The 288,358-nt window shown below is 43.0% G+C and overlaps 2 protein-coding genes and 2 long non-coding RNA genes across 16 annotated transcripts; 2 read left to right on the top strand and 2 right to left on the bottom strand.

Annotated features, from left to right (window-relative positions):
* Positions 1–12,265: 12,265 nt before the first annotated feature.
* Positions 12,266–23,672, bottom strand: KCNG1 (potassium voltage-gated channel modifier subfamily G member 1). 10 transcript variants are annotated; one of them, XM_076351716.1, is made up of 6 exons: positions 23,594–23,662; positions 22,805–22,985; positions 19,349–19,564; positions 18,692–18,812; positions 16,597–17,401; positions 12,266–16,097 (listed from the first exon to the last, which is right to left on the bottom strand). In XM_076351716.1, exons 5-6 carry the CDS (start codon positions 17,353–17,355, stop codon positions 15,327–15,329), a joined length of 1,530 nt encoding a protein of 509 aa, XP_076207831.1. In that variant the 5' UTR covers positions 17,356–17,401; positions 18,692–18,812; positions 19,349–19,564; positions 22,805–22,985; positions 23,594–23,662; the 3' UTR covers positions 12,266–15,326. The 10 variants fall into 10 exon arrangements, with proteins under 10 accessions (XP_076207831.1, XP_076207829.1, XP_076207834.1 ...); XM_076351714.1 differs by lacking the exon at positions 19,349–19,564 and having other exon boundaries at positions 22,738–22,985; XM_076351719.1 differs by lacking the exon at positions 19,349–19,564 and having other exon boundaries at positions 16,597–17,398; positions 22,738–22,985.
* Positions 23,673–48,204: 24,532 nt separating this feature from the next.
* Positions 48,205–163,072, top strand: LOC143167148 (uncharacterized). 2 transcript variants are annotated; one of them, XR_012996506.1, is made up of 3 exons: positions 48,205–48,260; positions 159,093–159,225; positions 159,734–163,072. It is a non-coding gene; the product is annotated as an uncharacterized LOC143167148 (long non-coding RNA). The 2 variants fall into 2 exon arrangements; XR_012996505.1 differs by lacking the exon at positions 48,205–48,260 and having other exon boundaries at positions 159,033–159,225.
* Positions 163,073–182,741: 19,669 nt separating this feature from the next.
* On the bottom strand, positions 182,742–280,304 carry NFATC2 (nuclear factor of activated T cells 2). 3 transcript variants are annotated; one of them, XM_076352166.1, is made up of 10 exons: positions 280,238–280,304; positions 262,384–262,893; positions 260,919–261,087; positions 243,898–244,100; positions 241,567–241,739; positions 230,874–231,014; positions 215,696–215,751; positions 214,652–214,778; positions 212,398–213,093; positions 182,742–183,173 (listed from the first exon to the last, which is right to left on the bottom strand). In XM_076352166.1, exons 2-10 carry the CDS (start codon positions 262,878–262,880, stop codon positions 183,118–183,120), a joined length of 2,118 nt encoding a protein of 705 aa, XP_076208281.1. In that variant the 5' UTR covers positions 262,881–262,893; positions 280,238–280,304; the 3' UTR covers positions 182,742–183,117. The 3 variants fall into 3 exon arrangements, with proteins under 3 accessions (XP_076208281.1, XP_076208279.1, XP_076208280.1); XM_076352164.1 differs by lacking the exon at positions 280,238–280,304 and adding an exon at positions 271,915–272,059 and having other exon boundaries at positions 262,384–263,410; XM_076352165.1 differs by lacking the exons at positions 182,742–183,173; positions 280,238–280,304 and adding exons at positions 187,589–187,660; positions 271,915–272,059 and having other exon boundaries at positions 262,384–263,410.
* On the top strand, positions 279,835–281,364 carry LOC143167102 (uncharacterized). The gene is made up of 2 exons (XR_012996496.1): positions 279,835–280,170; positions 281,183–281,364. It is a non-coding gene; the product is annotated as an uncharacterized LOC143167102 (long non-coding RNA).
* The last annotated feature ends 6,994 nt before the right edge of the window (positions 281,365–288,358 follow it).

The following is a 288,358-nucleotide window of genomic DNA, read 5'->3' as shown; positions in this document are numbered from 1 at the left end:
TAAAGCTTTGATAATTATAAGCATCTTTTAACTCGGGATTTATTAAAATAGATTTGAAAGTTTTTAGAATCTTTAGCTTCATGTGTGGGATTAAGCTTCTATTCCCTTAATGCTGCAGTTAAACATCTGCATTATGCTAGCAGTGGAGAGTCTGGCAGAGCTCTTGGTTCACGGTTATAAATCAAAAGCAGAGGTCTTGTGAAGTCATAGCACTTGCATCAGTTCGAATGCTTGTGATTTTCATTGAAATCCAGGTGCTGGTCAGAATACAGAAATGAAAAGATGGTGTATTTGTTATTTCCTGCAGTAGACTATCGCAATATTACATATGAAATGGCTTAAATCATGTCCTGGTTAATTAGGTGAGTTGTTCCTGAAACTGAGTCATTCTATCACTGGAGATTAAAGACTTGCTTATCACTGTATATTTTAGAAAAGGTTGAGTCATTACAATGTTAGCATGAACTTTTTTGGTGTCACATGATTTATGCATGTCTCCGACTTACTAGCTCAGTGTTTGAAACAGAATTAAAAAACCCGAGCAAGGGGAGCAGTGGGTACTATAATGTTTTGATAAAATTGCCAGCTGAGTTCAGGCAGTGTGTGTGCAGGCCAGGGCAGTGTTTCTCAGCTGGTGGTCTGTAAAATTGTAGTGGCCTCTAAGACGTCGGAAGATCACCTTTATAGTGACTGGGGAAAAAAGTGCACATGTTCCAGTGCGTTTGAACAAAATGCAGCATGATAGTTTAACACTCTTGGGAAAAAACCAAAAAGAACCCCACCCCTGCTGTTGAGATCCCCTTCACCCCACAGCGACTGATTTCTCCAAAAGATACTGGGCTTCTCCTTTTGCCTGGATATAATTGTGCCTGTGACTTGGTAGTAACAGGAAGACAAATGTTGAAATTTTTAGGAGAAAAGATTTTTGTTCATGCAGAGAAAAGTTCATAAAGAGTTTTTTTAACACTTAGGTGCCAAGTGTAAAAACAAAACAAAAAAATTAAAGATAATAATATTTTTGATGTCCAGTATTACTTTTAATAGAACTTTTAGAAAGTTCTTTCAAAATCTAGGAACATAACCAATAGCTGTCCATAATTTACATCTTTGTAATAGTTAATTGCTACCACATTTACTCACTGGTCAAATTCATGCTGACCACTTTCATTGTGTCGAAAGTTTAGTCCTAATAACATTCTTACAGAATCTTACAGTCGTTAAGACTGCTGAAGTCACTGGTTGCTGTTCTGTTCTTTTTACAAGATTTTATTCTGAAGCTCCTCTGCTGGGGCCTGCTGATGTCAGTGGGAAAGTTATGATACACTTGGAAGAGCTGCGGATCGGAATGTAACATGGATTTGCTTTTTCTTCTGGAGTAAGAGTATGTTCAGCCCCAGCATTCCTTCCTGTATGACACTGAAAGCTTTTGCCTTTTATTCCCATGGAATCACCTAATACTAATAAAAGGTGGCAGCTGTTTCTTGTGGGAGAAGGCAAATGTATTGACCTACAGCAGATCACGTGTACCCGAGATCATCTGAGAAGTACTCTTATCTGAATGCGAGGAAACTAAAGAGGAATAATGTAATGTCATCTTTTCATTTACAAACCATTTTTGTATAGTTCAGAAAGAACAATTACCTTGTAAAATGTAATGCCTTACAGCCTGCGGCTGTCTTGTAAATACAAAGATCTTAAACTGTATTGCTGGTTAGTAAAACAAATAACACTAAAACACAAAGCTTTAAAAGGAAACTCCTCAACTTCACTTTTTTATTTTTGCTGTAGGCAATTAATTGGCTTCTTCAAAGTGCTGATAATGAAAAGACACTTTGGATTACTGGTCCAGTTTGCAGTTTGCTTGCAGTTTACTGAAATCTGGTGAAGAACAGGAGAGTAAACAGTAACAACATACTCTGTGGTTAAGATGCATGCCTGCAAACAGGCTAAGTTTTAGCAGATAGTTTTCAGTTACCTGTTTGGTAATGTGAAAATTTGCTGCCTATTTGGCAAGTGCTGAATATTCCCTGTTTTACAGGCATCAGAAACATGGATCCATTTTAGTGAATGCAAAACAAAGTGCAGCTTCACACTCCCGCTTGTGGTGGTGACAAGCCCTCCCAGCCATGGAGCTGTGTAACTTTATTGCTGGGATGAAAGCGTATCTAACACATCCAGGTTTGCAGTGGTTGCTCAGGTAAGTTAATTGTTACGCGAGGGGAAGTCTCACCGATGCTGTGAAGTGGTGCATCCAGATAAAGAGCAAGACCATCTTTTCTTATGCTGGTCCAAGTTATTCCCGCACAGAACCCCTCCCTGCTGGAAGGAAGGATCACTCACTACCTGCACTGAGCAAGTTACTTCCAAGCTTGGACCCATGCTGAATGAGAAAGGTGGAGCAGAGTAATCCTGTAATGGTACAAGAAGCTTGATAAATACAAACTGTGCTGCGTTGTTTGATTACAGGACTTCCGTCAGAAATAACAGAGTAGTTTTGAAGTGGTGGAGTTGAATAAAAAGCAGTTACATCACTGAAGAGGGTAGCTGGGAGAAGAAGAAGAAGAAGAAGAAGAAGAAAAGGGCAACCAAAAGCAGCAATAACTATGGCTGGAGGCTAACTAGAGTTCCTCTGAGGTAGTACCAGTCCTTTGAATTTCTGGTGGGCATGATGTGGTCATACTTTTCCTCCTACATTAAGACTAGAAGTGTAAAATATTAACATACGTTAGGGTAGCAAAATTTGGAGCACAGTTAGCAAACACTAATGTAAACCACAGGAAAACACACACACATGCTGGTTTGTGGTATTAACCTTCTGCGGTTTATGTTACCGTTGGTTAAATATATCGGCCCCACTGCTTACCTTACACTGCAGCTTCAAAATCTTTGTGGGGAAAAATAAACACAGCACAGGAAAAGAAGCAATACATGATTAGAGCCCATGGTTAGGAAGGAGACATAAAGATTTCCCAGAGCTTTCTCCTCGAATAACTCGGAGTTGTCCAAAAGTGTAATGATTTCACGAATAAGGCAAAAGACTGAGAAGAAATCGAGTTTCTGCTAAGTTTTGGCCATGCTCCTCCTGGGCAAGTCACTTTTTCGCCAGTCTCTGCTGTGTGTGTCTTGTGTTTAAATCTTACCCTAGCGACCGGATCCCAAGGAAGCAATTTAATAAGCATGTTGTTCTAGAACAGCTCTAAGAACTAAAATTCATGAATTATGTGACTTGGACAAGGCAGTGGGATATTGCATCCGCTCTGCTGGAAGCCATGAGAAATGCTTGGTTACTTACAGCGCAAAAGCATTATAATCTTCATTATGCAGTCAGAAGCTTGAGCCGTACAGCTGCACGCTCTTCATCTTCTCCATATAGCAGCAGAAAAGCAACTGGTATGTTCTGGTCTCGACAGCAGGAAAGGAAAATGGCTTCTGTTTGCCTATTCTCTAGTCTTTTATCATTGAATGGGTTAATTTAATCTTGTCTTCACAATATATTTCATGTGATTGATTCAGCTGATTGTCAAAGCCAACTGCAATATATCCATGTGATGGTGCTGCTCTGACCTCTTGTTCTTTTTATTGTGAAGTACTTGCAATTCTAATATTTCATGCTCATGACAAAAGTTGTAGCTAAGAACAAAAAATGGCTTCCATCCAAAATGACATCTGTCATATGAATCTTGGCAGAAAAAAAAATTGATATAAATTCAGTCTAGTCCTATTGTGGTACAAGTTTTCCAGCCAGAAAAGAAGCTATTCCTATTCTGCATCAGGGCTACTTAAAATTACAGTATCTATTGAAAGCTAGAATCAGACTATAGCTGTAGCCAGAACCAAGATCTGGAAAGGACCGCTTAGGTAGAAGAATCCATACAATGTGCATGGATTCAGCCATAGCCCTTCCTTTGCTGGGGACCTGATGTGTGTGTCGATTGTAGGCTTTGCTGACCTGACCCTTCACCATCGGTCAGCAAAGGAAGAAACCAGCAGCTGGATGTTCTCGTGGCTTCTCCATGCCCATGGCACGAGGCCCTTCTGTGCAAATAAGCTGTAGTTTTGTTCACAAGGTGTTCATGCTGTTGCTAGGAGACCAAATCTCTGCTTGCAAAGAAAGGTTATTTCCAAATTTAAAATGGCTCCTTATATATTTGACTGGGAAATGAAGTCTCTTACACAAATGGGAATTCACCTGCTCATGGATAGTGAAATGAAGTTCTTATTTTTGTGAAATAGATTTCTAACTTCACAATGTAAGGGTTTGAAACTCTTGAAAAAATATCAAAGTGTTTAAACTTGTCTTTTTAGATATATGTATTTATATATACACATATGTATGTGCACACCCAGAGCACAGGTGTATTTCCAGATGCTGTGTGATAGAACCGTAAGTGTTAGGTAGAATTTATAGAAATCATTTCCAGGACATGCATATTGTCCATTTCAAATATCTTTTGAAATTCTGCTCTCAGTTTCTATTTTATTACTGTAGTAGTGGGACGTAACAGGTGTAACAATGGTTGGAACTCATTAAAGCACTCTATAGGTGCCTTTTCACCTTCAATTTATTAAAACTGAGTTTATGTTGTTATGTCTTTCTGTTTTTCCCGCCTTTCAGATGAGAGCACCAATGTGTTCTTCAACACTCAGAACTCTAGTGCTCATCTTTCAATCACTCTTTATTGCTCCACTGATCCAAGGAATATCTGAATATTGACACTTTTAAAACAATAATTTAATTCCTTTCCTGTGCCTTGTGCCCAAAGTTCTGCTGGGGCCTTCTCATCTGCCACCTTCTTCTCAATTAAAGCATCTTTAGTGCCGTACTACAGTCCATTCAAAGCACCATTTCTGAGATGAAGTTTCTTGTAATTATTTCTCGCGTGCAGTTACCTCAATCAGATCTTCAGTTTTCATACTGACAAGCTTAAACTTAACGTTCTCATCTTGTTAGCCTTTTTCAACGCTGATCATTTTGTAGGTTCTTATCATGTTTCCTTCTTTATTTCCTTTCCCTTTGTACTGCGATTAAAAACAATGGCAGCACTGATGTACAATTCTTCTAAGAAAAAAAAAAAGCCATTATTCTACTAGCGTAATGTGACAATTGCGAAGAATAGCAAAGGTTTTAACTTTTTGCACAGGTACTCGAAATATAGATGTTGATGGAGACTGATTTATAACACCCTGGTGCTGTTGAATGTTCTATATTCCAGCGGTAGCTGAACTTGAACAAAAGGGAGAAGTTCTGTGACTTGTCCTGGGACAACAGAGGATTGCAGAGACTCTAAACCAGCTTCCTTTTAGTCTTCCCATTATTAGTTTCAGGTAATACTAATAATCAGTTGTTCCAAGGAGCGGGAACTCATTGGAGTTCTGGGAATAGATGAAGGTACAAATCTGTTCCTCCTTCTGATATCCAACTGGATAACTTGCATTGATACTTACTGGAGGAACCGGTGGAACCATTTCTTCCTGGAGATGGTGTTCTAGAGATGTGACACTACTACTGTTTTCAATTTTCTTTTGTCTACCAATGAGTCAATGACAGGAAGAGCTGGCAGCCTTTCTCCCGCACCTGTGCTGATATTGCAAAGGCTTTTGTTCAGGCATTGCTCGCAACATCAACAGGCTGCCACTCCGCTGGGCACCTTATCTCTCTTTCAGCTCTCCATATGATTCACCGTTGTAATGCCTGCAGGGTCCAGCTGGGAAGATGAACTAGTAAGATTATTTATAGAACAGCTGTACTGTAAGTAATTACAGTACAGGAAAATTGTTCTTATTTATTGTGGTTGCACCCTACCCGCTCTTCATGTCTACCTGTTTATCTTCTTTACCTGTTTTTTCTCTCTCCAGTGAGCTCTGAGGGTGCAGAAGTAGAAAGCGTGACAAAGCTACTTAAGTCTTCAGTAGTTCTACTGATACAAGTTCAGAGCCAAAATCACATGCAAAAATTACATGCAGAAGAGTAGGTTGGTGTATTCCCAACTCATGCACAGTATGCTAAATGTGTGTGCATCCCTACTGCTAAATGAGCTGTCACAGAAGTTTAATGTCGTAGCGTTTTATCTGAGATGTAAGAAACTACAGCACTGTCCCTTCCTTAAGACTTCTAGTGCACTTTTGGAATTATATTTATTTTTTTCCTTAAACCTCAGACAGCAGGGAAGCAAATATTCCCTGTTTGGCTGTTCTTTAACTTAGAACCTGAACCTCACAAGGTCATTAGTCTTTGGGTGGCAAATTGGAGATTAGCGCCTTGGTGCCATCTTGTTTGTTTGCAAGAATGAATGTGAAAGTCCTCTGTTTCCTAAAGGCAAGGTTTGTTTTACATTAACTGTAGAACATCTCCAGCTGATTGCTCTCCCATGAGCAAGCACTTCTCTCTCTCCTCTCAGGGTGAAGCTTACAGCTCCCCTGCTTCTGTTCTCTCCCTCATCCGTGGGTCACTCTAAATTAGTGCTGCCACTGTCCCTCCTGTTGGAAACTGCTCGTTTCTGGCCCTTCCTTCTGCAGATGTTGGTGTTCATTTATCCCCCAGGGAGACTTTTCAAGGAGAAAAGTAATCCCACCAAAGCAGTGGATCAATCTCTCACAAGGACTGTCAGTGCCTCTGTGAGGAACGCGTGGGTGTGGGTTCGTGGCTGGCTCTGGGAGAGCAGGACACTGGAAGTTCGGGTTTAGATGACGCTGTATCGTAATGGAGCAGCACCTCGGGCTCCAAATTTACACCCTAGTGGCGACATTTGGAATTTGGGATCCGCAAGACAACTTTTACTTGCCGTGCAGCCTAGCCTGTTCCTCTGAACAGTCCCTGCTGTTATTTACGGCTGCTTTCCCAACACAGAAAGACTTGATTGCTCTTTTTATTGAGCTTGACCTAGCCATTGTGTTAAAGTCTCTGCCTGTCTGCAGATCAGAGCTTAGCGACAGTTCTTTTCTCTTTTGAGTATAACACAGTGATGGCTTCACTTTTTTCACCAATCCATTGTGAGTCTGAGAAATATGGATTGATCCTCCGACAATGAAAAAGCAGCAATTTCATAGTTTGTGTTAGAAAAGATGCTCTGTATGGGGTTACCGTCTTCTAACTTTAAATATCTAAAGGTTAAGATTAGATTCAAGTTCTCTCTGCGGTTAGGGAGAGAAATGGATCTGTTCTTTGCAGTTGTGATTGATCCCAGCTCACTAGAGGTGTCTGGGATGGCTGGGAAAACTCTGCTGAGCCCTGCTGGAGCCCAGTCAACTGGGTGATGGTAGGTGCCTCACTGAGTGAAGTTTCACAAGTAACTTCTTAGCAGTGCTGACATAGGCTTTCCCTGGCACCTCAGTGCCCTTTGCCTTGGACTGGTACGTGTATTTGTGTGGCTGCGGGGTGAACTGGGTCAGGGAATCTTCTATTCTTACTTATTTTTAAGCAGGACAAATTTCCTGGTCCCACGGCAGCAGGAGTGCTGGTGCTGGTGGAGTAGGAATGAGGGGTTTGGGTAAGGTGCGTCTCAACTCCTTGAACATTGAGCAGTTGTGCAGATACAGCTAATTGAATGTTTTGTGGTTTTTTTTTTCCTTTGAAGCAGATCTTGTAGTTTCTTTTATAAATAAAATCATAACTGGTTACTTAACAGACTGCTCTTGTACAAGCAATGGTGGTATTTACATTTTCCTCATGTGACCTCATGATTTTAGTCAGATAAAGTTGCATTAGCCTTTTAAAAACTGTCACTTACCAATATTCCAGCCAAATAAATGCTGCATAAATGTTGTTTATTGGTATTTATGTAGTGTCAATATGTGCTGCACACAAACCAAGGTGACAATATCTTCATCCTAGTTTCCTTGCAGATCTAACAGCCCACTCTGGCAAAAGAAAGGCGACGTATGCAGAAGCCAAGCAGTGCAAGGGATTGAATATTTGCCGCTATATTTTAAAAACAATTTCTCAAAATATTTTATACGCCCTTTTAAAGATGACTAGTGTGGATTGATGCTTTAGGACAGGGTTCCAGGACTCAGACGAGAACTGCCGGGAGAGGCCCGTAGATGGCAATGTGAGATCCTTGAATCGGGCACATTCCGCTCTGCATTGATGAAACCCCGTTATTTTTACCCAAACACACACACAGCTTGGATTTATAGTGTTTCTTAGTAACTCTTGACTCTTCTAGCAGAGCTGACCAACTCTGTGGCTAGTCATGCATTTTGAGTACTATAATGTTTGTAGTTAGAAATACAATCATATTCAAGTACAGTAAATAATGACAAATTTAGATTTACAGGGAAAACTTTGCGTATCAGTAGTTTGCAAAAACTTAAATATGCATCATGGTCTTGTCCAAGTGCTTGAAGTACTTTAGCTGTGGGCCAGAGTTACTGCTGTCAGTGGAAGAGCAAGGAGTCAGTGGGAAAAAATGCAGATATAGGTTTACACAAGTCCCACCAAGAGAAATATTTTATTAATGCAATTTCAGGGCTTGTAGAAGTCTCTGTGGTGGGATGAGGATGCCAGCCTTAACTCATGCTATTGTTGCTGGTGCTTCTTTCCTGTTCCCATCAAATTATGTTAATTTGCATCCTGTGACGCCCATGTTGAATTTGTGCTCTCTTAAAAAGATAATTTCACCCACTTACTGTGCTGTGTGATGCTTTGCAGTCTTAACTTTCCTCACTCAGGTTGTCCCCAGAAACATTCCTCCAAAATTAAAGACACCTGCAATTCCACAGTGTTGGATGTGATTTGCCTGAGGATAGTATTTCTTTGAGTTCCCAAAATGTGCTTCTATTTATGAGTGAAACTGAGTCGTCTTTTCCTTGGTTGACCTGGGAACTACTACCACTGTAAAAATTATGGATGATACCACTCAGCTTCTTTGTGACATGAGGTGCATCACTAATGAAAATGAGCAGCTTTACTTCAATTTATCATTCAGCAATTCTGTGTCAAATCTTTATTTCTATATATAATTAACTATGGAAACTTACCTAGTCCATACAACTTTGTTCCTGTGGTAGGCACCATTTAAATTATATTGTTATATTTAACAGAAAGATAAACATTTTTATACTTGCTGACCACTTTACTTGCATGACTGAGAGCTGTAAAATTAGCTGTCTAGTTTTGGAAACAAATGGCCTTGTTTTTTTAAAAATTCTAATCTCCAGATGATGGCTGGGAAGTACTTGCATTCCAGGTCAGTCATTTGAGCAAGCTAATTATTGTAGTTTACAGCTGTATTTTCCTGGACCTACAATGAATGTAGGAACAAAATTATGACCATAATTAAGTATGGCTACAAAACTGCAGTCATTAAAAAGGGTACCCGATAAAGGACAAGCTGAAACCTTAGCTTGACAGCGTTGCATGTGTTTATGTGCCCTAGCTGACTTTGGTGTTGCACAAGGCTGTTCAACTCATGTCACAAGGGCTACAGGGATAACAAATTAATATTTATAAAGTGTAGCAAATATGCTGTAATTACCCTAATTGGCCTGCTGTGTTTCCAGTTATGGCAGAACTTTATTTCTGTTCAAGTGACATGTGCTTCCGGATTAGTTCCCGCAGGCAAAGAGAAAGTAAAAGCCCTGTTGGACAGGGCAGAAACATCCCCTGGTATTATGATCCTGCAGTTTCTTCACCATGCTTTTGGCAGGGCTAATAGCATTCGTAATATCTTTAGTGATTTCTAAGGAGTATTTCAGAAGATATGAGATGCTGGAAAATGACAAAGAAAAACAATGAACAAAAAGGGAGGAGGGTCTAGTTTTATTGTTAATAATTAATAGGCCAAATGCTGAACATTTTCAGTTTGGCAGCCAGGCAAAATTTTCCGTGACTTTATTTGTGGTGTATGAATATTTCTTTATTTGTGGTATACGATTTTACATAGTGACTGACTGCTACCAAACAAGGAATACTGTCCTAAGGACTTACACTCTAATGTTACAAGACAAGACAGAACATAGACAGAGATGAATTGATTCAGTGAAGTACAAGTTTGGGATCTAAACCGGTCGTCTTCACTTTCCTGTTTTTTATACAATCTTTACTACGTTAGGAACACTGAGATCATTAGTAATGCTGAAATGGGATTGTTAAAATGCCACAGAGGAAGTGGTGAATGAGTGAGTGGGTAAATCTAGTGTTAAGCATGTTTTGTTTTAGCAACAGGACTTTTGAAGTGTGTTTTTGTTGACGGGGGTGACGTTCATCCACTATCGTGAACCCGAGTTTCATGCCTTCAGTTCTGTCTGGTTTCTGTAGGTTGAACTCTTTGTGCCTATGGGATACCACAGTTCCACCATCTCAGAAGGCATTGTGCTTGGGGCTTTTTTTTTTCCCCCTGTATTTTTGGTACCCGTATCATCTTTTGGGTAAACAGATACTAAATTAACTGTCAAATCTTGCATAAGGAAGCCAACAGAACTATTAGTGCAGAAAAAACTGGGCCATATGCTATTGTAAAAACTACTGATAGAAATTAAAATGGTGAGTGATGAATGTGAAAACGGTGAAACTCTGACAGCCGAGCCAGAGTCAACTGATCAGGTTAGGGGTTAATATCACTGGCTGACTCGTGAGCAGAGATTGATGTTACAGCCTTCACAGTCAAATTTGTCACTTGTTTAATTTCTGATAAATGCAGTCAATTAAATCTGTGTAGGTTTAAGAGTATCCAGTCCAGTTTTCAGCCTGTTGCAAACCCAAGAGAGGGATGTGAAATTTTGTACCTTTATGAGAAGTATCTGTTCCTTTCCTCTCGTTTTAACTTACTAGTCTTTTTTCTTATCTAAGAAAAAAAAAAAAAAAATCAGTAATTGTATGGAACAGAACTATTTTACAGTCAGGCATGAGCTACCAAGGGCTGTTATATTTGCCGCTGTCTTACTGTTTCAAACTGACCCTGACCAAGAACAAGCTGACCTCTTTGGACCTGGATTCTTTGTGCTGCTTCATATTCCTTGGTCCCCACCAGTGAATGAGATGCGGAAAGGACAAATAATGTGGAGTTAGCGCTGGTAGGTATTAGTGGTTCTGTGCAACTGAAGAATAAGACTCCAATTCATCTGTCCTAACGTTGGCCTTCTAATGCGACACCTGAATTAGGGATCTAGTTCATTCTAGGCTCCCTCTATTAAAAAAAAATAGAGAAGACTACGTATCTCCCAGTGGTGATTCAGATCTTTTGACGACGAGGCCGCCACTTCAAGCACTTTGGTAAAATGAATTTTTACTCTGAGTCTCGGGATGTAGCCTAAAGGACTGTTTGAGTGGAAAGCTTTTGTTCACAGAGATTCCTATGAAACTTTGGTTTTAGTTACAGAGGAGAGCTATAGCAGTAGGAACGAGAACCCTCTACAGCAAAAATTTTTGCTTTTGCGTCAGCCTCAATACCCAGTTAAACTCTACCCGCCCAAGTCATGAATGTATAGAGCATGCCAGTTTTCCTTCCCAGACGTGCATCTGATGATGTGTAAATCCATGATTCAGTTCTGCATGATTTTTCTATTGCTTAATTGGACATCGCTAAAGACTCTGACTATTCAATGACACTACTAAAGCCTCCGACTATGGAAATCTGGATACTGAATTACAGTGGAAAAAATATAAAGGGAGAAATGGAGACAAGTCCTATATATTCCCTAAAGAGAAATTTCCCTAAGACCTTGACCTGTAATGAATGTTAGTGTAATACAATTTATTCCAACTCACCTTGAAAATGATGTTCTTTGATGGAGTTAGAGAAGTCTTGTGGCTCTGTCTTCAACTATCAATGTTGCACTCACCAAGTGATTTTTGTTGCTTTTGTTATTGTTTTTGAGGAAGGAGGATGGAATAGGGAAAGATTTTGGAGAAAGTAATTTAATGTATCACCTTACCTGGAAATTCTGGTTTTATTAGGGATTTTCCTCTTTCTCAGTCTCCACGGATCCTTCCTGTTCTTTTCTGAATCTGTTAGATTCTTTGGTTAAATGGTTAAAGTATTTAAAAGTTATGTCCCAATTAACTGTGATTGTAATTCTTGGGACAACATGCAACAAAGAGGTTTCCCTATCCAAGCTGCTGAATTTGGAACCTAGATTTTTCTATACTGAGATAATTTTATTTCCTAGTAAGTGCTTTCTATCACAGCCAGCCTGCTTCAGCTAGTGATGCTCATAGCCCAAATTCTCCCTCAGCTGCTGCTCACTTCTCATATTGACCCCAGGTCATCAAGCATGGCTATAGCACGTGTGACGGTCTTTCTATACCATAAGAAGCACATGAAAATGAAAGGAGAGCCTAACACTTTATTAATCAAAATTATTACAGCTACTGCTGTTTGAATTCATACTGTACATATTACTGCAGTATACAGAGGATAATATAAATAACAATGCAAACCTATCTCTATTGGAGACATGCACCACTCTATCAGTGGCAATTCAAACAATTCTTTTGACTTCATAAAAGCACAAAGTGTTTTCATTGGAACATTCTTGTTGACTGCACATGCTGTTAAAATGCAAAAAATGAGTGATAGCTGACTTGGTAGCTGTCAGCTGTGTCACTGGAAACAGTCAGCTTTTGAATCAATCCATAATTCTAATGAATTTGACTAAAATTCAGATAATATACTGTAAAGAGGCATAATCATCTTAAACCTTCAGCCTTCACAGTAAAAGCTGGAACACAGCATGTGGGTTTCATACTAATGTTGTGCTCTTAAGACGTATAGCTGGATTTATTTAGCATAAGGACTACAGTATGTATTACCTCCTGTAAAACATAAGCAGGTTTGTTACAGTGATTCATAGTAAAACATGTTGACATGCTTACAAGTAATGTGTTGCCAAGTACAAAATTACACAGGGGTTCATCCTGGACGGCTTATTTGTTCCTGGCTTAGGCAGAACTTGCAACAGGCAAGATGCTTTCACAGGTTGGCTCAACCAACACCCAACTTCAGGGTGGTATTTTTTTTTTTTTTCCTGGACAAGGACTTCAGAATCAAGCTATAATTTGGGGATAAAGTGCTACAGGAAACAAATGAGCATTAACTTAGTGTAAAAACATTGAGAAAATGGACAGACCTTCAGCATTTATTAGCTAGCATAACACGGAAATAAGCTTAGGTTTTATTTGGTAAGTCTTGATTTCTCCTTATATTCACTTACAGCTTGTATTTATGGCTCAGCCTGTCAAACACATTCTTAGAGAAGCAACTATTGCTCACAGGACTAATCTAATGACCAGTTCTTTTTATAATGAATGCTGACACAAAGGTAGAAGGATGTATAGCGCTTGCGTTGGAGCCAATGCTACAGATGATCAAACAGTTTCAAAATTAAGACTATTTTGGATGGAAAATGTGTCCCTTTTTTGTCATGATGTTTTTGGTTTTGTCCTCTAATTAAAGCTGAAGAACAAGATTGAAAAGCTGGTTACATTCAGAGCTCTCGCGCATAATAATTGCCAAGAGTTTAGACTGGATATTTTAGTGCTCTGCAGTAATGCTCCATAGGCATATTTACTTATGACAGACTGAAGAATGCTAAAGCCCTAATTTGTAAAGTGCATTTTTAAAAGTTTTGGAATTATTCTTCAAGAACAAGCATATCAGAACACCTTCAAATTGTATTTTAAAGACATTTGAAAAGAAAACCAGTGTGATGTGGGCTTGGCCAAACAGCATAGGCTGATGAACTAATTCTACCTTATTTGAAAGGACAATGTTTGTGTCCTTGGCCTTAATTTAAATCACAAAACCATCATGCGTTCTGGCATTTCTAGCAACCTGCTCCAGAAATGCCAATAAGCAATAGTATTTCTGAAAATTACGATAGAGAAACACTGGTGAATGCAATGGGAACTTCTACATCTCCCTAGCTCTTACCTAAGTAAATTTACTAAAAAAGAGGGGGAAAAAACCATGAAACTCTTAAGATTAGCTTTTTTTTACCTCTAAGCACATGTGAAATCAAACAAGTGGATTTAATTATTTTTTTTAAAGTTCTTAAGTTTTATTCCTAGGCTGTTACGCAAGCCAGTCTCATTCCCTCTAAAATAAATGGGAGGTCTGTCATTAATCTCCATAGAAACCTGTGCCAAACCTGAGTGTCTCATCGACCCATGTGCTCCCACTGACTTCAGCAGGAGAACCTAGACCAAGACACACATGTGGATGAAGAACACATGGCTGTGTTTTGGGACCTTAATTGCCTTTTCGTATCCTATTTAAAATCTTCTCCATTACTATGATGTCTGTAATGATGGCAAAGGTATAGTTAATTAAGTCTTAAGTCCCTCATGATTGAGGACAGTAAAGTATAAAGCTGTCAGTAGCCCCCACTCCATGACTCAAATGATATTTTCTTTTTTTCATCATTGGCAACTTCCCACGACCATATATTTTCTGCTCCTTTTAAAGAACCAAATGCTGAATGTGAATGGGTAGCCGCAGCATCGATTTGCCAAGTAATGGTAGGGTGTCCCCTGGAAACAGGGCTCTTTTAATTCCGTTTCGTATCTGAGGTAAAGTAAAAACATGGAAACAGATGGTAGGGAACGACTGGCATCTCATCATGCATATTTCATTTGATTTGCAGCTAGTCACCTCTTGATAATAATATTAAATGCTACAAAACTCAAAGACTTTGTTCCTGGGAATACTGCGTTCAATGACATAGGATCAACAGTGTAACTTCAACTGAATTTTGAAGCTGGTGAGCTGTAAGTATTTACATCTTTAGCAAGGTTATGATACAAACAGCTCAGTTCTTTTCTGGTATGTTTAGGGCTGACTTGCAAAGAAATATACAGTTGCTGTTGTGAATGACAAATCTTACTTAATGTTTTTTTAAGAGCACCATGGGACAAACATCTGTGGTTATTTCCGTTACGGTCTAAGGCGTTTTACTGGGAGAGAATTTAGCCATTAATTTTGTTGTATTTACATTATTTATATACAAGAAGAACAAGAAAAAATGGCAGCCTGTTTAATGACTATATACATTGTGATTCGGTTGGAAAAATGTGTATTACAAATGGCAAAACAGCCTGTCAAATACATAATTATATCGTGTTCTTTTTTTTTGTCAGAGGACTTTTAATTCCTAAAATCCCACTGTATGATCTCAGTGAAAGATCTGGCCTATACATTATACTGGGGGGGAGGGGAGAAACAGCATAATAATAGACTTCTTAAACCACATCAGTTCCTGGTTAATAGCTCCTTTTCTTGATTTTAATATGAGGGTTACCTTTGTAAAATGCGCCCAAAGCAAATTAAAAGATGGAACCTAACACAACAAAACATTACTTGACATCAGGAGAAATTGTAACTTCAATTTCATTCATTGTCCCTAGTCTCAGAAGAGATACTGGGGAATAAAATATCACTCCCTTGTGACACGTTGCTTATCTGAGACTTTGTTTTTAATAAGAACTGTGCTCTCCTGTACATTATTCTTTCCTGTTCTTGCTTTAGCTCAATGTAGGAGCGTGAAAACGTGTGGAAGATGGAGGTGACTGGAAATGCCATGAGGAGGATGCCACTCAGTATGCTGCTTAGTGCCACCACTTGGCCGGGAATGCTTCTGGGAACCATATCTCCGTAGCCTACCGTGGTCATGGTGATGACAGCCCACCAGTAGCACGCGGGGATGCTGGTAAACTCCTGCGAGTCTGCCATCTCATTCTCAACGACATACAGGAGCGGTGCAAACAGTGCGATGGCCACGCAGAGGAAGAGCAGCAAGAGACCAAACTCCCGGGTGCACCTGCGAGCGGTCAGCCCCAGCGTCTGCAGCCCCAGGGAGTGCCTGGCCAGCCGCATGACGTAGAGAATCCTCAAGGCACGGAGAATACGGAGGACCAGACCTACTTTGTCCAGGTAGATGCTCCCAGAGCTGGGCTTTTTGTAGCCCACTGAAGTGGTGTCTACTAGCAAAGTGATGTAGTATGGCAGAATGGCAATTATGTCTATCAGCGTTAATGGTCTCCTCAAAAATGCAAACTTGCTCTTTGCCTGGATGAATCTTAGCAGGAACTCCAGGGAGAACCATGCCACACAGACAGACTCCACAATGAAAATATTGTAGCACATCTGGGAACACTCACCCTGTAGGAAAGAGGAGGAGTTTGTAATCGGCACTGGATAATAGCTATTTTAGTTGGTACGGTGACAGGAAAAGAGGTTTCTGTGTTGTTTTTTTTAAACCCAAAATATTAAAGGAATCAAAGCTGTTGCTATGGGGAAACACATCGACAAATTGGAACAAGTGAAATGCAAAACTTAGAAAATAACTACTTATTCCATGGAAGACATTGCTCAGTAATTTCAGGCTTTCTAAATAGCAAATACAAAGCTTAACAAGGTAACACACAGTTGTACAGAAGAGTGCACACTAACAAGATTTTCTTTGGACGTAAAACTTGGTATGATTAATTCTCTTACAAGTAATTGAACACAGTCATGTAAGATTTTGAGTATTCTTTGTGTTATTTTTCCCCCTCTAAAGACAGCTGCAAAATCCCCATTGAAATCAATACCATCAGACCTTGTACTCGTTCTGCTCTTCGCAGCACATACCATTTTCCATCCTGAAAAGCTAACTTACCTTTTCCTCCTCCTCCCTCAGGTCAGGCATGGTGCTGATGGATAAGTTCACTGCTGTAATAGTTACAAATAAAACAGACAAACAAGCAAACACCTTTCCAGGGAGGCCAGACTGGGGCCTTTCCACCATGTCTTGCAACTTTTTCATGCACAAGCCAATTTTTGTCTCCTCTACTGTTTCACCTGTTGTTTCATTTTCTGTGAGGTCATCCTCCCGTTCATTTATTTCTGTAAACTCCTCCATTTTTTGCAGGTATCTCCTTTTACAACACCAGTCCAAGTTGTCTTCCTCAATTCCCCAGTAGAGCAGCTCCTCTTGGAAAGACAGCGCACACATCTCACGCAAGAGCCGAAGTTTTCCAACCCGCAAAAAGGTCAGGATTGTCCTGAATGCCCCTGGGTTGCGGTCGAAAAAGAATTCATTACATGTCACATCGTAATCATCACAGATGTTTAGAATGTCGTCAAAATTGTTACAGAATTTTAGTTGTCCCAAACGTGTCAATGGGAATTCATCAAGCGTGGTCCATGGGAGCAAATACTTAATGCCCCCTACGTTTATAATAATATGATGCTTCCGATCATCAGGGTGAAAGCCTTTCAGGAGATCCTCTTGAGGGTGAATTAGCTTGGCTCTTTGGTAAAAGACTCCCTTAAGCGTTTCTGTTTCTGGAAAGAATGTGTGGTTGAAGGAAGTATCTGAAGCGCAGCTCAGGGCACTATAGTCATAGTCGGAATTTTCTCCAGGAAGAAGAGTCATCTTGGAAGGTGACTTCACATCACTTCGCTACTTCTGCAAGTGTCTTCTGGAAGAAAAAACAGATATAGGGGGTGAGTGAATGAGAGGTTGTTTTCAAGTTTGGAACACAGGTAGTGATTGGAGCTCAAAAACATTTATGGCTGATAAAAACAACTGGAAAGAAAACAGCAGTGGCTGAGTATGGTCAGAAGACCTTTCTGGTAAGGCTGGGTTTGTCCAGCTGGGTGGAACTGACTCTATCAAGGGCTGCTCCCTTGTTCAGGAGCTCTGCTCGGCATATTTGTCACACTGCGAAGCTTCTCCTGTCTCAGATACAGAGGTCTCAGTTCACAGTGGATATAGAGGGAAATGAGGAATAATTCCTGCATGTGGCAGGATATTCCTGGTTCAGAATGGAAGTATAAAAATTATGACAGTATCACATAAGAACACAGAATTCAAGTGTGTTTTGTAGAAAAGGAAATTGTGTATTTTTATTTAACTATTACACATAAAAATCTTAAGTACTTTAGTACCCATGAAGTATATGGAAACAATCAGAAGTCAATTATGTTGTAATTCAGTAAATACACACTTCTAAAAAACAGTTAGTACAAGACTAATTTCTAAAAGGCTATATGGAAACAATTTTGGGAAACCCCCCCCACTTACATTGATGATCACATTAAATGTTTGTATAGAGTTTATATACATATAATGACATGGCAACTCCCTTTTTACGGCCTCGTTTACAAAAGATTTCAAAGAAATACATGATTTCTACACAAACATTGGAGTATTATTTCAGTTACAACTGACACCCTGTATGCAGCAATAGGTCTTTGTCCTTACGATGGATTGAAGAGCAGCTGACAGCCAAGGTGACTGTCTTCACCTCTGATTATAGGAAACCAAAAAATTCTTATGACTTTGCAAATCGCGTTCAAATTCTGCTCACACAACACTAGTGTAAAGTCTGTGGAATGAAGTGACCAGAAAGTTCAAATGGGTATAAAAAGCAGGCACTGGAAATGTTAATCTTTTTGCCTCCCTAACTCACTGCATTTTAAAAGTCAGACTGAAACAGACTTTCCGGTCTGCTCACACACAGGAGGGTTGTACAGTACTGCTTCTAGATCTTCCTTCTGTACGGTCAGCTACAGCTTGATGCATGCAGTTGCTGAGTTTCATTTGCTAAGAGTATTTATTTATTAAGTAGATTGTACAATAAATAGATATTAATTATGCACAGGTATTCTGACTTTCTAGCCTCGAGTTCACAGGAAAGTAATAAATATTACACTTGATTGGCTTCAGCAGCAGTACGTGGTTTTGTTCTTTTCCTGGCTGTACTTACCTCCCCTTTGATACGCACCCTGGGGATATACACCCCTGCTAGGGTGACTTCCTTAAACACAGAAGCGTCATTTTCAGAAGCTGGGGTTTATAAACCGCATCAGTAGTGTTACATACCTATTCTAGAAGAAAAACCCATTAATATACAACAGCAAAGTACTCAAAACACAGCTGCACTTCAGTTTAAGAGCAACAGGCTTTCCTTGCTGCAAGGGGACTTACTGCTTTCAGTAAAATACTATCTCAGTCCCGCTCCTAAACTTCCCAGAGGGATTACTCTGAACAGAGCAGTTCCTTACATACGCTTACAAACAGGTGGCCCCAGGTGAGCTTTGGATGGGATGGTATTTCCTCACCTGTAATCCTCTTTAGTACAAAAGGAAATCATTAATTTTCTTACCTTTAGGGCATGTGGATAAAGAAAGCCTATGGGAATATACAAGAACGGACAAGGTGCGATTTGGATCTTCCAAGAGCTGTGGTACTACTTTCTGGCCTGAGGTAAGCAAAGAGGTAAGCTTTGTCATCTTGCTTCTATCACAAAGTGGGATCTCTATTACTACTGCTAGTGACTTGAGAACAGCTATTTGACAAGTAACCTATTCTCCATGCCAAAAGCTTAACTGTGTTTAGCTTTCAGTGCCTTATCACTACATACTTGCTTGTATTGCCGCGTTGCTCTGTCTTTGCTCCGGAGTTATGACTCTGGAAATCCCCATGGCAGGGGATGGGCAATTCTCAACTCCTCTGGAAGTGACGGTGCGTGCAAACAATGACAAAATCCCGCAGGCGTGCACTCAAATAAACTTCCAATCGATTTTGGTTTGTCTCTTGCCTCAAGAAAGACTGAGTGAAGGCCTGCTGACCTGAAAGTCTTTTTTTCAGAAAGAACATTAACACGAAACATAATTGTATTAAAAAGTCACATTCTAGGAAATTCTAGCCAATACTGGGATTATCAGTGGAGCTTCATGACAAATGATGGCACTCTGCCATTGCCCACTGGAAAAGCTGCAGGACTCAGATAAATGAAGGGATCTGAGGAGAGTGATAGCTGGCTCAGGTAGTACTTCCTAGATCACATTGAACAGAGGAAGTATGGAACAGTTGAACTTGCAATTACCCTGACATACAGTCCCATCACATGAAGTACTCCTAATGACCTCAGAGCTGGTCTTCTGTTCAAGCATTCCCAAGATACCATCAGTAGAAATAATGCCACTGGGAGTTCAAGCTATAGGTCTGATACGGAAAAACAGGGTGACCTGATGTTTGTTTATATAGGGCTCCTTTTCTTAAAGCAACTGTTGTTTTATTTAGAAACAAGCTTTTTCCCCTCTGCCTCAACTATGTCTAAGGCAGGGCTGGCCCAAAGAGAATAAAGATTATGACTGATACACGACTATGGATAAATGGGAGCTGTTAACCGTTTTCCTTTCTGTAATACCAGATGATGTTGGTTAGCAACAAACAACTTGTCCTCTGAATCTCAGCCAGGAAAAATGAGGAGGCAGTTCATCTCTGTCACTGGTTTGATCTCCCACCGCATCCATTGTTGACACAATGGGAAGAAATGGGGAGAGGGAAATGTAAATGTTCTGCGTGTGTCAGACACATGCTGTAACCCCGAGGCATCAACTGTGAAACAACAGAACAAAGAAAAAAGAATTTCTTTCTTCGCTTCCAGCTTCTCGACCTGTGCGAGACAATAAATTGGACAAATGAATCCCCTGTGTAACACACTTAATGACTGCAGTTATAAAAGGTGGCTCCTTCTTTTTCCATAACCAGAACTGGCAAGCCCACAGATCCCAGGTAGGCAGCTACGGTATTTGACGCTGTACATGTGTTATTTACATCTTCTTTGCCTCGGATACACATAGCATCCTATCTAAGGGGGAAGAATAAGGAGGAAATAAAGGACAATAGAAAAGATGGCCTGACTTGAAGGAACGGAGGAAGGAGAAAAATAAAGGCATACATTTCTCTGTATGTTTCTTGTTTTCCTTTGGAAGGTGCTTCTACAGAATGATGCTTTAAGATGGCAGAGATCTAATTAATGGAAGGATTTTTTTGCTATTGAGCTTAAAAAAAAAAGCAAACTGTTTTATTCATACATTGCAGACCGATGACATTGGGAATGGCTGTAAGAAATGCGTTAAGGATTAAAAACACGCTGGAATATAAGGTCAGACAATTATATAGCCTATAGCAACAATTTTCCTAACAATTAAACATGGTGAACTTTAAGGATGTGCTGTAACAGTAAAATCCTCAAATAAAACTGCTCTGATTAAGTCAGGCCCAATGGTAAAATCCCTCCTTGTCTGAGAGAGTATTCTGCCCTTTGAATGCTCGGGAGTTAGTGAAGCCCAGTTCATCTCTCCAGCTCCCCTGCTGACAATGTGTTCTCATCTTGGGCAAATCACTTCCCTCTGAGCATCGTTTCCTATTTTGTTTGTAAGCTTACTGGGGCAAGAACTGTCTTTTACTACATTATACAATCCCGATCATTGTTCTGGCTTCTAGAAACTACGGTAATACAGACTAACTGGCCCATAGCAAGGGCTCTTGGTACTCTAAATGGTGTGGTGTGCACGTGAAGCGAGATTAACATCTTTTCAAAAATCTGTCTTGCACAAGATGATATTCTTATCCATTATGTCTGGTGAAGAAATCGAATTAGAAATCTGTACTGCCCTTACTTTCAGCAGAAATTCAGGAAGGGTGCCAGACTCCTAGACAATGGGGAAAGAATTATTAAAGATGCCCTTCTGAGGGAAAGAAATAGAAATCATGAGTAACATGCTACAATTCCACTGCAAGTGTCGTTTCCCCCCCTCAGTGTCCTCTGCAGTATTTTGAATTCTGCAGTGCATCTCTGATGTAATCAGAGCTCCTGCAAGGAGTCCTGACACTGCTCTGTGATGCAGACAATTCAAAGTTGCGCCTGGATGATAACAAGCATGCAAGGAAGATGCATAACTCCCTCCTAGACTCTTCTATCAATTCCAGTGCCTGGAACTCGTCTCTGTTGCTTTTTACCATGTGTAAATTTAGTTTAAAAAAAAAAGTTTCTGATTTCAGTGCAGGGTGTATAGGAATAGAGTGATTTTTCTGAAAGAATTCCGTAAGAAACTGCTTTACAGTTTAGTGATCCTTCCTCCTTTATTCTCTCCTTAGTTAACATACGCAGTATTTTCAAGCAGTGTTAAATTCAGCTATCTTCTGACACATGATTTCCATACTGTATCAACACTGTCAGGGTACCCTCCTGAAATACTTTAAGCTATACTCATGGAGCTCTTTCTGTAGTAAGAACCGATCTCAAACTTCAACTCTGCTTGCAAAGTGAACTTCCAACCAAATCAAAGTAAAACTTATAAAGGTCAATGTATAATATGAAACAAAACTATCCTGAAAATCATATAATCTGAAAAAATATGCTGTGCATTGCTCTCCTTGATCTGGACAGTGTTATGCTTTTCGGCATCTTATGACAACCTACAAACTGAATTATGACAAATATGTCACTCAGTGTTTAGTTTCATAAAGCTGAGCCTTATTCTGCCAATAATAATCAGAAGTGAAATAACTTTGCAGATAACGTATATCCCCAGGAGAACGTTCTGAAATACATTAGAACTAATAACTATAGTTATCATCCTGCTGTGAAATGTATTTATGTCAAGAAATTTTAGTAAATCACATTCAAAACAATCTCTTAAACATCTTTTTAAAAAGTAAAGGATTTGTCATTTATTTATATAGCTACATATTTTGCCACTGAAATGAAGAGATATGTAGTCATGGAAGAGTTATTTTATGCGTGTTCCCCCCCCCCCCCAAGTCTTTTCCAATGAAAAAAAATCTGCCAGAAATACATTGCCTATCAAGAACAGTTAACTTTATGTGTTAGTTGCCAAAGAACAGAAGTCAGTAAATAGATCAATATAAGAGACATCTCTTAATTATTTTAAAATTAAAGCTATAAAGGACCTTCAGATTAGGCAAAGAAGAAGAAATTTGAAACACAAGCCTCCATACTGCACTGTGCAGACACAGGACTCGGGGAGAGGGAGAGCCGGGAAGGGGGAGACCGAGCATCACAAACCGAGCCCGATGGATCAGCCTCGACAGCCGTCAGCCACCTCCGCGACAGGACAGGAGAAAGCCAGGAATCAGCCGAGCGGTCCCCTTCGCCAGCCGACCGCCTCCCGCTGCCGGCAGCACCGGCAGCCCGCTGTCGGGAAGAAATGACGGCGCGGGGGGACAGTCCCTCTCTTCCATCCCTGCTGCGGGAGAAAAACCTGTTGCTACAACCCGTGCACGGACTCGCACGACCCCCCGCCCCCTCCCCGCCACGCACACCCCTCCGGGGGCGTACGGCGGGATCCCAGGGGAACCCCCTCCCGGGCGGCCCCCGGCCGGGCTCTGCCTCCCGAGACGGGGCGATGCCCGCAGCCCCGCGGCTCCCCGGCCGCTGCCGGCTTCCCCGGGCACCCGCGGCCCCGAGCCGCTCCTGGAAGAAAAGTTCCCCGGAAACTTGCCTGCAAGTTGCCCGCGGCGCCGGGCAGCGAGCGCGGCCGCCGGGAGCCCCGCGGCGTGGGGGCGGCGGCGGCGCCGGGCCGCGCTCCCCGCGCTGCGCCGCCGCTGCGCGGTGCGGCGGCGGGGGCGGCCGCATGTGCGGGCCGGGCGGCCGCGGGAGGGGGGGGGGGGGGGCCCGACCCTCCGCACGGTGCGGCCGGCGGCGGGCGGAGAGGCGGCGGGGGACGCTCCGCACCCCGCGGAAAGCCCGCGGCCCGCCCCGCGCGTGTGCGCGGCCGGCAGCGGAGGCGGTCACCGGCGGGTTGCGCGGAGCGCTCCTCGCGAAATCCCCCCTCGCCCGCGGGCCCGGGCTGACCTGCCGGCGGGGACGGGGGAGGCGGCGCTCTCGGCGCTCCCCTGCGCGGAAGCCGCTTCTGCCGAGGAGGAACAGCGGGCTGGTACCGGGAGGGCGCCGGGCCGGGCCGGGCCCGCCCCAGCGCGCCTCAGCCCCCGCCCGCTGCGCGCCCGCGGTGTTGCGGGCCGGGGGGGGCCGCCCGCCGCCTCTGCCCCGCCGTCACCCCCAAACACAGCGCTCCGGCAGGGGCTGGGAGCAGCGGGCTGCCCACAGGTGGCATCCCGGGCTGCTGTCGTCGTCAATAAAACTTGTGGTGCTTTTCCCGTTCCGTGGTAATTTCATTTATTTGTTGGTTAGCGAAGTGGCATTAAAAGTGCCCATTAAAGCATAAATCGTAACATATCTCCCCCCCCCCCTCCTCCCCCCGCCCAGTCCATAGCAATGGCTCCAGGAGAGCTAAAACTTTGCTTTATTCCTGTGGCCCCCTTGAAAAGCACAGTGACAACACGCTGGTACTGCCAATTGTCAGAGATTTGGAGAGTATTCCCTATCTCTACTTTTTAATAAAATTTGTTTGACATCTGGGTGGAAGCTACTCTGTGTGGATTTAATCTCCGTCTTAAAGCAGTGAATTAAATCCTGGTGCCAGGGTTAAGGAGAAACCAGCAGCTTAAGCTCTGTCACAGACTCAAGTGCAAACTGCTCCCATCCCGTGGGCTGTTGTCCCCCAGTGGGTACAGATAATGATACTTTTGGCCTCTGATTTTTCTTCCCTGCTTAGGCACTGCTCTTAGAGAGAGTCTCCTGCAGATGAACTCCTGCACCTCGATGCAGGATGGGGATAGTCACCTCTAAGCTCGGTGGGACAGGGGCTGTCTCTTATTATGAGCCCTGTGCACTCCACCCAGAGCAGTGGGGGGGGTCTCATTTCAAGTGAGGTCCTTTGTTGCTATGGTAATACAAATGAAAAACCTATACCATGGTAATTTTAGCAAAATACCTCTTTTTTTCTAAACTAAATTGGACTGTGGTTCAGAATTGTGTGGGCATACAGAAATAGTCATGCTTATATTCTTCAACTGTAGTTGTTAAACAGCAGTTGTGTAGAGGGCTGTCAGCGACTGTGGCTGTGGCCAACTTGGGTTTCTTTTTCTCTGATATTGCATATGATTTTTATTTGACTTTGCAAAGGTTTCTCAGCATGGCTCTCAGCCTTTATCTGCAGAAGGGAAGTAACTGGTTTTACTGACCACAGTGCCGTGTATAAAGAGTTTTGGCTTTTGCATAGTAGTCTGTAATAATCTTGTTAGTGAAAGCCTGTATTTTAAAGGCCTGTGTTGATAATTGCTGTCGAAGAGGAAGGACACATCAAGTAGGGTCTCCCAGGGTATTATCTGGGAACAGTTTTGGTCAGTGTTTTCTGTAGTAACTTGGGTGATGGAATGGAGGGCACTTTTATAACATTTGCAGTGATTCCAGCCACGGAGTGCAAGGCTGAGATTTAAAATGCCCCTGATATACTGCAGACCCAGTCTGAACTCAACACAATAAAATCCTAGAAGAAAAATTATGTAGTATGCCACATAGGAAGGAATATCACATGTCAAATGAGGACTGTTAGGTAAAAATACTGCAGAAGAGAATCTCGGGACTATAGTGGATCGTAGACTGTGCAGTGCTGCAAAATATTCGTGTCGCTCTGAGCTCTAGTAACAGGAGGATGGTATGTAAGACATCGGAGGGTGTTATTTCTGTTCCATTTAGCACTAGTCAGACTTGGCTGAAGCACTCTATCCAGTTTCAAGCATTACACTTACTCTTAAAGAAAGATGTAGGCAAACAAGATAGGAGAATAGCAACCAAAACTGTAAGAGGCTTAGGGAATCTAAGCTACAAGGAAAGATGGAATTTGATTATTTGATCTGGAAAAGAAAACACAGTGTAAGGACATGGCAACTGTCTTCAAATGTATAAACACATTTATAAAGATGACAGTAAACAGTTGTTCTGTGACCACCAATGGTAGGATAAAAAGCAATTTACTGAAGTGCAATTAGGGAGATTACTTTAGATATCAGGAAAAAAACCAAACAAACCAGATAAAACTATTACTGAGTGAGTAGCTGGAATCTAAGGAGGTTGTAAATTTGTTCAGGGAAGATTTAAAGAGAAGGTTAGGTAAACAGCTATCAGGAATGGCTGCAACATGCGTGACCATGCCTCAGGGCAGGGGAGAGTTTCAGTGATCTTCTGAGACATTTACCAGACCATATTTCTATGGTCTGGTATGGTCCAACAAGCTACACCTATCCTTTCAGGAAGAGGCACAGCAGCATGGCACAAAAGGAGAACTCGTTACCACCCTATATGATTAATGCAGTGTTTTTACTATTTAATAAATTGCATTGGACTATGCTATTTGGATCAGTATCTCATTAACATCTGGAGACCAAGAGCAGTTCACGGAGACAGACAGAGAGCGGAACTATCCATTGCAAGTAAGCAGTTTTCAAATCCAGTTTAGAGCAATAATGACTGAAAATCGTTACTACTCGGTGGTCAGTGTAAATATAAATGTCCTGCAACTTGCTTGGTACCCACTGTAGAAATCACCACCTCATTTGGACACTCGGTTGGCAGATTCAGGTGAGGTCAAGGACTTCATTGACATTGGTATGAGAAATAAAAGTCAGTGTGAGATCACCGGCTGCGGCCAATATTAAATCTGTTCTGGCAAATGGAGATCTTTACTCTTCAGGCATGTCTTGCCTGCATCCTTCATAAGCACAGAATTCATGTGACAAACAAAAGTGATACATGCCCTTGAAGATAACAAGTAGTGCGCTAGCAGTTTTTCTGTAGTGATAAGCTGACTGCATGGCGAACTGGCTGAGGATTCCCAGAGTGGATCTACTACTTTGTGCTCCTTGAGGAATTAGCATTGCCGCAGAAAAACATTTTAATCCCACTTCCGTTACTTTTGCAGCCTGTGGCTGCTTTTCCTTCTGTTCCTTTGATTGTTGACATTGAAATTCTGTTCTATTGTTTCTCTGGCTTTTGCAGATAATTCCAGCACCATTCTGCAGTCAGGAGCAGTGCTGCCAGCAAAACAAGGTATTTCAACATTGGTGCTATTCACAGCACCTTTCCCCTCTCACTTTCCAAACAAAGCAAGAGGCTAAGTTTATTTCTTATAAAACAGAACTTAAATATCTACATGGCTGAAAGGTGAGAATTTTCAAAACCAAGCTACAGACCAAGGATTATTCACAGAACTTATTCATCAGAAAATTTCAACTAATGAATATATTACAAAAATGCCATCTGTTTGAGAAAAACTCTGTAAACAGAGATAGAAGCAAAACTCTTTGAATAAATTATGGATGGCAAATTATTCACCTGGTCTTAGGAAACTTAATGCTTTTGTCTTTTAGGGATGCTATATAATGTATATGCAAAATGTTAGGCTGAAAGTGGATAGCACAGAGGTTCAAAAAGCTCTCAAAAAAAGAACATGTCAAAAGCCATGATACTGTCTGCCATGTGTCAGTGGTTTTCTCACACTGAACAGGGGAATTCCTTTAAGAAGAAGGAAATCTGTCTCTCTATTTCTGTTTATACCCAAATCCATTTGTACCTTGATTTCTGCTGTTATAGGAAGAAAATGGTACCTATACTTATGATTTTGGTATTGGGTACAGACTGTTAAGGGGAGTGAGAGAGAGTGCAACCACTTAGTCATTAGCAGCATCCACAGGAAAGGAAGCAGCAAGCATTTGTCAGTCTTCAGCTCTATCAGCCCTTTCAATGTGACAGTCCTACTGGGAAAGAAGGGCTTTAAGTGGCTAAAGATTAAGGTAATGACCATGACTTGCTCTGAAATTCTCAAGCTGTGGGCACTAGCGGGACCTCTTGGTTCACTCTACGCAACAGTTCATCTGGTTTCAGACCTTAGCTATTGTTTGATGGGATGCTGGGCATGGTAGTATTCAGCAGCTCTCCTGAAAAGGACTTGGGGGTCTTGGCAGACCACAAGCTGAACATGAGCCAGCAATGTGCCTTGGTAGCAGAGAAGGCCAACAGCATCCTGGGATGTAGCAAGAGGAGCTTAACCAGCAGATCAAGAGATGTGATTACCTGCCTTTCCTTGGCACTCGTTAGATGACTTCTGGAATACTGCATCCAGTTTTGGGCACTCAGGACAGGAAAAACATCCATAAACTGGAGTGTGTTCAACAGAGGGCCACCAAAATGGTTAGTGGATGGACTGAGGGAATTGGGCTTGTCCAGCCTGGAGAAGAGCAGGCTTTGGGGACACCTAATATCAACAAGAAGGTTATCAGAAAGATAGAACCAGGCTCTTCATAGTGGTGCATGGCAGGAGGACAGGAGATAACAGACATAAATTGAAACAAGAGAGTAAGGAAAAACTTCTTTCCCATGAGGACAGTCAAGCAGTGGAGCAGCCCAGAGCACTTGTGCTGTCTCCATCCGTGGGGGTTTTCAAAAGCCAATTGGATTAAGCCCTGAGCAACCGAGTCTGCTCTCATAGCTAACCCTGCCTTGCGCAGGAGGCTGGACTAGAGACCTCCTGAAGTCTCTTCCAGCCTGAATGATTCTGTGTTTCGATGGTAATTGCTCTTTGAAATACTACTGCCATTGTCAGCTTCCCCTGAGGAGTTCGAGGTGACTGCTGTGAGGGGGGATCTGTCCCCTCAAGGTAAGCAGATTGCATGCTGGCTGCAGGTGGACTCAATTCTCTTGTCACTGCACGATGATACATTTCTTTGCTGATTTATGGCCTATGTGGGCATTTTTTTGCTTGTTCTTCTCGTGTCTTTTCTCATTAATAGCTCCATTACTCTTAATGCAGTGCTTCTGTAGCGCACCTTCCCATGGATAAAGCTTCAAAACATGACCCTGAGTTTTATTACAAATAACCCAGTTAAAATAGCAATTTTTCTTTTGCTGGAATTCACAGAGGTGCTTAGATCCAAAAGTGTTATATTACAGGGTTGCAATAGCAGGGGACTAGACTCAACAATCCACATTCCTGTATTTCCATGCTCCTCACATCTTGCACTCCCTCCTTCCACTGGAATAAGCCTTCAGCGTGCCTACAAAACACGATCCACATGCTTTCTCCATGCCCTGGTTTGGGCCGTGTCCCTCCTTGCCACACAGATGTGCACTTGCATTGCAGCATCGCTCATCTGTACTGCAGTTCCCCAGTGCAGTGAAGGGCTCTGCCAGCCAGAAGAAATTGGCTGAAAGCCTCAGAATCGCTGTTCCAAGCATGTCTCAAAGCTCTCAGTGCAGCTCCCCTCGAGCACATGTAGCAGGTAAGCCCTGGTCTCCACTGCAGCGGTGTGTTTGGTTTGGGTGCCTTTTTCTAAGGAATGCGAAAGATTTCCTCACCTGCCTTGCTTGAGGTAAATGTGTCAGTTTAATCACCTTATGCTCCCTTTATTGCCAATTGAGATGCATTTGACCAAATGTGGTTACCCACCTTAAGGTACACGAATAAACTGTGTCTGTCTCAACGGGTGACTCAGGGCTCAATTCGCTGTAGAAGGAATCTTAGGTAATTGTGGCAGTGATGCCCACATCAGCGGTCAGAGGGGTCCCACCTGGAATCACCTGCACTGGATCACAGAGGGTCTGTAGCAGAGAGAGAATTAAATTTAGACATCTTACTCTCATCTTTAATCATTAAACAAATCCTCAGACATTTGTGTTTGGAGAAAAGCTTTCCTTTAGCTTATTCCCTGTACAGTTTTCTGTGAGTTTTGTGTTTGTGCTTGTGCATGGGCAGAACCAGGCTTTTCTACTGCTCTGCTTCTGTTTGTTCTTGCTGAAAATGATTCGGGTGAACTCCTGCATGAGCTTCTGCACGTCCGTATCGTGTTAGTCGTGGTATTGAAGGAGTGAAGAGTAACACATACCTCCTCCATCTGCAGCTCTGTAGATGTTATGTTTATGTTTGCAAGGTGGCCAATGTGACTAAAATTAATTTACAAACACTTGAAATTTTACTCCAGTACCTCGTGCTGCCAGCCTCCCCCATATCCCCACTGCAGATACGCTGATAAATGTTCTGAATACTCCTTTGGCTGGGTAGTGTGTGCTGATACCTATGGTCTACGGTGCTGAAAAATGTAAAGGTTCTGAGTAGGATACATTGGTGGACATAAAAACAGAATCAACACAAACTCTTACTCTACAAAGAAATTAGGAAATGAACAGGATCTAAAACTGGAAAACAGAAAGAAGTCAGGAGCACAGTTGTGCAGAAAACTCCTTTTAATTTAAACGAGTAGAGAGGTGTGGATGTACTTAAGCAGCCTCACAGGGGTTTAGTTTCGCCTGTGCAGCTTATGTTCCTAAACTTAATGATGTGTCTCAAGTGCTTGGCAGTGCAGCCCTCTACTCCGATTCAGGTTGCATCCAACCTCGGAAAATCCTGTAAATGCATGAGTGAGGAGAGGAACCTCTGCATGCATATATTTTGCATATTTTGCATAACTTCTGCCTAATCTCTGTGGTGAACACACTAGCAAAGGGTAAAAAAGGAGAATTTGTGCATGCAGGTGACTCTTGTCACTTTGAATGGCTTTTCAGCTTAGGCATGCAACTGTAACTGTGTGGCACATAATCAGAGAACCAGGTTTAAAAATACTTATATTCCAAAAAGTTTGGTGAAATGCAGTACTTCAGCTGGGCTTAAATAGTTAATTTATATCATGTACCAACAAGACCAGCAAAAGTGTTTGTGGGAGAGGAAGGCTCTTTGGCTGAAATGAGTTTCAGGGAACGGCTGTATTGAAACTATCAGGAACAGTGTATTATTTATCATGGCTCTGGCAGACTTCCAAAAACATATCACTTTTTTTTTCAGATTGCTGAACTGAAAGAGCCTTGCAAGGATCTGAGAAATGCCTTCCCGAGCATGTGCTTAAGCACCAGTGTTGTTCAGCTTTATGAGTAAGAATGGATAATGCTCCTAAATACTTTGTTACCGCATCTGCCTCAGATTAGTCAGAGAAAATCATCGTTCCTCTCTTGTGTTCAGGCACTGAAAAAAATGTGAGTGTATTCATATAGTTTATATGTGGGTCTAGGAATGTGTCTTTGAGCCTAACTGACGCAAATATGAATTCTACTAGGCAACTCCCAGTCAACATTGTTGAAGTTTTGTAGACCTTGCTGGTGTGTGCACCAGGTTGGTAAGTTTGGGTCCCAACTGAGCATACCCGTGCTTTGCTTGGTCTGGGGAGGAGTGCAGAGATCACTGCAGGGGCTCTCTCCTTCCCCTTTGCTGGAACAGACTCATGCCATCCAGCTCCTCTGGACTCCCAGAGTAGCACGCAACCACGGCTTTCCATCACACCACCCATCTTCATCCCGCCCATCCGATTGCAGTTCACTCCTTATGGGCAAGGCACAGCGGGAACAAACATGCGTACCACCTCTGTAACAAACGGAGCAATCTGCAGGCAACAAAGAGCACAGCGGAGCACGCTCCCTGCCTCCATCTCGCCCTCACCCAGGAAGATTTTTGGGCTGAGAGTAGGCTCTGAAGAGGGCACAAGAATGGCCAGGACAGAAGATGGTATCTTCTCCAAAAAAAATAGTGTCTCTTCATGCTGCCAGTTTTCCTCTCCATTGGATAAACGCATAGCTAAACATCCATATTCCTATCCTTTGTTTCTCTAGGGCTAGTTTCTTGGGTTTACTTCATGGTGAAATTCCAGGGTGTCAGACTCCAAGCCCTCTGCAAGGAAACTGGAGAAATTTGGGGTCAGCCGTTCCCTTCTTTTAGTCCGTTTCCATTTGAATGTGAGTCTTTCAAATTAACGACTTCTTACCGTCAGCCCTTTTAAATTTCTGTCTGTCATGGACAGAAAAATGAAATAGAGAGGCCAAATGGCTCTGCTTTCAAAACAGAACCTGTGGTGTGAAACACCTCAAAGGGGAGAGAGTCCTTAATGCCAAACTAAATTTACCAGTTGTCCCCTGATGATAGATTCCTCAAACTGTCAAAATGCCACTGGAGGTGACCAGGCACACAATTTTCAGGCATTCACTTCTGTTCAAAGATATAGTTAAGAAGATGAGATGAGTTTCCATTACATTTCTTTTTCTAGCTCAGTCAATTTTTAATACTCGTGACACATTCAGTGAATGTGAAATAATTATCTTAGTCATAAAACTTTTGATTCATACAATAACGTATTTTGTGTTGCAGTTTTTTGACAATATAAAATAAAAAATTTATTAGGCAAAAACCATCATGCATGACTACTGTAACTGCTGTTACAAAAACGTGTGGGGACGCAGTACAATTGAAATGATTTACATTTCAGTATTTCTGCAAATAAACACAATACTTACTAAAAGTCTAATCCTTACATTTCTCATCCAGAGGGACCCCATGCTTTCAGGTTTGACCAAGCAAAGAGTCAATTAGAACCTGGGGAATTTGTATTGTTTAAGTGAGCAGGTAGCTGGTACGAATGGGTATATCTTTTGGGCCCACACAGGTGACCTTGTTCTGCCCAGCGCAGCGATAGGTATGCACTTAATTCGCTCACCCAGCAGCATGACTGCACGTGCAGTTGCTCAAGTAGGCAGTGGATAGGACACTAGTAAATATGCAAGAGAGATCTGAGTTCCTGTCTTAACTCTGCAGCACTGGTGAAATTACTGTGCAGCCTGTGCTTATTTTCCCTCAGTAGTTTTGACTCTCGTGTCTGCAAAGGCAGAACATTTTCAATAGCAAAAAAATGCACATGTTCGCCGCTGGAAATCTTCCCTTTAGAAAGGGAGCCATCTGGAGAATAAACTGTAAAATAAGCCCTGAATCAGCTCCCAGGCTCAGTGGGACTTGTAGATAATTCTGTGTGTAGCAGAGTTGTTACTATAATTACAGTCCCAAATAATAGTGAAAGTATCTGACTGGCCATTTGCATAGGAATTTACCATCTCTGCATGCACAAAGGGTAACTTTGTGCTCAGATGAAACATGCTAGTATGCAAACATTCAGCGTGCTTATTTGTTGCATGCAGTTGTGAAAACAAGATTCTTGCCGTTGGCCTTGTTGGTCAGGAGCAGCATCTTGCTGTTTCTTTGTATCTGTACTCTGCTTGTTAAATACATCGGCGCGTGAATGAATGTTTGATTACATGTTTGAAGTTGTGCTGTGCACTTTTGATTAAAAGACTTTATCAGTGGTTGAAGCCCTGTAGGAAAAAAAAAAAAGACAAATATTTGACTGTGGTAAACAATGCATCTGGGTGGGGAACTGCCGTTTGACTCTATGGATGGTGCGTTTGACCATCCACCGCTGTTCTGCTTCCTGTGGCTCAGTGCAATTCCACATCTCTAATGAAAATTTAAAGCAGTCCCTCAAACTCGGAGCCAGACTGGGATATTTTTGTTCTCTGTGAGCAAAGCCATTTTTCCCGAGGAGCCTCACGGGGTGATTTTGCATCCCTCGGAAAGAATGCCCTCTGGAGTGGGTGGGAATAGGGTGAGCTCTGCCTGCTTGCTGCATAGCTGCCCCAAAACCTGCCTGACACAGCTGTGCCTTGGTCAATGTCAGGGAACCCTCAAATGACAGCGCACCCATTGGCATCGCTGCGGATACTTTGCGAGGAGAGTGTCTTTCTGATATCCTCTATTCCTTAATCATGGAAAAGGTGCAGCACTGTGAAATTCCCACATACGTGACCCCGTAATATGTTTAAGCTCAGAATACTGTCCCTCGGTGAGAACTCGGTCATTGAGGACTCGGACCGCCTGGCTGGTGCCGGGAACTTTATAATTGATGCAGATTTCACTTATATGCAGACTTTACAATGTTTTTTATAAACACTGTCACTTGGCATGATGGCTTTTGGGTCCTGCCGATACATGTTATTTAAATAGAAAAATCACACACCAGCCATCTGACCCTTCTACTTACACTCAGATTATTATTTTTGATTTTCATTGTTGCTGAACTTAAAGACAGGGGTTTGATATTGCAATAAAATTCTAGCTTGCATAGGATTTTGTTTTCATGAGGGGACTGGGACTCTGCTGTCCCTAGGGTCTCCCATGGCTTGCATGGGTGCTGTCTGCACACAAGGGATGCGGGGCTGCAGGTGGAGCGTTGTGCTTGTAGCTTACACACATCTGCTGTGACAAATCTTTGGAAACCTGTTAGTGAAAATACCCCATGGTAAGGGGTAGTCATTAATCACCACAATGTATATGCTTATCCCATCAGAGGAATATCTGTTTAGAGAAGAGTAATTGGCAATCATCTAAAAGATTTTAAAAAGTATTTAACCTTGTAGCTAGACCCCCAGCTGCTTATGGTAAATAACCCCTCTGTAGTCCCTTTTTATGGGACTGATTACATTTTACGCATAAAGGAACGAGAAAAATTTTACCTGTAAGTGGCCTTAAAATAAATACTTTTGATCCTGCTTCAAAAACTTCCCTGTCGGTTACTGGTTGGGTTTTTTTTGTTTTTAAATATATAGCACCATAATACTGTTCTCCTTCTAAATTAATAAATAAATCTCCCGTATACTTTCATGGTTGTATGGTGAACTTTAACATCTCTTTTGCTAAATTCAGATTATTAATTTAATCTCATTATGATTCAATAGCTGCTGAAATTATTAACAGTTAAAAAAAGAAAATACAGTAGAGTCCAGGCAAGCTATCTCAAGGAGAGGTTTGGTTTTCCTAGCACGTGAAAAAATCAATGGTAGCGGGTAAATAAATTCAAAGTTAAAACAACGTGTAATTCTTATAATTCAAAAATTTAACCTCATATACAAGAAGCAAGACATGCATAATGTAGTTATTATACCTAATTATTGTTCAGCTGTATGTCTTGCTTAGAGCAAAATTGCCACAAAACGTAGACCAGCTTTCTGGTTAATAAGATTCTTTTCCTTCTTATTAGGTTTATGAAATGTTGCTCTAAAAATAATTCTTGTAGAAATCATAAGAATAAAATCAGGTTCTTCATTGGTGGTTTACTACGCATTAGTCATTCACATTTACTGAACTTCTGAAACTCATGGATTTATCTAAAAATAAATATTATTTCTTGACATTTCCTGTTTGGTTATAATTGTGCACGGCTCTAGCTTCCTCCTAGGAACCCTTCTAGGCAGCAGACTTCAGTTGCATGCTTTTGGAGTTTGGTCATGGCAACTTTTTGCTTGCTTTTCCCATTGAAATTCATGTCAAAATTCTCCTAGTTTCAATGAAAACTGGTATGGGGTCACAGATATATCTTGAGCAAGATCTCAGACAGACTCTGAGGCTTTGTTGTATCTCTTGCTCTTTAAGTACTGTAGCATTCATAGCTTTTGCTGATGTCTTTTGGCACAGCGTGGACAGAATGGAAGTTCACAGATTATCATAGTTCTTTCTTACTTGCCCTGTATTTTGCCTTAGGTTTTAAGCATCTTGTGGTTTAATTAACACTCTTGATTCTGTTTGTCCTCATACAGTGAGGATCAGATCCACTGCTGTGGCTCCTAGAGACTGCCACAATACAAATAAAGAAGAGTAATTTTCTAGCATGAGCCAAATAAATCTGTCCTTTATGCCATTTCTGTGTTTAATCTGGCAAAGAAGGGGATTTGGGGTGTGTGTGCACTGAACAACTGAGTTCTCTGTTGGTCTCGGGGCTGTGGGGAATTGAAGAACAATGTTAGCATTTGTTATTTCTCTTATAAAATAGTGAAAACAGCACTGTCTTGACAAATCTGTTGAAACAACTCACAAATGGATAGTTCCTCTGTAGGAACAAATACAGTTTAAGGTCACTCTGCTCCCCTGTATCTGCAGGCATTCTAGGACTACAGAAGGTAAAGACTTATTTTATTTTTTAAAAATATAAGAAAAATCTTCACACTTTTCAGTCCCTATATAAACTCTGCAATGCTGTCGTAATTATAACGTCTGATTGCGTTGCTAATCAAATCTTAGTTTAGCAGTCATTGCGTTGATAAAAAGATATTAATGAGTTCTTGGCAGTTACTCTTTTTCTGTCAGACAGCTAGATAAAACTACAATGCGCCAATTTAATTGGAAAATGGGCACTCAAGCATCAACGCAGTGTGTGGTGGAGAGATACCATCGACTCTATTTCGGTAAGTGACTTAACTGTCCTCTCATGAAAAGAGTTTAACGTCCAGGAGATGTAAAACACAACGTAATTGCAGTGAGGGATTTTCAAAAGTGCCTTGCTGGGGATATTTTGGAGTCACTTAGGTAGTTTTGCAATTCGCAGTGTCAAGCATATAAAATTACTTTAATAATTAATTGTCAGTTATTTTTATGGATATACTTATGGGTGTTTTGTACTGAATTCTGTTTGCATTTATTTTGCAATTTCATTCCTCTTGGTTCATGGCTTTACAGTCAAAGGTACCATAGAAAACTGGACTAGTCACGTTAGCATTGTCCAATCTCTCTTTACACCAGTATAGACATAACTCGGAAGGGAAAGGAATAAATTAGATCAGTATAAACATTTCCTCCCTCAACAGTTTAATTATGTTCCCACTAAAGGTTGTACGGGTATTTCTGTAAGGTTTTCGCAGGCTAACCTAGTTATAGCAAGACAAGCAGCATGTGAAGAGTCAGTTCCCGGAGCTGCCTTCTTTTGAAATACAGTGGAGATGAGACCTTGAAGCTGATTATCTCCAGCAAAGGGAAGTTTAGGTTTGTTTTCTCTCATCTTTGGCATTTTGTTAGACTCATCTGCCAAAACAAACACAAGAAGAAAGTTACAGGATGTCCATGGCTTTCTGAACACTGAAAGCTGATGGACTGCTTGGGTCCAATTCTCTTCAAGGGTCTAGTATAAATCCCATTAGCCATGTTTATATGAAGACAAGGACTTCAAAGGTAGCATTAAGGTTATAATATTCGTGCTATAACCCTTTATGGAGTAGAGCTGTACTAAGAGGCCAGAAGGAGCAAGTCATGTTTGCAGCTGTGGAGCTTGGTACCCTTCAGAACGGCTCAGTGGAGACTGCATCTGGCTAGCGGGGGGTTTGTTTAATTAAGAAATCATCAGTTTCCAAGTGGTGCCTGGAGTGGGAGGAGATGACATCCTGAGACTTTCCCTTTGTTCAACAAACAGAAACCCCCATCTCCTCCTGCAAAATGTGCTGCTGCCCCGGGGGCAGAATAGGGTTTTGGCTGCTCCGTTGCCAGCTCAGTGAAGCCTTCACTGACAACTTGTTGAGCGGTCCAGTGGATAGCGCCGTCTCTCCTGGGAGCTCTGTGGAACATGATTGCTCTGCTTCCAGGGATCAGCTAAGCTTATCTGGATTGAGATGCTGATACACTGCCCAGGAGATTGGTTTGTAGATCACATTTCAGTGTTGTAATTGTACAGTTGACAAATGCTTGTTGTTATGGACTTGTGGTCTGTCAGGAGGTTGAGTATATACTGATTTTATTTTTAATTACAGAAGTTACGGTTGGTCTTTTCCTCTCTAGCTGGAAGTAACACTACTTAGTCAGTGACCTGGAGACACATCCCATTATCTGTTCTCTGAAAGCCATCACGTAATGACTTCTTAAAAACTTCCCTGAAGAACTTCCCTATCTGATGCTGTATTGTGGGCAGGAATGATTATTTGCTGCAGTCAGAGTATGAGTTCATTCTGAGTATACGAACAGCTTTTTCTAATTTCTGGAAAATGCTTGTGTCTCCTGCTGTGAGCAGGAGTTATTCCTTAAAAGCTGATGTGATCGTTTTATCTCTATGTAGAGTTGCAGCCCTAATGCACTGTGAGGGGCTGGGACCTGTCCAGTCCTCCCTGTAAAAGGAGAACTCCTCCCTCGTTCATCCCGTAGCCCACACCCACCTGCTCTGTTGCCCCCAGGCTTTGGGATGCATCCTCCGATGCTGCAAGGTTTTAGCATCGCTTTGACCACAGATGCTAATTCTTGCTACTTTGGGCAGGAAAAGCTTTCCAATTTTTTTCCCCATGCTATCTGGGTAGTTCTGGCTCCTGATGATATTCTAGAGGAAGATCTGTTGTATTCCCTGTGAGTGCTCATATGGTAGATTTCTTATTGCTCTCCTATAGCCTAACTTACTAGTGTGCTGCCATGTGCACCGTTTATGGCATTTTTAACCCTTTCCTAATACCATCTGAAAATCCTCTCCAGTAAATAACACTTATTTTGAGGGAGACTCGTCACATCAATCCCAGAGTTACCTGCACCCCTCTTGAATATAGAATTCTCCTATTGTTTAAATTATTTACATAATAAAGCAAAGAAATCAAGACTGAGTCTTAAGCCATAGCACATTTTATGTTTCCAGCATGAGTAATTTTTTGTATCTATCATTTTGAGTCCTTTTTCACTGTACTGTATGCCTAAGGTTTGGCAGGTATAAATTAGACCTCTAGAATGAATACAGTTGCTCCCTGACATGACTCAGAACAGTCTGTCCAAAGTTTTTCATCAAACTGAAATTATAATCAGTTATGACAAAGGTGGCAGGATGCCAAAGGGATAATATATGGAGCAAGAAGGAGACACGAAACACCACATAGCATTTGGAGCAGTGCTTAGCAAATAGATGGCTAAGCATCTTGTGGCGTCTCTCCTATCCTGCCGTCTAAGGAGAGGAGCGAGCAATGCACAATTTCCATGGTCCGTAGCAGTACATGATTCCATACACTGAGTACTTTCCTTGGGCAGGTGTTTTTCCTGAGACAAGATTCCTTGGATCTTGGATCCTCTCTTGAACTTCTGTGTCTCCAGGTCTGATATGGAACGAACAGAAGCGTCATGCCGATCCCAGTCATCGGCCGTAATCACAATAGCTGCTCCGGACAGGTGTGATTTATGGGGGCAAGAAGAGCGACAGCTGTGCTGTACAACAGCATAAGGCCCAAATTCTGCAAAATGTTATCTGCCAGCTGAGGTCTAAGGGAAGTAAATTACAAAGCACGCTTGGAGGTATGAATGTTGGACACATTCTCCCCAAGTTCAGAATATCTGGGGTTAGAGTCTGGTCTTACTGGCCCATAAATTTTGTTTTTCTTATGCCTGTAACACTTTCTGATTAAGCAGAATAATGATAACGGAATTACTTCCATTTTGATTTTACTTAATGCAATACTTTCCTGACTAAACCTTTTGTAAGATGAAGGATTCACTCCAGGATGAATTTGGCCCACGTATGACAGTTAGTGTCTAGGATGATAGTTGCTATCTAAAGAGAAAAATGTAAATTTACCTACAGAAGGAAAGGAAAGAAGGGAAATATTTATCCCCAGTGGTGCTGCTATAGAGACCAGGGACATTTCAAATAGCAGTAATAAAAAGATATGTGTGCTAAATTATCTCTGCTTGGTTCTATCATTGCTAGTCTTGTTACCATCACTACCTGCTGCACTGGTTCGGAACAACAACTCCACCAGAATTTCTTTAGACATTTATACTTACAAAAAACTCTAGAGTTGTGGAACTGGATGATTTCATTTTACTTTGACAATGATGTTTCAGCCTGTAGAAAATAGCTTTTCAGTCTCTTTTCCAGACTCCAAATTAAAAGAATAATTTATCACATAAAAGTATAAAAATGGGCTTGAGGAGAATGAAAGTAACGTTTATTTTTCTCTGCATAAAAATATATCTCAGAAGTTTAAAGTAAAACATGCAAATGAAGAAGACTGATTTAGGTGCTGCTGCAGATTACACTCATTCTATGCAATCTTTGTTTATTTAGTGGTGTATAAGGTAAACTGAAATAAAACAAATATGGTTCAGATTTTTAAGTAGGTTTCCAGAAACCTTTCTATGAGTTCTGATTTATCCTACTTATAGCCTGTTAACACTACTAGGTCTAAAGCAAGAAACCTACAATGTCTTGTATTGGGTCTCTGTATTTATGCGAAAGATTGTATAAAACAAGTCTGAGATAGACAACCACCATTGCGAATGGAGCAATTGCACACACGCCTGATCTCTGAAAATGTCTCATTCAGTCGATCAGCATCTCGGATCAGATCAGTGACAAATTTGGTGTGTCTCAGAAACATCAGTATCTATCTCCAAGGTGCAATAGATTTGCTCTTTATGCAGTGGCTGTTCGTCTGGGATCTCCCTGACATCCAGCAGCCTCTGTGCAGGGGAGTAGATGGCCACCAGAAGCAACAGGATTTGTACTTTGGTTGGGATCCATTCCTCCTCCTTTCTGCTGTGATGAGGTACTGTGAGCCAGGATTGAAGGCCACCATAGTACCTTTTCCTCCCTGAAAACATGATTGCAAAAATGCAAACACATCAGCATTGCTAAATCTTATGCTTCAATACCTGTGCATGCACCCATTTACATGCACTTGGATGCAGATCGTTCCCATTGAACTAACGAGGTGATGCAGGTGTTTGACTAAAACACATGCGTGAATATGTGGAAGATCAGAGCCCTTAATCATAGGCACGTGGTGCGATTGTAAAGGTACTTACAGCAGGCATGTACAAATTGCCTTTTAGATGAAGGATCTGTCACAGGTATATGGATTTTGCTCAGTCACCTGCACAAGCAGTAAAAGTGATGGCAAATATATGAATGTTTGTGTCTTATTCTGAACATGCATTGGTAAAAAAAAGGCTCTTTATGGTCTATTTCCCATGTATGTGTACCCATACCAGTTCAGGCTCATGTTCTGGAGCATCTAATATGTAGATTTAGTTAGGGGTGGGGGCCGATGAAGATTTGGCTAGTAGGACAGTGAACACTGCCATTTGTTATACTTGTATGACATGACAAAAATTATTTAGTCTCTTATTTAGTCATCACACGTTGCTGCTGCTCAGTAAAACACTTCATTTAACAACTCCTATTTGACCATGTTGCTAAATAATACAGCCAGAAGTAGTTTTATGTGCTATATTCACATTTGACCTGAGATAAAATAGAGAGCATGTATTTCTGGTGCCCCTTGTCTAGGTACAACTTCAAAGGGTACAGATAAATGCCAGGGACAGCCCACAGTTTCAAATATTTGTGCTGAACAGGTATCATATGTCAGAAGCAAATTTTTCCTCCTCTTTCTTTCCTTTTTGCTTGAGATCGCTTGTATAAAAATGAAAGACCTCAGGTAACTGTGCCACTAAAGTCCTTTATGTATGGGAAATGGATGTGTCCAGAATTATTACTGTATTAAGCTGCTCCCTGCTCTTAGTATTTACTAAGACTGTATGTAATTGGGGAGCTATTAGCTTGAGAAATGATCTGGAAAGGATTAATAATGAATATAAAACTGGAATAATGAAAGGCATCAAGTGTTCCCCAGGGAAGAGAATATGCTTAACATTTTAATTCCATACCACGTGATCCTGGAGGCAGTGGGGTATTTCCACATCAGGAATCAGATGTGTTACCCACTGGAGTGGTTTGCATGTCTGATATACTGATATAAAAATAATCTTAAACATTTTTATGGGCACTTATGAATTATTAATTGGGCTGAAAGTATCATTTCAGCTGAATTATTGATTTACTCTGAGTTCAAAAGCTGTGTTTTGTGATTGCATATTTTCACGAGTGATACTTGTTAATCTGAGGGACAGTTTGAAAATTGAGCCTAGTCTACCTGGTTATCCATGTACATCTGCAAACGCTGTAAAATCCATTAACTCCCTTTCACCAGCCAGCACCTCACAACCCCTCCAGCATGCAAAACACTGTCTTGCTTGGCTGCAGTAGCACAGGGGAGGGTAGGAGGGGCAGGGAAGGATGCTGTGTGGCTGAGAGTGGAGCAGACTATAACACTCCACGTGAGCAAAACCTCAAAGCAGTGGATCCAGCAGGATCCAGCAGCCTATTTTTAAACTCTGTGGTGTCCAGCCTGCTACGATTTGTCCCTCTTTTGAATACCGGCATTTCTCTTATTTCAGCGGTCCCAAATGCTGCTCAGAGATTCGGCTGAGAAAGTTTATTGCACACTGAATCATCAATAATCACACTCTCACTAACTGAATTCCTTTTGGAGCTTCCTCCACCCTGTGCAGCTCTTACCGAGCCTCTCTCTTCATCACTGGTGAGGTCTGGTGATTTTCCTCAGATCATCATGCTCTTTTTCGCATGTCACTTTTGTTTTTCCAACTTTTCCTGAAATGTGCGTGTGCTATTGCACTTGCTTTGATAATGATGGTCAAGTCAATATTAAATTGAGTGGAATTATGTACCACGTTTTTGGCCAGCATCAAAATTAAGAATAGTTTATCAACCATTTTGAAAGCGAGAGTTGGAGAATAGAACAACAGTAGCTCAAGTCAGCTTTCCCCTTATCACTAGGGTAATTACTTGAATATAATTTCATGTACAATGTAATTGGTAGGTACGTTAGAAGATTCCAGTATATGCCTGTCTGCATCTTTCAGGGCCCAAATACCTTAAAAATACCAACTGTATGCAATAAAGTCACTTTTGAAATGGAATTTATGCTTCTGCATTAATTAGGCACATTCAGAAACTTCACCTCTTGGGTGACTGGCAGATTCACATTGATAGTATTAGTGGCTCTGGGCTAATGAAAATACACAGGAGGTTCTTCAGTTCTGAGATCTTTTACTCTGTCAATGCATGAGGTCATACTGATGCTGGAAAACCTGGATAAAAAAACCCCCCTGGGTTGGGAACATACCACAATGTTTGATCCATACTAAAACAAGTAAATAGCAGTTTCCCCAGTTCTTTTCAACCTTATTCTCTTTGTAGCTTTCAATCTATATGAAAAACTCAGCAAAGAAAGGATAAGCCAATTATTCAATTTTATGAAATAAAATCTGTTAATTATGTTTTCTTACTATCTTATATTTGTAAAGTGGAGGCCTTCAAGCTGTTGAGCTCAGCAAGTGAGCTTGATGTTCCTATGCTTTTGGGGAATAATATTGTGTCTGTCATGGATGAATATATTATATTTATGGTTTACTGTAATAATTTGCTGGTTCATGGTCCTACAGCCCTCACAGGAGTGCAACAAATCCTTGTGATCTCCCTGAGAACTGCCATGTGGTTTCAAATCTTGGCATTAGCTGGGGGAAGTGTAACATTCACATGATGCCAGTCAGCTCCCCGCTGACTGTTTTCACAGAAGCAGTCTGAGTTATTTGTTGTTTCAGGGAGAACCAGCAATAAATTAACTGAAGAAGTAGACTTCTTTGTTACAACTACAATAGGACACCAATAATAGCATCTACTCACCCCTCCTTTTTTTTTTTTTGGAAGGAACTTGCAGGGTTTGCTCAGCTTTGCTCTGCACACTAAGATAACCTGCTAGTCCAGAGCACACAAGGCAAAGTAAATATCTCCCCCAGCGCCTGCTGTTCTGGTGATACGGCTTATCCACTGCCCGCACCTGGGCTTGGGACCTGCCTTGGGCAGATGAATCAAGATGGATTTTGTCTCCCTTTCGGGAGGGATGCTAGGATTGACACCAATGTCCAGGTCTGGGACAGAGACGCACCAGAACAATCCCTGCAGGAAGCACATGAGCTAGATGGATGTTTGGGTTTTTAGACAGATGGATGTTTGGGTTTCCCATTTAACATCATTCCAGCATCCCTTAGGAGTCACAGCTATTCGGGTGACTGTGTCCAGCCCTGTCTGGTCTCTAGAGTTTTCCCTCCTTGGAGCGCAGATCCGTGGAAATGCACATTAGGTGATACATACCATTGCAGGAAGATGAGGACACACAGATAAAGCTTTGCCAGAATGTGGTAGATAATCACGTTCTGTGAAGCAGGACATGGTGCGTTTTGCCTCCCAGGCTGACCAACTGGTCTCTGTTCACAAAGCGTGCCTTTCTTTCATTACCTTCAGCTTCACTTAGCACTGAAGGGCCATTCTTTTGGTTTTCCAGAGAAAGTCAATGCTAGATACACCCCTCCACTTCCTGCAGTTTCTTCCATGCATTTGCCTATTGCCTTTAACACACAGGAAGATATTCACCCCAAAGGTAGCGTGGAAAGTGCCTTTCATCTGCTGCCCCCTGGCTGGGCCACACGTGGGGATCTGTCATTGCAGATCTTGGCTCCAGAGCCAGCTGGGAATGATAAATTCAGCTTCTAACACCGACTTTCAACCTCTTGACAAGATCTTATGTGAGTCTGATATATTTACCAAAATTTAAAAATTAAAGAAAAAGGAAAGGAAAAACCAGAGATGCATAAAATGTGAAATGAATCAGCAGGCTAATGAAAGCAAACATGTCAAGGTGGTATTAAGCCATAACTGATGGAGTGAATTAGTGCAGTTTTGAAAAGCATGGTTAAATAACCCAAAAGAATTAACCAAGCAGTATACAATTAATAAAAGTGGAATTATTTTCTTAATAATCCTTCAACTTTTGGTTATACAGACCAGAACCCATGGCCGTTTTGGCCCAATGCCTGTTCCTATTGCATTTTTGTGGCAATTGCTTGCTTCTCTGAGGTTTCCTTTTGATATGTACGGGTGGTGCACATTGTCTGGCTGTATAACTTGTAGCATGAGCTAAAAAATGTGCTTAAAAAAGATTATTGCACAGTGCAATCTGAAGTAATGTAAGTATAAATCATTGTAGTTCCTTTGAGCTCAGTGAAAGGTCACTGATACGCACCTCTCTTGCCCTATAACAATAAATAGACTCAAAATATTTTAACATAACCATATGCTCTGTCACCAGTTGCTAGTTGACCTCAGTGGTCAGAATGGGGTTTCCATCCAAAAGATTTCCTTTCACTCCTCGCTTTCACAGTACCTCAGGCTCCACTCCTGGGCTCGCAGGGGTTACTGCACCGCGGCTATTGCTCAGTACCAAGCAAGTCATTTGGATGCTGATCCCAGGTTGCTCATCAACTCAGCTCTGTTGATAATTCTCTATGCCCATGGGTTTTAATACTCAATTCTGCTTTCTATAAATGTTTCTTGTCTTTTGACCTGTGACAGCGGGAGCAAAGTTAAGTATAGGGTAATTTCTTCCTCCCGTAAATGGGCATACATGGAAAATTTTGGATGCTTTATTGTCTAGTTATAGCTTGTGCTTTCTTTGGTTTACACTTGTTTCTTGGCATGTTTTATAGCAGTGTCTGGAAAATCAATTTTTCTTTTCCAAGCTACAAAGCAGTACATGTGTTCTTAAACAAAATCCTGTCATTCTGACCAACATCGTTAGTTTTTCTTCCCTGCTGTTGTCATGAAACCCACTTCAGTCCCATATATTTGCTCTTTAATTTCAGTGTTGCTTTTAGTGATCACACAGTTTAAGAATGCTGTCAAACAACTGATTATACAAAAGCACTGCGTGTACATTTAGTGTTTTTCCAAAAGGGGTGGTTGTATTTTAATTATGCTTTCTAAATTGTAAAACTTCACTGGTTTCTTTCTTCTATCCTCCTTGTTTATTATATATCTTCTTGTTTAAGAAAGTTAGATGGGTGTCGTGATTTAACTTCATTCGGCAACCAAGCCCCACAAGCTCACTCACCCTCCCCACCCCTGTGGGATGGGGGAGAGAATCGGAAGAGCAAAAGTAAGAAAACTCATGGCTTGAGATAAGAACAGTTTAATAATGGAAATAAAATATACTACTACTACTACTACTACTGATGATGATGATGATGATGATGTAATGAAAAGGAAAAGAACAACAGGGAGAGAGGAACAAAACCCAGGAAAAACAAATGATGCAACTGCTCATCACCCACCAACTGATGCCCAGCCAGTTCTTCAGCAGCGATCGCTGCCCCCCGGCCAACTCCCCCCAGCTTATATACTGAGCATGATGTCATATGGTATCCAATATGCCTTTGGCCAGTTGGGGTCAGCTGTCCTGGCTGTGCCCCCTCCCGGCTTCTTGTGCACCTCCTCGCTTGCAGGGTATGGGAAGCTGAAAAGTCCTTGACTTAGTATAAGCACTGCTTAGCAACAACTAAAACATCGGTGTGTTATCAACATTACTACCATGCTAAATCCAAAACACAGCACTATGCCAGCTGCTAGGAAGAAAATTAACTCTATCCCAGCCAAAAACCAGGACAATGGGTTAGTGATGAGAGTCACGGTTTAAATGCTTCTCAGATGGGGATTTATGGGAGAAAAAAGGCTAAAGATGTTGTATTCCTGCTTTCATGGGTTGCCAGCCATGTGACAGGAGATCCAGATGTGCAGTCCTCTGTCACCATGGCAGCTGGATGTTGCACTGCATCTTTGAGATGATCCAGGGAAGCACAGCAGTCCAGCAGTTGTCTACATTAGCAGTGGATGTCAATATGGATTGTCTGGGGGAATGGAGGATTGGCTCTAGATTTGTTATTATAGTCTAATTGGCATGATCCTGCATTCCTTTAAAGTCCAAACTCCCATTGGTCTCATCAGAGCTGTGGATTCAGAAAGAGAAAAAAAGCTCAGGGTCAGTGAGTCTGGCTGTATCGCTTCTAAGGTTACAACTGTCTGCTTTACAAAAATTAATGGCTCTTTCTAGGCACCAAGGCAGCAGTGACTAATGCCCCTTATACGAGGCTGCTGAAATACTCTTTCTGAAGCTTGCATTCATCAATCTAGATAAAGAGCCTTGCAAAGGCAGAGCCTGTGGTCTGATGACCAGCACGAATTGGAGCCCTGCCACGTTCGCCATGTAAAACCCATAAACACTGCTCGGCGCCAAGCCAATAAAGGGGGAGCAGGTTTGTGTGAAAACAAGAATGTGGACAGTAGCACCAAGCTTTATCCAGTGCTCATCATCACCCTTTCTGCCTCAGGGAAGCCTATTTAACCTCATCCTGGAAGTGGGAACCTTGGGGAGAGGCTGTTGACAACCAGAAGAGAAAACCTGCATACTGTTGTGGAAGAACTGGGGAGCTCAGCAGGGCAGAATAGAGCAGGTTCTCCTTTTCTGCAGCAGAAGGTTGAATCTTGGGCTCGTTAATGCCTCTTGTGTATCTAGGATAGTTTGATACCCACTGCTGGGTGGATGATGTCATCTCAGGGTCAATTAATCAGTCCCTGTGTAGGCAGAGCATATGCTTGACTATATCTTGTGGAACAGAATTTAATTACTGGATTGAGAGTTTTTTTTAACACTGAAATTAACATCACCATTCTCATTTGAAAGCAACTGGTCTGTTGAATTAATTTCTTGTTTATGGTATTTGTCTTGTAAATTAAGTTTTGATCTTTTATGCTAATGAACTGATATACCACAAAACCTTGAAGAAGAGGGGTAATGAAAGGTGCTGTCAAATGACCATGTTAATGGTTAAGGTTAAATGGAGCTTCTGCCGGTACCTGCTAAGGTGCAGAAGTTCTCTGCTTTTCTGGGAATGTTGAAAGCTAAACTGGGCATTTTAAAGGGCTACTCTGCACTGAGGGTGGTGTCCACCTGCATTGACATAGGGTGGCACGAAGAGGGCTTGAGCTTAAAGCTCTGAATGCTCAGGGTGGTACAAGAAATGTACAGCTCATGCCACTGTCACTGTTAGTCGCTGGCAGTGCTGGAAGGGAAGAAGCATGGCAGGGATGGTCAGAAGTGGGAACACAGTCATCACCTCACAGCATCTGCACACACAGAGGTCTGCTCCAGGCTCGAGCCTGTGCTCGCTGTGTGGATGTAGAAATAGTGGAGATGTAGGAGTAGTATTAGAAGTTATGAACTCCTCTGGTATCCTGTAACAACATTTTTGTAGCTCTATAGCATTGTTGCTGGTGTATAGAGGATGGGAAAACAAAAGCAATTTTTTTGAAATGTTTTACACCTCACACGGACATTATCCCATTAAGTACAACCCAAAGGGAAGCAGACTTTCAATACCTTGATTCGAAGAGGGAACAGCAACTAGGGAGACAGCGGTGTTGTGAGCTGCTGAAAAGAAACAGAACTGCGTGTTCAAGTCCTTGCAGGAGAGTACTGGAAAAACGTGGTATAAAAATGGTCCTCATCTGAAGGAAAAGGGTTAAGATAACACACTTAAATCCAAAACATATTCAACTGATCTACAAGCAGGAATTTGAAAACGTATTTTTGTAATAGGAGTCTCTTAAATTTTTCTTTAAACCTTTAAGGCACCCTTGAAAAAGAAATTCTGGAAGAACTCAGGGTATTGCTAAATGAACTCCCAGCAGTAGGGGTGTGCTACTTATTGTCTCAACACGCCTCAGATTATTTTTGGCGGTAGTTAAATATGTTCTTGTTAAAAAGGACTTAAAGTTGTTTTGCTCTTCAGAAGAATATGTTGATTTCTCTTTAAAAATCAGCATTTTACTTCTGCATCTATTGGTAACACCTGTAGTGGTGACAGAGGTATTTAACCCAGAGTTACTGATCAGCTGAAAGCAATATTTTCTGTATGGTACATGAGCTGTTTCTATTTCCCTGTTTTTCCTTCTTGGCTGTCTGCTGTTTTTCTTTCCCCCCAAAAAAATCACAGTGCTGCTTTCTTCCATGCCATGTGTTGATCTCACTTAACTGTTTGGTTTTGTTTTTTTTTTTTTGTTTTTTTTTTTTTTTCTTTAAACTCTACTCCAGTAGCACTTAAAATTCAGGTCAAGCCTTCAAGCTCAGGAATGCTTGGGATGGAGCACATTCAGCCGTCAGTTTTTAGTGCCTGATATGAGACTGAATAGACTTCAAGTGTAAACTGTTTGTTGATGCAGAGGTGAGTTTGTGAGATTAAATTAGAAGGAGGTAAGCAATGCAGGTAAGGGTTTTTGAAATTCAAGTCTGAACTGCTGCTTTTTTCTTGTGCTGCAAAACCCTCTTCTTTTGCATAACCTTGGTCCCAGAGGGGTAGGGATATACAAAGCCTTTGCAGATTTGTGGCTGATGCAAAGGAAGGACTTAACTGGTAGAGATAATATGTGTATTATCAAACAGATGGAGTATAGGTAATGTGCTTGTGTGTGTGAGTGCTAGCCTTCACTGGAGGAAAAGGTGTACTTTATGAGGTCAGTAGTTTTCTTACAAACCTCTGCTGTTTCATTCATATGTAAACATGTAGTGCAGGTAAAACAGCATTTCTTTTGTGGCTGGAACCTGGTTCCAGTGGAGTTAATGTTGCTGTTGACTTCAGCGGAGTAAGAAACTCTCCATGAATCCCTCCCGTCCAGAAGCCAGACGCAGGGAGGATAGAGCCTAGATAAACTTCACTGCAGACAGAGCCATTTCTGATGATAACAGAGCTTTTAACTCCTCTTGTCTGAGCAGACCTTAGTTTTACAGATAAGTGTTGTCAATAAGGGTGGGTATTAGTATATAATACAATTTATCGCTGCTTGTCTCTTCTCTTTTTACAAGAGCTCTTCATCTTGTTACCCAGGCATCCGATGCTATTAGAACAAAGCATGCAAACCCAGAGTAGCTGATATTTTCTGTCCAAACTTACTTGAAATTATACTGACGTGAGGGTTTAGGTAATTTGAGGAGACTTATTTATAGCTCTTGTGATGGCAACAGCATACTTCCAGCAGATTTTAGGATTTTGAAACCCTGTGGAGCCTTGGTCTTGACTTTGAGAAACACCCATCACTCAGCTGCAGAGACTTGCAAGTGTGAAACTGGGTGAGCCTGTCCTGTGAAGTTGGTAGCAAAATTCCTGATGCCAAATCAGATCTTTATATAGTGTCACGCTGGGTGGCCGGTTGGAGTTTGTGAAAAGGTATCTTCTACTTTTCTCTTTGCAAGAATCTTAGAGTAAAGTTTTCTTTTGTTAACGTGTACCTTTGCTTTCCCCTTCTGATTGCTTGTAGAAGTGCATGTGCTGCATTGTGTCGTGGTGCCTCTGCCATATGCTTTGTCCAGAGGTGCATTGGAGCTGTGCTCAGTTGTGTCTCGATGCGGGAGTAGATAAGCTTGCACCTATAGGGTTTATGTTGAGTTTACGTGATAGAGATACAGGTATGGATACCTGCGTTGTCCAGCAAGAGCTAAGGACTAGTCATTGTGCTGAGCAGCTGGTATTATTGGCTTTGGACTATAAAATGTGTCATGGTACAAAAGATACCTATTGTATCACCAACAGAGTCCAGCTAGCTCTCCTACCTCCAACTTTTTTTTCCACACTGGCCTTTTTTTTTTTTTTTTTTTTAAGACAGCATTACTGATTGCGGTTCAGTATTTATAGTGGTGTAAGATACTGCCTTGGAAAGCTATAAAGGTAGACCTTTAGGCCAGAAGACTTAAAAAAAACAAAACAAAACAAAAAAAAACCCCACCAACAAACAAACAACCCCCCCCCAACAAACAAACAAAAAACAAACCAAAAACCCCCAAAACTGTCTCTTAAACATGGTATATTTATCCACTGCACTGCACTGATGTTACCAAGAGAATAAGGTAGAGAAGCCTAGTGTCCTATCTGGATTAAGGAGGAAAATGCTGTGTTTGTTTACATCCTGAACATAAAACATCACACAGCATTTTCAGAGGTCATGCGCGTACCGGGGCAAAATTACTATGGGAAAAGGCAGTAGCAAATCTTGGGATAATCCATTTGCCTTGAGCAAAACCTGTGTAGGGCATACATATGCTCACATACCTGCAGGTTTGGAGGGTGAATTGATCTAGATATCCAAGTGGCCTCTGATCACTGTGCTGATCCTGGTGCACTGGAACAATGCTGTGGTATTTACGGAAATCTTTAAAAAAAAAAAAAAAAAAAAAATTAAAAAAAAATTACAAAAAATATTGTCTAGGACAATCTGAGATGCCCAACTCTGAATGAACACTTCATATTTGGATTCTGAGTCTAGTGGTACAGTGAATTCAGTCCAATTTCAGTAATTAAGCTAATTTTGTGAGACTTCATACAAGCAGTAGGATATTTTACAAGGTGGGCTTTCCATTCAGGTCTCACGGGATCAGACTGAAAAATCCTTAAACCTCTTTCTTTCAAGAGATTCATGTCTAGCCAAATATTTAAGAAGCAATCAGGGCTTAACAAGCATCCAACTTACCCACCATCTTCCCAAAACAGTTTTTTTGGGGTTTTTTTTACTAGTTTGCTTCTCAGAGTTGCGAAAATAGCCAGTGGAGATTGTCAATTGGAAATGTCGCCTGCTTTGTTATTTATTAGTGTGATTTGACTTCAGGGTAAAAGTTTGCATCCTTATTAAGAGTGTAACTATTTTCCCAGCCTGTGTGCTTAAAGTTTTCCTAGAAAAAAAAAAAAAAAAAATTGCTTACAGGATGTTTTGTTGGTGTATGAGCCTGGGAATATGTCACAGTTTGCCACCTTCTGTTTTTGCCATTTGGAAAAGCTAATTTTGTTACAGGGTTTGCTTCTAGCAATTTGTAAGCAGCAGCTGCAGTGAGGTACAGTGAAGGGGGCCCTGTCTGAAGGAGTTCTGTGCATCTTGAGAAGGTGGATTTTTTTTCCCTTTTCATTACTGCTTCTCTTTGCTTGAGGAAATTGTCCTACCCAGTAACACTCCGCTCTCTTTTCCTGAGGGCATTTTCCGTGCTTTTAAATGAGTTTCTAAAAGCCCCTGATTGTTGCCTAGTTAAGGACTGAGAGCTTCAATCACTCAAGCTCATTTCCCTGATTTAATGAGCAGTGCAAATCACTGACAGCTTCAGACGTTGCCAACTTCTGAAATACAACTAAACGCTGAATCCTCCATCAGTTTGGAACAACTCTCAAACACTGAAATTATTAGTGTGACCTGATGTATGGGAGGAGATGACTGAGCAGATAATTAGATGGGGCTGAAGCTGAACCTGGGGATCTCATATGAGTAGTAAACAGAGGGGGTTAGTTATGTCTACTGTACAAGGTATGAGAACTTGATACTTCGATTTTTCAGTGGGAGACAAAAGGGTTTGTCTCCAGGGCATGTATTTTCGTTCTAACCAAAACCAGATCATGTGGATGGCAGAACAACTTGTGTTGCTGATGGCAACCCCCCTAGGAGGGTCGAGGCATGGATGGAATCCATTTGGGGTGAGGGTTATAAAGAATTTTGAAATATTTGGAATTTTACTTGTGACTTTCTTGAATAAAGTGATCTAAAAATAGGATCAGGCTGTCCTCAAAACAAATATGGACATAGGACTTGCCTAACACTTTCATCTGTGACAACCAAAAGTTAGAATAGCTGAAATCCATGAATGAGTTGTTGATATGTTCTGTTGTTGGATCTCAAGGACTGAATGCAGATTTTAAATACTGTAACTGGGAATTGGCAAGGTAAATCTAAAGTAACACATGCAACTATGCAGCCCTCGGTATCTTCTTAGTTTAACAGTTAAGCCCTTGTCATTAGTCATTAAGCTTAAACAGCCAATATATCTCTGCTGGGAGATACGTTCAAGCACATTCAAACTTGCACCCAAATCTTGTGGCTCACTTCTATTGATGTTATTCATTAAGTGACCTTGGATGCCAAAATAACAATCCTTGGAAAAGCTAATGCTTCTGCATAATGTGATTAAAATATAAATGTGCATTTCATAATGATTATACTTTTCTCCTCTCAGCTGTACTTTGGGAGTGGATTCTTGTCCTGTGACAGCATGTTCAGATATTACCTCTTCTAAGATGGGATTTTAATCCATCAAGGGAGAAGGTAAATAGGTCTTAGCTGTAATTCCAGTATGTTTTTATTTTTATGGATTAGATTCAGTTGATAACTGAATGAAATAATTCTGAACCTGCTAGGAAATATTAGATGACACTGTGGCATCTGAAGAGTCTGTTAGTGAGGATAACTTGGGACCTTTTTGAGCCAAGAAGAAATGGAGTATAAGAACTTTTGACCAAATGTATGTCCGCCGCGTGGAAAGGTTATTAGTGAAATGATCCCATTATAATTCTTGATTTATGGATTGTTCCTTAACTCATTAAATAATCTAAAATGTCTGAATGACATGTAAGAAATGGTCTTTATCAACAGGCTGTGCACTGAAACAAGCAAAAATGAATAGATATGCATTTTAAGACCTACTTTTATCACTGTTTCGAAAGGAGATATTTAGAACTATAGGGCAAGATGATGACATAAGAGCTAATTAATTCTAGTGAGACTTATTTTCTGTCTTTGTTAGTGAGGATATTAATCAGTTCATAAGTGCTATAGATTTAGATGGTTTTGGATTGGGCTTATCTCTTCCTGGCTTTCCAGCACTGGTCATTAGTCATTCTTTTTGAATGCAAGTCTTTGTGAAGTTACAGAGAACTGTGCTCGCCTTGGGGTAAGCAAGCTGGTGAGACCGTTCAGCTAGGCTGCAGGAGCTGGTGAGGCAAATAACTTTAAAGATCTAGATGAAGAGGTAGAAAAAATTTGCAAGACTGCAGTTTAAACTTACTGTTTAAGTTGCAGTAGTGCTCCGAGACTTGTATCTGGGACAGATTTTCACTGTCTACTTGGTGCTGTTTAGGTGCAAACAAAGACTTTGACCTTGACCTAAAAAGTTCATAAAAATGATGTGTCTGCATATTGTCCAGACTATATTTAGCATTTCCTGGGCATGTGCAAACAACTCTTGGCTTGAGCAGCTTCCAGCCTAAGGCTTTGCAAGCAAACAGAGGCCAGGGTGAGTGAGACCTGTATATATGAATTAGCAAAATTCACTGTAACTCGCAGAACCTGTCAGCAAGGGAATTTTAGTCATTCTCAAATTGCTGCCCAGGCCTGTATAATAACCCACATAATGCTATTTTGGAATTCTGGTGGCATTCTTCAGAGCTCAGATATTTTTTTCCTTCCCATCATGCCTGGTACAGGGTGGTCCCTTCAAAACCCTGGTGATGAGCTACCCCAGTTAAACTTCAGCCTAAATTTGTTTTAGGCTATATTGTTGTATTATTGAGTTTTTAGTGGAAACAGGGATACTATCACTCCGCTCCTGAAAATTATTCCTTAAAGGCAGTTGGATTTAGACTGTTTTGTTGCAACACCTCAGAACGATGTGCCAAGAGCTGTGTTCCTGCTACTTCTGTTCATAACAGGTAGGTGAGGGCAGAGGGTGAAATATGGAGGATGTCATATTCAGTGTTATGCCATTGCATAGTAACAGAAATATTAAATAATTGAAAATACTCTAACCAGTGCTGCTGCGGTTTGGAGAATGAGCTTGAAAAAAATTGAAAATACTCTAACCAGTGCTGCTGCGGTTTGGAGAATGAGCTTGAAAAAAACAGGTTTTGTCACATAACCCCAGTCCAACATTTTCTTGTAGATCACTATAAAGAATGGAGCAGAAATGACTCTTCCACTGGGGACAGTGGGTCCATCTCCACTAGACCTTCAAAACACTCGGACTGACACTTATTTTCCCCTGTACTAAGTGCAGATGGCACATGCCAGCACCAAGCCCTGCATCACAACATACTGAGTACAGGGGAGAATATAAACCAGCAATGGAGGTACCTGTGGAAACAGGAATTGTATAGTGCTTGAGCAGCTGCCCTTTGAGCCTGGTCATCCCCCCAGCTAAAAAGGATTAGAGCCATCACTGGAACGAAGTTAGCAAGGAAATCTTGATTTCACTCTTTTTAGGTCTCAGCATCATATGTGTTTTGTCTTTTTTTTAACCAGTTTTTGACTTGGAACCTATATGTAATGACACTTGAATAAGTTGTTCCTTTTCCTTCCACATATATTCTTTTAAGCTGCTTCACCAGGTTCCATCTGAAAGATGGTCCTGGGAGAGGACAGATCTGTAAAAGATATTGTAGATGTGATGATAAATTTGGAGCCAATTGATCTTGGGTACGAGTAGAGCGTGTTTAGTTCGTTATAGCTTCTTACCCTTCTTGTGGCATCTCTGAATGGGGGTTTTGGTTTTCTAATGTTTGAGGCAACAATTAGATGCCAAAAGTTGCTTGAAGAAGCAAAGCTGCTTTCTAAGAGAAGGCAAGGCAGAGAGCAGCAGTGGAGACTTACATAGGAGGTAAAGCGTTTCAATACGCATCAGGGCAGACTCTGCCAAGGAGAGTTGTGCATCACCTCACTAGGGCTCTTTCACAGGACTTGAGGGATACAAGTTGGATGCTCTGAATCCACGCTGTTTTGCTGTTTGTGTGATCATCCATGCAGTAGAGAATTGAGTGTAAAATGAAGCAGTGGTGGCTGCCTGAATCCACGAAGCCTTGGAAGGCAGTGACTCAGAGAGAAGCCATCTTCAGCCCACTTAATGCCTCTGGAATCACTGCTCTCCATGCTGGAAAGACACCCACAGGCATTAAGGGGTAGCAAGTGCATGCTCTAAACAGCTGTGTTGCTGGAGAAGATTACCTTTCATAGCTTGTCACCAGTTGCTCATTACTGTCTCATGTAGGACCAGCCTGTGCTACAGTTCCCTGTCTCGTTTTGGCAAATGAGCTGCCTTAACAAGGACCATCATGGCCCAATCCAGAGGAGCATGTCTGTCCTAGCTCTTATTTAAGTAGGAGGAACAGGTAAAGACTGAAAGGGCTGCTTATGTGAATGAAAATTAGCGTCTAATTCTTGGTGGGGTGGGGAGTTAAGGGTGGAAGGAGTTGTGAGGAAAAACCACTTCAGGGAAGAGAAGTGAAAAATGAAGGAGTAGGAAAGAAGGAAAAGCAAAGGTCAGGAACAGTGATAGTCCTGAAGGTGTACATGTGACTGTTACTGAATGAATGGTAAGGTACTGAACAAATAGTAATTAAAATCCTAGCTACTATGTAAATGCCAAATTATAGCTGTGATCTTTTTGCAGACTTTCCTTTGATGTGAGTGGGAGTCTGTATGCTACCCTTGGGAATGCTTAAGACTAAATATATTCTCAAAACCATAGAGATTCAGTCTCATTCCTGGCATGAGTTGATGTCCCTTTGACATGTACCGGCCACACCCTGAGGTTTCTATGAGGATGAATGTAGCTGGGGTTAACTGTTCAGTGTTTCCAGCACGGTAACTTTCCTACAGACGAGGGTGTTCCACTGCTACCCTCCTGCACAACAGGATTTATAACCTGATCCAGAATTGAGCATTCTGCATACTCCTGAAAAACGTGGCCATGAAACTACATGGGGGAAATTATGCTCTCACGTGGGCGGGGAACATTTCGCACTCTTGTTAAGAGAATAACTGGAGTCTCCTTAGGTAGACAGAGTGGGTAGGGTGCTGTGTTCATCCTTAGGTAGATGGGGTGGATAGGGTGCACTGGGCTGGGGGAAATGCTATTGACAACCTATTTGCTGAACACATCTCTATAGTTCTGTTTCTATAGCAACCCTAATGTGAAATGTGTTGCTAGAAAAACATTAGTTACTATAGAAACAACTTTCCTGTAAGTGAAAAGTTTACTTTGTAACACATGATACCTAATATTAGTTTTTTTAAGTTAAACCACCCACGTGTGTTGAAATCAATAAACAGATCATTGTACTCAAGACCGCATAGCTGGAAATGTAGGGAACTTGCATGTCTTCCACTAAAACCATCTGCTTGGCTTTGACCGACATCAGACTGACTTCTGAGTAGCAAGACAGAAATGTTGTATTATGCACGGTGCAAGGGACTCTTGAAGTACTCGTATCTGAAATTTTGTTTGAGACCCTTAATTCTGTGGGAAATCGGTCAATTTTGGTATTTTGTGGATTGAATTTTTTACATTTAAAAACCCACAATTACTAACTTGAGTTACTAGGCTGTATATTTAGACTTACCCTAATGGCCATTGGGACTTCAAAATTGGGGGAAGGTTTTTGATTGGCTTTTTTTAAGGTTGCTTTCAAGAATGACCTTTCTGAAAGCAGGGCTTGGGTCTCGTTCTTCATGTTCTGCTCTGATGTATTGTGCAATAACGCTTCTTCCCAACCCTAAAGCACTTGCAATATGGGTAATGGGTATTGACCAGTGTGTGACTTGAGGAGAGTGGCAAGCATCTCAGCAATATTGTTGGGCTCTTTGCCTCTGCTTTGGGATCTCTCCAACATGTTTTTTGCTGTTAAAGCCTGGTCTATGCTTTCTGGTTTGCTAGCACAGGAGTTAGCCTACCAGCCTTAGCAGTATCACTCTGGCAGTGAAAGTATCAGTGGAGATGCAGCAACCCTGGCAGACAAATCCTTTTGGTAACACTCGAAGGACCAAAGTCAGCTACGCCCATAAAGTTGCTCTCTTGCCAGGTAAGCTGAGCCTCTCAAAGGAGGGTCTGCTGGTCAAGTGATGGCATCAGACCCGCTTAGGTGTGAAGGCCATCGCTGTCATGGAAGCTCATTTTCCGAGTAATGCATTGACTTCCTTTGCTAGGCAGTTTATTGTGTTATAAAGTGCCGACAGCAAAGCGCAGTGGTGGAGTTTTAAATGTCACCAAGGTAACGATCATCAGTCACCTCATTACAATTTCATATATAGATCTCTTCTCTTGCAAATATGAGACTTCCTTGTTCAAAAGCGATGCAGGGTTTAAGGCTGTTTCTGAGCTGGAGAAGATTCTTCTGTTATTATTCAGGCTTTGCTGTGTATATTGGGCCAATACTGCTTTGGGTTACATTGGTATGAAACTGCTGCAAGTTCACTAGTGCTTGTGGGGGATTTAATGTAAAGGATTTCCTGTCTTTTGTGGTTTTAATTGCTACCTGGTTTTGAGTGCTGCATTACATGAGCAGATGATAAAACTATAGTAATGGGTTAGCAATCGTAAAAACAATTTCCTATTGTTTCTGCACTTACAGCACTATTAGTGAATCACTGTGCGTTCCCACGTCTCCTCCTATGAAATAAGTACTGTTAAATATTGTCGTAGTTTTATGGTTGAGTACATCGAGCTGCAGGTATAGGAAGCTGTTGTAAGCACTATGTACACCTTGTTTGGAGAGTCTGAAGCCTTTGAGAAGGACTTGGATCCAACAGGTTTCATAGATGTCAAGTAGAGTGTGAGGAAGTCCATCACATTTTCTCTATAAACGAGCTGAAATATGGAAAAGCTTTTTAATTCTGTTAATTGTACTTTTCATGGTGAAGTCTTCTAGAAAATAACTTTGGTTCAGAAATTTCTCAACTTTTGTTCCAGGTTTGTCATCCAATTTCTAGCCTAGAGGCTTTCCCCTAAGGGAAAGATGCTTAAAGGCCATACGTTGCTTGGCTGGAGGGGGGAGTTCCTGGAGTAGTGGTGGATAAACCAGCTCACATGTATCGTTTTACAGAATGTGTAAAGATTCAGATGTCACAAGAATGAAGGGGTGTGGTGTGTGTGCACAAATGCAAAATGAGGTGCAAAAGGAAGCTTTCTGCATGGCTATATAGCCTCCCTGAGAGACAGAAGTGTCCCCTTGTTAATAGCCTGGACATGCTGACTACTCTGAAAATAGTCCGCTCTGTGCCGTTCTGCATGATGGAGCAGCAAATGCGTGTGACTCCCAGGAACGCAGGGCTGCTGTACTCTTCTAGTGTTGGGCTCAATTCTGCAGTTAATTGTATATTCGTCTTGAGGTTGGAGGGAACTTGTAAAACCTGATCCTTGACTGAACAGAATTTCAGAAGAAAAATGGAGCCATTAAATGGACCTCTGGTGTTGGGATGTGTTTGTTACCTCGTGGAGCTGGGGAAGGCAGGGTGCAAAGGCAGCTTCAGTGGGCAGAGGAAGCCAGTGCTGAAAGGCATGGAGGAAAGAATAAAGAAATTGGGAGATATTGTTCCAGAAATGCTGTTTCTTGAACAAGTGCTCCTTCTGAAGGTTCGTACTGTCTCATCACATGCTGCTAGGTGTCTTGGTACACAAAGTCTCAGATTCTCACGTTTGAATGAAGGAAAGAAATGACATCTCGTGAAGGGTTTCAGGATGATTGTTTTCAGGCCTTTTTTCATCAGGTGACTTATACATGCTGTGTGGTTTAGGCCATTTTGGACTGTTAAGTTTAGGAACTTGTAAAAAAATTAGAGTTTATGTAATTCTACCAGCCTGATATTTTTAACTTAAATGCTGCAATTGTGAAACTCAGTGCTGCTTTTGGGTTTTTAGCTCTTCCACAGTATGTGCCAGCTCTGTTTTAATCACTGTATTTCATGCTGATCACCTGCAGATAGATCTCTTGCAAAGTCCTTTTGACTTTCAGAGCCTGTAGGTAGGGTGGACCTGGCATGAGTCTGGTCTGGAGCAGTGCTGAGAGGAACAAGGTTTATGTCTCCTTGTCAGCCTGACAAGCAGATTAGGCAGCCTTCCTCTAAGGGATTCAAAGTCAAAAGGATTAGATTGGCCTCCTGTTTTCTGAAGAAATCTGAAACTTGGAATAGAAATGTGAACACACAAGCTGTTGTTTCTGGACTCCTATAATAGCCTTGTTCTTAGTGCTGCAGGAGTTTTCCTTCAAGCACATTTGTGTGGTGCAACTGTGGCATCAAGTGATTGGCGGGATCCATCTGCCCGTCCTCTGTGTGGGGCCCAGGGGACCGGATAAAAACAAGATCTGTTAATTTGGTGTAAGGAAAATATCATCTTCCTGCTGGCTCTGGTGTATTCCCAGCTCAAGATATTCACTTAACTCTACTCTCCCCGTGCTGTGAGGGAGCACATGCTTCTCTGGCTGGCAGGGCTGACCTAGTGCCTACCTGCTCTGCAAAGCAAAAGGTCCATGAAAAGCTTAGGAAGCTCCTTAGTGGCTAGGTGGGAAAAGGATCTTGCTTACCAATGCAGAGAAGAAAAAGGACTTCCATTGCTTGCTTTGGATGCCACTGAGCAGAGCCCATTGGACTGCTCCCACCACTGCAGTGCTTCCTTGGAAGGAAGGTACCCGGGGAGATGTGGCTGTAACCAAGAGGAGGCTGTAAAGAAACAAGGGGCGATACTGCAGTGTATGGTCTTGCTCCTGGTTTGGCAGCATGGTGCCATGCTGTGAATTTGAGCTGGACCAGCTGGTAACCTGCCAGTTGGGCTGGGTAGTTTCTACTCAGTCCCTCATTCTCTTTTTCTGCAGTTTCGTGATGGGGCTGCAGGGGTTGGGACTGGCTACCTGGGCTGTGCTGTTTGCCTTGCAACTGAATGCCACGGACATGGCTGGCTGGTCAGACCCACATACTGCTGCCTCTATGTCTGTGTATCTTAAAGATGTGTAGAAGAGACCATACCAGCCTCGTGATGTGAGTTTAGGAGATTATGTCATCAGGGGTAGGGTGCAGGCTGAGGATATTTGAGTTGTTTAGCAGTCCCAAACTTCCCAGCATCCCAAAATAACCTAGGGGTTGATTCTTTACGACCCTGTTCATCACTCCATAGGGAAGCTTAAGAGGACAGTTACCTCAATTCAGTACCACAGAAGAGATCCCAGGAGTTTTTTGCAGATTTCCATGTTTGCTATGCTCTGAAGAAACAAAAAAAAATCCATGACTGGTCTTTTTTTACAGCCACCTTTGACCAACCAAAGCTGTGAACACATCCAGAAGGAATGAAGGCTCGTGTCCAAAAGACACATAAAGAGGGGTTGGTGAATAGTACTTCATTGAGACAATGGCCACTAGGATGAGCAGAGCTGTCATCAAGGAAGACTTCCTACTCTGTTGCTTTTATCTCATGGCTTTCTGGTTTGGCTTTCCAGATGACCTTGCTAGATGATGGCTCTTCTTCATGCGTAACTTGAAATGTGCTTGTATTGGAACATCTCTGTGGCAGTTATTGCTTTGTGAAACCTCATGGAAGTAAGCGCTCACATGGATAAAGATCTTGGTTGGAGCCGATTTGATCTAGCGGATGGGCAGAAGAGATTTCCAGAGCCAGTATTTCAGATCTTTTGTGTTGTGGTTTGTTGAAAGTTTGGCTAGTTCTAAGCGTTTCACTGAAGATCTGGGGGTAAATTTCAGTATTGCTCCATTAATGTCCTAAAAGAAGGGAAAGGAGTAAGGAGCCATGCTTTTCTGCACTGGTAACTTAAAGACAGAATGTTCTAATTTGGGTACCATAAATTATACCCATGAATAAGCATGTCCTGATTTTTCAGAGGTGCTGAACACTTATAATTCTATTGACTTCAGTGGAAACTGGAATAAGCCCAGTGCATGCTTTGGATAAATCTTGTTATGTAACAGAAAAATGATGGTAATTTATGTTCAAGAATCTTTCATCACAGCACTGAACTCTTCTTTGCAGTTTGACAGAAGGAAAAGTTTGAAGAGTTGTGCTGAGACTCTTAATTCACCTACCCTTGCACCTGCATAGCGCTTCCACTGTGCAGGTGCAGGACACCTGCTCATGTGCTAGCTTTCACATATCCCAGTGCTGGGCCACTTTCAGACAGTGATGCTACCTTGTGTGGCGTGACACCAGCAAAGCTGAATGCCTGTGACTCACTAAGTTTTGGATGTTTGGTAGCTTGCTGCATCAGAGCCTAGAAACCTTTTTGGCACAAGAGATCTGTGGCATTTAAACATGCTTTGGACTACTGGAAAGGTGTGTGCAGGTGGCTAATAGTCTGTCTTAGTGTCTGCACCTGCAAAGCCCAGATGTGAGCATGTACATAAACAAAAATAAAGGCTGGGAACACAATGTCTTCAACCCTTTATTGTGTAAATCAGGGATGTGCTCTCCAGGCTGCTCTTGTGCGATAGCTCGTGCTCCGAGTCCTTTGCCTTTCGTTAGGAAGAGTGGCCAGTGGGCACAGTAACCGTACATTCCCTTGGTCCCCTCCCAACACTGCTGTTTGCTTTTAGCAAGAGTGCAGGGAACGCTGAGTGCAAGTTAAAAATAGAAATAAATGAAGAGAGGAAAGCAATCGGAACACCTAAAATCCGGCACTATCTTTAATCATAAGTAGAAAAAAAATGTATTGAGTGTTGTTTGATCACAATCTAAACACAGTCTAAACAACCCTTTGAATTTGTAAATGACATGCAATAGAGGTATTTTTAGCTCATGTTGCTCAGATCTCGAGGAGGATTTTTTTGTATGTTTTAGCTGATCACATTTCTCGCATAATAAGCTCTAGTTTTCCACAGCAGTTTAATTTTCTGTGAGCCTATTCTGTATGCAAATAACTCTTCTTTTGTGGTCTCCAGTGGCAAGATTATCTTTATTCGGGTGGATTTAAGGTAAAAAGAACTTTACTGGAGGGCAAGAATGTAATCTCTTCATTTACCTTGTTTGTCTTCCTCAGGCACGTTTTTATTAACAGTTTTGCTTGGGTTTTTGTCTTTTCTGAGGTTGAATTTACAACAAAAACATGGCAAAAATTCTTCTCGCATCTCTAGGGAGTGCCAAAAAGCCACAGTTCTTGTTGCATTTTCTGATTGAGGCACATGCCTTTTTCCCATACTGTCAACAGAACTGCGTTCGAAGGAGGGTGCCTTCTCCTGGTTTTGCCAAAGAAGGGCTTATTAGCACCTGAACCAAGTCGTCATTGTGATATTAACATCTATTGGACTTTCCTTTATAAGTATGTAGGGAGCGTGTTTCTCTTCCTTGTAAGCCTACCTACAGTTTCATGTTGGAGGCTCATAGAGAGACGAATTCTCAAAGTCTATTTGAGTGTACTTAGTGGGGTCATATGCTCCATCAGCCTTGTGCAAGTAGAAAATGTTCTTTAATGAAATAAATAACCTAGGCTTCTAATGCACACTTCTACTGGATGGCTTCTGCTGTGATAATGAAAGAGCAGCTGAAAAGATCAGTCTTATCTTCAGAGTGTGCCAAACTGATTTTTGTTTCCTGGAAATGAATTCAGGACTTTGGAGTATAGATATGGGACAGCTACAGAAGGCACGTACAGCTTTCACATGATGGAAAGACTGGAGGGAGGCCACAGACAGCTAGTTTTTGGAGGGTTTTCCAAACAAACTGGTGCTCAGATTTAGTTTTACAACAAAAGAGAATTAATTCCCTGCTTTAGGGGCCAATGGTCCAGATGCTTCTGTGTTCCCAACCAAGATGGTCTATGATGGAAGTACTTGAGGCCTGTGTGCTGGGGAAGAGACTTGCTGTTTGAGGCAATTGGGAGGAAGCAGAAAAGCCTGGAAGAGGCTGGAAAGGCCAAGCAAACTTAAAGGAAGAGAAAGGAGAAGGCAACAACGGAGGAAGAAGAGATGGAAGTAGGCAGTCATGAGGAAAGAATTGAGTGGGGGGCTTTCCTCAGCAATCCTCTGCTTCAGCCAAGGTCTTCTCCCAGCTATGCAGAGCTACAGTGTAGTGTTGACCTGTGCAGACCACCATGCCATGCATGGAGTGCAGCAACCATGGGTCAGGATGGCACTGACCCCACACCCTCCTTAGCAGATGTCTGTCTCCTTCCTGGAAAAGGAGTCAGGGCCACGCGGGCAGTGAACAGACTGCAGTTTGGGGGCACAGCTTTGGCAGGCTCTTTTGGCTTCCATATTTCTTGTTTAGACCGAGAGCATGTAGTTGTGGGCCAGTGACAATGAAAGAAATCTGTGTCTGGATGACTGATGAACAATAAATCTGTAAATACAAAGGGTGAATGTGATCCCAGTGCCTGCTCCGTTCCACTATCTGAAAGCAAATGGACATGCTGTCATAAGCAGAATGGGAATCCTGTATTTTGACTGATAATTAAATTCCTCACTCTTGTTTGTTATACTTCAGATATTAAATAATATTCATAGGAAGTGTGTTCTTCCTCCATCATTCTTAACGATTAGTCCCAATAGAGGTCTGCTGAAATCAGTTGGATTGATTGCATAATAAATTTCAGGGTTCTTGGCAGTTTCAGTGAAAATTAGAGTACCTAGAGAATTAGAGACTTTGTTTAATTACAGAAATGGCTAGAGTCAGGCTCTGAGTTGCAGTTCAGCACAGCTTTAGGATCTATGCTGACTTCAGCCTAGATTTTCTTTACCTCTGTGCTACTGTCCGTTGGATGTTTTGGGATCTTTGCCATGTCCTCAATTCATATAGTTGTCATAGGAACTATTTCCTAAGCTGTGTTCTGACTTGTTCCATGAGGCACTTTATTGTATTATAAAGTGTTGACAGCAAAGCACAGTGATAGATTTTTAAATGTCACCAAGGTAACTACTGGCATTCAATGACAGTTTCAGATAAAGATGAATCCTTTCTGCAAATGTGACTGTGTGACTCCAAAAAATGTGCTGAGGATGAAGGTGATTTGTGATACAGCAACGATTTCTCTTGTCACTTTGCAAGGTTAATTGTGCCCATTCTGTTTTCTGGTAACACAAATGTAACATAGGTTATTGCTCGATTCTTCAGCTAATGTCTTGATAGACATTGATCACTTGGTAGTCTGTTGTTTTGGCTTTTTTTTATTCTGCTCCATAAATGAGCCTGTCACTCTATGAATAGCAGACTCAGGGCTTATCTCAGTGATGCTCTGTAACACCCAAAGTAACTGTGCTTTAAATGGCATTTCTCTGGGCTTACATAAACATCCCAGAGATCAGAGCAGGAATTAGACTTGTCTGCAAATATCTTGAAAACTCAGATTGTCTCATTCGTCCTAAGCCTGAGAAGATCAAAGTGCTAGGACTTGTGGAGATTAGGGAGAGTGGACAGCTTGAGCAAAAATTTGTATTTTAGAGAAGGGCTTTTTGATACTGGGAGAGAGTGAAAGTGCATTTGTGTGTGGGAGGTGGTAAGTGTGGGATCTGAGGGATCAAGAGGGGAGGAGAGAAGGGAAAGATAGTAGCAGGGTAAGAGTCTGGCAGGCAAAAACCCGCAGATGGTTTGATATTAGAGATTGCGCTGTTGAGGTTGGGTTTTGCCGAGTGTGAGAGCTGCTCTGAGGCTGTGGGCAGTTGATTGACTCTGAAGGCAGAAGGCTTCCCGCAAGCAGCGCAGATGCTGAAGACCCTTAAATCAGCTGAAGCTCTCTAATGTGGTTTTGAGGTTGTAGCCAAGAAAAGGGCTTCTTCTAAGGCCTCCTCAAAAATGCCTGGTGACAGGCAATGCTGCTCCTCTTGTTACTCTTGACCAATTTGCCTCCTCCCTGTTATCTTATCCATTAGGTCTCAACATCTTTTCACAAAGAGTGATAATAATCACTTGGTATCATTAAAGTAAAATTTAGGCTATTATACATTCATTTTTTTCTCTGCCATTAAGAACGGGCTTTACTTTCTCAGTAAACCATCTTATCTTTTTTTACCTGAAGTTTCATGTGAAAGTGAAAAGAACAGAGCCTGACAATGTCATCTGAGGAAAGCAATTATATTTTAAGGTGAAGTGTTTTGTGAACGGCATCCTGATTGCTTGGCAGAGCTAAAAATAGCTGACCGGTTAAATAGCTTATCAGCATGTGGAGACCTGGGAGTAATGCATTTTTACTGTTGCCTAATAATTCCATGCCAAATGTTGTCCTAGCATTGGAATTATAATGGAGGGGGAGCAGGTGGCTTCTTCAAGAGAAGGTGCTCATGATAAAGTGGGTGAAGTAATATATTTCTGTCTAAGGCAGCATAAACCCTCTAGCAATTTAATTTACCAGCACAACTTGAGGTGTCAAATTTCAGACGGTTTTGTAGTGCAAAACACTCGCAAAAGTTTTGTGCCTGAACCAAACTCACAGTCCTCTGATGAAGGTGTAACAGCAAGCCTGGGCAACCTAATAGCTGGTTGATAGCTGGCAGTCTGGTTCACAAATACCAACACATCTGCATGCATGCCACTGCACTGTGCATATTCCTCCTGGCAGCTGCTTTTTCAGGAGGATGAAAGGTTCCCTCGTAGGTTTGGTCCAGGCTTGGTCCTTGTCATGGCTGCTCAGGGCAGGGGGAAGAGTCGAAGAGCATCTTCCATGTGATTGTTCTCAAGCCTGTCTGAAGGGTGGAGCTGGTATTTCATACAGCTTAGAGGGGGCAGAGAGAGCCTGTCCATTAGGAGAGAAGTCTTGGCTCTCTGAGTAAATTAAGTAGATTTACTTGCTTAATTAGTTCATAACAGAAAATGTGTTTTAGTCACCTGAACAATGTTTTCTGGCCCTGTTCTTTCGCAGGGCACATACATGTCTACCTGCTGCTCTATGTACTAAAAAAACCTTGATCTCTGTCAGACACTTTTTGCTTACGCAGGGAGGGTTGGTTGTTGGTGTCAGTGTACAAGACTTACTGCCTGCTTGGCAAAGCCATTGAAACGTAAGCCAGACTGTGCTTTTTTCCCCAGAAAAACTTAAAACAAATATGAAACTCCCTAAGATAAAAGGGAAATATGGGCAAACCGCAAAGATGTGCAGAACACTTGTCCTCACTTGACAAGTAACATGAAATCCAAACAAAGGACTGGGATTTCTGAGGGATTTGCCATGTAAGGGGCCCAGTAGAGAGATAGAATTTTCTGCCAAGACAGTTTTGTTTATTTTTGTTTCTTGTAACATGGGGAGTCTTTCTCGTTGTTTTTTAAAATTTTTATTAATCATCATAATCCCCCTTTCATCATGAGCCTGTCTACCAACAGAACATTTGTCCTTCTTGAGGCATCTATTTCCATCCTCCCCCCTTAATTTTCCCTCCCAGGTGCAATGTCGATTTCAGCCCATTCATTATTCTTCAAGGAATACTACATTGGGAGGGATTATGCTCCTCAGATGTCTCCATCACTGGATAATTCCCCTGGAAAAAACATAATTACTGAAGAATTTTTGCTGCTGCTTTCTCTTGAGGAGTTAAAGGGGGTGAGATTCTAGAGAACTTTTCCCTTTGGAGAGAATTTCTCTTTCCCTGGGGACGTGCCATGTGAAGAGTCCATTTGGGAAGGGGTACTGTCACTGTACATCTCATCCGTGTGGATACGGTTGTGCTTGCCTGGTACAAAACCTAGTGACTGTGTAAAGAACTTAGGCAGCTATGCATATAGCAATTAACTCTCTCCTTTTGCCACGCTGTTAGGGGAAATGAACTCTTTATATGTTGTCATTGTCAAGACAGGTTAACAGAAGAATCCAGTAAATGGCAAAGACGTGGTTAGCTCACATGGACATGAATTCTTATGAGCTCCATCTTAGGAAAGTCAGATGACTATTTTTTTTTTCCCCTCACTGAAGAGTGACTTGGTTACTGTGAGCTGCTTGTACTTTCCGTAATAGTATGAGGTTATTGGCTGATTATAGTAAATTGATGATTGTGTGTTTCAATTTGGTCCATAGGAAGGACTGATTACATACTCGGTATCGGCATAAACTCTCAGGTGCAACTCTATTACAGTCACTTGAAACCTCTTGTTCCTGACAATGTTCAGTCTTAAAGGAAACAATATTGTAGAAAGGGAATTAAAGTGGGACTGAGAAGATGAATTAAGGATTGATAAACTGCTATGTATTTATGTGAAACTGAAGTTTCTGTACTGTTTAAAGGCATTTCTTTGTTTAGTTTTAATATATTCAAAACATTCAGATATTTTTCCTAATATTTTTGAAATATTTCTAGCAAGAAGAATGGAAATAGCTTTGTTTCTCATCTCCCTCTTCTGCCTCTAGGAAAATTCTCATGAGGCTATATTTGACGATTTCTGAATCTTAGTTCAATAGCTCTTCAGGGTATTTGCTGTTAAACACACGACTTGTTCAGAAGCTCTGTTAGATTTGAAGCAATCCAAGCAGAGGAGAAAGCAGATGGGAGGACCCACTGAGTGTGTTTTGTTTTTAAAAAATGCAGTGATATAGTAGTAGTTCTCATTTTGTTTTTGGAGATATGTATCTAAACTAGTGATTCACTGATTTATTCTGTAACTTTACACTTCATGAGACAGAAGTCTTATGAACACTGAAGCACCCCAGTCCTCTGAGGATTTGTTCTCAAAATGTATAGTTCTCAAACTCCTGAAGACAAAGCTCTGCAGACTGTTGGTGAATCGCGGTCTCTGGCTTCAGAGGTACCAGATTATGCAGGAATCTTGCGTTCTTCTGGGTCTGGTGTCCATGTAGTCACCTATACAGTCTTTACCTGACTCTCTCAGGCTGCAAACACTTCAGAATGATTATTGTCCTTGTCCACTGCTGAGCACAAGTGAGTTTCTTCTATTAAAGGGTCCTCTCGACTATTCCAGTAGCATTATTATATTTACAATGCTAAGATTATTTAAAATCAGATTGAGAAGCCAGCTTGGCCAAGCAGCATTCTGCATTTATATTTAGACATATATGGTTCAAATGACAACTGAAAAAAAAAAAACAACCTGAAAAGGATCTGTCATGTGGTACTTAACTCCTGTTAAGATAGGCTGTCTCTTTTAGGGTCACACACTGCCAGAGAGTGCTAGTGTGCCTGATGAGTAGGAACTGGCATTCAGCTTTATAGGAAAGCTGTAATATAATGTAGCTGCAACATAACTAGCCAGGAAAGGCTGGTTAAGATACAAGCACGTGCTTTTTTTTTTTTAGCTGAATATTGCAAAACTCAACATACAAGGAGGTAAGAATATGTATTTTAGTTAGCACTGTTTTTCTGGCTTCTTTGTTAGCTTAATCTCTGAACTGGTGCAAACCGGATACTATTCCAAAATAGGAGAAAATCTAGAGTAGGTCCTGATGTGATTTTTTTTTTTTTTTGCGGTGTTATTGTCATCAGTTTTCTTCTTAGCTTTATGCATGGTGGTGCCTTCATCCCTAGCTGGGAGATTTGGACTGTGAGCAGGAGAAATAGCTGCAAAATGCCTGCAGTGTTGTGGTGTTGACAGCTGGGTCTTGTGGCTGGGAGAACACTTTCAAACTATGATGCTTGCAGAGGAGTTTAATTTTCTCATAAATATGCATCCCAAAGGATGACTACCATTGAGCACAAATGAGGTCTGAACCAGGACCTTGCATCTTGGAAGTGAGCTTGGGCCAGTATCTGCAAGCAAATAAGACTTCCCAGAAACAACTTTCCTATCCGAAAAAGATGTGAGCGTGTGCACACATTCACATACATTTTCTTTGTCTTTCTCTCACATTCACATCCTAATTTGGGAAGCAGAATGAGCTGGAAGCTAAAATGCAGAATTTATCTCCACAAATGTGAATGGAATGGCTTTATTTTTCTTTTTGTATAGTCTTTGCCTGGTATATGTTCTGAATAGGAAAAATGAGAGCTGGTAAAATATGAATTAAAACTTAAGCAAGCCAATATAGTCATTAAAAGGAATGCTGATGGTCTTAATTAGCAGCATATTAGCATGTTGTAAGCACCAGCAGTTCTACTGAGTTGCTTGGTCTGGCTGATTCATCTGTATTTACTACTAATTAATGAAATATTACAATCATTAATGCTCTTTGCAATTTCTTTATAGGGAAGTTAATTGTGTAAAGACTTAGAGCTGCACCAAACTTTAGTGCTAGAATAAGATCTCATACATAGGGGGCTGCTGGAATTATTTCACTGGTGATTAATAGGTACTGAGCTTTCTGCCCCTATGGTAGGATGAGGTGACCCTGTACTACAGCTTGATTATTTTTTTTAATGTTTACATAAATGTCTCTATTGTTTGGAAAGCATCTGCCAGACAAACATCTGTTGTGTCAGAAGCAGAGCAGAAGTTTGCCAGAAGAAAAGCAGAAGTTTGTGTCCAACACGAACTGAAAGATTATTCATTTTGATCTGTCTAGACAAGAGCTTGGTTGTGTTTTGAAAATGGGTTTCATGACAATTAAGAACTTTCGTTCTCAAACTCTTTAATAAAATGAGAAGCCACTTAAGCATTCTCAAGAGCATCGCTTTGATTTGTACCAAATTTATTAGTTTAATAACCTCTAATGAACCAGCTGTTGAGTTACAGTATAAATGAAGATGGTCCAGATTCTCATTAGTCTGGGTTTTGTTATTGTAGTAGTATTTTTATTTTGTAACAGTAATGTGAGACTGTCCATTAAAAAGCGATGTTGGAGTTTGGTCTGGTTTTACTATACCGCACTGTTAGGTTAATTTAACTTTCCATATGTTTTCTCTCTAAAGAAACTAGCGGGATCAGCTATAGTTAAAGTTGGGTCCAAAGCAAACTCTTAGATTCACATGTTCTTCAGATGACTGCATCAAGTTTGGGATCCAAATGTAAGACCTTTAAGGTTCTATATCTAGCAAAACATAATGTTAATACATTTTAAATCATTGCCTGTTAATGTCTTTTTTCATCCAAAGGACTCAAATTCTGTACGTGACTGTGGTGTCAGTATCTGATTAAAACAGAAATAGAAATATTGTAATTACCTTTCTGGAATTGTGTTCTTAAAGGGAGACCACATGTCGGATTGAATCCACTAGAAATCATACACCCAGGATAGCATGTGCTAAATACAACCTGTGCTATTAAGATGTTTGGTGCTGCTGACATCAAAAGAGTATGGTAAAGTATCAATATTAACTGTGACATTGAATATGCTGTTTGACTGTAGTTAGGACTGTGGAGTTGAAGCCTAAGTTTATATACAAACAAATTTCGAAGTATGTCTTATAAAATAAGTATATAAAGTGACTATCTTTCTTATTCAAAGATCTTTAACTGGGAGAGGGGGACCCCGGCTAAGACAGGGTTTTCTGAGAAGGAGGATTGCAGCTGAAAACTTTCACAGTGACAGACTTTGGAGAAGATTGCTCAGTTTTAGTTGTTCTTTTATCCTTTCCTCCCTTTCTGTGCGCCCAGACAATGTCAGACTCTAGAGTGTGGGAAGTTTCAATAATGAGACTATTGGCTGTAGTTAACTTTGTGAAAGGAAGGTGATGAATTAATGGTGTTTGGAATAACTGAAAAATCAGTCTACTGTTGATGAAATTTGGCATTTCCCCTGTCTCCCTATCAGAAGTAGAGGTGGGGGAAAAAATGTGCTGCCTTAATTTTTCCATTAAGCTCAGACAGTTTTTCTTCTGAATCTCAAACGTTCTGGTCAGTATCAGCCTGCAAGTCAGTAGTGTCATGTGTGCATTAAGTTGTCATAGTAATGCAGAGGAGATCATCTTATAATCATTGAGGAAACTGTTTTACTTTTGAAAGCTCATTACATCCCTGCTGCTACAGTACAGCCTGTCGGTTATATCTCTGGATGCCCAAAGCACATGGGCTACAACTCCACGGCTGAGTGAACAGCACCTCCCTCAGTCTTGATTTCTTTGTGCTTTTGGTCAGTGGCTCAGCAGGTCTGCAAAAACCCCAACCCATCTATTACTTTAGCACATCTCTCTCCCACATGTCATCCTGAAGAGGCACTGCTCATCTTAGTCTTGTTGCCCGTTGGCTTTGAATGTCAGGTAATAAAAATAGTTTGTTTTCATCTGTTGGAGGAAGTGGTTAAAAAGAATGCTTATGGTGGAGTTTGCAGAAATGTTCAGGTTGTCCACAATGCTGCTTTTAAAACATTTAATTGGAAATCAGCATTAAGGAGTAAATAGATGGGAATGAAACCCTTGAGCATTTACAGTTGGTTGCCACCCTTTCTACTTGCGAGTTGGGAGTTTGATAAAGTGGGCAGAGTCCAGGGGAGGTACGCCACTGGTATGCCCATCATTTATGAAGTACTTGTAGAAGAGGAGCTGTTTGCTTGTTTTCTGTCAGCAAATTACTCCACAAGCAGTCTCTGCTAAAAGACTGCTGACTTGAATGGGGAGATCCAGGGCTCTGATCCTTGCAAAACCTTTGAACTGCAAATTCTGTGGTTAATGTTAAGTGTAGGAAGAGCTCTGGTGCTTCCTAGGCTGTGGAACTTGTCTCTGACTAGCTCCTGGCACCTCTCCTTGCTCTGTGAAATCGGAGTTCTTGATCTCTTGTCACCTCACTTCAGTTTCCCAGGCTTTACCGACCCCTCTGTGGACTGGCAGGCTCAGCAATTAGTACTTTTCATTATCTGACAGAGTTTAAGTCATAATTCTACTCTGCAATGGTAGGACGACTCTTTAATTTAGGGATCCTGTAGATGTCTATGTAAGCTAATTAAACAAAGGTCTTAAATATATTAGTGAAAAGGAAATTGCAATTTCTCAGTCTGGTAAACTAAGAGACATTGACATGTAGGTTTTGGGAGGTAAATACTGGCTATTTATCTGCCTGACTTGCAAAGAAACAAAAAAGTAAACAAATAAAAAGGCTCCATGCAAATTAGAGTTACTGTGTATAAAAAGCCGAGGAGATGTGTGTGGCTGGCTTACATGTTCAGGGTCATAAAGGTTGTCAAATGCAGGATGACATCCATGGGGGTGATGGAGAGTTTCCAGCTTCCCATGCAGTCTGTGCCCTGGTTAGCAGGTCATCTGCTGGGATCAGCTAAGCATTGCTCATCTAACGAAGTCTCTGTCATGGCAAGTCCCTTGGACTACTTCTGAGCTGACTCATGGTTATTGTCCTGAGCTAACTGCATTCCTTCATGGCAACTGTGCTCTCCTCTTGCGAGCATGTGGGGGTAGAGTCCATGATACTGTAGAAGTCCTCTTTAGTTGCCTTATTTTGTGTAGATCTATACACGCGTGGTACACAGCAAACGCTTTTGTCTAACGAAGAGCTTGACTGGCTTGTGAATAACCTCCTCTTAAATTCTAAGAAATTACAGGCTGCCTCAAGTGAATGCCAGGCTGATGTGCGAGGGGGGTAGTTGTAATAGCTGGTCCCTGTGATTTGCCCAAGGCTCCACACAGGGCTAATAACAGGCATTAGACAGGAGGAGTCTGGGCCAGGTACTGCTGAATAGTGCAGCACTGGCCAAGAAAAGAGTGGGGCAATCGGTGACAGAATTGCATGTCAGAGGCTCAGTGTGCTCTTTGCTCTGCATGTCTAGTAATGTTTTTCTTGTGTGCTTGCCACCACCCTGCTAAGCAAGGCGGCGTTTTGGAGATCCTGTGTGGTCTTTGGTGCTGCAAGGATGTGTCTGCCTGTCACTCTCCCATGGTACCAGGAGGTCCTGGACCACAGGGTGTGTTCTGAAAAAGCACTACTTTAACGGCGATGGTGAGGGAAAAGAATGTCTTTTTAAAGGTCAGCTAAACCTATGGAGCACTTACAAGCAGAGGAAATTATAGCTTTGGTCTCTCAGTAGTGGGCTTTGCAAGAGGATGAAAAGAACAGAGGTGTGTTACAATGGGGTCCAAAGAAAAGTCTTTTAAATATTGCTGTTAGAAGGATTTCTTTGGGCATAAATGAAAGGCAGCACTTTGGTGTGGAATGTTCCTCACTTTTAACAAGTTAAATAGCTCCCTTGATTACATGGGCTTGCTTGGCAGTTGCTGGAACTGCATATTAACTCCTCCAGTAACTCTGATGCTGCCTGCGGGTTAGATAACATGAAGTCTGAATTTGCAAGCCTGGCCAGCACTCATATTTCTCACTCTCATCCTCCTGCAAAAGATGTGATTGTGTGTTTATTAGGTGGTGATACAGACTTAAGATCTGTGGTCAGATTGGCAGTGTAAAGTTACTGTCTTTCTCTTACAAAATTTCCTACAGCTTCATAGAAAAAACCCTAAGTGTTCAGTACAATGGCTGTCTGATCCTCGCTTCTTCAATAATAATAATGAAAATCGTTCAGAAATGTGTTAGAAACAAATATCCTCTTTGCAAGTAGCACCATGTTATTGGATTTGACTTGATTCTGGTAATGTAGTAGCACTGAAGAGATCAAACTGTTACCACAGGGAACTCTGACTAAAACACTTGCAAACCTTAAAACCAATAACATGAGTAAAAGTTTGTCTTGAGCACCAAGTATATTTGCAAGTAGAGAATAATGCTCTGTTTCAGGGCACAAGCTCTTCACAGGAGTGTTTGTGTTTTCACTCTAATCCATTCTCTTAAGGTTCTGTCATTGGTTTTGCAGTCTCCCATTACTTTAGGGTCCTCAAGTCCTTCCTGCCGTTTGTACAAGCTTGATCTTGACAGCACTATGACATGAAATCTTTAAGGTATACTATAAACATGGCAGCATATGGTATATTGCAAGTTCTTCCTTTGCTGGAGAGAATGGTTTCTCTAGCATCTTCAGCACAGAGCAGCTAAGGATCTCAGGGGTGCAACTCTGTGCTAAAACGCTCTGCAATGCCGCTGTTGTGCATTGACTCTTTGAATGTTCCACTATGCGGCTCCCACAAGAAAATACAATTCACAAGAAAAATAATGAATGTCAGGTGGAATCTGGCTAGAAGCTTAGTGCTCTGGCCATCAGTTTTCAAGGTGAATGTAAAGGCATAACAAATTATAACTTGTTGTTTTTGTTTTACAGAAGCTTCCAAGTAAATTGCAAAGAATTTAACACTTCTGTATTTGAATGCATGGTGCAGTGGTCTAAAACTTGCTCTTAGTTTCACCAGTGGCAATGCAAATGACTGGTTACAAGATTTCACTGCCTGAATCTTTTCTCATTTTGGGTTAAAAGATAAAAATGCAGATTAAGGATTTCCTAGAGCTGTTCTAGAGAGCTGACTCTTTCTGGATCTAGTCTTTGACAGCTGGGTAATGGCCATATTCCTGACTTATATTCCTTAGAAGGTAAATTTTGTAAGCCGACAAACAACATGAGATGTATATCCTCAGGTATTTTGGAGAATATCATCTATTGCCAGGTTATATCCCATGTAGCTTGGCTGAGGAAGTCATACAAGGTAGATGTCTTGGCTCCAGGTTCCTAGTTTCTTTTAAAGCTATTTTTCAAAAGAGTGAACATTGTCATATGAATGACAGTTCCTAATCTTCTTTGGTCAGCTTAATCCCTATTCTGCAGACTGTTAGTGTTGAGAATGAATGCTTCGCATTTGAACAGGAGAGACCGAGCACTTTTAATATGGTGTCTGCTATTAGGTTGTGCAGGACTCTTAACCATTCATTGAAACACCATCTGAATCTGTTTCCATTCTTTTTGAGTGAGTTTGTGGTTGGCAACACAACTCACCATTTGCTCATGCTATCGTTTGTGTGCCTGAATAGAATTTGTGAAGAAAATCAAATTCCAAGTTGGTCCTTCCCTTAAAGAGCCAGTTGTAGACGAGGTCCTACTCTCACCCAAGTCACAAGGATATTAGTGTGGTTTCCCTGGATAACGGCTTCTTAAATGGGAAACTGATTAATGAATTCAAATTATAATCTGTGGTTGTTACAATATGGATTGTGCTCTTATTTATTGAGTAAAATTATTAATAAAATATATCTTAAGGATTATTACATAATCATAATATTTTCAGCTAGTCTGTACTTTCTTGGTGTCCTCAGTCAATGGACTAAAGAAAATCTGTTCATCAAAAACACTCATCTCAGGAAAGTGTGATTAATGTACAATTAACAGTTCATGTCCTGAAAAATGCTGTCAGTGTCTGCTGCCCTGTGAATTCATAGCTTGCAGAATAGGTCCATCCTTCAAATTACTATAGACTAATAAGGTTCGTTCCTTTCTGTGTTTGTCCTCGCAATGTCCAACTGTTCTCTCCATCTATTTTGCAGAACTTTGCATCGTGTAGTCAGCTGTACAAGTTGAATGATGTAATTTCTACTGCATAATCACAAGGTACACAAAAAGAATATAAGTAGGTTATCTTCTAGCACATACATTTGGACCCTGCATCTTCTATACCAAAAGCTCTAGACTGTCCATAGCTCACAACATATGAATGTCCATACCACACTATATATATATATGTCCATCAACTGTGCAGCAGGTGAAGAGGCTGAGAGGAGGGACTCTTCAGCCTGCAGAAGAGAAATCTCAAGGAAGACCTTAATGTGTACAAATACCTGATGGGAGGGGGGTGGGGGGAGTAAAGAAGATGGAGTTGGACTCCTCTCAGCGGTATCCAGTTGAAAGGAGAAGAGGCAATGGGTACAGACTGAAATACAAAACCATTTGAATGTAAGAGAAGTTTTTACTGTGCAACTAGTCATACACTGGATCAGGTTGTGCACAGGAGCCTCCATCCTGGGAGATATTAAAAACCCAACTGGACAAGGTCTTGAGCAACTGTCTCTAGTTGGGGTGTTGGACTAGACTATGTTCAGATGTCCTTTCCAACAGCAACTGTTGTGTGATTCTGAAATGCACAGAGGTGGCTTTGTGCAGATACTGCTCTCTGTGAACATACTGCTATCTTTATTTTCCAGGTAAGGCATAATGAGGGGGGGAGAGCATAGGACTGAAACAAAAAAACCTGTGTGGTGATGCATTTTTAGCAGAGGGAAGGGTTTGTTATCAGTCTTATTACTTAGCACCTTTGCCTGACTCAGACTGCTGTTTCTCCCCTGCTTGTTCTAGTTGTGTTCACTTTAGTCACGATGTCATTTAGATCCTGGCTTTGCAGAGGGTTCTGGGAATTCTGGAAATTCACATCAGGGCAATACTGGGAGAATATTCTGGGGTATGTCTGGTGAAGCTGTATGGAGTCTACTTATTCATGTATGCTAAGCTGGTATTATGGCCAGTTAGAAAACATGTCTATTCCATATCCATATGTTGTTTGGAGTGCTCTGGTGCATGGAAACAATAGAGTCTCCAAGTGTGCTAAGGAAAACCGTATGTTTTTTAGGTTGGCAGACTTTTCTGGTACAGACAATTCTGATGAGGAGAAATTGGGGTATCTGGAAACTAGTAATGAGATCTGTCAATCTTGTGTATTACACCTCAGTGTGACTCGTGCAGCTGAACAAAATGGTAACAGAGAGAGACTCTACTTCGTGTAACTTCATGAAGGGGTAAAAACTGGACAAATAAACTGCTTAACCTAAACAACAGTTTTGAAACAAGACCAGAGGCACATCAGGTGGCTAGGCATAAGTTTAAGCCTGGGAATTAGTAGGTTGCTAGCAACTCTAGCTTATAAATGCATCATCACTGACCATTTCCAGATGAATATCTGGGGCTTTTTACAGCACTGAAATACTTAGCTCAAAGACTGTAGATGTCACAGCCTCTCTGCAAAAGAGCAGTGAGAATTCTTTTCCTTGATGTTTTTATTGAGACAAGTTCAATTTGGAGGCCTGTAAATATTCAGCGTATCATTTTAAGTATTTAGAATGTGGGGAGCAGTCCATGTTCCTTGGAGCATCCAATTTTTGTTCGTTATCAGAATTGTCAAATCTTCTGTCTTGTTCAGGAATAATAAAGGCGTGCGTTCAGTAACAACTTGTCTGGGCCAAGAGCCAGCAAAGAAGTTCTAGGAACTGTGACAACAAAGTGTTGGGGCTCCTTAAGGGAAAAAAATATCTGCTGAAAATGAACGAGCTGTATCAAACTTTAAATGGTGGAGAAATCCAACTGAATGCTAAGAGGTATCCATTATTGATGAGCACTGTACCTCAGAAGACAGAACTGTGTGTTTCTTGCTGCAGCACCTGTTGTAGCTTTTCCAAGGCAGCGTGCCAGACCTGTGTTTCCATTTGAAAGACTTTCAGATCTGTGGTACTTGACACATTTTGCTGTTTCATGTTCCCTTTCACTCAACTGCACTTTCTCCAAGCATGTTTCTGGGCCTGATGTAATATAAAAATGGGAAATTTTTGTTGTGTAAATAACGTCTGATTTTTTTTTTAAGGAATCTTCAGCTAGGTTGAAGTTTTCAGAACTAAAAAATATGAAAGTAAAAATGATTCAACATGCAGAGTGAGCAGGGAGAAGGCTTGCTAGTAAAGTCTTTTGGGCCATACCATGAATTGTTTGAGTTACGTCTCGTCAGGACTTTCCAAAAAGTGTAGAACAAACATGAAAAATACATAGGCACTGTTGTACATAGTATAAAACAGAGTGCCAGTGGATCCCAACGTTTCAGCAGACCACCTGGGGACCTCTGTAGCTAACAGTGCTCCAGCTGCTGGGTTACTAACAGAGGGATACGAGGCTGTCGTTGAAACAGGAATCCATAATATGCACACAGTGTTTTCCAGTGCTGCCTACAGACATTTCTGTTCCTGGGCTTGTTTAGGGTAGGAGCTGAGGTCTGTGATAACTCTTTCCTTTTCCTGGGCCTCTTGTGTATAAGAAAAATCCTACTTTTTAATATGGAAATGAATATTTTATCCTTGACTTCAGATGGAGCAGAATCAAGCCCAGATGTATGCTTAAAATAGGCACAGTTCTGATATATACTATATCTGGTAAACTTCTTGTGGGTAATGTTTTAGTATCCAGGTACACTGTGCAATACTTGAAAAGTTAATAAATTGTAGTGCAAGTCCAGTGCTGCTGAAAGCCCAAGTAAATATTAAGATTCCACTTTCATGAGTATCTCCTGGCTAGGATATTTCTGATTCAAGAAACCACCCATTTCATCTCCTACCTAAACGCTTCTTATATTTGGATCAACGTTGTGTTTTACTACATGTAAACATGCACAAATGTTTAAGAAGGTAGTTTCTTCACTGAGAAGCTGACAGTTGTCTCAATAAATTCAGTGTTGCTAGGTTTATAGAAAAATATTAAATGTTAAAGAGGACTTCCAGTTGATCCACAGATTGCTGATATGGATAGCTGTGGCACCAGTAATACCCATTGTTTTAATATCCCAGAAAATTAATTGTCAAATACAGAAGACGAGGGAGGGGAAAAAAAAAGCATTTGACTCCGCCTGAATCTCAAGGTGAGAGCAGAGTGATTTAAGTCACTGGAGGAAATAATTACAGGTTGCAACTCCTGTAAAGCTTGTGTCCATTGTCAGTGGTGTGTTTTTCCCCTCTGAGTAGTACATCACCAATGTTTCCTCTCGATTCATGAGAAGAGCAGAGTTTTTGTAGGCCAGCAGACAGAGTCTGTGTGTGGGTTATGAAATGCAGAAGTACAGCAAATGTAATGGTTTTTCCCCTAACACCTGTATTGACTATATTGATCTAAAAGAAAATGAGGTTTTCTAAAGTTCAAATGTAGTTTAATGTCATTAGAGTGAAATGGATCTTCTCCTGAAGCCCAAACTGCTCAGTGACTATTTTGTGCAGATTTACCCTGTGGCAAGAGCAACCTCTGTGGTTCAGCCAGAGGTAAAATGACCACCGAGGTGTTAGTTGCACAAGTGCTATTTAGTATTGCTGTCCACATGTTAAAAGCGATAAAGATTCTGGCAGGGGAAGGGAGTTGTACTGAACGTAGGCAGATGGCTGAAAACAAATGATCTAAGACAAGCTGGCAGTTTTGAGATGTTTAGATTGCATATTATTTATTGCGGTCACTTCTTTGATGTGCTTGCATGTGTTCCTGTTCTAGGACAGAGCATCTTAGGAATGTCCTTCACTCAGGTTGGTGACAGGTAGTAATTCAGACAAAGTATGGTTTAGCTGTAATTAAAAACTTGAATTGACATCTAAATTCCCACTTAAAACTAAAGTTACTTGATTTTCATCCTTGCTGTGACAAAAGTTTTAAGGTTTGTAAATCCAGTGTTCACCCTCCTTTTCTTCTGCTATAGATATGCCTAGAGAGACTATAATACACCATGCAATAAACTACTTTGCATCTCCTGTCCAAAATTCCCAAGCACTTTGCAGACATTAATGCATAGTTCACAACACTCCTGTATGGCACTAGGGAAAAACTCTTAACATTTAATGAAGCAGGAATTCATTCATGTGGGCAGGTGATATGCCAACAGTACAAGATAAGAAAGTAGCAGAATAAGGATGTGGCAAAGTCTAGCCTGACTGCAGTTATTTTGGGCAGTGATTACTGTCTCGCATAACTGAGAGCATGTAATGTCTGTACAGGGAGTGCTAAAGGAGAAAAGGGTTGGGTCTACCGCCCAGGCTTAAAAGTCCATTTTATTTTATTTGCAGTCCTAGGTGTCATGCACAATCCTCCTTGAGAACAATCCTTAATGGTGTGTTTATCCAGAAAGAGGTGGAGATCTCATTCTGCGCAGAGTAAGTGGTCGGTGGATACAGTGGTATGAGAAGAGCAGAGGTAGGATTAAAGTTGGGTCATCTCGTGTTGTTCAGCTGCTTTGTAGTAATCTTTCATATAGTCTCCTCTTATGCCAGAGGATCAAATAATGCAATAAAGCTACAATCGGAAACCCTGCAGGCAGAGCACCGTGCAAAATCTCTTCATAAAAGGCTCTCTCACTGGATGATATTTCTTGTTTTTGCCCAAGGTGAAGAATCTTCACCTCTGTGGCTCTTTCAGTGGGTAGTTTTGTTCATGTCTTAATTTTGGATGAAAAAGACATACCTGTTTTGCAACAGAACAAGAAAATAAATTTGCCAGAGAGGTAAAGGGGGAGCTAGAGGGAGCTTCTTGATTAGGATCCTAAAATTTCCATTTGAAAAAAGTCACAAGAATTTGGAAACTTCTCCAGGTTCCTTGGGCAGGGCATGAAGCAAAGCATCTTCAAACAGGAGAGTTTCCAACCCCATTAGCTGTGCTTCTCCAACAGGCCAGTGAAAGCATTTCTTTCTTCTTGCAATTGTTTCTGTGCCAACCCTGGAACTGCAAGTCGTGTGTCATATGGAAAAACACTTAACTGGAAGTGCTTTGAATCCTTGGCAGGATTTAGGGTTGGACTCAGTTAAAGGGACAGACAAGTTAAATCTGTTCTTACTTCTCCCACATTGGCTCACCAGTTTCCAACCTTAATTCCCATTTGAGCAGTTGCACACATACACACAAACTAGCTTAGGAGGCAAAGTTGCAAGCTTGGCCGTTCCCTCTTTTGGACTTTTCCGAGACAAAGGTTTTTACGGCTTCCTGTGGTGCAGCCTGGTCCCAGGAGCTGCTGCCCTGCTCCAGGGATGCTCTTGGGTGCATATGGCCAGGGGAGCCCATATGGGAACTGGGACCCCTGGGCTCACAGTTTTGGGAGCAGCCTGGAAAGTTATTCAGAGTTGTGTCAATGCAACTGGTCTGCAGTAGATATCACAGCCTGTGTTTAATTTTGGAAAGTAGTTTCGTTCTTCCTGAAATAGTCATAGAATCATTAAGGTTGGAAAAGACCTCTAAGACCATTGAGTCCAACCGTCAACCCAACACCACCATGTCCCTAAGCGCCTCATCTACTCGTCTTTTAAATACCCCCAGGGATGGGGACTCAACCACTTCCCTGGGCAGCCTGGTCCAATGTTTCACCACTCTTTCAGTAAAGAAATTTTTCCTCACATCCAATCTAAACCTCCCCTGGCGCAACTTGAGGCCATTTCCTCTCGTCCTATCGCTTGTTACTTGGGAGAAGAGACCGACCCCCACCTCGCTACAACCTCCTTTCAGGTAGTTGTAGAGAGCGATGAGGTCTCCCCTCAGCCTCCTTTTCTTCAGGCTAAACAGTCCCAGTTCCCTCCTCATAAGACTTGTTCTCCAGACCCTTCACCAGCTTTGTCACCCTTCTCTGGACACGCTCCAGCACCTTAATACATCCTTTGTGATTCCCTTTTGGTAGAAAGTTTCTAAAACTTCAGGTTTTCTGTTCAGAATCGGAAGCAAAGTTTTCCAAAATATCTCAATTTCCTATTAAAATTGTGTCATATTTTCATCAGCTCTCCAAACCCGAACCACATAATCTTTCTGGTATGACTAGCAGATGGCAGGATTCAGGACAGTTTCTCTGCTCAGTTGTACTGAGCCCGCTCCTGCTTACAGAACATCTGATGCTGAAAGATCCACTCCTTATTTCTGTAGTCTGTTCCCAGATGTTTGCGGACCTTTAAAAAATAAAAAAAAAGTCTTGCTCCACTGAAGATGGAGAAGTAGGCATGCATTACTCTTTCCTGAAGGTGGTGGTGGTGGTTCAGTGTTCCTTTTGTATATATTATAAATCTGCTGTTCTCTTGAAATACTGTGCGATGTAGCTTCTTCCTATTATCTTTCCCTTTGAAGGAAAAAGAAAACATGTACTGAATGTCACAAGGCAATGTCACCTTTTTGCAAATTCTGTTTATCTGTTCCTTGTAATGTGTTGAATCTGTCTACGTGTTTTACCTCCGAAGCGTGTATTTTCAGTCAACTAAACTTTCATCTTATTGTATAGTCTGGGGTTTTTCCCCCTTGAGAAGAGTGTGCCTGAAGCTTCCAAGAAAATTGTGACTCGTCTGAGTCACACTTAATTAAAGCAGTGAAGAGATCTATGCTTATATGGTTAACTGCCCATTTTATTGGACACTTAAATTAAGTCCTTGGAGAATCATAGAGAGACTTGATTTAGTTTTTTCCTCCAAAGCTTTGTAATGATTGTGACTTGGGACTTCTTGTTCTTGTTTCTTCTTTTAATTAAGGACTGAAAATATATATTGCCGTGAAACATCTGGCATAGCCTGCCTCTCTGTTGCAGGATAATATGGGCTGGTATTTTGCACATTTTGTCAATCATAAATAAATTCTGTCTCTAATATTCTGAGCTCTGTGGGTTTATTTGACAAATATTATCACCAAATATTTGAACAGAAACTTCAATAAAACTTTTACGTTAATCTCCAGAAAACTTCTTGCCTTTATTCACTGCAAGTTTCAAATTATAGGGCTTAGCAACTTCAGCCTGAATTTTCTTGAATTATCTATTTATTCATTGCAATATTTCATATTCTATGGGTGAGTTGCTTATTTCATTCAAACACAATCTTTTACTATCGCCTGTTCTTCTCTACAGTAGTTGTTAAATCTGAATGTCTTACAGTAATTCCTGATGCCTCTTTCCTTTCTGCTTCACACGAAAGGTCTGACAGTGTTTTGTACTTAAAAGCAAGAGTGTTATACTATTAAACGCTAACATTTTTGCAATTTGGGCTTGATACTGTAGAAGCAAGACTTGAGAGATATAAGCATGTTTTTCTGGGTTGGAGCCACAACCTACAGACTGGCAGGAGTAATTTCAAGATAGTAAAAGGATTTTACTGAACCTTAGGCAAAGCTCAGATTAGTTTCAGCTAAGGACTGCAGCCATTACCTCAACTGGTGAATTCCTCTTGAATAAGTACTTGTACCTTCCACCAGTAATTGTTTTCTCTAAATGTTAATAAAGAGGAGGGAAGGATTAGGGTTTGAACACAAGTTGGCTTCATTTACCAGCTGGATTTGGATTCAAGTACGGTACACCATCAACTACCACCATAAGCATGGCAGTTGTTTTATTTCAGGAGAGAGTAAGGCGATAATTATTTGGTTTAATTTGAGGCAAGGGAAGATTTAGATCAGATTTGAGAGAATACCTGTCAATGGTCAGGGTAGTGAAGCATTGCAATAAGCTGTGGCATCTCTTGCCTTTGGAGCCTTGCAAGGAGCTCCTGGCCAGACATTTGGTGGTGATAGTCTAAACGTAACCGATCTTGCCTCAGCATAGAGGGAATAGACCAGGGACCTCATAAGTGGATGCTGTTTAAGGCTTGTTCTGAAAACAGTTTTGTCAAAACATTAAGAACATCGGGTAATCTTCTTTATTAAAGTTTTTTAAATATGAAAATATATAGTAAAGCACCCTCAAACTAACAGGCATGTGAACTTGTTTGGCTTTCTGAAGGGCTGTTCAGACAGAGAAATGCTAATGTGAATGTGGCTATTTTTTGCTTTTGTTTTGTTATATTATTAGGTAGTGGATATTTTTGGTAAGAACACCATATTCTCCTGCAATGCAAGTCATGATATCTGGAGACAGCTGAATCCACGTCATTCATCAGTGGCCTGTCTGCTTTCCTCCCTGTGTCTGAAAAGCTTCTCTTCTGAAATGATAGTAGTAATCTGGGGTACTCTGAGTAGCTAGTCACAAAGCACTGGAACAAATAAAATTAGTAAATAAGCCATAAGAGAAACCTGGGTAAATACTACCTCACAGCTATCAATTTACAGAAAATGGGACAACTTGCCGGAAGATCCACAAATGGACGAAAGATACATCAGACACAGGTATCTGCAAACTCTGCGGTCAGACTCTGCCTTTTGGATCTTGTGGGTCATTCTGTGCAGTTTTCCCAACAACAAATTCCCCAAATCATCAGTGTGCATCCATTCACTTCCATAAACTGTTAAAGAGAAACTATATTAAAGGAAAGGCAACGAGAGAGGGTTGGGGAATAGGGAAAGCTTTAATATTATGTAGCTGGTAAAATACATTACATTTTTTGTAAAACAAAACACATGCCTCTTATACTGCATGTTATGTTAGATATAATAATGCAAGCTTATGAGATTACAAGAGAATGCCAACAGAGCTGCTGCATAGTTTGCAGGCAGTGAATTTTTTTTTGTAGTTGTCAGTAGAAGGCGACATGCTCATGAAAGTAATATAGGACCTGCACCTAACTAATATTCACCTGTGGAAATGGAAATGTGCTCAGTTTCCAAACATATTGGAAATGGGAATTAAATTCCAGTGCTTGACATATTATTCTGGCATCAGAAAAACCTTGCCTCTAAATAATAGCTATATGTATTTCTGTGGTTGGTGGGCTAGTTTGTAAGAACATGTCTGGTGTTCAGCGGAGGGGCTAAACCTAAACTGACGTTGGTTTTAAGTGTGAGACTTCTGCCTGTTTTAAATTCTCCCTTTGTTTTCTCGTTCTCTGTAAATTGGCCATTGGCCAACTGAAAAAAAAAAAAAATTCTATTGGGAAACATAAGCATTACAATCATCATGTGTGTTTATCTATCTGCAGTAGCATTTGTAGAGCAAAGGATGATCAGAGAAGCCCTGTAGCAAGGGAATGTGTGGCTAACGTTGCAATAAATTTGCTGTCCAAGGGTTACTGTACAAAGTAATAGATCTAGTACTGAGACACACATTGCAACTTAATTGAAATCCAGTCAGTACCTGTGGAACTGCCCTTTTAAGTGACTGATCATCGGTTACAGGTTCTTTGTGAAACGTACAATAGACAACTTTAAAAATAAACACGTAAGAAATCCCCTCGTATCTTCAAATGGTTGTAATGCCTTTTTAATCTGAGCAAAGACAGGTTTTGTGCAATTCAAAGAAAAAGAAAACTGTCTCCTGCATTACTGAAGTTACAGCACCTTTGGGTGCACGGGCAATCTGCTAAATCACTGAGAGGGGCAGAAGCCGCTTCTCTGTAGGTTAACAAGCTGTCAAGTGGTGTTTGTGCAGAGAATGTATCTTTTGCTGCTCTCGCGCATATTTTGATATATTCCATTTCATGTTCAAAGCAGTGTTTACTGTTGGTTTCTATTTCTGATGACATTTTGCATTTTGGCATAGAAATACTTGCATTTCTTTGGATCTTGAAGGGATTCATCTATTACATGCTGGTTAAATATTTGTCTTTGTGTAGGTAGCAAAATGGGAAAGTCTGATTTGAAAACTTTTAAAGCAAAAAACATATTGTGCATCATAAATAGGGGAATGAATGAAGACTTAACAGGCCGTTGAAAGAAGGCAAATATATTTTGCATAATATGAAGTTTAAAAAACACCCTCCGCGCTTGCTGAGTGACACTTGAGCACTGTCAGGGTGGCTGGTCAGGAACTTGCAAATGTCACCATGGTGAATTACACGTTTCTGCAATTCTTGTGGTTTTGTGCGTGTCCATGGAAATGAAGAAAGTGTGCTTACTAACTAGCTGAACAGAAAATCGCTTTATATAAATGGTATTCACGCTAGTTTTACAATTGTGCAATTAAAATAGATACAGGCTTGGGCAAATGCGTCTGAGACTACTCAGCTGCCATGATATATTTGTGGCACATTTCCTACGTAGGCAGACGAGCTACGTGTGCTTGTTGCTGCTGTTTTATGTTTATTGGCATCTTTGGCAAGCAGCTTGCGTACTGCAGCTAGAGGAGCCTGTATCAAAAAAGGAGGCTGAAATGAATGGAAAAATATGTAACTCAAATAATGGGCAGCACAAACTTTAATAGCTACAACTGAGTTAAATCAAGAGAGAAGGAATTACAGCAGGATGTATGCTCTCAGACACGCTTCTTTGAGTTTCAGGTGGTATGTAGGATGGACAAAGGACTGGTTTGTGTTTATTGTTTGTCTAAATTGGTAATTTTTTTTAAGCTCACACTTTCAAGTTCGCTTCGGCAGTTTAGTACAACAGTTGCCAGAAAGAGGACTGATTTTTCCCTCCGTTTCTCCCATTGAACATGAGCTCATCTTTACCGGTACAGTAGAGATAGAGGTTATCCAAATGGTCGTATCCCTTTGAACTTTGAGGGAGTTCAAGGCTGCTGGCTCTGATCTCTGTAATGAGGTGTGCAGTGTGCAGAAGGTCAGGCTTAGGTCCGACTCTAACAGGCAGGGGCATTTTCCAGGCTTCAGGATTATGACGGTTATTAAGGCTCAGTGGTGGATTTGCTCATTTGATCATGTTCATGAGCACAGCTGCAGTCCTCTCTGCAATTCTTGCAATGATGTCACATGAACGCAGGAACCAAAGTAAGCCCACTGAATTAAAAAAAAAAAAAAAAGCTGCAAACACCAGCTGCAAACCTGAATAAATGAAAAATAGAACAAAGGTAACCAGAGATGTACAACAACTGCTCAAATAAATTGAAGGGAAGACTGTAAAAATGGCCTGAATTATCAGTAGAATGATTTCTCAATAAAAAGGAATAAATGAGAGGCATTGTGTTCATTGATGGACTTGGTGTACTCTGGACGAATGTGCTTAGCTATCAGAGGGGGATTTCAGAGGCAAAATGGCACATGGGGCAGGAGGCTTTATTCCTGATGATAACAATTTTGCTGTTGTGTGGATCTGCTTTGTGTTTTGCCCTGTCACAGGAAAATGAGCGCAGAAAGGGCAGTGAGATTATTGATCAGTGTAACTCTTGCAGGGATTGCGGAAAGAAACATTCTGGGCCAACATTGCAGTGCAAACACATTAGTTCCTGAAAAACTAAGGATGTCAAAACTGGCGGTGAGTTGGCTCGTGGGTGAAGTACGTTTACTCTCTAATTCAGGGCTGTGGGAAGTGATGGTCTTTACATTGCCTTTCAGCCAAAAGGGTTATGCCAAACTGTGGGATCCTATTTCCACGTACTGGAAGGCATTAAATCAATACTCTGACTTCTCGGTAGGTTTGCATCCTAGCCAAGCTACCATTGCTGTAATCTGAGTCTTTTGTGTTTTAAAATTCCTTTCGGATTTCAAGTGGAAGCAACCTGCTTTTTTTCCTCCTAAGCTAATATACACAATTAAACAGATCCTGCCATCTTTTCTATCAGTGCCTGTTTCAGAGCCCTGGGAACGGTGGGTCTGCATGGAGCGCATCGCAGCACACCTGCAGGACTGCGGCACAGGGGGCTCAGTGCCGCTGACGGGGATGATGATGCTTTCTGCCCTTCCTCCCCTCTTCTGCTATCCTGGATCACAAAACAGATCTGGCTGAACATGGATTTGTTTTATTCCTGTTTTTGCTCTGCCAGGTTACTTTTCAGATGCATTTATTCCCTAAGCAGGTCACGGTGCAGCTGGATGAATGCCTGTGCTGGCGCCGAGCTGCTGTGGGAAGGGGTGGCTGGGAGGGGGTGGGACTGTCTTTTTCAGTGCCAGTGGTTTGGTTGGCTTAATTTTCACAAGTGTGGCCTTCTTATGGATGATGTTTTGGCATGTCTGCATGCAGAGCTGGCAGGATCATAGTTGAGTGTCTGGGGTAGCAATAATCAAGGTGCAGCAAAAGTTAGCAAGACTTTTTTTTTTTTCTTGTTAGGGTGATTAAAAAAACATTACAAGAAATCTGTCTGTGTATGCACAGCTTTGTGTGGGTGGGCACAATAGCTAATCGGTGACTTCTGTAACAATGGCTTTTTGCAATGTGATAGATCATAACTTCAGGTTTTAACTTTAGCTAGAAAGCGCCAGGCCAGAAAATGGAGATAACTGAAATAACAAAAATGCAAAATTCCTTATCCTCAAATTATTATTTTTTGCTTATCATAATAATGAAACTGATTTTACTGTGCCATACGTGCTTCTGCTGGGTTGGTGTGGGCAAGAAGACTGGAGACATTAAAACTAGAGTACAAGTTAGAGGGGAAATCAAAGGACAGGGAGGAAGGCACCCTCCACAGTTCAGTGTTTGAGGCCAACAGCGACAAGACGAATTGGGCACAACCCATTACTTCTGAGCAGCCCATATTATCAGAGCAGTGCATGGGAGCTGCCCTCTGATCCTGAATGAGTTGAAAACTCCACCTGTCAGCAAGGAATATCCTCTAAAAGCGTAGGGATTGCACATTTCCCTTATTTCTTCTGGGAAGTGCATGGAGAATAATAAAGTAGACTTCTCTGGTGCTTCAAAATTGGAATGACTGAGTGTTAAAATAAGTGTTCAACCTGCCTGGTCTGGAGCTCTCTTCACTCTTAGTACAGATTTCAGACCTGTAGTAGTCCACCTTTCTTAGGAAATCCTGCTGTCATGAAAAGAGCAGTTAAAAACCCCAAGCTTTTGAGTGGGGAGCTTGTTTGTCAGTTTAATGAAATCTCCTGGTGCTGGGAGATATAATTTATTCATAAGACTTGAAGGAAATAAGCTGCAGGACTCCAAACAGCTTTGTCCGGGAATTGTGACGTTACATGACACTGGTGCTGATCGGCTGATTAGAATAATATCACAAAACAGGAAAGAAGCTTAGCTAGAAATACAGTCAGATTGAAGGAGGGCTGCAGAGTCTCATGGGAATTGCAGCTCAGTGTTAGAGTAACTGCTGCATAGATGGCAAAATAATTGAAAACTGGGGGGAGGAAGGGAAAGCTCTGCAGATGGCTGCTGGGCTGCGTGTCTGAGATCCTGGAAGAAGATGCAAAAAGCAAGAGCATTTGGCATCAGAGAGTAGGCAAATGATGCCGGCTTTGTGCCAGGCAACTTTTTAATACAGGCCTCTATATATCTGAAATTGCAGAAACAAGCAAAATCAGGAAGCCTGAATTATGAGCATAAAAGCAAAATAAGTCCCTTAGCGTTAACCGTGAATTTCTTTTCCTAATAAATGACTTCTGCACAGGAATAAGACTGTTTTTTGGCACTAGTGTGAGATATATCTGTGTCTGTTAGCTGTAAGAGCAATGAGGGCAGGGAACAAACAGATAAGCACAGGGAGCAAATGAGGTATGTGACATATCTCAAAGACTCAATTTGGGTCAGTTGGCAATTTATACTTCTTTATTTGACTTCCCTGTCCTAATCAGATGAAATCTGATGAGAACTGGCTGTATCTCTGCAGGAAAACCACGTCTGTCTTGTTGTGAATCTCTTGTTCAAGCATACCAGAGGACAGTCTGACCTGCAGGGAGCTTTCCTGCAAAAAACTGCAACTGCTCCTGGACTTTTCTAATATTCTTCTTTCCATGCGTGAAATTTCTGCTCTGGCTACATAATTTTGTCTTAAGAGCTGGAATCCTTGGCTACGTATACAAAAAAGCCGTTTAAACATCTGCTTTTTTTAAAACAAGCCATTGACATCCTGTGAGTGCATAACTTTCTTAAGGCACTAAAACCCGTGAGAGTCAACACAGGGTGCAGCCTGTGCACCCCAACACTGACGGTTATGTGGGCTGGTGTTCCCATGAGCAGAGAGGCTGGATGTGGCCACTGGAATAGCACTGGGTTATATGAGTGATGACGTGGCTCTGCTCTTGGGTTTACTGCAAGGGCATCTTTATCTTACAAAATGTGTTCTATGCTACCGGGTAAACTGAGCCCATTCAGTGGCAATTTGTCTAGGACTTCTTGACGTTTGCAGCCCTGGGCTTTGCACCGCTGAAGGCCTGGAAATCCCCAGACAAACGATCAGATTCCTCTCTTTCTGCATGGACAAATTTTTCTGTTGAAAAAGAGGCTAAATCAGTCAAAATGTATTGGACGCCTTTTTTAGAAAAATGGTTTGGTTCACACATTCATTTCTGAACGACCCAAGCTTATTCTCATGCCACCAAGCTTGCTGACAGAGGATGTGAAAATGCTCTGTCGTGGTTCCACGTGCAGCTGGACAGTTGGCAGGATTATTTTTTTTTCCTCCAATTATTTCGACTATGACTGTTTCTCCGCTTGCCCAATAAGCTGTTCATGGACCCTGGTTTTAGAAGTGAAGGTGCAAGTGTGACATGCTAGGGTAAGCACGGGGACCTTCAGTTCAGCAAGTCATTTAAATAAGTTACACGAGGACTTATTTTAATATATCTGTTAAAATGCAATACTAACTGTTTTTAAAAAATTACTAGACTTCCCAGTTAAATTTTTTCACAGGTAAGCTTTCTCCAGATCGTGTTGATATTTTTGATAGAAAATTAAAAATATTTTGGCTCTGAGTTAGACCAGTTTGTTTTGTATATGCTACTGCATTGCCCATTTGGTATTTCAGCTCCCTTCTTTACGTGTTGTCCTTTGTGGAAAGGGCATTTTGCTGGGGTGATATTCATGGGCCTCTGAAGTGCTGCATTCCAGCATCCACTGTCCTTTTAAGAAGGAGGAAGACCCATAAAGAGTAAATGGTCCACCCAAGAAGTACAGTCTGTCAGAGTAAATGGGACCACAGAATTCCTGAATCAAAGCATATGTTTCTTAGCCCAAATATTTTAGTATTTTAACCTTTTCGTCTTGGAAGTTGAATCTTCCTATGGGAAGCAATAGTTTTTTGAATGCGTATGTGGATGTAATTCTGTGCTGCCTTCCACCTGATGAAGTCATTTCCTTCTATATGGTGGAAAGCTCCCGTGCAGCAGCGGTGGCATTATGCAGTTGTAAAGGCTGATGCAGGATGTAAAAATAGGAAGTATCAGACCCGATATGTCAAAGCCCTCAGATGAAAATGACCTTCTCCTGATGTAGCACTTGCTACCATTTCAAGGACTTCCTGTCCTGTTGGAAATTCATTGTGACAAAAAAAGAGACAAACTCCTTCTAAAAGGCATGTCTGGAGAGCTGCTAAGCACACAGACCTTAACGGCTGTTCACCTGAGTTACGCTTTCTCTCCGGAGAGCAATGCTGAAGAAGGCCACCCATCTCCCACTTATACCATTTTTGAGAGGGCTCTGAAGTGTATTCTTGTTTCTCATCATCGTCTAGCACTGAAAGGTCACAGAAAGTACATGGTCCTTTTGGTATTTTAGACAGAGATTTTTTTGTCAGGTTTTTCAAAACAACCACCGCCATCCTGTTTTGGAGCTGCTGTTGTATGCACTGAATTAAGCACCTGTCTTAAAGGGAAAAGCATATCTGGAATAAGGATGCAGGAATTAACAATTAGGTGTACTTTGACAAAATCCCTATTCTTGGGGATTCTTACTAAAGAATTTTTTTGAAAACTGACTGTCTAGCCAGGAATTCCTCCTGCAGAGGCAGGTAAATGGGATAAATCATTGCTCTACGAGTGGCAGAAAACAAAAAGATGATCTTACCTTCCTTTACTTTGCCTTACTGAGGTTCTTCCTAAAGGAGCTCGGTAGTCTCTGTGCATGCAAACTTTTGGTAAAGGAAAAGTGTGTTTTCTGTTGAACCAAATCATCAGTGTTCTAGGTAGGAAATTAACAACATTTTCAGCTATCCATAGGAAAGCTATCTTGATTTTTAAAAAAGTTTGTTGTTTTTTTTTTTTACATGGTCATACCATTTTGTTACTCTGTTTTGCTGCTTCTCTTTCCTTGTTTACTAGAAGATGAAGGATTATTCGCTGAACAACAGTGAGCAAGAGCTGGAAGTTCTATCTTTATAATTACTTTGCATTAATTTAGTAATCACAGCAGCCAAGCAGAATGATAACATTTGAAAGACAGTGTTCCCCATGAGAGGGGAAATATGCTGAGTTGTGGGCTGCCAGTGATGGGGAACGAGTAATACCGATCCAGGCACGCGAACGTGCGTCCTCTGGGGAGGCTGCATCCAGAACCTGTAATTACAGGTTTGTGCTCTAAGCCCTTAGCAGATCCACAGCCCTTTTCACTGCTTCCCCTGAGACCAGTGTGGTTGGTAGCTGCAGTCATAGGATGACCTTCACTTTGCGATGTTCTTCCCGAAGACTAAGGCCTCCTGGGAATAAGGTGCTGCTGCTGCTGTGGCTTTCTCTGCTTTTCACTGCGGTGTCTCTGTAATGCTCATACACACTGTATCGTGTGCAGGAGGAAATTCTGTGAGAAGGAAAATCTATTTAAATTCTAAGTGAAAACCACGGTTCTCTACTTCACGCTCTAGCATATTCCACTTTTATTGCAAGACTGACTCCATCCCCAGTGCAGTGCTCAGGTCGGTGGGTGTCATGGGGGGGACTGATCTATGCCACACTTCCAAGGGGAAATCTCTTCCCAGAAAGCTTACGGGACCTCTCCATTATGTTAGATTGGTCCTGCTTTTCTTATGTATAATTTCCTTCTTGGTTTTGCTCCAAAGCACTTAAATGCCTCACAATGAGCTAACCTAGGCAATTTGTTAATTATATTTGGAAAAAAATCCCTTCTGTGGTTTATTCGTTTGCAAGATATTCAAGTGATAACCTACATGGGTTTGACAGATCTGGCTACTTGCTTTCTATTAACATGGCACAAATAGTTGCAAAAACTAGGAAGATGAGCGCTCTGGTTAAATGTTGAATTTTCTGAAAAAAGTCTCCTCCTCTGTGGGGGTGAGCAAATACTTGCAAGCCATTCCATGTTTGATCCAGTAGTACCTGAGGACTGCGTGTTATTGTGGGCCAGAATAACAAATTGGGAAGGACAAATGATATTCCATTTTTTTAGACCAAATGGCTTTTCTAAAAGTGATCTCTAATGCTCTCTTTCTGTAATATTTTAAGACCTACTCAAATGAATAACTTGTATATACAAGAGACTTAATTACTGAAAGATAATTCAAAAATTATTCAATAAATTACCTGCTCCATGAGAGGGTGAAGTTCAACACAGTGAAAGGTCTTGGGTTTTTTAATGAACACAAATTACTTAAGGTTTGTTTCATGCAAATGAAAAATCACCACCAAATTAATGCCAATGAGGCCTAATTTATGGATTTTTTCCATCTGTTAAGCAAGCTATAACTTTATATAGATAAGCTTATACATATTAGCACAGAACAGAAAGCACAAAGTCCTAACCCTTTTATTTGTGAGGTGCAGCTGCTCTTGATGAAATCCCAGCCTGTCTCAGACCATGCATTTTCTCTTGTATTGTCAGACATTGTGTCCGTTCTTTTGCAGAGCTTTGAGTCCCCAGATGCTTGGATGATTAATATCCATGGACTATAATCTACCTTTCTCAGGTTTTGACATATACACTTTTAACAATGACATAAAAGGTAATTGTGGGTCTCACAGGACTTTTGTTAGTTGCAAAATGTTGTGAAACCTCATATTGCTACTAAATTGGGAGAAATTCTTTTAGGCAGTAGATCGTGTTTCCTGCCTAGCCACATGAGTCTTGACGATGCTGGCCTCTTCTCCTGTAGGAGGCTGTGGTGGGGATGGGACTTTGCTAGGCATGTTGGTTGCCTTAGTCCCAGTTTTGTTCAGCATTTGAACGAGTGTTGGAGACGGCTGTGCACAGAATGCTACAAGCTGCACCAAGTTCTACAGCCTGGTCAGAAACTTGCAGCAACGTCCTCCTTGCTAGGAGTCCTCCAAGGGCACCGGTAACAGAGGCACAGGTTATCCTCGGTAGCAAATGCCCTTTGAAGCCACATGGTCAGGAAAGATGAGAAGGGGACACCAGGGAGCCACAGCTGTGGGAGAGGCAAGTCTTTGGTGTCCAGGGCACTGTTTGTAAAAATAATTAACTGCAACTCTTCCCCTGCCAAAGTCATCGCATGGAAGGGCACAGGTCTGTCTAGAAATAAACCTGGTCCTTTTCAATCTCATCTGCTTAGTCAGAAGAGAGAAATCTCTGATTCGGGACCTTCTCACCTTCCCCTTTATGTGGTCATGGTCATCAAAAATTACTGTTGCAGACCTCAGTCCTTTGTGTACTTTCCTTTTCTTTCATTCATTCATTCATAGTTGCATCTTTTCTCACTTTCAGCCGTATGTTATTCACCAGTTTGAATACACTTAGCACCCTCCATGTTCACTCTTGAGAATGAACCTTTTCAGAATAATTACTCCCACTCATCTCCAGAGCAATCGATACAGTGAATAAACCTAGAGGCAGCCAGTGGTTTAATTCATTCCCATTTTCTAGAAAATATTTTTGAAAGTAAAATGAATGGACATAGATGTAGGACTTAGTTAATGAAGTTCTGGTGTGGCAAGGCAACAGAGACTTTCCTTTTGAAGCTGTACACGGCTCATATCAATACAAAAAAACAGTGGGATGTTTTGCATGAGAGTCGCATCTAAGTTTTGTTCACCTTTAAGACTGCATGGAAAGAGGAGAGATGGCAGCCAAAGGTCTTTGCTACTCTTCCTATGCGAGGGATAACTTCTCAAAATGACTATCAAGGAACACAGAATTACCTGCTTTTTACCAGAAATAAATTGGATTGGTGGATCGTGGTTGACATGGAAATTTTCTTACTGCTGTCTCTGCTTTTCCTACTCTGATGCTATACGGAGACCTTTTCTCTCCTAGACTGCCTGTGAAAGCTTTTCATCGCCAATAAATACATGGAAAAGAAAGAAAGTAAAAAGGAAAAGAACATGCTGTGAAGGAGGAAAGCTCCTTCTGAAATAACCCCTCTCCCTTTCCTTGCAGGAGAGTTTGGTGCAGTTTGGTTGCTGAAATATGCCAGCTAAACTAAATCAGATGAATTATTAATGCTTTGCAGGCTGCTGCTCTCAATTGGCTGAGGCGAGGCAGGCTTCAGTGGGGCGTATGTAACTTCAGTTCTCAACATTAAAAATAGACTTCGGGCCTCAGAGGAATGGGAAGCTTAACAGACTGTTTTTCTCAGCACAGTTTTAGTTCTATTATGTGTTATTTTGTCAGAGTGGTTAGGGTGGATTGTTATTTTGGACGTAGTGGGTGATCTGACTGAAAAACTACTTCTGTTTCCTTTCTATATGTCACAAGCTGCTTCAGATTAGAAGCCCCATATTTCTCTTATTGCATCCTCAACGAGAAGAAAATAAATAGGATGTATATGGCTGTTTTGCAGGTTCAGTTGCAGACTATCATGCTTCCACCAAGCAACCACGTTTCCTAGTGAGAGGATTTGCACTTCGTTAACAGCTCAAGGTCAAAGCAGTTGAAAATGAGTCTTGCTCCTTTTTTTTGTTAATTAACCTTTCTCACTGTTGATCTTTAATTAGCTTAATTAATTTGAACACAACTACTCTTACCCTAACATTTTGAAGTCACTCTGCTGCACACCCATGCCAAAGGGTCTGCTGTCAGCAAGCATTCTGCTGCATCGCTGCCCGGATGCCCTGTTTTGGTTGTAATGCTTCCTCAGAGCTCCTCGGTCACTGCAAACCAACCATATAAATCCAGAGTCAGACGAAATAGTGCTTTTCCAGGGCCTTTATAAGCGTTCAGAAGTCTTAAATACAGAGTTTATTCACTGGGACTCTTTCCTGCATAGGTTAAATGCTTGCTTACACCCTTTGCTGCCTTACTTTTGACTAAATTAGCTTCAGTCACAAGCACCTTCTGGGCCTTGCATCTCCCACAACTTTCTGATCTCCAGGCTAATAAGACTAAAGAAAGTATAGCCTGGTAGTCACTTGTGCTACCCAAGTACTACTAATTAAAGGGCCATTTACGTGTTGTGTGCAGGTCAGTATTTAAGGCTGTAGCCTAATTGTTGTGCATTTGAAGTCCCAGCCCTGGACTGTGGCCCTTTTGCCTCCAGGTTTCAAAACACACTAATCCTGTAGGACCACTGTGTGTTAGCAACCGTGCATTTGGATCTTTATATGGTGGGGAAAACATTGGCTTAAGTCAATCTAAGGATTTGGTGCTGCTGGAATAAGCAATTCCAGTTCCTCCCTCCTGGCTCTGCTCTCCAATTGCATCTTGTGAAGTGACTTTATTGCTCTTGTGAACAACCTGAGCCATAAATGTATCCTGGGACTTTGCATGTGTATGTCCCTGATCTGAGCGTGTCACAGCCCTTGGCTCTGACTCAGGTTGTACCCGTGAACACATTTAAAGGCAATGTACTGAAGATGTTAGTTACTGGAGTTACAGGTACTGTTCCCCTCCAGCAATGGCCTATTTCCTTCTACATTAAAGAGGCAAGAGTAATCCACATACTCTGTTTTGCTTAGAGTCGTTTATTCTCTAATGTTACGTTTTAGATTAGTAGCAAACATAGGTGTCCCTGTCTGTCTCCTCACAGCGGAAAACACAAATGATAATATTAAATCTCAATATAGTTTTCAGGCAGATAAAACAGGGTTACTCTGACCATCTCTCCTTTATTAATTTCTAAGCACTTTGTACAAAAATAACAGTCTGCATTGGGATTAGGTGAAGATGAAAAATGATGATTAACGGGTTGTGCAAGATAATAGTATAAATCCTGACCTTTCACATCTGACATACAATATACAAGGTTTTGGTACAGGCAGTAGGGAGTTCTATTGTCCAGCATTTAATTTTTAAAAAAGAAAGGAAGTAAATAAAAGCAATCAAGTGTAGGACAGTGTTATCGGAGGTTATAAACTGCTATTCCTTGGGCAAATTCAGTATGTGTTTTCTTTCGCATCGTTGCAGCTCTTGGAGATTACTGCATCACACAACAGCAACAGGGGTTTATATTAACAAAGCAAACTTATTTATTGCTCTGAATGAATTTTTCTTTGGGTGCAGAATGTTAGGAATCACTTTTTCTCTCTCTCTCATACCTATTGCAATCTCTCCCTCAATAGATGTTCTTGATTTACATTGCTATTTTGGTTGGGGAAATGCGCTTTTTTTTACAGCGTGTGAAACAGCTCTATTATTGTATAGAATGAAATTTAACCTTTATTTCAGTTAACATTTCAAATGTTTTTTGTGGAACTAATGTTAAGAGTCAGGCTTTGTCAAGTTCTTTACTGAGTATTGCTTCTTAGACTAAGGATTTTGCTATCAGCATCAGGATGTGATATAAATTAATTCATACATATTTTCTGTGTTTCCATACGGATGTCATAATGGGTTCGGCAAAGCCAACAGAGCTAGTGCTTTCTAGTTATTCTGGATGGTGTCTTTCACATAGGATTTGTTGCATGGAGGATTCAGTGAGCATTTTATATATATATATAAGAATAAAAATAAATGTTTGGGAATTTGTGCTGTTGGCAGTTTAAGCAACTGCCTGGGTCTGTAGAATTTGTGAGTGATGGTAAACATATTGACCTTGTCTGTGCTTATGTAAGATCAGATTGGCCATATATTTTTTTAAATGTTCTTTTTTTTAGTGCACAGGTGGCCTGCATTTTCTGTCATGCTCAAGATGCTGGTTTTGAACACGTTACTTCCACTTTGAGGTAGATGATGGCACAGAAAATGTCAGTCTGTTTTGTCTTAGGTGTGTTTTATTCCTTTCATTCCAAGACTCTAAGATTTATGGAGATTAATAGGAAAATTTCCTGACGTGCTGTGTGGTTGGGCGCTATTGCCAGAGCCTTGCCCTTCTCTCTTTCCAGTATATCATCGCTTGCAGGTTTTGTGACATCTGGTGGCTGACATATTTTGAGATATTTCAAAATTCCACATGAATCATTTTATTTGCTTCCTTATTGTTTTGAATTTACCATTTTGTCAGATATGCTAACGTTTAAGCTCTCTTCAATTTACACTATTAAGCCATAAAGAAAACAATCAAATACAGCAACAAAAAGTGGATTGTCTTTATCTTCAGCTTCTGTGTTTTGCTGATATATTAGCTTACAAGCTATTCCAGTCAAGACATGACCTTTTTCTTTCTCTGTGCTTATTAAATGCAACAAATAATAAAAGTTTGTGAACCCTCAAAGATAATTCTGCTACCAGTAATTTTTTTTTAACGAAGAAACAACTTTGCTTTAAATGGAGGGACACTGGTAACAGGAATTACATTCTGCACATGAGGAAGCTTTGGACCAGTTTTAGGCATCTGATCCGCTTATAGCGGTAACCTGTTTTGCCCCAGGCAAGGAGAACTGTGACAAAAATTAGAAAAAAACTTATTTGTTTCCAACTCCTGCATCTTTATTTTCATCTCCACCTCCCACCTTTGTTCTCTCTGAATTTCAAAGCTTCACATCAGGTCTTGTGTTAATTGCTCCTAAAAAATCCTCTTTTTATTGAAGGAATCACAAATCTTCTAATCTGCCATAGCTGCTAATTAAATTACAGCTGACTTTTGCTGTCATAGATTTGTGTTACAGAAATAAGTGTTTCTTTGATTTTATTCTCTCTCTTCAAAACAAAGTACGGATTTGTTCCTGCAGAAGAACATTTCAACTGCAAAATGCTATGGAATAATTTTACATTAAAAATTATTTCTTTTAGGGGAAAAATATCTCCAAAGTAAAGCTGTAGAAATGATGTGGAAAGGGATATGACAACAGAGTCACCTACAGCAGGTCACGTACAAAGAGAACGGCCACTTACTGCATAGCAAGTGTTGCGTTCAGGTTTGTGAAATGTATTTTGGTGATGGCTGTGAAGGCTGAACTCTGGTTATTCTTGTATGTGCCGTGGGTAACAGCATGGTGCATTTCTCCACGTGTACAGACTTCAAGACTGCAGCTCTGGTCTCCAGTCCATCCCTATGAACCCCAATTGTTCCTGGCTGTTAACCAAGGGTGATTGTATCTATATATATATCTATATATTCAAAATGTCCCTCAAATACTAGGCTGGGCAAGTGGTAGTTCCACTGTGCATTTTTATATGTACAAAACATGTATGGGATGATGTAGCTTTTGTCCAAGTTGGTGTTTTCTCAGCCCTGCTGAGATTCCAGGGCCATTTCTGATCAAAGCGTGGAATGCCAGAGTGAAGACCACAGGTAGATATTATGTGGGCTGGTTTAAAGTCTAGGATCAAAGTAAGAGGCAGCTAAAACCACATGTTTTATAACCAGTTGGTGCAACAAGACTTTCAATTTTTCACGTTAATTTAGGTGTAAAAGAACAATTGTCCCATGGTTGTGTTCCTCTGGGGTTTTACGTTGTCTTCATTTTGGTAAGAGTTAAAACTTTTTCTTTACAGAAAACTTCCTTTATGGTTTAATGAACTCAGCTTTTTTCTGTTAGGGTTTCTGTTCCAAATGAGATGTTTAGAGAAAAATCAATATTAGAATATTTTTTTGAGCTTTGGGGTCTGAGTTGAAAAGAACTCTTGGTCTGATTATTAGTGGTTTTGCAAAATAAAAACCTGACATTGCTTTTACTTGTTACTAATATTGATCTGTGGAAGCTTTTGGTTTTTTCTAAGCTGTGACCTGTAGTTTGTGGGTCTGATAGCGGTCACCCACACTGTGTTTTTTGTCACCATTTTCAGTTCACATATCTATTATTACTCAGGGAAAACTTATCCCACTGTTATAACAAACTTTGACCATGATTTTTTTTCCTTTCTCTACAAGAATTTTTGTTTATAAATGTATTATTTAACCCACTTACTTGCTGTATATAATATATATTCCTTAAGTAGCTGTTTTGAACTTTGCCTTTCATCTCCATTGGTTGATACAAAATGAGGTGTAAGCTTTTCAAGTGAGCCTGAAAGTCTATGAAGGAAGAATCATTGGTAAAGAGATTGATCACTGCAGCGATAGCAAGAATTCGTTTCTCACATGGGAAAGGCACTCCTGAGGGCAGTTAGAAAGAAGGAGTTTGTTGCAGCACGTTAACTGCAGAGGGCAAGTTTGTACCATACTATTTTGAGGAGGCCTCTTGATGAAACTTCTTGTTTCTTATTAGAGGACCAGCAGAAAATTTGTTTAGCTAAAATGGTCACTACCAAGTAGCTCATAATTTAGCTGCTTGTGTCCCTGAAATGCTGTGGATTTGCTTCAGCCCCCAAATGCAAACTTTTATTTTGAAGAATCAGAGAATTATCTGTTAACAAAAATGTTATTGTATGAAGTAGGATAATAATTTTCCATTATTTTACCAATCTTTCACCCAAGAGTCCGTTGCCAGCTAAATTTTTTCCTTTATCTATCCCCTAATTGAGACGTTGTGTTGATTAGATGTGCAGGAGAATCAAGGCAGAATCCTGCAGCCCTTCCACACAGACAAGGGTAGGTTGCCCACCAGTAAAGCTGAACCATGTGGCCCTGCTGTTTAGCTCTGATTTAAAGCTGAGGTTTTAAACGTATCTGGACCTTATGAGGATCTCGTGGCAATGCAAGCGCCTTTTGGAAGACCTATGATATTAACCATATGTCCTAGCAATATATTTCATTGCAATTTTAATGCACAACATATTCTGCCCATACTTTCTAAGTTTCTCTTACAAAAATTTATCAAACTTCAGCCCAGAGGTGGTCTCATTTTAGAGATGCATTGATTTATCTCACATTATATATCTTGGAAAAGCTCTTCTGAAACCTTTGGGGATGAAAATCTCTGAGTATATAGAAAGAAGATTTTGCTGTTGCTTTACATGCTTTCAACTCCCTTGACTTCAGTTGGCTTTATAGGTGATGCGGAGGTTACTGATAAACATCTAAGCAACTTGCACCTGCTTGAAAAATGAGGGTTCAGATTTTTTCATGTGCATTAGTCTTCATTCCTTACATACACGTACTCTGATTTTTTTCATGCAATTTGTCAGTAAAATGTATGCATAATTTCTTGCTTAATCGGCAAGCAGAGTTAATGGGACCGCATGCACAAATGTGTTGCTGTGGGTAAAAAATAAAAAGCTATTTGTATGCATCCAGAGGAACCGGACACACAAATGAGGTACCTTATCATGTGCCAATATTGTACCCTCGTTTGGATGCCTTACAGGTTCCAAATCAAAGTCTGGGAATCAGCTCTTTGCAGGTTGAACTGAATATCTACTGCCCTATAATCACAGATGTTTGTTGTGATACACATTTATTCAGACTCAGAATAAAGTAAGCAAGATGACTGAATGTGTTGAAAATATAATTTGAAAAGTATTTAAATGAAAAATGAGATTTTAAAAAGCTGTTCTTGTCCACTTCCCAGGCAACTGGAATATGAAATGGTCTAACATCTACATTCATTAGATAAGATTAAGAGCAGAGTTTGAAATAAAATCAGTATAGATTTCAGAGGATTAAAAAGATTATGATGAATGAAAAACAAAGCCAAAGATGCCAAGTAAATAAAATACTTTGAAAAAACAGAGCAAAAATTCACATTGCTATGGACTTTCTGCCAGGGGATTTTATCTTTGGCTGACTAATTTTATCCATTAACTACATTTAATGGTGGTGGAAAATGAACCGCGTTGTTTATTTTGAAGTTTAGCCCAACATCAGTAGGATTAAAACAGCTGCAGGAGTCCAGGAGTAAACAATAGGGATGAATCAGGTTCTTGGGAAGCTTTTTCTTTATCTTCATTTATCTCAGTGTATTATCTGGTGCAGGTGAGACTTGCGGACTCTGGAGGAGAGAGTTATTAATCGTAGTGGAGTTCATTATAATCCCAGTTAGTATATGGGTTTTGCTGGTAAGCAATATAATCTAGTGGGTAAAACATAGCGTTGTGGTCAATAGGCCTGGGTATTATTCATTACTTTGTCACTGGGTGACCTTACTTCAGACATGCCACGTCTCCGTGCCTTAGTTTCCTCCTCTGTATCGTGTGGGTTGTGACACTTGTCTCCACAACAAACCACAGTAATAGAGGACCTTGCTGTCCAAGAGGTGGTTTTACATTTGTGAGAGAAAGCTGGGGGGAGAGGGGTCCGATGGCACTGTTTTCTGTCACCTAATGGGGTAATTTTAAACAGACAAGAAGATAAAGTGATCATTGAGTTTTTACTGGATTTTGATAGAGTCATCAGACAACCCCCAGATTTGGGATAGGAGAGTAACCTGATATGAAAGCCCTATGAAACTTTGAGCTGAGCCTGGACTGCAGCACAAATTTTTCATTTGCTTATCCATTTTCCCCTGAATTTTTCATATAAATCTATTTTCATTGCTAGTTTCTTGATTATGAAAGCTGACACCATCCTTTAACAAGCCATCATGGTCCCAGATTTGCAAACTACTGCATGTATGGTTTCCTTATCAGGGCACTAGTCCTGGGACTTGATCCTCGCAGAGCCCCATCCTGCCACAGGCTTCCTACGTGCCTCGGATGAGTTGTGCTCTGCGACTGCTATCCCTGTCTCTAAAATGGGCACATTATTATCCCCCCTTACTAAGGGGGGTGTTAGGCTGACTAGATTGTGGAATACCTGGATGTTACACAGAGGTTTCTGAAGTGATGCTTTGTTCTTGGATTGTGAGCACAAGAGGACAGATGGATAGGGTTTATTACACATAAAGGGATTTGGTGACGGTGTAGGTTATTTTGCTGCCTCTAGAGTGTGCATGTCGGATATGCAAGCGAAGGGGCTGCAGGGAGCTCTGGTGGTGTGACTTATTCTGGGCGGTGGAAGGCAGAGGTATTATTGTTGCTGGCAATATATAATATTTGAAAACAATGACTGACATTTATGTTGGAAGGGGTTTGAATTACAGTATTCACTTCCTTTCAGGGAACCCTGATGGCAATGACTGGATGTAGCTATTATGGTTATCGGGGGAGTGTAGTTTAAAAGTGCCTTGCTGCTGTGACAACTGAAGTGTAAAAGTAAAAAAACAAAAACCAAACCAAAAAAACCAACTCAATAATAGTAATGAGATTTCTGTAATACATGCCTTTGTCTAAAACCCTGAGTTGTCACAGAAGGTTTAAGATGCTGATATTCACTGAAAGGATGTGGTAAAGATCCTTTGCATCGTACAGCAATTTGAGAAAGAACAATTCTGTCTCTGTCTGAGAGCTGTGTGTACCGTGAAGAATCCCCTGCTGCTTTCTTGCTAGAGAAATTACTTTATCATTAGCCCTTCCTCTCTATCTTTTTTGATACTCGAACAAGAGAGGAAGCGGGAAGTTTTGGCATATTCTCTTTAGACAGAGTTGGCAGGACTTATGCAGGTCTCCTAGGCCACATACCTTAAAAAAAAAAAAAAGTCTTCCTTCGCACAGAGGAGAAGCAGAGGACCTGAGCTCTCTTTCCATGGTTGCCACAAAACTCCGAGTGGCCATCCTCATAGCTTCGTTCGTCATGCAGTTGTAAGTGCCTCTGACTATAGTTCTTTTATGAATACATATGTATTCATTTATACATATTCTGAGTGTGTATATATATGTGTATATATATTTAAGGAGCAGGTGCATTGTAAGAAGCTAGAGCTAAATCTTCTCTGCCGATATGATATCCTGCTGGCAGAAGATATTCTATTTATGGACATTTCTTATGGTTGTTATGGCAACAAGACTGCAGTGAGTGGTCCATTTTGTGGGGCAGCATAGGGAAGGCGCTGTCCTCCCCATGCTGCACCTCCTGCTTCCCCACATCCCCTGTGGCCATAGGGAATGTTAGGGTCAAACACTTCAACCTGGCGTTCAATGCAGTTTTGTGCCTTTGGGCAGGGCTCCTGCTGAATATCTGGCATGAGCTGTGTTTGAGTGGGATTTGCTTATATTCACACTTGAGAAATAGGAAATTTAATTTTATGTGCTCTCCTGAGATTCATCTCCAGCTTCTTATCATGGCCTCTCCTTCTGCCACCAATTCAAAGATCTGAGATGACATTTTTCTGTGCTCCTTGAACTCGATACTAGCCTTCTTGACACTGTGCTCTGCTCAGGTATTTTCTTTCTGGTAGCCCTTTCTTCATTTTCTCTTCCTTTGTATAGTTGCTTTCTACCACCCATCCTTCTGGAAGACACTGGCCCAAATGCAGCTGCAATCACACCCCCTTGGGTGCTGACCCTGGGACCACCAGACCTACAAGCACAGATTTCTGTAACTTTGGTGAGAACAACATGGCCCTTGAAAGGAAGGCCTTAGCTGCCTCACAAACCCTTCGTGTGGTTCCGCAGGTAGAAAGGGAACAAGAGTGACTCTTCCTTCCATACTGCTTAATATGCAATAAAACAGCTCTGTAAAGACGGAGGGCACTCAGCCCCTGGAAGAACTGGTCTGCAGAGGAAGTAAATGCTGAACATACGCAGTAACTTTGGCATTTAGACAAGAAAAGTGTGTTGCAAATCTTTAAAGGGTTTTGTAGGGGGCCTGGCTGACATCCATGTAGGCACGAGGAGGAGAGTGAGCGGCAGGTATGAAAGAAAAGAAAGCCAAACTACAAATCTTCGCATTGTTTTCCTAACATTATCCTTAATGCAAGAAAACTCCAGAAAGCAAGCACTGTGCCTGCTGCAGGGTTTTTAAGGAGCATATGCAGTGTTTCATGGCTGCTTTCCCATTGGGATGGATTCTCCTTTTTATACTTTATTTTTGGTCATGTGCTTATGGATGTTTTCTAGTTCATTTCTCTTGCTAATAGCTACCAGATTACATCCAGTCAGAGAGCCAGCTCACAGCAGTCCTAGGTTTTAACACTGAGTGACTGCAGAGCTGGGCACGGCTATTTTCTTACACAAATGACTCCGGGAGAGGGAGGATTTACTCTTGTAATGTGCTCAGAGCGGGAGAGAAAAAAGCAAATCATTAAATAAGGACTGCAATGCCCCTTCCGTTTGATCCTGACACAGACTGGGGCTTTCTTAGGGTGGAAATTTCCCCTTTAGATCTTTTTCTATGCTCATCACCAGGATTCTTGATCATCCTCTTCATGGGTGGCAGCTGTGCATGCCAAAAAAAATTCTAGTGTAATTATTCACTCCTTATGCGTTCATGCCAAATGAAGGCTGTGCCCATTCTTTCTGCTCCACTGTTATCGCAAGGCCCGTGTGACTATTGAATTCAACGGGGAAGAAAAGATAAAAAACAGGCTACTAGTTCTGCCTGGGACTTGGTGACATCTGAGCTTCCTTCTGCTCTTCTTTCCAAAAGCAGAGCAATTGCCTGCTCCTCCCTTTCCTCCTCCTCCTCCTCTCCTCGGCTTGGCTGCTTTCCTCTTCCCTATTTTGGAATGAAGATCAGCCTGAGTCAGAGTAAAGCTTGTCAGATTCGGAGGAAAATAACTCGCAACTGCCCGGGTCTGCTGTTGATCATTGCTGGCTAAATTGGGTTAGGGAATAGCTGGGACAGTGTAGGGAGTAGATATATTGTAGAAGAGAGCTGTCGGCATTCGGATATACATCAGCTTTTGCTTCACGTCTGAGGTTGAATCAGAGTTCAAATTCGATAGCGTTAAAATCTCATAAATCATCTTGCACAATTTCAGTATAAGCTGGCCTGAAATCTTTTAGTCACCTGTCTTAATAAGATTCCTTTGGCTGTACAGATTCAGAAGGTAAATAACGTGGTTTTTGGATTGATGGTGGCATTAGATCACTGAATGGTGGTTTGTATCAAAGGCTGCAAGTCAAAACTTCCTGAGATATTCAGGTTTTGAAAGTCCTGGCTTTGGCCCTTACCCAGAACTAAAAGTAGGCTTTTAGGCTTCTCTCTAATATGAGCCAGTGAATAGAGATGCCGGGGGATCCCAGAGGAGATCTAGAGGCTGTTAGGGACTACACCTGCAACTGGCAAATGGAGGGGGCTGGAACAGAGCTGCAAATGTCCTGCATGGGAGTCACGAAAAATTCATTCAATGCAAACAGACAGTTCTAATGTGTCCACTGGAGGAGCAGTTGAGCCCTTCTTGTTCAACATTTCAATTAAAGTGCACTGTGACCTCTGACCTTCTACAAAAGACCTGAGGATCTGTGACGATTCTTAAAATCTGAAAAAATTATGGATTATACAGGCCAATGGCATTGGCAGAGGCTGTAGTAAGAAGTATAGTTTGTTTTTTAATCTGCAGTCATATACAATTTCTAGTCGATTTGAGCAAAATGTATAGCTTGTCGTCATGGCAATCATTAAACACTGCCATTCATTTGGATTTCCACCTGTTTTCATTTTTCCAAATGTTAGCTGTACAATAGCAATAGAGCTCATTACCATCCTTTATCAGTAACTGCAGTCTAAAATGTGTCAGTTTTAGTTACTGCCCTTTATTTTACCAAGGCATCCCAAATTGTACATATTTGTTCAACAACCTGTAACTAAGTCCTGTAAAATAGGGACATGAAAGCAATGAAGTTCTATAGTCTAAAACCTGCTGAATGTGATGGCATTATCCAGGATGTCTAATAAAACCCAGCATGGAAGGCACTGTCTTCCTTATGTTCTACTGGGAGTTTTAAAAAACGTGAAGTGCATTAATTCCCCAGGCTATTTTTGACACTGCTGTGACTGGGCACCCTCTAACTGTAATGTTTTGAGAGCAGCAGGTGAAGTGTCACATGGTTCAACACAGAAAAGCTTCCCAGCAAAGTTTAATCCAATTAGAGGTCTGACACTATTCGCGCACTTGGCACCACCGGCACGGGCTGCTCCAGCGAGCTCTGCCTCAGGCTTGCCTTGAAGATCTCTTAGTGAAGGCGACAGTTGCCCAACCTTCTGCTGCGCTAAGCTGATAGGAGCCTCCGTCCCTGACCTAACTGCTCAGTTTTGCGTGGACTTAAACTCTTTGCAGTCACCTCTAAAGTCTCTGCCTGCAGTATACGGCTGTTGGAGAGGTTGCCATTATCTCATCCCAGATGGATGCTGACAGTAATGGTTGGTACACTACTACATTGCTGAGCAGAAATAGCAGAACTTACTAGATGGAGTAACCTTTTATGTAGATCTAATTTTGTATAGCATAATGTGACTATATCTGCTATATGCTTTTTTGGAAAGATTATGACGTTTTCAAGCAATTGTGTAAGCTCCAACAAACTGAGATGCATTTCTATTCAATGTGTCACCACTTTGGAATGTCAAAGAATAGCTCTAGCTGTAATTGCACTGAGTCTCTATATATTCATTAAAAAAAAATTCACTTCATAAATATTGGATTGAGCTACTACCTACAGTACACTTTTTTTGTGGTGATGATCTAGAAATAAATTGATAGAAATTAGGTGATTATCACTGGTGGTATTCATGAGAATTTCAAAGCAGATAAATAATGAATAGGAATGTCATTTACTCAGTTCAAAACCCAAGAACAGTCTCCTCATTATTCTGTTGACTCAGTAAGAGGTAAGAGCTGTGTGAGGGAAGAAAAGGGAAAACTAAAGACAATCAAAGCATTCTGGAAGCATCCTAGGCTCCCCAGTCATACCAATTTAGGGACGGAGAGCCCAGAAGAGGAATAGTAGTGTTTAAGAGGTGATTTAGCAATGTTATCACAGCACTCAGATTTATGTGGTTTAAAATTCAGTGCTATGTTTGCTGCTGTGCTTCTCATTAGGCCTGTGAGTCATCACTGGCTCTTCTGGTGAAGGACCAGATCTCAAAGACTGTAGAACAGGCACAGGCCCCCAGGGTGGTCCCCTGAGACTGTGGGTGCAGAAGGTCTCAGGGCTGGCCCGGGTCGCAGGTGACAACCCTCTGCAGACTGCCTCTGCTGACATTGGTCCTTTTCCCATTCAGCAAAAGATTTGTGTTCCTAAAGGGGGCCTGTGCCTGCTAAGTGCAAGGTTTATCAGGCAGGGGTGTGTGTGTGTGTGGTGTGTTTCTGTCTGGTTTTTAAAAACTAGAAATACTAATGAGTGACCTGGCTATTTTTCAATTCTGATACTGTTATAGTTAAAATAAGACTGTATTTAAGACAGTTTCTTAAATGTTTATTTTAATATTAATGAAAGGAATAAATGAATAATAATAATAATGAATAATGAAAGGGGAAACAAACAGGTGTTGAAAGGAGAAAGGTATTTTTGTTTAAGTATTAGAAATGAGACGGGGAGTGGGAAGCGATTTCCCTCTGCAGTGGCAGCTGCAGAGGGCAGGTCGATGCCACCACAACTGCTGAAACCATGGGAGAGGGGTTAGACGAGAAGAGGAGCAGTACGGGATGGGCCAAGTTAGTCCCATGGAAGTATGAAGTACTAAATTGACTGATTTTAGAATTGCTGAATTAAGAAACAGCTTTAAGAACACAGAATCTTGTTTCTCACTTGCAAAACTTATCCTCCTAACCTCAACCGTCTTTTGCGCTGCCTTGCTCTGCCTCTGTCAGTGGTACCCAGGCTCCCGAGGAGACGCCTCATAGGTGTTATCCCATGCTATTGCTTCCCTGATGGTCAGTGTTGATATGCTACATAAAAAAACATCCAGTCACTCAATAACCATAAGCGCTGTCTGTTCTTGGAGATGAGACTAAAACCTGGATGTACGTTTTGTATATCAAAGCAGAATAGGAGGGTTTATATTAATTTTGAATAGGTACTGGGTGAAGTGCGGCTCTAAGAGCAGCAAAGAGTGCATCAGTTCAGCCACTTCTAAGCGGCTGGGAGCTAAGAGTGGTGTCTGACAGCTCAGTGTTTTTTCACAAGCATCCTTTTCAGTGTTGGTGTTTGGCCTTGACCTGTTTCCCTTCCTACTTCGCCCAATTTTGAAGTTTCGTTAGTCAAACGCTGATAAAAATGCTGAGCTCTGTAGCTATCTTCTGTCAGGTAATGGCTTTTCGCTATCTCCCTTTCTTTCCACTGTTGATTTCTGACTCTCATTTATCCAGCATATTTACTTTATTTTCTGAGTCCTAACATCAGTGGGAGAACCTCTGGGAGAAAATAAGGACAATAATTGTGCATTGCCATTATTTGTCTAAAATCCATTTTAAAACATTAAAGAAATGGAACTAGGTATTTTACTGTGAAGTGTGTTTGTACACTGAGAAAAAAACCCCACAACGTTTCTGAAGGCATGTATACCTCTAATAGTCTGTGCCCAAGTTAAAGTGAAGACAGGAACAATGCTGAGCAGCTTTATTCGTGTTGCTTATGCTCAGCTATCAGCAGGCTGGACTGGTGCTTTAAATTTCGTTGAAGTCTTGTTGCAGCTGCATGCGTTCATTTTGGGTCAAATGATATTAATAATTTTCTCTTATTTTTTATATAAGTGACTTGTCCTTATGAAGAAAAAATATTTCCTTTTGGAAAAAAATGTCTTTTGTTTTTGTGGTCAATGACTTTTCTCTTTCAGGCAGTGATGACATGTATCATTGTTGTCACAGATTGGATGAGATTTAATACTAGAGTTTAGTTTGTTGGTTATGTTACTTTCTGAAAACAAACAAAGAGAAAATAAGTCCTGTCGCTCTGTGGACTGGCTTACAGCAAGTAACAAAAGTACTGGAAATTCAAGGAGTGAAAGTGGGTTTTTTGGCTTTCATCATAAATTAAATATGAGTATAATTGCACCATTATTTCAGCATAGCCAGATTCTCAGAAAGTTGCTGGGCTTGTTTCTGGATAAAGGTTGAATAAATGTTTCCATCATATTGGAAATGTAACACTCAAAATGTACCATTTCAAAAATAAATACATCCATTATATCTGTGTAGAAAATCTGGTGTGACCCTTGCATATGAAATACCTGTGTGGGGATGGTCGGTTGGTTGTTTTTGCACAGAGCATCAATCTCAATGTGGCAAAATTCCAGTGTGAACCAATTCTGTCTAGTTAATATTCTTCTATGTTTTCCTGCAGAAAAAAGTTATTCTCAGTGTTCTAGCATTCAGACTTTAATAGTGATGCTATTTTAGCACCTGGGAGTTGAATAGTGTTCCTTTAAATGCTTCAGAAAATTTTATCAGGCTTGCCTGTCGTCTTCTGTAGAAACTCCCAGATTGAGTGTAGCAGCAGCAAAAGTAAGCAACCAGGTTTAAAGAGGCTCTCTTATTAAAAATATTGCCTTTTTGGGCAGAAATAGTTAGCCAAAGTAAGGGATTTTATACTTCTGATTTTGTACTAGATTTTTTTGCTGGTTTATCCCCCTGAAGGAATTTGCTTTCTGCAAGAAATTAAGAGAAAATAGGGATGGACTTTAGACAGTACCTAACCCTTATCTGGTTTTCCTGTAACATGAAGTCCCAGGCTCAAACTGTGCCCTGTAATTCTACCCAGGCAGCCTTACGGCTTTCTTCTCTTTTTGTGTATTTACATGAGCTGTGTCACATTTCTCTGCACATCCCAGAATGATGTTCCATAGGGCTCCCACACACAGATTGTTTGAAACTCAGGGAAGCCTTGTCTCTGCCAGGGGTTTGAGAGGAGATTGTCTTTATAGCTCTCTTCCACTTGGGATGACGGGTATTTACACCTGCGAGCGTCAGTGTACAAAGCCTGTAACAGAAAGCCTAGTTGTCTGGAACCGTGATATGTTCATGGAGTTTCCTCCTTTTTGTAATATATGTTTTATATGAGAGACAGAGATAAAGCATCTGCGAGCAGGGAATAGCCTGGCCCAGCAGCAGTGACCCTTCAGCTATATATATGCTCGCAGTAACTCGGTGAAGTTTCCCTGATATTCTGAGATTCTCTGGATGGAAAGCACTTCATACAAATAAGCACCACTCTGGGGCTCAAGATTAGCAATCTGTAATCACAGAACACAAGGAGAGCAGCCGACGGAGCCGTCTGTTTCCTAGCATTTTGCTGTACTTTCAGTAAATTGTGTACACTTTGTTTTCCTGTGCAGCACAGATTTAGATACTTTTAATTCTTTAAGATTTGAAGAGTATTATCTTTCCTGTTGGCTGAAACGATTCATCACTCAAATCGTGTTTGGATTCAGACATGGACATAGAAATATTTGCACGGATGTCCTCAGCTCTTCCATTGCTCTGAACTGAAAGGAATTTAACAACTCATAAAATGTGTTTTCCTACTTTTTTTCAGGGAAGACACTCTTAGACCCTCTAGAGAGATCACTTATTTCAAACACATGCATTATTTGCAGTAAATTTATCACACAGAAATGAAGCTGCCCTTTTCCTTTCCAAAAAGCTGCTGTCTCCTCTGTTCCAGAACTTTTTGACGGCTTGAACAGAGAAATAATTAAAAACCAAACAAACCTGACATTTGCTTATCAATTAAACTCCGTGAACGAATAGGCAGCCTGTGTGGGAGTGCTGTGGGCTGCCGTTACAAACTGTGCTCTCAGGGATGCTTGTGACAACATGTTCAGGTCAGTTGACCCTTCTCCTCCAGGGTCTCTTTGGTGGTGGTGGTGGTGAAACACCAGCAAAGAAAGTAGACTAGACCAGTTGGGTAAAAATGCAGTCCCAGCTTGTCCCCACTTAGGGCAAAGACCCTGGAACTGGGCTTATGTTACCCAGGTGTTATTTTTACAGTTAAATCTGGCTTTTTCTGTGGATCCAATGTTTCCACTAGAAAGCTGGTAAATCTAGATGAAGTACATTAAATGGGGAGAAAATAGAGTTGGAGATTGATTCTACAGCCTTCTAAGTTATTTCTTAGCCCATTTGTGACATGTTAGCTGGGTAAACTGGAATATATGCTGAGGTGCCCAGCAGTGCAACAGTGAGCTTTTGCAAAGGTAGCTTAAAACCTTCTATTTTCCCATTTCTTGGAATGGTAAATTTGAACCCTAGAAAGAGTTTTTTCAGTGTTTTCCAAGTGATGTGGTGATTTGCAAGTGTGGAGTATTTCTTTACCAATTCATAAGAGTATATGTGACAATACGAAGGTGCAAGTTGCAGAAAACTGGCCTTATAAATTTATACTGCAGCTGGTTTTTGAGCTGTAACCTCTTAAACTTCCCCCCTTTCATTTTGTAGGAGCCCTTTTAGTTTGGCCTTTTCTGCTTGTCTGAGTAGGATATTAAAGTAAATATCGCTGCACAGCCATGATTACATGGTGCTGCATGCATTCCCCTTTTGCAGTGGGCAGAGGCTTTCAATTCAGATGTCATTCATAAATTGTGGCAGCAATTCTGTGGCAGTGAGATGATAACCCTGCAATGAGACAAATATGGAAAGGCAAGATTTATTTTGTTCTTTTTTGGAAGCAAAGGACACTGGACACACATCCTTTTTCTCCTCACAACAGCAGCTGTTCTGACAGCTAAGAATTTTCTCCCTCTATCATCCTACTTGGGAAGACAAACGCCATCACTCTGAACATCCCCTCCCCTTCCTCCTTCTTCCCCCAGCTCTATATGCTGAGCATGACGCCATATGGTGTGGAATATCCCTTTGGTCAGTTGGGGTCAGCTGTCCCAGCTGTGTCCCCTCCCAGCTTCTTGTGCCCCCCCCAGCCTGCTCGCTGGTGGGGTGGGGTGAGGAGCAGAGAAGGCCTTGACTGTGTGTCAGCACTGCTCAGCAATAAGAAAAACATCCCTGTGTTATCAGCACTGTTTCCAGCACAAATCTAAAACATAGCCCCATACTAGCTTTTATGAAGAAAATTAACCCTATTCCAGCCAAAACCAGCACACTGTTGAACAGCTTATTTATTTATTTATTTACTGTCTTGAAAATTCCATTTGAAGAGTGGCTGGCACAATTCTGCTTCCACTTATCACAGTCTAGCTGAGCTGGTAGCAAATTCACAAATCTTTAATGCATGCTGGGAGGATATAGAACAAGGTACTTGTAGTGGGTTCTTTATATCTATTAATCCAAAGAAAACCTTGTTGATAAATACTGATTTTGTGTAAGTTAGAGGAGAGAAGCACATTGCTTGTCAGTGAAAGTGGCAGAAAATCAAAGCTGCTTGCTGCAGAAGTTCAGAGCCAACATCTTAATGCAGGATCTCATATTGCAATTTTTACTCACACATGTGATCATCTTTATTCCCATGGAGCATCTGATGGCAGTAAGAGTTGCTGTAATTGGATCCTCTTACCCTTCCTGTTACTGGTCATGAATTTAATTGAAATTCTGGTCTTTTTAATAATTATTGAGAAATTATTCCTTTTTTTTTTCCTTATTGCTGCTCCTAATGTGAACATGATGTTCTTCATTTAAAAATTAAATTAAAAGAAAGTCTTTCTGGAGCATGTCTGAGTTAATCAGTTAAAACTATCCTTTCAAGCTGAGCAGAAGAAAATACACTACTGTTACAGGGTATAGCTAGGTCCAGCACTGAAGAATAAAGCAACTTAAAGATTCTCAGTCAAGTGGAAGGATAAAGGGAAAGAAGCTATTTGACCTCAACAACAGTGACTGTCTAATGGTGTGGACCTCTATAAAACATTAAAATTAATTCCTCTTTTATTGTGCTTCTGATTTCAAACTGAACAGTCGCAGGCAAGACTGTTTCGGCCAAATGATACAGTGAATGGCAAGCTGGGGTTATGGAACACATCACGGAAATTGCTCTGAAGCAGAACTTCACTATGGGAAATAACTTGCTTATTTAGTGGGTATTTGTTATTTTTTAATGAACTCTGCCTGAAATACAGAGAAAACTTCAGTGTTTGATAACTGGATGTCTTGCTGAGAAGTCTGACAAGTAGAGAAAGATATTTGGAAACATGCTTATATGCTTTATGGGCAAGGTCAGCTTGTAGATAGATAAGGATGGGAATGTCAAAGGACCCTAAGGAAAATAGCTGCTTGGTACCCCCCATTTGACAATCAGTGAAGATTTAGTTCTCTAAGGATAAATCTGCACCACGCAATGCATCTCAATGCAGAGATAACAGCTGTAAAATTGTAAATATTCTAGCACTGATGCCAGAATTTATGGACTGTGGTGGCATAAAGTTAACTTACCTTGGGAAGGAGAATGAACATTTCTCCATAGAGCTACATGAATACACGCAATAGCATGGGGATATCTTTAAGGGTTGGTATATATGCATGGGTAGGAACTATTCCCATCCTCTACTTCATAAAAAAACATTAAAGCATATCTGTGTTCTTCAAAATGTAATTAATGTAATTTTTGGTTGAAAGAAAATTCAGTACTGAGGTTTGACTGTGGTCCATCTCTCCTAACGTCTGAATTTTCATTTTAAGAAAAGCTTATGTGTCATGAAGAATATCCTGACAGTGATAGTGTTACTGCTAAGAAATTTTGGAAATTCAGCAAAAAAAAGAGCAACAGCAAATAGAATTAAAAATGAAATTATATTTATTGTCTGAAGTGTGACTGGTGATGTCATGCTGATTGAGTGATGACATATAGAAGAAAGTGGAGGCGAGATTAGGCTTGGCCTAGGAAAATGCGTTGCCTCCAACTGACTGCAAAGCTGAAGAAGTTCATGCTGGGGCAATATGTCAATATGGGTCTTTCAGTCCTGAGGGACTCCAGGGCAGGAGTGGGAAGAATCAGACTCTCTTCTTCTAAACTTGCCAGAGACTCTGCATTCACGGCTTGTACTGACCAAAGGCGATGATGTTGGTGTGTGTTGGCCCAGTCTCCTTGGCTTTCTAATTTGTTTTCTCAAGCTGCAGAACGGGCACGTGGATGCTTCTCTTGTTATGAACTCTTTGGGTTAGAGCTGCAAGAAAGCATAAAGAAATGCTCCTTACTTTGGTAGGTTTATGCACAGAGGTCTTGGAAGCCCGTTAAGAGAAAGACCCTTCCCTAGCACTTCCAGGGGTTTTTATTGCTATTTCATGTGTACTATATTGCTGTAAACACTTGGAAGGAAGAGGGAATGTGTGTGTTTAGAGGGGAGAGTGTGGAAAAGAGGGTAAGGAAGAAAGAAAAAAAAATTAGAAACCCTAAGTTCTTAGGTGCATTATGTACTGCTGAAAAGGGGCATAGCACAGGGTAAGCAGAGTCATCTGTCACTGGCCTGACATGAAGTGCCGTGCTGCACCTGAATTATCTCATCATGATCAATGGACTCTAATACACCCCTCTCTGCAATTGAACTGGGGATTACACAGTCCCCTTATGATGGAACAAAGTGTGTAATCAAGTTAAGCCCAATGTAAATGCAAATCATGAGCATTAATTAACAGGAACTGCACAGCAGTTTTTAAGTGCTGCAAGAACATGTAGGTCCCCTGCAGCTCTGTCTTTTGATAATTAGATTTCTTAAAGAGGAGAAGGAATTTCAGGAGGCAGTGTGTGCTGGGGATGGGGAACAGCCCTGACACGCTTGTCTTGCCCTGTAATATCCTGAGCATAATCACTATGCAGAGCGAGGCGTTGGAGCTGTCCCTTCTAGCAGCCCTCGCCAGCCCCTCGTCATTCCCGAGCTCTGGCCCTGCAGGAACTGAGCCTTTCAAACAGCACCTGGTGTGCAAAGCAGAAAGAAGGCAGAGGTGTTATTAAAGCATATGCGTAATTTTTTTTTAAAGGCTTTTTATGTTGTCTGCAGCTGTGTAATTGCCAGCTTTCATGTAGGCTGGAGAGGGCTGTACCTCTACTATGTAGCATTTAAAATTCTTATTCAACGGGAAGCTTCAAAAGGCCCAGAAACACAACTGTGAGAGCAGCAAGTCCCCATGAAAAGCCACCGCAAATTACCCTTCAAAGTGGTTAGTTTCTTGTAATTATTAGAGCTGTCCTCATATCATTGTTTTAAAAAGCATTTAGGAATCTCATAAATGGGTTCCATACGAAAGAACAATGCTGCAAGATCAACTCTTGGGCTTTTAATGCAATGATATATAATTGGAGCCCAAATGTCACTGTGGATTGATGCTCTGGGCTGTCTGTGCCGCTGAGTTAGAAGGGATGAATGATGAGGTACTGCTGGAATTCACTCCTCCTCTTGGAGCACAGCCGTCATCTGCAGTCAGGCATCAGTGGTGATGCTTCTAAAAAGGCCAGGGATTAGGACACATGGAAGCCAGCTGCTTTCTAAGCTGAGAAGTAAGAGCCACGATCAAGGTGTGAGACTTCACCCACCACCCCGCCCCGTGTCTTCATCCTTTTTCAGCCTCTTGTTCCCCTTTTTTGCTGCTCTTCTGCTTCCTCTAAGTTGATTAAATGATTGGATTAAACAGGCCATCATTTTTAAAGCCTTCCTTTTATTCTGAGGATTCTCTTGCATTATGGAATTTGGAACTTTTGGTACAGAAAAAAATAATGTACTGGCCTGTTAGGAACAGGAATTATGGTGTTAATGATGATAGAGAATTGAATACTGCTGCTTTTGTTCTTGTGGAGCTCCTTCTATGTTAGCCTCTGTGATGTGCTTTGAAAATATTGACAGTATTCCTCTAAGACAGCTAAACATGATCCTCATTTTACCGAGATGAGCGACTTAGCCAAGTCACTGAGTCAGCCAGGCAAAGGACCACTGCAATCTTGTTTCTCAGCCTGTAGTTTTAACCCCTCTTTTCATGGGCTCTGCCTGCCTGGCTCTTCTCAACAGCATAATTAAAGGTCTCTGCTTCTAAAATGCAGCTTTGGGGCTTTCTGTAGATATATTTTAATTAATACCTTTTTCTTCTCAGTAAAGGGCCAGATTAAGACTCGGACTATGGAATTTCTAGCTGTCTTTGTTCATGCCTGAACACTTCTGAATTCATAAGGCTGTTAGGAAACAGAGGTAATATTACTCTGATGTTAAGTCTGTCTCATCCTCCTCCATGATTTGCCATCTTTTCTGCCAAAACAGCAGCTGCTTTTGCCTCCTCAGCTTGTGACTGTGTGTGTATTTGTATGTAGCTGGGTCAGTCAGTTGCAGTAATCAGAGCTAAGTACACTAGAAAGCACTGACAGCTAGTGCTTTGGGTAAAACAAGTTAATTCTTTGGTACCTTAGGCTTTGGAAAACACTTTGTCTGAAATGGTATTTGCCTTGAGTGGTTTACTCACTAAAACCTCCCTGGTTTAGAGGATGGTTGTACAAAGGCGGGCAAGGAAGAGCAGATGAGATGAGAGGGACTGTGTGAACTCCTGACTTGGAAAAAGCAACATGACCCAAAATGAGATGTTGCCATACTCCACTGTAGCCTGTGATGATCCTATTAATACATTAGTGAGGTGGCTGTCGTTGCAGGATTGCTTTCTAAAACTCTGTTTCTTCTCTTTTTTGTTTGTGAGCCCTATCTGGGACATACCTGTGCTTTAGACTGAAATTCTAATGAATCCTGTCTTTTTATGTCATTGACATATTTGGTTTTCTTCCCTCATTCACTTGGAAGATGAAACCCAAAATTTGCTTTTAAGGGCAATCGTTGTGAGAACTGGTGAAGCAGCTAAAAGCTGGGGGTTTATTGCACTGGAAACTTGCCTTCCTTTCATACGTGCACTCCATTCAAAGAGCATTTCATGGTTTCTCTTAGAAGGCATCCTTTTTGCCTCTTACACTTTTCCTTGCTTCTCGATGAAATCCCTTCTGCTAGTACTTGTCCTCTTTCAGCAAGTGTGTCTATACAGCCTGTTCTTCACTGCGCGTCCCAGCTGAACCTCCCTCGGTGGGTATGAGTAAGCCATAATGGCACTTCCCAGAGCTGTATTGTTCAGCTCCAGATAAAGTTCCTCTTACTTCTTGCTTGAAAGATCATGAGATCAGCCCTCGCTCTGAGCAAGATAAAACCCATCACATCTCTGTAAGTGCAGTGTCTGAATGCTGGGTGGGATGAATTTGAGTGAATGCAGCCTGTGCTGCAGACACAAGGTTTTAAGTTGCTTCTCCATTTTCTTCAGGGTCCACTCCTTGATACGTTGGAGCCAAGCTGTAGCTAGACTTGCATTAGTTGGGGATGAGAACCAGCTGGGAATCTGAAATGCTCAATGTATATTTACTGCTAATTCCTGACTAGATGCTATGCCGTTTATTTATTTTTTGCTTTTTAAACTGCTGTACAGACAAGCTAATTCCTTCATCACCTCCCATGCCATGTGGCACGGGTAGAGAAACTGAGGCAAAGGCTGTTCAAGTGACTGGTCAAAAGCCAAAGAATAAGTCAGTGCAGCTAAAATGTTAGTGATCAGAGCTCCCCACCAGGAATCAAACCCACTAGTTCATACTGCCATTTGCTGAATTTTTACTAAGATACGTAGCAGAACTTTACGTAGGATTGTATGTTGAAAAGTGTCAACAGTAAGTTGCATTACTCACATAATTCTGATGCATAACGTTAAAGGGTCAGATAATGAAGTGCTTAGTCAGGAAAAGTCTCCGTTGGCATTTACTGGAATTTTGCCCGAGAAAAGACTAAGAGAGGACCACAGGACAGGGTTTGGCAACGTGTATGATTTTTATTGGAGAAATGAATGTGACACAGTGGGAGCTGAACTGGATCCTTCTGCAGCATGCAGATGTCATTAATCATAGTTACAAAAAGCCATAGCATTGACAAATTTGAAATATCCTGCCCACTGGCCCTGTGGTATACCATGTAATGGGTCTAGTGCTGTCAGATAATGACTGTGATGACTATAGTATTTAATATTTTACTTGCTGAGCTTTTTAGGAGATGTATAATGAATTCACTTCCTATCCTAGGAGTTAACAATCTATACAGGGATGATTATGCAGATGAAGCATCATCAGATCTATACTGATTTATCCAATTCTATTGGGCAGATGGAATGGTATAGTTCTAGGAGAGATGAACTTAAACAGACCACTCTGAATGAACAAGAAACATATCAGCAACCTTTGGGGTTTTTTAGGTTTATAGACCATCTTTGAATATCTAGCAGCAGTGGAAATTGTTTATGATACTAAACATGCTGAAATCAGCATGCTTGAATTTCCTCCTACACCCTCCCTAGATTGGAGTCTTTTTGACATATGACTCATTCAGCAGCCCTCAACATTCAATCTCCTTTGGTTTTGTTTAGTTTAAATCTTCTAATTGTAAATCCAACTTCCAACTCTGAAATACGTGGCTGCTTTCTCGTCTGCTTCTTGTTCAAGTGAAAATTGCTGTTCATGAATCTGGGCTACCAAGTGAGTGACCTCACCTGGAGGGTGGTTCAGAGTCCTGTCATTTCATTATATTGACTGTCATCTGGATGTAATCCATTTTACTCTTGTAATGCTAGTTATTGGTGCTGCTTGGCTTGAGATTACATGGTATTTTAAAACTAAGAAATGTGGTTATGGACAGCCGATTTAAAAAAAATTCCAATCTTTTAAATAAAACAACCAAACTTCTCATGAGACCCAAAACCTCAGGGGCTTCTCATACATTTCCTTGGTGCTCTGAGTGCCTTCACTTGCTTCTGTCTTGTTTTTTAAAAACTTTCTTTTGGGATTTTAGGTGCAGAATTATTTATCCAATAATTATGTATATGCTGATCTATTTTGTCCCATTCAGTTGCCAACACGAATGACTAGTTAGTTCCTTGACTAGCAGGTAGCACACTAGGTAATCCTCTCTCTTATCTCTTGCCAGAGGGAGTTTGATTTTCAAAATCACTTTTTAGACTGTGCCTCAGGTGCCACATCGTGAAGAAAGATTTGCAATTATTTCCTGAAATGTGCATGTACATTCAGATGATTGCATTTTTTGGGAACATGGGATTCGGTGAATGTACAGCTTGATTTGTGCGCAGTGGCTGGAGCTGTGTGTGCAAACCAGTGCACATATCTTCATAGAAACAGTTGACTACTCACTCCAACTCACCCACCTAGACGCAAGTTGTTCCAGCTAAGCTGGGTTTGCGTTCCCTCTATAGGCTACACAGAGAAGTTAAGTCTCCATGGGGTGATCCATCTACCTGTCTTAGGACAAGATGAATTACCCTTCCAATGTACCTATTTTTCTCTTTTGAATGCAGAGCGAGCTTAGGCTCACTGCCAACCCTAGATGAGATGTCTAACTTGTTGATGGCTAAAGAGCAGGAAGATGTAGCCAGGCCTTGACTCTCTGAAGCTGAGGCCCTTGTAAAAACTGCCCAAAGCACTTCTCTCTCAACTCTGCTGGAGGAAGAGAGTGAAAAGAGGGAAGAGGGCTGCGGAAAGAAGAATATGTGCATGGGTCAAATCAGGCTTGTGCTTCACTGCAGAGGTCTAATGGTCTGGAAGATGAAAATCCTGTCTGAGGCTGGCAGTTAAACGAATGTTGATGGATATGAAGTGCTCATAAATTCTATGAAGTGGTCTGGGCAAACTGATGAAAAAGTTTCTAATGATGAATTAAAATGTTTCCCATTTTAGAAATCCTGTTTTTCACTACTAACTCTGATGATTTGCTCTGAGCTGGCACATACAAGGTATACTTTAGAGGGGGTTTTTGAAGCCTGTAGATCTGAATGAAAAAGGCACCTCAGTCTTTCTGCTTTTGAGAGACTTCCAATAGCTGAGAATTTATCTTGGCGTAATCCCTTCTGTTTTCTCTGGAGCAGCAGTTACAACTGGAACTGAGCATATTTGGCTAGAAGGGGTTGCAAATGAAACAGTGACCAGACCATCCTAGTCCTCAGTGGAGTGTGCCCCCTTGCTTCCAGGTACCTGCTGAATGTCCTAAGGCCGCGCAGAGGCAGCAGCTCATCAGCAGTCACTACCTATTAGTCTTTCTCCTGTCAAAACAGCCTGAGAGAAGGCTGGAAAGAACAAAACTAATGTGTGCTGGTGCTATAGTAATGAACCAAGACACAGTAATAAATAATCAAGCTCACAATGTATCAAGGCATTGGCAAGACAATTATTATTTGCTTGTCTAGGGCTATCTTGTATTTTGTGGATGATTACAAAAAATGTCATAGATGGGAGGGCTCAGATCCTTCCTCTTTTTAACCAAAGTTAGATACAAATCAAGTATAGAGTCTATGCAATGTATTATTTTTATAAAATTATTAAAACATAAGGAACAAAGTCTATGAAAGCCTCTGATAACCTCAGAGAGATACAAGGTATGTACAACCCACCACTAGGAATGTATTTCTGTTGAGGGCAATGGTTTAAAACCGCAGTCACATTCTTAAAGAATGGAGTGATGAGCCCAGCTGGAGTATAAAAGGTAATGAAAGCTTATAGGGAATAGCATATGGAAGGTATAAGTGAAGTGATTTGGTATGAACTATGAAAAATAAGTCTGAATTATCAGCAAAGCTTTAACTTTGTTGGGTTCCTATTCCTGTTAAAACAACTAATTGAAGGACACTGGAGTTGATCATGGAAACAGAAGTCTGATCATTAACAAATGAATCCTCTTTGTTATTACTCATACACATGTAAAAAACCTGAGATGTAGGCAAAGAAGATAAATATATCAAACCCGTGTCTCGTATGTTGCATTTATTGAAATCTCATCTCTGCAGGTACAGCAAACAGCTCCATCTTTCAAATGAAATATGCTCCTGTGGCTGTGCAGCTGATCGGTATTCATCAAACAGCAAGGGAACGTAGCTTGTATACAGAAAAGTGCACCCTGGCTCCTTAGATCATCTCAGACAACTATTGGGCTGAGCTAAGTCTGTTTGCTTTGGTGTTTCTGTTTTATGGGTGCCACTGGACACCCAGAACAGAGTCACGCTCTTAATATCTCATTTGTCTGGAGTTGGGGGTATGATCATGTACTGTGTGACATGTACTCTGTCACTTTTGTGGTCTTACTGTACAGTTATACTGTGAAGTGTCATGATGCATTTCAGGAATTTATGAAAATATCATTCCCTCTTCTCTAGCTAAAGCCATACTGTCTGTGGTTTTTTTGGGGGAGGGGGACTTTTGGCTTTATGTTGAAATGGACTTTCTTTCTTGTTTTCCTTTTTTCTGATACCAGATTGCACTACATTTTAAAAATAATCTTTTGAAGGAGCATATGAAAGGAAAAGAGATGAGACTGTGCAGAGAATTCTGCAAGGAACAGTGCTCATTCCCATTCAGAATTACAATGAGGAAATGTCTCTGATACAGCTAATGATGTATAGCAAAGAAAAAAGCCAGTGTCTCCCCCTTGCCAAAACCTTTAAACACAGACAAGCCCCTTCTAATTTACAAGTGCTTTTGTCAGAAAATCATGTATTTTAGGAAAGGTCACTGTCTGAACTTCAGAAGCTGTGGTTAATCCTTAGTTATAAGTGACATCCAACAGTTTTCTCCTTACCTTGAGGTACCAGCATCACTAAGGAAGGGGAAGGGGGACTGGTGAGACAGACAAGCAGCTCTTTCTTTTTACATGAAGCGTTCCTGGATGTGCTTCCTTAAGTTGTCACAACCAAGAACCCTAAAGCCTCAGCTCTCCCAGCTTCACAAGAGCACAGTCGTGCATGGTCCTTCATGTCCCAGAAAGTGTTCGGAGCCTCTCAGGGCTGAGTCTTTTGGCATGGTGTTAATGGCTGAGGCGATGAAGCCACGGCACCTTGGTGGCAGCGAGGCGGTTGTGCTCAGGGGCTGCCGTGTGTGAGTAATGCAGGCTCTGCTTTTTGGCTGGTGGATTTTAGGCTAATTCTCAGATATGAAGGATCAGAAAAATGGCAGCCAATATACAAACCTGGTTGATTGCCAGAGTACAGGCTGTAACTTCATGTAATCTAACACTCTCCAGGGGTTGGGTTTGAATAAAGTAAGAACTGATGACTCAGCCCTTCATCTCAAACTCTGAATGAACCTAAGCATGAAATTAAAACACGAGTAGCTTTTTCCCCTAGTTTAATTATTTCCACATTTCTCTGTAAACCCTGACTCCTACCCAGGCTGGAAGTGGAGATTCTCTTAACACAGCAAAAATGGTGCTCCCCATCCAGCTGGAAGCAGAAAATTCATAAAACTTTCTTATAAAGTCTGTTCTCGGGAGAATTCTGCTCCATTTATGTTGGCGCCAGTGTCCATTTTCCTCTTCCATATGTAACTCCGTTGTCATAAGTGTTTAATTCCAGAAGTGCCGAAAAGTTGATTTTTAAAAGGACTGGGTCAGTTAGTGTCCCTGCTCTTAACAAATAAAGCAAATGTATTTATTTAAATACAATATGCATGGCGTGACAGTGGAAATGCAGATGGAGAGACCTCACGCAGTGCATACACAGGACGGCATGGTTAATTGTGCATGCTTCAGAACAAAGAGCTCACATCATAGCCGTGCTGAATAACTTCATCTTGTAATGAGCCTAAGATAATTCTGAGGCCTGCCTGAAAAAGATGAGTATTTGAAGTCTAAGCTTTTCATACGTGCCTGGATTTCAATGGGTTTGAAATCTCCATGGTACAATGAGTCTGTCACTGGGTTGAGTTCAATGTGAAAAAAATGCTATTCCAGACCACTGCAAATTATCGTTGCTTTGAAAAAGGAACAGGCGCAATAAGCCAGCCTTCAGAAAGGCGGGATGAAAACTCCAGGCATTGAGGAAATTTTTGGAAGTGTTTCTTGTGATCTGTGGTAGGAGTACACAGTATTTTGCACAGAAATAGGTCTGTCTCATGAAAGAGTGAGATCTTTCGCAGTAGGTTACCAGAAATGTAATGTCATTTTGAATTTGATTTATGAAAGCAATAAAATGTTGCATTAGGGATATTTTATCATTTCAAATCATGAATATAATGCATCAATGCCAACGTAGAATGGATTTATCATAATATTTCTTGCAGTGTTGTGTTGGAAAGTATGTGACTTAGCTCCTGACGTACCATAGAAAGATTCAGACAGCAGGAGGCTGCTGATTTTGTATCGAATCTTAAGTATCAGTATCAGTGGATTTTGTATCAAATCTTCAATAAAGAAAAGAAATTTTTAAACTTTAACTACAGCTTGTTTAACCTAGGTGCTATTCTATTTGCCTGGAAGTCTAGTGAAGGTCTTATTGATTATGCTTTCACTTTGCTGGTCAAATTAGCTTTTCAAATTGTCCTCCACTTTGGGGTTCTTTCTGTCTTGTAAAACGTTGATGAGGGCCAGTCAAAAATATTTCCTTACTGTTTTCTGTTGATATTTTGCAGACTTAATTAATTGATTTCTGTTTCAATGGGGTTTCCAAACCTGCTTGAGATTGACAGCTTATGGTTATCAGTGATTTTGTAGTTAAAATGGATAAAGTTAACTACTAAAATCACGTGGATTATTATACTTGATATTATTAGAAGCTGATCAGGATTTTCCCATCGTTTTTAATAACGTAGTGCTGCAAAAATTTCCAATCCCACCTCAAGAGTTATTCAAGAAATATTTCTTCTGATTTCATCCACTCTGTTTTCTTAATGAGTTTTGATTAAGGAACTTGGGGATTAACTTCAGTGATTGCAAGTGTGGAAGTATTACAGAAACACTATCTGCTTTTCTGGCCTCCTCCCTCTTATGCTTTGGTAGGGTATGCATGTGTTAATACTGCAGGTGTGATCTGTCTTCTGTAATTATTTGGAATTAAATGAAGTTTGCTGTGAATGGAAGCCATCCATGCAATTACTGAGTACAGCGTAATCTCCTTCAGAGGATGATTAGACTAAAGGCACAGTTTTACTGTCTGCCCATTTCTTGCTGCTGTTCTTGACTTCTTTCCTTTCCTTTGCCAGTAATGCTCAGAGTCTGAACATCTCGCTGTCCTAAATTCCTGCCTCCACTATGTCCTGGATAGAGGTTCAGTTGTGTCTAAGGACATTGCCAATGAGTATTAGTGCCTAATTGAAAACTCATGCCTTTCTCCACACGCTTCATGTTGCCCCTTCTATTATGGGCATGCTGTAGGGATGCAGCAACATCCTTCTCTAGGCTCTCCTTTCATCCCCGAATTACCCTGGCCATAGTGCTTTTCTGTACAGCTTGTGATTTTTTTGCCTGCACTCCTCTACTCTACTGTCAGATTTATACAAGAACCTTCTCTTCTGCAATTTCTAACATGCGGGGTAGTTCCTTCCCATTGAAGTGCCTTCCTGGCACTGCTTTTGATTCCAAATCTCATTTGAAAATCTTTTATTACCTGTTTCATTTCCTTTTTTGTCTTTCTCCCTCTCACCCACTTTTGCTACTATTATGCTGACTTTGTAACTCTATTATTTAAGCGTGAAGAGCATTTTGGGTAGAATTTTATGAAAGGTATTCCTTGACATGCCTATAAAAAAAATGCAACTTCCAAACAAGATTTGTAATCTTTGTTGTGCTGTATCATATACACTGCCTCTAGATTTAAACTAAGACTATGAACATCAAAATGAACAGGAGCCACAAAGTGCCGGAGGGAAAGAATGGAAACCCAGCATTGAGGGGAAAGTGTGAAGTTTATAATGGGAGCAAAACTTTATCCCTGTGAACACATTTGTTATTCCTCCTCTGGCTTTGCCCAATTTAATAAAATCTTGGAGAACTTTCAACCCTGCACAACTCCTGATTTTTAATGAAAACTGATGAAAGTGATTAGAGATCGATGCACTTGTAATGTCTTTCATAAAGTGAATAGTTTTCTACACATCAGAAACTGCTCCTGCAGAAAAATGCCTATGAAAGGCAATTTTTAAAGAAATCCCCATAATGTTTATTCTTGTTTTATTGGATGTGAAGCTGCTAAATCTAATACCTTCTGGATGTTCTTGGATTCATGTTTACACTGAAAAACAGAGATTGTCAAGGCATCTGTCTTCGTTTTATGACTTCCATTGACTTGCTGTGGGCAAGTCACTGTCACGTCCCCCCTGCTACGAGAACGGTATTACTTCTCTGTGCCGTGTAGTTTGAGTCTCGATAGCACTGAGATACTATTCAGCTATTGCACAGCGCGCTGCAGCCAGGGGTGCTCAGGTCTGTGAAGCACTTTGAGCTCCACAGATTTCAAATGGGTCCGTGGTACAAAGCTACTAGCGTCTTTTTTGCAAGTACTTGTTGGTTTGAAGAGGACAGGGAAGTCAGACTGTGGCATAGTCAGTGGTAAATGTGTATAAACATATTTTCTCCACTTGTAGATTGGGAAAAGTAGTGTTTATTTGGTCCTTACTGCCCCATCAGTGGTGCTTAGCGATGTCCCTGGGAAGAGCCCTGGCCCCATGCACTGCCTGCCCATGCAGTCCTGCCTGTTCCTACTGAAACTTCCCTGCTGCACTCTGGGCTCCACAGAGTCCTCAAATACCTCACTCCTTTCCTATCCTTGAGGCTGTGAAACTCCAGGGCCACCTCCCCTTGCTGTGGGCTGCACAGCAGCCCCGGCTACCCCTGTGCACTGAGTCCATGTGCTCTTACGCACATTGCAGCTACTTGCAGCAAGGCTTTGCTTTAGCTGGTATACAGCAAATCTGGACACGTGCACTAAAAAGCACCGGAGACACTGCTCCTGTGGCAGCCCGGGGTTAGAAATGGGCCACACGCAAGCATTTCCAGCCTCCTATTTCCAGTTCTGTTACTTCCGACAGCTCCAACGTCCCAAAGTCAGCTGCAATGTGAAGGTGGCTGTTTCTTGACAGTTTCCCAACATGTACAACAAATTTCTGTCCTTTGTGAAATCTTACTGTGGTTGTAGGCTTAAAAATACATATTGAGTCAACTGATCTTAGTGTAGGCTGAGGTCCTGCGATGTCTCCATGAGGTACTGCTTTGTATGAGCATTCAAACTTGGCTACTTGTGGAGGGCTTCCTCACCACATGAAGGCTACTGCACAGAGGCAAGGTTTCATCGGGAAACGTGACCTCCCAGATGAACCCTCTCCAGTGACATGTCTCTGCCTACTCCTGCTGTCCATACCCAAAGCCCCAGAAGGCTGGAGGTGAGTTCCCATGTCTGTTGGAGTCAGTGGGAGTTCTGTCATCGACTCCATCATCTTTTGTGGAGAAGGACACTTAGCTGTTGTAGTAATGACAAAACACATGCCAGAGGCCCTGTTTCATCTCCTTCAGTATCTAAGAGGGTGTACGTATCCCCACCAGCGCGATGACTCCTGGAACAAGATGTTACTCAGAGTGAGGATGGCAGGCTGAAACCTTACATCATTTTACACTGTCTGATATCGGTGCTCATGGCTGGCCATCAAGTTTAATTGAAAGCACTTGGCACACTCCTAAATAAAATATTAAAGCTTAAGGCTGAGAGGCAGAAGCACATAAGTGATGTATGAAAATGTTGGTTATCAATTTCCATATTCCAGGTGAGATTCATGGGGATGCTGCCTGGGAAGCATTTATATCCAGCCGTAACAAACATAAACAGAATGACACAGTTTATTAAGCCAGAGGCAAATGTACATGATGAAAGGCTGCTGTGTAAAACCACATTAAACATGTCCCATTACATGATGTAAACCACATTTTGTAGCTGCTTAAACATAATGCTGCTTTCATTCCTTTAATTCCTTGGTGATTTAAATTTCTATATTTTATGAGATAGGAAAATAATAAAATATGAATAGCGTTTGTGCATGTTAATGTTCTGTTATCAATATAAAAATAAGAGATAAAATAATGTCACTGGGAGGGATGTAGATCTCTAAATATCTATTGTCAGGAAGGGAGAATCATTTTGCAGCCAGAGCTGAATGAGCAGGACTAACCACACTTTCCTGCTTGTAGATGGCAATCACACATACAGGCTTCTCAGGACTGAGGCACAAATGTGCACAGAGAGGGTAAAACTGCACCAGCAGAAGGCTGGGACACTGGAGGGTTAAAAACATACCTCTCAAACTAAAGCCTTGCTAGTGCATTGCAGGTTTTTGTATTCTGAAGTAGTTTCATTGCTCCCAGTAAGAGAAGAGGACAGGAGGCTGTCACCAAGTACTAGTTCAGCTGACAAGAACGACTGTACAGTTGTTTTCCAAGTGCACTGGAGATATCTTTGAACCCCTGCAGATGCATGTAGTTTCAGTAACGTGAATCACCTATCATTGGCACAGCTATTGTTTTCCTGGGGTGGACTGGACAGCCCAGCAGAGTTCACCATGCAGGATCAGTGTTTAAGGGTTTCTTTCTAAGCGTTCTTGCTGTTGAAAGTCCCTGGACCTGTTTTGACGTGCACGAACTCACAATTTCTTGGAGGACACATGCGATACCAAATGCAGAGCGTGACCTTGTGCTGTTCTCTGTGCGCTGCTGTGCCAGTCCCACCTGAAAGTTTAATGCCATAAACACAGAAATGTGAGAAATGTTCAGAGTGCCTTGGATTTTAGCAGAGTAATTTCACTGTTCTGGCATTTAAGGGTTATTAAAAATCTTTTGCAGAGAGGATTCATCCTTCCCTGATACAAGGGAATTGAAATGCATTTAACAATTCACTGAGCTTCCACTGAAGTTGCGCGAAGGGCATGCGTTAGCTTTGTTCCACAAACCCTGCTTTCTTAAAGAAATGGGTTTTTTCCAGTTTATGGAGATCTGACAATTTGGGGTCAGATTTTTTCAAAATTTAATATACTATTCTGAACGAAGAAATCATCCTTGAGTGTACACAGGCCACTGCTGGGCACCCGCTGTATGTGCCTGTGGGCCTGGCTTGGGTGGGATTGACGGCTTTCTGGGTCCATCCGTGCAAGGGAGTGACGAGTGGCTTACTGCCTTGCTCTCTTCTTGTAGGCAGCTGGCTGGACTGTTGTAGAAAGGAGAACAGTTTTGTGCCATTACCTTGTTATTTCTCGTTTTTTATGCATATCTGAATTGCAGTTATTGCAAGGTGCAGAGTAAGAGAAACCTCTAAAAGCATGAAGGAAGCATTTAGTAGGTGGTTTTGTTCTGACTTGCTGTTTTAAAAATGGAGTTGGGAAGGAAATCGATTTCCTGTCCTGAAAAAATATTTTCACTGTGGCATAAAAAAAACGTTTGAGCTGTGCTGTAGGGTGAGGCTGAAAGCCTTTCAAAACTTTGATGGAGACCTACCTGCTTGGCAAAAGGCAGCTTCCCAGAGCGTAGGGCACTCATTTAGGTTGATCCAGAGAGGAAAGGAATCTGTGTTCCAGACACCCCTGGCCAGCAGAGCGAACATTTCCCACTCCCAGGTTTCTCTGAAAGTCCTCCCAGGGTCTAAAATGCTTCCAGATGAAACGTTTTTAAAAATTGATACATTACTCTGTTTTTTGAGAAATCGGCATTTTCTGAGGGTTTTTTATCTTCCAGATAGGCTGAAGACAATCAAATTCTGTTGTTAAGCCACAGAGGAGAGAGACTCATTTTGAAGAAAGATATATTACTTCTGCAGTGAAAGGTATTCCCATTTATTCTACAGTATTTATTGTATTCTCATATCCCAGTTCTTGTTAGTGTGCATTCAGTGGAAACCATCAGCCAGTTTCAGTGATAAACTACTGATTTCAAAGCATATGCAGTGCACAGCACAAGCAGCATAAAACATAATTCACAGCACCAATTAAAAATATTTACAGTACTATATTTCCTATACAAATTTTAAACATAGCTTTTTCATCTTTTTAGAATTCTGTTTTGCATAAATTTGATTACAATTTGCAGTTCATAAACATGGGGAATAGCAGTGTCGTCTAGAATATGATATAAGGGATTTAGAGGCATCACAGGTCACCACTACTCATTTGCCCAAATTTGTTCTTACCCCACGCTATTATTTTTCAAGCATTTGGGCTCTTTTTGTAAGTAAATGCTGTCAGATGTGGTGGGAAGGACCTGTCCCACCGAGCAATGCACTTGCTGATTACCAGGGTCCCACTTGCTTTCTTCATGCATGAGAAAGAACATTAGTTAGAGTTCAGGAATGGCAGAGGAGCGAATGAAGGAGAACAGGGTGCGTCCATCTCTCCCTTTTGTGGGAAGCCCTACTGGGCCTTGTGACAAAATGGCTTTTAAACAGAGCTGTCTCAGAAACGGTGGAATTAAGTGCATTACAGATAAAGGTACTGCAGCCTTAGAGAAGACCACCACATTCGTGGTACTTGCAGCTCATGTTTTAAACCAAGGCTATTTTCTCAAGGATTAATAGAGGGGGGTCTTTTCTCTCAAGCGTCCCCCTCTCTGACTGCTAAAGAGAAGGTATTCTCAGCTATTTGAGAGTCCTGACGTGAGCAGAAAGGTTTAAGACAAAGCCAGTCAATGAGATTTTTGGATTCATGCACCCTTGCATTTTAAGAGTTCTTCTTTTAAGATTTCAGTCCAATATGTCGGAAGTGTTGCCAAGAACAGCTAACCTGAAGAGGTTTTCATAACCTTGGATGATACAAATCGTAACAGAAATTTCCTAGGGTTTTTAGCAACAGCTAAACAAACCTAACGGCAATGCTCCTTACAGCATTTTGGCTACGTTTAGATCAGACTTGGAAAATAAACTTTTCACTTTAATCCCCTTACAATTTGTGGCTGCAAACCCTTTTTAGGCCCTTTTAAGGGTAAGTGGTTCTTCCTCTCGGAAGTAACCACACTGTGTTAAGCAACGCAGTGTGAAACACTGGCTTACGCTTGTCCTTTCGTAAGCCGGTCCCTCTTACTCTGCGAGTCACACGCACAGGTATTTCACTCGTGGTTGTGCTGCACCTCTCCTGGCACCTGCCTCACTTGGCTTTGTGGGACTGGGGAGCGTCTCGGAGGAGAGGCAGTGATACCGGCTGTAGGAGAATATTGCTGCCTCTGTAACTTCCCGCGTGACGTAATGTGAAGGGTTATGCTTGGAGAAATTTTCAGAAGCTGATTTTGCTCGGCTTCTTTTTCAGTGAGTATTTTTATGCACCTCCCATTATAGTCATTAGACTCGTGTGGCTGTTCAACCCCTACATGCTCCACGTTTGTGTTTTCCTCCTACCTTTTTAAAAATAGATATTTCAGCATTCTGCAGCATCACATTTGTTGCTGTGGAGACGATTGTGATGTTGCCAATGGAGATATGACTTCCCTGACAACCTCTGAAGAAGGACAGAAACATGAAGGCACAGCGTGGCTTTATTTCTCTCCTGCTGCCCATTTCCTAATAACCCTGTTCTGGCATTGCCTCTTCCCCGTGCTTCTGTATGCTGCATCCCAAACTCCAAATGATGCACAAATCTCTCTTCTTTCTTAACCCGGGCTATATTTTGGCGTAAATATGTACATGTAGTGGATGTAAGTTGCCTATAATTAGAGGTAGGACACAGTACCGGTGTAATGATTTGTTGATTCTTGCAACACTCCCAATCTCAGCTGCGCTGCCGTCTCTGCCTACCAACACCCTTTGGGCTATAATTCTGTAGGAAGAACCCACCGAAAGTACATGCATGGAGAAATTGTCTAATATTCAGGGAAAATGAAAGTAATTTCCTAGTTCTTTGCGTGGGCAATCCCAAAGAAAAGTGACAGGTTGGAGGGAGGGAAGGAAAAAGAGATGGGCAGAGTGACAAGCCATTATTGCTCACGCTGCTTATGCTGAATGTCTGGCAAAATTATAAACGTTGTTCCCCACCCTGCTGCTACCGCACGGTGTTTCTAAAGAAAATTGGTGGGAGAACAGGTTTGCCTTGAAAGATGAGAGAAAGCCGGGAGAGAGGAGGATTTGGATCTGCAGGGTACGGGTGGTTCTACTGCAGGAGGCCGGGGCAAACTCCCTCCTGTGGTGGAACGGTTTATGTTTTGATGATGCTGTAACATAGTGCCGTGGTCCATATCAAATTAAAGTTCTCTGAAGAGGAAAAATCCAGCTCCATTGAGTAGTCCAGACCCTATATAACTGTCCATGTAGTTTTTAGTTGTACAAAGTTTTGTAGAAAATTCCCAAACTGTGTAAACAAATGAGTTGTATTTGCCACTGGGGAAAATCAGCGCGTTAGAAATACGGCGGTATTCTTTCCTGGCAGTTTGAGAGTCCACATCAGAAGTAGTTTGTGCTGTGATGGTAATTGGGTTTCAGCTGATTGCAGCAAAACTATGAATCAACTGCAGCCCATTTTTAATAATGAATAACTGAAACATAATCAGAAATATATTTACAGCACTACAGCTTTCAGTGATTACGTGCAGCAACTGGTGCCTGCAGCCTCTCTTTGGACTCAGATTCTCTCTCTCACTTTTTTTTTTTTAGTTTAAGCATTAGAAAAAAACCCCAATATTTAGAGCAGTTGATTTGGCATGAGATGAAACAGAATGCAAGAATTAATATTGCTCTTTTCTGTGCTCCAGTGCAGTCTTATTTCTGACGTCCTGGTGGAGGAGAGCTTCCTTTCCCCGCTCCTACCCCAGGCCAAAGTAATCAGCAGGCATCACCGGTAGCGCAGAGTTTGGCAAGCCATGATGTGCTCTTGAAATCACTTGTGAAAATGGTGCAGTAACCTTGAGTGCTGATAATTGAAAAACTGTATTTTACCTCTCTTGAATAAAGGAAGATATCATGTAGTATTAACAGAAGGATAAGTTACTATGGTGATGGAGGCTGTATGAATAGATGGAAATATATATATAGTGCCTTTTAGGTAAGATCTGACAAGAAGATTGTGACCTGTTTCCATAGGACTTTATGGAGCAATGGTGTGCGTTCATATTGATGCTTTATGGAAGTTAGAAATTATATATGAGAGACTTTATTTTCTGTCAGAAAAAACACAGCAAGGACTTTGTGTGGTAGAGCAGCACCTACTGAATCTCAAATTTCTCCCATATTTGCTGCAGGCCTTGTACCCCCTCACCTCCAGTTCTGAGGGTTATAGTATTAACAATTCCCCCGTCCTTTTTTCGTCTTCTGCCTGTAGACACTGGGCTTTGCTCAGGTCAGCTCGGCTTAATGGGGTTCTTCCCTCTGTGACCTTCTTCCTGAGTTATTGCAGACAAAGCTCCAAAACTGATAAATTTCTGGCCTTTGTCCTTCTCGGTTCCTGCTATTTCTTTTGTTTTGACTCTGCCGTATGATATTCCTCTGCTTGGGATGCAAAGTTGTCTCAACCGTAAGCAGGAGGATATGATATGCTATTACCAAGAGACGGAAAGCAGTGGACGTTTCTGATATAGAGGCTCCTGCAGAAGAGCAAGGCCATGCCAAAACCCTGCATAAAATCATGTCCTGGGCTGCAGCTGGATTTGTAACCGTAGCTTTACAGACTCCCAGGGGCTCTGGGCGTAGCTCACTTAGCAGGCCAAATCAATGCTATGAAAAATAGAAGAGGGGAGGAGGACATTTTCTGGCCAAAAAAATGCAACCTTGAATTTTTACCGTTTGCTAATTTTTCCCCCTTCCCCTCCTTGTTTGGATGCTTAGGTTTCAAGGTAGACAAGCATTTTCTGGGGAAAAAAAAAAGTATTCAGTTGTTTCCCCTACTTTCCCCACCTCTCCCCCAGGTCACTGGATCATTTTCAGCTGACCCTCAGTATTGTTTTGCTTTTCTCCTCCCATATCCCCACCTATAGGCTCAGGTAGCTTGGCCAATGGGGCTTTTTATGTCCCTTATATTTATCTGTAAAATGCCAAAGTGAGTTATAGGAAGGATTTAGGCAGCACTCATGGTAATGTGATGACTACTTAGATTAATTTTAAAGCCTTTTTGGCTTTCAGAGTTTTGCTCGTGACTCATGTCTGTTCACAACATATGATTATGGAAGTTTTTAGAGCAATGGCATGTGTGCAGCTTTGGAAGGCCTCTTGTGTTGATTTAAAGGAGACCTCTCAAATGAGAAGGTAAAAATCAAGCCTCAGATGAGACATCAGGACTTGATTTTTCTACCAGCTGGTATTTGTTTGTCTGCATCTGCCATTCCTCGGAAAAAGCTACTGGCAGCGAGAGCTGCGCTGCGTCTTCATGATGCATGCAGGGGAATCTGCTCCCTGTGTTGGTTCTGCAGTGCTGAGAAGGTGGAAAACTTGCTTTTGTCAATAAAATAAAAAGATATGACTCAAAGAGCAAAACAGGAGCTGAGTAAGGCTGTTCTGCTCTGCCACTGTCAGAGCAAGATTTAAAGTGGGCTGTGAAAGAGCAGCGAGTGACTGCTGTGCCTTCGCAGCATCCTCGCACCCCAGTCCACTGCCACTCACCCCACCTGCCCGCTTGGTTTTCCACTTCTCCCCATGCAAAAAACAACCACGGGTCACTTTTCCAAAAAGTGGATGGTCGAAAGGGGACGCATCAGCTCTTAAAGAGGCTGAACTCCAGCCCTGGTGATCCAAGTCTAACATGCCATCTAAGGGCATGTATTTGTCTGCGCATATAATCTGTATTTTACTTCCCCATTCAGAGTTTTTTGTTCTCTCAGAAATGCTCCCGGTGTGCTGTGAAACCAACTTTTTATTTGTGTCCTTCAGCCTCACTGAAGGTACCTTCTGCCTTAGCTGGTGGCATCAGCTGTCTTTCTACTCACACCCAGCTATTCTGGGATTGCCAGCAGAGCTTGATTTTCACATCTCGCGTCCTGCCAGTGTCTGACTCCTGATAGACGCACTATTTGCACCCAGTTTCATGCAAGACTCCTGAATGCCAGATGGGTTCTCACCAGCCCCGTGCTGACCCTTGGCAAACTGTTCTGTGAACCCAAGGTTACATTTTGATTTAAGACAGAAGACAGCACCAGGCATATTCAGCTTTCTTTTTCAATAGTGCAGAGCCTGATTTGATAAAAGGTGTTTATTCCATTGTGCACACAGCTGGTGTGATTATGTACATGGACTGGTCAACAGTCGGTGCTTTGGCTACCTTGTAGCTGCTTTGGCCTTAGCTAATTAACTGATTTATTCCTGCGCCGGCAGTCACTGGGCATATGAATCAGATGCGTATTTGCATTTCCTAATTTAGCATATGCATCTCTGTATCCAGTCTGTGTACACAATTTGGGCATGTTTTCATTTGCATTTTATCACATTTAACTGAGGGAGCTTTAGGTCCTTTTGAGTTGAGCAGGACCTCTAGTGGACTGCTATGTCAAAACACCGGTATTTCTATACCCTTCAACCATCCTTGGAGGGCTTGCCCACAAGGGAAGACTTCTCCAGTTATGCAGATATAGTTAAACAAGTCCATGAAAATATCTCTATTACATGGAGGTTTATATGTCAGGTACCCTCGTGGGAGGCTACTCTGGTGTAATCGTATAGGCTTGAATTCACAAACCAACTTAACCAATATAGTTTCCCCTGTAAGTAGCCTTTAAATACCTCTAATACTGTGTTTCCAAAGTATCTATCGGTAGTTTGTTCCCATATCTTCCATTAAATGTAGTTACTCAATATTAAACAGATTATATATTATATAGCCATCAAGTGTCCTCCCATGGAGTCATCCATGTATGTTGAGAGGTCTGGACCAATGCAGTGCTGTACCTGTACTGATGAACCCTGCCACATGCACATCGCTTTTTTTTTGCCATACACTTTTGGTGTTCCCATCCCTGCTCAGGTCCCAGGGCCACAACCCCACCGTTCATTGCTGCGTTCCCGTGCAGTGGAACCGAATTTGGTCTTCGTGCTGTAAACACGAGGGGTGCTCAGCAGTAAAGCAGAACAGGGTGGGAGCAGTCAAATCCTGGAGCTCTTATCTCATATTTCCATTTTTGCAAAGTTTTTTCTCAGTATCTGATTTCATTTGCACTCCTGAGAGTAGAAGAAAGCTCATAGGGGTCTGGGTTGTTTTTGAGGAAATTAATACACAATTTCATCCACATTCATTGCTGTGGAAGCTATTTAAGCGAAGGCAGAATAAATGGCAATGTTTGGATTCATCAGGAATTTACTTCACTAAAATGAAAGCTAGCCTTTGGGGTTTAATTCCAAATTGGAGCAAAGCAAGTTATCTTACCACTGTTGGCTTTTGATGCATGTTGTATTCCTCCGTTTTATTCCCTGACGAAAGGAACTAAGGAGTCGCAGGGTGTTTGGCACATGTCTAGGAGGTTGGGAAGCATCACTTTATCCTACTACTGAGGCACCAGACCTTAAAGAAGATGCTAATGAAGCTTGAAATCACATTTGCATTGCAAATGACACAATTTGTTCTGCCTTTATGCAGAATTAATTTGAACTGTTTGTTGTTGTGTTCCAATTGTGCAGCTGAATAATGCTGCTGCTTTAGGTGGCTCAGTGCCGTAAAGATCTTATTCATAAACGAGGCAGGGTAAATTAAAAATGTGCTATGTTGGACAGATCATCTATTCAACTTTCTGACATTCATTTGTCAGCCATCTTCAAATTATCAAGCAACAGGGGAGTCCTGTTCTCCCTCGAAGTCTGAAGTATTGATGCTGATTTGTTCAGTTACAGGCAGATTTTTAATTACAACTACTTTAGATGATTACCTGAAGGGTTAAACCACCTCCTAAAGTGGTTTCATTAGCTCTTTCGAGTAAACAGAACATAGGAAAGCGTGGGGTTTATTTAGTAACTGATTAACAACAAGTAAAGTGGCAGGCCTTAGAGGAAACAAGCATAGGGTTTGTAGCAACCCCTTTCAGGACTGCCTGATTGCTTCTGCCACCTCAGCAAGAGTTTTTGAAGACCTTTGTGTAGCGACAGCAGGCAGCCAGGCCTATATTTAGTTAGTCCAGAGGGAAGAAGAGAGTCCGTCCATATCCAGTGACCTTGTTATAAGTCTGTTTGACTGAGAATCACGCCATGTCCCCATCACCTCACTGAGCCTATGAATCTAAGAGCAAAGCTTTTATGTGTTGGAGAGCCACAAGATGCGTGCTTAGGTATATCCGAGAGCTGGGAGACCACAGCATCTCTCTGGGGTCCCACATTGGATTGTTAACGAGGTCATAGAATCATAGAATACCAGGTTGGAAGGGACCTCAAGGATCATCTGGTCCAACCTTTCTTGGCAAAAGCACTGTCTAGACAAGATGGCCCAGCACCCTGTCCAGCTGAATCTTAAAAGTGTCCAATGTTGGGGAATCCACCACTTCCCTGGGGAGATTATTCCAACAGCTGATTGTTCTCATTGTGAAAAATTTTCCTCTTGTGTCCAATCAGAATCTCCCCAGGAGTAACTTGTACCCGTTACCCCTCCTCTTTTCGATGTGACTCCTTGTAAAAAGGGAGTCTCCATCTTCTTTGTAGCCACGCTTTAAATACTGGAACATGGTGATAAGGTCTCCCCTAAGCCTTCTTTTCTCAAGGCTGAACAAAGCCAGTTCTCTCAGCCTTCCCTCATATGGCCGGCTTCCCAGTCCTTGATCATCTTTGTGGCCCTTCTCTGGACCCTCTCCAGCCTGTCCACATCTTTCTTGTATAGCGGGGACCAAAACTGAACACAGTATTCCAGGTGTGGCCTGACAAGTGCTGAGTAGAGAGGGATAATGACTTCTTTATCTCTGCTGGTGATGCCCTTGTTGATGCAACCCAGCATTCTGTTGGCTTTCTTTGCCTCAGGTCATGGGCAAAACAGGTAGTTTTACCTTGGCAGCTATGTCCACTGTGAACGTGTTTCCTTGCATGGCTGAGGATTGGGATTACTGAGTGGTCCCTGTGTCAGCATCACCTTGCTGCTGGTTTCAGGCTGTAGCCCCCCGTGAGAGCTGCACGCAGCTCGTGAATCCCAGGCTGTGTATCATGGCTGTGCTACCTTAGTGTCTCCCATCTAGGTTTAGTCCAGTTCATTCGAAGGGAGGACTGCTGTAATTAGAATGTAATTTCTTTGTACATGAGTCCAGAGGCAGGGAAAGCCCTGCAAACTGGCCTCTAAACGCTATTTGCCCCTGTGTGACAGCGTGTGAGTATTGCGAGGCAGAGGTGTTTGAGCAGGTTTCCCTCATGCAGTGCATGAACAAAGCAGCTCCTGTCTGGTTCTTCTCAAAGATCGTAACTTCATGACAAATCTCTTTCTAGGCATGTAGAAAAACTAAGATGATTTTTGTATCATTTCACCTTACGTTGCTGAAAAGGTAGCACGTCTTGGAAACACGACTGTTCTTCTGCATAGCAAAATCTTAGGTGAGTGTGGGTGAAAAGACAGGTTGGAAACCCAGGATCAAATCCTGATCCTGTTGCTTTTGTTTCAGAATATATTTGAAATCTGAAGATCATATTTTCTAGGCCTACAGTGTTTACGCATCTGTTTGGATGCAGTATTTGCGTGGCAGTGATGAAATCTGTAGCTGAAGTCCTTTATGGGTAGTTTGCTGCCCAAGCAGCAGTAAGTGTAAGTGGCCTGGTCATAAGAAGAGAACAAAACAGAGACTTGATGCATTAGTGGTGCTTGAGGATCCCTCTGAATCATGGAGAGATGATTCTCCCCAGTGGCAGATTTAGGAGGCACACTTTAATCAGGATTAGTTGCCTCTGACTTTGTGTTATACAAACTAGACATCTCCTAGACAGTAGTCTTGTATCCTTTGATCAAAGCCAGATGAGCTCCAGAAGGACAAGGCTGGAACAGTTTATTACCTGGTTGGGTCTAGTTCTAACAGATGTTAAACATCCACAAACGCAGGTTTAGTCTGAGGTGTGTTCCTTGGCCAAAGCAGCCTTGCTCTGGAACAGTCAGAAAAATTGGAGCAGGTTTTTATCAGCTAGTGAAACACTTAAGGCCCATCAGTGCAGATACTTGTGGGACACTTGTTTTGAGTCAGCAAAACGGTCTTAGTCTCAGAGTTGAATTTTTAAAGGTTACTCGTAATGATTTAGGAGCCAGTTCCCATTTTTACTGATAATGAATGTAACTACGCGAGGCATATTTCACGAACTTTCAAAAAAGGGATGTTAAGTTTAGATCCTAAAATAGTGACAGCTCTACCTTCCTTCTGCATCTCACCTCTTGCGATGAGCTAGAGACGTCTTTGGATATGAGCAAGGTACAGCTGACACTCTCTCCCCATGAGCACTCACCGCAGGCAGTCGTTCTCACATCCACCAGAAGAGTGGATCCTTCCTTAGTCCAGCCAGAAGAAAAGCATCTTAGATGATGCTCACAAGTCAGCATCTGGCCTATGGAGAAGGTTACCCTGCGTTTTGCTGTGATCAGAGCTAACCTGACAATACCAGGCTTCATACGTTGGAGGGTCGTGGGTTTTTTTGTTGAGTGGTTTTTTTGCTTTTAATTGTATTTCTCACATGCTTGCTTTAAAGTTAGACCTCTGTGCTGCCTCCAGCCTGACATGAGAAATACCTTAAGGCTTTACTGTGACACAGTTGGATAGCAGTGTGATACAGTAGCTAAATGTTTGAAAAGAAGTTTTCAAAAGGTTGGAAAGAAAATATGTTTCATTTACTTATGCAGTAGGTAGATGATATACAGAGATTCAGATATTGGTAGCCTTCACGTTGGATGTCCAGGTGCCATTTCACAGTTTAAGATAAGCTTTTGCATACTACAAAGTTTCAAGCAGACATGTATGCATACTGAGATTTCTGCTGCATGCGCATAAGAAGGTGGGGTTTTTGTGTGAGTTGTTTGTGGGTTTTTTCACTTTTTCACACAAAATAAGTTTTGCATGTCCTTGAAGAAGGGGCCTGTTTAAATTTCTCTGTGGTGGATTACAGCTTTTTTCTCAATGAAAAACATTAAATAACAAAACTTAACACAAACTAAAGAATTACAGTACTCTAAAATGAAGTTACTTTGATTTATTTTCAAAGAAAGATCATTAGCTTACCTTCTTAAATGTTACATTTGGACAAGGGATCATCTCATTTATTTTGGTTGTATACTTGCACTAACTTTAGTCCACCTTTTAAATGCTGTTTTTTACTCTCCTCATAACTTCAGATATCTTCATCTATTTGCACATCTAACAAGAACATATCCTTAGACAGTGACCTTCCTAAACGTGGTGCGTATCTGGCTCAATTGGCATCTCCCGTACTTTCTGAAGAGATTTTTGGATAAGTGTAGAGTGGTTCAGCTTCATCTGCGTACAGAGACGTATCTTTTTTTGGCTCTCTGCAAACAGAGGCTTCAGAACAGTCACATCTACAAATTATTTAACTTTCAAATGCTCATTAAATCTTTGGCTCCTTCTGCAGGCTGTGCAAGTGCCACGTACAAAATTCTGGAAGCGGGGTAGGAGGAGGAACTGGATAAAAATTGCTTTTCCTTTACACTGTTATACCTTGCAATGCATTACTGTCTGGTCATGCACTGTCGCTCATCTGAAGTGTCCTGTGCAGTGCCCAGGGAGTGCTGTAGCATGTAATGGCACCCCATAATTAAGTTCATAGCAAAGCTTGACTAGCAGAAAGGTTGGGCAACTCTAATGAGGAATTCTCATTCAGCGCCATAAGTTTTGTTTGCATGAGAGCAGTCTGAAAGGAGGCTGATGCCTTAATATGCGTGTGTGCCTCACATGGCTAAAGCAAGGAGAATTAGTGTGGTGTCTGATTTAAACCACAATTTTCACCGTCTAAATCTTTTTTTATTCCCGCTGCATAGTTTTAACAAGAAAAGCGAGTGAAAAATTGCTGTCATAAAAGACTCATCTGCTTTCCATTATACTGACATTTAAGGATTGCACACATTAAAATGCTCCTATGTGCTACAGAGAGCGACAGAAAAAACAGGAGGTTGAAATTTATAACAAATGGGAGAGTTTGTAATTCAGCCGCCCTGGGGTGGGTGTGGAACCAGGACCGGGAAGTGATAAAGATCTCCCTGCACCTAACCCTTCCCATCCCTCCCTACATCTGCATGTCAGGGAAGTAAATTGCCAGTGCATAGGAAAGTATTTTCTCAAAACACCTTTTACCTTCTGTCCCCTTCAGATTAAAAAAAAAAGTCATCTTGATATTTTCAGCCCAAAGTCAGTGTGTTGTACTCCCTGCAGGCAAAACCCTAAAGTCAGTGATTTAATCTGATCTGGTTTATCAGTGGCTTTTGGTCTGTACTGGAATGCAATTGTTAAGAAGCTTTTTCTTTGAATTAGGAAAGCCAATTCCTCCTTTCCTCCTGGGCAGCTTCCAGCTGCTGATATCTTTTGGTTTCTCACAAGTTGAGGAGCAGCATTTTTTGTGAGTGAGATTTCTAAAAATACTGGTTATTTTATAAGCGAGTGGCAGACAAACAGCTCCGCGTTCCTCTCCACGGCAGAGCTGAGGGGTGTCTCTCTGGGTACAGGAGCATTAGCATGGAGTAAAATGTAGTCTTACAAACCTGCCTTCCCAGGTATCTTCAGATGACCCCACGAAACCACAAGGAAAGTTTGAAAATCTTGGTTTTATAATAACATCTCATATTTGTCTTGGCATTTGAACCGCATAGTACAAGTCCGGACCTGAGAGTTTTGATTGCAATTCTGAGTGATTTTCCTTCAGATCTCTTTCTCAAAGTTTCAGATAATCGTAAAACATCTAAAACCTATTTTTAAAAAGTTTATTATGGTCAAAAGACGGAGTGTAAAAGCACCAACACTAGGCTTCCATCTCTTATTCCCCAGCTAAAATTTATTCAGTTTACAAGTCAGACCCAGATTTTTTTCCACCTCTAGGACTTCCTGCTCAGCCTGTTTCTTGTAACTCAAGCTGTGTTTGCTCTTTTTCGTGTAACACTTTTGCCAGCAGTGAACCTGAGCCGGGACCGTGCCTGGCTCGGGGGTAGTGCGGCATGAGAGTGAAGAGAAATGCTTGCTCTCCTACTAGTATATCACTTGTCTTTCCAAATAGAGTAAAACCTTAGCTTTGTTAGTAAATTGTATGTTTTATCTTAAGAGGGAAACTAAAAAGAGATGCTAACAGGTTTTATAGGATTCAGCTTGCACTGTTTTTTCTGACCCCTAGAAATCTTTAACATCAATCTAGCTTTGTATCAAATCCTGGTCTTTGCTGTTTGGCAGTTACCCAACCTCAGGCTGCGAAAAGGGTGTGTTTATTGCTTTGTAGCAAAGTACAAAATAACTAAATACCTACATTTGAAAGAAAATATTTCAGCTTCTCATAGAAATAGAGCTGTGTGGTTCTGATTTCCAGCTCCCGTCTACTTTTCAGAGTTGAACATCCCTATCCATGCTAAGGCACATTGCAGTAAAGAAACGAATTGTCTTAGGCTCTCTGAAGACAGTCACTCATTGACCCATAAAATTCTCAAGTCTAAAGGCTGAGGGGAGCTGATTCACCCTCTAAGTAACTTCAAGTAATATACAACATAAAGTAGAAATTAGAAAAGTTCTTCACAGCAGGATCAAATACCAAACCCCAGCCTACATTTCTGTGGGTGAACTTTTGCATCTGCAAATGATGATGTCCCAATTTATCACCCGGTATAAATGATGGGTTCAAACACATACCACTGAATTTATGGCTCTGAAAGCCTTAACAGTGGGTAGCGGGAGGAAATGGAGGAGGGGAAAGGAAGATGCTCATAGGGAATAAAAGTGAAAAGAATGAACACTTTCACTGAACCACAAATTGTTGGCCCTTTGTGTCTTGCTGATGCATTAACAATACCAGCTTCCTCCTTATAGCATGTATTGCTCTACGCTGTTGCCTATTGCTTTGCTTGCCCTGTTTTCTGGGGCTGCACAACAGGAGCTCCTGACAAGGACACAGGGAACCAGAATCAAAATTGAGCCACAGGGTGAGTTATGGCAATCTAGAAGAGGGTGAATGGCAAGCTATAACTTTTTCATTGTAAAAAAAAAGAAACCTCAACAAAGAGTTCTATTTCAGCAAAGCATTTATTGTATGCATCTCATTACACACGCGGGTAAGTTTCTTGGCTTCAGTGGATCCCTGTGTTTAATATTTTAAGCACATGCCTAACTTGGATGTATCTGGGCACAGTGAGACAAGAAGTGAAAATATCTTTGGAGTATCTTTACTGTCATTAATCTTTATAAACAACATAATAAGACCTCACACTTACATAGATAAATGAAGAAAATCAGACAGGAAAAAAGCATGTTGTTAAGTATGCTGCCAAAAAAAAAAGTATTGTTTTTCTAGTTTGGGGCAAGTCCAGGTAAAACTTCATATGTAGGTTAGTGTTTAAACTGCACAGGAGATCAAAGGTCCTAATTCTAAGTTTGGGAGTAATATCAATGAATTAATGCAGTGTAGGACTGATGTGGGATGAGAGGTGTAGATTTAAGTTATTTCATGCTTGAGGAGGTATTCAGTGAAGGAAGTGCTACTTTAACCATTTGACAGAGACTGTGCTAGCAGTTTTTGCAGGTTTAATGAGTTTCTCTAATGGGTATGTTCTCAAAAACATTTTTTCTGAACCCTGACTTTGCTGCTCTAGAAGACTTTCCCTCCGGGTACCGTCAGAGGGAAAATGAGGAGCTGTCCCGGCATTCGTTAATGAAACACTCCGGCCCTTCTGTGAGTGGGGTCGTTTGCAATTCCCCTTGCATTACAGGTTGCCCAGAAGTTGCCCAGAACATTAGTTTCTGAGCTCTGAATGGGTTTGCTTCCCAGCAAAGCAGGATGTTTTGGAAATTGTTTATCTTCCTCAGATTATTCTCTCTTTCCCCACCAGCAATGCTTGCTGCATCATTGCAGTGGATATTGCTTGTTCTAAACGAGTTAGTTATAGAGGCAGGATAGACTCTCTTCTGGCCTTTTGCTATAACAGGTTCATCTTGTATCCCTATCATCACAGGGCTCAATATTGGCAATGTAATGTAGCCTGTATATAAAATTCAAATATATATGGAAATGCTATAACTCTAAACTACACGGACATCAGCTTTCAGGGTTTCGGACTTGGGATGGCTTGGAATAAATAACATTGGTGTTCTCCACAGAAAGGTATTTTTAGTATTTTATTTATGTTTTTATCCAGTCCTTCAAGGTTACAGAAATATTTTTATAGGAAAACTATCCTATGTTAAAGGTTTGAGGGTATCCGAAGGTTTCACAGTAAATAATAGTGTACATATTGCTACTGCTATTTAAATACTAATTGCTAAGATTTATTGCAGAACTGTAAATGTTAAAGGCCAAGTTTGTCCTGTCTCATACCATGCAAGTCTCATTAAATCTGTGATCAGAATCTGACCCAATAAAAAGACATTTGTTCAGTGATCCTAACCACAACTTTTAAGACAATTAACTTGGCTGAGTATTCTGATTTGATCTTAAACAGGAACAATATTCCTTTCAAAAGGATTTATTGCATCCATTTGAATCAATAATGCTGTTAAAATAACAGTGGGAAAGAAAACTGAAAATACAGTATGAGGTAAATCAATGAAAAATACAGTAAATTTTATAGAAAAAAATAGGAGGCAAAATTGACAGTCAAAATATTAGCCAAGGACTCAGTTCTGGTGCAGAGATGGATAGTGTAAGTATTTAATCAAAGCAACTGAAAATCCTCCTGCAAGATATAGATCACAGTCAAGTCTGAGAGGAGGCAGTGAGGGGAAGGAAATCTCTTGATAGCTTCTGAATGCCTTTAAGTGCACTGTATGGTAACAGTCTCACTGCTTAAAATATTTATAAAATGTGATACTGAAGGTCTGAGAACAGAGGTTACCGTGGCACAGAGACACATCCTCTTTTGGATCCTGTCTCGCCAGTGGAAGAGGTGACAGTCCCTGGTGCTTGTCACTGCCTCTCGCTGCCAGTCCTGTCCCCATCGCTCCCCGCCGAGCCCTGGGCGAAGGGCTCCTGGGGAGCATCAGCCGGTCAAGCTTGTGCATCCGATGTGCAGGTCTGGGCTCACCTCCTGCCCCCATCCAAAGCACACAGATCGCTTCAACTGCGGATCAGCAGGAAGGAAGAGATAAAAAGGGAGGGAGAAGAGGAAAAACTCTCCTAGGCGACAGCAACAGGCAGCTCAGGTGTGTCTACACAGAGGGATAATCATGGTTAGATGTATCACCTAAAAAGGAGGACACAAGGTTTAGTAATGCCAGTCTGGGGCTTTGCCTTTAGCTCTGCTGCTGATAACTAGATGGGCAAATTATTTCACCTAGCAGTGAAATTTTCCTACTCCTTGAAAATGGTAGTAGTAATTGTGACTAGTGCGTGGAGTTGTTTAAACTGTGGATGAAAAGCCTCATATATGAGCAGTGAGATGGTGTTATTTTTTATTATTAATAATTACATGTCAGAGTGATCACTTGCCATCAGTTATTACTAACAGCCACTTGGACCCAAAGTCCTTTTCCATGCGAATGCCTGCTCTGCAAGGTTCTGCTGTAATGAAGCAAATCTTGGCGACTTGCTGCACACTCTTGCCAAACTCCAGCTCATAGGCAAGAGGCACCAAACAGGATAAAACCTCCAAGATTTGGTTCAGTAATAAAGTTTTGCAATTCCCTAGCCCCACGCCTCCAAAGGCTTCGCAGTGCCTGAGTGTTTGGGTTTGAAAACCCTCTGGATTCAATTGAAGTCCTCTTGATTTCCTTAGCTTATAATTCTGAGCACGTCGGAGGGGCAGAGAACCGTGAGTGGACTGTGTGCGGAGCCTGGCTGGCAGCGGTGGCCTCTTCATTAGGAGAAGAGGGATTTGTAACGTCTCAGGGTACTTAACTCCAATTAACTGATTAGCTTGAGGTAAAATCCTAGCAAACACAAGGCTGTTTGACGTTTTGAAGTCAAAGACTGCCAGCTGTCTTCTGTTTGGAATACAAACTGTCTTGAGGGTTTTTTGGTGTAGTTTTTGGGATGGCTAAGGAGGAACTCCTGCGTTCAGCCTGGCCAGGGCACCACATGCTCTGGATTGTGTCCAGGGAAGCTGCTGCGCTAGAAGTGACAGCAGATCTGTGGGTGCCAGATTCCCACCTTGCGTGGTGACTTGTGTGCCTGAAGGTGGGTATGCAACTCAAGGGAGCTCAAAGGGCCTTCTCTTGTGTTTAGAAGAAAAAAGTTGGGAAAAGAAAACAAGTCTAGTTGGACTTCGTGCCTGGCTATGCCACAGACCTCTCATTTGACTCCAGATGGGAATATTGTAGTTTCAGGGTATAAGGTGTTAAATTAAAGCTGGAAAGATCATAATTCTGATATTTGTTTTCTTTTTTTTTTTTAACTCCTGAGGTTGTGACTCTGCATCATTGGCATCCAGCTCAGCTGTTTTGCAGTTCGAAATGCCCCTACACATATATTTGTACTCACTCATGTGTGATTAGTAAAAAATGTTGCTCGTTTTGATACACAGACATAGACTATGCAATTACTTCTACCAAAGCATTAATATGATATGACTAAATTCCATCGTTAAAGATAAATATCACATCTCCTGTTAACTTCAAGAGCATGGCTTGTGAGCCTCTGGATGAGATCCACAGCATGGAATTAGCGTACTGTAAGCAAAGGATCATTTTTACAGTACTATCAGTAGGTAACTGATCAAATTCAGGTGTTTCTTGACAGTTCTTTCGATCACCTATTTTGTTTCCCTACTCTGTTTTCAGTTTTTTCCCATTTTTCCTACCAGATTGCACCAGGTTGTTAGGATGGAAAATATCTTTAATGTTGTCACTGCCCTGTATTGCTGCTGTGCATTAGGTATGTAGGATGGGGGCACCTGCAGCCTGCTGTGCACATCTTTGCTGCATCCCTGCTTTCTTAAAAAATAAAATAAACCCGCCTCCCTTTCACCAGAGGAATGCTTGCCTTCATGTGAACTCTTGAAAAGGCAGCAAGAAAAGGCAACAGCTAATTTCTGTGGACGGTGGTTTTCCAATTAGTCAGAGTGTTTCAGATGGCAGGCTGTGCAGCGCAGTCCTGCGGGTGAAAAAGGTGATGATAATGTTTTTTCCATGCAGCAGTTTCACTGTCCGAGGGGAGCGTGGGGAGGGGAGGGCAGGGCAGGGCAGGACGCAGGCGTTCCCGTAGAGCCCTCGGGAGGACAGTCCCCCCCGCTCCCTTCCTCTGATGCTCACACAGACTGACACCACCCAGGCAATACCCACCTACTCTGTGCCGTGGCCTGAAATCCTCTGTATGTCTGCAGATCTCTCTCTGAGGCTAGTATTATTTTTTTTATAAAGACCAAATTAATTCAGAAATATAAAAAGACTGGAAATAGGTACAAATATGCCAATTTATGCATTTAGCACTCCCCCCAGCATTTTTGGTTTTATTCTTCTTCTTTCCCCCACCCTCTCGAGCAACTCACGGTTGTAACGTTTCATTAATAGTTCAAATGCATGGTGAATTCTGCCAGTAGAATGGCCTCCTAAGTTCTCATTTGGTTCTTGGCACAACTGGTTTTTAAGTGCAGTATATGGGTTTATCCTTATTTAACCACCCATCACACAATTTTTGATCTCTGAAGGTTGAGATTTTGATATTAAGTATGATTATAAACCCTTGTTTTTATGAGGTTTCGAAAGCCCCCAAATATTTGTTGCCTTAATGTTCATTGCACTGAGATCTACAACTTCCTAACAGCCTATGACAAAATGCATGCTTGCAAACGGTAATTAGAGGCACAATTTTATTTTATGAGCTACATGAATTCAAATGTCTGTGCTTACACCAACCCCTGAGTCACCGAGCAGCGAAGGGTTGGCGATAGCCTCTGATTAAGCCCAGCTGGGCCGCCAGCCAGCAGCAACCTGGGGCTGGAAGCTCCATCTGCAATTTCCAGCCTGCTCAGCTGCGCAGGGCCCCAGGGATTTCGCTTTGGGGGTCTGTTATTCCTAGGCAGAAGGCAAAGCAGTCCATTGATTGCATACTGGTCTGGGGTCCTTTGTGTTTTTATGTTCCCAGATAAAACACTGTCCAAGTATGGATATTATTTAAACAGTTTTTAAGCAGAAAAAGAGATCTGCTGTTTTTTCTTTGTTTTCTCTAATCTGCCTCAGGAATGAGAAATTCTGGAGATCACGGTCCTTTTTGAAGATCAGCTCACTTCTGACATCTAAGAATGTTGCTCGACCAGTTCTTTCAGAACTGGTTCTTTCATAAAACTTTATTTCTAGAATCTTTTTTTCACCTTGAATCTTAGTAAGATGTTTTAGGCAGCTGCATTTTAATCTTTAGCATTAATTAATTTGGTAAAGTATAAAGTAGCAGAAGCATGGCTGACAATATTAATGAAAGTAATAAAAACAGATTAATGACTAAATCCAAAGAAACAGAACCCCAGCCTCCCTGCAGACACGGATATTAATGAGATTTCCTTTGTTTCTCTCTGAGGGTGGGCAGTTTCTCCCACCCCACCAATCTCTGCAAGTGCCAAAGGGTTTGTTTACTTTGTGCCTGGTTCCAGTTAGAGCCGCAGGCAGAAACTGGTAAATACAGTGAAATATTGTTAGAAGCAGGAATTTCTGACCCGACAGTAAATGTGACAAACCAGTAATCTTAATGGGATTTTTTTTCTTGAGGTGACCAAAGAGGAGGGAGAGGCAACTTTGCTTTTGGGCATATATGCAAACTGAAGCTCTGGGATTGCTTTGCTGGGGTAGGAAAGACAGGCATACAGTTTTCCAGCATCTGTCCAACTTATTAGGGGAATTGAAATATATGGAAATGGACAAAGGGATGGAGGTGGATTAGGGAGATTCTGCTGGCCTGTTTGTCTGCTCAAATAAATAGGACCAACAAGTGTCTTGAGGGCAAATTAAATAGAATCTCATGTTAGCAATGCGTGGAAACAGTTACTGGGTATTTGGCACTCTGATTTTTCCTAATGTCTCATAGTTTGTGTTGAGTGCACCCTTCCCTCACTTGTTCAAAACAGAGACAAGTCACAGCCTCTTAGAGTGATGGTGGGGCATAACATCTCAGTGTTGGTCTGCCCAGAGCCTTTGTCCAGGGAAAAAAAGTGATAGACTGAAAATTAAAAAACCCATGGTAGCGTACATTTCTGTGTTCATGTCTGCATCCTGCTTAGGGAAGCAGAGAAGGTTGATTTGCAAATTCCTTCTGTTAATGACTTGTGATCCTGCAGCAAACTCAATTTGTATCCATAATGAAACCTTATAATGTTAGTGGCAGTATTAATATCAGTGTAATTAATAATACTATTTATACCATCAAGAGACAGTCACTAATTATGCAGAAGGATTGATATCTAACAGCAGATTAACCTCCTCTCACTAGGCAACGGCTTGAACTTGTTTTCACCCAAGTAACTCATTAAGGCAGATGCTCAGAAGCATTGCCATGGGGGGAGAGAGCTGCTGCAGGAGAGCAACTGAAATCTGGTCATCATCAATGTGCGGCATCGCGAGGTGGGCAAAGTCTTAGGGCCAAAGATTCCATAATTGAAGTTAAATGAAGTTACGCTTCTAAACAAAGCGCTCTCGTGTGCTGAAAGGGGACCTGGTTCTCAGAAGTAAATCAGTGTGTGACCAGTGCATTTGTATTCAAAACTGTTCTTTCCATTTGAGTTTGTCTGGAGCTGGGTCACTCCTCAGTTGTCTCATATGTAAGATCATAGGAAATAGTGGGTACCATGGTAAAGAAAAAATGCCATTTATAAAACCAGGAACAAAGAGGTTCAGTCATTCCCAGCATACATATTTCTCTTGGTGGAGTGGACTCCACATGGGTGAAAAGTGTGTGAACTTTTTTTTATTTATTTCATTACTACTTTATGATACTTGTTTAAAGAAGCCTCAAACATTTTAACTTGTTAAATTCCTTCTCTTTGTGGATTTTTATATCAGGTTCTTTCTACCTGCATTACTAGAGAACTGGTAGGATGATGAAGCAAGAAATACTGTGCAAATAAAGGCTGATCCACGGTGAAGATGAGAACTTTTTTCAAACTATTTGAAGCTCTTTGGTTTTTCTTAGTGCTACTTTAACTCAGACTTCTGAGAAACTCTGAGGCATAAAGATGTCTTTGTTAAAATTCATTACTTCTTTCCCTTTATTTAAAGAAGGAGAAGTAAGTCTGAATCAGAGACTGCTGATGAGTTATATGGGAAGGTCAGAATTGATAGCAGCTGTAAAGAAGAACAAAACCACTTTAAAACCTCATCCCTTTCTGGTGATAAATAAAGAACATGATCTCAATTATTTTTCTCTTCTGTGGACCTGTTTCAAATGAAGGGGTTTTGTTATATGCAGTTTCTTCTCTGAAAACGAAGTACATAGATAATAAAAAATAGTCCTTCCTTTGAGTAAGCTTTAATCCATGAATTCTGACAACCCAGCAATCAAGGCGAGTTTCTTCATCCACAGGCTTATGGTTTATACTGCACAAAGGGTTGTACATGTGCAGTGCACAGCCAGAACAATGTCCCATGCCCGTTTGCTATATAAAAATGATGTTGCAGTAAGAAGACAACGGGGTTCCCAACGAGAGGTTGGAAAGCCATCAAAACGGCTGCTGAGTTGGCTTTTGCCTAGGGGCTGGCTTTCTAAAGACTGCTTAAACTACTTCAGATAATTTATGCTCTTGAAATTTCAGACAGTGAGAACTAGATGTCTCAGATATTTTACCACTGACAGCCAGCTGTGCCTTACCTTGGTCTTTCTAGCAACCAGCAGTGTATATTAAAAGGTAATGGGCTTTGGATTAGATAGTCATGGTGGAGGCAGTATCGCCTGAAACCTGACACAGCTTGATTCAGACTATTGTGGAGACCTCTAGTAGTGCTAGATCAGTGCTCGGTGCTCTATAGATAATAGCTTCGTACAAAGGCAGAGCGATAGATGAAAATCCCATTGTATCCCTTCTGGTACTACATGCACTCTGATTTTTTTACTGAGCTTCTCAAATGTTATGGTAACATAACTGCTCTCTGACTCTGCAGCTTTGGGAGGGAGGGGGGAAGTGGGAGGAGAGAGAAAAGCTGTCCTTAAAATCAAGAGATTGAATTGTAAGTAGAATAAAGGGATATAATATCCAGATACTCACACTAGAGCTCTTGAACAGCCAGCAGATAATCCCATTACAGGGACGCAGCTGGAGTGAAAACACTACAGGCCAAATTCAGCCCCAACACAATCAGAGGCAGCAAATTCGTGCCTGAAGCCTGGAGCCTACCTAGACCTTTTGAGAGGATAACGGTCCCTCGCTCTGCCACGTTAACCTCTGCCTGGCTCCACAGAGGACGCATGGGTGCACAAACAGCGGGAGGCAGATTGTCCCACCCTTGACCCAGCTCTTGGGGATGGTGTAGAGCTTCAAGTGCTTCCCAAGGACCGGCGACAGCTCTCAGCCGAGCAGCAGGGCAGTACCTGCCAGCCCCTACTGCTGCCTCTGCCTCCTGGGAGCCTGCTCAAGTAGCGCTTGATTTGATTTGAGCATTTCCATTTTCAAGGAAAATAGACTGCTCTTTTTGTAGCTGGAAAGAAACATGTTTGCAGTGTGACTAGTACCCAGCACACGATCAGACTCTTGCTGCTCTTCATTCTGAGGGACTGAGCTTAGGCTTGTTTGGAGATACAGGCGTGATTTTGGGAATATGAATGTCAAGTTGGGCCGCCTTCTATTCAGAAAATAAAGACGTATCTGAGTTCCAGTCTATTTGTTGGATTAGAAAAACAATATAGCTCACACTTTCCTTCCTTCTTTAATGTTTAATGTTTTACATTCACACCGTTGGAGCATCTTTCATCTCTCATCTCAGGCCTTAGTTTCTCATTCTCCTGGGCAGCTGGTAGTCACCATTTAATCCTCATTCACCTCCCTCTAGATGAGGGTATTGGCCCTGCAGCTGGGATGGCTTGCACAGACAGCCTGCGCTGACCGCTAGATGAAGTTAGGCAGGAGTTACCTGAGGCTTCCTACAATAAGCAGATGTTTTTTTTTAAAAAAGGTGAATTTGCAGATGATAGCAGAGTAACACTCGTGTTTCTGGTTCCCAGGCTTGCAAGGCTCCCTCTGACCTGAACCATGCGTTTTGGCTTTAGAGCCTGTGTTGGTTTTACCTGGACATCAGTCTTCCTTTGCCACCCATCTTCTCTCCAAAGGGCCACCCCAGCACCTTCGTGGGGTCCAGGACAGGCACAGAATTTGTCGACTAACGCTGCCAGCAAAGGCCACAGTGCCTCCTCCGGTGATGCTGGGGCTTAGTGCCTGGGAGCCCCTCTGCAGCGGTGGTCAGTTGAGGGCTGGTCCAAGCTCTCTGCGGTCAACGGAAATATTTAGGTGACCCTGGTGGCTACAGATCCAGCCCTGCCTCGTTAACACTCAACAAGATAAAAACACCTGCTCATTCCCGCAGGTAAATGCAAGTCTCACTCACCAAATAATTAACCTGTCCACGTAAAAGAAGGAGAACATGCACAATAAACTGCTGAGGTTTAATAGCAGGCAAGATATTTGAGCCTCCAATTAATGAACTCCCAGTGTACAGCAAGCCCGTCCTTTGTCACTGGAAATTTGACTTCAAATTATTTGGCCTTTCAGCAGAAGCCCATGGATCCCCCCAGTGACCATAATGCACTGAATAACAGCGCGGGTTTTAGACACGCTCTCACACGAGGGAGGAAAAGCACTGCAGGCTTCTACATACATTAATTTTTCATGTAAAAGCCCCAGAACAATGAGTCTTCAACATGCATATATAAATAATTAGTGCAGTTATAAGTTGGCTGGTTTCTTTTTAATTGACTGTATGTATGTATTTAGTGACTTTGAAAATGACGCCAAACTTTTCTGCTAAATCAAAGGAGCTGACTTTCCCTCTTGCAATGATTTCCATGTGGCGAGGAGTTTGACAGGCTTTCCCCGAGCTACAGAAGGAAAAGGCTCCCCTCGTGTGGCTGCGAAGGAAAATGACATTTTCCACACTGTATTCTCCACTTCCTTAGTTATAGAGAAATATAAATGAGTTATATAAAATTGCAGGCACCTTCCCCTCATACCACAGCACAGAGCTTTGCCACTTCTGGTGTGCTGCAGCAGTATTTCAGCTGTCTCTTCTGCTGAAAGCTTAGCTGCCGTGTTTGCTATTTTTGCCGTGGGAAATATTTGGGGGGAATTGATTTACGTTATTTAAATTATAACTAAAAGTCATGCTCTATATCAACAGTTGGAAACATTAGACTTAAAGAAAAGCTGTTTTGCATTCGTATTTTTAAAATACTTTCTTAGTAAATGTTGATTTTTATCTGTTGGATTTATTTTGCCTGTTCTGTCTGCTCTCGGGGAGAAGACTTTATAGATAAATGTTTAAGCCATTCTGCAACTCAGCAGGCGTTCATTCAGATTATCAAGTTTCCTATTTTTATTATGTTAGGAATGGTGACAAGCATATATTATTTACAGGATGGCCGATTTCATTTCCAGTTTCTACGAAACTGCTTTTGAAAAAAACCCTGAAATTTAATTCAAAAATCAAAAAAGCAGCAGCTTAAAATTATTAATTAAAAGCTGTCCTTAAATACTGTAGATGCATCAGAAAGAAAAGCAGCAAGTTTACCCAAGCATGTTTGACAATTAAACTGAATGCATTTATGAATGAAGGGAAGTAAGCTGAAGCACTTGTTTCTTGTCGATGTATCTGCCAAAGTTTTGGAGCTAACAGGACTCAGCCTCTCACACCTCCTTTGTATGTAAAAATTGGAAGAAGAAAACAAATTTTCTTGCTTTTTCAACTCCTAGCTGATTTCTCAATGTTGAATGACCTACTCATTGAACACAGATACACTGAAACTCAAATACACTGAATTTTCTTTTCTCTGTGTTCCTACAGAAGAAACAGCTACTACCCGAAGTAGGGCTCATTTACTCATTTAACTGTCCAGCTTCTGGGAGAATAACTTCCTTCAGGCCACTTGCTTGACTTTCTTTACAATATCAGCAGCAAAGATGTGCTATTTGAAAAGTATATAAATAATTTATATAAAATCTAAAATAGCTGATATTAAATTTATGCCTCAACATAAGTTGTTGTTATTTCAGATTTACTTTTTAGATTTGTTTATTTTTAAAAGAAACACACACATTAAATTATCTTCTTTTTTTCTTAAATCTGTATTTCATCTATTGTAGAGACACTTAAATTCCAGGAAATAATTTGATCCTGGGATTTGAACTGGACCTACAAGAAAACAGTAAAAGTTTTTGATTCAAGGCTATGATCTTGGACAACTCTCAAAAGGAAATCTAGAAAAATGTAGCTCAGGAAAAAGGCAGCCCTAAATTAGAACTGTTGTTAATACAAATATAATAGAACAGATTTAGATTTTAGTTTTAACCCTGGTGCTATTTTTATACTATAAACAAGCTAAAATGGGAATTTCATTTATGTAATGAAAGTCCAAATATAAACAATTCCTTTTTGATTTCTAAAGTAGATTTTTCTATTGGGGAAGACTTATGATTTTCAAATTTGCTGCTTCTCTATTATTATTATTATTATCATTATTATTATTATTATTATAGTGTTGAATTATCTTTAAAATGAGATGCATTTGGCCTAATACTTTGGCACATATAGTAGAACTGCTCACTTTTAATTATTAGTCTGTGGAACGAAACCCTGTCATTTTCCCTGTGTTGAGTAGATCTGTTCAAAAAGACCTGAAAATGGGATGGAAATGGAATTGATCTATGAGTCAGGGCAAGAACAGAAGAAGTCACAGCACTTCTGTGAGTATCAGTTCTCATACCTGATGAGAAGATGGGTTGCTCTATTTTTGTGTCCTGCCTTTGGCAACGTTCTGTGCGGTACCGTTTGTACCATCGATATCATTCGGACTTTCATTGGTGTCTTTCTGGAGCTGAGGTACCTTCGCAGGGCAGTGCCACCAGGGAACCGAGCATTCCTGTTCATTTACAAAACAGAAAAAATCTGCAGCTTTTGGAGCTGGAAATATCCCCTAATTTATACGATGTGTTTAGCCCGCAGGCATTGTGCACGTCCTTAGCTACACTGAGGGCTTTTCAGGAGATGCAGCTATAACCACAGCGTAGCCAACTATTTGTTCTTCCCTCTGATAAACAAATATATTCCAGAGGAGGCAATTTCAGCCTGCTGCCTGTGGACTCTCAGCCTGATCTGTGCAAACACTCCACGAGGAGTGAAGGACACTTGAGGGCTCTGTCTGCGTGGTTTGCAGCTCACCACGGAGAGCTGCAAAGTTCCCGTGTTAATCCCCTGCCATCCAGATTAAAAGCTTTTCAGATCCTTTGCAAATTTTATTTTTTTTAAGAAGCAACTTGCAGAGTTCTCTAATCACCACTGAAAATAGAAAACAGGAGCCTCTGGTGATGTGAGAGGTTAAAATGAGGGCCCTGCTCTTTCCTCGCTCTGTGCAGGGAAGAGCTGATACACAGACCACCGTTGCAGAGCAGATCCCTCCCCACCCATCCCTGCTGCCCAGCATCCGCTTCAAAAGCTTTTTTTGGGGTAAGCTGATGTGTTTAAACCTTCCAGTTTGGAAGTTTGGTCTATACCATTGCCATAAGTTAGTGGATTCTGAGGAAACTTCCAGCCAATTAATATGCAAGGATGCGGGAGGTGATGGCAGCTGCATGATAACCTTTCTCTCTCTCCATCGTGTCCTATGTGTTGCTCTCGCTTTGACCCAGTGGTGCTGCTCCCGGCACACATCAGGCCTTAGCATGAGCCATGTGTTAGCCAAAACCTGAGCAGGAGTTGGGTGAAAAGACACCGAGACGCCTGTGACTTCAATGAAACCGCTGCCTGGGACCGCAGGGAGGCCTGAGGCTGGCGTGGTTTGTGGAGTTCTGCTTTGTATTTGCCTCTTAATGCTTTGTAAAGAGTGAAAACTACGCGTGCTTGCTATCTCATTATTGTGCGTAAGATAACTAGGGCGAAATGAGCTTCAGAAATGCATGCTGCTTTTCTGCTCTACATTTAAGCAATAATAATTTATGAATCTAATTAGGCTCTGGTTTGCAAGAATGATGTGTATTCACATTCTAAATAGCTGAGAAATATTAAAAATGTGACAGCTTTATTTGTTCTAGCTCTGAGGATTATGGGTGAACATTTTCCTGAATGTGCTGAGCTTTCTCAGCATCATTCAAGTGCTGAACTAGGAAAAAAGGGCATTCAGCCTGACGCACCTGCCAGGCAGACCTGTGTACAGTGCCCTGCAAATCCAGTCCACGTGCCCCTTCCAAAAATAGCAGCGACAATATTGCGTCACTGTGGGTTTTAAAGTCTCTGTGACAACTTGTGTCATTGCCATAGCTAATATCCAAGTCATTTTCTAGTACATGTAGTTTTAGGAACTGGATTTCTTAAAGGTAAAGTTAGGGATTGTGTTTTCCTAATAACCTCCCCCTATTTCTTATCTTACCAGTAACTTTGGAATTTGTGTATTTGAGCTGGAAGGATTTGAGAACTCCTTTTTCATTTCACCTTTAATTTTATACCTTTTGCTCTGGATCCCTCTGCAATAATGAAAACAGATGATCAGCAGTCTTGCTGCCCTTAATAAGGTGTTTAATTAACAAATTCTAAGTTGCCTACAGAGCTTCACATTGTAGGGAAAGTATGTCAATTATTTTTTTGATCTCCTAATTACTTTCTATATTTTGCTTTGCTAGCACAAAGGTACAGTATTTGATTTGCCTGTGTTGCAGCGATCTTTACATAAGACCAAAATATAATTTTACCATCTAAATGACCAGTCAAGGCTAAATTAATACCATCAGCTGAACACTGGTCTGTTGGAGAGCCCATCATATGAGAATTTAATTTGAAATGCATGTTTGTATTGTTTTGGGTTTTTTTGTGGTTTTCTTTTGTGTGCTTTTTTTTGTTGATATCAATATAAGTATCAGGCTCAAGGAACTGAGAAACAGAGATAGAAACATCTTCTGCAGTCTGTTGTTCTGCAGGGATTACTCCTTTTTTTACATTGGTATTGAGTTTGGTGCACAGCTCACACTGAGGTCACATTATCTATCACACTGAATTACCAAGTAGTGTGTCTGTGGTCAACCAGGCTATAAAAGTCTCTATGTCATGATGCAGGTTTCTCTGGATTGGATTTGGTTTCCAGAAATTACTTATGGACATACAAAAGGAAAAAAAACATTTCTGCCTTGCAGCTTATCGGCTGGGCAGCACAGAATCAGCACCCCAGGAACTCTGAGCCTACTATTTATGAATGAAAATTAGGTCAGACAACCTAGAACTGAGATTTATAAATTTCAAATACCTTGGACTAAAAAATTGACAGCCATGGAAACTACCAATCTGCAACCTGAAAACAGAAAAAAAAATTTTTTTACCCTGTTGTTTTCTATGTTTATTGTACCCAGGGCTGAGGTTCTGGATAAATTGAAGAAAATTTTATATTTTACTGGCTTTGTCTATCATACGAACCACTTTCTCTCACAACAGCAATTTCCTCACACTGGCAGCTTGACTTCGACACTCTGGTAGAGACGCAGCAGCGTTCCCATTAGAAACTGCCTATCCAGTGTGACACAACTGGTAACGAGCCCTTTGCATGACAAAGCTTGGTTTATAGGTCTCAAACTGGAGCAAGATGCCTCCTCCAAAAGGGTTGAGCAATGTCTGAAAAACATGTTATGCTGGACAAATCACGTTGGCACCGAGTCCTGAGCTGACCAGGTCCCACGTGGCTGGTTGACACTGGCTGGTTAGCGTCTGTGAAAGGACAGGCTCTGATTTGATTCATTTTTCACCTAACTGGATCGGACAGACAAAATAGGAGCGTGAGGGTAGGGTCACTATCCCTGTTCCATGGACTGGGAAATGGAAGACAGTTACTCATTGAAAGTCACACAATAGATGCGTGGGTGCCAGATGCTGTAGATGCCAGAGATGGGATTTAAACCCAGATGTCCTGAGTGCCAGGCTGCGGCACTAAGTTCATAGTTATCCATCCTTTCAAAAATCCAAGAAGGCATTCTGGTTGATTCTGTATTTAGAAAATTTTGGCTGCCATAGTGTGATACTTCAGAGAACCCTAAAATTTACTAGTGTAAAAGACGGTTTTTACTACCCCGTTCATCTGCTTTAGGAATGAATGAGTTTAGCCTTCTACAAGGTAAGAGAATAACAATTAGAGCAACTTTTCAGAAGTGGATGTTACAGCACGTCTGAAGTGACTTGCCAATAACACCTGAGAAGTCTATGTTAGAAGAAATAATTCTGATTCCACTCTGTACTGCAGTGATTTTCAGGTATCCTTCATTAATATTTCGTTCCTCAGTTTTCCTCTGTTCTTTGATGCATTTTTTAACTTTGCATCTCATTAAAATTGTATAATTTTCAGATTGATAAAAACACTTCCTTGTGCCGGAATAAATGGAGCATCTCTGGTGAATACGATTGAACTGATTTACTAGCAAATCAAACAGCAAAGGAATGCAATTTAACAAGGAAGCCACTACCTTCAAAGAAAATGGGGGGAAAAAAAAATCTGTAATTCTGAAGACTGCAAGTTTTGGAGCATAAATGACAATGGAAGTTTATGGAGCCTTATGGATTAAAGCAAAGGCCAGCTCCATTAAACCAAATGGAGCATTCCTAATCTGACATGTTGACAAGGACACTCCTGCCTATTCCAAGAGGGAGTTTCAAATGAATCCAGATTTATCTTATGTTCCCAACAGGGGCTGGGCTGGCTCCAAAGGAAGTTATCCAGGCCAAAAATAAACAAGATACACATGAAGCAGTTTGTGCCACCAGGAAATCTTCCAGGGAATATGTGGAGAGGAGAAGGAAAGCCAGCAGAATCACAGCTTAAGAGGTCTTTCCTCTCTCCTCATTATGTCCTACCTCTACTTCTTCAGAGAGTGTAAATCAAAGTTTCTTCCTCATGAGACCCCTTCCCCTTCTATTCACTTTCCTCATCCTTGCTTCCCCAAGAAGAGGGCTCCATGTGCTGCTTCTCCCCAACAGTCAACTCCTCCCTGTCCTGCAGTTGCAAGGAAGCAGCTACAGAGATGCTCAGCGCTGAAGTGCTGATCCTGCATCTGCTGACATTCATACTCGGTTATTGACTTCTGCAAGAGCGGGCTGGAGCCGAACAGCCATGCTTTTCCCAGGAGCGTGCGTGTATAATTTGAATTATGTAATTCTAAAAAGCAAATTTAGCCTTTTCAAAGTGCTTTTACTGTGGCAGACACATAGTCACGGTAACTGCAAATATTGGGACAAGCACCTTTTGCATTTACATTTTGTCAGACTGGGACCAACCTTTTAATTTGCTGAGAGACCCCAGGAGAGCTGTCCTGGTGGCATACATTGTTCACTGCATCGTGTCTGACCAGAGTCTGACGTGGGCTTTATAATTTGCTGGAGCAGAGTCACTAAATTACACGCCGCTATGAGATATATAACCCCCCGAGACACAGAACAGCTCCTTAATACAACAGCCTTCGAAGAGGCATGAGCTCAAATACCACTACAGAGAACAAAGCTTCCCAGTGTTAGATACGATACTAGTAGTTCTTACCTCATGAAACATTATAGACTCCATTTTCAAAGGAAATCCAAGTTTGTACCCATAATAATAGCCTGTTCAAATCTTCCTGCCAAAGAAATAGTCTGTCTAGCTACATATAGACAAGCATCAGCGCATGCAAAAAGGAAGGCTGCAGAGTGTCTGCTTTACAAATGCAACTCTAGGGTTTCAGAAGTGCATGCAATACACATGCAGGATGGAGACGGTTACAAGCTGTTTGGCAGTGAGGGCCAGAGTATAAAATATGAGTCTCAGAAGGTTGCTTCATAGCCTGAACTGTAGATTTTGCAGCAGCCTTAGTATTCTGTTAGCTGTATTTTGGAAATCGGAAACCTGTTCCAGAGATGTGTGTTGCCTTCCATCTAGCATTAACATTTAAATTTTGTGTGTGAATCTCTCATCATCAAAATGACAGCAGTCCTGCTTGTCCACGAATTGTGTCATTTACTATCCCCAGTGATAACTGGATGACAACGGCCATATTCTTATAGAGTTTGATACTTGAAGGAAACATGCTAACAGAATTAATTGTGAGAAATAGATTACCAGTGTCACTTGCAACAATGAAAACTTTTGCAAAGAGATGGCATAGTATATTGCTACAGTATAGAAAATTGTTGAAACACTGCAAATAAAATAGGTAAGTAATGATCAATGATTGTGTCTGTGTATTCACCACAGAGTCACACTGACTTTAATAGCAGTTGTATGTACACAGCCAAGGAAGAGGTTTTATCATAAATATATATAAATAGATATAATTATATATCTCTATCTATATATATATAATAGATAGATGTGTGCACATATATGTATAAAACCACACAAAACCACAGCTGCTTGGTCTTGTCCTTTTGCTATAATGTTTAAAAAGTCTGATAGAGATTTTTTTTCCTGATAATATTACAGTATATTTGCTACATGTACCAAGTTTTCTTTCGTTTGTTTGGAGTTTTTTGTAGGCACCAGGAAGGTAATAGGTAGCTGGTTTCGGGGGTTCAAGCAGATGCAAAAGTCTGAGGCTGGCCCGATCAAGATTTCAGCTTGAGAAGTGCAAAATATATAGCTGAATCACTCCAGCAGTTCTAGTGCAATGATTTTGCTCTTGTCTGTCTGTAAGATGTCTTTCGACTTGCTCTTGATCTTGGCAAGAAGCTCACATTGAGGCTTTGGCTCTCCTTCCAAGGAGGAATATTTAGGCCAATACGAACGCTTGAATCTCCCGGCCCTCATAGGAACTGATAAAATTATGGGTAAGTTCCATTAAATGATACTGGAGAGTTTTGTTTTTAAAATTGCTTAGAACTAGGTCGTGCACGTGGGACTCAGGCTGGGTATCCCGGGGGGGAGTAAGGAACCTGTGTGCCTGGGTGAGTGAGCTACCTGCTGGATTGGAGATGGGGGGACGCCACCCCTACACGCACTGTCCACAGCCCAGGGTTTACAGCCTGTTGCTAGCTTTGGCCAGCAACACATTAGCCTCTCCCTGGGGAGGGATGATGACTCAGAGGGGTGTCTGAATCATCGGGGCTTCCCCTGGGCGAGGCAGGACTCAGGCACGGCGCCCCGACGCATGCCTGGGCAGGGGGGATGGATGGGGAAGGAGCTTCTAGCTCCATAGACCTGCAGCCCCAGGAGCAATCTCCCTCCTGAAGGACCTTACACCTGTAGAGCGGCCACAGGTGAGAAACAGGATCAAGGTGACACATGGCATTTGTAAAAGTTGTTCCTATGACTTTTTTTTGGTGTACTTGCTTTCAGGGTCTGTTTTCAGTTCATCGGGACTACAAACTACGGCAGCTTCCCTGCAAAGCCTGCAATAATGTGAAAACAGAAATGAGCAGTGAGTGGCTGTTGCAAACTACACTGGCCTGCTGGCATTTTCGGCCGTTTTCCACCCACTCTTGAAAATCATCTCTGGCCCAAAATGGAACTGTGAGCTGCACCACATGCTCTAAATGAAGTGCTAATTAAATACTTCTACTTAATGTAGACAACATTTCTTTGAAAAGACTGTAATGTATTGCAGATGTCATGAATTCCCTTAGAGGATGATGAAGGGAGCAGCGTACACATTGCATCCCTCTCTCGAAGGTAGGGATGTAACCCAGGTGGTTACCACTGATAATGGTGAAACAGCACTCATCTGATCCAAATTCCCACACATGTTGTCTCACAGTGACCTTGGTATGAGGAATATTGCAGGTCCTTCCATCTGGATGCACACTTTGACACAAGGGAGATAAATGGTGGAGCCATAGATCTTGATAGATACTTGGAGTCTTAAAAGAAAACAGGTAAGAACTGGCAGATGTTGCAGAAAAGGACCTAAATCTCTCTGGGTGGCGGCCCCAGCCATGCTAGAGGAGCTGGCAAGTGGTCTCTGGCTCAGGCTGTCCCAGTGCAGGACAGAGCTCCACAGCAAAGGAACTGAAAGACTTTGGGTTTAGCACATGCGCTAACGTCCTTTCTGGCAACAGGAGAAAGGCTGAAAATCCCGGTCCAAAGTCGCTGGAAGGCTCTGCTGAAGTTATTGCCATTGAAATCATGGTCAATCTTTAGGTTTCAGGGTCAACAGCCATCAAGCTCCGAAGAGCCAGATAACCCAGCTTTCGGGATGTGCTTATGATGTTAATAGACCATATGTTCAGGTCCATTTCCAAGTCCAGACTTGCCCACGAGCAGCTTGCTTTCACGCAAGCTCTGGCGCAGGATCAAGTCCAGCTCTAGCTCTGTCCTGAAGGAAGAGTTTGAGCAAAATGGGTGTCTTTGTACAGACCCAGGCTCTCATCAGTGCAGTCTGGGTGGATTAGACAAAAGCAGGGCTGTGCATACAGGATTTCAGTTTTCCAGCATGAATCCCAAACTTGGATTGAAACACTTTATACGTATACCAGGCCCAAATTACCAATAGCTAGCCAAATGGACAGAAGCTTGTCACGGAGCTTGTCCCCACGTGCCTGTGCTCATCACACACATGGCCTCTGTCCTCAGGCAGGCTCCCGAGGTCAAGCCCTCCTGGGTCATCTTTTGGGGGAGGAGATTTTTCTCATAAGCCACAGGACTAGAAATCCAGATTGTCCTTTCTAGGACAGTTTAAACCTTTGGGTGTCAGAGGGGCTAACTGTGAGACGCTGGCACTTTGCCTGAGCTTGGGCATCAGGGATGGGTCAGAGAGAGGCCCCCGCTGCGTGTAGCGGGGCAGGAAAGGGAGCTTTTGGAGGATTTCAGCTGCAATGGTCTGAATACACCCCACACGCAAACAAAGCAAATAGGATGGAAAGAATAAACTAGGAAATCCAGTTTTCATGCAGTTATGGTTACTTACGAGGTTGGGAAGATCTCTGATCCTCCAATGTCAGGATGGGGGAAAGAGCCTGATTAGGCAGAGATTCCAGTTGGGAGAGGAAGGAGCATGAGCCAGGACTCCTGGATTTAATTAATTCGTGCTAATGAGCCTTGTTAGTGGCTTGCCTACTGATACACCAGTTTGCTCTTCAAAATGGATGGTACTATTCTATCTCGTTGAGATCAAATAGCTAAAGTGTGTTAGTGCAGGTGAAATAACATTTGTGTATGAATTCCAGGCCCGCAGATGAATGTTGCAATAGTGCCGATGTTTTGGGGTGTCAGTGATGATGAATTAAATCTTACGTTAACACTGGATACGTGTAACTTTGGAAGCACAAACTGGAGAAGGAGATCAGCACTGAAGAGTTAACAGGTGAAAAAAAAGTCCAGTTCTTTCTGGTTTCATTCTGACACATTTTGCTTTGAACTACAGCCAGCGTGAACCACCTCCGCCCTGATCCAGCAGTACCTCCTCACTGCACTCCTGGAGCTTTTCCCCCCGGGACTGTGTGCTGCAGGTCTCCCCAGCAGAAATGAAACTGGGTATTCATAGATCCCTAACTGCACATTTTACTCCCTCTCTTTTTCTTTTGAAGATTGCAGGCTTGTAAAGATCTGAAGCTGTTTAGCAACTGTTCTCTGCAGCAGGATTGTGCTTATTGTGCAATGTTAAAACAGTTATTTTTATTAAAAGAGTGAAGCCAGCATGTTTCCTTGCTCGTGGAAGGACCAATGTGGACCATAGTACACTGAGTTTCTGCCTGCAGTGCCCGAAGTCTGCAGTCAAAATTGAGTCAAAGGATGTCTGGTCACCCTGGCAGCGCTGCTCCAGTCACCCTGCGCACGCTGTCCCTGGCCTGTCCCCACCTCAGCAGCTCTTCCACACCCGGCAGTTACATCTCCGCTATCTCCATGTCCACTTTCATCTTCTCGTTCCCAGGTACCGTATGGAGAAGGGTGTGTCCTTGTGCCATTGACAGCAGCCGGTAGAAGGCATGGACACCCTGGCGCCCCGATGCCGGGACCAAACCAACCTCAGGCAGCCCCACACTTGGGGCACAGGGAGCAAATTGCTCCTTCACAGGAGATCTGGGGATCCGGACAGTTTCCAAACAAGTAACTTGCAAGGTGCCTGGTGGCTCTAAGTGAAGAATGAAGGGTACAGCCACTGTAATCGATATTTTGGAGTAGCACAATTCATTTACTGTTCACCTCTTGTGGGTGGGAAGGAAGTTTCAAGGTGGGATTCGAGCGCACAGAGGGGTCAGAGTTGCTTTGGTAGCTGCAGTAGGCACCAGCACAAGCCCGCAGGGAGCTGGGGCTCTCGCGGTTGTACCGTGTGAAGATACTCCAGGAGATACCAGAGCCAAAAGCAGAGAAAATCTTCATTTTCAGGGTGACATAGCAAGTAATTAGTGCTACCTCTGTTCTTCTTTTGCTGGGGCTGATAACAGTGATGGCTGAACAATATGGAGATAGCTTCAAAGAATTTCTTTATAGTAAGAAATACGCAGCATCTTACTGTGTAGAGTATGAAAGCTGCTCCTGTAAAAATTCGTAGAATATTTCCACATTTCTTTCAAGATGGTTCTGCAATGTTGTGAATGCTTTTTGGGGTTAGATGCTCTCTTGGGAGAAAAAGGAGGTAGGAATCCAAGATGATGAAGAAACAAGAAAAAGGGGGAAGAGAAAGCAGATGGCTAGATGGAGAGCTTTCCTTAATAAAGTATTATACCTTGAGGATGTGAATTCAATTGCCTGTTGCTATTTATCACGACCACATAAAATTCAAAGTACTTTGGTATTTAAATAGTTATAGATTCAGAGATGAGTCATGAAGCAGAGCTGATATTTTATCCGTGGCCATGTTGGTGAATGATTTTCTAATGCAAGGATCTTATTTCCACTCTCTCTACTTTAATGGTATTTCTGTTCTCAGATTATTTTGTTGTAGATAAACGGGACAAAATGAAGAAAACTAATGCTTCTGGGGCTATCTATTATTACAAACTTAATAATTTTTGTTTAAAAAACACACTGCTACACAGTATTGTGGAGATATTCCAAGTTCTCACTCTCCAGAGAGAATTAATCAAGAAAGGTACCTTCTGGCTCCGCTTCTGTAGGAAACTTTGAGGGAAATTTTTGCTGCTCTTGGCGAGCAGGTTTCTGAGTCAAGTCTCATTTTTCACACCTTTTTGCCAAGAGACAATGTGTCATTTGTGTGATAGCCACTGCAAGCATCCTGCACAAGGGTGGGAGTGTTTGGGAGTGCAGGGGAGTGTATCCAGTGGCATGAATTTAAAAAAAAAAGAAGAATCCTGCAAAGTTCAATTCTGCATGTGGAAATGGATATGATTTTCAATTTTTCAAGTTTAATTCTCATAGTATTTCTGGGTATGGTAAGCTAGAATAGGCTGAAATTTGTATAATAAATAGGATCATTCACATGAAATTTATTTTGATACAAAATGTTCTCTCTTGCCCTGAAGATGACTAGCTATTCAAGCAGCCCCTCCACCCCTAAAAGAATTTGTATTGGTGCAGCGGTAGTTTTCTCTTGCCCCGAAAGAAGAGCTAAGTCTGAGAGAAGGCAGATCCTTGTCCCAAGGAAAGTATTGCTGACGTTAGAGTCAGGGACCCCATACAGAGGCTGCTTTCGGAAGATGCATGTTGAGGATTGTTAATGCTGGAGAGGGAACTGACTCATCACATCATCAATTCTGCTCCTCTGCCAGTACAGCACAAAACATCTTTTATCATCGTGCTCTCTCTTTCTTCTTCATTTCTTTTTTAAAGGAGTTTAAAACTGTTCAGTGTTTTTGTCTTCCCCTTTTCCAGCCTGTTGCTGTTCTCTGGCTGGTGGTTACAGTTTGGGGTGATGGAGCCCCCATTTGCCCTGTGCAGGAGGACTCTTCCCCCAGCCAGGCATTGTCAGGGACAAGCCAGAGGATGAATTTCTTGGCTTATGCTTTCACTCCTAGCACTGAGTTGCACACATACCCCTTAGCTGTAAGAAAACTAAGCTTTCCCATCTGAGTCCTTTTTTCTTTTTGCTTGCCTTAATCCCTCCTTTCTCTTTGTTGCGGAAAGCACTGTTTATCTAAACGGGGACAGCAAGAACACTCTGGCCGCGTAATTGCCACGAAGGCTACAGCGTGGTCCAGACGGTACCAGTTTGCACTGATATTTTTCTGGAGCATGCCAACAAGCGGCTGCTGTGAGAGCTGAAATTGCTGCTTTTTTCTGTTCACATCTGCATTTGATTTTCAATCAAGACTTGGTTGGTGAAAAGCCAACTAATCTACAGTGCTTAGGGTTTTTTTGTTTGTTTTTAAGGGGCTGGTTTGAGCCAAGTTTAGTACCACAGAACTAGTTTTTAATAGATTTTTTTTCCCCCTGAATTATAAGTATTTTTGGAGATACAGACCATTTCGATTGGATCTTATGGGAAAATTATTATTCACCATTATTTCTTCGTATTAGTAGCTTGCGTATGACTGTCATGAAGGGCCAAGACCTTTCTGTGCCAGGTGCATTACAGCACACAACAAAATGGCAAATCACATACCCAGGCCCTCGCGGTGTCAGGGATGCTGCTGGAGAGATGGGTGCCTCCAGCTCGGGAGCCAGGGGATCGGAAAAGTTTGACTTTTGTGAGAACTAGGGGAGGAATTTCCACCAGTTTTGCATGAAATGCCTGGCATTTTGGTTTGGGCCGGTGTCACATCCTCTTCCATTTGCTGCTGTTGTGGCAGATGAAGAATTGGTTTTGTATTGAAGATACATGAAAAGTCACTGTTTAATCAGAAACTTCAAAGGAACTGAAAAAGGATCCATCTGTGGTTCGATCATCTTAAGCTTTGGGGAACAAAAGGAGGAAAAGGTCTTGGATCACAGAGCTTTCATTTTTTTATGGCAATTTTTCTGTGAATTACAGTAACAGAAAGCACTGACCTGTGACTAACAGTCTACAGAAGGACTTCTGGTATTGCTTGCTGTCCTTAATTTATCCAAGGTTCCACTTGATACATAACACACTTTTAATAGAATTTTTTAAGCTGAACACACAGTTGCTGTTGAAAGGTGATGAACTAATAACCCTCTGAAACTGGAGTTTCCTCTTAAGATGGGGAAAACTGGTTGGGGGCGCTGGCTGGGCGAGGACGAGGGCAAATTAATCACACCGGCAAAGAAAAAACCTTACAGAAAAGGTAAAAGCAACTAATGTAACACAACAGCAGTACTGTGAACCATTAACACTCACGTCTCGGTGCTTTGTACCTCTATCTGAATGTGCGCTAGTGCAAAATCAGTGTAAAAGCCTCCCTCGGTCAGCCCGTTCGTGCGTCGTCCCCCCTGCGACCGGACCAGCGCGGCGCCGAAAGCCCGGGCCGCTTCGCGCCGGCCCCGAAGCCGCGTTGCCGGGACCTCCGAGCCCCTGCAAACGCTGTAACGTGAGGCGCTGTTAGGCGTGAGGCCGCCTCGGGGAGCTGGGGGCTGCCCCCCCGGGTGTCCCAGCGGGGGGCTGCCGCCCCGCAGCCCGCCCCGGCCCCGGCCCGCGCCCGCCGGCCGCCCCCGCGCTGCTGCGGGGCTGCTGCGGGCCCCGGGCTGCGCTGACATCCTTGCGGGCCTGCCCCCTCTAGCGGTGCCTGCTCCATAGGATGGATTCGACCTTTCAGCCTGTTGAAGTTATAGTCCTTTTTTTTTTATTTTTTGGATTGTTTTACGCGTATTTTGTACAGCTGGTGATTTTTCGACCAAAGGTGTAGGCTTTAGCCGTGAAAATCCACGAGTCCCATCCCTCCCCTGCCTTCCTCTGCTAGCAGGCGTGACGGGCGTGCTGCAATAGTTTTGGCTTGTTAGAGAACCGGTTTAAATAGTTGAAAATACTAAATGACTGTGTGGTTGTAGGGCAAAGAACAACCTTCAGCAAGCTATGTTTTCTTCTGCTATATGGCAAAAGCTTGAAAGGTCCCTTAATAATGGACAGCCGGGAGCTAAAATCTAGCATTCTTTTCTGCTTAGTTGTCTTTTAGCCAGCAAAGATCTTAACTACAGTCTCTGTATGGAAAACCTACTAATTTCCCACCTACCTTCAGTTTTCTGGGTCAGTCCCAGTGGACTAGATGTTTAAAAACATGTAATAGTTGGAGGCTGAGTATGCGGCTGCAGTGTTTTTATTTAGCCACCCAATTGATGAAAGTTGGCAGCCTTGTTTGTACAGGGTAGTAAATACCGAGGGGAGCTGGATGCGCCAGTTGGTGCTGCCAGCCGCAGCGGCTGTGCGTGCGTGCTTGGGGCTGAGACCGTCCTGCAGAGTGACAGGCTCTTCTCTGCCTCACTTGGAAAGTAGAACACATAGAATTTTAAATCACTACCTGTTTCAGTCTTTGGGGGACGTTTTTAGGGAGCTTGGACAGCTTGATACGCCTTCTGCCGTGTACGTGGTGCCACCTATTGCTGCCTTCCCTGCGGTGCCTAAAAACCTTCGTCTTGATGTGCTTTGTGCTTATGTCCAGTATATTTGCCTGCGTATCTTAACTAGGCACCAATGTAGGATGAGCAATTTTAGGTATTTAATTGACATTTCTTTCCTTCCTCCGTGCTTGGCCTTCAGAAAATGGTTTTCTTTTTTTTTTTTTTTTTTTTTTGGAAGGAAGGAAGGAAAAGTGTTGAACTTCTGTTTACCTCATTTTGTTTGAACAGAGCCCTGTGTGTTAACCCTCCTCCGCACAATGAAACTCTGTACAGTGAAAATTGGCTAAGTGGGTCCTTATTCAGGATCATTCATCACCATGGCACGGCCTCGTGCATACATGGCAGATTTACATCAGTGAAACTGAGGAAGAAAAAACAAAAGGCCCATGATCTGAAGGAAGGGCTGGCGTTATTTATGAAGTGCCAGTAATGTGCTGCGGACTAGATGAAGATCTAATCAGCCTCGCTCTGCAAGGGTGCTGGTGGCAGGGTGACACACTACCGAAAGCTGCAGCAAGGAGGACAGTGTGTTCAGCAGCTCCGGGCTCCTTAAAGGCACGTTGTGGTGTGCATTTTGCACACTAGACTCTCCCGTCCAGAAGATGGGGCATGCGTATGGGAAGTAAGTCTGATGGTGAGTACAGACAGTAAAATTAGTTAAAGGAAATAGTGTTCCTGTTGCACGTGCTTATTTGAAGCCTCAGGACCTTCACCAGGCCAGGAAGCCACAGTGATAGTTTCAGATCCTACTTTGCTCGTTTTGTCCAAGCAAAATAAATGCCAACAATGTCAGAGGGGATGCAGTGATGAATGGAGAACGTGCTTCTTGGAGTCAGCAATTCGTCCTCCTTGAGGGGCTCAAATATATACTTTTCCTGTTGTCCCTCTGCTGTATTTCAGTGAGGGACCAGCAGCAGCTCTGGAGTTATTACCCAGGAGCCCAAACCCGCAAGCCAGGCTCAAGCCCACTTCATCAAAGGCATCGTTAGGATGCTGCTGGGCTGGGTGCAGGGTGCGCAGTGTCAGCTGGCACCCGCTGCTCATTCACAAATTCTCAGCTTTTTCGTAGCAATGGCAATGCTTGCTCAACAGCCGATTGCCAGGCCATGAGGAAGCCTTCTCCCACTCCCTGTACCCTGGTGGTTTTTGTTAAAGGAGAAATTGCATCTCTTGGCACTGGGTGAGATGAGAGCTGTTCTGGTTTCCGAGGCATTGCTTTTCGGTGAGTGTCTCCAGCTGCTGCACTCCCCTTCACTCAGGGCACTGACTCATGCTTTTTGCCATCACAATAAGTCTGTTTTCATAAACAAAATTAACGGCACTGTGTTTATTCATTAGGGAGATTTGAAGTCTCTCAGCAACCAAGAAATATGCTTCGTGGGATGAACTCTCCCTCCCTCCCTCTTCCCCTCTTTTCTCTTTTAACAGCTAAGGGAAAGAAAAGGTTTGGGAAAACACTGGCCCGATGCTAGCAGCAGGCTGATTCTGTGCCTGCTGGTGTGCAACGCCACAGCTGAGGAGGCAGTATTGACTGTTCAGCTGGGGTTTGTACATCTCAGAGACTCAGTGCTCTAGAGAGGGATATTGTAAATTGCACAAAGGCGAACAGGAAAAAATGGGGCAGGTTAATGAACTAGGCTTTAAACAACGCTCCAGTAAGCACAGCGCAAATGAGGGGTCCCAGCTTGACAGCCAGAGAGAGAAGCTTGTCTGGCATGCGGATGGCTCTGTGTCAGTGGCTCTCTTACTGGTTTTGGGCAGGACTGGGCATGGGCATGGGCAAAGCCAAGCAAGGCAGGTGCCCAGTGCCTGTGCCAGAGCCCTGGTAGCACAGCCAGCTCTGCTGCTGTTCTCCCTGTTGTGTCCATCCCATCCCCAGCCTTGTCCTCTCCTTCCCACAGTGGGAACACAGCTGGACCCAGCCCCTTATCCTAAGTGGGACAAAATTCAATTTGCCTACAGTGCTGATGATAGGTTTTGAGCTGGATCTGCAGCAAGGTGAGAGGCTCATGCAGGCTCACCATGCCGGGACTGCCCACTTTTGGGTGTCACTCCTCCCTGCTGCCAAGGCTCCTGCAATTGCTGCCATCTGGGATTACTGATGTATTGGTAACATTGATGTTTCTTCATTAAGGACTGGACTAATGCCCACAATATAATTTGAGAGAAAAGAAAAATCTTCAAATGGTTAAGCCTGAAATAAAATTAAATCAGATGGAAACTGTATGGGTGAGTTCATGGCAATAGGATGGATAAAAAGTTGGGACTGAAACAACCCCTGTGCTCTCACTTAGAACAAGTGTAAAGGCAAGTAGCAACCGAGAGATGGCATTAAGCATGTGGAGAGTCAGAATCCAATTAAACTAATAAGCCCCTGTAATTCATACAAGTTTTAACTCAAGCATCCAGATCGACAGATTCTGCACCTTGGTCAGCTGCAGTACTGCAGAGGGAGAAGTCCAAAGTGCCAAGTTATGGAGCATTATTAAGATAGATAAATTCTAATGCGAGCTAAAGAAAATGAACTGGATTAGAATCAGCAAGTCTGTGTAAGGACATGTCTTGCTCATATCATCCCACCAATATAAATTTACTCCTTAATGTATGTTGCCTATTACCGTTACGTTTTCCAGCGTGCCAGCGTGATGGGGTACCCACTGCTCCTTTTGAAATTTGGTTTATGTTATGAACCCAAATCAGAGACTTGCAAAGCATATCCCATACTGAGTGCATGCTTCTATTCAGGTAGCTTTAATCCTGCAGAAGAGAATTTAGAAGAAACAAGTAATGCCCAAACCAGTGGGGAGCAGCAAGGGAAGCAATCCAGTCGGCCAGGTGTAATGTCAATATACACGGAGTGTAATCCCAGCCTCTGAAATAGTGAGATATGGTTTGAAGATTGATTAACAAAACCATGTTATTACAGGGTGGAAAATATACCTTGAATTTTTGCTCATAACAACTACCCAGTGACTTCTTTATTAGTATGCAAATTTTGTACCCATAGAAGAGGAAATAAACGTGGAATTTGCAGCAAATGTAGAAGGTATTTTGGCCGTTCTTGAAATCCCACTTTCTACCACATACCATAAATGAAGTGAATACCTTTCACTTGTGCTTTAGAGGGATCCATAAATCAGAAACAAAGGACAGCAGAATAACAGGGTGGTGTTTCTCCTTCTAGTACACCAGATACCCTGTGCCAACAGCAACAATGTCAACGTGATCTGCGGTTTCCGTGCCAGACGATCCTACGGGACTTGAGTGTGGTGGTTGCTTACCTTCCAGTGCGCAGAGCCAGCCCTCACTTGCCAGCACCCAATCTTCCTCAGGGGTCATTCCTCAGTAAGAGATGCTGGCAGCCACCTCAAACTTCATGAATCCAGGGGAGTGGGAGAATGGGCTCAGGCTTTTGATAACTGGATTCTGTCCCCAGTTATCATTGCAGTTGCTGGAACTGGGACTTTGGATGAGTCCCTTCCCCGTGCCTCAGTTTCGCCATCTGTACAAACAAGGTTATAATATTTCCTTGAGAAATTCGTTCTGTGTGGGTGAAAAAACACTGGATAAAACCAAGGAATTTTGTAATTTTAAAACGTTTAAAATTTTGGAATGTTTTGATTTCTGTGTGATTGACAGCAAGTGCAGGGGGTCTCCTGGCTTAGGTTCCCATGTGGAAAACTGGATACACTGATATGTATAGGAGTTTATTGGCTAGAAAAGCACCATGTCTTCAAAAGCGTAACCAGAGGGACTGTCCTGCTAAATAGCCACAACCATGTGACCTTGCACAATTCTTCAAAGGAGACATCTTAACCTGCAGCCATTCTCTCATTGGTGTGTCTACAAATACTATTTCAGTGCTCTTCTATTTCTGTTGCTCTTGGATTCTTTCGCCACTGAAAAGTGCTCTGGGTAAAGTGATGGCCAGGCGGAATGGGTAAGTCTAATTTTCAGCTCCCGCCAGGTCAGCCTCTGGCTGTGATAAAACACCTGACATGAATCTCGCGCAGAAGTGAATTGGCCTTTTCATCACCTTCAGTCGGTTCTGTTCCTCAACCCCTAGCTCCTCCTGAGAGACGGAGCCAGTGAGCCACCATCAGGTGCTGCTCTCTGCAAACTAGAGGTGTGTGGGTCTCGAAGGACTCTAACACCTTTTCTAAAAAGTCCTGGCTTATTTCAAATCTGCGTATTTCAGAAACTGAAAAAAACCCCACAGACATAGAAAAGATCTCATCAAACACGTGACGGGCTCCAAGTCCACAAATGGGTCTGCATCTGTGTTAGGGGTAGGTTCAAAGGTTTCAACCAGCCAAAACTTCCAGCATGTTCAGATGCGGTGCCTTGGAGTGTCAGTCTGTGAAAAATTCACATTCAAGCTCAAACCTATGATGTGTCACATATTTGAACCACCCAGGTTTAGAGGAGGGAGAAGCCTCACGGTTATTTCTGTCGCTGCATTTTTTTTTCCTAGTAAGTCATGATGCTTATCAGGCATTGTTGCTCAAAAAAAACCCCAACCCAACCCAAAACACCCTTGTCCTCAGATTTTCTTTTCATCCACCAAATCCATCTTATTTCCTTAAGTTCTCCTGATGGAGATCTCACTATGGGTAAGAAAAATAAAACAGCTATGCCTTCATCATTAGTCTGATATAACTTCAGGAAAATGGATTAGTCCTGGACTGTAACCAACACAAAATGGATCTTGTTTAGATGTAGCTCCTTAGTTATAAAAAAATCATATTTAGCTTAACCTGTTTCTAAAGAATGGAGGGAAAATTAAAAAATGGTTAATTGTTGCCAAACCCACTCCCTGTTGTGTGAATGAGAGAAATTGTAGGGGCTGTGGTCAATTCATGTAGGGTACAACGACTCCATCCTTGCTCTGGCTTCCATACCTGTTTGCCAGGTAGGTTTGGTGTGGTTTTCCCAGCTGTGAAATGGGGTGATTGGCTCTTGGAGACTAACGACAGCGTGCCGTGTCGGGGAACGAAGAAGAAGGCCGGGAAGTCGTGTAGCCATCACAGCAGCTGTGCAAACACTGGTTTAATACAGAGCTGCTGCAATTAATAGAAAAGACGTCATCTATGATCGTCACCCGCTGTCTGGTGCATGAAACACGGTGGCAGAGATCAGCCCAGCAAAACTCCCTGCTTTCTCGCGAGGGAGCTAAGCAGCACAAGGTGAACCGAGCTGCATGGAAGACTGGAAAAACAAGGTTTTCCAGACAAAACGGTTTTCACAATCATGAAACACTTCCTAGTCTGGGCATAGCTTTGCCAGAGCTGGGGAGAGATGGCTGGGAAGCCCTGGAGGGGAGGGCGGGGGTGTCTGCCTGCCTGTGTCTCTGTCTCAGAAAGGCTGGCCAAATCTCCCCATGCTTGGAAAAGCGCGTGCATGTGTCTGTCTGCCTGTCTGTTGAGGGGAGTAACTGCTTCGCCTGGCGGCGTTTCTTGCTGTCTTTTGCTGTCAGAGTGGGGAGGATTAGGGGTGGCAGCAAACTCCTCCGCCAGCAAATGCATCCCCGTCAGAGGCCAACAGTGCAATGTGCAAGGATGTGGTGTGCGAGGGTGCTGTGTGGGAGGGTGTGACATGCGAGGGTGCTGTGTGGGAAGGTGTGACATGCGAGGGTGCGCGTGGGAAGGTGTGACGTGCGAGGGTGCAGCATGTGCTGGTGCACCGGACCTGCTGCCAGCGGGGCCCCTGCCTCCCTCTCCCCTGACTGCTGAACCCACCTGGGAAGTGTTTTCCATGGCCAGGATATTTAATCTCCCTCCGGCACTGCAGCTCTGCCCCACCGGCGCGGGGGTCTCTGCGGGGTAGGCTCCCATGGGGGCCGTGGGGAGCGTTGCAGGATTTGTGCGTGTCCCTCCCCTGCAGAGGGCAGTGAGACTCTGTGCTGCAGCAAAACCAGCGCTGTATTTCCCCGGACCTTTTTTTCTTGCTAAGGGGGGGAAAAAAAAAACCCCAAACCAACCCTCCATGCAGCCTAAAGAGCAAATTTTATATAAACTTTGCCTTGGCCCCAGCCTGCAGCCTAGAGGGAGCAGTGCCATTGGGAGGCAAAGTACTACATAGCCCAGTCCCGTATCAAAGCCTAGACAATGTAAGATATGTGAGTATGGTTCAATTATATTTATTCCTTCCATTTCTTTCTTATGTTATATGGCCTTTTTAAAGGTAAATGAAGCCAATATGGTTTCTTGCAAGAGCCCTGTATACATAGCCAGCACGAATCCTGATTTATCGACCTGTTTGAGTTTAGAATTGGGAAAAAGCGTAAGGAAGGAAAGGCACTCCTGCGCTAATGGTAGACTGAGCTAGTCACTGGAGACTTGCTCAAAAGAACTGAAAAAGAAAAACTCAAAAAGAAAGGTCTCTCCCCTCCTTTGCCTTTAGTGAAGCCTAACATGAAAAAGCTTAGAAATTAAACATCTGTTGGGCTTAGATTTCTGTGGCTTGCTCAGGCTGATATAATCAGGCATCTGAGAAGGCTTTCATGATACTACTCATCTTTCAATAAGGTTATATAAAGGGTCCATGAAAAATTTACTCAGGCCAACTTAAACCTTCAGGGCTATTTGTCTCACCAGTGATCTAGCCTTACCAAATATTTGATATATTAAGAGCATCCACAGGGAGCCGGTCAAAGCTGAGACCTTACTATCACTCTAAGGAAAAATAACCTGCCAGTCAATGAAACTTCACTTTGACTGAATTGCAGCCAGTGGCATAGAAAACACATAAATTCCCATCACTGTCAAGTTCACGTACTCTTACCTAGCATGATGCAGAGATAGTATGGCCAATCTGTCACACTTTGTGGGGCCCGACTGTGCTGCTGTTGAGGTCCCCGTACAACACCTCAGCAGCCTGCGGTGCTGCTGGCTGGAGACATCAGAAATGCCTGTGCTGTGAAGCCACTTTATAAATAAGCCTGGAAAGTTTTGGGAATTAACAGTAATGCTCCACGGTGTTATAGGCCCCATTTCCCACGGATGTTTTTCTTATGTTGGAAACCCTTTAATTTTAATTTGGGATGGGGAAAGTTTGCTGGTAGTTGCAGTAAGCCTGCAATGCACGTTCATCCTTCCTGCACATGCTTTCCAGAGAACGGATGAAAACTTGGTGCAGCTCCATCACTTGCCATGCAGCACATGTGCGGTCATCGCCACTGACTCTCATCCTTCCCCAGCCAGTTCGAAATTTTTCTTTCAGCTAGAAGCAGATATGTATTTTGGTATATAAAGGCCAGTGTTAAAGCAAGTAGCTTCAGATGCTGTAGGGGAAACTTTGCAAGGAATCAGGCAATAAGATGTGAGGAGGTCTGTTGTCATAAATTTGGGTGGGGATGCACACATACTTCTGAATCTTTGATGGCTTTTGATGCTTTGAGGTCACCTGGTGTGAAAAGTTAAGGCACATGGGTTTGTGACAATATTTCTGACATTGCAAAAAAAAGGTAAATTAAAGGGGTGGGGGGAAGCACGTAGCTGGCAAAGTTGTCATTGATATTATCTGTCAAAACTAATACGACTCAAACTTGACTCCTTCTGTGCTTACTCCTAGGCTATCATTAAAGGCCTGCCACAAAATCACAGCATTCTTCATCTCTGTTCTGCTCTGCAGGGACAGAGACTGTAATATTTTCCCCTCGGCTGCGCTGCTTGCTGCTACGCCGATGGCTCCCACCAAGGGCCGGGAGGGCACGTCGGTGCAGGCAGTCACTGCGGCTTTGCTGGAGGGAGGGTTCCAAAAGCTGACGTCCTAATCCACTCTGAACTTTCAGCAGTACTTCGAAATAGGCATTCTCAGTTGCTGCTCTCAGCTAGAGGTGGTTGATGGACTGGACTGCTCCCGGGGGGGGACCTTTGAGTCATATTTCCTCTGCTCTTTCCTCGCCGTGCTGCTGGAGGAGAGGGCTCGGGGCAGCAGCGGGGCTCCCCGCACAGGGCCAGCACTGACTGGGCTGTCTGTCACCTCCGCCGGAGGCAGAGAGCCAGGATACGTGCCAGTGTCAAGCCCAGAGGTCTGAGGACTTAAACTGCAGTTTCTTATTGCTGGTTTCTTACTGTCTGGAGCCCAAGGCGCAGCCCTTAGAGCAGTTAATATTGCCTAGAAATAACTTCTTTAGTTGCGTATACACCCATAGTTATGCATAAATGCTGCAGTTGGCCAAGGAAGGTTTGTTATGCTTTTAGCCTGGTTTCTGAAGAAAACAAGGCTGTTACGGTGAATGCTGGCTGCTTGCTCCCCATCCCTGGCCTGAAAGTCCATTTCATCCAAAATCCCCGAGCAGAGCTGAGCTCTCACAGGTAGTTAGACAGCTAATAGACTGCAATGCTAAAAAAAAAAAAAGAAGAAAATCTTTTTACTATTTATATTTCTCTATATCTGAGCGACAGATAGAGAATGTTTTTATTTACATGCCTGCCTTCCTTGCCCTGGTCTGCCTCCGTGCTCTCCCACTTGATTTCAGCTACAATTTCGGTCCTACTGAATAAAGAGGTGCCTTTGTGCTGCAGTCACCTCTAGTGCCTGGATTTGGCCAATTCGTGTGCAGTGCAGCTCCTGCCAGACTCTCCCGCCTCCGCCTTCCCCGGGGCTTTTACGTTAAGTGGTTCCTCACAACCTCAGCAATTTTGCTGTGCCAGCAGTCTTGCCCTTCAGTTTAGTAGGAGCTCAAATCCTCTGCTGCGGCCTTCCCTTCCCTAAATAAAAATAATTCAAGCCCCTCTGCAACATGAGTTCACTGAGATGATAGCTGCTCGCAGGGGCAGGCGGTCCAACTAAGGCACAGGAGGTGGGCAGGGATAAGGAAGACGAGGACGGTGTTGGGTGGGAGCTCATCTTTCCTGTGAAGCTCCCTTAGCAGCAGCCCAGTTGAGCGTGGCCACCTGAGCAAGCTAGTGATGATGTATTTAGAAAAGAATCTGATACGAAGCTGAAAGGCAGCTTCTTAAATTGAGTAAATTACATTTGTATTTAAAAAAAAAAAAAAAACTTGTAAATCACATATTTACACAACGGAGCACGCGAGCAAGCGAGTTCTCATACGAAACCCAGATGTTCATTAGAAACATGAATTTTTCTTCCTTGCTGCTACCATGAAAAGTAAAACTGGGAAAAAAGTCAGCTATGTTGAAGGGGTATAAAGGAGTGAGTTAAGTCTACAAAATCCAGGAAATTTCCCGTTAAGACTAAAAATCTGGGGTACTGTTGTAGTCTTTTAATTTGGACCCAAGATATAAATTAAAGCCAGAGTATCAGGTCAGGTGCTCAAGTTCTCAGCCCTTAGCTGTGGAATTTCCAGGTTAAGTTACTTAAATTTTCCTGTTGCTGAATAAAGCTAAAATCCTGTGTGCCATATATTTGCTCATCATAAAATGTTCTCTCCTAGCCAGTAACAGCTTCTTTGTTGGCGAAGCCTGTCTGGTTTATGAGCTTCCCAGCCTTTGTACAGTGTACTGGGAGTTAAGAACTTCCACATGGCGCTTGCTCTGAGGCTTTTGTGAATAAGCAAAGCAAAGCGCTTGCTCTATGTCCAACAAATGCATTAAATATGGTTTGAATTCTCTGTTTTTAAATGCAAAGGATAATATTGATTTTGTTAAGGTAAATGTCTTTAATCGTATGCTGTATAAACTTGACTCTTACTGAGACATAATGGGCTCTGGGCATTCTTCCAGCACAGCAGTATGAAAATGTATCTTTCAGTGTCTCCAGTAGAGAAATGCAGAATTAAGATTTAGACGAACAGAATTTAAATGGAGTACGTCCCCAGTCTCTAAAAAGCACATACTGATGCAGGACATTTACACTGATGGAAATTAATGGTATATTAAGGTCAAAACTCTGGAGTACCTGTTGATGTGGATTGTTTAGTGCTTTTTATTGGGATGGTGCTGGTGGGAATAGAAAATTAAATGAGGGAAAATAGACAATAAGAGAAAATGAAGTTCATAAAATTGTCACTGTGTGAATCAATCTATCTCTCATCTACAGAAACCGAACGGGATCTTGATGCAAAGGGATACTGGGCATCTCATTAATAAGTACTCCATACTCTGAAATCCTTATGCATGCCCCATTTGTGAGTATTTAGGAGGGTGATGAGGACAAGAAGACTATCAAGTGGGTGACTCACCCACTTGATATTAGTTTATCAAAGGCAATAAAGCTATTTAAGAATAGACCAAACACTCAGCCAGCAGATGATATCCTTTCATTTATTGCTAAACTACCATAGTACAGGCAATATATAAAAATATTTTACAGATAGCAAAAAATCATTACATTGGAGGTTAACAATGTTGTTGTAGGAATGTCAATGATGATATAAACCCCTTTTGAATTCTTAAAGTTAGGCTTTTGAACAAACAGTTTGATTAAAAAGACATCTCTTAGGATGATTTGAGCGACAATTGCTCACTCGTGTATCTATTAACATATGGTTTTACCTGAACATACAGGGTAGGGCTTCAGCAAGGAGGCTTGGACTTCAGGGAGGGAGGATCACTTCATAACTACACACTCGCACCCACACACACAAATATGTAAGTCCCAGTTAGGCCACCATTATTAAGACTGACCTGTACCTTGATTCTCTGTTCCCAGGTCTCACCACACTACTTGTGTAGTAAGGTACTGATCAGCATCAGTAAAATGATGGCAGTTTAATCCTGGAATAACTGATTGTTCCAACAACACATCTGTGGATTTCTGGGCTATTAAAAACACATAAATCATTATTCATTTTTGTGACTCAGTCATTCCAGAACTTTCTACCCAATTTTCCTATTTTATGAGAGTTACTGAAAAGAAACTCAAAATACTAACTTTTCCCTAGATAACCACTCGTTTGCAGCCTATGTGATCTTTTACAGTACCAGCACCTTCATTTGAGATTTATTGCAATGTGGGTCAGGTATCAATTTCTTTTTTTTTTTGTACACCAGGAACAATGAAAATGGCTAAACAAATCTTACACAGACCATAGTAGATTAGATACTGACTGGTAGTTAAACAGATTGCTATCAGCTGTTACCCGCTGCAGTTATAAAGTAGCAGACATTAAAAAAGACAGATGTCAATCTTATGTCAAACATTCAAAAAGGTGGATTATTCATTCTGAACTGAGATGAATAAAGAATTATAACTTTCCACGTGTGATGGCAGATAGTTGCCTTACATTTACAGGTCAGAAATCACTGCAATGTAAACGATGAGGAAAACAGTTGATTTCTGGAGAATTTGCAATTCACCCATTCTAAACCCAACGTCGGCGTCTCTTCCTATTGCACAGGAATATGTAATATAAATAACAAACACTCAGAATTGCAGCTAAACTGGAACATCAGATGATTGTAAGTGGTCCAAATTTATGAAGAGCTGAATCAACTTAAGATTTGAAATTAAGACAGTCGTTTTCTTGAATCCCATCTGGCAGATAATTGTTCCCTATAAAGTAGCAATTTGGAAAGAAATGCAGGGGAAAAAGTCAGACTGAAATATTTAGAAACATATTTCTGAAGTGTTTAAAGCTGTCTTTGGAGATGTATCAAATACATCTTTTTTTAGGACAATAACAATTCAACAACAATTGCATAGAAAATTAATACACTCAGAAAATGAAAATTGATCCTTTATAAATACTATTCTTAATCCAAAAGGTGTTGCATATTTGGTCAGACAAAAAGCATAGACACTTTTTTGTAAAGATATGGATTACAAAATATACTTTAAAAAACATGCTAGCTAATTTGAGAACTGTTTTAGATATGTTATTAAGCAGCAGCATTTTATACAATACAGAATAACATAGTGCTGGTTTTGGAAATATTCTACATTCAGAAAATGCTGTATTCCTACAAGAAGAATGGAAGTGATACATATTTACATGGATACAAATAAAGCAAGTGCAAAAACCATGGCTCTTCTACATTCTTTCTACCAATAAAAACACATACATTAGACACTTTCATTCCATCGCTGTTGTTCAGGTGTTACGTTTTGCTCATTCTCATGGAGAAAAACAAAACCGGGACTTCATACTTCATCGCAAGTATCTTCACGAGCAATTACTCTCCTGGCAAACTGCACTTCCAACACTCATAACTGACAAAAAAAATCTTCCTGGTATCTGTCCACTCCCATTCCACTCTCAGACTGTTTACATATCATGAATGATGATTTTATTCTACGTATTCATATAGTTGATGCAGAAGTTTATAGAAGCTCATCCTGTATTTGCAGCCAAAGCTTGGACGGAAAAATGGAAGTTAAAAAAAAAAAATGCACACACACACAAAAATGAAAGAGATGAACTCTGAGTTCCAACGAGCCCCATGTACTTCGCATGGTATAACTTTGATGGAAAATGCATTAGAGTTGTTCACCCTGTAGACAATATATTTGGAAGCCTTTGGTACAATGGCAGGAAGGCACTGTGGTGAAACATTCAGATAACTGAGGAAAGACAGAATTTCCTCATGTGCAAATATGGCTATCTTCCAGATAAAGTGAGAACAAATTACTCACAAAATGGTATTAACTCTTCCAAGGTTAAGCTAATGCCTCTACAGAAAGAGAGCAAGTTGTATTAAGTAACAAAATACTAATACTGGAAAAACACTGCTCAGCAAGAACAGGAAATAATTTAGTACGGTATATTTTGAAGTTCTTCAGCCTAGCTATATAACTTTAACATATTGGTTTTCTTTTTAAAAAGAGACAACAATGCGTAACGCTATGTCTGAGGATGCTCCTTTTTCTCCAGAAATAAATATAACGTTGGTTAAAGCTGTATTATTTAACTAACAGTTGCGTGTAAAAGCGGATAGAGTAGCACAGCCTGACCTCATGTAGCTGTAAATAAAACCACTAAAATGTAGTCTATATTATATACATCTTATGAACCCTCGATCCAGTAGCTGGCTTCATGTGCCTGCATAGGTCTGGCTGACTGGAGCCAATTATAGGATCGTGACCCAAGTTTGTAACGGAGGGGGTGTGTGTTCATATATAATCATATGTATATAATATATCCATATATATTATATGGTTATATTATATAAATATACATGTATATGCACCTATACAAACACACATACAGATTAGTATCTATGCATTAAAAATGAGGAAGAAATACAGCTAATGCAAGAACGAGTAAAGCACTTGTAGCACATTAAAAAAAAAAAACAAAAAACCCTCTCCCCCTCTCTATAGCAAAGTGTCCGACAGACCACGTAAGAGCAGTGGAAATCTTATCCTTCAGCTAAAGAGCGCATGCTTCATGGGTGCGTCCTGCGAAGTAGCTTCAATGGAGCATTGCAGGGGCTCAGGGGTTTGCCTGCCTGGGTCCCTTTGAAGGTTGAAAAGCCTTTGCTATGAGTCCACATTTTTCTTGTCTGCTTTATACATTTATGCCTTATAGTAAAAAGGGGAGAAAGATGCTTAAATGATCAGTGGGGAACAGTGACAAAGAATAAAACTACAAATAAAAATCAGTCTGCATCATGAGCTTGCATACTGCAATGGCTCATCGCAGGAGAAGCTTGCTAGTGGATTTGGTGCGCAGTTATCTGACTTCGAGATCAGCCATTCATCTGTATACAGAGGACTATTGACAAGCAGTTGCTATGGACAATCACCAAATAAGCAGCAATATTTTTAGACTACGTCAGTGCGTCTACAGATTTGAAAAGAAGTTCATGTTCTTCTTTGATATTCTATTTAAAATTCAGCAAGAGAAAAGTTTCTGTCAGTTATTTGGGGATTTTGGGTTTCCTGTGAATAGGTTTTTGGTTTGTTTTTATATTTCTCCTATACTTTACAGGTTGGATCAGGGAAAATAGATGGTCATTTTTGGTACCTCCAAGTGTGAATTCTGTGAAACCAGGAGACACGTTTGGTCTGTTCTTTTACTCAGCTGCAGCAAAGAACTTCTGACAGGCAACTTTTGGCCTGAGGAATTTTTCAAAATTGTCCAAAACATCGGCCTGCATTAAAAATCCATAATATATGTCAGATTCTGGCAAACTGGCAGTTTTAAAACAATCCAAAATAGCTTATTTGAGGCATGTGAGCCAGTTGAAGTACTATACAAGTGCTGTTTAACGATCAATAATTCCCCTGCGCAGAACTCATTTCAGCTAGTCCAAGTCTCAGGTTTGTTTCTGTAAAAGTCAGTAATAAAAAAGGCCATTTTCACCTCTGCAGGTAACAGGCTGAGGCTTGGCTATCTCGACATTCGTGCTGATGCAACATGTGGAGCTCACAATATGAGCACCAGAATGAGGCATCCTCAGCCAGCGACTTTTTGGTGTTGCCGAAATGGGATACAGGGGACTCCTTTTGCGACAAAAGATTTGAATCTCACAAAGTGGGCTAATGCCTGCTACCACTCGCCGTCTTACACGAGCGCTGCCGGTGTGTGTTAGCAGTACTTCAAGGGGAAAAAGAAGCAAACTCCCCAAGCTGTGTTATTAATGCCGGTTTGGGATTTGCAGTCGGGAAGGGCTCTGCTCTGGCTCTGGACCTAGGCTTGGTTGAATCCAGAGCTCAGCTGCTCCTGTGAAATTCAGATTTCAGTTTAAGATTCAAGATTATAGGTGAGACCTAGGTCAGGTGTTCTGGAAAGTCTAATGCTCTATCTCTAACTCTAAAATTGAAGACCTGGCAGAGTTTAAGTGGCAGCTTTCATCGGCAGAAAATATATTCTTCTCAATACTCCTGAAAAGACTGCTGCTGGAACGAGCACATACACTGCAGGGTTTGTTTAAGGTCTTTCTTGCACTATTGGGGAACCAGTTATGCAGCTGCTCTGCTGGTCTGCTGTATTCATATAACCTAATTCCTGCTGTGAGCATGTGGACACGTTGGTGTTCAGCAAAGTTTACTGTGAAACAACTGAGAACAGGATAGATTCACTGCGTTTTCTAGAATAGAGCTCAGACCCTGCACTCTTAAAAATATCAGCGTTCCTCATTTACAAAACCAGAAAAGGTTACTACGTATTTCCTACAATATTATGGCTATCTTTTACTGTACATTGATTATCCACTCATGATGCCTTTTTATCACACTGTGGTAGCAATGACACACCAAAATGTTATAAACTTGCTAGCTGTACAACTGCAGATGGCAGCGGTTATCTCTTATTGTGATAAGCCTGTGTCAGTACAGTATATTATAACACATGAAGCAAAACATAACAAACATACTAACTCATGTGGAATTTTAACCTTTCCAGAAATTGCTGGTAGTTTTGCAAAGCTAAAGAGACAAGGTGAATATAAGTAAGTGTATACTTTTTCTGGAACATATGGCTTCTGTAAGATGCAATTATTTTCCTCTGCAGCTTGCGTGGTTAATTGTTACAGCTGCTAAATGAGACAAGTTAAGAGCCGATAGCAGGTTCTATATGAAAAGAAACAGCAACAATTTATTAGAGAGAAAATATCTAAGATGTGTTCATACACTGCCTAAATATTAAAAAAGATCAATCATAAAATCTTTGGATTTACTGTGACTCCTATATATTAATCTCTGTTTTATCTGGGTTTATTTTACCTTGGGACAGGTGTTACAACTGCTGAATTGCTCTTTTCACTGGTTCTCTGTGAGCATCCTTCTCCTTCACATTCTTATCCAGTCTGAGAAGAAAAATGAAGAAAACTCCTGGATTCAGCTGATGTCTACTGTTTGAAATACTGATCACAGTGCTCAGAGTCAGAAAAAAATGGCTTTTGATCCCAGGTCGGATAAAGGCTGAGCAAGCTTGGGTTGCCTCAGTTTCCTACAACAATAAAATTTCTCAAAAGGGCTTTGAGACCTGGAGGGCAAGTCATTGTTAGTGAACTGCAAAATGTCGTTATTTTTTTATGGAATATATTACTCTTTCTTCCCCCGTTTCCCACCCCACCCAAATAAGCACTAATATATAACCTCCCTTGCTTTGTGCGGTGTTCAGGAGTGACATCTCACTTCTCCCTTATTACTAAGATAGATCGATACACAGATAGATATTTTGCAGCAGGCTTGAAGAGTTTCCTCAGACAGATGCTCTGTTATACAAGAACAATATGATCTTTGGACGAAAGGAAGGGTGTCCTTCTCGATGTTTACAGAGAGAGGTGGCGAGTTGCTTAGTCAAGGCTGTCAGCTTGATGCCAATACATTGTTCCTTGCATTGAATTGGTGCCTTGAGATGAACAGTTAAGGAAGCAGGAGGTTGCAGGGGCATTGGAAGGATCTAAGAGGTCAGTTATGGAAGGATTCGGTAAAAGTTGTCTCACAAATCTCTTCTTCTATGTCTGATTTCTGGCAGGCAGTCCAGAAAATTCCTTCCTGATAATTTCATTAACTGTGAAATAAAAGAAAGAGGAAGAAATGTTAGGGCACTTTCAAAATCACAAGAAGTAAAAGAAATCCTTGGGCAGTTTGCTGTTAAGCTGAAAACATCCCCTCTGTATTCATGACAAAATTTTATTAGAACTTAAATCTTTTAGTCTTAATTACCCAGACTACATATTTTTGGAAGGCCAGGGGGAAGGAGCGGAGAGAGGGGGTTTACACTGTGGTCAGCATGCTTCAAGTACCGTAAAAACACAACTGAGAAGCTGTACCATGTGTCTAGTACATGCTACATCCCTTATGTACACAACACTTGCCCTTTTTCACAGACATTTCCTTTACCCGAGGTAAAAAAAAAAAAATCTGTAAGTATCTGAGCATTTTTGACATTTTCACTAGGCTGAAATAAGAATATTTTAAAAAGAGAAAGGCCAGCTTTGGAGGAAATATAGTGGGCAGTTCTGAAAACACAGAGATTGCAATTCAGGTGAAAAAGTGTTGGGGTTTTTGTGGTTTTGTGTTTTTTTTTTTAATCTCGCTGTAGACCCTATTTGCTCTACATTTTTGTTATAGTTTGTTTGTAGATTATAGCATAAGCAAACTTCCATGCACCACTATGACACTCTAAGAGGCTGGGACAGGCTTGTTAATAAAGCTCAAGAGAAGACACTGAAGAACTTTGTTCTCTGTTTAAAAAAAACATTATTACATGTTATATACAACAGCCATTCCCTCCTGTCTACCTTTCACACTTATTTGCCTAAAGCACCCTTTGGTAACTCCTGGAACAACATTTCTTTCTCTAGGCAGCAATTTCATTAGGAGAGACATGAGTGTTTTGGTGCAAAACTCCAGAACTACCTGTTTTGGGGCTCCATTTCACATGCAGCTTTTTGGTGCTATATTCACCAAGGGAGTCCACGGTTCAGAAACTGTTTATCTACTTTGACAAATTTGCCTTAAAACCAAAAGAGCAAATTTTCTAAGGTTTCAGAACCAAGATCTAAATGATTTCTCCCTGTTGATATTTAAGGGCTAAGACAAGGACTAATTCAAACCAGAGAAGACCCTCACCCAAGACTGATTAATCCTCAGGTATGCAGCTGTAAGACTCCCCATATTTAGGCCCATTTCTAACAAATGTTTAAGAAAAACTTTTAATTAACATAGTATTTCACCACTTCCCAACAATTAAAAAAAAAATGGTGCCTGATCTCTTACTGTCTCTGGGAAGGGGAACACATGTATTAATTTTTAGTAGTTATGACCAGTAGTTTGAAAGCTCCCTCCACTCTACATGCAATGGAATTTATCTCTGAGAAAGTAAAAAATTTATGTTTTACACAAAGCTCCATGTTATTACTGTACAGATGTCTGCTGTGGTCAGCTATCATGTGAATGTGTGAATACTGTAAGTATTCACACAGAGCACGGCACAGGTACTTGATGGGAGGAGCAGGGCGCCAGCCCTCCGCATTTCCAGGCACAGTAAACTCTCCATAGCCTGTGCCACACAAGGCAGTTTCCATCCCTCTATGCTCAAAAATCCCACTGTTAACAGCCCAGAGTTTAGCTCTTCCTAATTCCATCCAGGAAATGCCTGATATCAATCAGATTGGTGCCTCTTGGAGAGGACATGGGCAAAACCAGCATGGCTGACAGCAGAACTCCTGTCCTCTCCTGCTGCCCAACTTTCTACCTGCCACCATTACCTGCTGGCTTCTACCAGCCTTTTGGGTGAATTCTTGCAATTAAAGCACATATGTGGGGTATTTGGTGTGTTGCTGCTCTGCAGTGCAAGCAAGCAACCAGTGGGAGGTGAGGTTGGTTCACTTTCAGGGAAAAAACCTCCTTCAGCTCAGTTAGAAGAGCTTCCTGTTTGCTCTACCCAGGAAATGAGAGGAGCAGGTCTTCAATGGAAATTTTTCACAGCCTCAGCTAAAAATAGCAGTGAGGTAAAAGAAGTGGGCACCCACTCTTACAGGGTCATTTCCTTCCTAAAAACAAGTGGGCTGAGACTGCAGGCCGATTGATTTATCGACACATTTGTTTGAGCAGCCAGCGTACCAAAAATATCGTGTATGAGTTTCCTTTCATTTAATACAGCCAACACTTGTGGAAATATCGGAGCCAACAGTCATCTTTGTCTAGGAAGGGTTAAATATTAAGTGAAAAATGAGCAGATAATTAAATGGAGTTTACTAAGCCCACAGTCTTTTGAGGAGTCCAGTTTTGGTTCTGTTTCCCAGCCTGAGCTTTAGGCAAAGTGAAATCCATCATGCAGCACCAGCAGACCACGAGCCCAGAGCTTGGCCAGCGTGGGGACCTCCGCTCGCCAGCTCCAGGCAGGTTGGACAGTGCGGTAAAGGGCTTACTCAGCCTGCAAACTTCACTTTCCCTCCTGTGTGCTACATGGGAGGTCAGCAGTGGGTTTTGAGGTCTGAGGTTATAGGGGGACTACAATCTGTAAAGAGCTAAAAAGTTGCAGGGGAACAGCATGAAACATTAACCCCATAGATGGGCTGCAGGACCATGCTCGGGTGCAGCTGGACACTCTGTGCGAGCTCTTACAGGTGGCAAATTGGATTTTTCTTGTAAGCATCTGAATGACAGGGGAGCTTCCTGTTATCAGTTGGCCTGAACTGATAACCTGTAGTCACCCTGAATTTCACCTAAATCCATGTGGTGAGGGGAGTTAGGTGCAGTTTAAGCTGGGCAACGCTAGTCTGGGAGCTTTAAGGGAAGGATGTGTAAGTCAATGATTGTCCCAGCACAAAAAGTCCTAATCTACAACCAGAGCCCCTAAATCTAATGAATATATAAACCTAACAGGGATGGATCCCAAGGCAAGTATCGCTCCTCCAGCTTGGAGTCACCTCCAGACTGAGCAAATCACACATCTTTGGTGATCTGCTCCAGATTTGGGAGCACACAGATCCAGATCCAGGTGTAATCTCAGTGACTTGGGTTTCAATATAGGTTGAACAAAATCAGCAAACTGAGACATATCTAAACTTCAGAGGAAGCTGAGATCATGTGCTGAACTTGCTATTCTGAACTCCCATCTATCTTTTTTTGGTAGCATGGTTAAAATGTATCTCAAGTATCAGTTCTCATTTGCTCATTTCTAGCCGAGAGGAAATGGAGATGATGTGATTAATAAATAAAATATTGTTATTTAAGGTGCCTGGCATGTGGCAACTCTGGAGCACACTGCTATTGATCCATTTAATGAGAAAGAACTGATTAAACAGGGCCATGAGGACATATGCAAAGATAATGAAAGATTAAATTATAAAAAAAGATATGAAATTACAGCTGACATCAGCCATCCAGACCAAGGAAATCCCTAGTTAGGCCTGAATCCCTTCAGCATATCCTCTGTTAGATACTGCTGTTGTACAAGTGTTACAACAGCCCCGGTGCTTGGAGATCCCCAAGTTAACTGAATGTGAGAGGCTGGCTGAAATCATGGGAGAATGTCTGCGTTCTTCTAATCACTCAGCTTTGATGGGTTAGAGTCAGTCTCTCAGGCTTCAGTCCTCAAAGACATTTGAGACTCTAATTCACATCCTCTCAGATAGAAATCTGGAGTGTATTCACTTGCGGGATGATAGTGGGTTGTATTAAATACCAAGCTTCAACTAGTAGTCCAGAGACAGAAAACAGTCTCCAATTTTAGCTGGCAATGAGTCAGGCTCCTTGTAATTGATTATATACACACACACACACTCATATCCATGCGTGCGCACACGTTCACGCATGCATCGGAATAACAACTTTACTAGTGTTATTCCATCTGTATGCCTGGAATAACACCGATGAAGTCAATGCTGTCACAGCACTATACCCGTGGCAGTGACGGGGGTCTTGTGCCCTTTGGGGATCCTGCAAGACTGAGGGTCTCATCAGAGGAGGCAAAGCTCAGCTCCAGTGGGCTCCTCCCTTCACCGGGCAGGGATCCTGCACATTCCATGTTTGCTCCGCTGATGTGGCCAAGAGGCGTTTTACACGCGAAGCCAACACAAGACACGCAGGGAGGAACTGATGGCATATCAGGGACTGAGGAGGAAAGTTGAACCCTGAATTTTTAGTCTCAAAACGTGACCAGGCAAACCATGGTCCTAACGTGCTTCTAGCTGCTGCCTTGGAATGACAGGATGCTTTAGCCCAGCATGCACAACCCCATCTCTCCTTCCCTGCCCACCAGGCCCCAGCTACTTCAGGACAGCTCTGTGGTACACAAGTGGGGAAGAAAAAGAATGAAAAAAAAAATTAAATTAAATTAAATAAGATTTTAAACCCTCTAAGCCAAATAAAAAGGGGCATGACTTTTTAATTGAAAAAAAAAATAAATAAAGGTTAAGAGAAACACACAGCTGGAGAAAAGGCAGAAAAATACCAATTACCTTTCTTTTTGATTGCTTGGATCAAAGATCACAGTCATTCTTTTTCATATAATGTTTTGTATCCAGCTAAGGTGTGTATCTATCAGCTCTGAAAAAGATTTGCAAAACCATTTTTGAGAAAAAAAAGTAACCTTTGACCTGTGTTGCAAGGCCAAATGTTACAGTTTTCAGCTACTCTTTTATTTTGTGGTTTAATTTATTAAAAGGACATTTCAGCATATACAATACATAAGGCAGAACCTAACCGCTGACCTTTCTGTTTGCTCAGATCCAGTACTAGATTTTACTTTTTTCCCCTCTTTTCTCAACTGATATGATCTAAAAATAAGTATGCAAAAAATTACACTCCTAAATTGATCACAAAACATATGCGAAATGCTGGTAATTTGATCTGAGACTTCAGAGGCACAGGAGGTCCATGCATCTTGTAAGTCAGGTCAAAGACTAGTCACTGCCTTTTGCAATATTCAGTTATATTATCATCTTAGTGGCCCAAATAAAACATGACACATTTATGCCAGATCAAAAGTCAGTCCCTTTTAACTAAGAGATCTAACCACAGTGGCAGTGTAAATTAGACTTTGCCTTAATTGTAAAGAACAGGAAAGATATGTGCAAAGAAATTATGAAAGTTACAGTCTTTGCTTCAAACACAAATAAGGTGAAATTTTTTTCTCATAAAATGGCAATATTTAAAATTCTGTTTCTTTTTTTTCTGTCTGATCTTTTTAGATTTCTTTTGAATTCATCATGAAAGTGTTTGGCACTTCTGCAAAACCATGTGGAAATTAAAAAAAATAATTGCAATATTAAGGAGGAAAAAGTGCTTCTTAAAACCTAAGTTAGTTTTGAGTGCAAGATTCAGAAGTGTCTTTGCTGCTGGATTTCAGGTGACTATATATAGAAAAGAAATATTTTACTTGGCTCCCAAAGATTGCACAGCCACGTATCGTACACTGGAACTACCACTCAGTACACAGCCTATTTTATATTCTGCATCCTGGAAAATCAGCTTTTGCACATGCAAGCAGAGCAACTAATTGACTGGTAAATACAAACTTAGGTGTATCAGGCACAAGGAGCCCAAACCCAACAAACTGTGTCGGGGAAAAATACTGGGTGTGTGTGTGGGGGTTGTTTTATAAATCAACAGCAATGAAAGGCTTTTTTCTGGAAAATGGGGACGTATAACTACTAAGAGGTTCTTAGCTGTAAAGCTTTACTTTAATTACACGTCAAAAAAAGGTTTTACTCCTTATTGAAATAACGCCAATAGATGTACCCTGCAACTTTTCTTCCTTGCCCTGCCTGTAACTATGTACTCGGTGTAAACTATAAACCTCTTCAACACCATCCAGCCCAACAGCAACCAGGTCATCTCTGTTAATTAAGCAAACTCTTGGAAGAAGTTACTGATCTCAAACTAAGTGGCAATTCAAGTCCCATGATGCATTTTTACTATAAGTTTCAATAGACTCAAAACCCATCGGCATCTTTCCATTAATTTAACATCATAATATAGATACCTGATAGAAAACAGAATCAGAATAAAATGCATATTTTTGGCTAAAACCTGTCCCAACTGAAATCAATACCTAAACTCCTCGTGATTCAAAGGATCTGGATTTCACTCACGACATTTAAATATCCTTCCCTTATATTTCAATATAGTTCCAGAGTGAGGTGCAAAAATAAAATGATCAGTATCTATGGTACTATCCTACCCAATATCTTTAACAGGAAGTTGGGTGTGCCTGTAAGAAAAGAGCAGAAAATAAAGATAGCATTTCTGCTAAAAAAAAAATTCAGTGTCCTAAACATACTATACATCAAAACTACGAAGAAGGAAATACTCAAAACACAAATCTGTCTGTGACACTACCCCAGAAATTTTAAGGATTTTCTAAGTACTTTCATTATTGTCAGTGTGCTTCCAGAAAAGATCAACAGCCTACCACCACAAAACAACCATGTTAAAACTGTCAGGAAAAAGCGTGACCTAGTGGTTAGAGCAGAAGTCTGGATAGTGGGACTCCAGAGCTTGGAACTCTGCTATATCATCATCTTGCCATATGGCGCTGGCCAATCCCTGAAGGACCAGATTTATTACAGGTTTGCTTTGGTCTGAAAAATGCAGAAAGACTCTGAAGGTCACGCTCAGGGAACTTAAATGCCTAGCTAACAGAAAATGGCTGAAATGATGATGACCTGCATAGAATGAGCCTATACTAAGTGTGTGGATGTCGTAGAGAGCAATCATTTTCAAAAGTCCCTACAAAGACGTTTTAAAGTCCTTAGATCCCAAACTACCAAAGGCATAAGATGCTGAGCTCACTTAGGCTCTCTAAAAATTCTAATAGGTGACAACCTAAAGCCTTTAAACCCATAAATGTCAGTCAATGTTGAGGAGCTCAGTACCTCTAAAAATTAGGTCCTAATTATTTTTGTTAGGAAATTGAGCCAACATAGGCAACAGAGAGCACTTTGAAGACAGTGACCTGTTCTGACTTCACGGTATGGCATCTGAAGTCAGGAGAGTAAGGAGCATCCCTCAGCCCTGGGGATGCCTTGTCCTGAGAGACACTGGCGTACCACTTGTGAGAAGCTGCAGGGATGCTCTCTTCACTGACTGTGCAGGAAGTCTGGGACTGGTATCCCGAGGCAGTTTGTAGCCTGAATAATTTCTTTTAGACAAGCAACCCTTTGTTTTTGTTTATTCACACATACTCCTCAGACAGAAGTTGTTATTCTGCAAAGTGTTCCCTCCAGCTGAGTTCTCCTCAGTGATACAAAGCAAAGTGACCAGATACAAAGGAAGGAAAACAGAGCAGTTTGCAGCAGTGGAGATAATGTGAAACCTGCGCTGCTCTCCCTGTACTACCTGCCGTGCACGGAGCTGTTAGGTGCCTGTCCTATTTTGCCATGCTTCGCTTAAGCTTGTTACACAAATGGTTACAAACTTGTAAATCAGTAATAAGTTGCACCTGAGCCTGTAAGTGATTAGTAAAAAATCATTACACTTCCATGGCCAGAGGACTTTCACACAGTTAATCAGTTAAGAAAAGATCTGGGTGTTAACTGGTTGTTTAATTCCCTGAAAGGCCAGTTTATTGAGACCCCATAGTAAGAGGACCAAAATCTTATGTGCGAACAATATATAGCAGAATTACATTGCTTACAAATGACATACTCTCCTGGAGAAACAGATGCCAAATATTGCCCTAAAGTGAGCTGAATGGAGAAACTCTTAAGGCTGAGCAGATGCCATTTGTGGTGCTTTCAGTTATTTAATCCATTTGATCCCTGTTTGAATCTACTGGAAATCAATGAGTTAAGTTTTCTAGGTACCTCCTCCATGAACCAGGAAACTGGGGTTATGTGATATTTGCCAGACACACATGCACGCATGCACGAGCTTTCTCATCCTGGGTTGTTGACTGGAACGGCAAAAGAAAGAGTAATTTCTGCTCCAGAGTGTGATTTCCTGTTTGCTTGATGGATGTCAGTATTTAGTCGTCAATTTTTTATCAGAAGATTCTAAGATAGGTGCAAACCCTGCCTACACATCAACTGGAGGAAGAATTCGCATCAGCTGGCAACCTGGAAAGTGCACCTTCAGGCACAATTTCATGCCCTGTTAGGCTTCAGCATATCACTGTGGGAAGCCTTTGCAGCTCAGTCCCCCTGGTATAAAAACCCCTGAATTTAGAAGAGCTGCATCTTAGTCACTGCATGACTACAATGGGAGGAGGCACCTCATCAAACTGGGGTGTTTCTTTAAATCTCATTCTCAGCACCCTTTTTCTGCCCGGTCCACAGCGCTGCACATACTGAAACTGGACTTGAGGGATGGCGTTCAGGGTGGCACCCAATGCCAGGCGCTGCCAATCTCATTCACGGATTACCTGACAAAGGACTGGCTCTGAATATTAATGCTGACACTGCTGGGAACTATATGAATTTGAAGCAAAAACTTTTGTATTATTAAATTTGCTAAGACTATGATAAATATCCTGTTTATTTATTAGCTAAACCCTTTAAGTCTGTTTAGTCACTACACATAAGGCATAAAGGGACTGGAACAAGATCTGATAGCTTTATGCAGTTCTTCTATGAGTGTCAGCAGCCACTTTGGGAAGCGTACCTTGCAAGTGGAAAACTAGATCAGCCTGGGTGTGATGAGGAACTCCAGGCCACCGTGGATTTGGTTTGTAGTAGCTTTCCATAACAAAGTCTTTTTTTAACTGACTTTCTTTCTGCTCACATATATTTAGATATGACTTTCATTCTGCAGTACTCTGATGCCAGATAGTTTTGGCTGAAATTATAAGGGAAGGGACACGTGTTTGAGTCATGCAGTTGGCTCTCTCTAGTTGATAGTTAGCAAGTTACTGAGAAAAGATGAAGTTTGTATTTAGTTAACATGCAATGAGACCAAGTAAAATAGTCCAAATAGAATATGCACATAATAAATAAATATACAAAAACTTATACCAGAAGAGGACGGAGTTAATTTTCTTAAACCACATTAGTTGGCTAAACCAACACAGAAATTTTAGGCTGATGGACTGAAGCTTAAGAAACACAAGGCAAGAGTCTTCATTTTTTCACTCCGAACTCTTGATCTAACTCTGTGGCAGCTGCTGCTGCTGCAAAGCACAAGGGTGAACTGTGCTCACATCTATTTTTGTGTGCGTGGTTTGGACCTTATGAATTTGCTACATAACTGTTGAGATAAGCAGTGCCGTTTGGTATTAAGACATATTTCTTTTAGATTAAAAACAGCAAAACTAAAGGAGGTTGGTGATGATTTTTTCCTACAGTAGCTTGCACCTCATAGTTTAAAAGCTAATGAAATTGGTAATAGATACCACAATGCCTCTAAAATAGTAACTGCCGGCAGGAAAAGCACACAAGCGATATAGCACTATTTATTCACATGTCACTTTGCAGTTTCATCATTCTCCTAGACTTAACCTATTTACTAAGAGGCGGTATGAGTCATTCAGCGAAGTGTTTCAAAAACAGAGAGAGAAAAGAGAATGGATGGGAGAAAGCTATTTTTTACAGGAAATAATTGGGGGGTAGGAACCGAAGAACAGTTACAGCATGTTCAGGATTAGCTGAAAGTAACAAGAATAGGCAATGCTGCTGCTTTTTTTATTTCTGTCACAAAGGAACTACCAGAACAAATATTTAATTGAGGGGAAACAAGCCATTTAACAAATATTTAATTAAGGGAAAACAAACCATATTACCCTTCCCTTCGGGCAGTTTTGCAGGAGATGAACAGTCAATAATGTAATCTATTTTCCTCCCTTGAGCACTAGCGCTTATGGCTATTAATCCACAAAACTAATTACTGGCACTAATTCTCTTGCATCTTATCTTCTGCTGTGTCTTAACTTTGCAAGCATCCCCACTGAAGGGCTTGTGGATTCTTGCAGAAACTGGGCCTCTACAGCAAACCAGGTTTCCCTCCAAACACGTCTGAACTGAATTTTGAGCCTGGTTCTCAGGAGAAAACAGCCAGCAGAAAATCACTGTCCCAAGGTGTGCTGGTTTTGGCTGGGGTAGAGTTAATTTTCTTCACAGTAGCTAGTATGGGGCTGTGTTCTGGATTTGTGCTGGAAACAGTGTTGATAACACAGGGATGTTTTAGTTATTGCTGAGCAGTGCTTACACAGAGTCAAGGCCTTTTCTGCTCCTCACCCAGCGAGCAGGCTGGGGGCGCACAAGAAGCTGGGAGGGGACACAGCTGGGACACAGCGAGCAGCTGTGTGGGGCTTAGTTGCCGGCTGGGGCACACCACAACACAAGGTAACAGTGAAGATGCACAAGTGGCCTACGAACAATTTTGCCAGACAAACCAAGCTCTCCTCTGAACAGGCATGCAAATAACCTTCTGCTTGCAATTACTCTGCTTTCATAAACAACTTTGGAACAGTGAGTGCGAAGAAGGCATATGTTTCTTATGTGCCTTATTTTAAAGAGGATTATGGGCAGTAGGCACACTGTTTGTAGTGAAAAACACGGAGCAGGGGAACACATGAAATCACTTTTGCGTACAGATTATTTTTCTATCATGACTCCATATCCTTCAGCAAATGAATGTTTCGGGCCAGATTCTTCCCCCCTTTGCATTAGGCACTGAATGGTGAGTGCTTTAGGAGCCCTGGCATCAGGACGTGCCTCTGCAGGAGACGGAAAGCGATAGGCACCACTAGAGAGGTCTGCGGGTCTTGGCAATGGGAGTCCAGCACAGCTGAGTGCCTAACTTTGGGGCTACAATTACAAGTCCCAAGTTAGCTGGAAAGAATCCAGACCATTAAATATTTAAGTAGTTATTGACAGTGTGTTACAATTCACATATAACAATGTCAAGGAGGTGCCACATACAAGATACTGCGTATCTGCCCACATCCATCTGTTTGCTTTTATTTTGCACTTTGACTGTAAGTCCTTTGAGGCAGGAACTGCTTTTTTTCCTTTGAAGTCAATACAGCATCTGCCACAATGGAGTTCTCATCCATGCAGGGGTTTCTAACATAAAATAATGTAATAATAAAAATATTACACAATACTATGGAGTATATGTATAAATCAGAGATCATTATGAACCAAGAGGGAGAGATAATTATAAGAGACACCTATATGTACAAAAAGCAGTGCAAAAGACTATGGGGAGCAGATACTGCAACTGACTTTGCATCTCACCTCAAGAAGGCCAGCAACCTCTAACAGTAAATAGCTTGAGAGAATAAGAAAAATGTATATGTATCATCCAAAGACTTAAAACGTTCCATTTGACTCAATGGCACAAAAGATAAAACTTTTGTTCTCAGTATGGAAAGGGGGGATATAAATTACGAGAAATAGAACTGAGCTCCTCGATGTCCAATAGCTGTTGAGGTGACTATCTTTAGCTGATGTGCAGCCGGCGCTATTGAGGTTGGGCAATTCCCAGCCTCACCACAATAGCAATAACCTACATTTGTTCAGAAATTAGCCCTCAATTATTTGCAGACCTCCCATCCCAATTCCAGATCAAGATGTAGGAACAACCACCCAAACAGACTGCCCCAGGGAATCCTTCCCAGGATTTAATGACGAGCCATCCCAAATTTTCCAGCTGTGAGGTCTGAGAGCTGTGTGTATCCCCATGCAACCCAGGCAGGAGGCGAAACGCTATGCTCATTGCAGTGTCTCAGGGGCATGCTGCAAGATGCTGCAAGTACCTAGCAAGACCATCCTAATCACTCCCAAGTTCTCATCAGCCGTATGACAACATTCTTCTTCATACGTGAGCTTACACAGCCAGCTCCCAAGCTCTGCATTTGTAGCTCATATTGAACCTATTAGTTTGTATTTAACCATCCATTGCTACACTTCCTGGGTGAATTCCAACCAAACAATGAAGGCTTTGGAACCACATGGTGATAAAACACCCTCTTGCCTAAAATAAAGATAAAACTTGCTTGCGTTTGATATGATCTCATCTGACTACAGAACACATTCAGAAGCAACTGGCAGGCCGTCCCCTCAGCTAGGAACGTGCATTGAATAGGAATACTGTTTGTCCTGCAGTTGGGGAACTAGCCACAGACAGCTGGAAGACACAGTAGTAGCAAAGTTGAAGGCCAAGATCACCATAACTCTTTCTGAGCTGTCTTGGAAGGAGAGTGACTGCCAGCACGAATAAAATGCCCCAGCTAACACACACAGCATAATGAATCCGTATCAAGCCACCGGGTATCTTCCACAAGGCCAGATTTTTAAAGGTATTTTGGTAGCTAACTCTCAACTAAATCACTGTGGATTAGACATCTAGCCACTTTTAAAAAAATCAAATACACAAAGAGACAAGCATGCATCACCTCTCAGAATCTGGCCTAGACTGTACCCAATGTTTCCCTGACAGACAAGACGGAACAAGCGTTGAGGAACACCAATAGAGGATGTCCTACAATAGGAACTGGGGGTTGTCCTTTGGGATGCCAAGTAGAGATGGGAAGGTTTTTTGTACTAGTAAGGGCTGACTCATGGGCGGGGAGGTAATGCTGACTCCTTGCACGCTCCTTGCAGCGTCATCATAAGGAAGGCTCACAGCGTGTCTATGCAGCACCATGATGTGACTTCACCATCATCACCATCATGGAGCGACACTGCACAGCGCTGCCATAATCTCTTCTCTAGGACATGGGAACAGCTCTGATGCCTGACTACCACCAGCTGCTGTGCTTTGCCGCAAGCTCAACGTGGAGGGGAAGGACAGCGGAGCAGCCATGATGGGGAGAAACCCAGCTGAAGCAACAGGACGTCTGTCCATCCTAACCCATGCTGCCCCATAACTTGTGAGGCTTGGAGACTTGGCTGTGGGCTGTAGCATGCGCTGTAGAGCCTGTCCCAGCCAGCTCTGGCTCCCGCAATGCTCCTCAGCACTGCAGGACTGCCTGGCAGTGAGTCTGGGTGTAACACTTCAACCTACACAGGAATTGCCTGCTGGCCACAGTATCGCTGAGCCCAGCAGCAGCAAAACAGGCAGATGCCTGGTAAAGGGGAGGGAATATTCTAGGTACTACAAAAATACCACATCAAGAGACCTAAAAATGAAAGTAATTAACTGGTGGGAAAAGATAAACTATCCAAGAGGCTGGGTCTTCCCCCTTTTCAGCCAAGAAGTTAAAATGCACTCAAGTTTAACTGGGTGTTTAAGCCATGGTGACTTCAGAGCAGGCTCACGCTACAGTGGGTGCTGGGAGAGAGCAAAAGGAGCATTGCAGAACTGAAAACTCCCCCATTTTGTGCTGACAGCAACCAGTGACCTTGGGAGAGCCCCATCAAGCAGAGATCGGTTATGTCTCACGGCCAAGCCAGCAGCCAACATCCCTGCGGGGCCTGTCAGCACAGAGGGTGGGGAGGGAGCGTGCTCTGCCCCGCTGTGCCACGGGTCACACAACAGGGCTTTCCTCTCAGGGGGTCCCCTCAACATGACTGTAATCAACACTAAAAATAATAGCGCAGTTTATATTTGGGCTGCAAATCACCACTGTTAATAGCGACAGCCAGCAGAGTCTCCAGAGAGGGTTTGGGCACTGCTGACCCTGGCTGAGATCTGAAGGATGATCAGGATAGAGAGGGCTGCAGCCTTTCAGCCACAAAGACAGAGGCCATTTTTATGGTTCAAGAGGGTGACCATCTCCAGTGGGCACTCCCCACCTTCTCATCACCTGTCCTAGGTGCCCCAGAAACATCCCCCAGTTGCATTTCTTCACCCACTTGTGCGAGGCACTCAGCCTGGCCCTGCCGCTGCGTGGGGGCAGCATCGGAAGGCGGGCAGAGAGCAACAGGGGAGTGGCTGGTTTAGTCTGGGCTTTTTCTTTTTCTTCTTGATTCAGAAATGTCATCTGCATCCAGCTGTTAGTATTTTGGAAATCTGCTGGGTTTTGTTTCCCTCATGTGATTCAGCATGGCTGATGCTCCAGCTGCAAAAGCCTCAGCAGACAGTGAGCTTGCTTAAAGCAACTATGCATGAAAGCCCATGTCCCAGCCAGCACTTCCTCTGCTAGGAGCACCCTGGGACCCCTCTTGGGTCCTGGGGGCAGCCTCTTCATCACTCTAATGGGAACGGTGCTTGACTCCATCACAACCACACCAGATGAGAGTGTGGTGATCAGGAACTGCACAAACAGGTATCTACATCAAATGATGTGGCAAAGAAAAGATTTTAGTTGCAGCCAACAGCATCCTGACCCCAACTTCTGCTCCTTCTGAAAGCATGGCAATGCTTAAACCTTGAACTGCATAATAAATACACTGTAAATTGATAAACTTCCAAAACACTATGGCATTGCTATCCACTTTCAGGTTTTCTGCTTTTTTGTAGAGTTTGTTTTTTAAAATACCATATTGTCATGAGTATGATGTGTTACCTATAAAAAGACCGTGATTCAGCAACAGGGCAGGTTATACATGAACGAGGGTAACGCCTTTACCCCTGCACCTTTTCCTTCCAGTATGCTTCTCCCATGCCCATTTTGGTTTCCTGCTCTCTCTCGAGGCCACAATAATCCCCTCTTCTTTCCCCCTATCCCAGGGCAGACACCCCTGCTAGAGGTGGAGAACAGCTGGATCCAGAGTGCCTTGAAAGCGCAGGAGACTGCAGCTTGTTATAGGAGGTGGGGGCTTGCTGAGACTTATTTCCAAGGAACAAACTTTTAATGGGCTGTGGGTTATACATGTGAAGACATGGTGATTCAGTAAAGTTAAGGGACAGGGCTTTATTACTTAAATAATTCTTCCATTTGACAGTTGAATCCCAAGTCCCCCATTTTTATCCACACAACTCTAATTCCATTCTCAGTTACTCAGTGACACAGACAAAATCATCCATTACTGAATAGTCAGGTAAATACAAACCACCACTAAATGTAGCCTGATCACACAATTGGCCTTTACATGTCTTTCCCCTCCCAAGCAATGACGGAAACAATGTTGGGTGATTAATAACCCTAATGATTATATTAACCAAGTAAGCTATAGAAGAAAGTATAAGCGATACAAAAGTGTATTTGCTGCAGCAGAGGTGTTCGGTGGCATGCTGGGGGGTGCTTCCCTGGCAGGGCTAGGATGGTCCCATGAGGCAGTGATGCAGTGCAGGGCCGTGCTCCTGTGACCCAGCCTCTGCGTGCCCAAAGCCCTGGGGGGAAAGGGGTAAGCAAAATCCTCTTTAGAGAATCCCTAACTCCTGCAGATGATGAGCACATTGTAGCTGAAGTTAAACAAAGAAGAAAAGAAAATATATAGTTTGGGCTGCTTTTAAGGTCACTAAACCAGTGGAGTAAGGATTACTTTAATTTCCCTTTTACCTGGAAAGAAAAATAAACTGAAAAAACCAAAATACCCCCACCACCTCTTTAAAGGGTTGGAAAAAACCTGTCTGAGGAGGGAGATAGTTGAAAACGCCTCGTTGAACGTCTGCTGTTTTCCATCCCCCATAAGCAGGCCTTAATGTGTCTTTTACCACGGCTGGCCTGGATGCAGGCGTTTCACAGCACAGGAGAGCCAGGGCAAGGAGCAAGAGGACGTGAAGCTTGCTGTGCTGTCCAGAAGATGAAAACACTAGTGCTGTTTATAGAGGGAAACCCAATTCGTCAGCCCAAATGAATTCCTGTGCTAATCCATGCAGGCTTCATGTTTTCCACCAGCCCCAGCCACTGTAAGGACTATCTTTAGGAGGCACAGTGTATTTGGAAAGGAGCAGCTGGAAAGAGGGGACGTTTATGCCAGCTTGGAAGGCTTTCTGGTATGGAAAAAGAGGAATGCTCTCTTGGGTCTCCCCACAAAATTAAAGCATCTTCATCCAGAGCAAAACGATGCCAAGCACAACAAACAAAAGCGGCTTTCCCCAACTCTCCTGGGCAGCCTTACTCCAAGGTTCACAATGGTTTCCATAGAACTTGTTTTGCTATCATAACAAATTCGATCTATCCAGGCACGATGGTGCGCACTGTTTTCTAAAGACAAGAAAATTAATTTCCTTGCTTATTTGTCTGCCAAAGCATTTTTGTCTAGGTGCCACAGACAGGGACTCCCCAGATAACTAGTGCATCTGCCTGTCAGCTGAATGCAGCACACATCTTGAAAAGAAAAATCCTTGAGAGGTTTTGGTCCATGTGGCACGATGCGAGTTACCTTTGCTGCAGAGGCTGGGGGAGAGGCTGCCCTTGGCTAATCACTCTCGTTCCTCAGCCTCTGATCCTCCCAAGCTGAGCTAACCTCAGCGCAGTGTGCCTGTGTGCGGCAACACGAGCTTCCTGTAATAAACCAGCCATCAACTGTGTGCATCTCTCGTTGCATACCCGGGAGGAAATGAATGTCTTGTTATATTGACCACAATCTGTTGAAATGCTAGTCAATATTATAGTTTAACTGTGGTTAAGGGCTAGATTATTTGTACGGCCGGGGTACGCTCCCCGAGAGCAAGAGCTGCACTGGAATGCCACACACGGGAGAGGTTTCTTCCAGCCTTTCTGCAGAGACACTCGCACCTGGCAGTGGCTTTTGAAAAGCAGAGATGTTTTTCTGCATGACAGAAAAAGTTGGAAGAGCATTTAATGCTACATCTAAACCAAGACCGTTATCAGAACAGCCTGAATTTTTGCAAAGTCTTAATCTTTATCTAAAACTTGCACTAGTTTTGAAGATGGGAAGAGCTATGAAATGTAATCAAGCATAAAACAAAGGTCCACAGATATTAATTTCTAAAACAGACTTAATAGTTTTGTGTGCTTTTTATTTTAATAATAGCTTATAAAATTTATACTGAAGAAAAATTTGTATTCAAATCAATGGCTTTTTTTTAAAAAGGAAACATATCTGAAAACATAGTAGAAGTTATTTGAAGACACGAAGCTGCAGGATGACGCAGGAGAAGAGCTCTCATGTAACCCAGCCTACCTAGCTGAAAATCTCACCCTAGCATTCACCTGCTGGAAATCAGTATCTTGGGATGCTTTCCAAGGAAGAAGACAGCACCCCACTCAAAGCAAATGAACGTGTGTGAAGAAGAAATCAGACAAAAAAAAGTTAAATATAATTTTAAGGAAAAAAGACCCACAAAACACAATGTAATTAAAAAATACAGCTGCTAAAAGTCCTCCTCTGATTTGCCTCAGTTCTGGTTTAAACCAAGCCAGTTTGCTCACTGGACCTGCCCAATGCCTAGAGCTGCCAGTGTTTGCAGACTACTTCCAGCCTTTGCAAACATCAATTTGTACAAAATTATAAGTACTTCATATCCAGTGACTTGAACTGGGGGACTTCCCCAAGTCCTAAGGACAGCTTCCTAGGTTGGTGACCATTTACCTATAGAAATGCTGGGCCTTATTTTTCAGTGGCTTTGGCAGACCCATGAAACGTGATTACAGCACAGGTACGGCAGTGCCATGTGCCCCTAGCAGTGCCCCTTCTCCTGGAAAGCAGCAGCCAAAGGCGCCGCCTGTGGGCAAGCTGGATGCACCACAATCACACAGAGCGCCTGAGGGCAGGTGCCTTTCAAAGTCAGGACCTTCACAGACACTTTTGGAGAACAGCCCTGCTGCCTCCTGATAAGAATTGGAAACCCAAAAAGTGGCTGATGAAGACCCAGCACGAGCACTGGGAGGTATTTGACCATAAAGGGAATGCAATGTCTGGTACATCATCCAGCTTCCTCTGGCCTTGTGGCTACCAAGTCTCCTGGAACCGAGCTCTTACAAAATAACCAACACTGTGTTGCTCATAATGACAGATATCTAACCCAGGGAGGTTGAACTGTCACAATACTTTCACCATTGACTTCCATACTTCTGAAGTGGCTCCCCCTTCACTTAGTCATTCTCAGTCTTTCCAAAGAAACTTAGAAACCACCTAAATAAACCAGCACTGATTGAGACATTGCAAATGTCGTAAGAGTCATTCATGTGTCTCACTATTTGTCCTACATTTGACTCGATTCATTCACAGATGATGAAGTCATTCATCATTAAGAAACCAAACCAAACCACACCACAATTTGGGAATCTTTGACTAGACTCCCCTGGCAGAGATGATCAGAGGGAATGATTGCAAACTCACACTCCTCTAATTTACTGCTGCTTTCACCCTGGCCCAAATTATTCTTTGCACGTTAAAAGCGAAGGTTCAGAGTCCTTGCACAATGGCAGAGCAAATCAGCACGTAAGCATTGAAAAAGAACTAAATTACGCTGTCACTTTGCTGTGATACCATCTGGCTATTTCTGCAGGGCCTCAAGATTTTCTGGTCATGCAGTGCACACTGCTTTGGTGCACAAACAGGTCTGGCACATGACCGCCACACTGCCAGCACCCTCCCACCACCCACAAGTCAAAGCGTGCCCAAATGCACACCACTGGGTGGAAGCAAGGGACAGTCTGCTTTGTCCTTTACTTCCACACCTGACAATTATCCGTGGGGAAAAATTCTCCCTCAGATGCAAACCTATCACTCACTTCAGCGTCCATGGGCAGAAGTCAGTAATGCTTTTCTCACTACATCTAGTTCAACCACAATTTCACTCTAAAGAAATCGTGTTTGTTCAGCTGGGGGCAGAGTTTAGCCTGTGTTTTGGAGTGCAAAGTTTCCAAATTAAAAACTCACAGAAGGACATGGCTTGATTAAAATGGGAACTGTGTGGATTAGGAGAACCTGCAGGAAGATGAAGAGCATTCGACCAGTTTCTCACTGACTAAAGTAGTGTTGCTCTGCTGAGTCACAGGGGCATCACTGTTGAAGCCCTTTGATCCTCAGTGGTTTTACTCTAGTTAACAGTAGCTGAAGATTTAACTCTTTTATACCTAACACTGGTTAAATCCAACTCAAGACCAAGTTTTCAAAGTTATCACTGTTATCAGACCATTAGTCATGTGAAAATAGAGAGAACAGAGTTTTAATTGCCAAACAGACGGTAGTATTTCTAGTAGACGTGCACCTAAACTGAAAAATATGAATGTTTGCAAAGTTGGGAGTACTTGGATTTAGGGTTTTTGTGCAGACCCCTTTTAGAGAGAGGATCCATCTGTGAAATTCACAGCTGGATGTACGCCCAGATTTCTGTGCTTGCAAAATTGAAGCTTGGGGACTTGGCGTGATGATCCAGTCACAACTGCACCGTTTATACATTTTAGGTTGGCTTTTACCTTCCTCTGGTTTCTTCTTGGTAAACATAGAAGAAGTTATATTACAAAATAAGAGGGAGTGTGAAAGCCAGCAGCTGGTTGAAAATTCAAATTAGGAGCTAATATGCTGGGAAGGGAGTTTTAGGGTCTTCAAGTATTTGCTCTTCTTCCCCTATCTCTGACTCTCCTGCTGGCATGACTATAGATGTGCTGCTTGTTTTTCAAATCAGAGAAGTAGGAATGACCTATTAGGTCATCTAGTACCTCTGGTAGCCAGTGCAGGATAGTCTTCTTGTACATTTGTCCAGTCTGCTTTTAAAATTCCTCTGAAAACATACTGCATCCAAATTAAGGCACAGAAGTCTCTTGGAACTGGTGAGAAGCAGCACTATAAAATGACCAGGGAGTATAAGGCCATACCAGCTTCTGCTGAGGAGAAAAGTGGCTCGCACTATTTAGAGTTCTCATAAGAAAACTAACTTTGATGGGAAATTCAGATGATTCACCCTCAATTTTTTATTTTTTATTTAAAAATAGCCAGGGATTTATTATTATAATTTTTTTTTTTTCCATAAGAAACAAAGTGTGAAAAGCAGGTGGAATAAAAAAGGATTTTAAATTAATCACCTATAGGTCTTCACTCTTGTGAGAGAGAAGATCTATACAGACAAAAAGTCCCACATCAACTACCCATGCTGCCTGCCAGGATGTGACCTTAACTGGAAGAGTTCTGCTTGTGTGAATAATGCTGAGAATCCAGCCATTTTTCTATAGTAGAAGACTATAAATGGCTTTCACTTTGCACCATAAACAGACTGTATATCTTTAAGATGGTTATTCTTGCCAGGCATTTTATTTCACAATAATTAAAGAAATGTGCAGATGTTGTCCAAACTTTTCAAAGCAGCAGGGCTCTTTGCAGCTGCTTGCAAGATTTCAGAAGTGCAGTTCAAAAATGGCTCAAGCTGCCTTTTCGCTAGCCGTTGCAGCAGGAGCTGAATCCTCCCATGTATTATATTGCACTTTAAAGGGAGAAAAGACCCCACCCTTTTTCCACCTTTGCATATCTTAACATTAACACAATTTGTAACAAATGAAACTGTGAAGAGCAGCAATGCCAAACCCAGGCATTCAAGGTTCATGAGTCAGGCCTCTAATAATCATGTGATTGGTTTTAAAATCATGTAATCAACCCCCTGCCCCCAAAGTTGCATCATTTTTGTCTGCCTGGATTTTGAAAGACCAAAACACCATGCTTCCTATTTTTAATGTTTTGGTTTTTCTTGGATCGGACTTGAAAAGATCACTAAGAAAAAAATAACTCTTGCATTTTGCTGCAGTCACCTGCACGGGGACTTTTAAATCGCTATAAATACTCCAAAACTCTCAATGAAATTGCAGAGAATTAGCAAAAGCTTTGAGCTGCCATGTGGATGTAAGCCAGTTCACTGGTTATATTTATTCAATTACATTGTGCTAATTTTAAAAGGGAGATAACAGGATAAACTGTGAGGACAAATACATACCTAGCTGCAGGTTCCTCAGCAGAGCATCTTTCTAATAAATGAATCCAGCACGTTGTACCATCTTTGCTGGAAGTTACTAACATTAGGATTCATTTTGAGGTGGTCAACATACAAAGCAAGCAGGCTGAGCTCGTGCAATTACTGCCAATGTGAAAATCCATTCTGTTACATAGGCTGTAGCTACCCCTACAAGTTTAGCCAGCTTAGCAGCGCTGGCATTGCTGGTGAAACCCTTCTTCCAATGCAGACATAGTCATCCCAGTACAAAAGCCTTTCAGTGAAACAGCTGGTGGTGGTTCCCTGACTTGGCATAAGCTGTGCTGATTCCAGTGTTTTTACACCAACAGAGCTGTGTCTATACAAGGGCTTTTACCATAATAGCTGTGTTAGCAAAATAAAAAAAAAAAATCAACCACCTTAACCAGCATAGTTATGCGGTAAGCTGCCTAAGTGTAAAACAAGCCTTGTTAAAGGTTTCCAGAGCGCGCTTCTCGGGTTCAATGCAAAATGGTGAATTTAGCTCTAGAAGGAGTTAACCCCCTTTCCTGCTTTGCACAGTTTTGTTATAAGCCATTTCCTATCTGCTCATTTCTTGCTTCTCATCTCCAAAGCCCCCATTTTTTAAAAATGTTGTCAAAACAGTTATGATTTTGACTGAACTGAAAGAATTTCTGTGTAAAACACCCAGTGTCACCCCTCGCTGGCAGGAAGACCACTGATTCATTTTCCTTACATCCTGTACTTGCTCATATGACAGCTTTGCTCTGTCTCCAGACTTTGTCCTAAGAAATGAGGGTGTTTCTAATAGACACACCTATTCTCAGTGACAGGTAGCATATTACTTGCCAGCAATCAATCGTTCACTTCTAGAAAGCAGGTAGTATTCTTTGATACATACAGCATGAGAGGAGTGAGTTTGGTGGAAAGACAGAAAAAGGAGAGAGTAGCTCTGCCAATCCCTCCCTCTAGTGCAACACGTGTTTTGACAACCTACGGCATAGCCAGTGCTGCCCCAGTTCCTGCGCACCCGGGCAACAGCTGCACGTGCCTTTGGTACCCACACGTCTGTGCGAGGGATGCAGCTGGGGGGACCTGGCAGCCTGGGATCCCCTAGGCAAGTTACAGTTTTACCAGTGACTTTTTGCATCACCTGGGGCAAGTCGCTTAAAAGCTCTGTGCCCCGCTTCACCCATCTGTAAGAGCTGAAAAAGCTTCTCTGCTTCTTTCTGCAGTGGAATTATTTTAATTCATTACCATTTCTCTGCACTGGATGAATAGTGTCACTGGACTGAAAACTGTTATTGTTGTTATCCCTTTAAATTGAAAGTGGATTGAAGGAATAAAAGTAAATGTATGGTCTATTTTGGCAGATGTCTTCCAACAGATGGGTGTCTATGGTCTTCTTTATAAGAGCTGTCTGCTGTCTGTGATTCAGACCGTCTAAGGAATGCCATGAGCGTGGAGTAAATGGACAGCAAGTCTGGGAAAGGACTTTATTGTGGTTTAGAAGCTTTCAATTCCCAACTGCATGAACAAGTTATTTTTTTCAAGTAACTCTTTGCCAGTATTTCAAAACTATCATTGAAAATTGCTTGATGCCTTCTGAAAACTGAGCGCTTTCTGCTGATAACAGTCCACTGGTTTAGCCTTCAAACGGTGGCATGCCTTCCACCAGCAAATTGCTAGAATTGGGGTTTATTGTCTTGGTGCATCAGTTCGTGGTGGGACCCTGCCCATCGAGGCATCGAGAGAGAGCGTTCACGTACCCATCCTGCAGTGTCAGTTCTTGGCGGTGGTACCCGTGGTCTCCTAATGGAGTCTGCATGTTCTTTTGAACAGGAAACGCTTTGTAACACAACTTGCCTGCGGGCACTTACTGCACCAATTAAAGATTCCTGAGCTCGAGAACAAAGAGGTGCCAGTGGAACTATGGTTTTAATCACTTGATTTATTTTCTTCCTTCCTCCACTGCTGATTTTGGATGTATGGGTTTCTCTTTTTCTCGCCTTGTTTTGTTTTGCATGTTTTTATGCAGCAGGACAGCCGCTCAGAAAGACTGCTGGGGAAATAGCAGTCTTGAAAAGGGGCTGGATTTGTCTGAATTTTCGAATAGTGGATTGTTTTTAGAGGTGAAGAAGAACATCAGATGCCAGCCTGCCGTAACAATACAAATACTTAGTTCTTATTCAGGTATGCAGCTTTTTTTTCTGAGAATCCATGTGAGTTTTAGTAACATGAATGAATTAAATGCTTAACTGTACTAGAGGGAAGGATAACAAGATACTTTTTAATAATGGTAAACTGAGGTACAGGGAAGTTAAATACTTTGCTGAAAGGCCAAGAGCAGACACAACCCAGGAGACCTTCCTCTCCATATACTGATCTTTCTACTTCCTGTCAACAGACTACAGGTTTTTGGAAGCAGAACCACCTTTTTGTTCTCTTTTCATATTGCCTCTAGAAAAGCAATACTGGCATAGTCCTTATAGCAGCCTTCCAGTACCTGAAGGGGGCCTACAAGAAAGCTGGAGAGGGACTTTTTACAAGGGCATGCAGTGACAGGACAAGGGGTAATGGCTTTAAACTGAAAGAGGGTAGAGATTAGATACAAGGAAGAAATTCTTCACTATGAGGGTGGTGAGGCACTGGAACAGGTTGCTCAGAGAAGCTGTGCATGCCCCATCCCTGGAAGTGTTCGAGGCCAGGTTGGATGGGGCTTTGAGCAACCTGGTCTAGTGGAAGGTGTCCCTGCCCATGGCAGGGGGGTTGGAACTAGATGATATTTATGGTCCCTTCCAATCCAAACCATTCTATGATTCTATGATATGACTGGGATACTTAGATCCTAACATGACACAAACCCACAATAGCAGTGATCCAAAAGTAAAGCATGTAGTGTACCCACAGAGTGCTGTAAGGTCCCAACAGAGAACAGAAAATCTGAAATAAAGTGAGTCACAGCTTCAAGAATGAGTCTGATGAATACATCAATTTGCTAGAGCGTTTGAGCGAAATGTTTTTGAGAACATACATGCTTCACTTTTAGTCAAACTCTGCCTGAGCAGAAATGACCACACCTTCTATGAAAAGTAGTTCTAATTAAAAGCAGAGCATGGCTTTTTTTGATGCAAATTGTTGCTCTAACTGAACCACAGCCCATTTGCAACACTGAAATTCACTCCTGTCTAAAATGCCAGGAAACAGGAACTTTTCCCCCTCTGCTCTGTATTGCTATTTTACTCTGTGCATGGACACATGATGAAAACAACTATAAACCAAACTAAAACATGCTCCTAAAGCCACCATCTTCTGTGCTTTCTGTGGATGAAATCAGTACAGTGTTAAGAGAGAAAAGTAGCTTCTCTACAGCCAGGCAGGCGGCCAGACCCCTGGCCCCTGCTAGTGCGGCTCCACTGCTGTAATGCATGGAGGGCTTAAAACTGCCTTCACCGTGCAGCTGAGGTTCCCCCAGCACAGGGAAATCCCCAGCTGGCACCAAGCTGACAGAGCTGGCTTCGTGCCACCCCCTCCTCCATCCACTGTGCAGGGGCTGGGGAGGGCGAGCAGGATGCTCACAACGTGCTAGCACCCGAGCCAAAGCCCTAAGGACCACGCCGGCTGCGAGGGGGGGCCCTGTGTCCTGCCTTCCCTCCTGGCTGTACTGACCCTCTCCTTTCATCTGCACGTGCATGCCAGTTTCCCCGAGGAGCACGCGGGACCAGCGCGGATACAGAGTGGGCTGCTGCGTGCTGCGGTGAGGGTGGCAAGAGACCAAAGCTGGCAGGAAAGAGCTCAGTCCCCAACTACCGCTTACTCAGGGCTGACACAGTAGCTTTGCTTCTCGGGTCCCCAGGAGACCTAGGGTTTCCTGGAGGTACACCCTTCTCAGGCTTGCGCCTAACAGCTACCAGCCTAAGGAGAAAAAAGCTGGTCAGAAAAGAAAGATTATTCCTGAGCGTGGAGGGAAGAAGGGATTTGAATTTCATTTCATGCCACTGTGGGGACAGACTGTGGATTTTCTTGTTGCTGAATGAAAGAATACAAAAAGAAAATGTAGGAACCTAACACACTCCGAATGGTCTTGGATGAGACCCATGGTTAGGGCAATGGTTACTGTGGTGGGGAGCAAAACTGCCCAAATTAACACACTGCTCGTAGTGAAGGTGATCGTAAGTGCTGGGTGATTTACAAGCACCACATTGCACACCCTGCAGATCCATTTTCTCAAGAAATATCTGCTGTGTCTGAAATTTTCTGTGAAATACATGAGTTCACTATAAAACATCTCTGCTGATCGGCAGTCAGATAAACCACTACACAAGCATCTGCCTTGCTTTTCTCCTCCCCATTAAAGATTACTGGTGCACCAAAAATAATTTAGAGCTGCTGTATCAAGCAGACAGTTCTGAGTGTCAGATGTGGTTAGATAGTTACTATTTGAATAATGACAATAATTTTTCTTTGTAAAGTAAAAAGCACACAACATGACAGCTGAACAGAAAAGAAGAACTAAATCTAAGGCAGGCAAGTTGATAACATTCAAGACAACAGCTACACATCCATTATTTGGATATGGAAAGAGCCTAACACCATACTTGACACTCTCTACAAGGTACTTGTAGATCGTGTTGCATCTGAGTGCTTTAGAGTCTGTGATGCATTTATCCTCCTATTGCTCTTGTCACACAATCCTCGTATCTCTGTGTTGCAGATGGGGAACTGTGGCACGTGGCAGCTGAGTGGCTTCCTCAGGGCTACTCAGGAAACCTCTGGCTCCGCAGCATAAGCATGGGCAGTCCAGGGCATGACCAGTGCCCCAAGCCCTGGGTCACCCTCTTTCTTGATCCTGCCCCACCAAGGGATTTTGGACAGTGCTGCAAATAACTAATTTTTTAACTGGGTTTGTGCTTTAAATAGCTAATCTGATTGCACTGAAGGTCCTGGAAGAACTAAGTTCTATTTGTCAACATATTTCTGTGGTTGTTTGCGTAACTTTTACCATTGTTGGTGGTTTTGGTTACGAACAATATTAAGATGAGGCCTTGGCTGAAACGTGCTGAGCACTCTCTCGTCCTATGGCTTTCACTTGCATTCACTGCAAGCGAATCACTGCTTGCCAGCATTAGCCTGGACACCAGATGGGTCCTGAAGGATCTCCTGACCATGGCTTAGCTTCGCTCCCAAAGTATTTCCAACAGTAATGAATCTCTGAGGCAGAGGTGTGTAACAAAGGTTTCTCCTAATCTTTCATGAATAGTCCCTTCCTCTGAGGATTCATCTTTACACTATTGGATATCAAAAAGTTATGGATTTTTTTTTTTTTTTTAACAGAAAAATATGGAGGTATATGGAGGAATATGTATATGAAGGTATACATATGTGTGGCAATGTCTAACCTGCATCAGTCTCCCTAATGGCTGCATTTCCAAATCCAGCCTATATGACTTGATAGCTAGAGCCTTCCTTCCAGTAACCACGTGTTTCGTAATTCTGTCTGGGAGGGGAAAGCTGAGAAGTTGTAAGGGGGCTGCATAGGCTGAGCTGGGCACCTCTTGTTCTGAGGTAGCACGGGTAAGAGGAGAATAGGGGCAAATGTTTCCTTCCAAGAAAGCACATGGCAGGTCTCTACATCTGCAGTACGGTCAGAAATGAGCTACAGACATGCTAAAGTTACCATTAAGGTAGCCAGTATGGATGGTATCAGTTGTGCAGCTACTGCACAAAGAGGTCCTCACACATGACAAAACCCACCTGAGAAGATAGGTAAATACTTGCCATCACCTGCCTTAAGGTCCATGCTGTTTTGGCTACACTGCTGGTGCTATTCAACCTTGAGACCTTACAGCTTTGTGAGCTATGGTCACACATTTGACTGTAATCCTCCTGTGGAGGTGGAACCAGCTCTTATCTTTACAAGGCAGGAGATGAAGAGAGGTTAAGTATGCTAAGTCCCCAGTATTATGTGCCCTGTGGAGCAGTGAAGGCCCTGAGCAAAGAACAAACCGTGGTCTCAGGAAGAAGGACAAATACTTTTTTTTTACAGCACGGAAGATAAGAAAATAATGAAGGGTCCTGCCAGCAGTGGCAGCAGGAAGCTGGAAGTGGTAAAGAGAAACAGTTAGCTATGAGATGTTCTTCTCTGGTCACTTCCAGGAGAGCTCAAAGACTGGGAGAGCATACCCACTCTGAGAGGCAACAGCTTCAGGAATCAGGAATTGACAGAGTGGGGCTTGTCCCAGGTCAGTCAAGAAGTTCATGGCAAAGCTCAGAATAGAAGGAAAGTCCAAAACACCAAGGCTACGCGTTAACCACGAAGGCAGAGGACAAGAGTTGACGAGAGGAGGTCACAACCGTAGAAAGGGACGAAAGCTGGACTGTCAGCAGAAATACGGAGAAAGAAGAACAAAGAAGAGGGAGGAGGAAGATGGGGGAAGGGAAGAAGAGCGAAGGGAAGCATGAGACACCGAAACAGTGATTGCCTAAGTGTCTGTGCATCAGCGGCAGTGCAGCGCACTCATGCCAAGCGTGGCTGGGGAACCATCATCTCGGTATCTATCCGTGAAAAATCACTGCAAGACCTAACAGCTCACTTTATCTCAGAAGAGCTTTCTGGATAAAAGGGATTTGAGGGTAAAGCCTCCATAATCCTTTGGGTTTGCTTTCTTTTAATACTATAAAGCACAAAAATAAACTTTCTAGTCAGGAAAAATATGGCTTTTGTTATGTTCTGAGTCACTTTTCCCCAGCAGCAAACAAAGTGGCTTTTCAATTCAAGTCCTGAATATTTCAGAATGAAATGTTTTGCAAAGTCCTAAAGTAAATCACAATTCTCCAAGTCACACTTCTAACTAATGTAAATTCACTGAGGTCAGTAAAGAGACTGCATGTGGCCTATCTCGCCTGGCCTGACTTGGGTGGCATAACTGATAAATTAATCTCTAGTTGAAATCAATTCAGGATGATCCAGTCAGCCAAGCAGAAGCCTGGAATTTCATTACTAACTTGCTGCTATTCTGCATAATGGCTCCTCTTAGCACGGAGGTCGAGCGCAGCCCTTGTGAGCTATGTTATAGTTAGATGTTACTGTTATTCAAAACCCAGTGAAATTAATTTTGCAGTCCATTTTGGGAGTTCATTTAAGTGGACTTTGGCTTGACTCTGAAGTTTGCTAGCTTTAACTTCAAGATTCTTTCTTTTTTATTTCTTTTACAAGGTTTGTACCAAGTATTTTTAGAAACGTGGAAAAATCTCTCAGCTTCTCATATTAAAAGTACCTTAAAACACAGTGTTCAATTTTACTATTAGAAAGATTATCTTGCTTTGTTATCATGTCCCAGTCCCCGAATGGGAAGTGGATTTTACTTAGCTATTTTCTTGCAGATCCAGCAAATCTCCTAAATCAAATACACTGTTAAAACCCAATTCAACACTCCTCTTCAAACAAGGGGACCAGTAAAAACTCTCCAGATTTTACTGTGATGGCACCAAAGCTATATCAACCACATTTCAAACACTGACTAATGAAGAAAACCATCCAAACTCTACTCTGCCCACAAAAGCAGCAATGAAGACTGTACATGATACAGCCACGGAGCACTCAGTACCTAAGTGAAAGAAAATAAAACTTTCATGGGCACAATTTCACAACTCTAGGTGAGTAACTGCAGGAAAAATCCCAAACTACTGGGTGCTTACAAAGCACATAATGGTGCACATTCACAAGATCAAACCATGCATGCAATTGCCTAGACTGAGAGGACAGCAGCAGTGAATATATGTGAAAATCAGGTCTGTACTTCATGCATAAGAACACCCTATATTTGCAGCAATATATTCAGCAACCTCACTCTGCTCCCACTAAAATCGATGTCGGTTTTGCTACTGGCCTTTATGATTGCAGTGCCCAGCTGCACTATTAACTTTGCATTGATTTCCTCTTGCAAGGAACATACTTTAATAAAAGAACCAATCAACCAGGCTGCCAATAGCTGCCTACCTAAGAATAAGCAGGATATGTTCAAAGAAAGCTTTACTCTAACTTATATTCATTCCTAAAGGCTAAATCTGCTGGGCTCACAACAAAGAAACAGCATTGTTTTACTTATCAATGTCCTACTGTTCATCTAGAACATCTGCAATAGTTTTGCCTGCAGCACTACCCCATTCATTACAGGCCTTGATAGACTGTTCAATGGGCTTTTTTTTTGGTACAAAATGTACAAAAGCATTTTACAAAGTGGACTTTGCCCTGATATGAATAACAAAAAAATAATTTAAAAGTGCATTTTGTTTCAGATTCTCCATTTTCCAAACTAACCTTTGGCAAATGGAAACAAAATGGAAACAGCTTGAAACCTGACAGCTCACTCCATGGCACGAAGCAAGACAGAGGGTTTCTGCAGAACACTATGTTTTTTGCTCAGTTGCCAAAGTGCATTGCCATCTACCAAAAATGCAGTTGATGAAAGACCAAAATGCAGCATGAGCAAACAGCAAATATCCACACTCATCAAAAGGAGGCCACGTTGGTTTTGTGCAGAGGAACAAGTGTGATTTTTAAGTCCTAAACTTCCTCCCTCCTTCCAACAAACCAACCCATACAAGAGAAGAGCGGTGCTTACCGTCATCCAGATACGCTTGGTCCAGATTCTGTTCCTGTTTAATAGTGACTCCAGCTGGTAACACTTCTTTCTGGTCGCTAACCGGTGGTCCATTTTTTGCTGCTCGCTGGCCTGAGGCTGTCTGCTGCTGAATCACGGTAGGATATGAACTTGGACTTAACCTTTGTGCTTGACTGACCTGGGGCTGGCTGGATCTTGCAACATTGGACGTAAAATTTTCACAGCACATGATGTGCTGAAATTCTTGGTGACTTCCACACCTCAGCTGCTGGTTTGTTGGAGAATAGTGAATCACTGGAGAAGACTGCTGGTTGCCTGGAGAGTGGTGGAGCACCGCTGAAGTTTGGCCTGGAGAACCAGCGTGCACCAGCACTGACCTATGGGCATCTGAAATAGCAACCGGTGTAGCCATCAAATTGGATTGCTGGTAGCCCAGCTGGCTCGGGCTAAGGCTCTTACTTCTTTGGTATATTACAGCGGCCGGATTCTGCTGATGGTATCGAGAATCAGGAGAAGAAAGGCCTGAGCGCAACTGCTGGCAAGGAGCCATAGTGGCCACAAGACAGGAAGGGGATTCGGTGACCATTGTATGCTGTGAATAGTAAGGCTGTGTTACTGTTCCCAGACCACTGTGTACTGTATTGCAGATTAAGGCTGGATCATAGTCATCAATGGGCTCTGTTTTGATTGATGGTACTAGAATAAAGCATGCAAAGGACATTATTCGTAACAAGCTGATGAGAAACAGAGAGGTTTTCCTTGAAGTAATAAGACATTTAAGCTGTTTACAAGATTTGCATATGTGAGCTCGTATCTCGCAGGCATTGAGTTTAATAAATCATGCATATGCAACCATGGCAGAGCCTCTCTTGGAAGCACTCTATATCAGGATGTTCTTTAAAATCTTTAATGATCTATTTAACCATGAATTTCTGAAAATCGAATAAATCAATACTTTAGCTCATTCTGGAACATAAGCAAAATAAGAAGCCATAGATAGGTGTTTCTTGTAGTACTTCCACCTCAAAGGAAGACTGAATAACTAGAAATCCTATGACATACACAACTTATCTTTTTCTGTCAAACATTTAACTAGTGACCAAAGGCACAGTTGAACTATTTTAGGGCTTTCTTTTTAGTTCCTTTGGTACATGTAACTTCCCCAGTACTGAGAGCTGAAGATCTTTCTGACACCATCATTTAAAAGACCATGATTTTAAATGACCATTCACACAGTGAGAGCTGTGTGAATCTTGGTGTGGATAAATGATGGTCCGCTACAGACAAATTTTCACATTTCTAATGCTTTTTTGTCAAATCTTCCCCAAAATTCAGTACAGAAATACCATACAATGGAAACCATATAAGTCATGCAACTGGGTTATTTTTTGGAAGTATAAGGTTTGCTTCTCTGAAGTGGTCTATTTTAGGGATCGTGTTGAGATAGTATTGTAGTTCTCAATTTAGCAACTATATGAAAACTTCACAGTGGTGATATCCTATACAGTTCATAAATTCATGGTGAGGACCAGAGATTTTCAGCCTGGAGGAGACCAAAGTAAGAATCAGAATGAATGTTTGCCCATCCTTAGAAACCAGTTAAATTAAGACATCACTTTGAAGCTTGCAAAAAATCTGGTACTGTTACTTTATGCTTTCTGGTTTCCACAAACACAATACTCTGATTTTCTCACAATATTTTTCTCCCAGCCAAAGCTGAGAAATTCTGGGAATCTCATTAGTAATCCTACTGCATTTATTGTGACATGGCTCACCAATTCCCAAGAGGAAGAACATCAGAAAAGCGTTCATATTTTTCTCAACCAGCCTCATTCTGAAGAATATATATTGCTCGTCTTCCTCCATACCAAGCCGTTGTTACTTTCCCAGATCTGATGTTATCTTACTGTTGTACACATCAGCTGGGGAAGGCAATGCTCATGGTTTTCACAGGGTCACATCATGTCACAGACTGAGTCTGCTCCCACTGAGGCTGTTGGCAAACTTCCATCAAGTGAATGGGGCAGCATCAGCCCATTGCCAAGATAACTGTCCCCTTAAATTTATGGGAAGTTCCTGATCATAAATCACAAGCATCCTTTAAACTGAACAGTTGTTGAGTGCTTAGCTGCACTCAGCTGAATTAAATCAGTAAAATTTAGATCCTCAAATAATGGCAAGAAAACAACATAGCAGAAAATAAAATCTTGCTCATAAGAACTAGGCAACAACTTGCTCTGTCCTTGAGAATTACCTGGGTGATAGGTAAAATGCTGAGGTTGGCTTCTTTTTCTTTTCCCATTGATGACGTAAAAATTCACCTTCACAGCTGTGCGAATGTGCTTGTTACGGTACTCTGGTACTTCTACAAAAAGCATGCTCTGAAACAACGAAAGGTGACAATATAGAATTAGCAACTGAGGCTGACCGCAGATTCTGTTATGCATCCAGGCATAAAGGAAGAGAAATCTTCCTATTCATCCCTAATAAAGAAGGGTATAAAAAGAAGAAAGGAAAAAAAGGGCAGATGGTGAAAGACTAGAAGATTTTTGGTACTAGGAAGCTGGTTTCTATGTGCTGTATTCTCTCTGGTACTTGATGTTGTCCTGAACTTAGAGAAAGAAGTCTCAGCTACAAATAAAACACACAGAATGGTGATAAATGCGGCAGCACTGTTAGTCACACTGTGCTTGATAAACAAGTATGTATTGCAGAATTCCCTCTTTTTGTTAGAATAAACTTGATTATTCTATAGGCTTTTTACTTATATGTAGCCAGATCCCGCTTCCATGGAAATTAACAGCTAGTCTCCCATTCTCTTCCACAAGGGCAGGCATCGCCCATGGCAATGTAAGTGCTAGCTCCTAAATGCACTGAACGACTACAGTAAGGTCCCATTAAGCAAAGTGAACAAAGAGGCTCATTCCCTTGAAAGATCAATGTTCATTTTAAATACTATAGTACAAATCCTGTCCTGCAAAGTACAGAGCACCCAAGACTTCCATACAGGCAAAAGGAAGTCAGGACAGCCAGCATCCTGCAGAGGACTGGGCTGATACAATAGAGTCTTCTGCAAGAACACAAAATCTAGCAGTTATTCAATTTGCTGTGGGTTACTGCTAAATGAATAGTTTCTTTTTGCAACACATTTACTGCTGAAGCATTTGACATTTGTTCATCACATCAGTAAGATAGCTGCTCTTTCTGCTTTTGAGACGCTCTTTGAAAACTATCCCTTGAATACAACTTGCTGTCCGAGAAGCCCAAGGAGAGGACATCCAATGTTTTGCATACTTACAGGCTGGCTCTTATCTTTGTCCACTGTTGCCTCCATTTCCCAGATCTGCTGCCCATCTAGAAGAATATCACAATATTAACCACACTTTTTTTTTAAAAAATCATAAAGCTTGCCTTAAAAAAAGGAGACAAATTAAGGGCATCAAGTTAGCAAAGCTCTCAAAATGGACTTAATTGCAAGCACCTTCCCAGTCCTAACCAAAAGCAACAGCATTTAATTTAAACACATCATTGAACACTCCTCTCACCAGGAAAAGGCTTATATACATATTAAAATTACATGTTTATGTAGAAATTAGCTGAACTGAGGAATGAAATATTTAGCACAGGTGCAACATCTGCTTTTTACCAGACTTGATTTCAGCCAGCTTGACTGATGGAGGGCACCAGAAGGTCAGATAACTTGTTAATGGTCCCATTTGGTCAGCAGCTCAGCAAACTTTCTGCTATTTTAAGCTAAGATCACATGGCTCCCCACCAGTGTGGTAAGTGGTGGAACAGGCAAGGAGGTGGAGGAAGGACTAGCTAAAAATCGAGATCTCGTATGGGGTGCACGGAGATGGAAGCAAGCAAACTGAGCCACTTCAGGGCTGGTTTTTAGAGGTGCTGCACAGTGAAACCGGCAGATGCTCTGAATTCTCACGGGAGCGTAGGTTTTTCTAGAAGTAGTTCAACACAGACAGATTCTTACCGTAACTGGGAAACCAGCTATATAGGGTGCTAGATTTCTGTTATGCATGCCCTCTTACTATTTATACTCGTTTCTTATATGTGCAATATGAAACCTCAGCACATGATATCTAGCAATACATCTCCTCTGATCGAGGAACAAGCCCAACATCTCCGACAGTGGATCCGCACCTCTGCATTGCCACCACTGCGGGCTGTGAGGGACCGTCACTGGCAGTCCTGTGTAAAGTCACTATAAAGCACCAAATATTCACCGTACTCAGTGTAAAAGCATCTCATCGCGTGTGCAACAGCCTCTACCTCTGAACCACTGGAAGTCTTTCTGCTCTTAATTACATCCACGCAGCTCGTCTCCATTCTGAGTTACATAAAATTGTATTTATAAGAGGAAAATAAAATTTGATCCCCTTCTATGGAATACCATCAAAGTAACCCCCATGCTATAAGAGTACATCAGTAGTAACAGAACATTTGTACACAGACTGGGTGCTTCATCTGGCTACAAATATTTCTTAAATCTACTGTCACCCACACTTCCCAGAAACATCTTTTAGCAATGTCTTCCTTACTACCTTTTTTTTTTTAGATTTTAATCTCTACCCCTTTGATTTTTATATTCCACTGAGCCTTTTAGCCAAGCAATTTGCAGAAGAAAAGTATTGATGGGAAAAAAAATTGCCTCATACCTTTCTGAAAGCTTGATTTTAAAATGAATAGGGGACACGTATCCAAACGAACCGACATGACTTGAAATACTGCAGCCGCAAGGCTGGTGTTTGCTTTAGAGAGGGGGAGGCAGCTCCTGGGCGCATTTCTGTGGGGGTTCCCCAGACTGCATGCCCAGGTCTGGCAGGACAGGGGTGGAAGTCTCCTAAAAACAGTCCTTCTCACAGGACTTTTTATTTTTCCCAATTCTTGGAAATTCTGCAAGAGCTGCTTTTGTCCTCTGTTATTTAAGTACTTCTGCTTCTGGCAAAAAGGGAAATGAAAGAGTATTTTTAAATGCATTTTGCATTTTTTCTGTTGTTGTCCTCTTTGTTCTCCACTCCGCGCAGACAATGAGCTGACAGATGTGCTCGGCTCTCAGGGCAGCCTCTCCCCGAGAGGGACTCGAGCTGCTGCTCCGCGGCCAGGCCAGGCCCGCAGCCCCCGGGAGGGCCCTGCCTGGCCCAGCTCCGCGTCCTTTCAGCCCATGGCTCCCTCCCAGAGTGCCCACTGCACCAGGCAGGACCTCGCCTCCCCCAGCACCCTACACCTGAGACACCTCTGCTATGTTTTGGCCCCTAAACATGCATGAGGGAGAGAAGGATTTACCCTGAGTCCGTTGCCAACAGCGTGCCCCTTCCTCTCTCAGGACAGGCCGGCTTCCCAGGGCGTTTTGGCAGGCTGCCTGGCTTGTGGTGGGGCAGGAGTGGGCACACAGCGCTGGCTGGGCCTCCTCACCCCCTCTCCCCGATCCTTCCTGCTGGGGAAGTGGAGGCAACCGAGGAATAGCTGGAAGTCTGGCGCTCTCCGTCGTTTACCTGTGAGGAAGAGCCTCACAGAGGGAGAGAGGGGAGAGAAAGCCCGGGCCTTCCAAATACCTCATGCCACTACTGCCACGGCATACTGGTGCAAAAAGAAAACGCTAAATCATTCTGACTTTTTTCTTTTTTTTTTTTTAAGTGTTTCAAGTTCCTCCACAGTGAGTCAGTTGTCTTTTCTACACTAACACGTGGATTAGTGACAGACTGCCGGAGCGGAGACGGCCTAAGCAAGCTGTGTAATTAGAGCCGGCAAGGCTCTTGCCTGATTTGCTGTTTAGCCCTCACATCCCAAAGGACCGCTATGCAAAGGAATGGAAAATATTCCATTATTTAACAATACGCATTTGCTTTGACCACTGCTCTGGACTGTTGCAGGTTAAATCTGTACCCCTATTAATGCAGCTAATGCTTCACCCTGGTTGAAATGGTAAACATCTCGGAGAAGGGGGAAGCCAGCAAATACCAGGGGTTTAATCCAGCAAATACTAAATGCAGTGTCTGATGACAAGGCAGTGAATACTTAATAGGGGGATTCCTCTTCTAGGTGATCTTTGTGAAAAGAAATCATCATAGTATGTGTTAAGGAACGTCCCAACACCCCCAAAAAAACCCCAAAAGATAAATTTTATCATTCTCTGAGGAGGGAAAAGGAAACAACAAAATATGTCATAAAATAAGAGCTCTGACAGAGACATGCATCAGGAACTGTCTAAGCAACGCAATATGAAGATATCCTGACAACAAGGACAGCCAAGCGGGAATATTTGACATTGGTTTTCCTCCAGGCAGAATGTTTTCATCTTTGTTTCTGTACTGCTAAATTCAAACAGTCTGTGCAGATACAACAGCACTAATTTCACAAAGAAGGTAGAAATCAAAAGGATTTGTTGGTCCAAAAAGCATAAAATAAAGGAGAAACGGGCCTCCAAGTCATCTGCCATATTCAAGAGGCCTGTGAAGCATATGCAACCACAATCACAGTGGATTTGATTTAGTAACTGAGCCACTGAAATTGCACTAAAAGCTAATGAAGCCAACCATAAAAATCAAATGATGTTTAGGCTGAGTCCAAAGTCTGTGAGGATTAAGAGTAAGAACAAGAATAAGCCCAACCAAACAAGAAATAAATGTATTTGGGGTTATCATTCTAATGATGATAGATGCTTCTGTTTGGATATATTCATGCTCGTGGCAGCTAAACAGGTTTCTAACAAATCTCAGCAGCAGCAATCCCTGTTCTTTAAGCACTGTTGAATATAACCACTCTGCAGCTCACTCCCTGACCTTTATGCTTAAATATTATGATGTGGCTCCATCTGTCTCACTGCTTCACTTTTGTAGTTGCGAATGTACCACCTTTAGTTCAAGACAATCAATATTTGCTTTTCCTTTAACCCCTCTGGATACGCATATTATGGTGAGCTTTTGGTAGAAGGATGAGGGAGGCTGTGAATAAAATGAAAAATACAACTACATTCAGAAATCTCTCTCTACTTTAACCTATCCTTTTTGCTGGTATGAAAAGAAATCTTTTGATTATGCACACTCAGAGAGTTAATGGAGAGCAGGAGGACTAAACTGAGAAGTCTAAGGCTCATCTGTAGGACAAGTCGAGCAAATTTTGAACAGAGAAAACTTGCACCAAACTGTCAACGCATTTACCATCTTTAGAATGAGCATAAATGAGAATTTTTTTAGGAGGAAATTAAAGTGGATGTTTGAAGAAAGTCATCAGCAAAAATGGGATTTTTATTGTAAGGATGTGCTAAAAATCATAATGCTGATATGATGGTAGAGCACAGCCCCCAATACACAACATATGTCACAACCTGGGTACTCAGAGGTAGGCCCTTTTCTCCAGTGCCAGTGCTGCAACCCAGGTGGTGCCTGAACACTACAGATGCATTTTGCTTTGAGCAGGAGGTTGGGCTCAATGCCCTCCTGAGGTCCCTTCTGGCTTTAATTACCCTGTAATTCTGTCATGCCACAAACAGAACAAATGACTGGTCCCCTCCGTGCTTGCAAACCGAGAAGATTAAGCCCCAGCTTGACTGATAACTTAATCTAAAGTCTCCAAGTACAGATAGCTGTTTATTGCATATAATTAAACCTGCATTGACAGTGGAGAGTAAGGAAACTGCAAAAGAGCAACAGCATCATTTTTGCTGAAGTGTTGTAAGAGCATGAGCGCACAGATGCAGAGAGCGTGCGCTCTGCAAGTCGCAGTCAGCGCTGGGCTGTCCCGACAGCAATACGTGCCAGCCAGAGCACTGCAAGGATGTCCCAGTACGTGCGTGGATCACACTGGAGCTTGGTGCCAGGTCCATGTGTGTGGTGTGTCTCAAATTCTACCTCCACAATAGGGAATTCAATCCGTGCCTCTGAAAAGAGCAATAGTTGCACTAAAGATGATAAAATATTTTTGGATTTAGACCCTGAGGTCTTACCAGCCATGGCTGCTTCATGCAATATTTTTACTGTTGTGGTTCCCTGCTCATTTAATGGTTTGTCTTAGTTGGCAAGTCTTTAACACCACAGGTCAGTGAAATGTTCAGGAAATAGAGATTTCTGTGCTGCTTCAGGGCTATGAGACTTAGCATTAAACCCTGATGAGAGATCTGATTGTGTCAGCACTCTTTGGAGGAATGAATGAGTTGTTGGAAGAAAGTAATTCTACCCTCTCTAACTCAAAACTGTGATCATACCAAAAGTCTTGCTTCAAACTTTGGGGAAAATCAAAACGTCAGTCTGCATTAGGAACATTTTGGGTGATTCTCTGCAGCCCCTTATAGGGCTTTTTTTAATTAGCCAATTAAAGGTTTTCTGAACCAGTTACAGCCTTTACACATTATTCACGATCCCTTACTCATGACTTTGGGGTCAGTAACTAGCAGAGAAACAAACTTACTGCTTTATTTGAACAAGCATGACTGATGGACTGAGAGGTTCAGGAAATTTTCTTTGCAGTTCTCTCCAGTTGAAGACTAAGTATACTATTGTGCCAATTCTGTATGTGATTCTGTGCCTGCATGTGATTTTATGCTTGAAAATGTACATTGCTTTTCAGTCAAGCATTACACAAATTACTTAATGAACAACCTGTTACCTTTTTCCCAGGCAGCAAACCATGCTAATTCCCCAAAGAAACTGAGACTGGTAGCTAGTGGGACAGCTGCCCCGACTACACATTTCTGCAGAGTTCCCTTTGGGCTTGCAATGAATTGTCCCTATTCACTGTGTTTCTTGGAACGTCTTCCAAAAAAGCACAACGATTATCTCTGTCAGCTTTTATCAGTAGATGATGGGCATCTCTGGAAAACAGTCACGGTTTTTTAGAGCCACCCCAAGAACAAAGTAAACAACAATGAATGCTTTCCAGCAGAACAGACACCACTTCTGGGATGTGGAAACGTTATGGGCAGGGGAACACTCACACAAAGTCTCTGCTGCTCTTTTCGGGGACGAATTCTGATTTCAGCTGGGATGTTATTCTGCTTCATGTCAGTGCAAGGTTGCTCAGCATCTGATCCGAAGCAGTTGTGTCCTTCTAAGTTTTTACCTCAGAATAGTTTTCAAACTTTAGAGCAAACACAGCATGAATGAATTTACAACTCACAAAAGTAGAGCTATTGAATTTTTCACTGAGCTTGATTTCCATGGATTTCTTTTTCTTTCTGAAGCAAGACTGCCCACTGCAGTTAATGAAGCTCTGCCTTCATTTCACTGAGGACATAAGTTTGAGTCACCAAGGCCAAAGATACAAGTCAAGGTCTGGGAGGTAAAAGGCCAATGCATTAGTCATCCGACATCCAGCCCAGCCCCAAATCTGACATTTCGCACAGTGAGAACAAGTCTAGAGGAGATTTCTCCCCATCTATTGATGAGGAATTCAGTTCACGCTAGAATAAAACATAAATACAGTAGTTGAGTAGTGAAGCAGCAGGGGCAGTCTGTCATTCCAGAGCTCTTCCAAATGATTCCTTATGCCAATTCATCAAAATAGATTGGTTGTTTTTTTAAGATTATACGTGTGTTTGTGTGTGTGTGTGTGTGTGTGTGTGTGTATAAATTATTAAACAAAAGCTCCTCTCAAAATAAAACCACTGGGAACCTCCATGTAATAAAATGAGTCACACCAGGATGCGATGACTAAGTGGGAGAATAGGGAATTCCACTCCCCATGCCAGCTTTCTACACGATCAATTTTCTGTCAACAGGTGATGGGAGCTTGTCTCTCTGCCTTTTGTTTATTCCAAGAATTATTATTATTTTTTAATATTCTCTTTAAACAATTAAGATTCAAAGCTGAATAATCAGGACCAGGCATACTTCCACTAGGCGCCCCCATAGTAAACAGTGAGCCAGGGAATCCAGGCCAGTAGTGGCTGCCTGTGTTAATAAGGATTTACCAGCTGTAAAATTCCAAAACCTTGTGTCATACGGGGAAACCTTCCAAAACACTGGATTCCACCCTGTCTCGCTGAGTATCTAACAGCTATGGCAACTCCATTTCTGCAGCCACACTCTTTTGCATTTTTGTGTGTGTGATCCTTAGATTTTTTCCTGTTTTGCAGTGTTTTTCTGGGATCCCCAGTTTAATGTTTGACAGTTGCCCTGTGGGATTACAAGAACACCTGGGGCAGGCAGCACATTTCAGCCAGGGGGTAAACCTGTGGGCAGAAAGGTTTGCTGGGTTGTCAGCAGCTATAATAGCAAGGAAAAGCAGAGGTGTCCCATTTACCCTGGAACTTTCTAATGCGCACAGCAAAAAACGGCAAACTCTAATCCTCCTGATTAATACTTGTTACTCTTCAGTGTTCACAAATGGTGGGATTTGCTGAGACACCTTCCTCTTGCTTAGAAAGAACAAACAAAACAAAAACTCCAAGAGAACAAAACCTCCCTGATCCTCCCCAGTTCTGACATGTTTTTGCAGAGAGAACTACCAAGCAGGCCCTGTCCTCCACTTTGCTGACGCCTTACTTCGGTGCACTGCAAGGCATGAGGAGGGGAGATTAGCCTGGAAGGTAATCACCTTTAGCTAATGCAAAAAGCAGGTGGGCCTCCCGACAGAGACATCTATAATTCATTCCCCCGGTTCATCCCATCGCTCTACAGGTTTAGAGAGGAGAAGATACACATCCAGCTTTAAATGCTGGACTCCAGCCACAGACTGCATGGAGCAGAGAAAGTGTTCTTTCTGAACTATCAAGGAAATAGCAAGATAGCAAATTTATTTCATATACTCTCTGTAGAACCTCACATGTTGCAAACAAATTGAATCATTTAAGATTACAGTACCACTCTCAGTTTTGCTAACTCTATAACTATTCCCAGATATTTGTGCTTTTTTCCTTACCCTTTCCCATTAAAAAAACCCAAGCAATAGTTTGGGTTCTTTTCCCCAGATGCTGGGCTTTTGTCTCAGGTTAAGATGCCTTAAAACCCTACGTTGTAATACATGTTCAGCAGTGGGTTGCGTCTGTGACTGAGTTATGATCCTAGTTCTAAGATATGCCCTGTTCCTCTCAATTCTCCATAACTTAAACCCTCTATTTCAGTTCACTAATTTAGAAATTCAGTGAGAGAACTGGAGCTTAGAGCTTGCATTAAATATTTAAAGTTGTTTACTGGGGTCAGATAGCAAACATCTCTTTTGGATGGATCTGGGGAAAAAATGAAAGTTTTAAAATAATTTTTTGGTGTCTTTTTTATCTTTAATTTGCCTGAGAAAATTGCATCATTAATTTTGCATCATTAAGTTCAAAGAGATAATTGTTGCAAATAGCTTGCTATTTTTTGCATTCCCTGGGAGTTTTTTGATCATCCATGAAACTGTCAGACTACTAACAGGCATTTAGTTCCCTGTTCAGGGCACAGTGAGAAATTTCAGACTTGCCACAATAGAAGAAGGGAACATTGCTGTAGACAGTCTTATAATTTCCTTTCACATCTCCCACAAAGGACCATGATACTCAGCCCTGGATCCTCACTATCATCAAAACCGATACACAAGCCACCTTCTATTCACATTATACATGCCCTAATGCCATCCCATCACAGTTTTCTGTAGTGAATTGTCCTGGCCAGAAGACTGTTTCATGTTTCAAGTCATTTGGCTGATTTTGAGCAGATGTATATCAACTTATACAATTACAACACATACGGGCTCTAAAAGGCATCTACTGCATAGAAAAGCACTTGCAATAGTGGCTTTACTTATGATAAAATGTGAGCCAGTATGTGCCTCGGGATTCATGGGTCTGGGGCAACACTTACTGTGCACTCAGCCCCCCCAGGAGCTTTGGCTCAAAGTAAAATATCACCCCTCTTAACTCCTTGCTTGTCAAGGCTGCCCCACTCTTCCCAGTGGCCTGGCAGTGTATAGCTGTTCATTGCTCCAGAACTGATTGCTGAGGACTCCCACACCCCTTTAACAAAGGATTTACCCCATTTCAATGAACTCTCTGGCGGCTTTTCATAAGCAAGTCCCATGCACAAACACCCAGAAGTACTGAGCTCTTGCTGCAGCTGCAGGCCAGAAGGGAGTGATGTAAGAAACTATCAATTCTTAAATTTTTTATATTTTTAAAATCTATTGTGCAATTTGACCATATCTAAATATACCTTTAACAAATCTTCACTCTCCCCAGCTCTAAGTTGTGAATATAAAACCTTCCTAGGGAGCTGTGATTTCCTTTTAACTTTTGCAGGGAGAGGTACAGGAAGATTGATAGCATCATTGGGTCCAACTTATTGTGCTTTACAAACAAGACTTTTCCTAGAAAGTGGAAATTCCAAAACCAGAAAGCGCTGCTGTGCTTATTTGTTAGCTTGTGATGCAGCGGGAATACTAAAAAGTGCAAATTTGAGAGCAAAATCCCCATGAAGCCTGCTTGTTTGCTTCTAAAAGTGAAAGTAATATGTTCGAAGAAATTAAATTACTTGCCCAGAGCTAAAATAAAGCATGTGTCTGCAATGAGAGAGGTACAAAAGTGCTGGAAATCAGAGAGACACTGTGAAGTAGTACAGATATCATCAGAATAGTTATTATCATTATTGTTATTCCAGAGATAGGCAAGTCATTGCAAGGGCTGTAGATGAATATACTGGGATAAGACAGGTACATGTGGCCATGGGTGCTTCCGAGCACACAAGCCACTGCAGTTAGCATAGCTGGATGTGCAATGAGAGCCCATCTCCTACAGTGATCCCAGACAAGAGCACAACACATAAATATATACCCAAGAAGCAGGGAGCCCCCAGCCTCAAAGAGGATGGGCGGAGGCTGGAGGCCTGATGCATACCTCAAGCAGCGTGATACTGCTCCTGCTGTGCAAGAAGGCGTGAATGCTACTGCCATACCTGAAGCAACAAACTCTGTGAATCATATTTCAGATATTTTAGTAAAGCTGCCAGGTATGCTAAAGGGCGTACAGGATGGAGCCAGAGGAGGTACAAGATGGAACGAGGGGGAGGGAAGAAGAAAGGCTCATGGGTCTTGGTATCCTGGGCACTAGCACGGGCCCCGTGGTTCGTTTCTGGGGTACAGAGGCAAGTGCCTCCATTCAGGCACAGCATTTTGGGCACCGTGCAGATGAAAGCCTCAACTCGCCACCAACACACTGAACACAATGGCCCTGATCCTGCCCTGTGGTGAGAGGGATTGACAGCAGACATTCAAGTATGTTCAAGCTTACCTGCTCTAGCTATTGGCATCCTAAGAAACCACTGTCATGAAAATATCACCAAGGTGACAGACATGCAGGAACTCAAGGGAAAAAGAAACTAGAACTCCATTGTTTGAATCTAGAGCTGGAAAGGTTTGTTTTTGTCAAATGGACTTTGAGATTCAGAGGCCTTGACAGCTGCATCAGTTCAAAGGGCACAGAGAGCACCACCTCCTCTCTTTACACTGCATGGCCGAATTGAAAGATTTACGGTGGATCTACTCCAAAGATGTACGCTTTCTGTTTGGGTTGTTCCTCCACCACCCACATTGTCCTAGCAATGATTCATGATGTCCATGTGGCCACCATAAGAGTCTGGCAGGGGAAAGCACAGTCCATTTGCACTTTTCTCCCAGAGAAACATGAAACTCCTCTATCACTCACAGCAGAGCAGCAGTAACCAGTACACAAATGGGAGTAAACACAATGCAACCAACAACATCTGACTTGCAAATTATTACATGACAATTAAAACAAATAAAAGGGGGAATTCCAAACCTTTTCTTTTTTTAACTGCACTGTAAAATCTGGACCCAAACCAAACACTAACACCCTTGACCTTTAGCATATTCCAAATCCTTGATAGCCATAAGACTGCTTTTCAAGCTCTCTCTTCCAGATCAAATTTAAAAGAATACGTGCACTTCAAAAATTTCTATCTGTACAATCCGATCTAGTTGCTTCCTCTGACCTATTTTTATTTAGCTGGGCTCAGTTATGTGTCTCTGAGTTCAGATCTTAAAACTCCTTCAGCCAAACTCTGCTTTTGTGTGCTGGACTGACTCTACCGAATTCATGAGTTCCCTGGCTTACAGCAGCTATAGATTACAATCTTTCATCAGGAAGAGATAACCTTAAAAAGAACTCAAAACTATAATGCTTCCATGTTGGTAAACCTTATCATTCATCAAATGAATGCTATTTATGCATCAGCATTTCAAATGCAAGTACTTTATCCCCTCGCTCGCACACAGAGCACTGAGCTCCAGCCCCTTCAGTTCGCTTCCTGCTGCCATTTCCTGTCGCAAGCCTAAAATGAGAGACTTTTACAGACTTCTCATTGGCGAGTTCATTGCAATAGTTTGCAGTTCACGTAATACAACAAGACAGTTATTTTCATAATGACATTCCAGCATAATTTGGGGAATATTATTTATTTTCCAGGTATTTGTAGGGAAAAATATATATATCTGTATAAAATATACATATCTGTAGTACTGTGTAACAGAGAAGTAAAAACTGTTCATTATTGTTCTTAGAAGCATGTTGTATTTTGGTCACAAATATGAACAGTTCTACGTTTCTCTGCGTTGCTAGTAGTCAGTGAAGAATTGCCTACAAGATCCAGAGGAAACTGAAATCGGTTTTGAGTGTCCACCTGAGGGATAAAACCTAATTTACAATTGTAAGCTCCAACAGCAGTTTCCTCAGTTTTGTAAGGCGCGCCGACTGCCACCTTCTCAGTATGCGCTTCATTGCAGACACTGATCCAGACCCCAGATTCAAGGTACACCCAGATTTTGGAGTCTATGAAACAATAGGAGAATATCTCACTGCACAAAGATACCTGCACAAAGGTTTTTGGGGAAAAAAGAGTCTTGCTACTCTCATCTTAAACAAACGAGCCAAGTCAAGGAGCTCTATGGAATACAACATGCCGAAAACTATTAGGTGCTTATCTACACTGCTGCTCTCACCCTTGTCGTTACTACTAGAGCTAAAACTGGTGGCAAAAGTAGGAAATCGAATACCACTTGCTAGCATAGACAAGGCTTGTGAGCTGTTAAAATTAAACTCAAAGAAAACCATGTTTCCCCTGTGAGCTGGTGCATCTTCCTGCCTTCACAAAGGTGCAATTCTTTCACAGGCTCCCCGGGGCAGCATCGCACTCTGGAAGAGGGCACAACAATGACAGGGTCACGGCAGCGATGCACTATCCACCCACCGGGATGTTTATTGTGGCTTACTTTGCTTCTGAGCAGCTTATCAGCGCTTTTTGCAAGATGCTGTGCAGATCGGATCTGCAGCAAGCGAGCTCCCCAAGGCGAGCGCGGGATCCACCTCCTCCTTCCACCCAGTGACATTTTTAATTGATAAACTGGGCTGCAGAACTGGGCCTTTTTGTTCTGCATTCATGCAGCCTAATGCAACAATGACTAAGCATGGCCATGGTAGTGATAATTAAAATTGTCTACAGTGTATAATGAGGGAAGCTGAAAGTCACAGGTGCAAAGATCCTAATTTTCAGGCAGGCTGGGACACTCATTAACCTCTGACAACCCAAGCACAAAGGCTTAATTCTCCATCTACTGCAGTCAGCCAGAGTCAGATCAGCCCCTGCATGATTTGCATATCCAGCTGAGCTCCTTAACCTTCCTCACCTTAAGATATAGCTATTAAAGAAAGCAATTTCCACCCTGAAAGCACTTCAGGGCATATCTGCAAGAGCTATCGCTGCATTATAAAACAGTGCGTGGATACACAGAGAACAAGCTCGCCTTTAGCACAGAGCAGAGTCCCCCAGATAACCCACTGCAAACTACACAGACTTCTGATTCAGACCAAAGATTTGTCTCTGGGCCTCCCATCCTCTAAATTCCCCCTCTGCCAACCATTTATTCAAAGTCCAGCAGACTGAGACTGCCTGCAGAGGCTGAGGGGCGGCGGGGGAGGCAGGATATGGAACACCAGCATGCAAATCCCTGCTTCAGAGCGGGCACTGCCGCTGGGATAAGTCATGCCTCTCCGCTACCAGGAGGTAAAAAAAGAAGGAAAAAAAAAAAAAAGCAGTTTCCCCAGCAGTGAAGAAAAGCTTTAGATTTAGTGTGGAAAATGTTGTTGTTCTTTTTACTTTCTAACATCTACTGCAGCCAGAGCCTTCTCTGCTCTTATATGGAAATAGGGGCAGGGCGTTTTGGATGTTTCCTCGAAATGGCATTAAGAGCTCCCTCCTTTTAGTGTATCATCTCCTTTAGTTACTGCAAAACATTCTTGGGACAGGTACCGTCGCAGGCTGCCAAGCATGTTCCCATGCACCTTCACAATTTGCTGACATCGACGGAACAGTGGTAGCACAGTGGGAAGGAATTAATACACGGGCTTAAAAGGAAATACAGGGTGCCAAGAAAATTGCTCTGACGGCACGGGCTCATCTAAACCTTCACAGTTCAGAGGCCCAGAGCCTTTCATTCTTGCTGTAAAATAGCATGGCTTGCTGGTGGTGTGGGAAGAAACTGGGACCCACAGCATGCTTTCCCCCCGCCGCCATGTCACCAGCTGATGCCCACATACATTAATTTTTGGCTTGATTCTTACTTTTTGCTAAAGGTTTTACTCCATAACTCATGCACACGCTGTTCACTTGGGCGATTCAACCTCTTAAATCCCTTGCGAGTCACTGGATATATCGCTTAAGCTGCCTCTACCTTAGTTTACTAACAGAAAACTTAGGAGTAACATGTTTCTTAACAGCACAAAGGGACTGCAAAGTTTACATTAAACAGGCTGCTGCTCTTTCGTATTGCATAGTCCTTTGTCTTGCTGAAATCAACAGGAGTAAAGGAGGGCAGAGTCTGGCCCTTCATATTTGCAAAGTGCTTTTTTGATCCCTGGACATTGTTATTATCCTTGCAGAGCACATTATTTAGAATACAAAAGTCAAGCCTAATGAAGGATAAGTTAAACAAGTCCAGACCATTTACAAAGAAACAAATGTCCATTTGCAAAAGCCTTAGAAAATCCAATAAAATACACATACTGCTTAGTGAGGTGAGATGAAATGCCTGCATGCGTATGATATTAGAAAAGAAACAATTCAGCTCTGAAAAAACAGGTAACTAACTACAGCGGGATGCATTTGTTTGCTTTTCCTCCTGTAAACAAGAAAACCTGGATTTCTGCTGCCCACCTTAACCATTAGATCATGCTAAGCATATTTTCTGGGGTCGGGTATTCTTTGAGTTAGAAATCAAGTGATGTTTATTATAGCATGCCATTATGAAAACACAATACAAAGAGCTCAGCAAAGGCAGTAAAGGTGATGCTAGGCAACTAAATAACTCCCAGTAACGATTCTTTATTCCTATCATTTATATTCATCCAACACCAGCCAAGGCTTGGGAGCACCTTGTACTGGCTCTGTGCAAGTTGAACAAATAAGTAGGCAAGATGAAAAGAGAAGAGAGAGAATCTACAATCTGCCACTCATTCCCCCTTCGCGGTTGCTCAAGAGCTAGTAAGATTATCTGAAAACTTTGGCAAAACATGTTGGGAAAAAAGTAGCATTGGGCTGTAACAGGGGACTTTTCTCTTTGAATTGAATTTGATCTGTTTTGCTACAGTCTGAGCCTGCCTTTTGTGGATTCCTCTCTCGAGGACCCACTTGGGTCCAGTTGTATACGGCTATGCAGGGAAAGCTGGTGACTGCCCGCTCGGACAGCAGGACAGATGCATGTGTATGCACAGGCTTAGGTGGCTGCATGATTTAAACTGATGCCTCAGTGTGTAATGGTAACGCTGGGGAGATGCAAACCTGCATGCAATGGAGCTGGGCAAATTTCAATGCTATGTTTCAGGAATATGTGGTGAAGTTAGAGACAAATCTCCTTCAGAGAGCAAAGCAGCTTAAAACTGTTTTTTCTAAGAAGCAATACGGAAAATATCAATGTAAAAATATCTGAAAAAAATATGGAAGATGAAGTGATATATTATTGTAACTCAACATGTGTATAAAAATAATTTTACTTTGATATAAAAATACACATTATGCACATTTTTCCTCAAAGACTTCTAAAGGGAAGAGAATGCAGCCTTTGCCTGTAGTTCACGTCAATAAAAAAATGTTCATTTCAATTATGATTTCTACAGCAACGTTCACTAAACATGAGACTGAACGAGCATAGAGGAACATGCAATGGTCATCCCATTTCTTTGATAACGTATCCTGTTCCTGCTGATTCCCAGTGTCTATATTCTTGTGAACCTTCCCCATGACATGGCTTTGATTTACTCTTTAACAGTGCCTGAAAGGCCATTAATGCAAATATTTGCTCAGGCTAATTTTACACACATGGTTAAGTCAAGCGATTTGGTTTTACTTACATGAACTTCAATGGGATTACTCACTTGAGTAGAGTTACTCATAAGCACAAATCTTAGGATGAGACCATAAGACACAACAGCACTACAGATTTGCCTTATCCCATTAGGGACAGTTAGAAAAAAACTGCCTTACCTGATGTTTTCTCTGTGAACACCACCTTGGACTCTGCTGTGAAATTTTGTCCAGTCAGGATCATCTGTTGTCCTCCATAAACGAGGCAGCTATCAATATCTTGTCTTTCAACCATTGGAAGTTCATGAGCAGACCTTTGGGCTGTGGACAAATTGCAGACATGAATGAAACCAACTCTGTTTTACCAGGACTTTCCAAATCTTCCCAGAACTATCCACAGATCGATCTTGTCATCGTTACCATCCGTTGACTGCCAAAGCAGCTTCTCCAGGGTGCTAAATTTAGGTTTGAGAGGGAAAAATAAACTTACTCAAGGCATTTTATTTGGAAACATTCAGGAGCTGGCTGCAGCGTTTCAGCTGTGCTGGCCTTACTCCTTGTCCTTGAGAAAGGACAGCTTGGATGAATGAGCTGGAACTTGCCCATCTCTGTTTCCAAATAAATGGCCAAATTTTCAAGTGCAGGCACACTACAGTCCTGGAGCCCAAAAATTCCACCTGCAGAGAGGATTCCACTGAATAACACCGAATTCCTTCAGAAAAAAAAATAAAAATAAACCTCTTCTACAAAAGCCCACCGCCTCCTACAGAAAAGGGACTATGCTGGGCTTGGAACAGTCCATTTGCCAACAAAAGCACTGTCTCCATGTGCGGGCACCGAGACTTGTGCACGCAACAAGAGGGGCAATCACAAAGCCGCCTTCGCGTCGGCAAGCAGGAGGGGTCACACCGGGACTCTGCTGCAGCCTGGGCTTTTTGCAAGCGTGCTTTGCAGAGGCCTGAACGTCTGAGAAGCAGGGCTCTGTGTGGCAGACTGAATTTGCTTATAAAAGCCAAGGAAGGAAAAGGTAGGGTGGAATCCACATGGGCAAGTACATGACCAAGGATTTCTAAGGCCTTTACTGTTCTTGGCCACGAACTTGGAGCGTGACTTTGGCAAGTTATTGTCTCTTTTCCCAGCCAGAAAACCAGGATAGCACCATCTCTCCACCTACTTTCCTCTCATCCCATTAAAACAGCCATTTGCATGGTCAGAAAAGCTTCAGAGAATCCTGGTCACCATCCCTGCAAGCCCATTCCAACTGTTGCTAACAAGCGGCAGGAGCCGAAGAAAGTAAAGATGCGAGAATTGTTCCCGACAACACAGACAGCTGGAAACTATCATGAGCTTCCCTGTGACCAGACCAGGTGGGCAGCAGTTTGGATCTCGTGAACTGCGAGTTCATGACCTGCACTCAAACTCCTCCAGATTCATCCACCCCAACTGGAAAGGCCTCTAGAGGATGCCGCTCATCTATTTAACAGCTGCCTTGGCTGGATTTTAACTTTCTCTGACAAAGAGCCTGCTCCCAAGAGACCCTGAGCACTTGTGTCTTCCCTTCACTGAACACCGTTGGCTGCTGAGCCAAAAATAAGGAAGTGTTATCCTCTGTGTTCAGCGCTGGGTCTCTACTCGCACACAGGCAAGGCTGTGCTTTCTGTGACCTGGTCCCAGCACCCTTTTACTGCTGTGCAACCTTCAGAAAGCCGAAAACCCAGGAGCTCTTGGCTGCAGTGAGAGCTGTACAAATTCTCTCACCACATGAAGAAAATGCTAAAATATTTGGTGGGAAAGTGGAAGTGTTAAACCTTTCAGACAGGTGTCTGTAGAGGAGGGGCGCAACTTTTCTAGCAAGGACAAACTCAGCTGAACCCTTTCTGCCAGTAATGACACAGAGTTTTTGCTCTGGTTAAAAATATTGATCATTCAATATTTATAACTTTCTTGTGCCATTTGAGAGGCATTTTAAAAAAATCTATTTAAAACAACCTTATGACTCATTGTTCCCTTCAACTATACAACAACAGCTGGGCTAACATACTGCCAATTAAGAATATATATTCAGATTATTTTCACAGAAGCTACTAATTTCTTTCACATGGCTGTATGATTAATTCCCTTCCCTAAATACTCAAATTTTTGATGAGTTCATAATTGGATTTATCACAAAGACAGATTTGTAACCTCAAAGGCTTAAGAGTAAATAGCAATCATCAAAAACATGTCTACAATAGTCAAGAGATAATGTATTTAAGCTTTGTCCTGGACACTGTTTATTCCTATTCAATCCCCAAATTTCACTTCCAAAGCATCCCAAATCATCAAAACTCCAGATTAACCTACGTCTCCTACAGATTTCAGTGTGTTAGTAGAGAGCTTTGTACCTGACATCCCACAGTTCAGTGGTTCTCAAGGCTTTTTCAGGACGAGGAAGGACAAATTTTAGCCTGGAAATAACCGTCTGACTCATCTTAATTACATTTGGATCTCGGCAAGTTGGAAATCGCTGCTGAAGACCAAGTCTCTGTCCAACTTCCATAGAGCGCAGTGTTTGTGTACGCCGCGACCTACCAGGGAGCCGGGGAGGACAGCCGGTTCACCAGGAATGTGCATCCCGGCTCTTAGGAAATGCCAAAAACCCTTTTGCCATCCTCAGCTGAGCTGGGGTGGCCTCAGCAGCGCTGGCTGGAAGCCTGTGATGAGCAGAGATGTTCTGCAGGTACCCCGATGCAGGTCCGCGCTGCCACGGCCCTGCAGCCAGCAGCAGCCAGGCTGATGCAGAGCTATGTTCTGGCATGGCTACAGCACGAGCAAGCTACAAGCATCTCCAAAACAGCTTTCGCCCTAACCCAGACATGATCACGCCTGTAGGTGTACAAAACCCATGTGTGCTTTATATGTGCAGCAGAGTAATACCATCTGGAAGCTTTTCAGCTGAGTTTCTCAATGCAGATATCGTGCTAAAGGGAAAGGTGGAGGAATACAAGTACCTACTGAGTGCCGGGTTTCCTCTGCCCCATTTTGCCTGCACTCTTCTCCTCCCACTATGTGGTTTCCAAACCCTTTTCTAAAAAAACCCACTTTTCATTTTCCAATGCAAATCTTTTTTTTTTACCCAGGCCTGTAAGAAGGTTTTACCCCACTCCCCATTTCCACCAGTAACGAGGCTCAAGGTTCAGTGTGGAGCTGCCTCAATAGGATTACTTTTTTTTCCTCTGCAAGAAATATTAATTGCCAATAAATCCCCTTCCTCTAAGGCTCATGATGGGTGGACTGCATGCAATAATTTCACACTATTCCTTTTCTTCCCCCAGGGGTTGGCACTTCATAAAGTGACCTACAGCTACTGGAGTTTATGAGCTTTGAATAAACAAAACTCTGTTGATTTAACCAGTTGGGGTGTTTACTTTCAATAGCAACAGTTACTGACATAAGGCAGCAAAGCAAATGCTACAGAAATACTCACACTTGGCCTGAAGCAGTGTGTCAACCTATTAACAGGGGACGTTATTTTTCTATTTTATTTGACTGTCTGCAAATCAAGATGTCATGGATGCATGGTGCCAAGAAATACAATGCACACAGCGACACAAGAGAGAAAGGGAGCTGCTGTCTCGGAGCGCTGCACCACCTCCAGTGAGCCTCAGCCTGGGAGGGAAGCAGCCCCTCTGCTGCCTCCCCTGCCCGCGCCGCTCGGCAGGCCTGCTGCTGCCCACAGCCCACCCAGGCTCACGTGCACCCGCTGCAGGGGCACAGGGTGCTTCTCGGGGGGTGAGCCTTTATCCCCTTCCCTATGCCAGCAGGTGGAGGAAAGGGGCCGGCAGGCTGAATGCTTCACAGGGGATGCACAAGCCTGGAGGCTGACTGAAAGGAAGTGTACCAAGGCAGGGCGAAGATGTTTCTTGCTTCCTCACTTGCCTGCAGCATCCATAACTGTTCCTTTTTCAGCAGAGAGGCTATTTGGTTTCTAGGAGAAAAAAGGGATGTTTTGAGACAACTGATTACCTGGATAAGTCTGTTGCGGCTCCAAATCTCCCCCAGGAGAGTGCTGCCCATTGCTGCTAGCAGGTTCCAAGTGACAACCTCAGTTGTATTCCCTAACGGGCTCCTTAGGTGATCCCAGCTCCACCTGAGAGCCCCTTTCCCTCCGCATCTCCCAGCTCTCCCCATCAGCACTCCTCCTGCACGTATCTCCTGGGATGAGCAGTTCTAGCCCAGCCTGAGCATCGTGTTTCTTTCCACCGGCTTGGAAGCCTTCCAAGCACTGCCTTGTCTTGCCCAAAAGCTGACTAGTTTTATGAGGAGTCTTAACTGAAGCTAAACGTCTCTTAACAGCCTCTGGAGAGGAACCGTCTCTGCAATCTCTCTCCCTGCATGTGCAATAAGAGGAAGGGCTGGATCAGGTAATGTAGGCAAAGCAAAAACACTAATGTGATCTGCCTCTCGTGAGGAACAGGCTTGTGAACTCTGTGCAGAGCAGCACGGGTCTGACCATCACTTCCAGAGCGAAGATACCCTACAGCCTCTGTGTATCAGCGCACTATCTGAGTACCGCCTTCTGCAGAGTGGCTGGAGGCCTCCATGCAAACTTCTGCATAAACAGAGGCCAAAGAATAGCTGCTAGAGTGAAATCTGCCCCATGCCATCTTTCTGCTGCCTGCAACACCGGATCCAGAACTTAGGTTTACCTGTTGTCCCTGTTACCAGTTCAGGAGAGATCTTGTCCTGGGCAATCACAAGGAGCAGGATTGAGGCTCACCTGCAGCTAGCGTCATCTCTAATTATCTCTAACTGCCATCACAAGCCAAGTAAACCAAAAAATGTGGCTACTTAAAAGAGGTGGGGTCATGACCTGCTCCCCCAGTGCAGCAGTCTCCCCAGGCCAAATGTCCAGGTCCCTCTTTGGACCACCCCCCATCCTTACCCTGCCCAGGGCAGCCCCAGCTCATCCCAGCTTGCTGGAAGCCTTCAAGCCGTGACTCACCACTCCTGACATGTCTTTTCAAACCCCCAAAGGCTCTTGGCTCCAGCCACTGATTTCTGTTGGATTTGAGAAGAGCAGATAGAGCTGGGTGTCTGATGCTAAAAAAAAAATCCCGAACCCTGGAAGCAATAGCAGAGGCATAATTTGTTGTGGGATTAATTCTTCCACCTCAGTGCAAACCTTAATGAGCCAAAGTCAGTATCTCATTCCTCCTGTGACACTGTGTTTATTTACAACAAGCTGCCTGCCTGAGGCAGGATTGATAGGAGCAGAGCTCCTGTGTGCAATGCTTATCCAACGCATTAATGTCCTGAGACTTTGATCTCATCCATCACACACTGAAGCACCCTGAGCTCTCTGGTGGGAGGAGAGGCAAAGGCTGGGGAGCTGCAGTATGGGAGCCAGGGGAGGACCAAGGACAGGAGACATCTCTAGCAGGCAGGTAGACATCAGTAAGGCACCCTAGAGAGCAGCAATCTTCTAATCGGAGGGATGGGATGAATTAGGAGTATGGGGCAGTGGAAGGCTTAAGTGAGAATCAAGTAAATAAAGCAAATTTCCAACCCTCGTAATTAGATGGGAAACCTTCAAAATGTGATCCAAATGCTATGAAAAGAAGAACCCAGTATGAATGACAACAGCTTCCAATTTGTTGCCAGCAAGACTTAATCAGCAGTTTGTGCAGAGCCATCCAAGAAAAAAGCACCAAAAACAGAGGGCTTGTCTCCACCTCCTTCCCTGCACATAATTCATTTTATGATGTCCTTGCGAAGCAGGGGTGACAAGCACTGATGGCAGCAGTGTCAGATAAGTATGATACTTTCTATGAACTGCAGCCAGCTCACCAAACCAGCGTGTGATTAATGACAGGAAAACCATGGCCTTGGTTCACTTCTCTGTCGATCATCTCTGCGGGTATGCACAGCATTTCCCTTTAATCCCTTGTGGAGGAGATCTGCTGAGCTTAATTTATGCTCAGAAATCCATGCTCTGCGTAATACGCTGGGGCACTTGCTTTTACCAACAGCAGTATTGCAAAGACAAAAAGTAAACAGGAGTTTATCCTCATAGCAAGGCTTGCAGCCTGCAAAAAGGGCAGGCATTTTCCTTCTGTCTGACTCAGACTTTCCAGACTGAAATCTTTTGGTTGCACATTAGAAGTGGCAAATGTTGTCAGAATTAACTTTTAAATTCTGTGCTTTAGGAGAGAGACAAATTTTACTTTAGAATTGTGTCAGCTGTTTTTATGGCAAACTATGTGACTGTCTTGAAGTTGAAATGAAAGGGGTGAAAAATTCCTTTAATTCAACTGCTACTCTCGTAATAATCGTAGTTATGGTTAAACTTGCAAATGGGTATCTCCCAAGTGCAAAGAGACGATTCGTTTCTGCTTTTTTATCTCAATAAACTAGGACTCCTTCTTGCCTGCCATTGTATTCCAACCAGCACAGCTCCCGCCCAAGGAAAAGCGCTCGCTGGTTTGCCAAGACAACATTCTTTTACATGACTAGCTCTTTCCTCTGTAGTTATGAATGTGTCACATATCATAGGCTCAGATTGTCTAATATTATGGGAAAATCTACTAGAAGGAGAGAAAAATAAAGGAAACTTCCAGGGAAATTGATTAAAGGGAAATAAGATATTTGACCCAATTTAGTGGAACAAAATATGGTCAATAATAGAAACTATTTAAATTCCTCAGATGGACAAACAGTTCTTTAGTAATAAGTTTTGTTTGTTTTGTTTTTTACCACCTCGGAATATCTATTATAAGCACAGGATTTTGGACTCCTCCTCTCGTGCCAAGTGCGATCGTTTGCATTTCAAGGGCTTCATGAGCACAGCTTAGTATCAGCAAACATGGATTATATGAAACAAGAACCGTGAGACACTTTGGGAAGGTTTAACCAGGATCCATTAGCATAAAAACTGACACAGTGTGGATGATACTCCTAAGCCTTACACTCACATCTCACAGACGCTTGCATAAAGCCGTTTTTGGTTGCTGACAGCATGGAGTAAAACAAGCTGCCTCGCAGGTGCTTATGTGGCTGCTCTGAACTCCCTTCAATACTGCTCCTCCGCTCCATGGATGCTTCAGCTAAGGAGTAGAAACACAACTCCAGAGATCAATCAATCACCAAGAAATGAGTTTCAGCTCATAGTGGAAGGTAAATCAAAGCAAATGAATAGAACTAATGTTACAGAAATTGTCTTAAAGGTTTCAAAATAATGATCAGGTCTGCAAATACCAAAGCCCTCCATGGGTGATTCACCAAGTGGCTTGTTGTTATTAGGGCTGTATTTGAAGGGACAAGTTAACTCAGTAACCCTTCACGCATGCGATTTCACCACCTTCTGTGATAGCAGCTCTGTGATAGCCCTGCCTGGCCCCGTGAGAGCTCACCTACACGAGCTGGTCTATGCCTTTGCCTAAAGCACAGACCTGCACAAGCAGGACAGACGTTCGGGCATGCACAACTGCAGTACGACTTAACGGCACCGAGGTGTGCGGAAGTGTGCAGGCAGGCAGCCGGGCCAAGCAGCACGCTGCTGCATGGACCCATCGGCTGTGGATCCCGGAGACATCTCACATAGCGCCTGTGGGGCTTGCTGCCATTTCATGGACTCAGCATGGAGAAACACCCAGGAGAAGGGATTTTTCTCACCTTTCCAGCACCACGCCTACAAGACAGTGGCTTTTTATCCCTAAGTGATGGCCTGTTGCTACAATTCTCAGAGGGCTTTCAAATGCCTTTGCCTCCTCGGTGATTTCAGAACGAATCAACAGGCAACAGGAGAAAAAAGCTGCAAGCTGCTGAATGTGCAGGCTTGTCTGGATATGAGGTCCATTTTAAGGCATAACTGATCATTTAACAACATATCACCTCCTTGGTCCTCCCACACAGCTGCCTGGGGAGGAACTTGCTCCGGATGATGCTTTGAACCTGTGAAATCCCCTCCTAAAACCTGTCAAGTGCTGAATGTGACACAGATGAGGTGGAACCAAATCGCCCCGTGAAAAGCAGATACTTCACAGTTCTTGCTTCATTGCAGCTAATGATCTGCTGACACCGGTGGGAGTTTTTAGCCGGGATCGGCTTCTGCTGAGGAGAGCACTCAGATATTCTGTTGGTAGCAACAGTGCTCTCCAGGGAACCCCACTGGTAAGGAAACAGCCAGTTATCTTAAAGCTGCTACTTAATAAGGCTTTCCCGGAGGGATATTATTCACAGCTACCAGACAGGAGAGATCTTACAGGAGAGTCCCTGAGGATAAGGGTTCCCAGGTGGCCATGTCAAAAAAAATGAAAAGCAAACAAAGGAAAAAAAAAAGAGAATCCCAGCAGCACATGAAGCTGGGACGTGGGACACAAGGAGAAAATGTCACGGAGCCCCAGCATGGCCCTTCTTGGCAGGTCACCTGAGCTTACATGAGGCTATGAGCTCTGCAACATGTGCAGATAGTCTGGGAGAAACTGAGATTATCATCTCTAGTGTGATTTAGCCTGCATTACTAATGCTGGCTGAACCAACTAATGTTTTTAACCATCTTCCCAGAACTGGGCTGAGATCAGGAAGTGCTACTGAAATGCAAAAACATTGCTAAATATGCAACATACGTTCTAAGTGGAAGAGGCTTATTACTCCAGATCACTTTATACTCTATTTCCATGAGTTCAGAAGAGCAGTCCTTAACATTATCTCTCCAAATTGCCAGTACATCCACTATTCCAAAAATAAAACTTTTTTTTTTCTTGGGGAACAAATATATTTTTTCTTGTAGGACCTTTGCTGTCTGCTATGCAGCCAACATTTTCATATTTTAATTATAAAAAACATAAAAATAAGCCACTTATACTGGTATCTCCACTCTTGGCTTTTTTATGCCCCTAAGACTCATCAGAGCAAACACATCTCAGTATAAATGCCTAAACATCTTAAACAAGCCATTGCAAATAGCAGTCATTGCACAGGCAAATTAGGTGTACGCATACAATTCGGAAAAATGTGATCTTATTCTGTAAACCATGACCAGATTTCTGCTTGAACACTCTTTGATGATGGGCACAAATACAATCTGCAATTGTGGAAGGGTCTTAGAAATGCCTGGCTAACTCATATTTGCTTTTCCTGTAGGAGAATTTGAATAAGTGGGGTGTGATCTGCGGGGCTCCCTGCATGACCCGGGGACCATCCACCCCCTGCTCTGGGCTCGTGCTGTTTTTCGGTACAGTGGATGTATGAGTTACACCTGGAGTTTCCCTACCCGAGTAGTTCCCCATTGCAGGCAGGAATGGGCTGTTTCCACTCAGAAAAGAAGTTGGAGGAGAAGCCAGGTGGTCCTTTGCCGCAATTCCCTTCCTATCCACAGAAGCTGCAGTCTGCTGAATGTTTCCTTTAGCAAATGGGCCTTTGTTTCAGCAGGGACACGTTTGGGGTGGAGGCCACTATTGTTTCAGCCATCTGGTCCCATAAAGGATCATAACCGTTTCCTATGGAGAAAGGTGATGGCTACTCCCACTATTCTCCCTTCTCCATCACGGTGCCAGGAGACTTCACTCAGCTGCTAAAATGCTCTGACAGTTGGTATCTTCTCATAAACATTGCCAAGAGATCACACGTACCCTTCATCCTCTCCTTAGCCTTGCCTTGTTTATTCATTTCTACTGTTTTTTAGAAAGCTGCCATCAATATTCACTAGCCACAATTTCTCTTGATTTCCCATCCAAAATCGGCTCCTCTCTTATTCTAAGCAGTTGTTATCTAAGTAAAGCCTGCATCTCAATAAATAAACTCACACATGAGAAACTCTTCAATGACTTTCTTCACATGACTTATGGCAAGACAGGTTCTGCTAAAGGGGTGAGTCATTCAGCAAAGGGAGAGGAAAACTGTTCACTATGTATTTGTGAAATCCCCAAACCACTGAAAAGGCACCATTTACCAACAAAAAGCATCACAGGATGCACATGAACGAGCAAAGTGGGTGGAGCCCTTCCAGAAATGACTGCAACACGGGAGGCACCTTGTCGGAGGTGCCTCTTTCTCAGGATCCAGCACGTTAAAATGAGTGGGAGGTGCAGGCTTCTCAGCTTACATGCTTGTAGGATTTGCCCCCCAGAAATCAAACCCGCAAGTTTTCTTCTGTCCCTCAGGGGAATACCAGAACAACCTGGGCTTTCCCTGCTTCAGCTGCAGCCTCCTGAGCTGCACGCCCCTTAGCATCGACATCTAGAAAAAACAATAACCAGGATGCGCGCAAGCCTCAAAATCAAACCTGTTTTTCCATTTCAGTTGTGTTCCTGCCACAGCTCAGATCAGAGGACTGCAGTCACTCCTTCGGCAGACGGGACTGGCCACAGTCCTAGGATTTGGCCCAGGTTTGAATTCAAAACCTCCAACCACCTGCCAGCTTGTGGATAACAAGTTCTGGTTGTGCATCCACTCAAAATAAAACCACTCCCAGGAAGGCAGGCAGCTTGCACACGCATGCACAAACAGGGAGAATGTATATACGCCCCTATACACACACCCACACTAGCTCCCTGCTCCCAGAAAAGACCTGCTAGCCAGAAAGATCCAGCAGCAACACACTAATAAAATTTGCAAAAGCCCAAAAGTCCCTCGCTGTCCTCACAAGCTCTAAGCACCGTGAAGAGCCACCTGCTGCCAAAGCTTGTTTCAGGAAAGGGAGTGCATATAGGTAAGAGCCGCAGGTCACTCAAACAGTGGCAGAGACCCAGGCAGCGCAGGAAGAGCAGAGCACCTTGCATTTGCCTATCTGAGCACATCGGGTTTTTTCCCCTCAGTGCTAACCTGGAGCAGAGGGACAAGACGATCGTTGTTGCAAAAGACGGAGAAGGAGCAAACCTCAGGGGGTACTTACAGCATTCAATGGGGTTCGATGCTGCTTGCAGAGAAATGATCCTGCCATTGGACTCGGGGATGTGCACACGGAAGACGAGCCGGACACGGGTGTTCTTCCTGCCGATGTCCGTCTCTCCCTTGCGCAGCTCTATGTCTGCATTTCTCAGCTTCAAAATCCCCGCGCAGTCAATGCTGCCAAACACACACGCCATTTAGCTTAACATTTCTGCTGTCAAACAGCTTGGAAATAGGTGACAGGCAAGAGGATTAAGCTGTTTTGCTTTGATCTCCAGGTTAAGAGCAGCTCCAAATACTTGTTCTGCTTAGGATCTAGATATTGCCATTTCAGCAGTTACAGGGGAAGAAATCCCAGACACGCAGCGAGCGAGGGATGCTGCTGGACCCCTTCTTGAAGAGTCTGGGCTCGGTGGCACAGCGTGTCCCACACACGTCCCAACCGAGGGCAAGGTGTGGCCTTAACTCTGGGGACAGCCAAAGCCACTCTCCAAACATTATAACCCTGAGTCTTATTTCCCTCCTGTGCTAAGCACAAGAGTGCACATGGCAGTGCCCGCCCTGGCCCCCCGGGGCAGGGAGAGTGAACCAGAACAAGAAGTCCACACTGGGGCAGGCAATAAGCTGAGCCTGTGCCGGAGCCCTCTGTGAGCTAGAGAGCATTAAAGCCTCCACCGCCAGCTCTCCAAACAGCTCAGTGCCCAGAGACTGCACAGCAGCTATTGCCTGCATGTGGGCAAATTAGTTCAGCTCCGCGGGGCATCACAGCAATTGAACCAGCTAATTGCATGCACAGTCCAGGCACATTTTCCCCACAGTTTGTACGGGCAAGCATTGAATTCAACTCCAAAGCAGGACCCAAACTGCTCTCCCCTCCTTTTGGACAAGGTAGGTGCTTCTGCTAGAACTGGGCTCTCCAGTCCTGGCCCAGGTCACCATGTCATCCTCCAAAGCCCTGGGATGTTGTTCCCAGCCAAGGCAATAGCCTGGCAGTGCAGAAAACGGTTCTCTGCTCCCATTCACTGTGTCCCTGCACAAAGGGAGGATGTAGGGAGCAGGATGGGGCTGAACAGCAATGAAAGGATTAGGATTGCTTAAACCAGCATTGCAACTTAATATTGGTGTAAGTGCAGGTTAACTTCTTAAGAGTCCAGCGTAACCTAGCAAACATGCCTATCTACTTTAAGAGAATGTGCCAATTAATATTTACAAAATCTGAAATCTTCAGCTCAGCAATAGTCCTCGGAGGGTGAACTGTTATTAGACAGACACTGCCAATGCATTTTGATAACATTTTTAAAGACATACCATTTTTCTTCTTTTGATATGAATTAAAATCATATTTTGGGAGGCATAAACCCCAAGGTGTTTCCTACACCCACACTGTTCCTTGCCATTGCATGTGTGCAGGGGTTTATTACTCTAGGGTTACTCGTTAGGAACAGACAGTCATGTTCCATTCAGCACTTGGCTGCTTAAGTTTGAGATGTGGACTTTTATTTACCTCCTTGGGTGCAGAGGGAAGGAGAGGCTTGACAGAAAGGGAGGAATGAGGTATATTTTCTGAAAAAAGATATATAAAGAAAGAATGTGGATTTTGCGATGGAGTAGGGGGGCTTAAAAACATAGCTGCTCTGCCAATTTTGTCAGTATCCTCTGAAAGATTGAGATACAGCTCTTCCCTCTGCAGAGCAATCACTCTCATGCTGCCTGGCACACATTTAAGCCTGAAGTTTCAGACTGGTGCCCACTTCATCTCTCTGCCTCCATAAAACTGGAAGGAGTAATACAGAAAAGATGTGTCTGTACTTGCTTTTCTGTTAACCTATTACAAGAGAGTGCAATTTCATGGCCAGAGCACTTGGCTGAGTTCAGGGGAGATGCTTTCTATTCCATTAAATGTTGTAAAATGAACCATACACCTTCCCTCCGCTGTCTACTGCTCCTTGCTTCTCATTGCATCACTGCACCATAAGGACTTGAGATTCGAGTCTTGTTTTCCTTAGTGCCCTACAAAACCATTCTGACTTTGAAGATGACAGATGATTACAATATAGTCACCGTGGCAATTGGGGTAAAGAGCAAAAATGCCCGCACAGTCAGCTGATGAATGGCAACTCTTTAAGCAGCTTTAACCCAGGTGCTTGCAACCACTGCTCATGCTTTTGTAAAAAGGGTCTTACACTCATATATCATCCCGATGCTTTGGAAAGAGGAGTCCCTCCTCCAGAGCAGACATCATTATTCATTTAAGTGACTCCTTTCCACAGGAGAAAGAACTTCACATGCCAATTTAATCCTCCTCAACTTTGCTAATAAAAAGAAATATGCTTACGTTGCTTTCATGTTGTTTTTGGGTTCCAATGGGATCTCTAAAACTTTGGTGTTGCCAACGATTTTTTCATAGCTGGTGGTGGTGACAGTTTTTCCTGTAATGCGATGGACTTGATAGAAAGCATGAGGTTTAAGTATCCGTTCGTCTGCTGTCCCAATGAAGATCTGAAGACCCAAGGGTTTGTTCTCCATGTAACCGTGAAGCTGGCAAGACATTAAAAATCTATTATCACACACAGGACTTGCAATGCCTTCATGTCAGGAAACCAAATAGATCTACAGACATATATACAGATATGGATATATATATAGACATAAAGATATGTGTAGTACAGGCTTTTTCCTACTCTGAGACAGAAATCCTCTTAAGAGTATTTGCTGGAGTCCATGATACATAGGGAAGGCAGCTAATGGAAAACATGTAATCAATGGTTATAATAATAAATGTATCAAGAAGAAAAAAAGATTATATCAAGAAGAAAAAAATCCAGACAAGCTCTCCATTACCAGAAATTTGTTGGTTGTCTCCAAAACAGATTGATAAATCCCCTCAAAAGGTATATTTTTGAGTGCATTTTAATTTGCAGCGACTGATTCCTAAATGAGGTTCTAAAGGTTTTTCTCTGTGGGGTGGATAAAGCTGCAAAGCGGAGCTGACTCCCCGCACCTGCAGCCTTGGGCAGCGCTTCCTGCTTCCTGTCAGCAGGAAACACAGTAAGAAGAAAGTCTCTCACTTGCATTTATATACGTGGTATAGACGTGGTACTCCCGTATGCACCTGCTCCAGACCTTATCAAAGGTAATGGAAGATGCCCATTGACATCGTGGGCTTTAAATCAGTCCCTATGCGACGTCCAACTTGCAAACCCTAGTTTCTGTCCAGCCTAACATTCAGTAAAATTACTTCGCCTCAGCTCAGCTTGTGATTCCTACTTCAACTGCAGTTACAAGTTTTTTTCCCCCCTAAACAGGAAGCATCTAGCAAATACATCTGCGATTTTGAGAACTGAAATGTTAAACAATGTATAAACATTTCAGAAATTAATGATCCCTGCCACATCCCCTTCTCTGGCCTTGGCACGTGCAGTCTTGCCCCAGCTCACATCCATTTAAAACCCAGCTGGAAGGACTGTCCTTCCAGCCCCTCACTTTGCTCAAGTCACCCTGAGCTTCACGTCTCTCCAGCTTCCCCTGTCTCCCTCATACCAGACGTAAGCTGCCTGCCTTCATCCTCAAAGCTCTGCTCTTCTCTTCGTTCTCTCATCTCTCGTTTTCTACCCAGTTATCAACACCTATACCCAAACTTCCCAAATCCAGCCCCAAACACCAGCATCAACTTCTTAAACACTCACAGCATTGCATTTTCTGCCCATCAGCCTCTTCCCCCAGGGAGGATGTTCCCTTTTAATATCTACATCTCCACCCTACAAATCTCCCTGTCTGCAGAATTCTTAAATAGTCTTAAAAGGAAATATGTTCCTGTTCTCCTGAAACCACTTCTGTGGACCGGCGTTGATTCACCGCTCTTTGAAACTCATCCTTCCCCCAGTTGTTGGTTCACCTTCAGCCGTTCCTCTTGCAATGCATTAAAATACCATCTGTACAGGTAGAGATGGCATTTTTGGTCTGTGACTCTACAGTACCTGGCACAAGGTCTGAGCTGACCTTAGAGACTGGGGCCTCTAGGGTTCAAGGATGTAAACAGACTCTTCTGTACTAAATAACATTTTTATAAACAGCATTTGCTGCAAGAGAAGCAAGAAAGCCAGAATGCCTCCATAGGCCAGGAGACGAGGAAATTTCTTCTTCTTTATTAACATTCAAAATTACAAATCAAACCATTCTAAATTTCTCACATAACCAAAAATGAAAACCAGACATTTATCTACCACATAGCCAGTGATCTAGCTGAAAGGGAACTTTATGGTCTGAGACATGCCAAATTTGTTTTCAATTATTCTGTCCACATACAAAACCTTGATGAAGCCATACAAAGCAAATAGTACTGGAAGATCAGAGAAAAGGAAGATTAAGCTAATGGTATTCATGGCCAAACCTTTTTTTTTTTTCTTTTTTCTTTTCACCAGTCAGCAGGAGGTATCTGCATAGAAGGATTAATTCCCCCCTGGAAGGGGACCACATGCAGCATCAGTGCAATCCTGGCAACCTTCCTTCAGTATGGCAAATGTAAAGCGACACTCACTCTTCTCGGCTATCATTACTCATCTAGCACATATTTGCAAGGCATACAAAGACAGGGTCTATGCCCCAGAGACCTTACAACCCAAGGGCCTGAATTTGCAGCCTCCACTTACATGAATAGCTCCATTGAAGTCAACAGGCCTTAAGCAGGGGTTGTGCAAGAAAGAATTACAGAATCCAGCCCAGCTGCAGCTCAGACACCTACGATAGCTCACTTGCACAAGCGCTTCAGGAGATTGTGAGGAAGGAAAATAGGGTACGAGGCTTTGTGCAAACATGCCAGTTGGCTCTGGGAGCGAGGTGGAGGAGGAGTGGAGCTGGACTCCAAGCACAAGGGTTGGCACTGGAGAAGCAGCGTTGCCAAGAATGTGGTAAATACGACAGCAGCCATGGGGAGATTTAGAAATGTATAGAGTGTATAGAAGATTAAAGGCGACAGAGGTCAAAATGATAGATCTGCTGGGAACAGGCATGAATGTAGGAATCACCCTCTGTTTATCCATGGAGGCCCATTAAGCCCAGGTCCTCTGGGAGCCGTACAGAAACTCATCTTAGGCATGGTACTTTCAAAATCCAAGATTTCCTGGCCTTCAGCGACAAGCCATTGTATGACCAAAAGCCATCTTGTCTTTACAAGAGGAGAGGGAGAAGAGAAGAGTAGTTTTTAAGAACTGAGCATGTTTATTGTCATGCCTGACAGAGTAATTCTTTGTGGATCCAGCTAAGATGACGGGAGGATCCTTTGGACTGGAACAGTTATTACAGTGACAGCAAAGCAGCTTTCGCTCTACCCTCTGTCCTGGCAGAACAAAATCCCAGAGTTATAGGTGGGAGACTGGAACGGAGGAAAACAGATAATAAATTACAAAAGAAAACTTGCCCCCAGGGAGCACAGTCAGTAGCAGCTGTAACAGAACTGGCCTCGTACACAGTTTTTAATACTGGCCACCTTTAAAAGTAATTTTAAGTGGCGTATGCTTATGTGTAGAATGAGTTCCCAAGGCAAAACTGTTCACAGTCTTCTAATAATAGGTATGTCTGTGAGTGTGTGTCTGTATAAATGTATACATACTTAAAGAAGAGAGGAATTGATTGCCTGTTCATATGGCAATGTTTGCATCATCTGCTGGATGAGGGGGTACAAAACACGTAGTAAAAGGCCTTCTGGCCCTCCACAGGACCAGATTTTAAATCAATTGTTTGATCAGTGGAAGAAAGTAACATAATTATTTGGTAATTTATGGCATTATGGCAATGCTTTGGAATGACATCACTGTAAAATCAAAATAGCATTATAAAATGCAAATACAAAGAGAAAAATATATGTAAAAGAGTCAAGTATCCCTGTTTAAAAGAGTGTGTCTTTATCTTGAGTTAATTGATTACGTTTTAAAGGATAATACAGGTGAACATTTACCATAAGCATTTCCATCTACCTTTCACTTGCTAAGAACACATCAGGCTGACTTAGGAACAAAAAATGAAGATGGACAGCCCACAGAAATGCTCCAACTTAAACAGGAACTTTAAAATCAGAGTTTTACACCCAGCTCTGCCACCAATCTACTACATAGCTTCGGCCATGTCATAGAACCTCTCTGTTTATCTGTAACAGGGGAACAGTGATGCTAACGCTACTTTGCAGGGACAGAAATTAGTTAATATTTTGTGCTGCATTTTTATATCGAAAAAGGCATTGTGAGCTAGAAAGAAAGAACACATTAAAGCTATGTTTCAGATATATGTCTCTCCTCAAAATTGAACTACAAGAGACTGTTACTCTCAACAAACACTCACCTCCACTATGCTAGGCAGCTGCTTTAGTATTTAACCATAACGCTGATCTATCTTTGGCGGAGCAAAGGAGGAGTAAAAGTGAGCCTTAAAGAACCCTACAGAGAAGTGAAGACTTAAAACATTTTTTTAAATAATAACTTTGAAATTCATTTTTTCCTCTCTTAGCAACAACCAAGCCACTTGAAAGCCTCAGTTTTTCAGTCCTACTCTTCTGCTCATCACACGGGAAGGGAGACGGCCACTCGTGCTGCAGCTGCCCGAGGGGAGGGCGCAATGCCCTGCAACGGGAGCTTCAGCAGAGACGAGAAGAGAGGACCAGTCCCGCGCCAAGGTGTTCCCTTACTCTCCTTTCCGTGAAGAAAACAAAATCATATGGATTTCAGTTTCAAGAGAGTGAGAATCAAGAAAGATTTATGAATACAGAACTCTGGAAGGAAATATTTTTGTATATTATAAGGTGACCTATTCACAATAAAACTCCCCCAAACTGTATACAGATCGAGCTGGAAAAAACCCAACTCCTTTGAGTCACATTTGCCACAAGGGGAAAGAGAAGCCAGACATGATGTGTACCTTTCCATACTCTATTTTGGGATTTTAAGATCCTATTTCTTTCAGTTGAAAGATTTTTCTTAAACTTTGCTTTTGCATAACTCTTATAATATTAACATAGCCAGACGTGGGCTGGTCTGTGACCTGAGGAAATGCAAAGCACTTTGGCAGATAAACAAATAACATCATTCAGAAAACAAGGAGACTTTTCTTGTTTGGTTTGCTGCTATGATTGGGTTTCTAAACAAAATGGAAATGTGTGGCATGATTAAAATCATCAGCTCACCTCTGTGTAAATAAAATTAATTCATTCTGCACTCCATCCGTGGATCAATACCAGTCAAATTTGGGAGAGGGGGGTATTTAAGTGCCATTTTCAGGAAGGCACGTGTGTAATTCTGCATGCAAAACATGAGCAGATGTGCCTTTAGCTGCTGTGTATCGGCAGCCCAGCTACCCGCCTGAACACAATGCCTGTGACGATACCATCAACCGCAGCCATCGAGACCACACATTAGGCATATGAAACAACACATTTTTTTTCCCTGCGCTATTTCAAAACTCAAGTCTTCTTACAAACTGAGCCCCCAGCTCCAAATATACAAGCACTTAAAGCGGGAGTTTGAAATTCAAATCTAAATCAGTCCCTACCCCAGTGTTCAGATGAACCAAACCCTGCATCTGCGCAGTTGTCATCGCCTCTGGCTGTGGGGATTTAAAAACACAGGTTCACCTTTGCTGTGCTGCATGAATAGCAAACCTCTTTGCACAAGTGAAGCATGCAACACTGCTTAGTTATGCTGTCTGGTAACCGAGTGATAAATTGACAGCAGAGTTGGAAAGAAAGGATAGATACAACATATGCATACACAGAGGGAATTTAGTGAAACCTTTGGAATTTAGATCCTTGAATCTTGGACACATTTACTTGAGTTCAAATTTTATTATATTTTATATAGAATTACATTATTAGCAAGAGGAAGGAGGATTCACAGGAGATAAGTAAGATAACTTTTTTATTCTTAAATGGGGAAGCCGGGGCAGAGAGGTGCAGTGATTTGCCGGGTCCCGCAGGGGACGAGCAGCCAAAGCGCAGTGAGAAACCCAAAGTCCCTGTCCCCCTGCACTCTGCCTTGCTGCAGGCGTTGCTGACCTCGTTCTGCAAATGGCACAAACATGCAGTAAGACCGCTCACCAGCCGCAGCACCTCGGTTTCTACTAGTATTGCAAGCTTCTGCCTTTGTCTTTTTAATTGACGGGTTTTAAGGCCAAATTTTCTTGGGGATTTCTAGTTCGTGTGTTGCACATCTGAGCGTCTGCATGCAAACAGTGATGGGCTTTGCGGGACAAAAGCAGGAGCATCTGCAAATCTTACGGGCACCTTTGAAGAGCTCCAGCGAGAACATTGCCCTGTGTGATACAGATGCTGATTGCCTTAGAGAGTAGAAGCGAATAATTTGTTTTCCATTCATCCCAACAGAGCTTTGCTTGTCAGGAATTTAGGTCTTTCTCCCCTGGGAGGTATAAAGCTGCATCTTTAAAGCTGATTGCACACATCTTCTTGTCTAGACAATGCAAGCTACTGCCAGAAGGAAAGTATAAAATTGGGGAATGAATTCACTAGTCTTGGTGATTTTATTTGCTTGAAAGTAATCAGCTCTCTTGCTTGTTTTAGCTCACTGTAACACGAGGCTTAGTCCATTAACCGCTGCATATTACTTGCTATCTACCCGTGGAAGTCACTCCAGCTTCCCCCCGAACGGGGTGTGCATGTGTGTGGTCAGCTTTGAGAACAGTACCAGGGTGATTCAGATAGACCATCCCCGGCCGGTAGTGAAAAGCGGGAAAACAGAGCTCGACTGGCAACATTTAATTAGAAGCAAATACAAAGCCGCGTGAGAAATCGCTTCCTCCTACTGCTTCCCTTTTCCTGCTGTACACAAGAAGATAAGAAAGCACTTCAGTGCTTGCCAGGAGCGGCACACGGTTGCAGCACCAGCTGCCCTAGGATGGAGCCCCAGCTTGCCCAACGCCCACCTTCCTCTAGAAACAGCAAGAGGCTGCAGAGTTAAAGCTGTCTCTCAAAGCTTTTGACACCACAAACTATTCCCCTGCTCAAACTCTTCATCAGCCCCGAGGCTGTTTTCCGTGCCAGCAAGTGTTTTCAGACACTCCACAGCAGACCAGAGGAAGATGTCCTTGTCAGAATAGCCCCTGCTTGGCACAGCACTTCTGTCATGCCTATTCAGCTCCCTTCCTGGTGGAAGCAACTTTGCATCTTGGATGTGATCATTAATTCTCATCATTAATACCCTTTGACTGCAACAATTTCAAGGATATTTTGGGGGGTCTTTACTCAACAATACTCCTACCAAGATGGAAAATTTCACTGTATTGTCTCGGGGAGAGTGGCATATCAATAGCTGTCAGTAATTAAGACAAAGACCTCATCCAGACACCGTATCATGTAGCGGCTTGCCTGCCTGCTTCAGTTAGAGCTGACATTGAGCAACAAAGTTGAATCTTGTCACATGTTTTTGTTCAATTTAATGTACTTGGGACATAGCAAAAGAACGCAAACCAGAAGGAAATCTCTGCCTTGATTCTTTTTGCTCCTTACCAAAGCAGTCTAAAAAGGCCTCCAAAGATAATCCTTTGAACATCTGATTCTGCTAAATGATGAGTTTTTATTACACTCAATTTTAGTGTTTCTTATTTTGGTGATAATTTTGTCAAAATTCCAAGGACTGAATCTCATTTGCTCTGCTGCTCCTTACAGTAAATGACAACCAGACTCCCAGTGTCTAACTGGGATTTCTGCTTTCAGATGGGGTTAAAATACAGGTCCGGGACAGAGACGGCAGCTCTTGGGAGAAAGCAGTTGGGAGGGTTTGTTCCTGACTGTCCTGACACTGACCTTACATTGCAATGTAAGCAAGTTGTTTCCTCTCTGTGCCTCAGTTTCCCTACCCTTATGAAAAGCTGATCCTGTTTTCAAGATGCTTTGACTATCTCGGATGAAAGTTTAAAAGAAGAGGCACTATGCATCTGACTGCTGCACATGTACAGATATGGGGATTTGGAGATCAGATTTTCATAGCTGGGTGAAAATAAGAATTTTCTCCTACTAAGAAAACCAGCTGTGTAATTAAAGAGTTTCCATGCACATTCATGACAAAAGATTTAAACTTCCCCTAGCTCGACAAAACTCTCTCTGACACAAGTACATCAGAGGGTGCAAATTTGCTGATTTTGACAGAATCACACTGGGGGAGTTTCTCGGCACAGGGCTCTGGCACCAGTTAGCAAAGTTGTTCCCTTGCCAGCTGTCAGAGGCACTGTGGGAAGGGGCCTCAGCCCAGCTGGAGCAGAACGGAGGGTGGCAAGCAGAGCTACTTGCTTATCACCTAACCCTGCAGCTTCCTCTGCTGCAGCCAGTTCATCCTTCCCAGCAGACAGGCGAGGCAGCGATGCTTCAGGTGCAGCCCCGGGAGCATCACGCTGTGCAACCGAGATGTGGCACAAAGCTTGAAAGCAACTGTGCTGAGAAGGGGGAAGATGGGACAGCAGTAGCAGCAAGAGCATCCTGGAGTTACTCAGTTCAGCCCGAGACGATTGATTTGATGCATTGAACCAAATCCCCATAGCTGAGCCCTCTGCCAGGGCTTAGTGCCGGGCCTCCTGCGAGGTGGGTTTGGGGTCCAGGAACCATACCATGGCCTTTGCTCAGGCACTAGCTATTTGACTGAATGTCAGCCAGACTTTGGAAAGGATCTTGGCCAAAAAGCATTTTTGGGAAAAAGAAAAAAAAGAAAGGAGGAAAAAAAAAAAGGAAAAAATAAAAGCAAGCCCCAGGAGCCTCTCTCCTCCCCCATTTCTTTCTCATGCTGAAACCCACAACACGAGGCATGCTCAGAGAGAGAATAAGTCAGGTCTGCTGGAAGCATCGGGGTTTCAACAGTTATTTCAGAATGAAATAGAGACCCTAGAAAATTTTTACCGAGCAGCAGCAGGCAGAAGGAGTACAGTCCCTTTCCCCCTGAACAGCCATTAGCCCGGCGAGCATGATGCTCCCCCCGGACACGGGAGACCCAGGTGCGAGTCCTCGCTTGGCGCGAGGCTCTTCCAATTAAATAGACATTGGTCTTAAGAGAGGAAGGGAGGAACTAGAGGCTTAGCTGGATGGTGAAGCCCGTGAACAGAGAGCTCAGATGTGAGTTTACGGGACACTATCCACCCTGCATGAACTTCTCCCGCGGACACTTGAGCGCGCCCCGAACAGGACGAGTTATGTAGGCGTTACTGCTGCACCGGAAGTGTCCACATTCATGGCGAACAGCCATAAACTTGAACTCTGGTTAACTGCGCGCTAACTCCCCCATGTACAGTCCTGCAGGGAGATCACACACGAAAGAGTAGCCTAAATCTTGCATCTGCCTAATCCAGGCATATTCCTAATCCAAGGCATAACCCAGGCTGCCTGCATCTCACAGGTATCACACTCAAACCAGTTGGTATACTCTCCTTCCCCTTACCTCTGCCAAAATTACTTTCCATCCAAAGCAATGTATTTTGAATTAGGCTCAAAAGTTTCAATGAGAACTTTTCATTCATCTCTAACTCAAAGCAGGCTGGCCCATGGGAAAAGCCCCCAGCTCCCTCGAGGTACATTGTTCACTGATCATCTGCCCTGCACCTCTGCACCCCAGCTGCATCCCAACTGTACCATGGAGCGATCCTGCCTGTCCTTCTCTTAGGGGCGAGCTGCACTCGCTCAGCCGTAACATCTGGGTGACAGAGTCCCTTTCACACAGGGGGATGCAGACCCAGTTTAAAGACTTTAAGCAACAGAGGATGCAACTTATCTCTGGTTAAATTCTCTCAGTAGCTAATTATCCTCACTGTTATCCAGCGGTTCTCGCGTTAGTTAGAGAAAGCATACAGGTCAGCTCTTCCTCTAATCTTGGTTTATTAGATATCATATTTGATATTCCATTTTTCAGTCCAGTCTCGCATCTAAACAAAAGTAAATTTCGGGCTCATCCATGTTTTCCTACACTACTTTTAATTTATCTAGCAATTTCATTTCCTCAGTGGCTCCACTGAGCTTTCAGATAGACAGATCTCAAGGCACAGCCACACTACCAGTACGCTAGCAGTGCAGTGTGAGGGATACTGACTGACCTACCCTTACATTTGATGGGATATTAGTTTTGAAGAGAATTTCCCAGATGTACCTAAAATCTGCGTTTTCAGAATTGCACATCTATCCCTGCAATAGCACATGTAACCACAGTAAATATATCTGCGACCCAACAGCTCAAAGCTCAAGAGGCACCTACAATCATCACAGTTGTGCAAACAAGCCCTGTAGTCCTGCAGGTAAATGAGGCGTGAAACGTGCAGTCAATCTGTCATACGCTGTTCTCGAGTTGGGGGCAGAAATCCCTGCAAGAGCCAAAAGCCGCCGAGAGCCTGCGCGAGGCTCCCGCTCGCTAGAAAAGGGAAGCGAGGGCCACAAGAATGGTACAAAGATGTTGCACAGCACGAGTCCAGCACAGCCTGCCCGCGGAAGTGCAAACACGCAGGGCTTCATCCCGGATCTCGGACTTCCCCTTCGCTGAACAGGGGGAGTTGGGAAGGTGGGCAGAAAAGGACAAACTCAACTCCTCCGAAGTGCCCTCAACAGTAAATCTTCCTGGTGGACAGACTGGTTTGGGTTTCAGCAGGAGCACATCTCCAACCTAGCCCCACTTGTGAGAGTGTGAATCACGGTATCAAGCTGTGATTTGGTTTTGAGTTTCCATCAAAGGTTCTGGTTTCACTAACACGCAAAGGAATTAGTTGAATGTTGGAAGTCACATACAGTTAAAAGTCAGGGCCCCATGGGAAGCCTAGGCTAGAAAATAATGTCTCTTTTGACTTAGAAACCACAAGAGAACACATACGGCAAAATTCAAATATAAAAGGAAAGTGGAACATACGTTTGTTATCGTAAAGCAGCTCCTGTGTGCTCCATTAACAACTCTACCGTTCCAGCCTCTTTTTAATTAAAAAAAAAAAAAAAGGCAGTGAAAGTCACCCAAATTTTAAAAGTTAAAATCCAGGGGAAAGTTGGGTCAGCAGTGCTGAACAGGAGCCCCTCTCTGTACAGCTTTCCTGCATTAAAGAGGAGAAGCGAGGAGGAGACCAGCACACGCAGGCGTGCAGCGCAACCTGTGCTGGGGCAGGGGTACCCTGTGGACCTCCCTGGTGATTTTAGGATAGCGGCAGTAGGCAGGGACTGAAGGCTCAGTCCGCTTAAGATATCTCCCCCTCCTGCTGTGGGAGGAGATGGGGAAGGAGGAGTCCGTGATGCTCTGACTTGAAGGAAATATTCCCTCTCTCCCAGCCCTGTTACTCATTTTAACCCACCGTGTTTGACTAAACAAAGACCCCACAATTCAGCAGCAGCCGAGGCATGTCGCGGGGATGTTGCCTTCCTGTCTGCAGGGGACCACAGCTCTGGCGGGGGCAGAGAAAGCTGCCGCCCGTCAGCGCACGGTGGCTGGGGAGCCTGTGCGGAGCCGCGGGCTGAGCCTCACTGGTGGAGGAGGGCCCGAGTGCCGGGCTCCCGCTTCCTGGGGAAGCGCCCAAACCACTGAGCTGTTACCTAAGGGCAGGAGGCAGCGGCCCCGCCAGCCACTCCAGCCACCGAGACTGCTCTCTGCAAAGGTCCGGACCATGCTCGCCCCAGACGCAGGCTCAGCCGGCTCAGTGCCCGTCTGCCCGAGCATCCGAAACCTCCGTCTGCAGGAAGGTGCAAACTTTCTGGCTGAAGAGTGAGTTTTAACCGCCCCGAGTCGGGGACCACTGATGCAGGGTGTGCTCTGGGCAAGGTGCTGCCTTGGAAAACTGGGGCAACATCCTCAGCTGCTTTTGAACACTGCAGCCTCAGGTTGTGCTGAATGGATTCGATTATCTGACACAAGCAGTGGAAAAAAGCAGGTTTGTTGATGAAGAACTGAGTTAATAATGTGGTGGAAGTGAGAGAAACAAAGTGAGACAAGCAAATGAGTTACTGATTACTTATAGGCTGGTTTTCATTCAGAAGTATTTGAGCCTTTTGTAAAGATAAATTAGAGAAGCAATATATCAGGGAAAGGATTTGCTAAGATGGCAATTAAAAAACACAAAATGCCAGTTAGGCACACTCCTTTGAGAAAATGGCTACAAATTACTGTGCTGAAGAGCAATGTAAAAAACCAGGCTCCCCAAGGATTGTTTACAGCACGCTAAGTCCAAAACACACAGGTGCTTGGGGAAAAAAATAGAAATTAAAAGAAAAAAAAAAAGGAAAAAGGTTTATATTTACTCTTTGACCCCAAGTCTTAGCTGAGTTCTCATAAACAGATTTTTAACGAAATGATATACCTCAGCCTCTCTACAGTCCATGGCAGATGCACATCTGAGATTGATGCCCTGTGTCACTGCTCTCAATTCTATGAGGTGAATGCAGCAGTAAATCACCCATTTATCTAGCATCGATTATCTCCAAGGACCCCAGAGGACTTCAGAATGTGGGAAGATTATGATGTGAAATGGATTTGTCTCATTTGTACCCATGGGCTGCAACACATGTAAATGCAACCACTTCTAATGAAACGAGTACGGATTAGCCATCCACAGTATGTGGACAATCATTTACATAAATCAACTGCTCATCTTCCCTAAAAGCTTTTCCTTTCCCTTCTACTTCCCTTGAAGGAAGGACAAGGGTTCTGCTTAGAAGTCCCTGAAATATCTCACAATCGTGCGAAATATCATTTCCATCTTGAAAAAAAAATCTGGCTTCATGCAAAGCAGTAGGAAAAAAACAGAACCACTAAGTTTAATGAACATCTTCCAAATAATATTTTTATGGCTTTTAAGAGATCATAGTTTCTGCTTGAACATGGGGTGAAGCTCATCCAAACCCAACCTTTGGTACTGAAAAGGCCTTTCCTTCTCATCACTGCCTTAAACAGTTCAAAGACAGGACAACCTTTGCTGAAGAACAGGAAATCTGTCTCTTCCTGAAGCAGAGAGGTTCTTATTGCCACTGTGGACAGTAGGTGAAAGACACCTATGCCAGTATCCAGTGCTACTCAAGCAGTACCACATGCCCTGTTTCCCCTTGACAACAGGATAGCGAGCAATGCCAACAACCCAAAAAATTTAGTTTCCCCTAAGAGGTGAGAGTTCCTAGAAGGATTATTGAAAACAATACTGTGAGAGATCTCAAGGAATCACCTAGTTCATCTCTCCTGTCCCAAGCAGAATTCAAATATATCCATCTCCTTCCTAGCAGATGTTTGCCTAAAAGCATGCAAAGATGGAAATTTTTACCCCTCTGGGCAGGGCGTGCTGCCGCGGGGTGAACTTGGACAGATCTAGGTTTGTGTTTGGATTGTCACCTCTATCCCAATCACACCCATAAGCTCTTTGCACGGGAGCAGTAACTGCCTTTCCTAATGGACAGTCTCTTCCAAAGCCTTGACTGGAGCAGTTGGGTACAAATAAGCAGCTGTCCCTCAACATCAGTGAAAAAGAGTTGGAAAGGAGGAAAACAATCATGCCTACCCCTCCTCTGCAGTCTCAGTGACCAGATGGACCTGCAAGATGCTAGGTGCATGCAAACTTCAGCTTTGTCCTTGCCACGCAGGATTTCCTCGCTGTTCTCCGTGACTTAACATCTAGGGGATACTCACACTGGCATTCAACTTACAACCCTAAAATAGAAGTGCGAGTTTCTCTACAGTTAATAGCAAGCTGTAGTTTCCTCCCAAGAGTGACTCACAACACCTAAACTGGGAGCCTACACTTCTCCATGTGACTCTAGATGGCCTCTGAAGTTAGATGGTGTGAACATTATATGAGATGCATGGCTTCTCTCTTCCTCCCCCAGGCAAAGTAAATGCCCTTTTCTGTGTGACCCATCTAGCCAGAAGTTTTGATTAGCCAGACTCTTCTCCTGCTATGCTTGGAGTGCACAACCGGTGCAGAGTCTCGTGCACAGACTCTCGGGGCTAGACATGTGAAGAAGAGGAAGCAGCATCAGAAAGATAAACCACAAGATAAGGTCTGGAGGATATGAGATCTGCTGGCCTGTAGCTTCAGAGCACCCAAAAGAAGAAACTTGCATGCAAAACTCAGTTTTCAAAAAAAAAAAAAAAAAAATTGCAGGCCAACACCTTGCTGCAAAAACTAGCCAACATCTCTTCCCCCAGAAGGTTCAGCTGGATAATTTAGTCACAATTTAGAATTAGAAAATTCAGAAAAAAGTTTAAAACCACATTATATTTTAGAAAAGGTAATAAAAATAGTGGAATAGCAGTCTATCGAAAGTGGTTGTAAAATGTATGGGACGTGAATGAGACGTTCAGCCTCAGTATAAATCCCACCGCTTTGGTGGGCCGCTCCCACTCAGGGCAAGCTTGGCTTCTCAGTATTTAAGTCCAAGCGTTTGAGAGACAGCACTGGATTCAAAAAAGTTGCTACGGAGAGGTCCTAGTGCTCCAGAAAATCCCAAGGACGGTGTGTTCCAGCCTGTCATTTGAAAAGTGCTGTGGGTCCCCAGCGCCAGGTCTGCAGCCGGCAGGAGAACCCCAGCCCTGTCACCCCTGCGTCAACACTGCCATTCCTGCTCTGGGGCCAAACACGGATAGCACTTGTTGAAAACTAATTTAATTTAATTTCTTACAACCAGTTGCCTTTAACTCATGCAAACTTTCCTCAACAGCATCTACCTTTTAAAAATCTCTCCTGTTTCATTTTCTCTGTTTCTGTACTGTTTGCATCTGACAAGAACACAAAAGTTAAAATTCACTGAGGGAAAAAAAGAGAAAAAAAACACCCAACACCTCGAAGCCAAATAACTTATGACATGAAAGCTTTGGATTTTACTAGCCTTGCTGAGTTTCAGATGTCATAAACCATACAGGTACAACTATCTCATTGCTCTGCACCCATATGAACCTTGTTATGTTAAAGTGAACACAAATCCAACGAATACTTCCAGGTTTATAATAAACCTTCACAAAGAAACTGTCCATATTTTCCCCATATGCAGGCACAGCTGTGCAAAGGCACATCTGCTCGGGAAACTAACATGGATCTTTGAATTTATATTTTAAGATCCTTAAGCTTGTTGGCGAATTATGATAAAACTAGGAATATCAGTTCCTGTCTCCAACAGAAAATATAAATCCCTCATTGATTGATATTGATTACAGGAAGGAAACAAAGCACTTATATTTCCCCATGTCACGAGAAACTCCTTCATTGCAATAAACATCCGGTTGATAGGAATATCTTGGGAAGGTAAACGATACTGTATTTGTAAGCAAACTGAGAAAAGAACAAGTGCTGATTGGCCATATAGTTCATACATCCATGTAGCTCCAAACACACCACAGCGGGCTATGAGTTTGTCAGAGTCATAAACTACAAAGATTGCATATATTAAGGTATGTCAAATGTGATTGCTATTTATTATTATCCTGCACCCTTTACTCAAATATCCAGTCCATACATGTAAGTCCAGCTCAACCAAAGTAAACAAATTCATTGATTTAACAATTTGTGGCTTGATTTTAAAAGGGGCTGAGCCTGCAGGGGAATATCTAACATATGTTTGAAGTTAAGCACAAGCCAACCCAGTGAAATTAGTGATATTGATCACATGCTTAAAAGTAAGCATAAACTTCAACATTTTCCTGGTCCATGCTTGCCATAGCAAGTCCTGAGCGTGACAGGAACACCTGCAGGACGCACCCCAGCTTTGCCTAGTGAAAGCTGTAGCTGTGGCTGATCTGTGCAGTTGCCATACCTCATTACCAGCAACATGGCCCTGACACCTTGCAACCCCGACCAAAAGCCTGGCTTTCCTTCCTGAATGGCACTGGCTGAAATTGGGAGGAAGTGAGTGAGAAGACTGATGTGGCCCCGAGTGGCTTCAGTGCAGCTACTCAGCCATTATTTTACATTACCCTTTGAAAAGTGAAGGAAAAGCCCTTCACCCTCCACAACAGAATAAGGGTTCAGCGAAACCACCTTCCAGGTCAGCAAAGGGCCAAATTTTGTTACCTCCATCACTGTCAGCTTGGATTTCGTTTCCTGATTTCAGCAGGGTGACTTCCCGTCTCACAAGCATAGCTAGGACCAGAACTGGCCTCTTTAGAGCAACAGAAATGATACCTCAAGATATAAAATTATTTTTCTGTAGTGACATCAGCCCAAATCACGAGGGAGCTCCTGCCTGAACTCATTCACCCTTTCTCTATAAATTTACAAAGCCGACAAACATGCCCTCTCTGTATCTACAGCTTTATAGAGGCCAAACTTTTTCTTTAAATCATCCCCACTGCTACGTAATTATCTTGCCCTGCTGTCTCCTTATCACACGGCTACTACAGCCAGTACAGGTTTCCCTGTGGTGGTGTACATCCAGGACAAAAAGAAGGCAGTGTTACCACAGACAACAAGCAGAGCTGCATGCAAGGTGGGACACGGCATCAGCAAGTTACATATAAACCAGGCACTACATTGAAATGGATGTACTGAGTGCTTGAATTACACACGGGTGAAATTCTCTGACCTAAATTTAAATGGGCTTAAAATTAGAAGTTCTACCACGTAACCAGAGGACAGAAAAAAAAAAAAGAGTAAAATTGCTAAGGAAAAAGCAAATGCATGAAAGACATTTCTAGCAAAAGGCAGCTGTCAACTCTGGGGAAACTCCAGTTCAACATCCATACCTTCCTAATCCAACTCCCATCGAGGTTAATGAAGGTTGCTTTGCCTTTCTTTAAACCTCAAGTGAATGTGTAGGAGTCATGTACAGTTTGGCTGTATGGACCGGAGAGGAGCTGAGGTTAGATACAGCCAGAAACACAGGTAGCAACTCTGCCGCATGGACTTGCTCTGCAGAACCTGGGGGAGCACGGCCCCAAAACCCTCACTCACCGCTGGCAGGAGGACGTGGTACTGCAGATCTAACGTGATCTGCTAGTTATTTTAAATCTGAGTTTGGCAGGTCACTGGGCTACACTGACTTTGAAAGCCAGGCTTGATGTTTGTACATTTTCAACGTTACAAAAAGCCCTAGCTGACACAGACGAGTCTGTTCTCAATATAAAAGCGGCTCAGCTGGAATTCAGGACAGCTGGACATCCATCTTACGACAGAGTTGGGTCACAGGAGGTTTAACACATAGCCCAGAAAAGGTGGCAAATATTTTGCCTAAGTTTCTGAGCTTTCACAAGCTAACCCAAACCAACTTTACAAACATCTAGGACTTCACCACAGTTCAGCTTCAGGCACTTTATGCACATCTACAAGCACACCCAGGTTCACATGGTCCTGCTCTTTCAGGGTCAGCCCCCAGCAAGGCTTTCGAAAATGAACTCACCCTCCACGTTTCCTCTACAGAGTTGTTCTCCAGTCCCTTACCTGGACGACGGGGTGGCCTCCGGTCGGCGCCTTGACGGCCCCTCGGCTTCCCTCCGTTTCGTAGTGCGCCCGGTGGTGGGGCTTCGGCTGTACCTCGATCCGCAGCTCGTAGGAGCCAGACTGGCTGGAGAGCGGCCACTCGAGGGGCGGGAGCGACTGGACAGGCAAACTGGGCAGAGAGAGACCACACCAGCTGAATCTCTTTAGCACTTTATTTCTCAAAGCCCTGATCCCTTCTTCCTCCAAGTACCCCACCGGGGCTGCTCTTGCTGAAACGGAGTCTGCTATTAATTTCAACGAGAATATGCTGTCCTGCTCACGTTTGATTACAAACTCTGCTGAACTTCAGGACGAACATAATAATTTCTGTGGGCCCATCTCCTTGCAGAAGAGAATAGAATATTTCTGTTTAAGAAACAGAAATATCTGTAGCAGTTATATTTTTTCAAAGACCCCCCTCTTCTATCTAGCTTTTGCTGTGCATCTTAAACTTTGATCATAGAACATATATTGTGAAATATTAACTCCATTTACCATTACTTACCAGTTGCGTAAATTAATATTATTTATGATTTCCATAAATATTAAAATGCATACGAATGAAATGCTAATTATTCTTACCTGATACTAGTTTTCCTGTTATCAAAATACACAAGGGTTTATAACATGAAATTAATACATTGTAATGTACAACTAGAGCTTGCACTGGATTTTAAACAACTCTTATTTTGTTAGTACAAACTGCTGCCAGGACTGATCTAACAAGCCAAGGAAAGTCACAGCCCATGTTCTTTCGCTCGCAATTTGTGTTTAGCAGCACGGGATAACGTCAGCGTGGGGACAACCTTGCTGCCGAGCGGGATGGCAGGGCTGACAGGGTGCCAGTGGTGACTGCACACATTTGGCAACCTCCGTCCTGGCAGATACACACCACTCAGGGCCCAGACCTGCATGCCGCCAGTGCCAGACAATGGAGGGAGTTGATGAGGGGAGTGCCAACGACTGAGATTTGGGTTAAACAACAATTAACAAATTAACAACCAACAATAAGTCACTTGGGGTTGACCGAATGCTCAGTCTGACTTGGAGCAGCGTGCTCTATTTTGAATCAGGAAATATTTAAAGTATTTTCATCCCTGAAGGAAATTTGTAAGCGAGACGTTCTCTGAATTTAGAAAAGTGATCAAACCATTTTCTTCAAAAGCAGCAGGATGGAACGAGAGTGTTAAGCCTTTGTCGTATGCTACGCTATCAATGAACCACTTTGATGATGTTTCTTCCAAACCCAGATTTTTTCATCTCTCGGAATCCTAATGGATTGGGCTCCCATTAACCAATGCTGTCCCTGAGCACTTAGCTCTGGTGTGCAACAGGATCTGCCCAAGGAAACACTCCCTAGGGATCACTATGCATAACAGAGGACATCATGCCATGAGAAAACACAACCACGAGAAGTATTACATACCTGCAGATAGGTATTGCAGGCACCAGTTGCTTTGTCCAGGATGGAGGTACCAACAAAATTGATTCTGGGGCTGAGTTTCTCCTGTCCTCCTGCTCACAAGGCCCATGGAAGTCAACAGTCTGAAAGACGTGACATGGAATGCTGTTTTTGTGGGAAGGCATTGATGAAGGATCAGGGCTGGTTTTCCAAATTTTCGTGGGAACACCACAGGCAGGATCCGTAGGAAGGCTGTTCATAGCATCCATGGAAAGAGAAGCGCTGGGCAACTGTGTGTAAGTAACTGAAGAGTTGTCTTCTCTCAAGGGGATGCGAGGAGAGGATTGTGGAGAGGGGGTCCTTGACTGTCGTGGAGAAGTGGAAGGCAGCTGAGTACTGTAGAGCTCAGTGCAAGAGTACCTCCGTTTTGCACCTGGTGATGAAGACCTTGAGTTGGGACAGGGTGATGGTGAATGTCGTCCCAAGCAGGTTTCCTCCGTGATGCTTGTTCGTGGTGACATTATTGGAGAGGTTCTAGGAGAATAATGAGTATGGATGTTTTGAAACTGTGGACAAAGGTCATCACTAGGACCATTATTTGGTGAAACACATGGTGATGTGCAAGGAGATACATTTGTCTCTGAAATGAAACTTGCAGAGGAGCCGCTACTAGCTGGGCTCAAACACAGTGGTTCTCTGTAGCCCTCAAAGCCAGGGACAGGCAGGGTAACCCTTGGGCTAGTGGTAGCTGAGTTTGACTGATGTTCTACCAAAAGAACATCTGTGTCTCTGCTGCGGAAGGGACCCCCTGAATGAATCAGTTCATGATATGGAGTAATTTCAATCCTAGGGCTCGGAGCAGAGGCCCCTGCAGCGTTGGCAGGGTGTGTAGGTATTGTCCCTATGCTATCTGGCTGTCCATATCTGCCCATGGGATCTGCAGAAAGGCTAGAAAAAGGCAGGGGGCATGGCTTGAGGCCACAGTCCAAGACATCATGAGCGTATGTAACTCCAGAGGGTGGGCTGTTGGTTTTATGTGGAGTCGGTTCTTCTGGAAAAAGAAGGGTCTCTTTAAGACTATAAATACTATTACAGAAGCTGAGCAATCATGGATTTAAAAAAATGCATATTTATAAACTGATTGTGATCTGATATTAGGTAAATATTTGTTTAATTATTTTTAACTGCAATTAATGCTTGTGAAAAGTACTGGATTAACAGCCAGGGAAGCTCAAGTGCTCAGAGCAGATGCAGCATGGACAGAAGCACTGCAAACACCTCCACACCGCCTGGCCGGGCTCCCTCTACCTGAGCCCTGAGCTAGAGGGATCACCTGGAAGGGTCAGCAACACGTCAGCCTCTCGGCCCATTCCAATGCTGGCCTCCCTGTTCTTTCTGCCAAATACACCCCTTAGCACCAACTGGGGTGTTGTGACTTTGGTCAGCTTTTGTCAACCAGGAGCTGAACTGAGACCATCACGTCACAAAACCACTTCCAAATAGGTCTACGTAAAACCAAAAGGTTGAGGAACAGCTTTTGGTGAAGGGAGAAAAACCCTTCTCACACAGCAAAGTCCAGCCAGAAAAGGCTTCATGAAACCAAAGCTGAGCTCAAGCTCTTAAATGAAAAAGTCAGTTCTGTGTGATGATTTGTTTGGCTCCATATCATATCAACAAGTTTTGGTGACAGGTTTTACATGAGAAAGCACCAGATGATCAGAAAACACATTCACAGATATTAGTTAGAAAAGAGAGAGAGAGAGAAAGGATCCAGCCCCATGTTTACAGGCAATCACTTTCCAATTTCAGCTCAAGGAAAGTCTTGGCCAGAGAGGGATTATAAAATACACAGTAACAGGTAAGTGTTCAGTGCAACCCTCTCTCCTGGTGCAAAAAATCCTCAATTTTCAGAGATTCTCAGTCTTGCAAACTGTCCCCAGTTTGCAGAGTACAGGGATGCTTCTAGGCAATACAGAATTCCCACCGGCATTGCTGAGCCCAGTTCTGGTCTCGTCCCAGCACCCCATCTGGTGCTCAATGCCAGCGGCATCCGAGAGGGCAGAGTCATGCCAAGTGTCCCTGGGACAGACCCCTCGACGTACATCAGCTCCTGCAGCTTCCCCAGCCTGGGAGCGGAATAATATTTGTCATTACACAAAAGCATGCAAAATGTTCTCAGGATTTTTGTATGTTTTTAAAGATTTCAATGTATCCAGCAGGAAATATCTGAAACAGCTCCACAGTTTGAGATTAATTCACACTATCTGCTCACCCTTGTGTCAGTATGTGTCATAGGCAAAGAGGGTTTCATTTAAATATTTAAATAACTGTTCCAGCATTTTCTCCCACTCCTACACTACATGAGGCAGCATTTCCCATGAGCAAATAATATTGTACATCAAGCCAGGCAGGAGCTGACTGTGCTTTCTGCAAAAGTAGCAAAAGATCGTAGTGAAACTTTTGCACACAGAGAGACTGTGATTTAATTTCAGGGGTTTCTGTTCGTTTTCAGTTTTAAACGCTTCTTAGTGTGAAAGCAAAATCCTCCACTGATTTTTGACTGCTACTTTTTGTGCTCAATGTTTTGCACAACCTGGAGAAAACTCCACGAAAAATAAAAATGTAGCAGGAACTGCTGAGCCTTCGTGTTTAGCGGGAAACCCCAACCAGCCGACCAAACAAACCAGCACACAGAAAGTCTATGTGACGGGATGGGAGACGACTGGGAGAGTCCAGCTTGCAAATTTCTTAAGGTTCCCTCTGGCTTTTAATCTCAGCACACAGCTGTTTTGGGGATGGGAAAACAGCAACGAGCAACTGAATTTTGAGCCGAACATATTTTTAGCATCGTTGATCTTGGATATCAGAGCTTTGTCACTCACAGGATTACCAGGGCATTCACATCACTCAAACTGATGCATCAAGCCTAGACATTGATGCTACAATTCACTTTGAATAAAATTCATCACTCCTTCGGACTCAATAGAGCAACACACCCCTCCGCAGTCACACAAAACATCACTCCCACTGCTTTCAGAAGAATCACTCCCATTTAAATTGATGCAAGAGAGCAAAATCAGCACCAAGCAGAGCGAGGCTTGACGCCAGGACTTGAGGCAGGACTCGTACAGTGATCAGCAATCGCAGAAAAGTTCTCCAGGCTGAACAGCTTCACATCAAGGAACAGGCGACCGTTTCAGTTCCCCATTCAACACAGCTACAGTGAGAGCTGCCCCCACCGTACACATTAAACTACCTTGTCTGTGCCAGATACACAGACAACAGATAAAAAATTACAACTCCTCACAACACATGTTGAGCAGCAAAGCTGGCACGTATAGATATGTCTTGAGGGGTATGGGGAAAGCAAACATATATTTTTATGTGAACCTGTAATTTTTAAAGTCTTCTGAATAACAACCACACACCACCACCCACGCTTTCTGCCTATTAAAAATTGGGCTTTAGACAACCCAAGTTTGCTTTGCTTTTCTCTGGAATATTGTGTTTAAATGAGCACTTTCATCCTTGGCGTTCACCCTCCAAGAAGATCCATGTTCCAGATATTAATAACAATGCTTACGCACAACAACAAGCTACAACATGCCCTCGCCTTCATATAGCACTCTCGCAGAGCCCTCCTCTGCAGTGCTTTACAGGCCGTGCAAACCGGGATTGCTCACTCAGCGCTCACAGGCAGCGAGCGAGGCAGGCACCCTTTGCCAAGCAGACAACACCCACAGCCTTCTGTAGAGCAAAAATATTTAGTTTCCCCCCACATGGCAAATTATCAATAAAGCAGGCAGCTGCACAGGAATGTGGGCAAGACTGCAGACAAGAAAACCTCGGCTCGTTTGAAGAGTGCCTGGGGAACCGCGCCAGGTAGAGATGCCCAGAGGCTGAGGCTGCGTCTCGGGCAGGGGAGAGGCTGCCGGCCCTGACTCATCGGCACGGCTTCGTCAGGACCCAGGGCTTGGGGGGTTTGGGGAGATCTCCTGACCGAGTCCCAGCCCTGCATAACTTCAGAGGTACAATGAAATCACTGTCCCGGGTGCTATTGCCCACGCCTGTGATGTCACGGTCTGTTGCCACGGAAACGCTGGTGATGCTACAACGCAAGGCTCTGACCTCACCGGGGGAGGGAAAAGGGGTGGTTGGGTGAAGCAGCACGTGCTGCTCTCCGGAAGTAAACGGCTCTTCCATCAAAATTGGGAGAAATTGTGCTTTTTGCTTCAGCAGGAGGGGACTGGCTACCCCGCCTCCCGGCCAACTTGGCTAAGGCAGGCTGAGGTTTGGAATCCGCCTGAGGAAGGGACAGACCTGAGCCAACAGCCCAGCTTCCCCAGGCGAGCACCACGGGAGTTCGGTTTTGTAAACAATGTCAAGCTCCTGCCTTTGAGAGGGGCAGCAGGGGACAGGGACAGGTTGCTCCCTGGCAGCCCAGCTGCTTTCTCTCTGCATTTACAGAGACCAGCAGGAACATGGAACAGCCCGGGGCACGGGAATGTCTCCAGGCGGATGGCCCCAGCAATACCCATGCTTCTGCCTGGGCTGCCAACGTGAGCTTGGTTAGGGTGGCAGGAGCTGAGGACAGCAAACCTCACACTGCTGGCCCTCTGCCACACTGGAGATGGCAGGAGGCAGCCCTGCCACCCACCAGCTGGGCTCCCCAAGGAGGTGAGAGGCCATTGCACCCCCTCACAAGAGAATAATTATGTGACAGATCAGCCTAGCAAAGGTGTTTTTCAAGAACTGAAGCAGCTTTGAAACCTTTATGCAGATGCCCCAGAGGTACAGCTTTGCACCCAAGGCTGTGCCACCTTCAAGGGTTCATCTGTCCCTGCATATTGCATCCCAGAACACAGACTGAAATACTCCTGCAAAGAACTGTCCTTTCCACTGCTTTTCTGATGGACAGCTCGGCGAGCAGCTCAGCAGCTTCAGCACAGCTCCTCTGACACCCCTCTGCATGTGCAGTTACAGTGCTTCCCCACCTCCCTTCACTTGGGCATTTCCCAGCCTGAGGTTTCACTGCTGAATCATCCTCTGACTCAGTACCAAAAGATCCTTCTTGTTTGAAAGGGGGTTAAAAGAAAGCGAGCTTCACACCCAGACAACACTGGCACCTCCTCACATTCTCAGTCAGCTTTACTGCCGGCAAACAGCCTACTCCCCTGGGTCACCCAAGCCTCACGACTAGGGAAGTCCTACCTCCACCCCCCCCAGGACCCCACCCAAACTGCCTCCAAGCTGCCAGCTCTTACTCCCCCCTTTTTTCCATAGCCTTTACCCAGTTACTAGTTCACAAGACCATCTCTCCTCTTCCCACAACAGGGAATGGAAGCAGGGCTCTGCGTCCTACCGCATGGTAAACAAACAGCAAACCAGCTCCTATAGACAGACTCATGAAGCATTGCCTGCAGCGTGCAGGCAGCTCCACCAACCACCCTCCCCAGGGGGGTACCTTCAGGACTGCCCTTAGTGCTGATTAGCTAGAAGAGTTAAAACACAGGTGAAAAAGATCAAGGGATTTAAGTTTCAAGGCCTTAACCCTTGATTTGAAAAACTCCTTTTCACACACCTCTGAAAGGCAGAAAGGAAAACCCACACCGGGTCCTGCTGGGCTCCAGAGATTTCCCAAGCCGGACGGGACGCACACCAGCGTGTGCGCACATGGCTTTGCAAGGGCCCACCCTCTGCTGTTTTTTAAACAAGGCAGTAACACCAAAGCCATTCAGTCAGCCAAACGTGACCCTGCCAATTAGCATGAAATTAGGGAATAACAGATCACCCAAGCAACTGCATTCCATGATGGGTTTATACAAATCATCATCTAGGAAAAGCTAAAGATAGCTGTGTGCAGGGCAAGGGAGTCACGGGAGGGCAGGGGGAGAAGTTCGGTTTTGACCTCACGTCTGTTTGCTGCAGTGCAGCTCCTGGAATTTAAATGGAGTTCCTTATTTGCATAAGTAAGAGTCCAATTTTTTTTTAATTAATTTGCTTACTGTCATTTGAAGGGGCCAGCCCAGAGCTTTTTTGCATTTTTCAAAAGCCGAGTTGTCTGTTATTTGCACTAGCTGCTTGGAAACTCAAAGTGAAAGTTGGTTTCCTGAGTGAAATCTGGTATTCTCTGTTACATGTGCATATTTGTTTCTTTACTGCAGGGCTGCCGCTGAACACTGCCTCCTGTGTTACTGAGCCAGTCACCAGGACGGAGCTGCGAGCACTTTTTTTTTTCCTTTTAATAGCTTTGTATTGGGGAGAAAAAGAAGAAACGAGGCAAATTATACAGGGCTTGACACCTACAAGACATGGCAATGTCCCTGGGAGCCTGTCTACATACAAACAAGCATTCAGAGGAATATTAATATTTATAGATGGTCCCTGCTTCCCCTCTCTATATTATACATACATAGACCTTGTAGATTCATATCACCAGATGCAATGTAAGAGTCTGCTGAGCTACAGCAAAGGCTTGAGCCTACAAGAAAATACTCTTTCCCGTTTGCATTCTCACCTGCTGTCTTAGGGCAAGATTTTGTCTGGAAACTTGTTTAATTGTTTGGATTTTAAGTTCAAAACACACCTCAGAGGATCAGTTCTCAGAAGGGTTAACCTCAAATATTAAAAATTATGTGGCAGCTTTACCTATCAGTGGATCATCACACAGTGAACACAGAACAGAAACACATGAAGTGAGCTGCTGAAGCAGAGCACTTGTCTGGCTTTTCAGTATTTTGTCTCTCATAGAGGCCAACAGCAGGTATTATGGAATAATACACAATGCAGTTAGGAGAACTTACTCGTCTGGGACTCCTATTTGCAGGAGATAGTTCAAATGCTCGTTGACTTTCTGTCAATCTTTTCCACTGAGAAACAAGGATATTCAGCACCTTTCAAGTTTGAAATAAGCTAAAACTTAGGATACCACTAGCAATACCTCCACGTGTATCTCTCAAGGGAATGATTCTAACACATTTTTTTAAAAGGAGATAGAAAACATCTTCAATGCCCAAGTGAAATCACAATTTCAGCCTAACAGCACAGGATACCCGCTTTACCCAAACTTCCCAAAGCCTGTTCACCTGGGCACATCTCTGAGTTCAGTCTGCTGAAGGCAGATGTTTCTGGTTTGCAAATGCTGAGAAGAAGATAGCTAATTAAAGTCTGGCAAGTAAGGGTAAAAATAAAAGGCATATGGAAAATGGCACTTTGTACAACGCTCCTGCTTTTGGAAATGGCTGGCTTAGAGCGGAATATCTAATATTAATAATATTGACCATAGGATTTTTATTTACCCTTTTTTCCCCTGTTGCTTTTATAGCAGTCCATGTTCCTGTTGTCTCAGGCACACATAAGCACTACTGAATGCCAGCCGCTTTCAGTAAGAATATTTCTGGCATTTCCATGGCAACAAGTTGTGATATAGATCCTACTTTTAAAACACAAGCTTAGGTGGATACTGTCAAATCCCAACCTTTTAAAAAATTGTTTATCAGAAATAAGCTTTCATCCCAATCCATTCCTAGAGTCCCAAATTTACATCCCCCCCCCCCCAAAAAAAAAAAAATTAAAAATCACTTTTAGCATGTTTACAGAGATTTGTTATTATAGGACTTGTCGTGAGCGGTGGGTGGAGCAGGCCAGACTGAGGAAACCAGAGCCTCTTTCAAACGGGCTTTGAACATAGGAACCAGACTGAAGTGCTGGGATCCACAGACACTCCTATGGTTTTGGTTCCATTTTGAATCCTCCACTGAAAAGGACTTGTTTTCCCAACTGCAGTTCAGACGAGGCCAGAATCGCACATGAACAACGAGCATCATTTACCACCGGCATGTGGATAAAGCCCTTTCTCAAAATTTGAACATTTTCTGTTCTCGTGTAAACATGCTTTAATCTTTTGTACATTAAAGGTCACGGATGTATACTGGATTGCTTACAGACTCTAGCTGGTGCCTTTTCAAAGTGAGGGAGAATGTTCTCCAGATTACAATGCTAGTATATATGGTTGTGATTTTTTTTTATGCTAATGATTTCCATCTTTGGAACAAACAAAATTACTACTAATTATGGTTTCCAGTCATTCAAAATGTGGAGAAAGCAGGCTCAAGAAGGAAGTTACTTCTACTACAAGGATACACTGCTCTGCATTTATGTGGTCTGAAGATTAAACTTTCTACCCCCCACCTACGTACTATTATATTCTGTGGAACTTCCCACTCAAGGCTTCACAGCAGTACTCTCTACTATAAAGACGTGAAAAAAACCAGCATCTGAAGCTTTCACTGAGATTTAATGTATTTTCATTAAAATCACTGACTTCTCCCCATCGCGGATTTATTTTAGCATGGTTTGAACTACATTAAACCTTGAAAGAAAATTCAGCTTTGTACATTAGATGACATTAACCATCCTCACTCAGCTTTGATGCTGGTGCACATCTGTATATTTAAACAAGTATACAAAGAATAAAACTCAGTAGCAACTCTCCATTTTGCTAATGATACCACGATTCAGGCCTAATAGGTCTCCTCCTGCACTGTCCCCTAGGCACACATCTCTTTCTTCAAATGCCCTAGAGAAATGCCGCCTCTCAGCTGTGCAGAATCAAAATGAATGTATCTTGGAAACAATATCCCAGCAATTCTTTACTCTGGGTCCTATCTCTTTTGGCTTTGTCTGGTTTACACAAATCTGTATTTTATGGGATAGGAAGTATCGCTTTTTAGTATCATCAACAGATAGAGTTATCATTTAGAAAGTCAGGGAATACTTTGCACAGTGGTTTTAGTATCACAGACTTGCATAAACTCAGAAAAGTAGGAGAACAGTCTGCAAATCTTTCTTTTTTTTTTTAATTTTAACTTACGCTTCTGGTGTTTGGACCCAAACTGGAAACTAGATCTCCCCAGCTCCTTGCCATCCAAGCAGGATGGTCAGACTCATCGCAGGTAACTAACCCCTTGGGGCTCCTAGACCCAGCGCTCAAGCTGCCTTTTTGTTTCCAGAACACCCTCTACCATGATGATGATGGTCTCAAGGACACCAACCGAGCTGAGCTCTTCTGCTTCGTCTTTCACAGCTGTGCTCTGATACCCATGTACACAACTCTGTAAATAATAGGAAGGTCCCACGGCCGCTTTCAGATGCTCCATCACCAGATGGGGACCAAGCCACCTGCCGCCAGTGACGGTGACCGCTCGCAAGCACCTGCTGGCTAAAGCAGCACCGCAAAACCCGAAAAGCCCAGCCCTGAGCACAGCCCGTCAAGCAGCACACCGCTCGGCGTCCATCGCCACGCCGGTCCCGGGCACTCAGACCGGGGCACATGCCCGGCTGCGGACCCGGCGAGGGGCCCCGGCGTGGCTGGCCCGGCCCCGGGCAGGGCAGGGGCCCGGCAGCACACCGGGTCTCCACCGCCCTCCGAGGGGCTGCCGGAGGGCGCAGGGAGCGCCCGGCCCGGCCCCCCGGAGCCGCTCGGTCCGGCAGAGGCGGCTCCGCCGCCCCGTCGGGGCGCGGCGCCGGCTCCTCCTGCGGCGGCTCCTCACCAACCTTCAATCGGCTTCAGGTAGTCGTAGTCGAAGAGGATGGAGAAGTCAAACTCCTCCTGCGGGCTGCCCTCCCGGGCCGGGCCGGGGCCATGCCCGTGGCCCCCCTCCTGCGGGTCGGGCTCCGGAGCCTGGGCGGCGGCGCTCATGGCGGCCAGAGCCCGCCTGGCAGCGGCGGGGCGGGAGGGGAGGCTCGCCCGGAGCTGGCCGGCTGCCGAAAGGAGCCCGAAGTGCGATAGCCGCCGCGAAACCCGTCGGTATCCTTCCAAGTGCAAGTGGAGCGGAGTTGAGGGAAGGGAAAAAGGGGGGGAAAACAGGCAAAAAGATCTCCCGGCGGTCGCTGAGGCGGTCGCGGCTGCCCCCGACGGCGAGGGGTGCGGGCGGCGAGCCCCGGCGGCGGCACACGAGGGGGATTGGCGCGACAAGCGGTGGCAGCTTCCTGCTCCCGAGCAGCCACCTGCCGCCGGGGCCGCCCCCGGGGAGGAGGAGCCCGGCCCGGCCCGCACCGCACCGGTCCCGGCCCCGCGGCGAGGCCGCAGCCCCGGGAGAGAGGGGGGTCCCTCCGCGGGGGATGCTTGGAGGGGTCGTGGTGGGAGAGCGGAGGAGAGGGGCCTGGGGAGGAGGGGAAGTGGAACGGACAAGGGAGAAGCAGGGCTGCGAGGGAAGTAATGGCCTTGCACAGAGATGGGAGCCTCCAGAAACCCCGTTCAGCCCCCATTCGGTGAGCCGTCTCTGCCCTGTTACCCTAGGTTGAGCATGACTTGCTGTCTTGCACGCAGCCTCCTTCTCCCCAGCAGTCGGGTCCCTTTCTGTTGAGGTTTCCAGGGTCTCCAGCAGCTCCAGGCAGCCCAAGTGCTTGCCCTTGCCTTCTCCAGGCTTCATGTGTCCCACACCACGTGCTCCTGCCTCCCATCGCAGGCTGCTGCTAAAGCAGCAGCAGACAGGTTTCTGGGTTCGTCTCGTTCTGCAATCACAGGCCAACCTCTCTTAACTGGAGCACCTTTAGAAACATCAAGCCCATCATGCACAAGGCCTCTGTTCTCCTCCTGCCTTGCTCACAAACAGTGTTTCACAGAATGGGCTCTTGCTTCGTTCCCTGCTGACCACACTGCCGGTGCTGCCAGCTTCCCCAGGTACCCTTGGCCACCTTCGCCACATTGACTCTATTCATCAACATCTTCCCCAGGCCCTTCACAGGGTACTGATCACTGCCTCCCAACAGCCTTCTACCCCTCCGATGGCTGCTACAACCAGCAATGACTTCACTCGTGGGTAACTGGAGATCCTAAATTTGTGTGTTTAGAACATCTGTGGTCAGAAGACTCTGTTCCCTCGCTTACCTGTTTGTATGGTCCCCTTTATTAGTGTATGGATGGCTGTCACCGGGTCTGTGAGTTTGAAAAAAGCTCTTAGTCTGTAGACTGGGAAGGGAGGCAAAGGCAGAGGGACCAAGATCATTAAAAAAGTATTTTGGTGTTTACTTCAACTTGTTTTTATTTGCTAAGCCTGTTAGCACGACAGCATTAACTACATTACAAATCTGACCCTAAGTTACTTATCTAAGGTCACAGAAAGTCTGTTTCATAGCACACACGAACCAGAATCGCTATGTTTAGGCTTATACCCTGTCACCTTTATCATTAATGTGGCCAGCCAAGTAATGACAAATCACCTTCTCATCACACCCTTTTGCTCCATCCTTGCCAGTCCAGAGTGGGACAACTCAGACCTTTCCTGTGCTTTGAAATGAGTTTCTACATTGAGCTCCTGAAGAACCCCAGCAGCGAGCTGTGTACCGGCTGGTCACCCCGCAGCAGCTACTGGGAGGCGTTAGAGGCACCTATTGGTGAGCAGAAACACTGCACAGAGCTTTCGGGTGTGAAAGGGGAGTAAGGGGAACGGCAAAAACTGCTGTTGTGGCTGCATGAAGGCAGGAGGGGAACAATCAGACTGGAATTAGGCCTTTATGGCATTAATTTGTTACTGGAAAGTGCCAAGGGACAGGGAAACCAGAGCTGCAGAAAGGGCAGGTGATCCTGCAGGCGGGATGTGCAGGGATTTTTACTGAAGTATTTACAGAAGGAGATGGTTAGCTGGAAATACCGGGAACCCTACTGGTATATTCTCTCTATATATTTCCCACTGGAGTGAAATTTAAATGGAGAGGGAAAAGCCATTATTCCACACTCACAGCCACTAGATTAATGAGTGATTTCACTGCAGTCAATGCCATACTTTAACTCAGCAGAGACTAAAAGGACAATATTTTTTCTCATTAATGCATAATATACATAGTAACACAATAGCTTCCTTGGACTAAGCTATTTGAACTTTCTCCTGCACACGCTGCCAAAACAACCAGGAATAGCGCTTTGCTGGGTTTCCACATGGTCAGCACACAGCCCTGTGTGCATGTGCACACACGTGTGTAAGCAGCGTGGAAAGGTCATAGGCTGCGTCTGTCTCCTCTTGTGCAACACGATGCTGCTGCCTGACCCGATGTGGCTCCTTGCTCGGCGCAGGGACCGCTGAAGCCTATTTTGAAAAGGATCCAGTGCTCGCTCTGTGGTTGAGCTGGAGACCACAGTTAAAGTCTACCTCATCTGCTGCAGCGATTCTTAATACTACACGAGGCGCTCGCTCTCTATAGTTTCGTAGTGTCTGGTTCGGCCAGAGACAGGGCTCTGCTGCCGCTGGGCACAGACGGGGAAGCCAGAGCAGCCGGTGATTAGCGGTCTTGGCTACCGGCATTCAGAAATGAGGCCACCCCAGAAAGCTGCAGATGGGGTTGAGCTCTTACCCTCAGGAACGTGCATGGGGAACGGAGGCTGCCGGCCCTTGGGGAACATGTGCTGCTCTGTCTGAGGGCTTGATTCATTCCAAATTGTTTAAACATGAAGAAAACATATATTAAATTGGCCTATTTATATATCAGTTTTAAAATGATGCTTACGGTTTGCCGGAGCGCTAGCCTTTTATCATTGGCCCTTCTATTTAAAATTCATCTGAAAAACCAAATATACTTGCTGATCTTGGCTTAGCACTAAAGAGAGCTGTCATCCTTGCAGCTAACAACAACTGGAGCACAATTGGATAGCATCATTTGTATTAGCCACAAAAAGAAAAGACACGAACAATAACATTGGCCTTTTTAAGTAAGATATGGGTGATTGGCAGGAGAGCATGGGGAAACGACCCCAACTTCTGCTAAATCTTTATCCAATCCTTTATCGTTTATTTCCTAGCTCACCTGCAATCCATTAAGCATGTGAAGTTTCAAACTTATCCTCAGCTACTCCTAGAATTAGTAATACTCCACAAATGGAAAATGTACCTTTTGCTTTCTAAGATGACCATGTCATCCGAAATCGTTTCACCACTAATACACGTAATCATAAATTCTGACACTGGCAAGGAATTAGGGTGACAAGACAGCAATGAGAAAAGTGTTAGAGAAACGTAGGAATTAGCTCAGCTTATAGGATTCAACTCTTTTGCCCAGCGGACAGCTTGACAGATGTCAAGGAGCAATAGCCACCAGGCATACAATCGACTGGATTCCCCCTGGTCCCTTCTGCAGCTCACAGGGCACATAAGGACATTGGTCCCATATGACCGCTACGGCATAACGTATAGGAATAACAGTTTCCACAGGCTTTGAGTGCACAGAGGTGTGAGTTATAATGCTATACTCTGTGGGCTGTGTTTGGAACCTACCAGTGTGTTATTTCGAGCAGAAATGGTGCAAATCCACAAAATATAGATCTGGCCTAAATATTAGGGGCGCATGAAACCATTACTAGGTGCAAGCAGCTGCAGAATTCAGCTCAAGTGACAGCTGTAGTTTTTGGAGCCCTCCAAGGGCTGAGCGTAGTTTAGTTTAGACCCAAAACATGCTCTCGAGCCAACAAAGAGAATAAAACATTATACATTGTTTAAGTTTTAGCTGTTATAACTACGTAACTGACAAATACTTCCCACAGTCTGTCATTAATAATTAGCAATGAAGAAAAGGCAGGGAAACTACTAGACTTAAATAGACCATGGACTCTTCAGCTCAATACATACACTCAGAAAAAGCATCCAGCCACTCTAAATCAAAGGAAAAACCCAAACAACGTGACAAACACTTCCCAATGCTTGTTTTCCATTAGGGCTGGAGTGGAAGGCTGGAATACAGTGTCCAAAGACCAGAACTACTAGTTGGTTTCCCTAAATCTCAATCTTTTTCATATCAGAAACACTTCCTTTCTACAAGGATCCTCCATTTATTTCTCCTGTTACCACTATCGAAAGGCCAGCATGGCCACAAACCCCTGGCCGCTGGTCACAACTCCTCTTGGGCTCACAGCACCCACATTAGAGATCTGGGAGTCAGCATTAACTCCTGTTTTTTTTTCTGTAAAGCTGTTTTCATGAGCCAAAAAGGTGTTTCAAGAACTTAAGCAAAGTCTGTCCTTGGCAGCGTTAACAAAAATTGCAGCCACGTATACTTGCAGCAGGCTCTACACAGAGCAGAACTGGAAATATATTGTGCTGCCATTTCAGGGAACTGGAGAATGGAAGGAGTCCTTTTCCACATAGTTGGATCAGTGCTTGCCTTTGGCAGGGTTTTGCTTTAATAAACTTTAAAAGTATGTGAATACTGGACTACCTAGGTACTAGGGGACAAGGAATCCAAAAACAAAGCTAAGGAAGAGTAGTTTCTAGTGTAATATAAATTATGATTTAAAATGTACTTAACATATTTTTTGGTATTTAAATTTACTGCAGATCTAATTCATCATTTACTATTTTCAGTTTCTACTTATACCATCCCATTGTATTCCCTGTACAAATAACTTCACTAATGCAAGTGATCAGATGATGCTTCGAGCTGAAAAAAGTTTTAGACGATCTTCTCAGAAATACGGTGACTGTGCTAATTATTATGTGGCCCACATTACATGATTTACACTGGATCTGTAATACTGTAACACCCTCATATTAAACTTTTTAAAAGAAAAAGAAGTAGAGAAAAGTGGGTTAAAAATGCTGCACACCTATTTAGCAGCTAAAACCCAAAGAAAATACGAGTCAATGCTGTCTTAAAAATCTAAGTGTTCTAATGGTGTATGTGGCAGGCATTAGAAATTTAACAGGCAACTAAAACTTGCACATGGACTTAATCCAAGCTCTTTAAAATGAGCTCAGACTGTGAGTGACTAGTTGCTTGGTCTGGAGTGTGGGGAGTGCTATTAGAGAGAAAAAAGAGAGAGAGAGAGCGAGGGGGGAGAAATATTCTGGTACTTCCTTTGAGAGACACACATGCACGCACGCTACTATTCAATTTTGGGGTCAGGTTGAGTCAGAGATATTACCCCCCAATTTTAGGCTTAAAGTGGTTTGGCAAGAAAAGACAATGGAAAAATTGCTCATATCTCCATGTTCCCATTAAGTTCTGAAGTCTGCTGTGCAAACCAAAGGAATGCACATATCATAGTTTAAAAAAATATATTAAGCCAGTAGTGGAAAAGAAGTTCTAGGATATTATTATCCTTGGCTATTTTCAAAAAATGAATGATGAAACATTTCAGTTAGAATATCTATTGGAATGTTATAAAAAAGTGCTCCAATTATGTCAGTGTCCCATCTGTGAATGTGATTCCTGCCCTGTACAAAAGACTCTGAAATCATTTGCTGACTGTTAGCTGGTGTAACTGTGTGCGGCAGGGCAGGCTTACAGATAGAAAGGGGCTACCTCGAGTGACGGAGCATTAACAGATGTGGGACAACAAAATGACACAGGGACTCATGGTCATCCGATGAAAATCTCTGCCGTGGCTAGTGTCTTGCTGACACCTGCAGAAGCACAGCTCAGGGAGCAAAGCTACTGAAGCATCTTTTTGCTAGCAGGGCGTTAGGCTATGCAAAGTCTTCATTCCCCATTCTGAGCCTGCTCTAATCATAAAAGGGGGCTAGGGCCTAAAATTATTAACACATCATCGTTTACACACCCTACATTAATGAGACTCTTGCACTTTGTTGTGGGTGCAGAAATCCTCCCAAAGCCAGAGACTGATCCCAAAAGTGCCATGTGCTATTAACCCCTAGCAGTTCCGTGCAGCTCTTTCTTTGTGGAAGGGTTGGGAGCAGACTTGTGACACGAAGGCGAGTCGGTGCCAGGGTCTGCACCCATCGTCCCTATGCCACTGGCAGGAGCAAGCATTTTGCATAAGGGAAAAATACATGCCGGGGCCCAGGAGCATATTATTTCTGGAGCATCTCGTGCAACTGACTGCACTGCTCATCTGGCTACTGTGGTCTCAAATACTTGATCTGGGAAAAAAAAATCACTGCCTTTCATTTTGGTCTGTGACTGCAGGGCTCTCTCTGGGGAACATCTACTCTGGGGAAAGCAGGGCTGCATAGCAATGGAAGTAGTTGTAGCTGCCGTTGGAGTGCTGCCTTGTGCTTTGATCCACTGGTATCCTATAGCAGGTGAGAGCGGGACCTTGCCAGCACTGAGAAGAACAAGAAGTCTCCTATCTTTCCCTTTCCTGCTCTCTCTGCAGCAAAATAACTTCTCCGGGGTGTTGTGAGAGTGACTAAGAGCAGCTGAAGCACGCAGGAGAGAGGGAGTTTTGTCTGGAGAAAGCCGAGGATACACGAGGCAGGGCAATGGCCTGATCCTAAGGCGGTATAAAGCCACTCTGAGTCTTCCCATTGGCTTGGCCGAGAATTGGAGCTCTCGGACGATCCCCTTTGGGTGTACGTGTTAACGAGTGTGTTTTGGCAGGTGCCTGGGGAGCTTGCTACGGCAGGAGAAAACAAATAGCCGCTACTAAGGGCCCTTCAAACGAAACCCTGCGATACCCGCCTCACGCCCCCCCACAGCCCGCATACCCCCTCCGCCGGCCCCGGGAGCGCCCGGGGCGGCTCTGAGTCAGCGGCCGAGCGGCGGTGCCAGCGCTGGCGGCGGGGCGGGGAGCGCGGCGGGCCGGCTCGGCGGCTGCTCGGCCGGAGGGCGGGGGGAGTCTAAAATGGAGCGAGTCGATGGAAAAGCGCTTCCCTTCTCCACCTCCTGCCCCCTCTCCACGCTGCTCCCCGGACCGGTAGCCCTGTAAAAATTGCAACTCACCTGCGCTTCCCGCCCGGCCCGCGGGGTGCAGCGCCGAGCTCCCCTGGGGAGCGGGCAGGCCGCCCGGGCGGGGGGCTGCAGGGCCCGGCGGGAGCAGCCGGGCTCGCCGGTCCACGGGTGCTTTACAAGAGCCGGGCTGCGGGCGGCGAGGGGTTTCCTCGCGCGGAGCATCCTCCGCCTGGATCCGCCGCTGGTGGCCACGCCGACCCCGAGAGCCCCAGGCACGGCTGTGCCCGGAGCCCCCCTCCCTGTCCGCTAACATCGCTCGGAGGGATGCCCCTTCCCCCGGCCCCGTGCCAGCATTGCACAGCCGCTGCCGTGCCTGCAGCCCCCTCCGCGTCCCCACGCAGGGCCGCTCCCGGCGCCGCGCCCTCCCCCGGGGCCCACAGCCTCGCTCGCCACCGCGGGGGGAGAACGGAGGATGCCGCGGCCCCTCTTAGACGGCTGCCCCCCGCCTCGGTGGGGCCGGGGCGGTAGCGGGGAGATCTCCGCTGCGGAGGGGGGTGACAGTTCGGGCCGGAGCGGACCCTCGGGCGGGCGGGCGGCGCGGAGCGGAGCGGCCGCGCAGGGGGCGCGTACTGAGCGCTGACAGCGGGGCAGACTCCTCCTCTCGCCGCGCTTAACTCTTGCCTCCACCGGCACCGGGACACGGCGGCGCCGGGAGGGGAGCCCCCCCGGCAGGGCTCGCCCCGCCCGCACGCCCCGCGGGGGCGCCGACCCCGACGGGAGCCGCGGGCATTCCCGAGGGCAGCGCGGCCGCGGAGCCGCCGGCCCCAGCCCAGCGCTGCCGCAGGCTGCGCCGGGCCCGGGGAAGCCGCCTGCGACGCCCTGAGCCCCCGACCTGGGCAGGCGGCGGAAGGGTTAAGCGGCCGGGAGGTTAGCCGGAGAGAGAGACTCCTGGGGTGATGGCTTGGAAGAGGAGAGTCCCTCTGGCTGAAGTTTAAAGGAGGTTTCTCCAGACAGATTTGTACCGCCATCGCGGAGCGCTTCAAACCAAACCTAAAGCCAGTCCAGCCCCTTCCCCGAGGGACCATCTCGCCATGAAACCCTTCCTGCCTACCCAGCCGAGCTGCCTGCGAGCGAGCTAAAACCGGCAGGATAAACCACCTGGCCCGAGGAGTGACCTACAGAGACCCCCGGGTAAGGAAAACGCACAGGGGGGCACGCACACAGCACACAGACACACAGCGCAGGAGTAAGACCCTACCTTGATCCATAGACCTCATGATGTGGTGGTAATGTACCAGCCTGCAGGCAGTTTCTCTCTGCATCAGGAATTTAAAAAAAAAAAAATAAAAAAAATAAAAAAAAAACAAACAGCGGAAAAAAGAGGAAAAAAAAAAAGAAGAAAAAAATCTTCTTTAAACCATGTTCAACCAGTGCCGCCTGGACAGAGGGAACCCCTCTTGCTCGCCTCCTCACTTAAGTGTTTGGAGGTGCAAAGAGGGATCCGAACTGGGCTGAGCTTGTTCCTGAAGTGAAGTCAGTTCTCTGCTCTGAGATGAGGGTTACTAGAGAGGGAAAGGCCACTTCCTTCCCTGCTCCGAGTGTTTATAGTCTTTGAATGCTGTAAAATAACGGGATTCCCTCACTGTTTCCTCCTGTTTATCCCAGTGCCATGGAAACCCCTGGATCGCCTCCATCTCCCAAACTGAGGGCTTTCCTGCAAACTTCACACTCAGGAATCCATGACGTCTCCCAGCTCCGGGCCAAGGCAGCTCTGCGGCTTTCTCAGTCTGCAGCACAAGCACTTAATTGTTGAGCAGAAAGTTAGAGAGCGAGAAAGAAAGAAATATGGATGATGTTAAAAATCCCAGTGTGTGCTTTTTAAACAAAACTTGCAGGAACTGCAAAGCCTTTCAAAGCAACGGGGCTTCTGTGCAGAAGTTTTCCTTCTTCCCAGCAGAGACAAGCTCCGACTGCTGCTGCTTTTACCTTTGAATAAATCATTCAGAAAACCGAAGTCCCCAGCTTATATTTATGTCTTTTAAATTCGCCAGCACCCTATTAATACCCATCTTGTTACTGGCACAGGTTTTGGCTTCTAATTACCACTGGCTCAATTCTTCATACAGAAGACGAAAAGAAAAAAAAAAAATCGGTTAATTTGTTTAGTGGCATTTCACAGACCTCTCTCTGTTTCTATTTTTAGATCCATTTAGAAGACAGGAGCAACCCCATGGATTTCCACTGATACACGTGGAGCTTAGCAAGAATGAAATAGCCAAGGAAGCCTCCGAAACCAAGACAACCCGTGTGTGTTTACACGTACTATGTATAAACAGGAAAATAAAGCAAAAGAAAACAGGAAAATAAAGTCAAAGATGTCATGAACCGCGTGCTGTCTCGCAACGTATAGTTTTCACTAGTGTGTTAACGAGCATCTGCCTCTTGATGCTGTGCTGGGCTCAGGACCTCCGTGCAACCGCACTTACGTATATTTTTTCCAGAAGAGGTCGAGAGTCCCCACACATAAAATGCTTCTTCGGGGACCGTGACAGCCCTGCAGTCCCTCGGCCGTTGTACGTAACCCCACCAAACATCGCAGCGTAGGTTTGGAGCCGGGGTGGCTGCCGGGGTCAGCTGGAGCCCTGGGCAGCAGCGGGGAGTGAGTCACTGCGGAGGGACTTGGCCCGGAGCTGCGCGGAGGGCTGGCTGGCACCCGCACGACGTTTCCATTTTTCACTCTCTGAGTCCCAAAATCGACTCGAAGGAGGTATCACAATCAAACTTTCTGCTTCTCGAGTTTGTTGTCCTGCAGGCTAGCAACTGCAGGCAGGCCAGGGAAACTCAGCGCACCTCACTTTCCTAGCCTTTGTCATTTTTGGACGTGCCGAGGCGGAAATACCTTCCCCGGCTCCGCGGGCCCGTTATGCAACCGGCTTCCACCGACCCCCGGCGTGCGGGGCAGCCCCGTCCCGGTAACCCCGCGCCCCTCGGCTGCGCACCAGCCTCCCCCGGAGCCCCCGCCCGGCGGAGGCCGCGGTGAGTACCCCCCTCACACCCCCCGCCGGCTTTTAGGGAAGCCTTTTTCGCCTCGTCCCCGCGGAGGCTGAGCACCGTGACCCCTTTGCTCTCCCAGCAGCAGTGCCGTTTGCAAGCATCGCCCTTCGGCCGCTCTCCCGCAGAGATTTTCCCGCCCGAGCCCCAGGCGCGCACGGCAGCGGGCTGGCAGAGAAGCACCGAAAAGCTGCGCCTGATGCTCAGACTCGACCTGGATGCTTTGCCCTTTAACAGCCCCCTCGACGGGCCACTTTGAAGCCACGATGCTCACGAGCGAGATCCTGCAAAAACCCCGGCGCTGCTCCGGCAGCGTCCCCGGAGCGGCGGCTGCGAGCGGAGCCCCGGCCCCACGCGGGACGGAGCCCGCCCCGCGGCGCCCAGCAGCCCCGGCCCTCTTGCAGGGGGGTCACGCCTGAGCTAACTGGCGTGTTTGATTGGACCCACGACTCGCATCAGGTGAAGTAAAGTCGGAACCACCCGATCTCTATTTCCAAACGTTAAGGGGAAGCGGAGGTTGCTGCTTTGCTTGTGAGAGCAAAGCAATTGCTAATTGATTATTATTATTCCACCCCCACCGCCCCAACTCCTCACTGTGGCCCTAACCGGTCACCCCAGCATCACTCGTTATAATTGTACTGGGAAATGCAGAGAAGAGGGACTGGGGAAGGGGCTTTAGACGAGGGGGAGCGCTGAGGCAGAGCTGGCAAGGGGCGAGCTGGTGGGGGGCTGAGGGCGAGCAGAGGGAGCAGCTGGGTGCAGGGGACACACACACACACAACCTGGGGGGGCCGAGGGCACCGGGCCCTGCCCAAGGGTATCCCAGAGCGAGCGGAGAATGGGCGACCCCGACGGAAAGCTTCGCCTCCTCCCACGCTGAGCTATAATCGGGGGAGCAGTCACAGCTCAGCGGTTATGGCACACAGGTTGGCTTCCCTAGTCTGGACCGTTTAAAAATACAATGTCTTTCTTTTAATAGCTCAGTTTGATCGGCTCCCGCTAGTTCACATGACAGGGTTTTCCTAAAATATCTTCTTCCACCAAGTTTTTTCCAGCTTAAAAATGCTGAATCCTGCTACCCAAATTAAACTCAGTGCAAAGCGAAAAAAAAAAAAAAAAAAAGGAAGAAAGAAAGAAGTGAAAGAGGGCTGGCGGCTGCCTCCGGACTGCTAGCATTCCCCAAACCGGCATATGACACAACTGTAAGATTTCCAAGGCTTTTGGAGAGTTCAGCGAGAGAATCGTGTCCTCCACTGGCTGCAGCTTCCCCGCTGAGTTAAACTTTCCTGACGGAACCTTTCTCCATCTGGCTCCGGCTCCCAGCGCGTTGTGAGCGGCCGCGGAGGAGAAGGGGGATGTAGTTCAAGTCTTATATAACTGTGCAAGCTGGATGCGGGGGCAGAGACTTTCCCTAGAAACGAGAGATTTTTTTATATATATATAGAGTTATTTTTAGCTTCCTTTTTCAAAGGAAGGCCAAATACCTCCGACTTTCCTTTGCTTTCTTATTTTGGTATCACTAAGGGATTTTATTTTTGGAGGTAAGGAGCTATTAATAGCTAATGTTTTTAGCTATTTATTCCCTCTTTAGGAGAATACTTCCTCTTCCTTTCAGGGGCACATTTCTGGACTGCATCCCTAACCCCCAACAGCAGACCCACCTCCCCACCGTGCCCATGGCACCCTTTGGGATTTGCCAAGAGGACGCCCGGCTTTTGGGGACAGGGGAGGGGGTGCATCTCCTGGCCCGGGCCCCAGCCCGCTCCCTGGCTCAGGGGGTAGGTTTGGAAACCGACGCCGTCCCGGTGAGCGGCGCAGCCCGTCCTCAGCGCCGGGCTCCCAGCCGAGGAGGCCGAGCGAGGAGCTCCCTGCCCGGGAGAGGAGAGCTACGGGGCGGCTGGGGAGAGCGGGGCCGCCGGGGAGAGCCGGCAGCCGGCCCGGGGGGCGCCGGGGAGTCGGGTCCCGGGGGGATCCCCGGCTTCCCCCGGCAGCCGCCCGCAGCATCGCCCCGCCACCGGGCAGGGCCGCTGCACCTCCCGCTGGAGAACGAGCGCTCCCCGGCCGGCTCCGCGCTGTTAACTGGCAATAAAAACGAAATAGTTCGTTGTTGTTTTAAAAATTTCTCGTGCTGTCCAGGAGATAAGACATCAAGGCTTCCTGAGGATGTGCTCTCAGGCCATTGGGGCAGCTGCCCGGGGTTTATCATCATAGACTTCATGGAGACATCTCTGTTTTCCACTTGCAAAAGGTATTTCAGGCTCACAACAACAATAAGTATTTTTGACAAAAGCTCCTCACCCTTCCAAGGTAAATACTGTTCTCCCCGAACCTGCCATCACGTACAATGCACTCCCCGGCGCAACCTCGACATGTTTAAGACGTTAAGCAGAGCCGTGCCTAAGCACCAGATTTACACACTCCGGCTGCGTGCACCTAAGCGGGACTCCCGAGCAGAGCCCAGCAAGGACCAACCAGTTCAACATCTGCACCTCGGCCTGCTTAAGTAACGCAAACTGGCACCTCCCTCCCTTTTCATAACAGCCCGAGAGCACCGTGACTACCCGTTACCAACTCAAGCTTATTTCTGACAATGCACTTGTCTAAATAACATGTTCGCTCACTTAATTAAGTTACAAACGAAGTGTCTGATCTTGTAATGAGCTCCACGTGGCCCGGGGTATCCATCCACACACGGCTCTCCGAGATTGGAACTCGAACTGCTTGAATTTTTCCCATCAAAACATTTTTTCCAAATGAGAAATAGCTTTTCAGCTAAAATGAAAATTGGTTGAAATCTTCTGTTTTTTTAAATAAACTGAAAGGCTATTTTTTGAGTTAAAGTAGTTTTGTTGGGGTTCGTTGTTGTTGGTTTTTTTTTTCCTTTTCCCCTAAGAACTGGCTTTTAGTAAACGGATTCTGTTTGTGAACATTAAAAATCGTTTTTATAAGTGAAGAGTGATTTTTTTTGTTTGTTTTACTTTTTCCTCAACAAAGGCAAACTCAGGGAACAAAACCACAAATAAAGAAAGATACTGAAGAAAGTGTAGAGAACATTCTTTCTCTTCCCCCTCCCCTCGAAAATTTCCTGTAAAGGAAAAAATAAATGTCTTTCAACTCACTCACAGAACAATAGGGCCCCACTCTCGCTGTCTTCAGTCAGGCAGCTCTTGAATTAGTGTCCTCTTATGGGACCAGGAGGATGTAATTAATTCAGCTGGCCTGATACAATACCATCCCAGGCTGCAATTTCCCGTTTTACCTATCACCGTGTCTGTCTCCTGGAGATGTGCGGGACTGCAGACAGACAGCGCAGCACATTTGCAAAGCAGCCGCACAAGTTCATAACCACTCGTGCACGGAAACGTCCGACACCCTCATGTCAGGTTACATGTGAAAGAATTACCAGATCTGCAACTGCAGCTGTAGGAAAACCTATTCTGAGCCTCAGCATCCTGAAAAACCCGACCTGTTGTTTGGGGTTGGTGGTTTTTTTTCTTTCCCTCCAGGGAAAAGCCCCACGGCTCAGCCTGGGGGCGGCTCCCCGGGACCTGCCCGGCCCCGCCGCATCCTCCGGCCCCGCCGGCATCCCGAAACATCCCAGCGCCCCACCGCAACTCCCGCCTCGTCCCCGGGACCGAAGTCACCGCTCAGATCTACCCCGGCCCCTTCAATTTGCCCAGAGTCCGCACCGACGCTCGGGGAGGGAGTTGTAGAGGCGCGGAAATTCACTTGCGAGAGAGGGAGAAAAGGAGGCAGGGCCGGCCCTCGGGTGCGACGGGAGGCAGCGGTCGCCCCTGGGAGGGAGGCTTTCTTCACGCCCGGGCGGAAGGCAAACCCGATCGTTCAGCTGAAAATCCGAGGGTTTACTATATCCCCCCGTACCGGTGCGGGGAACGAGGCGGCTGAGGCACCGCTCTGCCCCCCCCCCCCCCCCGCGGGAGCGCAGGGCCGCGCAGCGGCGGGAGGAGCCGCGGCGGGGAGGGTCTGCTCCCGGCGGGATGCGGGGGGGCGGCCGGGAGCAGCAAGGGACAGGGAAGGTGCAGGTGGATCGCGACCTTTGCGAGCAGGATTCAGGCGTGACAGCTCGGAAAGAAAAGCAACGCGCTGCTGCACCGGATTGCAAATGGCGCTAGGTCTACTCCAAAACTGAAATTCGCTCAGTGCACCCCAATTTAGAAAACTTGCGCAAAGAGGGATGTTTATATGCCATGATCTGCGCTTTTACCCAGACATCAAACATTGTTTTCAGGGGACACTTAAGCCCTCCAGATTGGCACTGCCTTACAAACTACCACCAATGACTAGGTTAGCAGCTCTGAGGCTTTTCGCAGACGAGCGTGTAGGATAAAATTGAACGATAACCTTTTCTTAAAAGCAAGACTAATTAAACAAGTAAGAACTCTGGATGAGGCTATAAAGACATTAGTTTCTTGCCAGAGATATTTTCTCGTTAAGATTATAAAACCATAGGGGGGTTTTTTGTTTTGTTTTCCAAGATTTTAAGCTAAGTTTCAGAAAAAAAGAAGAGAGCACCAAACAGAGCAATTACTTGCCCGAGTAATTATGAAGAACATTAGTCACACTTGGGAGCTGGAGAGGTGCTTCTCCATGTGGGCAAGGCAAGTGAACAACATGTTATCATTTACCTGTTTCTTGTAGAGCTTAGGTGACTGTAACTGCAGTCACCAGGCCACGCTTTGGGAAGAGATCTCCAACAAACAGCCATGCATGAGAAATGCCAATTGTTTAACTTCTTAGCCCTGGATTTTTAGCCCCATCAAAAGTTGCTACGTGGGAAATCCCTGTTATTGGTCATGCCAGGAATAGAACTGGCTTGTGAACCTCCTTCCCTTTGCATAGCACAGAAAAAAAGGAAGGGGAAGAAACTACATGTGCTGGCTAACACCAGGCACTGTGGATTCCCAGGTGCCTGCCGGCTCAGCCTACAGCAGCCCTTGAGCTGCTCCGTCCAGTGCCCTGCCTGGGGCAGATGAACACTGGGGATCCTTTCCTGCCCGCTCTGTACAGTGGAGCTGGATACCACAGAGATCCTGTCCCCTAAATTATAGTCGTTACAACAGTACAAGGAAATAGCTGGTCACTTTCGCACATTGTTCCCAGCTCACAGAAGAGTTTGTGGAATGAGAACGGCATCATTAATTAATTGTTACTCCCAGCTATTCAACTCACCTTCCCCTTCCAAGGCGTCACTGTAAAGAACCAAGGTAGGAATTTGAAGAGATCCTTCTGATTGCAGGTTATTATGAGCGTTTTTCCCCAGCTGTTCCTTTCAGGGGGCGGGTTCAACATCCCCTAGGTACACATGTCCACGCACCAGTTCTCAGCACGGACCTTTCTCTAAGTACCACACAGCAGCAAGCGCCTCTCCAGCGGGGCTGGGCAAGTGTTTGCCAAGCTTTTGGAAAAGGAAAGCATTCATGGTTGAAAGCTAGTCCAGGAAGGACTTGGCAAACCTAGACCAAGAAGATGACTATGAAACCCACCACGTTCACAGAACACCTGGACTCAAATGCCCACACCCATTAACTCCCGGCTCAGCTGGAGAATACAGCTATGCTGGGGGATAGCTCCAAAACACAGCAAATCAAACTCACGCTGCTTTCTCACTATCTAATAAAGTGATTCTTTCATGCAAGGTCAGAGTGAACCACAGTTTAGAGCGATATTCTTGTATCTAAAGACAGCCTACCACCCACTATCAGGGCACTGGCAAAAATGCATGTATAAATAGATAGCGTTAGTTTCAGTTACATCAGGACGTAAGTTGGTTTATTAATAGTAACAACAACAAACTAATCCAATTAGACACCTGTACAATTAGGTTCAGGATGGAAACACTGAGGCAGTCATTCACTATATCACGATGGCTAAACTAAATAAAGATAATAAAGAAATGTTACAACTGTTTTGAAAAGGTGGCTTTATCCCTTTAATATCACCGCCAGGGCAAGGGAATCTGATATTATAACCTGAACACAATTTACGATTCATTACTGGGCCTCTGGCCACACCCGGCAGCTAATCTAGAATTTCACACACCTAATGAACTTCATACTTGAAATATGTGGTCTGTAAAATCTGATTTACACTGTTGTTAAAATAGTTACTGTTTGAAAGAAAATATATTTTAAAGTATGTATTTGTGCACAAAGTTTGTTGTTTGGGGTTTTTTTTTCCTGAAAAACCCAAACCCGGTCATTAATTTACCCCAAAGCATGTAAAACGTTCCCTACAGCGTAATTTCTAGTGCAGTATTTCTTTCAGCACCTCAGATTTACTCACTATGTTTCTTCAGGAGCAACTGCAT

The sequence above is a fragment of the Aptenodytes patagonicus genome, chromosome 14 (genome assembly GCF_965638725.1).
Source record: "Aptenodytes patagonicus chromosome 14, bAptPat1.pri.cur, whole genome shotgun sequence".
NCBI classification, from domain to species: Eukaryota; Metazoa; Chordata; class Aves; order Sphenisciformes; family Spheniscidae; genus Aptenodytes; species Aptenodytes patagonicus.
This window is presented reverse-complemented; position numbering and strand designations above follow the sequence as displayed.

Bases quoted from the DNA above. Each gene is read 5' to 3' on its own strand.
- NFATC2 (XM_076352164.1), bottom strand. From the start codon at position 272,059: ATGAGCGCCGCCGCCCAGGCTCCGGAGCCCGACCCGCAGGAGGGGGGC. The intron at 261,088-262,383 runs GTATGTAATACT...CTCTCTGCCCAG, and splicing joins CCTGCAATACCTATCTGCAG to TTTGCCTGTCCAGTCGCTCC. The intron at 244,101-260,918 runs GTAAGGGACTGG...ATGTCTTGCCAG, and splicing joins GAGGCCACCCCGTCGTCCAG to CTTCACGGTTACATGGAGAA.
- KCNG1 (XM_076351711.1), bottom strand. From the start codon at position 17,355: ATGACTCTTCTTCCTGGAGAAAATTCCGACTATGACTATAGTGCCCTG. The intron at 16,098-16,596 runs GTAAGTTAGCTT...TCTTTCCTACAG, and splicing joins TGAGGGAGGAGGAGGAAAAG to GGTGAGTGTTCCCAGATGTG.